Source organism: Mastigoproctus giganteus, chromosome 9 (genome assembly GCF_048544385.1).
Source record: "Mastigoproctus giganteus isolate SK-2022 chromosome 9, ASM4854438v1, whole genome shotgun sequence".
NCBI lineage: Eukaryota > Metazoa > Arthropoda > Arachnida > Uropygi > Thelyphonidae > Mastigoproctus > Mastigoproctus giganteus.
This window is the reverse complement of record NC_143583.1, coordinates 70,350,726-70,639,083: the sequence shown is the minus strand read 5'-3', so window position 1 is coordinate 70,639,083 and position 288,358 is coordinate 70,350,726. Positions and strand designations below refer to the sequence as shown.

The 288,358-nt window shown below is 36.8% G+C and overlaps 1 protein-coding gene and 1 non-coding gene across 3 annotated transcripts; one reads left to right on the top strand and one right to left on the bottom strand.

Moving 5' to 3' along the window:
* Positions 1 to 47,294: 47,294 nt before the first annotated feature.
* betaCOP (coatomer subunit beta) lies at positions 47,295 to 281,961 on the bottom strand. 2 transcript variants are annotated; one of them, XM_090381759.1, is made up of 22 exons: positions 281,872 to 281,961; positions 267,172 to 267,275; positions 263,874 to 264,103; positions 258,183 to 258,352; positions 252,501 to 252,708; positions 240,886 to 241,023; positions 228,746 to 228,865; positions 216,684 to 216,791; positions 212,384 to 212,530; positions 206,632 to 206,777; positions 202,363 to 202,459; positions 197,336 to 197,492; positions 161,726 to 161,856; positions 159,184 to 159,255; positions 139,799 to 139,954; positions 129,785 to 129,874; positions 117,695 to 117,926; positions 103,170 to 103,289; positions 99,358 to 99,503; positions 80,221 to 80,310; positions 54,494 to 54,646; positions 47,295 to 47,457 (listed from the first exon to the last, which is right to left on the bottom strand). In XM_090381759.1, the coding sequence occupies exons 2-22, from the start codon at positions 267,260 to 267,262 to the stop codon at positions 47,386 to 47,388; spliced, it is 2,874 nt and encodes a 957-aa protein (XP_090237885.1). In that variant the 5' UTR covers positions 267,263 to 267,275; positions 281,872 to 281,961; the 3' UTR covers positions 47,295 to 47,385. The 2 variants fall into 2 exon arrangements, with proteins under 2 accessions (XP_090237885.1, XP_090237886.1); XM_090381760.1 differs by lacking the exon at positions 281,872 to 281,961 and adding an exon at positions 276,082 to 276,105.
* A 341-nt stretch (positions 281,962 to 282,302) lies between these two features.
* On the top strand, positions 282,303 to 282,376 carry TRNAN-GUU (transfer RNA asparagine (anticodon GUU)). The gene has a single exon. It is a non-coding gene; the product is annotated as a tRNA-Asn (tRNA).
* Positions 282,377 to 288,358: the final 5,982 nt, after the last annotated feature.

Here is a 288,358-nt window from a genome sequence, read left to right as displayed (position 1 = left end):
GATGTAGGATAGACGTGAGGAAATTTGCCTTTAGCCAGCGGGTGGTTGGTTGGTGGAACAGACTTCCATCCCTTGTGGTGGAGGTTGATAGCCTAAATAAGTTTAAGGCTGCTGGACAGGTATTTGGAACGAACAGAGGGGTGAAGTGGAAGTGGGTTTTTTTTTTTTTTTTTTTTTGGCTGATGCTGCATAAGCTTGCTTTCTTGCATCAAATGCCTCTACTAATGCTAATGCTAAAATCTTGCCTCCCCATTATTTGGGACTTATCAGAAGTACTAAGAGGTCCCCCACCCAAAAAAAAAAAAAAAAAAAAAAGAGATGAAGAGTTAAAATTCGTTTCTGTTTCTTTCTGTAAATACATTTTGTATAGATTAACGGCTAGATTATTGATTGAATCATCCTTTCAATAAAATTTTAGTGAATTCTTTTATTGCATTAGCTCTCCTAATTTATTCTGAACACGTGCATGTTACCTCTGACAAGATACAAGAATATGTATAATAATCGCAATGGAGCATTTTTTTTAAATCTGGAAGCGTAAAATCAAGTATTATTTGCAAACACAGAACTTCTACTGTGGCCAACCCAAACCTTAACCCACTTGGGAGCTTTAAAATAAAGAGAGAGAAAGAGAGAGAGAGAGAGAGAGAGAGAGAGAGAGAGAGAGAGAGGAGATAGAGAGAGAGAGAGAGAGAGAGAGAGTCGTAGGCTAGCAACTCAAGGACATAACAATCACAATGAATTATTAGTAGAATACAAACAACATCTGTTAATTTTAGTTCTGGTTTATTGGCAGACCAGTTAGTGGAATGTAGGCCTTGTCTTGCAATGATGCGCTGTTTTTCTGATAATGAATATGTCATACTAGCAAGGCAAAATTAAACCGATATTACTTTGTAGGACCGGCCCTTGGGTTTGCAGAGCTCAGTGAGACAATTTCGAGTGGCCATGTAAAAAAAATAACCGAGGGGCCGATTATTGAAGATTATTTACAGGTTGTTTTTTTAAGTTAAAAAATAAAAGTAATAAAATATTGATTTATGATTTTAAACTTAAAGATTGCGTTTTCCAAAACATAAAATAAAATACAATTATTTTAGTAAATAGAAGAATTTGTGTTAATCCCTGCGCACCAAGCCTTTTTTGGCAACAAGCTATAACAAGGGGGGGGGGGGTCACCAAAGAACCATTTTTAATATGAAATATTTGATCTTTTCTCAATCAGTATGTTATGTAGGAGTTATAATATTTATTTAGCATCAAATTATTTAATAACAACGTGTTAATATTCATAAAAAATTCTTTATACAAATGGAAATAAAAAACAATAACGGATTAATAAAAAAATTAAGTTTATAATAATTTGTAATCTCAATTAAACTTATTATAACAAAATAAAGAAAACAATATTAAAACAAAATTAAAATTCACTTTGTTATTTCTTTATTTTATTTTGTTTTTTTTTTGTTTATTTATTCTTTTTTTCTTTTTCTTTTTTTTACAAAATAATGATTGTATATTTCCCACAAATATATTTTGTAGGGTTTTCTAGTCTCTGTTCAGAACATAATGGTCAGAGGGGCTTACATTAAAATTAATATTACAAAAAAAAAATATATATATACAAAAAAAACAAAACGCAATTTTCAAATTGCAAAAGAAATCCTTTATCTATTATTCTACAGGTTCAACTGTATTGGACACGGGCATGTATTGCATTTTCAACTGTACTAAAACAACTGTCATATTAGGGTGCCCCACCAACTCATCTACCAATGTGTAATATATTCATAAATTGCGTGGGTTCTCTGGACGATTTGTCCGTTTTACTGAACGAAAAACCTGAGTTTCCGAAGGGGGGGAAACCTTTTCAAATAAGGCGCCTCCGTAGCCAGGTGGGAAGGAGCAGCAGTGCGTAGCACACGCTTCTTGATTAGACCGGGGTTCGAGCATGTCACCACCAAATACGGAGGATGCGGAAAGGTCAGCGAATGACCACTGCATATCCCGGAGCAATATGGCCCTAGTTGCTAATGCTCCAAATAACAAACAAACAAACCTTTTCAAATATGGAGTGAAAAATCCCATAAAAGTTGTTTCTCTCATTGACGGGATTCGAACCCGGCCCTTTCCACGTGGTGTGGTAGGACGCATATTGCATAGTATGCGATCCTAGTGTTAGGGTCAGGCGTCGAACCCTGTCCTTTTCCACCCGGTGTGGGTAGGACGGTGACGGTACCACTGTGCTACCGCGCAGACTGTGAAGAGATGCAGTACTTCTGTAATTGCCAGAAAGGTGTTGTCTGTTGAATGTGTAGTTTTGTGTTGTGTCCTGGCATTGGCAGCGGGGCCCCTAGTGGGACCCCACGTTGCTCGTACAAACCACTAGGAGGTAGCCAGGCTGTCCATTTTTCTCTGGCTAATCCCCGTCAGGATTGCCTGAGCTTCCTGAGCGGAGACCAACTAAAAAAAAAAAAAATAATAAATAATAATAGAATTTAAAAAATAAATAAATAATAAAAAATAAATAAAAATAGATAAATAAATAAATAAAAAATAAAATAAATAAATGAATAAAAATAAAATAAAAAATAAAATAAATAAATGAATAAAAATAAAATAAAATAATATATAAATTTTAAAAAATAAAAAAATAATAATTATAGTAGAGCACAGGGGTATAGTGCAAGAAGGGAGTCCACCAGTTGAAAGAAAGGGGAAGGGAACAAGTCCTAGGAGAGGGAAGAAAGTCACACAGCAAGAGAGCCGGGTGTTCAATCCTACTCTGTCCAAAGACAGTTTTAGCAAATCCTATCCCGATAAGATCGGGGTTAGCAGATATATTCTGCAGTGTGCAGCCTTTGAACTATATGGTAATCACCTGGCTCAAGTCTGGGCATCATCATGGTTCCCAGTAAATTTTTTTGTAATTAGACCCTTCTCAGTGTCTATCCATCTGGCCTGCCAGGTCTATAGAAGCTTGGCTGCAATTAGTCTCTTCTTTGTCTTGCTCTCATTGAGGGTGTTGATGGTATACTCATTGAGGGTGTTGATGGTACCCAAGAAGCTGTTAAACCCCTGGACAGGCAGTAATAGAGTCCTCGACGGATGACTTCGAGATCGAGCGGAGGGACGCCCGCAAGGACCTGGAGGGCGGCAGAACTGATCGTGCAGCAGGCCCTGGTGATAGTTAGTAGGATACGTCGCTGGGTAGTTTTTAGTTTGCACGGTTGTGGAATGATGTAGCTTGGTGAAACCAGACCCCAGAGCCATATTAGCATTAGCATTAGTAGAGGCATTTGATGCAAGAAAGCAAGCTTATGCAGCATCAGCCAAAAAAAAAAAAAAAAAAAGTAACATAAATAAATAAAAATAACCACTTCCACTTCACCCCTCTGTTCGTTCGAAATACCTGTCCAGCTGAGCCTTAAACTTATTTAGGCTATCAACTTCCACGACAAGGGATGGAAGTCTGTTCCACCCACCAACCACCCGCTGGCTAAAGGCAAATTTCCGCACATCTATCCTACATCTGTCTTTCCTCAATTTGAATTTATGCCCTCTCAGGTGATTTTTCTGAGCTAGAGGAAGAATCCCATCAGCATTGAGCATGCTCAAACCATTCAAGGCTTTGTACACCTCTATCAGATCACCCCGCTGGTGCCTAGTTTCCAGACACTGTAATTTGCAAAACTTAAGCCTTTCTTCGTAAGAGAACCCCTTTGTCCCATTCACCAATCTAGTTGCCCTTCTCTGTACTCGTTCCAGCAGCTCTACATCCTTCCTGAAATGAGGCCTCCAGGCCTGTATACAGTACTCTAGGTGTGGCCTGACCATTGCCTTATACAAGGGAATAATCACCTCCTTATCCCTGCTAGAAAAATTCCTATATATCATTGACAATACACCATGAGCTACTCTTGCAGCTCGTCTGCACTGCTCAGAGAACTTCATATCTGCCTGCACCACCACCCCCAGGTCCCTTTCATTCTCTACCACTGTCAGTGTAGTACCACAGAGTTGATACGTTGCTCTGGGGTTGCTGTTTCCCATATGTAGTACTTTACATTTGTCAATGTTAAACTTCATTTGCCACCTCGAAGCCCATCTGCTCAACCTTTCCAAATCCTGTTGCAGCAGCATAGTGTCAGTAGTGTCCTTGACAACCCTGCCAACCTTCGTATCGTCTGCAAACTTGGACATTAAGCCTGATATATACCATCATCAATATCATTTATAAATACAGAAAACAATAAAGGCCCCAATACTGAACCCTGAGGGACTCCACTAATAACATTAGTCCACGATGAGCAGTGTCCATTGATTACCACTCTCTGTCTTCTCCCCCTCAACCACCCCTTTATCCATAGCAGCAACTTGCCTCCAATGCCACACTGCTCCAATTTGTGCAGCAGTCTTCCATGTGCAACAGTATCAAAAGCCTTTCTAAGATCCAAGTATATAATATCAAAGTTATTCCCTGCATCCAGTTCTTTTGTGACTGCATCATAGTATCCAATCAAATTGGTCAGGCAAGACTTCCCCTTAACAAAACCATGCTGTGTCCTAGCTATAACTGAAGTCTTGTCTAGATGATCCTGCAGTGCTTCTTTCACCAGTGCCTCCATTAATTTTCCGGGAACAGAAGTTAAACTCACAGGTCTATAATTACTTGTGTCAGCCTTTGATCCCCCTTTGTGAATTGGGGTCACATTTGCACATCTCCAGTCAATGGGTACCTCCCCTGAGTCCAAGGAAGCTCTCATAATTATGGCTAAGGGTTTGCTTACCTCCTTTGCTGCCTCCTTTAATATAACTGGATAGATCCCATCCACCCCAGGTGCCTTTCTTGTGTTTATCTTCAACAATTTCTCCTCCACTTTGCTCTCAGTTATTACAAGATTCTCTAGCTTACTGCTAGAGTTGAATACACCTCTGGCATTCCCCTCGCTGAATAACTCCTCATGTGTGAATGTCGATGCAAAATATTCATTTAGTTTGTTAGCTACCCGAGCAGGGTCATTAACAGTTGACCCATCGATCTCAAGTGGACCAATCTGATTCATCCCCTTCCTTCTAGAGTTTACATAAGTAAAGAACTCTTTGCTGTTTTTCTTCGCATCCCTTGCCAAGGATCTCTCGTAATCTGCCTTCGCCTGCCTAACCTCCTTTGTAACTTGGTTACAGATCAACTTGTATCTATCATAGGCGTCCGTGTCACGTGTTAATTTGTATGTATCCCATGCATTTTTCTTCTCTGCCATATGCCTCATTAGTTCATCTGACAACCATTTAGGCCTAAACCTTGAACAATATTTCTTAGTTGGTATGTAAAGCCTAGTAGCTTCCACGATAAGTTCTTTGAATGCTTCCCATTTTGAATTTGCTGTTGGCAATATCATCAGTTGATCCCACTGTATAGAATTTAAATACTGTCTCAGTCCATTGTAGTCGCCTTTACGAAAGCAATACCCCTTCCCTTTACCCCTAATGGTAGTTACCTCTTTGAGTAACTCCCACTTCAGCACACTGTGATCACTGCCACCAAGTGGTTCATTTATCTGCAGATTCTTAATGCATGAAGAATCACTACTGATAATCAAATCAAGAGTATTACTCCCTCTAGTTGCCTCCCGAACATGCTGATGTAGAAAACAATCATCCAATAAATCCACAAAAGCCTTGCTTCTGTGTGAGTGACCAGCCCCCAAATTCCAGTCAATATCTGGGAAATTAAAATCCCCCATTATAAGACTCTCTGATTTACTGGCCCACTCTATTTCTCCGAACAGTTTCTTATTATACTCATCAGAGTCATTAGGCCTATAGCACACTCCTACTCTCAATTTTGATCTCCCAATGCTTATGTCACACCAAACTGACTCGACACTGCACTGTCCAGCGATGTCGACTGGCTTCACTTCCTTGGATTTTATGTGTTTTTTAACTAATAGCATAACCCCTCCTCCCTTCCTATCCTGTCTATCCTTTCTGTAGACATTGCACTCCCCAAATTCCAGTTCTGCATTTCTTATATCTGTGTGACACCACGTCTCTGAAATCCCCATAATATCTGCCTTTGATGTTTTGAGCAATACCTCAAATTCATCAAATTTATTTACTAAACTCCTAGCATTGGTGTACACACAAGTATACATGCACCTGTTCTTTTTCTTAGCTACCCTAACACAACCCATGTGTTTACTTGTACCCCAATGATTCCCAGCAGTCTCTGAAATATCCTGCATCTTATTTTCCAGACTGCGGCTCATTCCAATAGAAGCAGTGCAAGAATCACTTTCACCTCTGCCAGTGGCTACTGTTAATCTATTAGTCCTTGTATCCCCCCAATCAAGCAGTTTTCCGACCCACCTAACATTGCCTCGATAGCATCAGCAAACATTCTTGCACCCTTTCTATTTAAGTGTATCCCATCCCTGTAGAAGCAGTCTCTCCTGTTAACAAGTACAGACCAGGCTGAAAAAAATTCTACCCCTTGAGCCCTGCACAATCTTTCCAGGGCCGAATTGATTGACAGGGCTCTCATCATATACTCCCTCCTATCGTGTCTGGGCAGAATTGCAGACACTTTCAATTTCAACCCTAATTCACGGCTTTTTTTCATCAGTGACCTGTACTTGTCAAGTAATTCCGCCGGTCTCCTACTCTTAATGTCATTAGTGCCAACGTGTACAACTATATCACCTTTTGTGCCCTTAAAAGATGATATCCGCTCTACAACGTCATCAACTTTTGCCCCTGGCAGACATACCCTGGTCCTATTCCACCTATCCTTTTTACAAAGCATGTTTCCCGTTTCCCTGACAATAGAGTCACCAACAACTACTAGTTCCTTTGGGACCAGCGCATTCTGCCTTGGGGGTTGCCGCTGTGTTCCGCGATGACCAAGTACAAGCTCTGGCATTGGTGTGGGCAGCTGAGAGCTTGATGGGCCCCTCACTTGTAATCCTTCGAGGGCATCCACCCTATCCTTCAAGCTCTCATATAGGCCCATAACAACGCTGAGTTGTCGCCTGATTAGTAGAAAGATGGATTTGTAGAGCAACTTAAGTGTGTGGCGGTTTAACCCCCAGTCTGACCGGCTGATCCGAACAATGAGGACTGTATAATTCCTGACCTTGGTATGGAGATGAGAAAGATGCAGGGAAAAAGGTGAACTTGGAGTCCAAGACAATGCCCAGGTGTTTGAGTTCTCTGACCAGTTTGATGGTAGTTCCTTGGATTTTAATCTGCGGAGGTCTTGTTGTCTGCAGGGATCCCTTAAGGAGGATGGAGTGCATTTTCTGTGGGGAGATATGTAGCTTATAGAGTTCGGCCCAATCCTGCAATATCTGAATGGCATGATTTGCGATGGCTTCAAGGGATGCTTTTGGGTCTACAGCCACTGATATGGTGAGGTCGTCCGCGAATGCCTGGGCGGTAACAGGGCCCAGGTCAAGAGCAAGGAGCTCATCTGGAACAATGTTCCAGATGAGCTCCTTGTGAGGTGAGGTTGAAAGGTGAGGTTTTCATCTATGTGGAGGCCTAGGTATTTAACTTCAGTATATAATCTGATTGGTATGTTGTTTATCTTCATGACTGGGGGGTCTGCGGATTTGAAGCCCAGAACCGACATTTTTTTTTTTTTTTCATTTATTTACACACTCAAATATTATGTACAATCTCAAGAAACATATACAATAATTTATATACAATTTTATGTACATTTTCATTCTCATATATAATTACCCTAGCATATATATATATATATATATATATATATATATTTTGTTCACAATACAGTTGAGGAAACACAGTACAAAACACGTGTGTGTGTGTCCTGGTATCAAGGGTGGCCCCTAGGCATAGCCCATCTCCACCTAGTGGATCCGTATTGAATGTAGGACCTCTGCAAAGGAGCAGCCAATACCTGTGCAGCTGCTATCTGGTACCTGTCCCCAGGCATGAGTAGCAGGGCTTGGGTTTTTTTCCCCCTCTTACATGCCAAAGTGCTCGAAATCCCGCACCCACTGGAGGTAGTGCAATACCAGTGGGTGCCCGCTATCCCGCTCACAGGCTGGCCAGGCCTGTGAGCGGGATAGCGGGATAGCCTGTGAGCGGATAGAGCCCGCAAAAAAAAAAAAAAAAAAAAAACAAGGCTGGAGCTCCAAAAACCCATTGAAGTCACACAGCCAAGACAAACATTTTTAAAGAGACCTGCAGTTATCAGTAGCATTATATATCAGTTATCCTATTAAGTTTAGCATTAACAAGGAACTAAACTGTTAACATTGATTACACTATTTACATTACAGTGAGATTTACCACTCTCTCTGTTTGACAGTTCTAGCAACAGAATTTGAGAATTATTTATAGTCGTTTTTACAGCAATATTAGTTGTTACTTACCAATAGTTACATGTATTTCTGTTTTGTACAATTGTAAAGACTGTCCAGTAGTCTAACTGTTCAGGAAATATATAGTCTCATTTAATTTCTTCCCCGGTAGAATCTGAGCTTGTAGAGTATTGGGCGATAGAAGTTCCTCGATGCGATTTCCATGTAGAAAGTTCACATAGTATTCCTGAGCTTTAGGCAGGAGAGGAAGTCCCCAGCATGCACTAAAGCACTCGCAGTAACACTAGCGTTCTTGCAGAAGATTTTTCTATACGTGTAGCTATAAATTATCAGTCACAGAGCAGAAATTGGAGTTTTTTGTGTTCAATTGGCTTGATGGCATTTCAGATTATTGCAGGATTCTTCTTATGGGGAGAAGATCTTATTTTATTTTATTTATTTATTTATTTTTTTTAAATAAGATTTCATAAGAGAGAAGTGTGTTCGGGTGCACAGAAGTATGGGTATTCTTAACTGTACGGATAAGCAATTATTTACAATTCTTCAAGGTTAGCTTCCTAATAATTTAGGCCCGTTTATACGCAAAGCTTCTCAGTGAGCCGTCCAGCATCACTTAGAGGAGAAAGGGATCTACCTGTCATTTCCTGTTGCGTTGCTGGCTATCTTCCGATATGTTCTTCCCAAAAGTGAGTTAATCTGGATCATTATGACCCCGCAGTGGAGTTTCTAGCCGCAAGTCTTTTCTTGAAAACTGCCGCAGAGAACTGTTGAAATGTAGTGAAGACATCAGAATTTTCGATGAGCAAATGTACATTATTTTCTGAAAGATTAAATATTTTACTCCCAGAACCGACAGAACAGAGCATGCCTAACTGCACCAACTATCTACCATCGGGTGAAAAAACGAAGTCCATCCTGTTGAAAGGGAAACTTTAAATCCGCAGACCCCTAGTCATGAAGATAAACAACATACCAATCAGATTATATACTGAAGTTAAATACCTAGGCCTCCACATAGATGCAAACCTCACCTTTCATCCTCACCTGAAGTACCTTGCCTTTAAAATAAGAAAATATGTAGCCATGATCAGAAGAATAAGCCGGGCTGACTGGGATCTGAAGCACAAGGCCCTCTCTCTAATCTACAAACCGACTTTTCTGACTTTTATCGGACGTATACATAAATACGTTCATCTCCGTGGAGCATATTTGGGTGCCCGACTCATGGGTCACAATCGCGGAGGTAGTACAGAAATGGCACCCTCCCCATTCTATCAAGAGTGCATCGTGAATATGCCATTTCCGGAATAACATCTCATCGTGGACAGCGCTGTGGGCAGAGAAGGTAGTGGATGAACGTGGCCGTCGACGTCTGTCTCGCATTGTTTCAGCCAACGGAGAACGGCAGTGGCATAAATCATCGTCCACTTCAACGAGGGGATGCCAGAAATGTCTCCACCAAGACCATCAGGCGATCATTAGCTGCAATAGGTTATGGGAGCACCAGATATCCCATTGCTAACACCACGACATAGGCCTCTATGCCTCAACTGGGCAAAAGAGCATCGGCATTGGATGTTGGAGAGTCCTCACTTTCCAAAAGCATATCACAGCTGCAGTGCGATGGGGTGTGGCGTTATTATCCACAAACACGAACTCGAGGCCGATGAGTCCCGTTTCCAGTTATTTCGAGCGGATGGGAGCGTGCGTATCTGGCGGAAACGAAGCTATGCACCTGTCATGTCAAGAAGGAACTATTCAATCTGGTGGACGGTCCGTAATGGTCTGGGACGTATTCAACTGGCACACGTTGGGATCTCTGGCACCTCTAGACGCATCTCTGAACCGCCCAGGTTACAGGTCCATCCTTGCAGACCATCTGCATCCCTTCTATGGTCATCGTGCACCCACAGGGCAATGGACTCTTCCAGCAGGACAATGCGCCTCCCCACAGAGCCATGGTGACCAGAACATGGTTCGAAGAGCATTCCTCAGTTGGAATGGCTTTCCTGTTCACCGGAGATGAACCCCGTGGAGCATATTTGGAATGCTGTGGAATGGTCCGTTCACGCTTTGGATTCTCCACTCAGGAATGCGATGGAATTATGGATAGCGGTGCAGCAAGCATGGATATGGAACACTTTCGTGAACTAGTGGACTCAATTTCTAGCCGTGTGACTACCCTTATCAGGGCGAAAGGTAGGCTTACCCGTTACTAGGTATCCCATGATTTCTACCCACTCAGTGTACATGTCTGTATATCCACATTAAGGTTGCAGATCCAACTGTAAAACGCACGTAAATACGAGTATACGTTTATTAATGGGCAGTTGCGAACGCGCATGCACATTGAATGCAAAGTACACTCAACGTTGTTTTCCCACTTTTGTATAAAGTTGGAGGTTTCTTTTAATAGGTTTCCACAATATCAATTTTTTTCATTATATTGCTAAAATGAGATCACCTCAATAAAAACATTCAGCCAAGAAAACTGGCTGAATAAAATTACTGATCCTTTAAAATAAAATGCTCGGATACAACGCATATTAATAGGTACATATTTAATATAATATATACTAGGGGGCTTAACCCCCTGCTTGCTGCGCTCACTTCTTTTGATAAAATAAAATACAGTACAGTACTTACAGAAGCTTTCGACTCTGTGTATGTCTCTCTTTCTCAGCTATGAATACATAAATAGGTTACTATATCTATATAATATCAGTGTAGATAACTCATAGACAACTCTTAGAGAGAAAAACTACAATCGTAGTGTGAAAGGCATCATTTCATCTGTATCTCATATTGTGTTCATCTTTCACAACGAGTTACCATGTATTGCACTAGCTCGAATAAGTAACGTTTCACTAATAGAGAAGACTATTGTCACTTATTCTCGGTGGGCAGCACCACCGTTTCAAAGCTAGTTGGCTTTTCATCGATGGGTGCCTTTCACACTACGATCGTAGTTTTTCTTTAAGAGTTGTCTATGGTGTATCTACACCGATATTATATAGATATAGAATCTTAAACTCTTAAAATATTATGCCTTGTTGCATTTAGTTTATTTAAATGAATACGTGACATGTGGAAATCAAGAACAGTACCGCATGGTCATGTTAGATAAACATAGCGCGTGATCACGCTTGAACAGAAGTTTTTTTTTACCCCAGTATAGGCTTCTGTTACGTATTTTTGTATTTCTTACGTATTACTACGTAACCGCATCTCTCTTCTCCCATTGGCTGAATAAATATCATTAGGAGAAAAATTATTTTAATGTATAGAAAGATATTTATAAATAAGTAAAGAGAAAAAAATTAAAAAATGGCCAAAATGTAAAGTTATCCCCATAGAAATTAGATGCATGCTCCAAGGCTTTGTACATAAAACACATTGATATTAATTATTCAATTTTATTTATTTCTTAATATTTACCGAATTTGTAGAATAAGTAGCACTCTTTCTTATTCATGAAGGAAGAAATTTTTCTGGAATTTTCCTCCTGTTCTTTTTTTCATTACTTTAACAGGGTAATCTCTTTTTTGAGTTTATAACTTCCATTGATGAAACCAACTGGGTATCAGAAGAATGTTAGTTTCTGTAAGAGAGCTAACAAGTTATTCGTCTTAATAAATTTTATAAGTTTATTTAGGCAAATTTTTAGTCAGAATATTTAATCTGTTCTTCTTTTGAGATACTAAAGCTGTAGGAACTTTAACAGCAATAAAAAAATCCTTGTGCATTATAAAGATAGCCTGTCTTTGCATTCATCAGCTGTATGATTTTAAGTCTGTTGCTGCGAAAAGGAGACGCTTCCCATTTGCCCAAACAAATTGCATTTTTGACTATGAAAAAATGCTCCATGTTTTTTTAATTCTCGTCCAAACTGTCTCTACTGCCTTCCATAATTTTACAATTCCAGCATAATATTCCTGTTTCCAAAGACCAGTAGGAGTGAGTGCACTTGATTGTCCTTGAGTGTAACCACTGTGGGAGGTGCTATTCAGGTGACAAAAATAAATCTGAGAGAATTCACAAAGAATTCACTTTCCTTATACATAGCTAATGGAATGCTGATTGGCAGGGAGTAACTTTAACTCTGCAGGTACGTCACTGCATGACAAATTTAAATGGTTACAACAAGAAGCCCAGTGTTAAACTTATAAAAGCAACAAATTTAGTACATTTTTCCGTGTTTTATAATAGAATCTGGTGGGGGGCAGAAAGAATTTATAGTTTAGACGCTGTCACAATAATGCGTCTAAAAATTGTTAATGTTGGTTTCGAAAATATTTATTGCTAAGAAATAAAGAAAATACCACAGTCGTGTTAATTTAAAAAGTTAATTTGTAAGAGAGTCTTCCTATCTTCATCTTATATAATAATATAAGGTTTTTTAAGCTCTCTCTCTCTCTCTCTCTCTCTCTCTCTCTTCCCCTGAATCCACGAATGCTCTCATAATTATGGCTAAGGGTTTGATTATCTCCTTTGCTGCCCCCTTAATATAATTGGATAGATTCCTGTAAACCTCAGGTGCCTTTTTTTATATCCATCCTTAACAATTTCGCCTCCACTTTCCTTTCAGATATCACAAAGTCATTTAGCTCCTCGTTAGAGTTTGATAAACTTCTGGCATCCCCTTCCCTAAAGAATTCCTCATATGTGAATGTAGATGCAAAATACCTATTCAATTTGTCCGCAACCTGAGCAGGATCATCAACAGTTAAACCCGTAAATATCAAGTGGCCCAATGCGATTCAACCACTTCCGTCTGCTCTTAATATAAGCATAGAAGTCTTTGCTTTTTTCTTTGCCAGACACTTCTCAAAAGCTTTTCCCTTTACCCTTAATAGTAGTTATGTCTTTAATAAAATTCCACATTAGTACACTGTCGCTGCCAGCCAGTGGATCTTTTACCTGCAGATTCAGCATGAAGAATCACTGCTGATAACCAGATCAAGAATTATTGCTTCCTCTTGTTGTCTCTCTAACATGCTGCTGAAGAAAACAGTCATCCAAGAAATACACAAAAGTCTTGCTAGTGTGTGAGTGACCAATCCACAAATTCCAGTCAACATCTGGCAAGTTAAAATCCGCCATTATGAGACATTCTGATTTGCTGGCCCACTCTATTTCCCTGTATACCTGTTTGGCATCATCACAGTCATTAGGCCTACAGCACACCCCTAATCTAAATTTTGTTTTCCCGGTGCTTATATCACACCAAACTGACTCAACATTGCACCCGTCACTGAAGTCAATTGAATGCTCTGCTTTAGATTTAAATAAGAGCATAAACCCTCCACCTCTCCTGTCCTGTCTGTCCTTCCGGTGAGAACACCATAACGCAGCCCGTGTATTCACTTGTTCCATAATTACCCACAGCAAGGCCAGAAATCCTAGATACCTTGCTTTCCAGACCGCTGCATGTACCAATACAGTAGTAGTAATGCAAGAATCACTTTCACCTCTGCCTACAGCTCTAGTTAACCTATTAGTGTCTGTAATCCCCCAAGTTAGCAGTTTATCGAGCCACCTATCACTGCCTCAATAGCATCAGCAAATATTCTTGCACTCCTTCTATTCAAGTAGTATCCTATCCCTGTAAAAACAGTCTCTCCTGTTAACAAGCACAGATCATGTTGAGAAAAATTTTACTCCCACGAGTCTTGCCTTGCACATTTTCTTCAGGGCCGAACTGATTGAGAAGGCTCTCAACATATACTCCCTCCTATCGTGTTTGGGTACAATTTCAGACATTTTCCAGTTCAATTCTGAATCGCGACTCTTTGCCAGCACTGTCCTGTACTTATGTAAGTCCTCAGATCTCCTACTCATAATATCATTAGTGTCAACGTGTACAACAATATCATCCTTTGTGCCCCTAAAAGATGATATCTGCAAGTGTTGCAGCTACCATGTAGGCAGGCAAGGCAATTGCATCAGGGCCCGGGCCCTTTAGGGGCTCGGCGTCTTTGGCTGTCTCCTATTTTTGCAATGTTCATTAATTAAGTAGGATCCCGAACATGTTCTTTGCCTCCGGGCCCGAAAAAGGGTAGCTACGATAGTGATATCTGCTGTACAACATCATCTGCTTTTGCCCTTGACAGACATACCTTGGTCCTATTCCACCTAATGCTTCTTGAACAATATATTTCCGGTTACCCTGACCATAGAGTCAATGGCAATAACTAGTTCCTGTGGAACCAGCGCATTCTGCTTTGAAGATTGCCGCTGTTTTGTCTGATGCACAAAAAAAGTGGTCTCTGGCATTGAGTTGGGTAGCTAAGAGCTTGTTTTCCCCCATTTTAATTCCTTCGAGGGCATCTAGCCTATTCTCCAAACTCTCATAAACGCCTATCAGAACACTGAGTTGACACTTCATTTCTTCACATTCTCTGAATCTATCACACACACAAAGATATCCTCCTGGATCATGTCCTGTTCTTGAAAGTCTGCAAACATTTCAAAGGTGGCACATTTTTTTAGGCCGCGGTGCACAGGAGAATCGCCCCCCTTTCAGTTCTCCTCCGAGCAACAGCACTTATACTTTGTGTCCGTTACTTTGCTGCTCTAGTGTGCAGCATGATTTCCGTTTAAATACGATTTAGTTGATCAACAATGAAAATTAATAAATTAATCGATATAATCGAGTGATTTACAATACTGTACTAAGCTAATAGATTCTTAATGCAGTGATACGTATTACGCTATCAAGTTAAAGATACACATTACGCTATACCGTAACGATCGCCAGGGGCGTTCCTAGGATATGTAGCACCCGGGTTCCAATCACAATTTGTGCCCAGGTGCCAACTGATATATGGTGCCCCCCCTTGAAAATTATCTTCCTATGTGTATATATGTGTCAATTTTTCAGGCACCCCTTGAACGTTGGCGTCCGGGTGCAGTGCACCCTTGTCACCCTCAGGACGACTTGTCCCTCAATCGAAATGTTATATCCTTGCTAAAAAAAAAGGGAAAAATTCTTTAGCTAAACACAAAAAAGAGATATGCGTAACAAGTGATAAGAAGCGCTGAGCTACTTTATTACAATTAAAAGTACACTAATTAATCAAAAAGACGGTAAATACATTTCCAAAAAATGTATCCGTTTCCACGAGCTCTAAATTCTACGTTCTGGCACTTATACTCGGATGACATGTCGAAAGTGTCAGAAACAGGTTACAGAAACCTGGCTACAGAAACAATCCAACATATCACTGCAGGATGCAGGGTTATCACTAAAGCGGAGCACGCTCATAGAGACGACCAAGTCGCTAGGAAGCTAGTTCAAAAATACCAGTTGATCAAAGAAAGCGTAGTCGAATTACAAGTACGAACACCAGGTAGTACTAGAGACTCCTACTCATAAACTGTACTGGGACAACACTATAATAACGAACAAGACAATCCCGCACAACAGATCAGATATAACCCTCAACGAGAAGGAAATGGATCCCTAACTGATCGATATAGTGGTGCCCAACACCAGCAACCTCCAGAAAACCCATGAGGAAAAGATCAGTAAAGGCTTCTTAGAGAACACTTACATGGACTTCCAGAAGCCGCGATTCTGAACACACGTAGAATAGTTAGGGAGTTCCTCGACCAATAATAATAATAGTTTGACTATAACAAACGCCAGATGCACCTGGTTTCAGTAACCATTGCGGAGATGGAAAAGATAAATAAATAACAAAACAAATAATAATAATAACAACAACAAAGGGGCGCAATTACCACAGTAGTTAAGACGCCGGACAGCCAATATCATGGACTCGGATTCAAATCCCACCGCGATTAAAAAAAAAAAAAAAAAAAAAACGCGGTGGAAAAAAAATTCGCGAAAGTAGCTTCATGACACCTACCTTCCTCAAGTACTGAATCACGGCTGTAACAGAGTGACTCCATCTGGTGTCCCTCTCATGTCTCCGCATGTAGTACAGTGGTATCGTCACCGTCCTCCCTACACCGGGTGGAAAAGGCCCAGGTTCGAATCCTGTCAATGACGTGAGGAACTTTGGTGGGCTTTTTTAGTCGATCTCAGGCGTAGATAGCAAGATTTTCCCCCCCAGAAACTGGGGTTTTTTTCGTCCAGCAAACATGCAAATCGACCAGAGAACACACAATTTACAGACAAAATAAATATATGGGCAGATGTAATCATTTACTGGGGACCCTAATATCATAATTTTTTTTTTTTTTTTGGTGTCCCTCCCATAACTACCGCTCACCACTGGATGCCGAAGCCAAACCTAAAACAGGTCCACTTCCAGAGCTGGATGAAGATGAGAAGTAGATAAATTGAATATACTGCATCAAATGTGGTGCAGTTAAGCTCTGTCGCGTTCCGGCCTTAGGCAGAGGGAATTCGAGGCGTGAGGAATTTTTACGGGCCTTTTTCACGACGTGACTGAATTAGTCGGTCTCAGGCGCGGGAAGTATGGTTTTTTTCTCCCGTACTCAGATTTTTCTTCCAGCAAACAGAAAATCGACCTCAGAACGCACACAATTTACAGATAATAAACTCAGAACAATACGGCCTTAGTCGCTAATGCTCCTAAAAACAAACTACAACAACCACTTAGGCAGAGGGGTTAGCTCGAAAACTCGGAGACAGTTACCCGCCGACAACATTGCAGTGAGTGGCACTGCGTCTCGTATGGCTACCACAAGGGAATGGCACGACAACACAGCACAACCATCTGAAAGTGCTTCCTGTACTAGTGATCACCCAGGAAGGAAGGAATAAGTTGTTGTAGGGTTTTGGGAGCATCGAGGATTAAGGCCATGTTGCTCCGTATATATTTTGTGTAAATTGCGTGTGTTCGGAGGTTGATTTTCTGCTTGCTGGACGAAAAACCCGAGTTTCGGGGAAATAAAAACTATGCTACGTTAGCCTGAGAGACTGACTAACTTAGCCACGTTGTGAAAAGACCCATGAAAATTCCACACGTCATCGATAGGACTCGAACCCAGGTCTTTTCCACCAGGTGTGGGAAGGACGGCGATTCTACCAACTGTGCTACCGACGAGGGCAAAGGAAGACGAACCAACGCACGAGGTGGGGAATCGAAATGAACACATTCATGAGCTACGAAGTCTGCGCGTGGTATAGTCACCATCCTCGCCACACTGGGTGGAAAAGGCCCGGGTTCGAATTCCTCGATGACGCGAAGAACTTTAATGGGCTTTTTTTCACTCCGTGGCTGAGTAGGTCGGTCTGAGGCGTAGAGAGCAAGGTTTTTTTTCTCTCCAGCAATTCGGGTTTTTCGTCCAGCAAAACAGACAAATCGACCAGAGAACACACGCGATTTACAGACATAATAGACAAGGCACGACAGATGATTTTAATTATTCGGGTGGCCTAAATATAATAGTTTGGTTTTCTAAAATGTAAGCTATGAACAATCTCGATACTCGGTGTACCGAGATTGTTTTTATTTGCTGTTCGTAATATAATTTATCCATTTTTTTTTTTTTTTTTTTTTAATCTGCAGATTTCTGTTAGTATTTTGTTGTTCTGCAGGTTTCTATTAGTATTTTATTTTATTATTTTAATTTGTTTGTTGCATGATGCGTACTGTCTGGTTTGCCAGGTCTGCATGAGGTGATTTGTAAGTCTCTTTTCTCATTCAAATAGTTTGTGGTAGGATCTGCGTCGAAGCCGGCGAAGGTACAGGCTCTTCCCTTGGAGAGTTCATATAATACTCCACATTTAGCTACTTCGAGGTCTAAAGGTAGGGTTCCCGCCAGCACCTGCAGCGCCTGGGTGCTAACTGTGCTGCAGACCCGGGTTATAGCGAGCAGCATGGCTCTATGGATAGAGTCGAGGATTCTGCGATTTATAGCCTTGATAACTTTGGGATACCATGCTCCGGAAGTATAGGTAGCTATCGGCAGGAAGGCGGCTTTGTAACAAAGCTTGCGGGTCTTCTTTTTCAATCCCCAGTCCCTTTTTTGCAACTCTGGCAACAAGGGCTGTATAGCCTCGTATCTTCTTACGGATGTATTTCAAGTGTGCCTGGAAGAAGAGAGTTGGGTCCAGTATTACTCCCAGGTATCTAAGTTCCTTGGAAAGTCGTAGTGTGACACCATCAATTAATCTGTGGGGGTCATCAATTAATCTCCTGTAATCTAGGGACCCTTCAGGAGAATGGAGTCCGTTTTGGTTGCAGAGATCCTAAGGAAGCGGATATTGGTCCACTCTTTAGGATTTTAAGGGCATGATTTGCCTTTCTTTCCAGCTGGATTCTGCTATTTGCCTCTACCATCAGGATGAGGTCGTCTGCAAAGGCTTGTGAAGACGCCTCTCCAATATCGATATTTAGGAATTCATCCAAGACGATGTTCCATAACGTGGGTCCTAAAACGGAGCCTAGTGGACAGCCTCTGTTGATTTTTCTGGTGAGTATTTTATATGGAGCATTCACCATGATGAGTCTACTGTGCCAAAAGAGGTAGCTTTGGATTACTCCATAGAGGTTGCCTGGCATCCCAATCCCCCGGACCGGGCAAGGACGCTCGGCCACCAAAGGGTGTCGAACGCCCCAGCGAAGTCGATAGAGATAGCCAGGAAGTATTTGTTTTCTGTGGCAGCTGCACGTGCAAGGAGGTTCTTCAGGGCATCCACAGTCGACGTTCCCAGTCTAAAGTGTACTGGTTTGGGGACATTAGGTTTGCCTGTAGGTAGTGACCCTGTATTCTGGTTAACAGGAGTCGTTCCAAGAGTTTACTGTAAAGTTAGTAGGGCTATTGGTCTGTAGGAAGTCGGTTGGTTTGGTGGTTTTGTCGGGTTTTTAATTATGAGTTTAATATTTGCTTTTTTTCCAGTCCTTCGGATAGGTCCCAGTTTGGAGACATAGATTGAAGAGGTTCAGTAGCATATCAGGGGCTATCTCCACCACCTTCCTGATGATTTCCGGCTCCAAGAGGTCCGGACCCGGATGTTTCTTACTTTTAATAAGGTGCGCAACCACTCGTAATTCCTCTAATCTGAAATCCGGTTCCCTATTTCTGTTCGGTAGTCGTCATTCTCTGTGCACATCTTGATTTGTTGGGGTGTCAGCGGGTATACATGAGGGTGGAAGGTTGCGTCCAAAATATTATTAACAGATGCCTCCCAAGAATTGGTAACATCTCCCTGTGGTGTTATGGTGGTTGAAATTACCTCTCCCCTGGGGAGTTTATTAGTGGTTACTTTGTAGACCCCTCCAGGGTCAATGTTGCCAGTGGTTGCGACCAATTTTCTCACGAGAGTTGTTTACTCCTGCGTATATGAGCGAGGTGTACTGGTTTCTAGCTTCCTTGTAGATTTCCGACGATGACGATACCACTGTGCTACCGCGCAGACGAACAAGAGGACATGTGTTATTGTTAGAACGGCTCTTAGAACATCAGTTCAAATCCGCCTCGTATTACTGTAGGTTTTAACAGACTCTATAAACTAGGCCAGACTTGGAGTAGTGTCATGGTTGTGTATTTTATGTATGTTGTGATGTGTTGACCTCTTGGATACTTAGAAGCAGCGATCGCCGGGAAGGCTGCTTCCAGATACTCGTCCACACCACGGGAAGGTGGGCCAAGTCCAGTAGATGGGACGCCTTAGGTTTCAGTTTATGAGACAAAATGAAAAGAAAAAAAAAATCATATAAAAAAAAACAACACTCTGGGAGCCCACTCCAGAGTTAAAAAAAAAACAACAAAAAAAAAAAAAACTCGCTGACTGTAACCACAAACACCACGTTAATCACAGTTAATTATCCAAAGTTAATCCAGTTCTTTACTGTGGAAGCATACTTCTTCTTAGATCAAATGCAGCTTTAGCAAAGGTTTGTAACAGCTGAAGTTTATTTCGTTCCATCAAGAGATGAAACGCTTGTCCAGGAATCACATTCACCAGGAGATCACTAATTATTGATCTCGCACTAACATAAATACTACATTCACACAAAATGTGAAACCAATTTTCCTTTGCCCCACAAAAACACCATTCGGTATTTGTTAATCCTAGAGCAAATAGTTTCTCATTCAATGAGCCATGGTCTGTTATTATACAGGGTGTTTCAGTTAAACGTTTCAGAACTTCTAAGAGGGGTAGGGTACATCCTGACAACTCGAAATCATATAGCAATGTGGGGTCGGAAATGCTTTCCTGAAGCGGTGTTGTACACAGAAGCACCATAAAAAGGAAAGAGACCGTAAGTGAGAAATCGTTTTAATAATACGTGAAAAGAAGCAAAAGGTACATGGATTAAAGTAAGTGTTCGTAGTTTCTTCAACCTCGTATTGCTTTCGCACAGTGGTACCTTGGAAAATGTGCTACAAATCCCCTTTTTCCTGCTGAAGTGTTGTTTTCCGATGAGGCATCCTTCACAAGGGAAGGAATTTTCAACACGCATAACGACCATATCTGGGCGGTCGAGAACCCGCATGCAATACGACGTCGTGCAGCACAGATTCGATTTTCGGTCAATGTATGGGACTGTATTATGGGAGATCACCTCATCGGACCTTACCTGTTACCGTGTCGTCTAACCGGACCTATCTACTTGATCTTTCTGCAGCAAGTATTGCCGCAACTTTTGAGGGATGAACAGATTTCTGCATCGACGCAACAGACAATGTGGTTCCAACACGATGGAGCCCCTGCCCATTATAGCGGAGATGTTCGTAACTACCTGGATGTCACATTTGTTCAACAGTGGATCGGACATGGTGGTCCCGTGCGTTGGCCTGCTCGGTCACCCGACCTATCATGTCTTGATTTTTATTTCTGGGGTCATATGAAATCGCTAGTTTATGACACCCCTGTTGACAATGCTGAGGAGCTGGTTGCAAGAATCGCAGTAGCTGCCGAAGAAATTCGAAATTCGCCTGGAGTATTCCAGAATGTTCGGATGTCCATGCGTCGGAGATGTGAGGCGTGCATTGTAGCCCGTGGAAGAAACTTCGAACACTTACTTTAATCCATGTACCTTTTGCTTCTTTTCATGTATTATTAAAACGATTTCTCACTTACGGTCTCTTTTCTTTTTATGGTGCTTCTGTGTACAACACCGCTTCAGGAAAGCATTTCCGACCCCACATTGCTATATGATTTCGAGTTGTCAGGATGTACCCTACCCCTCTTAGAAGTTCTGAAACGTTTAACTGAAACACCCTGTATATAGCAACAACTCCAACCCAGGAGTAAACCATTCAGCTACCCTTTTATCTAGAAGAAACGTCACCTCAGGAAGAAATAACTTTGTCACCCTTCCCGTAGTTTCAGTGTCCCATCTCGTTTGCCCTAGGTTAATTATCTCCATTATACATCGCTTATTTTGCATTTTAATATATAATTGAGTATCAATTATAATGTTATGAAACGTAGCGGGTATCTTCTTCTTAATCCGATAACATAGTCTTCGGTATATCAGGAACAAGTCCAAAGGAATAGCCCCGGCCAACACCTGAATTACTGCAGTAGGACGGACAAGAGGAGAAGAAAGGAAATATACCCCAACCAGAAGACACTCGAGGAGCTTTGGTGATAACCTGTGGCACAGGAATAGCAATAACGGTTGCCACACCCGGATAGATCTAAAAAGGAAGAAAACCAAGAACGTACAGATTCGGGAGAAAGAAGTACAACAGTCGATCGGGAAATCACACAACTGGCAAACTCCAGGAATAGTTAACATCCACTCAGTAGCGTAGGAACGCCTTGGCATTGGGGCAGGTGACAAGGGCGCCACTGACAGCTCACATCAGTTCCGTGCCAAGCTATTTCGACTCCCGAGGCTAGCTCGGGTGTCGAAATGGCGACAATGTCGAAATAGCTGATGAAACGGAGCCCCTAAATGATGTCCCATCAGGATGAGAGCAGGGTGTAAAAATTAATTTTTGCCAAATGGCATGTTTCCAGAGGGCGATTCAAGCCTGCATGCATCCTTAAATCTGAGTACACACTGCATAGCAGCATCGATCTATTTGCCGTCCAAAAAGTAACTTGAAGGGACCAATCAGGCGATCACTTCATCAGCGCATGCTCGAATGTATCTTCTTCAGGTTCCGTATTCAATTTGAACGTTGTAGACCAACATTTTCCAGCCAATTCTGTCTCTTGCTTTGTGAAATAGTTCTTGTGTCGTAAGACCCTCTGTCCATCCTTTGATGATATCAAGCCACTTTTTTCTTTGTCTTCCTTTTGCTCTTTTGCCTTTAATCTTTCATTGCAGGATTAGTCTCTGCAGCGGGCCTCTTATAATATGCCCGAGGTAGGCAGTCTTTCTCTTTGCAATTGCAGTTAGTAGTGTCCATGTGGTTCTTGCCCTCTTAAGGATCCGCTCATTGGTGACGCGATCTGTCCACGGAATTTTGAGAATTCTTCTGAGCATCCACATCTTGAAGGATTCCAATTTCCTGATTTCCTGGTCTCACATCCATATACGAGAGTGCTTCATGTGTAGCATTTGGCCATTTGATATCCTTTCTGAAAATCCGCTTTCGTGTCACAGCGGAAGTTCTTAAGATTCTTAAATACTTCTTGGGAAATACCAATTCTGCTTCTGCTTTCTGTGCCTTGGTCATTATTATTTGTAAAGATCTTCCCTAGATATTTAAAGCTACCCACTTGTTCAATGGGGGAGTTGCCACAGCGTATTTGGATTCCAGGCTAGGTGTTTGCTTATAACCATAGTTTTGATCATTGGCATTAATTGTTAAGCCTATCTGCTCACTGGCTGTTACCACTTTGTTGAAGAATGTTTGTAACTTTTACTTCTGAGGTTGCAATGAGAACAGTATCGTCTGCATATCGCAGATTACTGATAACTGAACCATTAACAGTAATTCCTTCTTTAGAATCTTGTATTAAATGTATAATGGTTTCAGCATAGAGGTTGTACATTTGTATAGTGTTTTTGTGCTTGCTATGTAAATAGGTAATCGTGAATATTGTGATTTATAATTTAAATAAAACAACAAAAGCCCAATTAATTTTAGACATACCATCTTTGTAATCCTTTCGCTATATGGAAAATTTTCTTCGTTTTACGGAAACTATTTTAAATGTAATTACCAAGAAGAATTAAAAAAATTCGCTATAAAGATCGTTAAACAGAGGTCGGACTGTATTTAATATTATTTGTTACGATTTTACCAATTATCGAAAAAAAGGAGCCTAGTCACAAATTTACCAAGGGCGCCAAAAACCTAGCTACGTCTCTGCATCCACTACTGGTACAAGAAGTTCAGCTGCGCACACACACAGGCACACATAAACCTTAACATAATAAACTTACCTTTCGCCCAAAACTCGGCCTAGCAAACCAAAGCGATATTACCCCTACGATAGCGCTGATTTTTTTTTCTTTATTTATTTTATTTTATTTTTAATTTATTATTTTGTTTATTTATTTATTTATTTATTTTTAGGTCCCAGCCGCCGAAATCCCAGGAAATTAAGCAGCAGGACCTACCAGAGTGAATCTAAGACTACCGGGTTCCTAGTATGCCTCCATGGGGCGTAAGTGGGACAACGTTGGGCCTCAATAGGGGTCGAACGGCTAAATGGCCAGATGAACAACGGTACAGAACACTGCACATGAACAATTCCCACACACTTAAATCTCTGGCATTTCCCAGTGAACTGGTTCACCATAATGAAAGCAACGTGGAGATGGGGGAAACCCCTGGTGCCGTATGACAACAACACACACTTACATTTACATACAGCGGAGCAGTTCACTAAGATAATAAGGGACCCTGCCACAATCCCAGAGTCTCTGACTCAAGGAATCACCTAACTGAAGGCTAAGGATAAACATGCCACAACCCGGCAAAGTAGAGACCAATCACCTGTCTCCCAACAATGTACAAGATCCTGACCACTGCATAACTAAGAAGATATCAGCCCACCTGGAGAGCCAGAATATTATTGCCAAGCAGTGAAAGGGATGTAAGCAGACGAGCAAAGATGCAAGCAGCAATTGACACTGCAGTTATGGAGCAAGCTTACAGGAATAGCAGCCTGTATACAGCCTACATCGACTACCATAAGACCTTTAACTCCGTGCCCCACAGCTGACTGATAGAGACACTAAAGATCTACAAAGTCAACCCAACACTGACACACTTCCAAGACGTAACCATAGCAAAATGCAGTATGTACCCAAGATCGAGAACATCACGACCAGACCGATACCCATCGGTATCGGTCTGGTCAAGAGAAATTTTCCAGGGAGATGCCCTGAGCCCAATACGGTTCTGTCTTGCACCATGCTCAATAACAGCAAATAGATATACTGTACATTAAAAGAAGGAAGGACGATCCTATACACCCACTCTCACCTGATGTACATGGATAACATCAAACTATACTGCAACTAAGAATCAACTATAACAGGTACTAAGGATCACCAAAGACTTTGGCACTGACATCAGGATGCAAATTGGCCTAGACAAATGCAAGACCCTTGAATTATATCAAGGACATCTTGTCGGGCAAATCTACCAGCTAAAGAGCGGTGAAGAGATTGAAGCCATGACAGATGGAGAGACATACAAATATCTGCTAATGATGCAGGCCCACCAGTGAGAAAACAAGGAGATCAAGGCCTGCCTGTCTGATTGACAAATACCATTGGAGACTGAGAAGCATCTAAAATCAAAGTTGAACGGAAAGAACATAGTCACTGCCATAAATACTTAAGCTTCGGGATCATAGATTGGACCAGCACTAAGCTGGAGGAAATTATGAGATCGACCAGGAAGCTACTAACACCACCGGAAGTCGGCCATTGAGAAACTGATCATAGTCCATAGTCTGTAAAGGAGGGAGGGGATTGATTGATCTCATTGAACAAGAGAAGGCGATTAAGAACCTGCGAGATTACTTCCAGGAAACCACAGCACCAATCTACCAAGCCATAAGAAACATAAATCAACGGTACGCAAAATTCAACCTCTACAAGGGGACCGCACTCACACAAACAGACAGACAGTCTATATCTGTCTGAGTGTGGTCTTAGAGTGACTTCTTCACCCACCTTTCTGGGCGAAGAAGGCACTCTATGGCAGACACTACAATGGCCTCCAACAAGACTATATAGATAATATGCTTTCCAACCCATGACTAGCGAACGGAAGGCTCTTCCTGAGACCGAAGGATTCATGGTGACCATCCAAGATCAGATAATTAACATCAGGAACTACAAGAAATATATCGATGCCACTTGGCCCCAGAAACATCCAGCACATCACCGCAGGATGTGGGGGTGATCACCCAGACGGGTACACTCAAGACACGACCATTCGGCAGAATCAGAAGCTAGGGCAAAAATATCAGTTGATCAAAGAAAGTTTTCTATATTACAAGTGTGAGCCCTGGGCCGTACTAGAGACCCCTACTCACAGATTGTACTGGGACCGTGTCATAATAACGAACAAGACGATCCCGCACAACAGACCAGATAACCCTTATCGACAAGAAGGAAATGGCTACCTACCTGATCAACACAACGGTGCCTAACACCAGCGGCCTCCAGAAAATATACGAGGAAATACTCAGACCTACGACAGGAAGTCAAAGATATGTGGCATATGGTACAGGTTATGATCATCCCAATCATCGTGTCAACAACCGGCATGGTGCTAAGAGCTTCATTAAGAATATTGCAGCAATAGAATCCCCCCCCCACAGGGAACACTTACCAGGCTAGGATTTCCCATTGGGCACTGTAGGCACTGTGCCTAGGGCCTACGACAGTTTTAGGACCTACGAAGGAAGGAAAAAAAAAATAAAAAAAAAATAGGGAGGAAAAGGTTTTCAGATTTAAAAATAATGCAACTATAAAATTTCAACATTATACTTGAAACTAAAAAGAAACAAAATCTACAATATCGTCAATATCTAGATTATTTGTAACATTTCTTAAGATTACAAAAGTTTCTTGCTTCGGCTTCTCGTTGTAGCAAAATCTTTAATAATGCCTTCGCATATGTCAAGTAATATCGTTCTCGATAGATACAAGTGCCAACGACGATAAGCGATCTTGGCTCATAGTTCAGCGTACACAGTTCTTGATCTGCTAAAGTTTCGAAAATGAGTGCACTCCTTCAGTATTCAATCGAATTATGAATTGATAAATTCTTAAAGCTATGTGTACGTTTGGGAAACTAGTAATCAGTTTATCTTTTATTTGTGCCTTTATTAATTCTGCCACAGACATTTTGTCCTTGTAAAATAGTGCCGAAAACCATATGAATTCATCAACGAAGTCTACTTCTAAGTCGGACGAGTAGGTGTTCACTAATGCTATGGCTTTGGGTCGAATTTCTTCTTTTGACAGATTTATCTTTAAGAAAACTGAAAGTATCATGAAATATACTGTATGCAGCACGTCGTTTTGTAATTTCTGTGACTAGTACGTCTACAATACAATAAAAAACTTGAATTCGAAATATATATTTTTGCACTTAGTTCTGCTGGTACCAATTGCTCTGGTGTTGTATCAAACTGTTTCTTTCTTTTCGCTTTCGGTCTTCATATTGTCTGTAATCAGAATTTGGAACGAATTCTTTTGCCATTTTATCAAAATCATCAAATTTGTCTTCGTCTCGAACATCAATGAAATAATCCAGAAGAGCATCATATAATTTCACAATTACTCATAACTCAATTTCAGGTTCGTGAATTGCTTTATTCACCCTACGTTTTTTAGATTTTCCCAAATGACAGTCATTAATGCTATTTTTAACCAGTTCAGTTCATTTATCAAAGCTTTTGTTTCATGAACCACTGTCAGGGTTTTTGTTCTTCGCATTCTGAGATATCAACGAGCGCTGCATAAATTTTACTGTAATTTTTTTTCAGTGATCTCGCAGAATTGTAACGTGATGACCATCTTGTGTCTGATATAGATTTTTGATTGAGATTGTATTCTCCATCGTACTCAATTAAAATCATCTTTGTGCTGAGGCTGCAAAGAATGTGTAGAGCGAATGTAAAATGCTGAAAAAAATAACGGCAGCCAAACAGCTTTCTGCGGATGTGGTCCCTACTAAATTAAGACTGTGAAGCACATGGAACCAATACTGCTGGTCTGTTGACTTCCTTCGATCTGGCTTGGACTCCAGAATACATCCCATTCGTATCAACAACTTTGTCATATCACTGAGATCTGTAATTTGCTACATCTGTTCCATGTTTATCAAGAACAGATGCTACCGTGTCAAAAAGATATTTTGCATCATGCTTTTCAATAGGAACAAACATCAAGAAACTCTCATGAACTTCGCCATCTCTTGATACATAACGAACTATGACCGACAACTGATCTGTGTGACTTATAGGAGTTTAATCAATGCTGATGCCATAATATTTGGCTTCTTTCATTTCAGATGTGATGTGTGCCAACACTTTTGACATATAATAAATTCATATATGGTTGAAGACAGGTACGAAACGTTTCCACTTCCTGGATTTCCGTATTTCTTATATGCTCTTTTAGAAAAGGATCAAACACAGATAGAAGATCAATACACCCGAGGAAGTTGATTTTACAAAGATTATTGTGTTGCTCATTATCACCACGAAAAACTATACCTCTTTTGCCATAAACCACTGCAACTCTTCTTAAAACTTCAGTCCAGTATTTAGTTGCTTTTCCTTCTCGATTTGCAATTTTGTTTCAATCTGGGTAGACTTTTAGAACTGCAACATATTAGATAAAGAAGTGAAATGCTTTTCATGTGTTGTGATTCTTGCATGTGCATTTTTCCAGTCGTCGAATCCAGTTTGAATTTGATTACATGTCTCATAAAGTCTGTCTTTAAATAACATGCACACAGAGGGTGGTAATCAATGGGTGCTGCTCTTCGTGGACTAATGTTATTAGTAGAGTCCCACAGGGTTCGGTGTTGGGTCCACTGTTGTTTTGTATATTTATCAATGATATTGATGAAGGTATATCAGGCTTAGTGTCGAAGTTTGCAGATGATACAAAGGTTGGCATGGTTGATAATGACAGTAATGGCAGTGTGCTACTGCAACAGGATCTAGAAAATTTGGGCAGGTGGGCTAAGAAGTGGCAACTGAAGTTTAACCTTGAAATTTGAAACTGTCTGCAATTCTGCCCAGACACGACAGGAGGGAGTACATGATGAGAGCCTTGTCAATCAATTCTGCCCTGGAGGGAATGTGCAAGGCTCAAGGGGTAGAATTTTTTTAAGCGTGGTCTCTGCTTGTTAACAGGAGAGACTGCTTCTACAGGGATGGGATACACTTAAATAGAAAGGGTGCAAGAATATTTCTAATGCTAACGAGGCAGTGTTAGGTGGGTTGGAAAACTGCTAGCTTGGGGGGATTCACAGACTAAAAGGTTAAAAGTAGCAGCAGGCAGAGGTGAAGGTGATTCTTGCATAAATTCTATTAGAATAAGTAGCGACCTGGAGCGAGGGGTAGTGGGGGTTTCAGGGACTGATGGCAGTCATCCTGAAACAAGTGGGCATATGGGATGTGTCAGGGTGAATAGGAATAGGTGCATGTATACCAATGCTAGAAGTATAGTAAATAAATTTGATGAATTTGAAGTTCAACAGGATCTAGAAAATTTGGGCAGATGGGCTAAGAAGTGGCAGCTGAAGCTTAACCTCGACAAATGCAAAGTACTGCATATGGGTAGAAGTAACCCCAGAGAAACATACAAACTGTGTGGTACTACACTTAAGGTGGTAGAAAATGAAAAAGACCTGGAATAATTGTGCAGTCAGATATGAAGTTTTCTGAGCAATGCAGACAGGCTGCCAGGGCAGGTCATGGGTTTTGTCAATGATATATAGGAATTTTGCTAGCAGGGAAAAGGTGATTATCCCTCTGTATAAGGCAATGGTCAGGCCACGCCTTGAGTACTGCATACAGGTTTGGAGCCCTCATTTTAGGAAAGATGTAGATTTGCTTGAGCGTGTACAGAGAAGGGCAACAAGATTGGTGAGGGGAATGAAGGGATCCTCTTACCAAGAGAGGCTTAAGTTCTGCAAATTGCAATGGCCTTATACAACTCAATCAGATCACCTGCGCGGTGATCTGATTGAGGTGTATAAGGCCTTGAATGGGTTGAGCACGCTGAATTCTGATGGGATCCTTCCACTTGTTCAGATTACGAACCTAAGGGAACATAAATTCAAATTAAGAAAAGACAGATGATGTAGAATAGATGTGCGGAAATTTGCCTTTAATCAGCGGGTGGTTAATTGCTGGAAAAAACTTCCAACTGTCGTTGTGAAAGTTGATAGGTTAAATAAATTTAAGGAGGAACTGGACAGGCATTTGGAGGCAATGGTGTGATTTATTTTTTATTTTTGGCTGATTCTGCATAAGCTCATAGACTTGCTTTCTTGCATCGCATGCCACTACTACATAACAATACACTTTTCCAGTAGATTCTGAGAATATTAGCCAGTCTCTTCGAACTCCCCATTTCCTTATAAAACAAATCTTTTCTTGCATATCTTACTTTTTCGCCAAACGTTTTAGGCGTTGATTTCAAATTGCATTCTAAATTCTGAGATGGCACATTTTGGGCAATGTGTTGAATGTTATTTTCCATTTAGCTGGATCAGTACTGAAATCTGATAGCGAAACAGAAAAGAGATGTTTTTTGGTATTTATGATTCACAGGCTCTGATTCATCCTTATTTGCAATTACATCAGTTGTCGATGTCGACACTAGGGAATCCATCTGGTCTGATTCTAATTCTATATTAAAATGACCTTTATTTGTTCCTTCGTCGGTAGGTCTAGAGGTAGACCTATGAATGCCATCACTGAATATCACTAAAATCTTCAGATTGAGAAAGAGTAGGCTTATTGCAGAGTAGTTTGAAACATTTATATATTTCAGCATTGAATTTTTCATTTTACCCAAAACTTTTTTTTTCTTTTTTCATAACCAGATTCGTATTTTTGCATATATCCGTTAGACATTTTAAATAACGTCAAACACAGTTAACACAATAAATTATTCTAGGATCAGCATATGAAAAATTGAAAATACAGCTCAGCAGTACTCTCTTAAAATGTCACACCACAAACTTATTCCACTTTTACTACCACTCTCTTTACATATAACTCACATGTACATACACTGGTGTGCAAAACTTAAGGGGCAACACTATTTCTAAAGGTTACAACCACAAAATCAAACGAAACAGCCTGTGGCGATTTGCATAGCTGTGGCCGTTCAGTAGAAATCTGGTGCACATTCAAAAATTTGAATCGTGATGAGAGGGCTTACAAACAGATAAAAGCAGCAGTTCAGCAGTTATGTGCAAATTACCGAATGGTGGGCACGATTGTTACAGACGTTCGATTGGTTTCATACAGTGCTACAGACAACATCTGAATGACTTTACCCGGGGTCGAATAATTGAGAACTCGAGGAAGGTTAAAGTGCGAGGAGTGTGGCTGCAGAGCATCGTCTCACGTGCGCGGTCGGCCTTCAGAACAACAGGTACAGCTGTTCGAAGGACCAGTGGTGGTCATCCACAATAAACAATATCCAATGATGACTGCTATATACTCCTACAGGCCAAGAGGGACTGACACAGACAGCGGGATCCATTGCAAACCAGCTGCATAGGACGCAGGATATCGCAGTTTACTGTGGCCAGGCGACTCTACCAAGGGGGATCTGTTTGCCCGACTGCCAGTACGCTGTGTCCTTTTAACACCAGCCCATCGGAGACACCGTTTACAGTGGTGCATCGAACACAAGGACTGGACAGCAGCGCAATGGGGTAAGGTACTCTTTCTGATGACAGTAGATTCAGTCTGAGCAGCGATTATGGACGTCAGCTAATCTGGCGAGAGGTTGGCACACGGTGATACCATATGCCAACCTCTGAGAATGTACGTTTAACTCTACGAAAGAAGTAAGTTTAACAAGATGAGCATGAGATCACAGTCATACGTGTTTATCCACATTCATATGTGCATGCTATGCACTGATCGACTATTACATCAAAAGATGCAATTCGCAGTCAGTGTTAATACAGTATAATTTATTATAAGAAATATTTTACTCCTCTTTTCTCACTTTTCAGAATGAAAAGTGCCTAGGTGCGACAAACATTAAAATCCAGCCCTGCTTACATGGAACTCCCGAAAGCTGCGATCCTGAACACCCGGAGGATTGTAAGAGAGTTCCTAGACCAATAGTAACAATAATAATAGTAAGCAGACACAACCAACCACCCCATGCATTTGGTACTAGTACCCGTCACGGGGAGGAATAAATACCATAATGTAAAAGAAACCTTTTTATGATAATAAGTCAATACACTACTAATAAAATTTTATCAGCAGAATTTGTTTTAATAATAATAAAATACCGTGTGATATGATAATTTCGATTCTTAGGAGATGTGTGTAGTAACAGTATTATTATTACGTAGCGAGAGGGGAAGAAAGAGGATAATAAAACGGAAAAGATAGACTTGAAGGAGTGAGGCTGACGAAAACTGTCATGGGTAATTTAAACTTGCTCAACTGAGAAATACAATAGATGATCAGTAAAGCAGATAATTACAACAGGTTTCAGGTAATTGCTTGCGGCGAGGTTAATCATATGTGCAATGACCTTTCCGAGGAAAGTTATCATTCTGACAGCTAATGTTACTATTATATAAACATTACTTAACTGTGATGAAAAAAGGAAGCAAAGAAAGGAAGTGACACATTTAAGATATATTTTGTAAGTAACCTTTGAAGATGATGTTACTTATTTAAAATAATGGCGATTTCTTTTCTTTACCATTCTTTGTTTAAAGGATGAAAAACTATATGCTTAAACTAAATTGGTTGGCTCATCAAGTACTTTGGTCATAACGCGCTAGTTCGTACGCCCATACATGTACAAATGAACTAGCACATTATGGCCAAAGTAGTTGCTACTCCGTATGGTATTTATTCCGCTTTATACGATTTGTGATATATATATTATGTCTGTAAAATTGCGCCGTTATAGGCAGTACATTTGGTATTGACGCCGTTCTCCTCCCGCAGAACAGAAAAGACCCGAGTTCGAATCCCATGAATGACGCGAGGCATTCTTATGGGTATGTTTCACAACGTGGCTGAGTTAGTCTTTCTTGCATCATTTTACTAACACTAATAATGTGAAGCATTTGTTAAATCTTAACCCAAATAAATCTGCAATAATGATTTATTTATTCATTCATTCAAACAGCGACCTACAGTGATTCAACAATCAGTTTATGGCACTCTCATCCCAGTTGTTTACCAGTCATAAGGACCTGGGCGTCTATTTTGATCCAAAGCTGAGATTTGATGCTCACACAGAATGACTCCGTATGCGATTTATCACGTTACGCTGGAGAGCGAAACAACACTTACTCCATATCAATGATGATGCAACCATAATCAGATATCCAAACAATAGTTTATCCGGTAATGTTACATGCTGCTGAAATTTGGGCATCTGCTTCGCCCTCACTTCAGAAACCAAATTGTTCCTGAATGAATTGTTATTTCATTTGATGTTTGTCAGATCAAAATCATCGATTTGGATTTTGTTTACTTTCCCTGCCATATTTTTCAGTTGTAATGTACAGCAATTTTTTCTCTTTATAATTTTCCTTTTAATTATATTGTATAACTAGTTATTCTTGGCCTTTGTTTTGATCTTGGCAATTGATACTGCTATACTTCTTCCCAGCTTTATTTAATCACATTCATCGTATTTTCCTAAATATAATATTCCTGGCCATGTTGACGTGATGAGTAATACATGTATTGTTTTTAGTACTGTCTACTACCTATACGGTACTGAGCAACAGTAAAGATTTATTTATATACAGTACTAGTAATGTAATAGGACGAAAAATAAAATAAATAATGGCGAGTTTATTATTATTACATAAATTTACTTAAAAATTCCAGGTTAAATAAAATAAATTGGCCAGAGACAGCAGGTAGGAAGCCAATAAAGAATTCAGTTATCGTGGGATATAAAACAAGCAACTTGAAATCAAATCTTATCTTAGCATAGTTCTTATTCGTAATAGACCTACAACCTATGAAAACTTACATTTTGGTGTTTTTATTTTGAATTATAACACTGTTTAAGCTTGCTTCTTTATCACTGATACAAATAATGTGAAGTATTTCAGCCTCACATTATTAGTTACATAATAAGTTGTTATTCAATTAAGTCCTTCAAATATTAAGAACGCTTATCACATTAAAGGATTTAGAATAAAATCTCATAACGGCTTACTGTGTTGCCAATTAGAGCATTTCATAGATATTCATGAAGACATGAAACATCATCTTGAGGCTGTCTGTAAGAGGTCAGTGTACCTTTGTTGATGTATTTTTAAACAGGTTCACGACTTCGTTCCTCTGCCAATTATTTTGCTGCTAATTCGGATTTCTAGCTGTTTGCTCTTTGTATTCAGATATATTCATTCTCACACTATTCCAAGTGAAAGGAAATTATTTTTTCATTGTAGGTATGCAGCATCACTAATATAGAAGCTATTAAAATCGATTATTTTATCCCAGCTACTTTTTAATACACATATTTGAAAAGGGCCGAAATTGTATACTTCTTTTCATCCTGCTTAGAGGGCAGAGTACAGTCATCCACACTCGATAAACAGGGCATACACTATAATGCCAAAAGTATTCGGACACCTCTGGGCCTTGGAAAGCATCAACCATATCTGCAATCCTCATATCACAAATAGGTATAATGACGGTTCACGCTAGAAGCAGTCAGATCAACAAAACATAGTACTGTAGATGATTCAAGGGGCTGAGCTTAATGACTTCCGGACATCACAGAATATCATATTAGTAATCAATCAGTTTGTGTGCCACCGCAGCGAAACTGCACACCCTGGATCAATGGTAGCCGACGTATCCACCAAATGGAAAAGTTCTACAGATGGCAGAAATTGGCATACACCCATATCAGGTGATAAAAGAGAACGGAAGGCGCTAAGTAACCTATCAAACTAGCAGTGCAATTCGTTAAACTGAGTAGTGCACATGCAAATCAATCCCCAGGGGCTCACATCTGGTGAGTATGGGCTTGGCACACCCAGGGTCCAGAGCTGGATGTCATCATTCATTCATTCTCTCTCTCTCAGGGTAACTCGAAAATTTATTTTAGCTGGTGCAGCATAAGCCTCAGGCTTCTTTGCATATGGCTAGTAATAATTATTTTAGACGGCAGTGCCACGCACAGATGGCCATGCTTTGATAAAGTTGCTGTTATGCATTTCAAATCGTGTACATTTGGAATATATGGTGAATCAGCAAACATTTTATGATTATTTCCTTTGCAATTTTTCCATGCATTTTTCTTAACTGCCAGCAGTCAAACTAATGAGATTTGAGGCAGTAAAGAAAAATACATACATGCATATCATCAGGTGATAACAGATGCCTAAAGTAGACAGAAACTAGTCTGAAATTAAGCCACAAAGGTTAGACACGCTAAGGCCGATTACGAGAAGTCTCTGGCAAAGAATGCAAATAAAATCAGCAAAGGCTTCTTTACTTAAATCAGTACAATCGCGGCAGAAGCAATCATATCGGTCCACTAGATATGAATAGATTAACTGTTGATCCTGCTCAGGTTGATGACAAACTGAATGGGTATTTTTCCTGTACATCACAGGGGAAATTTGTTAGGGATGCAGATACCATAAGTGAGTGAAATTCTGGCAGGGATTGAATGATTTTGTGATGACTGAGAGGAAAGTGGATGAGATATTGCTGCAGCTAAATGTAAAAACGGTATCTGGGCTAGATGTGATCTATTGTTATATTAGAGGCAGCAAAAAGAAGGCAAGCAAATTATGAGCGCATCCTTGGATTCAGGGGGAGTTCCCTATAAACTGGAGATGTGAAAATGTATCCCAAATTTACAAAGGGGATTAAAGTGACATAAGTAATGAGGAACCCCTCTAGACCAGTGGTGTCCAACCTACACCTGTAGGCCGTATCCGCCCTGGGAATAATTTTTATGCAGCCCGCGCATTAAGTAAACTAAAACATTTTATATTTTGTTAATTATTTAAAGAACCATGTCCATTCAATGCTAAAATAAGTGGAAATAAACGAATTTAAAAGACTGTGGCACTTGTTGCGGCGAATATCCAAGTGTTGAAGTTACGAAGTCACGTGTTGGTGTCGCGAATTCCGATTCTTTTATCTGGTTTGTATCAGATATGTGCATGCCTGACCAGAAGCGTGTGTGTATATACAAGGTGCTCTAAAAAATGTTCTGGGATTCCAATCATGGCACACCCTATGCTTAGGAAAGATCCGATAATTAGTGGAGTTCATGCGGGATGGTAACATGTATGGGCCGACTAAGCAGTCACCGACCGTACCTGCCCACACATTTATTGCAAAGCGATGTGCCGCATGGGGGTGCACACCGTGTGGGTTGTCGTGAGCCCACACATGAGCATTGTGCTGATTGAATAAGCCTCATCCGTGACCAAAACATAGGCTGGAAAATTCAAGTCCTGAACACTTTCTTGGAGAAACCACTGCGCAAAAGCCATGTGCAGGATGATCTTGGGGGGAGCTGTAACTGAACCCTTTGGAGATGAAAGGGGTGTAAGGAATCGTGCAAGACACACCGTACACTGCAACAAGACACTTCTAAGGCAGAGGCAACGGCACGTGTGCTGGTAGTAGGATTATTCTGGATGAAATTCAACACACTTTCTTATATGGCAGGAGTTCGCGTCGAATGTCGTTTGCCCACACTACTCCTGTTACCTCATGACCCATAATCGCACAAATTTTGATGCACACGCACAAACAATTTATGGAGAACGCTTCCCAGACATGTCTGTCTGGGAAGCGTTCTCCATAAATTCGTCGAGCTGCTCGTCCATTGCCCTCTGCTAATCCACACACTAGGTGCATGTCTGCCAGCTCACAGTTCGTATATCGATGCATGCTCTTCGTGTGGCTACTGCTTGAATGAGTAAACCAGAAATTTTCCCTCTCACAAACTGATGAACGCGTACCAACTTACGGTGACATTTCCGGTTATGGGTTCTTATGCGATTCACATTCCTTTAGATGTTATCTACCTCTCCTAAACGTTTGTACCAATATTTTTGAGACACCCTGTATATGTTATGCTATATCGCAGTTTTGAATTAGTTGTATCTTTACTAAAAAGTAAAATTTCTTAGCTAGAAACAAAAAATATATGCATAACAAGTGATTACACCTTCAAGCTACTTATTTATCACAATTGAACCCTACTATACCTTACATTTGTCACGTTAAACTTCATTTGCCATTTCTCATCACTTTTGCCTAATTTGCCCAGTTTTTGTTGCAGTAGTACCCTGTGATCGACTATCGCATAGGAACCCATAACCGGAAACGCCACGGGAAAGTAGTAGCAGAGGCACAAGAAGCAGAAATGACACAAGACAGTAATTAGTGGCATTTATTTGACATAATATTAACAATGGAGTAAGAGTTGGATGCATTTCATGATGTTACAACAGATGCTTGAAGGTTCCACCATGAGACGCGATGGAATCTATTACCTTAGTGTAGTATTGTAAATTAATCAATTATATCGATTAATTTTCTTTATCAACTAAATTGTATTTAAACAAAAATCATGACTCCAGACTACAGCAGCAAAGCAATGGGCACTAAGTAGTGGGAGTATTGTGGCTCAGGGGACGATTCTCCTACAAATCACAGCCTAACAAAATGTGCAACCTGTGCAATGTTTGATTTCTGGAACAGATGATACAGCCAAAGGGGGGGGGGGGGAATGTCTGTGTTTGGTGCAGAGAATGTGAAGAAATTGGGCACCAACCAACTCAGCATTCTGATGGGTGTTTATGAGTTTGAGAAGGGTAGATACCACAGGAATTAAGATGGGGGCCTATCACACTCTCAGCTGCCCAACTCAAAGCCAGAGCTCACACTTGTGCATCAGACAACACAGTGGCAATCTCCAAGGGAGAATGCAATGGGAAATAAGTTGTTCGTGAAGGAGATGAAACAGGACCAGGGTATGTCTGCTAGGGGCAAAAGTAGATGACATTGTAGAGTAGATATCATCTTTTAAGGGCACAAAGTTGATATTGTGTGCATTGCCACTAATGATATTAAGAGCAGGAGATCAGAGGACTTATTTAAAAAGTACAGGGCAATGTTGGGAAAAAGTTGCTTGTTGTTGTTGTTATGGGAGTTTAATGGTGCATAATCTACTATGGCTATAATGCGCCTGGAAAATGTTGCAAGATAGGATTGAATTTGAAAGTGTCGGTAATTCTGGAGACACTATAGGAGTACACGTGTAGATCTTTGTCAATCAATTTGGCCCTGGAGAGAATGTGCAAGGCTCATGAGGTAAAATTTTTCTTAGTGTGGACTGTGTTTGTTAACACGAGAGACTGCTTCCACAAGCACGAGATATACTTAAATAGAAAGGGATGCAAGAATATTTGCTGATGCTATCAAGGCAGTGATAGGTGGGTCGGAAAACTGCTAGCTTGGGAGGATACAGTAAACTAATAGATTAACTAGAACTGCAGGCACACATGAAGGTGATTCTTGCACTGCTGGTATTGGAAAATGCAGCAGCCTAGAAAGCAAGGTGGCAGGAATTTCAGGCCATGCTGTGGGTCATCATGGAACAAGTGAATACATGGACTCTGTAAGGGTAACTAAAAGTAAGAACATGTGCATGTATACTTGCATGCCAGGAATACTGTACATAAACTTGATGTATCTGAAGTACTGATTAAGTCATCCAATGCAGACAGTAGGGATACCAGACATGTGATGATGAATTTGAATAAGGGGAGTACAGCATACAGGAAGGATAGACAGATGGGGTTGGAGGATTAAGAAGCATATTAAATCTAAGGCAGAGCATCCAGTTGACATGGGAGACCAGTGCAATGTTTAGCCACTTTGGTGTGATATAAGCAGTGGGAAAACAAAATTTAGGGTAGCAGTATATTATAGGCCTAATACCAAACAGCTGTAAAGAGAAATAGAGTGGGCAAGTAAATCAGAATGTCTCATGATGGGATTTTAACACTCTAGATGTTGACTGGAATTTGTGGGTTGGTCACTCACACACTAGCAAGACTTTTGTGGATTTCTTGGATGACTGTTTTTTTTCTAATGCATGTTAGAGATACATCAAAAGGAAGAAATACTCTTTATCTGGTTCACTCTAAATGCAATAAGAATCTGCAGGTTAAAGACTCACTGGGTGGCAGCAATCAGTGTACTAATGTGGAATTTAATTAAAGACATAACTATTGTCCAGGGTACAGGCTTCTGATTTTGTAAGGGTGACTACAGAGGTCTCAGACAGTTTTTAATTCTATACAATGGGACTAACTGATGTTACAAACAGCAAATTCTAAATGGGAAGCATTCAAGGAAGTAATCATAGAAGCTACTGGGATTTTCATTCTAACAAAGAAATACCATTCAAGGTTTGACCTAAATGGTTTCCAGATGTACTATTGAGACAAGTGGCAGAGAGGAAAAGGGCATGGATGCATATGAATTATCAGGTGATTCAGAAGCCTACGATAGATATAAAGTAGTCTGTAATCAAGTCACCAAGGAGGTTTGGGAAGCTAAGGTAGATTATGAGAAGTCTCTGGAAAAGAAAAACAGCAAAGACTTCTATGTTTATATTAACAGCAGAAGGAAGGAAGGGATTGAATCACACTGGGCCACTTGATGTCACTGGGTTAACTGTTGATGATCCTGCTCAGGTAGTTAACAAACTGAATAATTATTTTGTATCTATATTCACACATGAGGAATTATTTAGTGGAGGGGATGGCAGAAGTTTATCAAACTTAAATGGAAAGCTAAATGACTTGGTGATAACTGAAAGGAAAGTGGAAGAGGAATTGTTAAAGCGGAACAGAAAAAGGACACCTGGATTAGATGGGATCTATCCAATCATATTAAGAGAGGCAGCAAAGGAGGTAAGCAAACCTTTAGCCATAATTTTGAGAGCATTCTTGGATTCAGGGAAGGTCCGTATGGACTGTACATGTGCAAAATTTATCCACAATCTATGGATTGGAGATAAATTTATTGGGGAAAAGTGATATGACTAATTACAGACCTGTTAGTTTAACTTTGGCTTCAGGGAAAATAATGGAGTCACTGGTTAAAGAAGTAATGCAGGATCATTTAGAAAAGGCTGCAATTATATTCCAGACAGCTCATAGATTTGTTAAGGGGAAGTCTTGTCTGGCCAATTTGATCGGATACCACGATGCAGTCACAAAGGAACTGGATGAAAAAAATACTTTTGATATTACATACTTGGATTTCAGGAAAGTTTTTGATTTTGTTGCACGTAAAAGACTGCTGTATAAACTGGACCAATATGGCATTAAGGGCAAGTTACTGCTAAAGATAAAGGGATGGTTATGTAGAAGAAGATAGAGAGTAGTTATCAATGGACATCACTCTTCGTGGACTAATGTTATCAGTGGAGTCTCCCAACATTCAGTGCTGGTGGCATTGTTGTTTTCAATATTTATTAATGATATCGATGAAAGTATATCAGGCTTAATGTAAAAGTTTGCAGATGATACAAACATCGTCAGGGTGGTTATCGACAGTAATCAGAGTGAGCTACCACAACAAGATCTAGGAAATAGGGTTGACGGACTGGGAAATGGAAGTTGAAGTTTGAAAAATGCAATACTGCATTTGTCAGTATTGCATTTGTTTGAAGCCTTTCAAACCCATTCAAATACTGCATATGGGTAGCAGTAATCTTAGAGTAGAGTAGAGTAACTTATCAACTGTGGTAGTGATGAAACTCAGGGTAGTGGAAAATGAAAAAGACTTGGGAGTAATTGTGCAGTCAGATATTAAATTCTCTGAACATTGCAGATATGCTGCCAGAACAGCTCATGGGTTTTGTCAATGATATAGAGAAATTTTTACTAGCAGGGATAAGGAGGTGATTATCCCTTTGAACAAGGCCATGGTAGGCAGCATTTTGAGTACCGTATACAGGTCTGGAGGCCGCCTTTAGGAAGGATGTAGATCTGCTGGAATGGGTGTAGAGAAGGGCAACCAGGATGGTGAAGGGAACAAAATGGTGCTCTTACCTAGAAAGGCTTCATTTCTGCAAACTGCAGCTTCTGTAGACTAGGCACTTGCAGGGTGATCTCATTGAGGTGTTTTAATCCTTGAATGGATTGAGTAAGCTGAATGCAAATGGCATTCTTCCTCTTGCTGAGACTACACACATGGGTGGGGCACAAAATTTTAAGATGAGAAAGGATGGCTGCAAGAATGTGCAGAAGTTTGCCTTCAGCCAGTGGGTGGTTGATTGTTGGAAGAAGTTTCCATCTGTTGTTGTGGATGGTTTGAATAAATTCAAGAACTAGACAAATTCTTGGTGGGTATGGATGGAAGAAGTGTGTAGTGTCTTTTTTGCCGATGCTATATAAGTTTGCTTTCTTGCATCATTTGCCACCACTATTACTACTGCTGCTACTTCATATATGGATCAGCAATCCCAGATTAATGTACCAGCCGTTTGGTACCATACCCAGGGCAGTGTTAATAAAAAAAAGCCTGTGGGTAACTGTGCAATGAGATAAAGTTCTTTGAACAGTCTAGACAAACTTCCAGGGGTTTTGTCACTGATATACAGGAATTTTGACAGCAAGGATAAGAATGTAATCATCCCTTTGTATAAACTCATTTTTAGGCCACACCTTGAATAGTGAATATAAGCTGGAAGCCTCATTTAGGAATTATGTGGATTTGTTGCAACAGTTGCAGTGAAGAGCAACAAGATTGGTGAGATCAGCAAAAGGTTGCTCTTACTAGGAAAGGGCCTCAGTTTTGCAAATTGCATCTGGAGGCTAGTCACCTGTCAGGAGATCTGAATGAGGTGTTTAAGGGACTTGGACCGAGTAAGCTCAATGGTGATTGAGCCATTCCTCTTGCTGAGACTGTGCACACATGAGGGGACAAATTCAAATTGAAAAATGATGGTTATAGGTCAGATGTACAGAAATTTGCCTTTAGCAGGAGGGTGGTTGATCGTTGGAACAAACCACTATCTGGAGTTTTGAAAGTGGATAGCTTGAATAAATTTGAGGAACTAGACAAACTGTTAAAAGATGGGTGGGTAGATGAAGTGGGAAGTGTTTTTTAGTTTTTTGTTGATACTGTATAAGCTTGCTTTTTTCGCATCATTTGCCGCTTCTACTGGCGATAATAATAAAAGAAGAGACTATAAGAGTATTAATAGTGAAAGATGATGAAAGAAGCAAGGTTATACAGTTATCAGCAAAAAAAAAAAAAAAAAAAAAACCCTCCCATTTCACCCCTCCATTCATTCCGAATGTCTGTCCAGCTTAGCATTAAATTTATTTAGGCTATCAACTTCCACAACAAAAGATGGAAGTATGTTCACCAATCAACCACCCGCTGGCTAGAGGCAAATTTCTGCACATACATTCTACAATTGTCTTTCCTCAATTTGAATCTATACTCCCTCAGGTTCTTAATCTGAGCAAGAGGAAGAATCCCATCAGCTTTCTCCCCAAGCATTCAGCTTGCTCAACCCATTCAAAGCCTTATACACCTCAATCAGATCACCTCACATGTGTCTACTCTCTAGGTGTTGAAATTTGTAGAACTTAAGCCTTTCTTCATAACAGCACCCCTTTGTTCCCCTCACCAATCTTGTTGCCCTTCTTTGTACTCATTCTAGCAATTCTACATCCTTCCTAAAATGAGGCCTACAGACGTGTAAACAGTACTCCAGGTGTGGCCTGATTTTTTTTTTTTTTTTTGGTAGTTATTGGCACATCGGTTTCTGTGGCCATAGTGCACCTCCCAAGGTTTTTTGCAGTACTTTGATCCAAGCCCGAGGCAGGATTCAAACCCACGACCTTTGGGTTGCCAGGCAGGCGCGTTACCCACCCGGCTAGCCCGGTCGGTCGTGTGGCCTGACCATTGCCTTGTACAGCAGGATAATCATCTCTGTCCCTGCTAGCAAAATTCCTATATATCATTGACAAGACTCCATGACCTGCCCTGGCAGCCCATCTGCACTGCTCAGCAAACTTCATATTTGACTGCACAATTACTCCCAGGTCTTTTTCACTTTGCACTTCCCTGAGTGTAGTACCACACAGTTGGTACGTTTCTCTTGGGTTATTGCTACCCATATGCAGTACTTTGCATTTGTCAATGTTAAACTTCAGTTGCCACTTCTCAGCCCATTTTCCCAACTTATCTAGTTGGGAAAATGGGCTGAGATTTCCCAGTTGAAGTACTATACTGTCTTCACTGTCATTAACAACCTTGCAAACTTTTGTATCATCTGCAAACTTGGACATTAATCCTGATATACCTTCACCAATATCATTGATGAATGCCCAAAACAACAATGGGCCCAGTACCGAACTCTGGGGAACTCCACTAACAACATTTGTCCACAAAGAGCAGAGTCCATTGATTACCACTCTTTGTTATCTCCCACTCAAACATCCCTTTATCCATTGCAGCAACTTACTCTTAATGCCACACCACTCCAATTTGTACAGCAGTCTTCCATGTGCAACAGTATCAAAAGCTTTTCTGAAATCCAAGTATATGATATCGAAAATATTTTTTGCATTCAGTACCTTTATGACCACATCACATTATTGAATCAAATTGGTTAAAAAACAAGACTTCCCCTTAAGAAACCCACGTGTCTGAATTATTACTGCAGTCTTGTCTAGATGGTCCTGCAATACTTTTTTAACCAGCGATTCCTTTATTTTCCCCAGAACACAAGGTAAACTAACAAACTTCAAGCTCATCAAATTTATTCACTATACTCCTAGTATTGGTGTACATACAAGTACTACAGCACACAACTGCTCTAATTTTTCCTTTCCAGTGCTTATGTCACAGCAAATAAACTCAACACTGCATTGTCCAACCACACCAACATCAATTGGATGCACTTCCTTAGATTTGTGTTTCTTAACTAAGAGCCCTTCCTCCCTTTCTGTAGACATTGTACTCTCCAAATTCTAGTTCTGCACTGCTTATATCTGTGTGACACCACGTCTCTGATATCCCAAAAATATCTGCCTTCGATGTCTTGACTAGCACTTCAACTCATCAAATTTATTCACTATACTCCTAGCATTGGTGTACATGCAAGTAGTGTTATGCATGGGCTGTGTTAGTTACCCTAACACAGCCCATGTATTTATTTGTTCCGCTATGACTTCCAGCAGTCCTGGAAATCTTTATTGCCTTGCTTTCCATGCTGCTGCTCATTCTAATAAAAGTAGTGGAAGAATCACTTTTGCCTCTGCATGTAGCCACTGTTAACCTTTTAGTCTGTGTTTCCCCAAAGCTAGCAGTTTTCCAACCCACCTTTCACTGCCTCAATAGCATCAGCAAATATTCTTGCTCCTTTTATTTTTAAGCGTACCCCATCCCTGTAGAAACAGTCTCTCCTGTCAACAAGCACAGACCAGGCTGAAAAAAATTCTACCCCTTGAGCCTTGCACAATCTCTCCAGGGCTGAATTGATCGACAAAGCTCTCATCGTATACGCCCTCCTATTGTGTCTGGGCAGAATTGCAGACACTTTCACATTCAACCCCGACTCGCAACTTTTTTCAACATTGACCTGTACTTATTGAGTAAATCTGCAGATCTCTTACTCTTAATGTCATTAGTTCCAACATGTACAACAATATTACCTTTTGTGCCATTAAAAGATGATATCTGTTCTATAATATCATCAACTTTTGTGTGTGGCGGACATAACCTGGTCCTGTTCCACCTATCCTTTTGCATAGTATATTCCCCGTCTCCCTAACAATAGAGTTACCAACAATAACTAGTTCCTGTGGGACTGGGGCATTCTGCCTTGGAGATTGCCTTTGTGTCGCCTGATGCACAGGAGTGAGCTCTGCTGTTGAGCTGGGCAGTTGACAGCTTGATGGGCCCCTCATATTAATTTCTTCAAGGGCATTTCCCATATCATCTATCCATTCCCTCTAGTTCGTCTAGTTCTTCCTTGAATTTATTCAAAAAAGCCACCTCTATAAGAACAGACTGAAGTTTGTTCCAATAATCAACCATCCACTGGCTAAAGGCAAAATTTCTGCTCTATCCTTCAACTTGAATTTATGCTCCCACATGTGTGCAGTCTGAGCAAGAGGATGGATTCCATAAGCATTGGGCTTACTCAATTAATTCAAAGCCCTAAACACCTCAATAATCAGATCTCCTTGCAAAGTGCTTAGCCTCCTCATGCTGCAATTTGAAAAACTGAAACCTTTTCTGGTAAGAGCAACCTTTCATTCTCCTCACCAATCTTGTTGGTCTTCTCTACACCCACTCCCAAAGATCCATATCCTTCCTAAAGTGAGACTTCTAGACATGTGCAGTATTCCAGCTGTGACCTAATCACTACAAAGTGATTATCCCTTTTACAAAGGGATAATCACTTCCCTATCCCTGCTGGTAAAACCTGCATAAAGGTAAAGTGCAGCCATTATCAACCCACTGCAGGATGGAAGCCTCCTCAACAATTCATGCTGAGGGAAATGGACCATAATCTGCCACGCTGGTCCAGTGCGGGTTGGCAGATTGACCGTATTCAGCAGTCAGGGGCTTGAACCCCGGTCTACTCAAAGAGCGTGTGCTACTGCACTCCCGCTCCTGACCACTCGGCTACGGAGGAGCAGTTCTAGCAGCCTGCCTTACTGTCTCCCTCAGAGAACTTCATATCTGACTACAAAATTAACCTCCTAGGGTTTTTTCTTTCCCATTTTCTGCTACCCTATGTGTAGGATCACACAGTTGGTACATTAATCTGGTATTACTATAACTCATATGCACTAAATAAATTTTCTATTTATACTGAAGTATAAACAGAAGAAATAGATGGAGTCTAGACCTGCTGAGAACAGCAAAAGATTGAGAGATGTGGAAGACCGTGATCATCAACGTCCTAAACGGACATGGTACAGAGAGAGAGAGAGAGAGAGAGAGAGAGAGAGAGAGAGAGAGAGAGAGAGAGAGAGAGAGAGAGAGAGAGAGAGACAGACTCAAGTATGACCACAGTTAGGAGTTCACAAGGCAGTGGGAATACAAGAACAGTAATGTATTCTGTATTCATGCAGGCTTGAACTACAGTCACCCAAAGCACATATACTTGTGCATCACTCCTCTGACTGTTATTTGGTCTCTGTTTCATAAAGAAACAACCATGCTTCATCCATGATCACAATTTGTGCCAAAAAAATCATTGGCACCTTCAAAATGGTGAACAATCACAGTTGAAGACAGGACACTGTTGCTTTTGATCAGCATTCAAATACTTGGGGACCCATTTGGTAGATAGTTTCTGTATGTTCAAAATATCAAAAATAACATATCCAACATGTTCCCAGGACATGCCTAGATCTCTGCTATCTGTTTAGCAGAAACCTGTCTATCAGACAATATTATTGTATGAATGGCATTAACATTTTCAGGCACTGTTGCAGAAACTGGTTTTCCCATTCTCTCTGCATTCTCAGTGTCAAAAAATCTATTTAAAATTTTGCAATCTAGCTTTTGATGGCTGAATAGAATGGACACTGTTATCCTAACATCAACATATTAGCATGAATTTCCTTTGGTTTTTTCCCCTGTAGAAACGGGTATTTCATAAATGCTCTACCTTCCATTTTACCGAAAGTGATAATTTGGGCTAGCATCCTTTCTTCAAGCTGTAAAAAATAAAAATGAATATTAGGATTTTTGAGGCAAATGGACTGTTTAACATAAGTTATGCTCTTTCATAATTTTACGCCCTTTCATAATTTTAATAATTAGTCAAAAAAAAATCATCTAAAAGAGGTCACTACAAATTAGAGATGTGAAAATGTAACTCCTATTCACAAGGGTGGTTCAAAAGGAAGAAAGTGAATAACTACAGACCTAAGTTTGACCTCTGTGCCAGGAAAAATAATAGTCAACAGTTAAAGAATGCAAGATCATTTTGACAGGGGTGGAGCCATAAAGCAATCACAAGAGAAATGGATAAAAAGAATAATTTTGATCTCATAAACTTAGATTTCAGTAAAGTTGATTCTCCTTGATTATCCAATAAAGATGATTATCCTGTTGTATAAGATAAGACAGTTGGTAAGGTTAGGCCACACCTGGAACACTGCATACAGCTTGTAAACCTATTTTATTAAGGACATATCCATTGGAAAGGGTGCAAAGAAGAGCAACAAGATTAGTTTGGGGCACAAAAGGATAAATTACCAAGAAAGACTGAGGTTCTGTAAATTGCAATAACTGGAAACTAAGGATCTGTATAGTGATCTAACTGAAGGTATAATGCTATCTCTTCTTCACACCAAAGAATGGATAACTTTTTTGAATTCTATAGTTATATGTCCACAGCTGTGGACATATAACTATAGAATTAAAAAAAAAAAAAAAAAAAATAATTATAGAAACATTCAACTATCTAATTTTCCATGGTTTTTCAATTACAGATGGCCTTTGTACATAGTTCATACAGAGTGTGGCCAGTCTTTCAAATGAAAATCTTAAAGAACACTAAAGAAGGGTTAAGTACAATAAATGCTGATGACATCTTTACTCTTTTGAGATGATACACACAAGGAGACAAAAATTTAAATTGAAAAAGATAGTTACAACTTGATTTGGTCAGTTACTCTTTGGCTGAATCAAAGGACATATTTGATTCAGCCAAAGAGTAACTGATTTTTGAGGAGACAGCATAATTACTATTTTGTTAAATAATTTACTTCAATTAAGTTAATACATAAGGAATTACATTCTGTACATTTTATTCTCATTATTATACAAAATTTTTGATTTTCTACATTAACAAACACTAGGTGAGGGTGGAGGGGTACACAGCTTCAGCAGCTTACTTATAAGGGTAGCAGAATTTTAAGCCCCTGCAGTCTTTATTGATGTTTTCTGTGTAAGATTAATCTTGTCACCTAAACTTAAGGCCATTCCCTGCAAAATAATTTTTATCCAGTTAAATAAAATAATGCATATATGGTAATTTAATGATAAATTACATATTAATGATACAGACTGAAATGGCAAACATCTTCATAACAAATTGATTAGAGCTATAATGAAAATTTGCTAGTGTATCACGTATAGTACAAGGGGTTTCCAAAAGACCAAAATTCACACTGATTTAATTCGAACAGATATTCTATTTAAAAATGTTTTTCGCTTTGGTTTTGGCATATAAAATGCCCAAAGCAAACTCACCAATTGGTTAATGGAAAAGAAATTGTTTTGTATGTTTTTTAACTGATTGCGGATAAAGATTCTCAGAAATATCTAGATAATGTCAGAGAATTTTACATCAGCATTTTGAGTAAACAAAATGCTGATGGTATCCTTACTTTCTTGGATCACTCTCTCTCTCTTAACCACACACACACACACACACACACACGTTTAAATTGAAAATGGATAGTTGCAACAAACTTTCATCTGATGTTGTGGAAGTGGGTAGCTTCATGAAGTTAAGATTAGACAAATTATTAGAGGGATTGGCAGATGTCGATAGTGGTATGTGTATGTTTTTTTTTTTTTTTTTGTTGTTTTCCCTGATGCTGTATAAGATTGTTTCCTTGCATAATTTGCCACTACAGAATATTCTGATTAATTCAATTTCGGATTATTCGAAATGGAGTCTTTTAAAGTCACCATCAATTCCTCTGACTGAGTTTTATATGCATTTTAGTACAGGTTATTCAAAATATGTCTACAATGAAATTCGTAGTGGATTGGATTCCACTATGAATAGCTTGTCTAATTTGAAAAAGCTGCCAACTATAGGCAAACATCTTCATAACAAATTGATTAGAGCTATAATGAAAATTTGCTAATGTATCACATATAGTACGAGGGGTTTCCGAAAAGTAAGGTAACACATTTTTTCTCTTGATGATGTTTAATAATATGAAGTTGAAATTACACACCAAGAAATAAGTAAACATGCACTACTTTTCCACAAAGTCTCCAGTTTTACTGATGCACTTGTTCCAACGATGGATCAGTTTATCAATACCAGTACTGAAAAAGTCCATGCCCACATGCAGTAACCAATGTCGCACCGCCTGGCGAACTTCCTCATCCAGGATGAAATGCTTTCCTGACAGTGTTTTTTCAGAGGGCCAAACAAATGGAAGTCTGAAGGCGCTAAGTCTGGGCTGTAGGGGGGGGGATGTGACACAGTTTCCCAATGATTATGGCGCAACAACTCACGAGTGGTGTGGAGTTGCATTGTCATGCAACAAAATCACACCGCTTGTCAGGAGTCCTGGTTGTTTGTGTCAAATGTTGGCTTTCAGTTTTTCCAATGCTGCACAGTAAAGCTGTGCACTGATTGTTCCTCCCTTCGGGAGGAAATCCATCAACAGAACAACTCGGTGATCCCAGAACACTGTGGCCATGAATTTTCGGACACTGGGTTGTTGTTGTTGTTATTTGGTTTTTAGGAGCATTAGCAACTAAAGCCATATTGCTCCGGGGATATGCGGTGGTCATTCCCTGACCTTTCCGCATTCTCCGTATTTGGTGGTCACGGGCTTGAACCCCGGTCTAATCAAGAAGCGTGTGCTACGCACTGCCGCTCCTGCCCACCTGGCTACGGAGGTGCCTCGGACACTGGGAACAGTTTTGAATTTTTTGCGCACAGGAGATTGTGGATGTTTCCAGGTCATGGAGTCTTGTTTCCTTTCCGGGGTAAAGTGATGAACCCACATTTCGTCTGCTTTTACATCTTTCACACAGAAAGTTTTCGAAATGCGCAGAGCAATGCAAAGGATGGCAATTCAGCCCCCCAGCAATTAAATAATAATCAATAGTAAAATTGCCCAAGTTTCCCACCACACCCAGATGATGACTTAAAAACTGTTAGGATAGCATTATTCTGCACCCTGACAGAAACCTGACATAACAAAACTCCCCATGACTACCATGCCATGTGTAGGAACCTGGGGCCCCAAACCAATGTAGGGGAGGGGGATGGGAATGCATGCAGAGAAAGTGAATGGGAATGAGCAGAAGAGCAAATGTAATTGGCCGAAAGAATACAAAGTTAAAAATAACTTACATTACTTTATATATACTGTATCAACAAACATTTACAAACCACATAAACACTATCACTGCATTCTCCCCTGGCCTACAAAAAAAAAAAAAAAAAAACCTTGCAGCTAGGCCTGCACCACAACTGAAGAATAACAGTAAGTTGCGGTGCCCAGAGAGTGCAGTGCAGAAAGAAAGAGTCGAATAAATGAGATGAGAGCTAGAAGAATGAATAAAAGTGTAAGCGTGAGAGAAAAGAACACAAACCACAAATGCTAAGTTAAGTACACACTAACCCTAGTTTTCATTAGTATTTAAATTTACGCTACCCATCATTGCATCCCCTCCTGGTGTGTGAGAAAAAGATGAATGAGTTGAGTGAAATAAAAAAAAAATAAATAAAAAAAAAAAAGAAAAAAAAAGAATGCAAGTAGAGCGAGAATGCACATTACGAATGAAGTAAATGTGTGTGTCTCCCCCCCCCCCTCACCTGGTAGGTTCCCCACTGCCAGCTAACATATCCCACCCCCAGAGCAGGATGGGCAGCTGGACCTTTATACCAGATTCGACACTCCTTGGACATGACACCGACGAAGACATTCTGCGGCTTTGCTGCCAACACGCCATTGGCGATCCGAACTGGGTACTCTAACCTGGTTCCCTTTAAAACCTCATCCCCAGGCAGGGAATGGAGGAGACGGATCTCTGTCTCCTCTCCTCCCTGCCTACCCCCCATATTTCGCCTGGTGGGGCTCGTCTCCACTGACCTCTTTGGGGATGCCTACTCTATCCATCCCTATTCTATCTGTTTCCTCCCCAGTCTTCAATCCCCCCCACCCCCCTCTCTCACTAAATCAACCGAGTACAGCCCTTAACAATGCCGCCAAATTATAACCAACGTCTAAATTCTACCGGTTTTGTGCAAATCTCTAAGATATCTAACACTATCAGCTTTTATCTCGCGTTACACGTCTAAATTTAATAACATCAAAATTTTGCCCGACCTATTTGGCCTTTAACACATCTCTTTAGTGTTCAACCCTAACCAGCGATTTCCTAACAGCAATCCCATTAAGCATTAATGTCAAATGCATAAACTTTTTTTTTTTTTTTTTTTTAATAGGCCCTAGCCACTGAAATCCCAGGAAACTAGGTGGCAGGACCTGCCAGAGCAAATTGTTGTGATACTGGATACACCCGGCTAGCCTCCACGTGGCAGGGTATGGGCAACGTCGGGCCCCAATAGGGGCCTGGCGGCCAATAAGCCGGATAAACAATGGGCACAACATATCACACTGCACAGACTCCACCCACACACTTTCAAGTCTCTGGCTTGACAATGTACTGTCCTCGATACAGCGAAACACACGCGGAGATGGGAGAAATCCCAGGTGCCGTCTGACACGAACATACCTCATACCTTATTTCATCTGCTGTGGCTATGCGAGTGAGAAAATCATCTCCTTCGTTGCTGTATCGTAACAGGTTCTCCAGACACATCCCCATGCGTTTTGCTTTGTCCTCCTCTGACAATTGTTGGGGCACCCAGTGGCAGCACACCTTTCAAAAGCCAAGGACATCGTGAACAATCGACTTACATTCGATTTAAATTCATTGCACCAAAAACACACCTGCTTCTTTGTCATCACCTTTTCACCATACACAGCAACCAGTTTACGATGAATGCCCCTTAGTGAAGAGCCTTTTGCTTGCAAAAAGTAAATAGCTTCACAAACACCTGTTTTGGACCGCACTCGCATGGTAGCTGCCATTTTGTAACTGGAATCTACTATGAGGTGACAGTATTGCAACACTGCACCGGTGGTCTTTTTGAACGTTATTAACGGGTCTATCTGTTCACCACGTTTTATCTCATTCCCTTTCACCATTATTAAGAAAAAAAAAGTGTTACCTTACTTTTAGGAAACCCCTCGTATATGACACCTTTTAATTTTACATTGCTATTCACTCAGTTACATAAATCACTATATGATTCCGCACACCAGAATTACAAGAGGAATCATGGTTGTTGTTGTGGTGTTTTCTGGTGCAAGAGCTACTTAGGCCATATTGTGCCTAGGAATCATGGACAATACACAGAACTGTAACTCACATTATGGTTTCTCAATGCAGGTTCAAGCATGTTCAAGTCGCAGTATGCATATGATTCAGAGAAATAGAACATACTTTCAAACTGGAGGATTTAAAAACATTAATTCTTCTTCAGGAATTCTCAATGAGGTATGTTAAATCTTTTTAAATTTCTCGCATGTTAAAAGTCAAAATGAGTGTTGTGTTGTTTATTATGTATAATTCTTTCTTCTAGCGCTGCCATCCATTCTTTATGGTGTATTTAAATTAAGATATTAGTTATGGAAGAGATTAATCTGAAGTGTTTCAAGAGCTTTTCAATACTACTTTGCCAACCCAAGTTAATAGATAGAATATATAAAAATATATTCCCTAATGAGATCGACAAAAGGGCATCCTTATGAAGAAAGACTTCAAATATGTGGGTTGCAGAGTTTGGAAACTAGACACCTTAGAGATTTGATTGAGGTGTATAAGGCTCTGAGAGGCATCAGTAAAATGAATGAGGACGAAATTCAAGATTATAAATGATGCTAGAACTAGGAAACATAAATTCAAGTTACGGGGGGAGATGTTTAGATTGGACTGCAGGAAGTTTTATTTTAGCCAGCGAGTTATAAATTACTGGAATAAGTTGCCTACATGGGTGGAAGAGGCTGACAGTTTGGGGAAATTCAAAAGTCATCTGGACTGTACTTCGGGTGAGGGAAATGCATAGGATGGTAGGGTTAATTTCCTTTTCTTTTATTAATTATTAGGGTTTTTTTTTTGGCTGGTGCAGCATAAGCCATAGGCTTTCTTGCACCATGCAGCCATTACTAATACTAATACTAATATTATTACATGTTTTTGTGTTCAAATTGAATAATTCTAACATTCTGGAAATTGTCGCAGTTTTTGTTTTACTTTTCTTATGCATTATTTTGTTTTATAATTTTGTAAAATTTTCCTTTCAGCAAGCAGCTTCCATGTTAACCCTTTTCATAAATAACTTATTTACAAACACACAAAAAAAAAAAAAACCATTTAATTTCACACAACCAAGGTAAAATTTCATAGCCGTCGGTAAACATATTTTTTCAGCTGTACCCAGACAACGAAAGTTTTCACTCTCGGCTGTTCTAAAGTGACATCAAGTTAGTCATCAGCTCATGTAGTGTAATTAGCAAGAGCAGTTTGTCCATAGTTATGAAGTTTACAGAATGTGATAATGAAAAAAGATGTGATACTGATGATAAGGATAATGAAAAAAATATCACCCTTTTTCGTTTACATTAAATATTGAACAGCAAATAATATTCCAAGACATATCTTCCTTTCTCTCTTTAGCAGAGATGTATATTTGTAGATAATAAACAACACAGTACTTATTTTAACATATTAATGTAAGACTGCATTCATTGAACTCACGACAAAATCAAAACCTAGCATTATAAAATATTTATTTATTGAATTACCACAGTATAATTCTTTTTCATACTGATTAAAATAATGAGACAACCATCTATACATGAATGTCTTCCACAATGAAACTAAAATATTATTAATATTTTAAATGAAATTCACCAAAATTCTGTACAGCTTTAATAAGAGTATCTGACAAAAAATTCTCTTGATACTGAAATGTTCTGAACTAATATAGATACTTTGAACCTATTTAAATCAAAATAGATGCATTTTGATTCCTTTAAATTCGAATTAGCCAGGTTTTACCTCACTAATACTAAAACTCAGTCCAGTCAGTGGGAGGTCAATAATATACAAGAGGAAAAGGGTGGGAGAAAGGAAGAACAGAACTGAACACCAGCATGAAACAAGAAGCTGAATGACAGAGCACCATCACCAGCAACAAAGAGTGGTCAGAGAGAAAATTGACTATTCAACTGTTTGCAAAAACAGATGGGAGCTAATTTAGAAGACCTCTTTGCTAAATGCAATCAAAAGCCTTAGAAATATCTAGAATAACTGCCTAAGTTTCACTGAACTTTTCCAAAGATGAATAATTAGCCAATATATTACCAGTTGATCAACACTGATGGAACCAATATTGTGTTCACTGATCAGATGGAGTGATGAGATAGTTTTAAGAGTTGATGGATTTCTCCATTACTTTGTAAAGTATAGAGGTAACTGCAATGGGAAAATAATTGAAAGGAAGGAGGAATTTGTCACCCTTTTTAGGAAGTGGCTGGATGTGAGCAATTTCCATGAAGAAGGAAAAACAGCAGAATAGGGAAGTATGAAAGGCAATGTAAAACAGGTGCAAGCCCAGCAAAGGTTTTGAGATCATCATCACCAGGGCCTGGCACTTTCTTGGCATCAAGATTGTTCAGAATTTTTTAACAAGCTTCTGTTGGAAGCCCACAGGAGGCACTGAGTGGAGTGTCTTTGGTATAGTAGATAGAGATTTATCAATGTCATCGATACAAGAGTTAGAGGAAAAGTAGGATGCTAATAAGTCAGCTTTATCTTTAGCTGAGGATGCAACTGAGCCATCAAGTTGAACAGTAGTCAGTCAAAAGTTTTTTTTTTTTTTTTTGAGTCTAAAAGGTTCAGCTACTGCTTGGGAAAAAAAAAAACCACATACTTGTTCAAAATTGAGTTTGGATTGATTAATAACTGCTTTTGCCAACAGAGAAGCGCGCACGCACGCACGCACGCACACACACACACACACACCCCTACTACTACTTATCAACATGGATATGGATCCTAATAGTAATTAGGGCATGTTCACATAAACAGGATGCAAAAAACTGCATCCTATTTGAACTACAATTCTGTCTGACAAAGTTGTTTACAGGAATAGCCAAAAATTGCTGCTTTTCCTTATAAACAAAATATTTACCTGACTCTTGGCTCTGATCCTAATGTGACCTGTTACTGGAGCATCTTCACTTAGGGGATTTTTCTCAATGCTTACATTTGCTAAAGCATATTCACCAAATATTGACCTTGCATAAAGATTTGCTGCGAGAAATCCACAGTCCCCAGAAAGCGCCTTAAATATGAACGATAAATATTTTAACATAAAAAAAAAAGAAATAAAAAAAAAAGAAATAAAAAAAAAAAAAAGATTAATATAAAGGAAATAAACAGTTGCTAATTCAATCTAAATTATATATGCATTACCAATATAATGTTTTTGCTATTCTGTTTATTTACTATACCAGTATGTAACTACACAATTATAAAATACAGTAACTTATAAAATGCACTTGCATGGGAACACACCTGCAAAATCAAAAAAGTTCTTTTGGGTGGGGGAGAAGCATGGGAGATAGTGAAATTTAATAGCAGTGTACTGTTCAATCAATTTTGGTGTATGCTACACAATACAACTCAAAGATAAACCTTAAATTTCAAAACTGAAATACAAAAGGGATTAGTAAAAGTACGTGTATCATAAAGAGGTGCTTCACAATGAATTACAGTATATACCTTTCGGTTGCTTGCTGTAATCATGGGAGTTATGTGCCAAATTAAAAAAAGTAAATTGCACTTTACAACAATAAGTGTTTTGCATACTAACACTAAAAAAAAAAAAAAAAAAAAAAAAAAAAATTTAATAAATGCTACTAGCATTTATTAAATGGCTTCTTATTTGTGATATAATATATAACTGTATAGATAAAGGGAAGTAATTTTATCATTTCATGGTATTTGACCATGAAATGATATTTTGAGATCTGGGTGTTCAGTTGGTTTGGAGGCTCTCTACCTTTTGTTATAACTATAATATAACTATGTTACAAAACTTTAACAGATGTTTGAGGACCCCATCTGTGTTGTGATTTAGGTGCTACCCTCACTCCTTATGTATAGTCCTAAAGACAACTGTAGTCTGAAAATTTTATGCATATGTTATAGAGCCATGCTTTGGGGGGAGGGGGTGCAGGAGATCCAGCTGTTCTCACCAGAGTAATAACATTGCTGCCAAATTTCAAAGCTTTCAAGGCATGTGAAGCAAAGTAAAAATCCTTGGCCACTTGCTTTTGTACAAAGTAATCCTGCTGTTAACAGGCAAGCAAAAGATCAAAGCATATGCTCATGTAAGCAGCACTGCAGCATTCAGTTCATTGCTACAGGCAAAAAAAAAAATACAGTCAGATTATCTGACAATATATTCTTTTCCACAATAGATAATGACCTGTACAACCATTTTGTAACTTCACAATTCTTCTAGGCCAATTAATTTTCTCTCAGCCAGCATAATGGATAAACACAAATGAATGACAGCTGTAACACTGTTCAAATGACAATCTAAGTTTTAAAAAGGTTCACTAAATGGTAAACATGTATGAATCGTAAAACCTAGGAACTCTAAGTAATCCATTGCTTATTTATCAATGAGTCGCTAATCATGTTCACGAATACTAAGTAGACAACTTCATGCCCTAACAAATTGCTTGATATTGTTGAAGAAAAGTAAAGCTTATGGTTCTGAGGTGAAATTTCTACCATGTACAATGAACTACGATGTTCTGCTTTAGAGTTCATTCCAGAAATGAAACAATTTGACACAACCTTGAGTGAGAGAGAGAGAGAGAGAGAGAGAGAGAGATATGCAGTACTAAGCACAAGTGGCCACCTGCCAGTTATAAGTTTTCAAAATTGTAGCAATACTTCATATTCCTTTTTGTAGTTCCATAGGAATTTAATTAATATTAAAAGTGTTTTTATTAAGTTTATAACATTATGAATATAATTGTATAACATCATACATAATGTAATTTTGCAACATAATATTTGAAACAATTATTGCACTGAGATATCTCTTACTTTATGGGCGTGGTATTCTCCAATTAAATTACTGTTATTTGCCAGAAGATAAGACGTAATGGACTATAAGACGGATGTAGTTTCTTGAAGGAAAATTTTGTAAAAAATATTTTATTGCATACATTACAAGTAAAGATAATTTTTTCAGTTGGAGAAGGACTGAAATGCCTTTCCATCATCCTGTTTCCATGTTCTTGGGCTTAATTTAACACCTTCAATTTGCAGTCAACAGGGTACATAAACATCTTTTGCCCATGTATCCATTTCTAGAGGACTACAAATTTATAGCAAATTAAAACTACTGTACTGCACGCCGACCGGGCTAGCCAGGTGGGTAAAGTGCCTGCCTGGCAACCCAAAGGTCACGGGTTCGAATCCTGCCTCGGGCTTGGATCAAAGTACTGCAAAAAAAAACCTTGGGAGGTGCATTATGGCCACAGAAGCCAATGCGCCAACAACTACCAAAAAAAAAAAAAAAAAAAAAAAACTGTACTGCACAAAACAGCACCTATGAGGTATTAAAGAAATGTTTTTTTCTCTCCACTGATAATTCACTGATATAGGGAAGGGTTGCCAATTCTCGAAGGACACAAGCTCAATCAAATGATTACTAATACCAATAACTGGGACTGATTGTCTTATAGATCTTAGTAGGAAGAAGCAGGGTATGGGGAAGGGGAGCATGGTAGTTGATGTCCCATATACTGGAAGTTAAGAGAGATATGGTAATTTCCTATAATCCTTTGGGTCATTCCAAAGGATTATAGGAATTTCAATTTTGTTGAAACTTGGTATGAATGTTTAAACAGATTTCAAATGAAGCTGTGCAAAATTTCAGTTCAAAATATACAGTAAACCCCCGCTATTTGTGGGGGTTACGTTCCTGAGAAATGCCGCAAATACTGAGTTATGGCTCCCATAGTAATAAAGGGGTTCCGTTCCAAAGTATATAAGAAAAACTAGTCTAAAATTTTGTCTATGTATGTATTATATGTACCTTCATAATATATCTATGTACATAGACAGTACATAGTGAAATGCAAGCATATGGCATCAAAATGAAAATAAGAAACAATTTAATATTAAATGTAATATTTATTAGAAATTTCAAACAAATCTTTCAAACCAGCGTCTTTGCTAGCTAAAAAACCTATCCCGCCAGTGCTATCACCAGTTTCGCTAAAGCGTTGATAAGGAGTTTTGCGTTTTCACGAATGATGAGTAAATTTAATGGAAATTTATTTTGAGTTCGGTCTACTATCCACAGATTTAAAGCTTTTTCCATTTTTTCTAATTTAACATCACGAGTTACAGAGCAAATTTTTGAAGCAATTAGCGCGTTTTCATGGACACTACGACGGATTTTTTCTTCCGATTTTTTGATTGATCGTACCGTTGACTCATTGATTTTATAATGTTTTGCCACTGAGGAGACACTTTCACCATTAGAAATTTTATCTAATAACTCAATTTTATTCGCTAATGTCATCACCTTCTTTGATATTTTCACATTTCTCTTGTTATTCGTAGTCATATTTTTGTAGGGGTTAGAAAGAACTTGTCCACAATAAAGTCACTTTCTTCCATTAACACACTCGAAAAAGTCTGTTTTACACTGCAAAACGGTAGATTTATCATTTTTGTAAGCATATCAATTTATAAATTGATAAATTTATTCAATTTATAAGCATATAAATTAAAGCAAACGACGAAACCTTCCATAACAAGCGCATAACACATATTGAACAAGGATTAGCGAGAAACATCCACGCTCGCGATTTTGTCACCCCTCTCCCCCCAACCCACTGAGCACTGTTTTGACAGGGAAAGATAATTTTAGCCACGCCCATGTTTTTTTATGGCGGAAAATATTCATGGCACTTTAAAATTCACATTTTTTAGGTTTCATTTTATATTAAATCGGCGATCGCGAATACGCGAAACCGCGAATACAGATACCGTGAATAGCGGGGGTTTACTGTACTGAGTTACGGCTCCCATAGTAATAAAGGGGTTCCGTTCCAAAGTATGAAATATAAGAAAAACTAGTCTAAAATTTTGTCTTTGTATGTATTATATGTCCTTTCATAATATGACTATGTACATAGACAGTACACAGTGAAATGCAAGCATAAGGTATCGACATGAAAATAAGAAACAATTTAATATTAAATGTAATATTAATTGGAAATTTCAAAGAAATCTTTCAACCCAGTGCCTTTGCTAACTAAAAAACTTATCCCATCAGTGCTATCACCTGTTTCGCTAAAGTGTTGATAAAGGAGTTTTGCCTTTTCACGAATGATGAGTGAACTTAACGGAATCTTATTTTGAGTTCGGTCTTCTATCCACAGATTTAAAGCCTTTTCCATTTTTTCTAATTTAACATCACGAGTTACAGAGCAAATTTTTGAAGCAATTAGCGCATTTTCATGGACACTACGATGGATTTTTTCTTCCGATTTTTTGATTGATCGTACCGTTGACTCATTGATTTTATAATGTTTTGCCACTGAGGAGACACTTTCACCATTAGAAATTTTATCTAATAACTCAATTTTATTCGCTAATGTCATCGCCTTCTTTGATATTTTCACATTTCTCTTGTTATTCGTAGTCATATTTTTGTAGGGGTTAGAAAGAACTTGTCCACAATAAAGTCACTTCTTCCATTAACACACTCGAAAAAGTCTGTTTTACACTGCAAAATGGTAGATTTATCATTTTTGTAAGCATATCAATTTATAAATTGATAAATTTATTCAATTTATAAGCATATAAATTAAAAGCAAACGACGAAAGCTTCCATGACAAGCACATAACACATACTGAACAAGGATTAGCGAGAAACATCCACGCTTGCGATTTTGTCACCCCTCTGCCCCCACCCACTGAGTGCTGTTTTGACCGGGAAAGATAATTTTAGCCACGCCCATGTTTTTTTTATGGCAGAAAATGTTCACGGCGCTTTAAAATTCACATTTTTTTAGGTTTCATTTTATATTAAATCAGCGACCGCGAATAGCGGGGGTTTACTGTAGTATGCTTGAGGCACCAGCACCTTTTTTGTGGAGGTCAATTGTGTTATGCGGAATAAATCACAAAAAATTTTCAAAGTTTTAAGTGTTACTGTTGCATAACGGTGAGAGGTAGTGCTCTGAAACTTGGTATACCTTGTTAACTTTGGCAGGGAATGCAAAACTTTTGGTGCCTGGGCTCAAAAACCACATTTTTTACAATGTGGTCTAAAACTTAAATTTTTGCAAGAAATTTAAGCAAGAATTTTGAAAGTCATAACTTTGAAAAAAAAAAAAAAAAAAACCCTTTGGTACTGTGTTCTTTGGACATTCCACTTACCAACTGCATGAATTCAGCGTAACTAAATATCAGCTCTTATACTTGTTTTCTGGCTGAGATATTTTACTTCAAAGATTGACTCAAAATTTGAAAGTCAAATTTGACCTATCTTAAGGAGCAAATATCTTAATGTGGGACACCTTCAATTCTCTCGTTTTTGCCACCACTTGAAAGAGCAGAATTTCAGCTACAAGGATCATGGTTTATCTGTTTTGTGTCTTTGCTTAAGGCCTTAAAAAATTAAGCCTAAATATTATGCCGTATTGTTATTTTGTGAGTTTTTTTTGTTCCAGAACACTTCCTTAATTCTGCCTAATGTTTAGAATAATCTAGAAATAGAGTATATTCTAGAATTCTGGAATATTCTAGAAGAATACCCAAGAATTATAGAATATTCTTGAATTCCAGAAAAAAAAAAAAAAAAAAACTGATGCACATTCTAGAACTGTTTGTTTGTTATTTGAGAGCATTAGCAACTAAGGCCATATTGCTCCGGGGATATGCGGGGTCATTCCCTGACCTTTCTGCATCCTCCGTATTTGGTGGTCATGGGCTTGAACCCCGGTCTAATCAAGAAGCGTCATTCTAGAACTCTGGAATATTCTAGAATCATACAAAAAAAGTATAAATAGCTGATATTTGAACCATGCTGTTATTAATGTGTGTTATCATCACTATGAACATTTTGTTTATTTTGTTCCTCTATTTTTTATTGTTTGACTATAATAAGGTTAATTAAGTTTTCACTGCTTGCAGAAACATCTACTTATTAGTCAGCATGAAAGCCATGGAATCAGAAGATTTTGCTGGAGATAAGCTGGACTCATGCACCATCAGTCATATGGATAAATCTAAATGTCATGTGCTATCCTATACACGCAAAATTGGGTTAAAATTATTTAAAGAATTTGAATTTGAAGAAGAACAGATGATAGGTCGACGTTGTGGATTAAAACTGGGTGAAGAAGACACAATTTGTCTACATCATGAAGCTTTGCTTTTGACAAAATTTGAATTTTTGCAGTGTTCATGTTGCAACACTTTCCAGAGGAAAAATCATAGGTGAAAGAAGTTTACAACCAATTGATTTATCAATGGCAGACTACCTGAAAGACATAACAAAGGTAGACATAAAACCAGGCCAGAAGCTGTGCCCATCACGCCAAAAAGAGTCTAACAGCCAAAAAGCAGCAACAGGAACATCAACTTCATCTGGATCAGACCATGATGACAAAATGCATGTGACTGAAAGCTTGAACACAAGTTTGATGGCTATTGGTATTTCTCCTCTGAAAGGAAGGCAAGTCAAGAACAAGATGTAATTGCCAGTAAAATTGCATCTATTGGTGGCTTGGATCCAAATGACATCATGGAGTCAAGTGCAAGTCGTCGGTGTGGAAATAGCTTAGATTACAATGAGCTGCTGAAAGAAAAGTTGATGGTATCAGGTCATTCAGAAATACTTCAAATATTAACATTAGCTCCAGTTAGTTGATCCATAAAGAAAACAATGGATGAGTTGTGTCTCAGAAAGAATGGTCAAGAAAGCTAGAAAACTTAAAGCAGAAGAAGGAATCATGGCCATACAGCAGGCCCCCATTATAACGCGGTTCGCTTCCCACTGATTTGCTATAACGCTGTTCTTAGATTATAACCCATATCTGACTATAACGCTCTTTTACAGATTGCATTTTTGGCATATTTAACAAAATCGTTTCATCTGTTGGAGCCGAAAGCTTGAAAATGAATACAAAAACAGCATTAAAACGTGTCCCACGCCAACTTGAGAAATTTTCCCACGCTCAGTGAAATTTTCTCGCACACTAATTTAATGCAGTACAGTGACTTATGTAGTTCCGAGATCAACATTTTAAAAAAATGACCAAGTATATTGCTTGTAATATTTGCGTTATATGCATTTATCCGAAGTCTAGTCGTCACTCAGTACCGTATTAGACATCGTGCAAAACGGACAGTTTACTTGAACATTGTATCATAATTAATGCAACCAACGCAGTTACATTTTCGAAGAGTTAATAATGGCCGATATGAATGAAAAAGCAACAACGTCTGAGTGCAATACGAAGACTATAAATGTAAGAAAAAGACTGAAATTTAAAATTAAATTAGACGTTTTGAAGCGAATCGATTCCGGTCAAAAACAAGCGGATGTGTGCCATAATTTAGGACTTGCAAGTTTAACTGTAAGAACAATTATAAAAAAAATAAAGAATTAATTTTAGCAGTGGGAAAGATAGCTGTTCCATTGCAAGCAAATAGGGCTAGGCCGGCTATTAGGATTTTATTAAAGATAATATCCAATGTAGAATTCAGTTAAGTTAAATATTATTAAAAAAAAAAAAAAAAAAAATTGAGAGAGAGAGAGAGAGATCAGCCAATATGATGATCTGAAGAAAACTCACCTAAAAAAAAAAAAAAAGTGGAACCATTTAAAGCTAGTAAGAGCTGGTTGAATAGATTTAAAATCCAGGAAGAAGACGCAAGTGCAGATTAAGGAGCCGAAACTTTCAAAAAAGAACTTGTTAAAATTATTGAAGAAGGATATTATGTGTTATACTTCTCAACAAGTTTTTAACATAGACGAAGCAGGACTTTTGTGGAAACAAATGCCTAAAAGAAGTTTCATATTGAGAGAAGGAAAAATCATGCCAGGTTTCAAAGCGGCGAAGGATCGGTTGACTTTATTGTTGGGTGGTAACGCTGCGGGGGATTTAAAATTAATACCCCTTTTAGTTTATTTGTAAGAGGGCCAAAGTTCAACCCAAAATCGACACATTTTTCTTGATTAAATTCATCAATTAAATTAAATCAATTTAGATCAATTAAATTTATGATTTTAATTGGAATTTTAAGTTTAATTTTGATACGTAAGTAGTTACCACATAATTATATACGTATGTAATGCAGAATATTTTATATGTACAAATATTCGAATATTAAATATTTTGACTGATATTTGTGCATCTTTTCACTACCGTTTATTATTGATGAGGAAATATCCTATGGCACCGACCACAACTCACAAATACATATGTTACCTTATGGGAATGAGGCACTCGCTTAGCGCGGATTCACTTAGCGCTCAGTTTTTCCGGAAGAATTATCAGTTAAGCAGGGGTCACCTGTACTTGGAACAAATCAAGGAAAAAAGCTTTCTGAGCAAGTAAAGCAAAAGGTCATGGAATTTTTTGAAGATGATGAATTTAGTCGTATATGTTCTGGAAAGAAAGATTACATTTCCATTAGAAATGCAGATGGAATAAAAATGCAAATGCAAAAGTGACTACTACTTAGCAACTTAAAGGAAATGTTTATAACTTATTGAGATAGAAATGGATCTGACATTGGATTTTCTAAATTTTGTGAACTTTGACCCAAGTGATGTGTCACAGTTGGTGCACCAAGAACACATTCTGTATGTGTATGCACAATCCATCAAAATGTCAAGTTAATGCTAGCAGCAAATCCTGTTGAATGTGATTACAAGGTTCTCATTGGTAAAACAGTCTGTGATTTGGAGTCAAAAGATTGTATGCTTCATCGGTGTGAAAAATGTCCAGGAATAGATGAATTAAAAAAGTTTCTAGAGTTTCTAAATTTTTGAAAACAATGAACCAGAAGATATTATTGAATTCAAGCAATGGATACACATTGACAGAAAAACACTGGACACGAAGCAATTAACAATAGAAGACTTGCAGACAATATTGCAGACTTGAGTACAAAGATATTTAACCTTTCCTGTCATCACTACATTGCTAAACAAAGCTACCATTTGAAGTCAATAAAGGAAATCCTAATGACAGGAGAATTGGTCATCTTGATGAATTTTGCAGAAAATTATTCATTTGTTGTGCAAGATGCTGTTCAAGGGTTCCACTGGGAGAATAGCCAGGCTACAATGCATCCATTTGTCATTTATTGCAAGGATGTTGAACTTCAGAATATAAGTTTCTGGATAATCAGTGACTCCCTTCAAACATGATTTGGTTTGGTTTGGATTTTATTGGCGCATTAGCAACTAAGGCTATAATGCACCAAGACCACTTCAAACATGACACAATTGCAGTGCATGTTTTTCTAACCAACTTAATTGAATAATTGAAGTTTCATGACAGAAATCAGGCACATTTACTACTTCAGTGCTGGTTCTGCAGCTCAATACAAGAATTTTATTAACTTTTGTCATCATCAGAAGGATTTTGCTATCAGTGCTGAATGGAATTTCTTTGGCACTATCCATGGCAAGTTCACCATGTGATGGAATTGGTGGAACAATAAAACGATTGGCAGCATATGCAAGTCTCCAACGCCCAATTGAAAACTAAATCCTGACACCAAGAAACATGTTTGAATTTTGTGACAAGCATGTGACTGGAATAAAATTCTGTTCTGTTTCTAAAGAGTAAATTGAGCAAGTACGGCCATTTCAAGAGAAAAGATTCATAGATGGTCAAACTATTGCTGGAACAAGAGAAAATCATCACTTCATTCCTATTGATGCAAGACAGATTCGTGTTTGCAGAGTATCAAAATCAAATGACACACCATCATCATTTGTAGCTTGTGCAGATCCGACTAGTGAAAGCAATATTCAATATGTGCAAATTGCTAATTTACAACCTGGCCAATACATTGCCTGTATTTATGACATAATTGGTGGATTGGAAATATTTGTGAAATTTCATTTGAAGAACATGATGTATTGGTAAATTTCATGCATCCTCGTGGAGCAGCTCGCTCATTTCACTGACCTGCTAGACAAGACGTCTGCTGGATTCCTTAACAACAAATTATTGCCAATCTTCCAGCTCCAAAAAAAAAAAAAAAAAAAAAACCAACAATGGGACGACAATATAGCTTGCCTGAAGTAGTAATATCAACCATCAACCAAAAATTCCAGTCCATTACGAAGCAGTGATTCAGTAACTTCACACCCACTTGCTTATTTCAAATTGTATTGTGTTTTAAATAGATTTTGTTGCAGTTATAACTTCTTTCAAGCTTAGAAACCAATAGAACATCATCTTTATGCTTGGAATCCTGAATAACGACCACTTTTCAGGCTTGGGAACTTGCATTAAAGAAACACACGCAATTTCTTTTCTTGCCATTTGCACCCCATTGTAAAAAATAGATCTTTTTGTGCATTGGCAATATATCTTTTCTCCTTAAACCAAAGGGAAGAGTAATTGCAGAAAATTTCACTTTTGTAAATGCAATAGTTCTGTCCTTATTGAGATGTGAAACTTCACCATCAAATAAATATGCAAATATTATGTGGAAAATATAAAATGCTTAAGGCCATTTTTTAGGCCTTAAGTAGCAAGACACAAAACTGAAAAACCATGATTCTTGTTGCTTAAAACCTGCTCTTTCCAATGGTGGCAAAAATGAGAGAATTGAAGGTGTCCCACATTAAGATATTTGCCCCTAAAGATTGGTGAAATTTTGAGTCTATTTTTGAAGGAAAATATCTCAGCCAGCAAACAAGTATAAGAGCTCATATTTAGTTAGGCTGAATTCATGCAGATGTTAAATGGAATGCCCAAAGAAGACAGTACCAAAGGTTTTTATTTTAAAGTTATGACTTTCAAAAGTCTTGCTTAAATTTGTTGCGACAAATTTTTGGTGCCAGTTTTAGACCGCATTGTAAAAAATGTGAAGGCTTTTGAGCCTGGACACCAAAAGTTTTGCATTCTCTGCCAAAAGTTATCTAGGTATACCAAGTTTCAGAGCAATACCTCTCAATGTTGTGCAACAGTAACACTTAAAACTTTGAAAATTTTTTGTGATTTGCTCTGCGTAACACAAGTGACTTACACAAAAAGGGTGGTGGTGCCTCAAGCATACTATATTTTGAACTGAATTTTTGCACAGCTGCTTTGGAATCCTGTTTAAACATCTACACCAAGTTTCAACAAAATTGAAGATGGGTGAGCAGGGACCATCTTCAAAATTAGGCCACTTGATATGGAATCACCCCTTTCCAAAGAAAGGTATCTAGAAGGAACAGTACTTTTTTTCCCCGTGCAGTGTGCTACATATCATGTTGCAAGTGTAAAAAGCACCTTGGGGCATATCCACAAGTTACCAGAATCAATACACCTCCTCCCAAATGATCCATACGACCAAATGTTCTTGCCAACTACGTAAAGGAATTACTGTATATACTAAATGCTTGTAACAAAAAAAAAACAAACAATTTTATGTTTTAGGTTAATGAATATTTGCCCTTACAAAATTGATGTCGTGTGGAGCTCATTAATGCTAAAAACGAATCATCAGTTCCAGCGACGTTGAAATCCAGTGGTAAATATGAATCATCCAGTTCCCATCATGTTGAAATCTGGTTATAATTTTTGATAAAAAAAGTGAATTTAGACTGTATGTCGATTTCTGATTTTGTCTTTTTTTTTTTTTATACCTCACAGCAGTAGGTGTGCCACTAACAAGTGGTTTTACGTAGCACATGTGTGATAGGGTTGGCCACCCCTACAATATACAGTCAACTTCAAACAGAAATCATGGCTCAGATAAAGCAGCAAAGCAAAGAGCTCAATGGAGTGGGAGCACTGGGGCTTGGGAAAGAACTGAAGAGGGCATTTTTTAAAATTTATTTATTTATTTATTCATTGTGCTAGGCAGTCCCAGCCAGCTTTCCTGGCACCTTCGCACTATTTACATACTGTACAGATAATTACAATTGCCCCATTATAACATACTGAAGTTTTACACTGCATTTTTTTTCATTACCCTAAACTGCCCACTCCAGTATAGGGTAATGAAACCCTACAGTTCATGTCATGTGAGTTTGAATCTTTGCCAAGAAAAATAGCTAGTGTCCTCGCACTAGTCCTCTTGAATCATTTCACCTGTCTTCTTCCATTATATTTGCCACAGCCGAAGAGACATTCTATATGCACCCGTTTCATTCACGAAAAATTGGAAAGTACACAGGCAGTTTTATTAATTTAAGAGGGCATTTTGTGTATGTGTGTGTACTGTGTCGGGGCGGCCTCTAGGCATACGCCCATAGAGCCCATTTAACAGTAATACTGTTAAATGGGCCTTACGTGAGAGAGGTGAAGAATGAAGATCGAGGGGGGGAAAAAAAAGGAAAAAAAAAAAAATCACACACACACACTTTTTTTTACCTAGTTAAATTAATTTAATTTAATTGAGCTTAATTTTGTTCAATTTAGAACAGGACAGTAAATAAAAGTCAGTATTTCAAGGATTGTTTGTATGTGTCGGGTGTGTCAGGCCACTTAGCCACCAGGGAGCAGCCAACACTTGGGCAGCTGCTACCTGGTGCCTGTCCCTGGCACGAGGAGCCAGGCCTGGGTGTGCTATTAAACTGTTGTGCAAGAAGCACAAATTCTGCACCCACAGGAGGTAGTGCAATACCGGTGGGTATTGCACTATTCAAGAGGACCTTCCATTCCATTTCCATTTATTAATACGCAGTTTACATACATTCATATATATACAAAATTACATAGCTTTATATACAATTATATATATAATCCCCATTCTTATATATTATTTATATATAAGAATGGGGATTGACGAAGAAAACTCTTTCATCATACTATATGACAATATTCTTACCGATTGTGTCTTATGCCATCAGTGTATGGTTGAGAAATGTTATCAAAGTGAAAATATGTATACCAAACTGATATCCTTACAATGATTTGTTCTTTTGGCTATCAATTGTGCTCCTAGAACAGTATCTAATAATGTTTTACAGGTATTCGTTGGTATGATGCCCCTTGACCTGTTTATTATATACAGAGCAATGACTCGTCGTTTCAGGAAGGGTTTTGCTACAGAAGTTTTGGGGATTTCCTCAAATCCAGCAAACAACTTAAAGATAGAAAAAACCAGAATTTGGGAGGAACTTGTAAAGGTGTGGCAAATCATTTGGGATGAAAGTGAGCATGGATTGGTTACTAGGAAATTTGTTCCTAAAGCTAATTTTGTATTAAAGATTCAAGTTTTCCCGTGGTTTACACCCTCTATGACTATATTTTATTTATTTACAGGTCATGGTTCCCTCCGTTCTATGCTCTTTGAAAGAGGAATGAAACCTGATCCTTATTGCACCTGTGGAGGCTTGGAGACATGGGACCACGTACTTTTCCATTGCCTATTATACTCACAGGTCAGATTGGACCTAAAAATTGCAGTTCCAGATCTCACGGAGGCTAATGTAAACATACTTTAAAATGTAAAAATAAAGACATCAAAGGAGATATTGTTGGGATATCAGAGACATGGTGTCACACTGATATTAGGAATGCAGAATTGGAATCTGGGGAGTACCAAGTGTACAGAAAGGTTGAGTCAGTTTGGTGTGACATAAGCGCTGCGAAAGCAAAAATAAGAGCAGGAGTGTGTTATAGGCCTAATGACGCGAATGAGTACAATGAACAATTGTACAGAGAAATAGAGTGGGCTAGTAAATCAGAATGTCTTATAATGGAGGATTTTAACTTCCCAGATATTGACTGGAACTTGTGGGTTGGTCACTCACACACTAGTAAGACTTTTGTGGATTTATTGGATGATTGTTTTCTGCAGCAGCATGTTCGAGAGGCAACCGGAGAGGTTAATACTCTTGATCTGGTTATCAGTAGTGATCATTCGTGTATTAAGAATTTGCAGATAAAGGAACCACTAGGTGGCATTGATCACAGTGTACTGATGTGGGATTTACTTAAAGATATAATTACCATCAGGGGTAAAGGGTTTTTGCTTCCGTAAAGGTGAGTACAGTGGTCTCAGACAGTTTTTAAATTCTGTACATCGGGATCAACTGACGATGTTACCAACAGTAAATTCTAAGTGGGAAGCATTCAAGGAATTAATCGTGGAAGCTACTAAAAGTTTCATACCTCTTAAGAAATAATGTTCAAGGTTTAGGCCTAAATGGTTATCAAACGAACTAATGAGACTCGTGACAGAGAAGAAAAATGCATGGGATGCATATAAATTATCAAGCGACCCAGAAGCCTATGGCAGATATAAGCTTCTTTTTTTTTTTTTTTTTGATTTGGTAGTTATTGGCGCATCGGCTTCTGTGGCCATATTGCACCTCCCAAGGTTTTTGCAGTACTTTGATCCAAGCCCGAGGCGGGAATCGAACCCGCGACCTTTGGGTTGCCGGGCAGGTACTTTACCCACTCGGCTAGCCCGGTCGGCCAGATATAAGCTAGTCTGTAATCAGGTCACAAAGGAGGTTAGGCAGGCGAAGGCAGATTACGAGAAATGTTTGGCAAAAGATGCTAAGAAAAACAGCAAGGATTTCTTTACTTATATAAATTCTAAACGGAAGGGAATGAATCTGATTGGTCCACTTGATATCGATGGTTCGACTGTGGATGATCATGCTCAGATAGCAAACAAACTGAATGAGTATTCTGCATCTACATTCACACATGAGGAGTTATTAAGGTTTGAAAATGGCAGAAGGTTATCAAATTGTAGCAGGGTGCTTAATGATTTTGTAATAACTGAGAGCAAAGTGGAGGAAAAATTGAAGTTAAACAAAGAGAGGCACCTGGGGTGGATGGGATCTAACCAGTTATATTAAAGGAGGCTGCAAAGGAAGTAAGCAAACCCTTAGCCATAATTATGAGAACATCCTTGGACGCAGGGGAGGTCCCCACGGACTGGAGATGTGCAAATGTATCCCCAATTCACAAAGGGGGATCGAAGGGTGACACGAATAATTACAGACCAGATAGTTTAACTTCTGTTCCGGGTAAAATAATGGAGTCACTGGTTAAAGATGCATTGCAGGAGCATCTAAACAAGACTGCAGCAATAATTCAGACACAGCATGGGTTTGTTAAGTGAAAGTCTTGTCTGACAAATTTGATAGGATATTATGATGTGGTTACAAAGGAACTTGATGCAAAAAATAATTCTGATATCACATATTTGGATTTCAGAAAGCTTTTGACACTGTTGCTCATGGAAGACTATTGTACAAATTAGAGCAGAATGGTATTAAGGGTAAGTTGCTACAATGGATAAAAGGATGGTTGAGTGGGAGAAGACAGAGGATGGTAATTAATGGGTGCTGCTCTTCGTGGACTAATGTTATTAGTGGAGTCCCACAGTGTTCGGTCCACTGTTGTTTTGTATATTTATAAATGATATTGATGGAGGTATATCAGGCTTAATGTTGAAGTTTGCAGATGATACAAAGGTTGGCAGGGTTGTTAATGACAGTAATGGCAGTGTGCTACTGCAACAGAATCTAGATAATTTGGGTGCAGATGGTCTAAGAAGTGGCAACTGAAGTTTAACCTTGACAAATGCAAAGTACTGCATATGGGTAGAAGTAACCCCAGAGAAACGTACCAACTGTGTGGTACTACACTTAAGGTGGTAGAAAATGAAAAAGACCTGGGAGTAATTGTGCAGTCAGATATGAAGTTTTCTGAGCAATGCAGACAGGCTGACAGGGCAGGTCATGGGGTTTTGTCAATGATATATAGGAATTTTGCTAGCAAGGAAAAGGAGGTGATTGTCCCTCTGTATAAGGCAATGGTCAGGACACACCTTGAGTACTGCGTACAGGTCTGGAGGCCTCATTTTAGGAAGGATGTCGATTTGCTTGAGCGTGTACAGAGAAGGGCAACAAGATTGGTGAGGGGAATGAAGGGATCCTCTTACCAAGAGAGGCTTGAATGGATTGAGCACACTGAATTCTGATGGGATCCTTCCACTTGTTCAGATTACGAACCTAAGGGGGCATAAATTCAAATTAAGAAAAGACAGATGTAGAATAGATGTGCAGAAATTTGCCTTTAGCCAGCAGGTGGTTAATTGTTGGAACAAACTTCCATCTGTCGTTGTGGAGGTTGATAGGTTAAATAAATTTAAGGAGGAACTGGACAGGCATTTGGAGGGAATGGTGTGATTTTTTTTTTTTTTTTTTTTGGCTGATGCTGAAAAGCTCATACAATTTCTTGCTTGCTTCACATGCCACCACTACTACTTGTGGAAAATAAAAAACTAATTTCAAGGCATTACAGATTTTCTCCACCTTGGCTTTCAAGAAGAGAATTGAGCTGAGAGCTCAAACTGCTAGGCAGTTCACTTCACCGATCTTGAAAATCTAAAGTAATAGATGGAAATGGGCTTTGGAGCATAGTTTCCATATTGTGACATGTTACCTAACCTAGAACCACAGTATAAAAAATGGGTGCAATTTCTAGATCTGGTGTGACTTGGACTCTGTTCGCAGTGACTTCTTGGACATGGACTTCAGGCTAAATGCGTTCGATGGCTCTGTATACTATCAACATTGTTGTTTTGGACAAAACTGGAGACAAACGAACTTTTTGCCTTTTCTGTGTTGGGTATTATATTGGACATATCTGACCTGCTTTGGAGACTGAAGCAAGCATACTACTTACAATTAAACTACAGCTGTGATTTTGTGTAAGTACATGGCTCTCAGGTGAGGACTTGTAAAGAATCCTTCAGTTTGGGAGAAGACTTAAAACATAAGGTGCTGTGTTGGTTGCTCTTGTGTTTGTCCGAGATGGCCTTGTCAACAACTAAATGTTTATATCGTAAATAGTGTAGATGATGTAATGTTAAAAGCCATACTCGTTTTAGTGCTACTCCAGGCCTTGTTTGGACTCTGCACTATTATCAGCAAACTTAATTAAGCAGTGGTAAATGTTAAATTGCTATAATTTAAGCATTGAGTGCCATTTTTACCTAAAAATATGTAGTGATACTACTATGGGTAACTATGCCACTTTATTTTTATTTTTTTTTGTATTTATTTATTTATTATTATTTTTTTTTGCTGGCTTCCAGGTCTGGGCAACCTGGGAGCGGGATTGCTGGCACCCACTGGTATTGCACTGCTTCCAGTGGGTGCAGGATTTTGTGCACATAAGAACATATAGGACAGTAGACCCAGGCCGGTTTCATCTTGCCTGGGGACGGGCACCAGGCAGCTGCTCCCTGGTGGCAAAGTGGCCTAGAGTTTCTACACCAACACAGAAAACAAAGGTGGAGATGGGCTACTGCATTGGAGCCACCATGATACCTGTACACACATATACACACATTTCAAGAGGGCAGTACTCCTATGGATCACAGCTTTATAAAATGTGCTACTTATTCAATGTTGTTTGTGTGAGCTTATCTGAAATGGGATATGATACAATTAAAGTGGGTGTCTTTTTGTGTGTGTTCGGTGCAGGGTGTGAGGAAATTAAGTGCAAATTATACTTCTGATAGACATTTGAGAACTTGAAGAACAGAGTTGATGCCCTTCAAGGAATTAAAATGGTGGGCCCCATCAAGCTCGCTCTCTCTCTCTCTCTTATTTGCTCACTTTTGATGCGCAACAACATTTGTGCATCAGAAAGCACAGTGTTAGAGGCAGCCATTATAAGGAAAATGGGAAATATATTGTGCAAAAAGGATAGGCTGAACAGGACCATGATGTGTCTGGCATGGACAAAAGTTAATAACAAAAGGTTCAAGAGCACAAAAGGCGATACTATTGCATACGTTGGCACTAATGATATATATTAAGAATAGGAGATATGAAAATTTACTTACCAGATATAGGGTAATGTTGAGAAAAAGTCATGAGTTAGGATTAAATTTGAAAGTGAATACAATTCTGCTCAGGCACGACAGGAGAAAGTACATGATGAGAACCTTGTCAATTAATTTGGCCCTGAAGAGCCTGCAAGTCTCATGGGGTGGAATTTTTCTCAGCATGGACTGTGTTTGTTAACAGGAGTGTTTCTACACAGGAATAGGATACGATTATAGAGAAGGAGTGCAAGAATATTTGCTGATGCTACCGAGACAATGTTAGGTAGGTCAGGGAAAAAACTGCTAGCTTGGCATGATGCATAGTCTAATAATTTAACAGTAGCTGTAGGCAGAGGTGAAACTTATTCTTGACTGGCTTCTATTGGGACACGTGGTGGCCAGGAAAACAAGGCATGGGAGATTACAAGGCCTGCTGGAGGCCCTCACAGGATAAGCAGTTACATGGGGATGGGTTATGTTAGGGTTACTAGGTGCAAAAACAGATGCACATATACTTGCTTGTACACTAATGTTAAGAGTATAGTAAAAAACTTGAGGAATTTGAAGTATTGGATAGATCATCAAATGTGTACATTGTAGAAATATCAGAAATATAATAACACTCTGACATAGAGGATGCAGAATTATTTCAATATTGAGAGTAAAATTTTTATAGAAAGGTCAGAGGGAGGAGGAGAGAGAGATTATGTTCTTGGTTAACTTAAGGAACAGACTTTAAGGCAGTGCACCCAATAGACATAGGTGGCCAATGTAATGGTTAATCAGCTTGGTGTGACATAAGGACTGGAAAAACAAAAGTGAGCAGTGTGTTATATGCCAAATGATCATGATGAGTATAATGAAGAGCTATACAAATAGAGTGGACAAGTAAATCAAAATGTCTTAAAATGGGGACTTCAACTTTTCAGATACTGACTGTAACTTGTGGGCTAGTCGTTCACATAGTAGACACTTTCTGGATTTATTGGACACTTTTAACAACAGCACGTTAGACAGGTAACAAGGAAAAGCAATAAGTACTCTTAATCTGATTATCAGCAGTGACTCTTCATGCATTAAGAATTTCCAGATAAAGAAACTACTACACACCAGTGATCATAATCTATTAATGTGGGGTTTGCATGAAGATATAACTACTGTCAAGAGTAAATGGAAGGGATTTCGTTTGTAAAGGTGACTAAAATGCTCTTAGAGAGTTTTAAATTATTTTCAGTGGGACCAGCTGCTAATGTTACCAACTATAAATTGTATATGAGAAGCATTGAGGGAAGTAACTGTAGAAGTTATGAAGGTTTTCATACTAACTAGAAGATACTGTTCAAGGTTTATACTTAAATAGATGAATTGATGAGACTAGTGACAGAGAAGGAATATGCATGGGATGATTTTCCCATTAACAGGGGACACAAATACACAACAAGTATAAACTAGTCTGCAATCAAGTCATGAAAAAAGCCTTTGGCTAGGAATGCAAAGAAAAGTAGCAAACAATCCTTTGCTTATTTTAACACTAGAAGGAAATGAACGAACTACATTAGCCCAGTAGATAGGAATGGCATAACTACTGGATTTGGTTCTGGTTGTTGACAAATTTCATATGTAAGTTGTATCTACACTCACATATGAAGAATTATTTAGGGATGGACATACCAACTTATAAGTGGGAGCTAAATGATTCTGTGAAAACTGAGAGTAAAGTGGTTGTTGTTGTTAAGTTTAATGACACAAGGGCTACTAAAGCCAAATTGTGTCAGTTTATAGTTTATTTAAGAGTAAAGTGGAAGAGAAACTGTTGAGGTTAAAAGTGAATAAGGTACTTGGGCTGATGAAATATATTTAATTATAATAAAGGCAAGAGGCAAAGACATAAGTAAACCTTTAGCCATAATCATGAAAGCATTCTTAGATTCAGGGGAAGTCCCTATGGATTGGAAACGTGCAAATGTCACTCCTATTCATAAAGAGGGATGTGATCAAAGGGAGATATGAGTAATCAAAGTTCTGTAAGCTTGATTTCTGTGCCAAGGAAACTAATGAGTGATTAAAAAACTTAGTGATTAAAGAAGTAATATAGCACCATCACAACAGAATGCAGTTATACAGCAATCACAGTATGGATTTGTTACGGGAATTTCTTGTATGACCAATGTGATTTGCTACTATTATGTAGTAACAAAGGAACCAGATGCAAAAAAAAGAATTTTGACATCATATACTTGGATTTCAGCAAAGCTTTTGTTACTGTTTCACATGAAAGAATACTATACAAATTGGATAAGGGTGACAATAAGGTATAAGTTACTGCTGGAAAAAGGAATGGTTGAGTTGCAGGAGGCAGAGAGTGGTTATTAATGGGCAGTGCTCTTCTTGGACTAATGTTATTAGTGGAGTTATTTTGGGTTCAGTTCTGATCCCTTTATTGTTTCCAATATTTATAAGGATACTGATGAAGACATCAAATTTAATGTCTAAGTTTGTGGATGATACAAGGTCAACAGGGTGGTTAATATCAGAAATCAAGGCATACTACCTACTATGGTAACAAATTGGATAGATGGCTGAGAAGTGGCAGCTGAGGTTTAATACTGAAGACACCACATACGGGAAGCAGTAATCCCAAAATAACATACCAACTGGGAAGTACCATGGTGAAGGTAGTGAAAAAATAAAAAGACAGAGGGCAGTCTAATATGAAGTTCTCTGCACAGTGTATATGCTCACAGACCTTAACATTGGATTGCTATGACAGTTGTCAATGAGATAGAATAATTTTGCCAGCAGGAACAAGGAGATTGTCCCGTTGAGACAATAGTTAAGCTGCATCTTGGGTACTGCATACAGGTCCGGAAGTCTCATTTTTAGAAGGATGTGGATCTGCTGTAACAAGTGGAAAGAAGAGTAAGAAGACTGGTCAGAGACATAAAAGGGTACCCTTACCAAGAAAGATTTCAGTTTTGCAAATTGCAGTATCTGGAAACTAGGTACCTGCAAGAAGACATGAGGCCTTAAACAGACAGTAAATTAAATGCAGATGGCATCCTAACTCATCCTCATATGAAACACTTAAGGATACACAAAATTTAAAATTAAAAAAGGAAAGTGTGAATAAATTTAAAGGAAGTATTAGACAAATTTATAGAGGATGGACAGATGAGGTGGGTAGTGTTTTTTTTTTTTTTTTTAATTTTTTTTGCTTATGCTGCACATTCCTTGCATCATCTACCACTACCAATACTAAAACTGCCCAGTAGCTGGAAATCATGAAGCATGTAAAGAAATAAATGTATTAAATTATTAATATATTACTCAACTGTATCTTAATCAGATGATAACATTAGGATATGCAGTGAAAGGAGATCAGAAAGACAATGATGATATGATTCCAGAACAGCTTTCGTTGGACACAAACAACACTTTGGAAAACTGTTCTAAAGGTTACAGTATATTCATACTATGGAGCTAGATGATCCAGGTTGCAGCCCAGCTACCTTGAAATTTGCCGTAGGCAGATGTTGTTGTTATTTGGTTTTTAGGAGCATTAGTAACTAAGGCCATATTGCTCCGGGGATATGCGGTGGTCACAGGCTCGAACCCGTTGTGGCCAGATGAAAGCCCTTCTTATTGATAGTGCCAATAGGTACAAATGCATCAGTGGGTAAGGGGAAAAATCTAGAAACAACTGTCAGAAAAACACTGCTTGAAGCTTGTGAGGCAGTTTCAAGATTAGACTACACTGCCATAATTTAATTACAGACTTAATTTATTGCTGTATTAAGTAACTGCTGTATGATTCCTTTCACTTGAAAGGTGGTACTTGTGCATACGTATTCCTTATCAGAGACAGTAATTTGGGATCCCCTCTTTTCAATCTTCTCTGGCTTAAAATCACCCTACCACACTGTCAAATTCATCTGCTGCCTATATCACTCTCCTAACTCCACTAATCACTTGCTTGGAACTCTTTGAAACTTGACTTTCTCCAGTCCAACTTCCTAACAGCATAGCAATTTTTTTTTGGTGATTTTAACCTTCACAACTCCAGCTGGCTTCTGTTTTCTAGTCACACAGACCCAGCTGGTTGAGATGCCAAGGCTGCAATTACCTCACACAGATTGTTCAACACACTTGATCTTTTTCTCAAAAACAACCTTTCTAAGTACACTTAGAAAGGTTGTGATCTGAAGTGCCTGGAGGCACTTCAGATCACAACTTGATGATGGTCTCTACTCCAATGGAGCCTATCTCTTAATGCCATTCTCAACCTCGTGTTGTTTGGCATTACAAGAAAGCATAATCTGACCAAGGAAAAGATTTGTTTTCCTTAGTCAGATTACTGTTTCAAATCTTCTAATCTCAAAGTTTGCTCAGGTTGTGTCGATGAAATTATTCTTGTAGGGTTGAAATCCTTTATTCCACACTCCACCTTTATCTAAATCCTGATTTTTCAATAAATGTGCTAAGGCTGTTCAAGATAAGAATATTGCATATCACAATTGGCTTGTATCCAAATTTCCAGGTTCATTTTCTGCCTACATCAAAGCTCACACCAATTGTAAAGCAGTTATTAATCAGTCCAAACTAGATTTCTAACAGGCTAAGAGTAGAAAATTCGCTTTTTGTACAAATGGTAGTCAAGTATCCTGGTGTCTTGTCAAAGCTACTGGTTGCAACTTTTGCCCATCTCTATTCCCACCTCTGTCAAAACCAGATGGTTCTATTGCACTTCAGCTAAAGATAAAGCTGACCTGCTAGCATCCTACCTTTCTTTCAACTTGTGTATTGATGATCCTGGTAAACCACCTCCTACCATTCCCAGTACACTACATTCAATGTGTCCTGTGGTTTTTCGTCAAAAAAGGATGTTAGAAGGATTTTGAACAATCTTGATGGTAAGAAAGTTCTAGGTCCTGATGATATTTCTCCGCTTGTTCTCAAAACCTGTGATTCCTGAACTTACTCCTGTCCTGTGTCATTTTTTTAAATTTCTTATTCCAAAGGTGTTTTCCCTTCTTGGAAATTTGCTCATAACCAGACAGCAATTTTTTCATAAAAAAGGGTGACAAATCCCTCCCATCCAATAATTGTCCCACTGTACTTATTTCTACTCTTTCTAAAGTAATGGAGAAATCAATTAACCGCCAACTCTTAAGCTATCTAAAAACCTGGAAGCCACACCAACGTAAAACTCATTTGTGTCTGGTTATTTTTTGGAGATATATAAAGATGAATAATGAGGAAGTGGTAACTATTGATATTTTCAGTTTCTATTGGCACAGGTACCTGCATTCAAATATAGGATTACTTATGATGACATCAGTTCTCTTAGTTCTATAATAAATAATCCATACATAGTTGAGAATGCCTCCTTTATTCTCTAGTTTCAATCCCTATATGACATCATTCAGATTACATCATAGATCTAAATAAGACAAGACTATTTCTATTAACAATTATTTGCTGCTGCTTATATTTGAGGATCCTTTCTGTGTACCTTAGGACACCTCTCTTGGGGTGCTGAAACAAGAAGACACTGCATGTTAGTAAATGGAAGTGATTTCATCTGTGAAGAATCATCACTGAAAATAACATCGACATCTGTTGTTTGTTGTGTTCCAACATCGACAGATGCATTCGAACAAGATTCAGAATTCTCATCTCTTCGACAGAATTCTGTATTAGATCGCATATTATAAAGAGTAGATTCAATGTCATCAGCTTCAACATACTGTCCATCCCTGTTCCTTTTCAGTGCTGACGTCCCAGGCTGTGGATCCATTATAACAACTCTAGGGTAAAATTTTAGAGGAAAACACTTTTTACACTAAATTTTAGTAGTAAGCACACACTAAGGATGTTTTGTTTTTCACAAACTAAAGAATTAAAAGTCAGCAAGCATAATGATCAAAAAGTTTTACCTTTTCTTCTTGTAGAAGATATTAAACTAGATAAAATAACTTCAACATAAGCAAAGAATGCATGAAACTGTGAACCAAGTATACAGCTTTTATAGTGCTCTCTAGATGTGACTGATGCTAAACAAAATCCCACCTGTAATGCAAATAGCCCATAGTTCAATCAGCATGCTGCTATAGAACAGTTGTTCATTTCACGTGCCTTTCCTTTTACAGCACTCCTTTAATGACTGCAATTAAATGGATGCATATTTGCATTAAGGTAGAAAATTGCAGTTTGTTTTGATGCAAGTTTGTGTTCTGGCAGTGAATGTGTTAATCAAAAAGTTTTCCACTAATTCCACTAAAGTTTGTGATATTTATTTTATACTAATTATATATAATTATTTTGTCAGCACAGGCATCTGCATGTGGATAGGATTACTTGTACAGTAATACTCCGAAGTTACGCGATAGGTGGGTCCGACGAAAATCGCTTAAGTCGAATTCGCGTAAGTCGGGGTACAACTTTGCATATAAATACATATAAATTTTGTTTAATTGGGACCAAGGACTAACAAAAGCACTAGTTTAGAAGAAAAATATTTAATAAAATTGCAGTTATTTATACATATTAATACAAAATATGTATTAAAAATAAATGAGTTACGTAAAAAAGTTATTTCGATGTTGATGGCTTCATAAAATCTAACAAATTCGTCTGACGACACAGTGCCTTCTTTTTTTCACACAGAATTTCTTCGTAGCAAGCTAATAATTTTTTTATTCCTTGCTTTGTAGCTATAACGCGTTCTTTGTTGGAGTCTATGTGTTCTAAAATTTAAGCCCTTTTCAATTGAGCTGAGACCTTCTGTCAAACTTGCAATTGTCATGTGCTTTTCTGGTGGAACTGGGTCTGAAGTGTCGGATACTTCAGTGACATTTTGCTCACGCATCTCTATGAGCTCATTCATTGTCAGCTCCTGACTATGTGAATCCAACAGCTTGTTGACATCATCACCATTGACTTCCAAATCTAATTGGCTGGCAAGATTAACAACTTCTTCTATCACATGAGCAACATGATCAGTTTCTGGTGTTGTTTTCGTCTCGTTTTTGAAAAAAAAAAAAAAAAGGACAAAGTTTCTTCCAGACACCATTCAATGTTTTTTTGTGAATTTAATCCCAAGGTTCTTCAATGATTCTTATGGCATCTAAAACATTGAATTGTTTCCAAAATTCTTTAACAGATATCTCACTATTTTGTCATAGCTTCATTCAGAAATACAAATGAACGCCTCGTGTAGTAAGCCTTGAATGTTTTGATGACTACCTGGTCCATCGGTTGAAGCAAGCTGGTTGTGTTTGGAGGCAAAAACACAGCTTTCATACGTGGGCCGAAATTAATTAGGGTGGCAGGAGGGTGACCGGGTGCATTGTCAATAAGAAGCATCACTTTAAATGGAATCTGTTTAGACTTGCAATAATGTTCGACTTCGAGTATGAAGTGGTGACCAAACCAGTCCTCAAAAACGGAAGCTGTCACCCAAGCTTTATGATTTGACTTACAAATCACTGGTAAGCTAATTTTAGATATATACCAAACGAAAAAATCAAGAACTGCGTAACTTCGAGTTCGCATAAGTCGGGGTATTACTGTATTGACATCAGTCTCGCACTTCTATAATAAACAACCCACACATAGTTGAAGTGTCTCCTTTATTCTCCAGTTCCAACCCCTACATGATGTCATTTGGATCGCACATAGATATACATAAGGCAAGACCATTTCCTTCAATCAAAAAGCTTTCCACTAATGCATGAATAAATGTCATCAAAGTTTGCAGTTATTTATTTTATACTAATGTACTGTACGTTCAATTATCACATAAAATTGGATATTTAATAGTTATACCTTTTCTGGAGTAAGACATTTCATATTTGTTGATCCAATTAAATGCTGCAGATAGGCAAGCAAGTCTGTCAGAGAAGTATTTACTGATACCTAAGCAAAAAAAAATAAAACAATAAAGTTAATGAAACTGCCATATAAAAATAACCTGTCACCAGTATAATTGTTTAAAAACTGTATAAGAATATTTTATCATATGCTAAACTAAATCCAAACTGTGTTTCAAAAACACAGGCAAGTATAAAACAACTTATTTTAAAAACCTTGTATACACAGTTCAGAATAGAAATTCCATTCTTTTATCCTGGGAATTCTCCTTGCTCAATGCAATCAATTATTTCAACTCTGATTAGCTTTTGCAGCAGTAAAGAAAATGCAACAAAGTTGATGACAGAATACTTCAAATCTACAATAAGAGTGTAAATGTACTTGGGTCATTCAAATAAAAATGAGCTAACAAAAATGACTGACAAATGTGAATTGCAAACATTGTGATTTCAAAGGATATGAGAGAGTTGCTGAAACAGCATTAATGTAGCATTAACTGTTGTAAGGTGCATGTTTGTAACACTGCCATGGAGCAGTATGAAGAATCCAAAGAGCAGTATGAAGCTGTGTATTTCTAGACAACAGAAGGGGTGAGTAGCACAAGCATTTACAGACAGGCATCTGCAGTTTATGATAGCCATTGTGCCTTCTGACATAAGTGAAGGAATGTACAAACACTTTTATGAAGGGCATATGTCACCGCAGGGTGATGATTGGTTCATTTGGTATTTAATGGTGCAGCTGAGGCCATAATGCAGCAAGTCAAGCAGGGTGATGACTGGCTTGGGCAAGGCACATCATGTATTCAGATGATGTGCTTTGTTCAGCAGGTTGATGCTATCTCTGACAACAGAGATGTAAAATTTGATGCTAATTGCACAGTTGGTAAGTGTTAGCCATGGATATCCACTGTCATAAATGAGCATCTCTACTACAGGAAGATCTGCACATACACTGTGTTGCCACTTTATTAGGTACACCTACCTAGTAGCGTGTTGAGCCCCCTTTAGCCTTCAAAACAGCATGAATTTGTCTAGGCATGGATTGAACAAGATGCTGAAAACATGCAGGAATGGAGTACCATGCAGACATGAGTGTGTCACGCAGTTCCTTGAGATTTGACAGAGGTGTAGGCCTGCAGCGAACAGCCCTTTCCAGCTCATCTTAAAGATGTTCAATAGGATTGAGATTCGAGGACTAAGTGGGTCACTGCAGCAAAGATAAGCCATTGTCATGTTACTGGAACCATTCCATAGTGATTCGGGCTTTGTGCACCCACGCATTATCCTGCTGGAAGTAACCATCTGACTGAGGATAAACTGTCAACATGAATGGATGCACTTGGTCAGCAACAATGTGGCATTCAGATGTGAATCTATGAGTATCAATGGACCAACATATGCCAAGAAAACATTCCCCATAACACTGCCCCCACCACCTTGCACAGTAGTCGTCAGACATGACGAGTCCACGGATTCATGTTGTTTTCGCCAAATTCTGAGCCTTCCATCAACACTGTGCACCAGGAACTTAAGACTTGTCAGATGAAGCAACTGTTTTCCAATCCTCGATAGTCCAGTGCTGGTGTTGCTGTGCCCACAGGAGTTGTGCTCTCTTGTTCTTCATTGATAACAAAGGTACGCGATGTGGCCGTCGGCTGTTGTAGCCCATTTGCGACAAAGTGCGACTAGTGGTCTGTTGCGATATTTTGTTCTGCACACCAAGGTTGTATTCTGACGTGATGTGCGACACTGTGGCCCATCTGTTTGCTTGCACTATTCTAGCCATCCTCCACTGACCTCTCTCACCAACAAGCGATTTTCTTCTACAGGAGTGCTGTTGAGAGGATCTTTCCTGTTCGCTGCACCATTCTCGATATACCCTTGAAACTGTGGTGCGTGAAAAGTTCAGGAGAACTGCTGTTTCAGAGATGCTTTGTCCAGCACCTACTACCATGCCACGTTTCAAGTCCGTTAGATCACTCCTTTTCCCCATTCTTGCTACGGTTTGTACGCTTCACTGATACTAGAAAGGTTGTTCTGCTGCATTTATATCCAAAACTGTGGTCATATGACTTGCATGTTGTGAGGCAAACCATTTGTGTGCACAGCAGGGGTGTAACTAATAAAGTGGAAGCACAGTGTAGTGTGTGCCTCACAGTCCTCAGGTGAGAATAATGCTTGAATGGCTTTTGCACTGAAATAGAAATGGTTCCACACAAGGAAATCCAATACTCAACAGAATCATAACTGGTGATGACACATACTGTTACTATTTGCAGTGAGAAAGAAAGCAACAAAGTTTGTAACAGAAGAATATGACTCTGCATCTGGTAAAATCAAGCTTTCTGGAAAGGTCATGGGAATATTCTTCTTCTTCAACCACAGAATACTGGTCAAGTTTCTAGAGTGAGGGCAGACCACCAATGTAGTATGCTACTGCAAAACTCTGAAGTTGTTCACAAAGCAACCAGAGCCAAACAACCTGATTCTTTTCCATGATAATGCCTAACCTCATATAGCAGTGCTCACCAAGAACACACTTAGCACTTTGATAAGATGTACTCTAACACATCTTGCATATAAGATTTCTTACAAACTAAAAAAAAAAAAAAAAACACCTCTGAAAGGGTAATGTTTCATGTATCACAATAACATACAAATAGCAGTTCCATCTTGGTTACTATAGCAGCAAAATGAATTTCATGGAAGAGCAATACAGTGACTTGTAGCAACAGTGGGAAATACATATAGTGCACCAATTACAAATTGTGTTTTTATTTACCTCAGCACACTAAAAAGAGAGAAGGCATGTTAATGTGCATTTGCTCTTTTTAGGTGTTTTTGCAGCTTCTATTCACTCTAACTGTTTTAATTAACTCTATATTAAAAACACACGACATAAAAGCACTTCACCTGTGTAAAGTTTAGAATGTATTTATTACTAAGATTCAAAAAATCATACCGGTGAATTTGGTTTTTTGATTGATGTAACAGCAAGATAATTTTGGAATGGTGTAACAGCAAGATAAGATTACAATCATTGAAGATGCAAAAGAGAAAATATTTGTGAAACATGTCATTCTACTCTATTAGTAATAAATAAATTCTAAACTTTACACAGGTGAAGTGCTTTCATTTCAAGTATTTTGATCATGCCATTCAAACATTATAATCCCATATAATAAACACATTTCCATTTATACACTTGGAATAACAAATTTACAGCCTCACTAGATATGTTTTATACAGCAGTTATAAAACCAGCAATAGTTAATGAGCTATGTTGTTTTTTTTTTTTTTTTTTTTTTTCTTAGGAGCATTAGCAACTAAGGCCATATTGCTCCGGGATATGCGGTGGTCATTCCCTGACCTTTCCGCATCTTCCGTATTTGGTGGTGACGGGCTCGAACCACGGTCTAATCAAGAAGCGTGTGCTACGCACTGCTGCTCCTTCCCACCTGGCTACGGAGGCGCCGTTAATGAGCTATACACAATACAGCAGGCCTCCGTTATAACGCGGTTCGCTATACAGGTGACCCCCACTTAACGCTGATCATTCGTTCCGGAAAAACAGAGCGCTAAGTGAATCCGCGCTAAGCGAGCGCCGCTTTCCCATAAGGTAACATATGTATTTATGAGCTGCGGTCGGTGCCATAGTATATTTCCTAATCAATAATAAACAGTAATGAAAAGATGCACAAATGTCGGTCAAAATATTTAATATTCAAATATTTGCACATATAAAATATTCTGCATTACATACGTATAATTATGTGGTAACTACTTGCATATCAAAAGTAAACTTAAAATTCCAATTAAAATAATGAATGTAATCATGAAAAATGTGTGGATTTTGAGTTGAACTTTGGCCCTCTTCCAAATAAACTAAAAGGGGTATTAATTTTAAATGGCCCGCAGCATTACCACCCAACAATAAAGTCAACTGATCCTGCGGCGCTTTGAAACTTGGCATGTTTTTTGTTCTTTCAATATGAAACTTCTTTTAGGCATTGGTTTCCACAGAAGTCCCGCTTCATCTATGTTAAAAACTTGTTGAGAAGTAAACACATAATACCCCTCTTCAATAATTTTAACAAGTTCTTTTTTGAAAGTTTCGGCTCCTTGATCTGCACTAGGCTTCTCCCTGGATTTTAAATTTATTCTACCAGCCCTTACCAGATTTAAATGGTTCCACATTTTTTTTTTTTAGGCGAGTTTTCTTCAGATCATCATATTGGCTAATCTCTCTCTCTCTCTCTCTCTCTCTCTCTCTATTTTTTTTTTTTTTTTTTTTTTAAATATTTAACTTAACTGAATTCTGCATTGGATATTATCTTCAATAAAATTAGTTAGTCTTTCCATTTCAATCCTAATAGCCGGCCTAGCCCTAGTTGCTTGCAGTGGAACAGCTATCTTTCCCGCCGCTAAAATTATTTCTTTATTTTTTTGTTTATAATTGTTCTTACAGTTAAACTTGCGAGTCATAAATTATGGCACACATCCGCTTGTCTTTGACCGGAATCGATTCGCTTCAAAACGTCTAATTTGATTTTCAATTTCAGTCTTTTTCTTACATTTATAGTCTTCGTACTGCGCCCAGACGTTGTTGCTTTTTCATTCCTATCGGTCATTATTAGCTCTTCGAAAATGTAACCTCGTTGGTTGAATTAATTATGATACAATGTTCAAGTAAACTTTCCGTTATGCATGATGTCTAATACCGTACTGAGTGATGAGTAGACTTCGGATAAATGCATATAACGCAAATATTACAAGCAATATACTTGATCATTTTTAAAAATGTTGATCTCGGAACTACGTAACAAGTCACTGTACTGCAATTAAATTAGCGTGCGAGAAAATTTCACTGAGCGTGGGAAAATTTCTCAAGTCGGCGTGGGAAACCAAACGTTTTAATGCTGTTTTACTATTCATTTTCAAGCTATCGACTCCAACAAATGAAACGATTTCGTTAAATATGCCAAAAATGCAATCTGTAAAAGAGCGTTATAGTGATCTGTGACAGCGTTATAGTCAGATATGGGTTATAATATAAGAACAGCGTTATAGCGAATCCGCGTAAAGCGAACCACGTTATAACGGGGGCCTGCTGTAATGCTGTTCTTATATTATACCGTATCTGATTATAACTGTCACTGATCACTATAACGCTCTTTTACAGATTGCATTTTTGGCATATTTAACGAAATCGTTTCATTTGATGGAGTCGATAGCTTGAAAATGAATAGCAAAACAGAATTAAAACGTTTCCCACGCAGACTTGAGAAAATTTCCCACGCTCAGTGAAATTTTCTTGCATCATCATCATTAGCCATTTTCAATCCACTGCAGGATGAAGGCCTCTCCAGCAACTTTCCAGTTCCTTCTGTTTTGAGCACTGGCCATCCATTTACTACTCAAAAACTCATGAATTTCATCTATCCATCTCCGCCTTTGTCTTCCAGGTTTTCTTCTAGCTCCTCTTGGGTACCATTCTGTTATTTTCTTAGTCCATCTGTCATCATGTCTTCAAGCTATGTGTCCTGCCCAAGACCATTTTAGTTCTTTAGTTTTGATAAGAATGTCCTTTACTTGAGTTTGCTGCCTAATCCATGTGTTTCTCTTCTTATCTAACAGTCTGATTCCCAATATAATTCGTTCCATTCTTCGCTGTGTAGTTCTTAGCTTCTCTTCCATTCTTTTGGTGAGTGCCCAAGTTTCACTTCCATAAGTCATGGTGGGGAGTATACATTGATTCATTATTTTACGTTTCAGACAAACTGGGATATTGCTCTTCAGTATGTGACTATATTTCCTGAATGCTATCCATCCAAAATTTATTCTTCTCTTGACTTCCAGCCATTTATCATTATTACAGCTAATAACTTGTCTCAGATAAGTATATGGCTCCACCTTTTCAATTACTGCTCCTTCAATCATTATTTCCCTTTCTGTGACATACTTGTTCATCATTACTTTTGTTTTAGCCATATTCATCTTTAGTCCAAAATCCTTACTAACTGTGCATAACTGATTAAGATTTTCCTCTAATTCTTTGGGATCGTGGCTTATGACCACAATGTCATCTGCAAATCGTAAATGGTTTAGGTACTCTCCGTTCACACTGACTCTTTTCTGCGACCAGTCTAATCTTCTGCAAGCTTCCTCAAGGGCAGCAGTAAACAGCTTCGGAGATATTGTGTCTTCTTGTCGAACTCCTTTCTCGATTTTAAATTTGCTACTGTCTTTGTCTAGTCTAATAAAGGATGTAACACTCTCATATATTTTCTTCAAAATCATAATATATGGAGTATCTATGCCTTGTCTTTCCAGTGCCCGAAACATTGCCTTATGCTGTATGGAGTCAAATGCCTTTTCATAATCCACAAATGCCAGGCATAATGGTGTTTTATATTCATTTGCTTTCTCCATTAGCTGTGATATTACGTGAAGGTGATCCATAGTTGAGAATCCTGTCCTAAAGCCAGCTTGCTCTTTCGGTTGATTCTCATCAAGTATTCTTTCTAATCTGTTAGTAATGACCCGTGTGAACAACTTGTAGATAGGGATAACAAGCTAATTGGTCTATAATTTCCAATTTCTGATTTATCTCCTTTCTTATGCAGCAAAACTATGATTGCATTATTCCACTGCTTAGGCATCACACCTTTTCTAATGCACTTTGTGAAGAGCCTTGCCAGTTTTTGTGTTATGTCTCTACCTCCCAATTTTAACAACTCTACAGTAACTTCATCTTCCCCCGGGGCTTTCAGATTCTTCATTTTCTTCAATGCATGTTCTACCTCATCAGGAAGAATATCGGGTATGTCGTATGTGTTGCTACTTTGCAATCCATCTTCCCCATTGCTGGTATCATTCCCTCGCTCCTTGTATAATTCTCTATAGTAGTCTTCTGCTATTTGAATTATGCCTTCTCTGCTGTTTATAAGTACACCATCGCTATTCTTCAGTTTGAGTATCATTTGTCTTTCTGTATTACTGCTCATGGCTGCTGATTTAAATCCTTTGTTTTCCCTTAATGCTTGTTCTATTTTTCTTGTGTTAAATCTTCTTATGTCCTCTCTGAGTCTCTTTCTAATGGCTTTGCATAACTCAGTATACTCAATTTTCTCCCTGTCAGTGTTTTTCTTTCTCTTCATTTGTCGTCTTTGGTTCATCATGACAAGTGTTTCTTGACTAATTTTTTCTTCTTTGGATTTCTGTTTTTCTGTTCTTGCATGCTAATTTAATTGCAGTACAATGACTTGTTACGTAGTTCAGAGATCAAAATTTTAAAAAATGATCAAGTATATTGCTTGTAACATTTGCGTTATATGCATTTATCCGAAGTCTAGTCATCACTCAGTACCATATTAGACATCGTGCGAAACGGGCAGTTTACTTGAACATTGTATCATAATTAATGCAACCAACGCAGTTACATTTTCGAAGAGTTAATAATGGTCAATAAGAATGAAAAAGCAACAACGTCTGAGCGCAGTACGAAGACTATAAATGTAAGAAAAACTCTGAATTTGAAAATTAAATTAGACGTTTTGAAGCAAATTGATTCCGGTCAAAGACAAGCGGATGTGTTCCATAATTTAGGACTTGCAAGTTTAACTGTAAGAACAATCATAAAAAAAAAATAAAGAATTAATTTTAGCAGCGGGAAAGATAGCTATTCCACTGAAAGCAACTAGGGCTAGGCCGGCTATTAGGATTGAAATGGAAAGACTAACTAATTTTATTGACGATAATATCCAATGCAGAATTCAGTTAAGTTAAATATTAAAAAAAAAAAAAAAAAAAAAAAGAGAGAGAGAGAGAGACTAGCCAATATGATGATCTGAAGAAAACTCACCTAAAAAAAAAAAAAAAAAAAGTGGAACCATTTAAAACTAGTAAGGGCTGGTTGAATAGATTTAAAATCGAGGGAGAAGCTGCAAGTGCAGAAGGCGCCGAAACTTTCAAAAAAGAACTTGTTAAAATTATTGAAGAGGGATATTATGTGTTATACTTCTCAACAAGTTTTTAACATAGATGAAGCAGGACTTTTGTGGAAACTAATGCCTAAAAGAAGTTTCATATTGAAAGAAGAAAAAAACATGCCAGGTTTCAAAGCGGCGAAGGATCGGTTGACTTTATTGTAGGGTGGTAACGCTGTGGGGATTTAAAATTAATACCCCTTTTAGTTTATTTGGAAGAAGGCCCAAGTTCTACCCAAAATCGACACATTTTTCATGATTAAATTCATTAATTAAATTAAATAAATTTAGATCAATTAAATTCATGATTTTAATTGGAATTTCAAGTTTAATTTTGATATGTAAATAGCTACCACATAATTATATACGTATGTAATGCAGAATATTTTATATGTACAAATATTTGAATATTAAATATTTTGACCGACATTCGTGCATCTTTTCACTACCGTTTATTATTGATTAGGAAATATCCTATGGCACCGACCGCAACTCACAAATACATGTTACCTTATGGGAATGCGGCGCTCGCTTAGCGCTCTGTTTTTCCGGAACGAATTATCAGCGTTAAGCGGGGGTCTCCTGTAGTTGGTTTTGAACAGAGAATATTTTTGTTTCCCTCCACTAAATATTTTTGCTTCATTTTAAAAGCATTGTCGATTATCCCATCGTAATTTTTAAATGGATGATATCTTCATTACTTTAGCAGCAGTTTTTAACAATGCAAGTTAGTCAGCATGACTAATTTTAAGAGATCAATTAATGCTTCATTAACAAGCAAATAACTGAATGACCTTTTTTTTTTAAAGTTATTCAGTTGTGTTTTTTTGTTGCTTGTTATTGTAGGAATATAACTTCTGAACTGTCAAGGCTTCAAATTATTCAGTTAAAGGCTTATAATCTGAGTGGAAAGAGAAATCAAAGATGGCTATTGGAAATGATAAATACAGTAGAGTCTCACAGTACACGAGGGTTACTTAGTGGTATCTTCCACAGAAAACTCCTATAAACCATGTACATGTGTATATAAATTTGTGTAAATTGAATGTACATAAATCTTAAATAAAGTACAGTTAGTTTGAGTATGTCCTCAAAAAGGGTTGCCTTCAGGGGAGGCTGTGTTTAGGCTAAAGACACATTATTATCCTTATTAATCCATTAGGTATCATCTAGTTCAAACACAGAATTCTTACTCATCCAAATGAAAAATATGATAATGCACATCTATTATGACATTATATTCCTTCTCTATCCCTCTCACTGCCTTCATATAAGCATCACAACCATAAGTATGTTTGTGAAACATACTGACCCCCTGATTGGGGGGGGGGTCAGTTGCATGCGAACAGGGTCACATTTTCTGTATTTGTGTATTTTGAGACCTTACTCGTTAATAAAAATTAAATCTAGGGTGTCACTGTTTCTTACTGATTCACCAATTATATTGCTAAGATCCAAATTAACAAAATACTTTATACTAAGCTATTATGACTAGTAAATTAAAATTTCAAAAGATTACAACTGATAATTTAATGTTTAAAACTGAAAAATCTACATTACATGTTTTGAATGATGTGCTTTTTTTTTTCACTTTCAAACTAGTTTTCATGGAACATAGAGATGCAGCAAAAGGTCAGCAAATCTTTAGCCATAATTATGAAAACATCTGGATTCAGGGAGGTCCCTATGGACAGAAGTATGTAGTTGTATCCCCAAATCACAAAGGGGGATCAAAGATTGATATGAGAGTAATTACAGACTTGTTGGCTTGGCTTCTGTTCCAGAGGATTTGATTTTGATTTGATTTGGGTTTTATTGGCACATCAGCAACTAAGGCTGTAATGCACCAAATACAGGTTATATAAATTGTTAAAACATTCAGTGACCTAATGTTCCAGAGGAAATAATGGAGTTACTGGTTAAAGTAATGCAGGACCATCTAGACAGGGCATTTATACTGCAGTCACAGCATGGATTTGTTTTCCACGATGTGACTAAGGGACAGTATTGTCTGACCAATCTGATTGAATACTATGATGTAGTAACAAAGAAATTGGAAGCAAAAAATAATTTTGGCACCATATACTTAGATTTCAGAAAAGCGTTTGATACTGTTGCATTTAGACTGCTGTACAAATTAGAGCAGTGTAGTATTAAGAGAAAGTTACTGATATGGGTAACGAGATGGCTGAGTTATCAATTAGCACTGCCCTTCTTGGACAAATGTTATTACTAGAGGCCCAGGGATCAATTCTGGCCCCATTGTTCTTTTCAGTATTTATTAATGTCATCGATAAAGACATATCAAGCCTAATGTCTAAGTTTGCAGATGATACAAACGTTGGTAGGGTAGTTTGTTTGTTTGTTATTTGGTTTTTAGGAGCATTAGCAACTAAGGCCATATTGCTCCGGGATATGCAGTGGTCATTCCCTGACATTTCTGCATCCTCCGTATTTGGGGTTACGGGCTCGAACCCCGGTCTAATCAAGAAGCGTGTGCTATGCACTGCTGCTCCTTCCCACCTGGCTACGGAGGCGCCAGGTAGGGTAGTTAATGACAGTAATCGGTGTATGCTATTTCAACAAGATCTAGATAAATTAGGCAGATGGGCTGAGAAGTGGCAACTGAAGTTTAACAAATGCAGGATACTTCACATGGGCAGCAGTAATCCCAGATTAACATACCAACTCTGTGGTATCACACTCAGGGCAGTGGAGGATGAAAAGGACCTGGTGGGAAGGAGGGGGGCAATTGTGCAGTCAGATAAATTCTCTGAGCAGTGTAGTTAGGCTTTGAGGACGGCACCTTGGGGTTTTGTCAATGATATACAGAAATTTTGTCAGTAGGGATAAGGAAGATGATTATCCTGTTGTTAGGCCACACCTTGAGAAATTTATACTGGTCTGGAAGCCTCATTTGCAGAAGGATGTAGCTCTGTCAGAGCAGGTGCAGAGAAGAGCAAGAAGATTAGCAAGGGAAACAAGTATTTAGTTCTGTAAATTGCAGTGTCTGGAGACCAGACACCTGCAAGGAGATCTGATCGAGTAAACTCAATGCTGATGGAATCTTTCCTCTTGCTCTGGTTACACACAAGGAGGGGGCCTAAATTCAAATTGAGGAAGGTTGGTTGCAGGGTAGATGTGTGGAAATTTCCCTTCAGCTGGGGAGGGGTGCTCAATTGTTGGGGCAAACTAACATCTGATGTTGTTGTAGGAGTGAGTAGTTTGAATAAATCTGAGGAAGAAGGACAAACTGTCCTTCTTTCCTCAGATCCGAACACGTTTCGGTCGGCGGAGAGGAAATTTTTTAGTTCGTAAAATATACGTTTTTTGTATTTTCCAGTTAAATTTAAATGGCATTAATGGTACAAAAACATTTAGAATTCCACAAAACAATTGTATTTTATTGTAGTAGTGTACTAATACAAAATTAATAAATCAGTGTTTGACATGGCCTATTAAAATTACAGATCTATACTTACACACCAAAACAGGAACAAAAGTCATTTTTCAGAAGTAACAAACTCTGTTAGTTTCTTTTGACGTAACGATGAAAATCGGCTAGATGATGCTATGTTTCGTCACCGCTTCATAAACATGTAGTCTGCCGGTTTAGCGCTGGGATGTTGTTCTAAGTAGCGTAAAGCGAGGTCAAGGGCCGCTGTCGCGTCTGTGTGCGACACAAGTTGTTCCGCAGAAACACCGGGGTCATCATTCTGCTTGGAGTCTTCTTGGGTGACAGCTGCCACGATGTCCTCATCCGACAGGTTTTCATGACCTATTCCATCCGCTGCAATCCACTCGTTAACATCAGATTCTATTGCTTCCTCGCACCCGGGAATTTCCTGTACGAGCTGAATTAATTGTTCTATGTCATTGTTTTCGTCAGAGCTATCGACAAAGCTGAGAGAGGGCCATAATTTCTTCCATGATCTTTGTATGGACTGCTCGGTTACACCCTCCCACGACTCAGCAACCCAATATACAACATCTTTTAAGTTCACTTGTTTCATTTTCTCATGTAAAGAAAGTGAATTGGTGTTATCTTCTATCAAGGACCTAAGATATTTCTTTCTGTATGCAAGTTTGATAGACTGTAACCCCTGGTCCATGGGCTGTAATAACGGTGTTACATTAGGCGGTAAAAAAGCTGCCTTTATGTCCCCTGATGTCAACTCGGAAACGTCTGGGTGGGACGGCGCATTGTCTATGAGGAGAATGGCACGAGGTGGCAAATCATTTTCATTGCTGAATCGTTTCACTGCTGGGACAAATTGATTATGAAACCACTCAATGAAAAGCTGTCTGTTCATCCAAGCTTTTTTTTGACTTTTATAATGAACTGGAAGATTGTTAATGTTCATATTTTTAAAAGCTCTCGGCTTCGCTGATTTACCGATCATCATCAAAGGTAGCTTGTGATTTCCTGAAGCATTACTACAAGCTATCAACGTCACTCGCTCCTTATTCATTTTAAAACCTGGGGCACGCATTTCTTGTTGAGATGCTAGACTTTTTGTGAGCAAACCCTTAAAATTTAAACTTGTCTCATCAGCGTTATATATCTGCTGAGGTGAATAATGTGATACCAAATCAGCGAACTCACCCAAATATTTCTCTGCTGCAGCATGATCAGCTGATAATTGCTCTCCGGTGATCGTTAGCTGGCGAATCCCATGGCGCTTCTTCCAGCGATCAAACCAACCGGTACTCGCACTAAATGATTCATCACCTTTCATTAGTTTGTTGAGATGAATGGCCTTTTCTCTAACAAGGGGTTCACTTAGGGGTGTTCCCCTTCCTCTTTCCTGAGTGAACCACGTGAATAAGGCTTCATCAAGCTTGTCAAACGTTGAGGGCCTTACTGTTTGTCGATTTTCAACTGATTTTTCTGAAGTAGAGGTACAAAACTGATCGATCTTTGTGCGGTTTTTTTTCCAGTCAGTTACTGTGGCCTTGCCCACTCCAAACTCTATTGCTAATTTCGTTGTACTTTCCCCCTTGTTCAGCCTTTTCAAAACTTCCAGCTTATCTTTCAACGTACACGTTGTGTGTTTCCGTTTCGTGGCCATTGTGGCAGCAGACTGAACTAAACTAAACTATAAAATGTAATGTAGAGCGAAGATATAAACATTCACGTTTAATGCACAATGTCGCATGCAATTAGTCATAGCGTGGAGGGGGGGTTTGCTTCCGGTGTGTTACGCTCACGTACAAATGCTAGTAGGCTTACTATACATTCATTCTTTAATAAACCAGACCTGTTTTACTGCTTGCTTCTGCATTATTGCAGTTATTCGGCTAATCCGAAATTCTGCTAATCCGAACAGGGCTCGGTCCCAATTAGTTCGGACTAGCGGGAGTCTAGTGTATTTCTTTATCTTCAATGACATAAAGAAGCACTGGAAACTTGTCTAAAAAATTTCAAATATGAAAATAACTCATTGCTAATTGATGAAAATTTGGGGTACCTAGGCATCTGTAAGAACATTTTTCAATGGTGCACAATGGGAATTTGTGCACCATGTAATCTCCTCTTGTTTCAGACTCTTCATGAACATGGCAGCAGAAATACTTAAGACTAAGCCAGTCATCCACCTGATTTAGTCTGCTATAGTAAATCAATTTCCAAAATGGAAGTGGAAGGTTGAAAAACTGTCTGCAAAATAAATTTGCACATAAAAATTCTTTGATATATCTAGGAGTAATGACCTCGATACATGGATGCGAGGCATGTTAGATTGAAGAGCTATATTTGTATTTTCAAAAGTTTCCATAATATTTAAAAGAAACAAGCAAATTGAATTTTTCAAGCCAGAAGAGAGAAAAACAAACAGACTTTCTGCATAAGTAGTAGTGGCATTTGATGCAAGAAAGCAATCATATGAGTGTATGCAGCATCAGCCAAAAAAATAAAATAAAATAAAATAAATAAATAAATAAAAAATTTACACAACAATTCTCTCTAAATGTTTGTCCAGTTCCTCCTCAAATTTATTTAACCTATCAACTTCCACAATGACTGATGGAAGTTTGTTCCAGCAATTAACCACCCGCTGGCTAAAGGCAAATTTCCGCACATCTATTCTACACCTGTCTTTCCTCAATTTGAATTTATGCCCCCTTAGGGTCGTAATCTGAACAAGTGAAAGAATCCCATCAGAATTCAACTTGCTAAACCAATTCAAGGCCTTATACACTTCAATCAGATCACCCTGCAGGTGCCTAGTCTCCAGCCTGCTGTAATTTGCAGAACTCGAGCCTCTCTTGGTAAGAGGATCCCTTCATACCCCTCACCAATCTTGTTGCCCTTCTCTAACATGCTCAAGCAAATCTACGTCCTTCCTAAAATGAAGCCTTCAGATCTGTACGCAGTACTCAAGGTGTGGCCTGACCATTGCCTTATACAGAGGGACAATCACCTCCTTTTCAGGGGTGACAACACCCCATGACCTGCTCTGGCAGCCTTTCAGCATTGCTCAGAAAACTTCATATCTGACTGCACAATTACTCCCAGGTCTTTTTCATTTTCTACCACCTTAAGTGTAGTACCACACAGTTGGTACGTTCCTCTGGGGTTACTTCTACCCATATGCAATACTTTGCATTTGTCAATGTTAAACTTCAGTTGCCACTTCTCAGCCCATCTTCCCAAATTTTCTAGATCCTGTTGCAGAAGCACACTGCCATTACCAACCCTGCCAACCTTTGTATCATCTGCAAACTTCGACACTAAGCCTGATATACCTCCATCAATATCACTGATAAATATAAAAAACAGTGGATCCAACATCGAACCCTGTGGGACTCTACTAATAGCATTCGTCCACGAAGAGCAGCACCCATTTATTACCACCTTCTGTCTTCCCCCACTCAACCATCCTTTTATCCATTGTAGCAACTTACCCTTAATACCATTCTGCTCTAATTTGTACAATAGTCTTTTATGCACAACAGTGTCAAAAGCTTTCTGAAATCCAAATATGTGATATCAAAATTATTTTTTGCATCCAGTTCCTTTGTAACCACATCATAATATCCAATCAAATTTGTCAGACAAGACTTTCCCTTAACAAACCCATGCTGTGTCTGAATTATTGCTGCAGTCTTGTCTAGATGATCCTGCAATGCATCTTTAACCAGTGACTCCATTATTTTACCCGGAACAGAAGTTAAACTAAATGGTCTGTAATTACTCGTGTCACTCTTCGATCCCCCCCCTTTGTGAATTGGGGATACATTTGCACATCTGCAGTCCGTGGGGGACCTCCTCTGAGTCCAAGGATGCTCTCATAATTATGGCTAAGGGTTTGCTTACTTCCTTTGCAGCCTCCTTTAATATAACTGGATAGATTCCATCCGCCCCAGGTGCCTTTCTTATGTTTAACTTCAACAATTTCTCCTCCACTTTGCACTTAGTTATTAGAAAATCTTTAAGCATCCGGCTACAATTTGATAACCTTCTGTCATTTTCAATCCTTAATAACTCCTCATGTGTGAATGTAGATGCAAAATACTCATTCAGTTTGTTTGGTATCTGAGTAGGATCATCAACAGTCGGACCATCGATATCAAGCGGACCAATCAGATTCATCCCCTTCCTTTTAGAGTTTATATAAGTAAAGAAATCCTCACTGTTTTTCTTAGCATCCTTTGCCAAAGATTTCTCGTAATCTGCCTTCGCCTGCCTAACCTCCTTTGTGACCTGATTACAGACTAGCTTATATCTGCCATAGACTTCTGTGTCGCCTGATAATTTATATGCATTCCATGCATTTTTCTTCTCTGCCACGAGTCTCATTAGTCCATTTAACAACCATTTAGGCCTAAACCTTGAACAATATTTCTTAATAGGTATGAAACTTTTAGTAGCTTCCACGATTAATTCCTTGAATACTTCCCACTTAGAATTTACTGTTGGTAACATCATCAGTTGATCCTACTGTCTCAGACCACTGTAGTCACCTTTACGGAAGCAAAAACCCCTTCCTTTACCCCTGATGGTAATTATATCTTTAAGTAAATCCCACATCAGTGGCGCCTCCATAGCCAGGTGGGCAGGAGCAGCAGTGCGTAGCACATGCTTCTTGATTAGACCAGGGTTCGAGCCTGTGACCACCAAATACGGAGGATGCGGAAAGGTTAGGGAATGACCACTGCATATCCCCGGAGCAATATGGCCTTTGTTGCTAATGCTCCTAAGAACCAAATAACAAACAAACAAACAAACAAACCCACATCAGTACACTGTGATCACTGCTGATAACGAGATTAAGAGAATTACCCCTCTCTGGTTGCCTCTCGAACATGCTGCTGCAGAAAACAATCATCCAATAAATCCACAAAAGTCCTAATAGTGTGCTAGTGACCAACCCACAAGTTCCAGCCAATATCTGGGAAATTAAAATTCCCCATTATAAGACATTCTGATTTACTAGCCCACTCTATTTCTCTGTACAATTGTTCATTGTACTCATTCAAGTCATTAGGCCTAGAATTATCAGCTGATTTGACCTGTTTAAAATCTCTCTTACTAGAAGTTTGCAATTCATAAGTTCCCTTTCTTGAGTTCATCAATTTGTCCTCTTTCAAAACTTTTAGGTACAAACTGGATTTGAATATGAGTGCTTGAATATAAAATTTGAAGAAAAGTGCTCATATTGGTTTTCTCACCACTATTTTACCACTCTAGTTATAGATTTAATCAAAGACAGCCAACAAGCACACACAGGTTTAAAAATTTATTTTTCTTCAGTGGCATGCACCAGTTGAAATTGTTTAAATTTATCTTTTCTTTTAGCACTTCTCTGTAGATAGTAGTAAATATCCTACTGCAGTGGTTACCAATGTTTTTGTGCCTATGTACATCTGAGAGAGCAGCAGGCACCAACCACTTGATTGGGGTAAAAATTAGCACAATTAGTGCAGAGAATTCCAAGTTTAATAAAACACAAAGTGTGAGAGAAAACAGCAACATCACAATGTGGTATTACAGCCTACATTCCATGCACAGTCACACCAGCTTACTAATAACACTAGCTGCATATTGTATATTATGTGATAGTAGCATCCCACTAGGAAGTAAACTACTGCATACAAACAGTCTGATAGTACATGAACAGCCCAGATGTACCTTTGAGTTTTTAATCTTATGTACGTTCTCTACTCACATTAAGGCTGTCATTATTCATTATGACTTCTTCCTGTGAGCACTCAAAAGTCTTGGTACTGTGTGTACTGTGTTGGAACCACTAATTGTTTTTCAGTTTTTTTTAGGAGCATTAGCAACTAAAGCCATATTGCTCCGGGGATATGCGGTGGTCATTTCCTGACCTTTCCGCATCCTCCGTATTTGGTGGTCACGGGCTCGAACCCCGGTCTGATCAAGAAGCATGTGCTACGCACTGCTGCTCCTGCCCACCTGGCTACAGAGGTGCCCGGAACCACTAATCTACTAAGTATTCATCCACTTTCAGGGGAAGGCATCCCCTTCCTTTTAGAGTATACAAGTAAAGAAATCCTTGCTGTTTTCCTTAGCATCCTTTGCCAAAGATTTCTCGCAATCTGCCTTCACCTGCCTAACCTCCTTTGTGATTTGATTACAGACTAGCTTATATCTGCCATAGGCTTCTGTGTCGCCTGATAATTTATATGCATCCCATGCATTTGATAACCTTCTCTGCCACAAGTCTCATTAGTTATAGATTTAACTTCAGGACACAAACTAAGATAAGGACAGCCTATTACCATCAAGTGCTCAATCTCCTGTTTTAATACCCTTGGTAATCTAGTTTTAGGCATCCACATTATTAACACTAAGTGCCAGATCAGTCAGTTTTTTTAAAGGAATCCCACATGCTTTCAGGTTGTTCAGAAAAAGATGTCCAATGTTGCACCCTGTGCCAGCATTGGACATCTTGCCCTCGGTGCCAGCACATACAATGCTGGCACCGAGGGCAAGCTGTTTTTGATTTGCTGAATATGCTAATAAAAATATACATAAAATCCTAATGACTAAGGCAAATGCAAAATTGAATCAACAAAACATTCTAGTGAAAGTAAAAGTCCCATGGTGGGAAAAAAAAAATAGTCTTAGGAGAGAAAACCAAGCCCATTAAGGTCTTGGTCCTCTGGAAGCTCAGACTAAACCCATTAGGTTACAAACCTAACCTAAGAGGTTACAAACGTGGAAATTTTTGGAGTACATTATTTGGAATACACTCTATGAGGAAAGCCATATGAATCTCCTTGTGGATAATATGAATGATGCCATCAATCTGAAGGCATGTATAAAATCACAACATTGAACACTGTGGATGTTGTCTTACTAATTATATAAACAAAATAAAAATGGCAATAAAATTTCTTTTGCCATTCTTTAATTATACAAGTACTCTGTCTATATATTTATGGTGACACTAAATACATCATATTTCTTCTTTTCTTTAAATTTATTTTGAAATTTGACTGATTTGTCTCATTTAAATACTTCTCAAATTTTGATAAATATCAAAAATTTTGTATTTGAAACAGGATGTTTAACATTTTTATTACTGATGCTTGTGTACGGTAATAAAGTTAATTTGTTTACCATTCTCCAAAAGATGTTTGGTCAGATGATTACACAACGACACTGTCAATATACATATAAGAGATGCTGGCAAAAATACTTTTATTAGGTAAATTTTGTATTTACTCAATACAAAATTATTTTCTTTTATTGAAAATTAAACTCAGTTGGTACAGCTGATAAAGTTCTAGGATTAAACCTAAGGGAGAGTAAGAAATAAAGAACGTGTTGGTGACAACAGCAAAGTAGAACAATTTAAGTGTGCAAAAATTCTAATTCAATAAAAAATTCTAATATGAACTATATATTGTTTTATGCTAATGGTCAATGTTTAAATTATACAAGTTTCAGATATTTGCATTTGACTGTACTACACTACCAAGTGAACAAGGTGAATGTTCAAAAATTCATTCAATTTTTATTTACCTCCTACATCAGTAAATCAATGATGTTGAAATAAATTTTATCTTACAAAAGAACTCAATATAAAATTCTGATTAAATTTCAATGATTACAGTAAATAAATACTCACTTTATTTTCCCATTCAAATTCAGCCCACATTTGTCGGAATTCAAGGTCAGTACAGGATGCAGGAATAATGTAGTCCATAATATCAATATGAATATCATTTAACACAACTACATTGCGGTCACTTGTTGATCCACTAACATCATACACTAGAAATTAAAGAGAAAAAAAAAAAATAGTAACAACATACAAAATATTCCATACATTTTTTAGGCTTTAAAAGTAAATTTTGTAATGTTCATGAATATTACTTTAGTTTATTTTCTGTGAGAACACAGGGCAGACTTGTTATGTAGTTCTGAGATCAACATTTGAAAAATTATCAGGTTAAGGAATATGCAGCATTGCTTGTAATATTTGCATTATATGCATTTATCCAAAGTCTAGGCATCACTCAGTAGTGTTAGACATCGCCCGTAATGAACAGTTTACTTGAACATTGTATCATAATTAATGCTATGCAATTAAATTTTTTAAGAGTTAATAACGGTGGATAAAAATGAAAAAGCAATGTCTGGATGCAGTACAAAGACTACAAAGGTTGAGTTTGAAAATTAAATTAGACATTTTGAAGCAAATCAATTCTGGCCAACGACAAGTGGATGTGTGCAATAATTTAGGACTGGCAGGTTCAACTATAAGAACAATTATAAAAAATAAAGAATTAATTTTAGAGTGGGAAAGACAGCTGTTCCACTGCAGGCATCTAAATTGACTAGGGCCAGGCCAGCTATTATGATTGAAATGGAGAGACTTCTAAATAATTTTATTGAAGATAATATACAATGCAGAATTCCAAGTTCAATTATTATTAAAGAAAAAGCGATTAGCCTATATGAAGAAAGCTCACCTTGAAAAAAATGTGGAACCATTTAATGCTAGTAAGGGCTGGTTCAATAGATTTAAAAAGTGCTATAATCTACACAACACAGCAATCCAGAGAGAAGCCTCAAGTGCAGATCACGAAGGAGCTGAAACTTTCAAAAAAGAACTTGTTAAAATTATTGAAGAGAGCGTAGAAGAGCCATGCAAAGAGAGCTTAGAAGGCTTGAACAATCATATAAAATTTTTTTGCATGCCTAAACACTACATCTGTGATCCAACCAATGGACCAAGGTGTTATTGCCACATTTAAAGCTTACTACATAAGGAACACCTTTTCCCAAGCTATTAAAAGCCGTCAAACACTGGTGAAAATGTACTGAGCCTAAAGGAGTTTTGGAAATCCTACAACATTTCAAGTGCCTGGGATGAAGTGACTCAGAAAACCATGAATGGAGTGTGGAGGAAAGTTTGGAAGGATTACATAAAGGATTCCCAAGAACCTGATGATTCAGTTGAGAATGTTAAAGTGCAAATTGTTCAGCTCGGAAAAGAAGCAGGATTGGATGAAATTGACAAAAGAACAAGAGTGTGCAATCGAGGGAGAAGATGATCAAGATCCTACAGATGAAGAATTGATAAAGTCGCTGACTGCAAAAGGGCTTAGTGAAGCTTTCAAACACTTTGAAAATATGTGTTATTATTTCTGGGAGAACAACCCTGACAAGGTAATAAGAAATTTAAAGAAAGAAATTAATCCCTACATGATTTTGTACAAGAGGAAGAGTGACAAAGCACAATCCAAAATCAACACATTTTTCAGTTCAAAGATATGAAAACTCGACAGCCCAGAGCCATCAGATTAATAAATTCATGATTTTAATTGGCATTTTAAAGTTTAATTTTGATATGTGTAGTTACCACATAATTATATAAGTATGTATGTAATATAGAATATTTTATATGTACAAATTTTTGAATATTAAGTATTTTGACTGACATTTGTGCATCTTTTCACTACCATTTATTATTGACTATGAAATATCCTATAGCATAAGCTGCAACTCACAAATACATACGTTACCTTATGGTAACATGTATTTGTTAGCACTGATTCACTTAGTGCTGTTTTTTGGAATGAATTATTAGTGCTAAACGAGGGCCGGCTGTGCGCACACACAGGGAGTCCACAAACCTCCTTTATGAAACTAAAACACTGTCTAACACGTTTTAGGATATCTTCAAGTTTTATTCACCAACTGAAAAATGTGTATGTTGCAGTGGATGGTAGGATAATTGTAAAACAGTAATCATGGTGGAATTTGGCTTCTTGCATGTAGATCTGATACAAAGTGTATGGAATTTCTTCTTTGGAGAAGCTACCATTATAGGCATTGTGTATCTGGACATGTTACAGAATTCTCTTACATCCTAATTGCAGGATGATGATGGTGATTTGATTTTCTAACAAGATGGAGCTATGCTACAAGCTACAAAGAAGTTTGTTTGTTTGTACCTTAACACTATTTCTTGGGAAGTAGACTGGAAGAGGAGGACCAATTTTGTGGCTCCCACAAATCCCTGATCTGACTCCTTTACTTCCTGGAATTTATGAAAGATCAGGTGTATGTTCCTCCATTTATGCCAGAAATAATTATGAAACTTAATGATTTTATGAAGCAATCAGCTGTGCTGACAGGGATATATTGTGACAAATATAGAGGGGGACTGAATTTTTAATGTGGGTAATTAAAACTTGAAGATATCCTCCACCAGTTAAACATGGTTCATCTACTCTATTCACACAATAATTTTCTAGTTTTGAAAGGCAGTTTGTGGATACTCCAGTAAAGGTTAATACTTGAAAATTAATTATAAGTTATATCTACTATACTGCATTTCTGAATGTCACTTATATGCCACTGTATCTTACAAGTAAAATAAGTTTATCAAAATTAAACAATAATTTCTGCACAATATATTTACTTTTGGGGTATGTTGCTGTTTCAGTCACTTATTGCTCTGAAAGCAGATATTTAAGTAAAACGAAGTGGATATTACTACTCCTGTACGTTAGAACAGTGAAGCAGAAATTACCAAAACAGGTAGTGGTTTTTCAAAATAACTTTTAGCATCCATTAGAATGAAATTTTAGTACAATTCAGTGATTCATGCTTTCCTGAAAAGTTTGTTTGGAATTTTATTTTACTGCATATCAATAATATTCATACCTGAAATTTCAGCTATGAATATTTTAAATGCTTTTAAAACTTATGAATTATTATACTTGTAAATATTCAGTGATTCTGAAACATCTGCGCACACTACAAAAGCAAAAGGAAAAAAAAAAAAAAAAAAACCTTGACCGATTAACTGGTGAAAATTTCAGAAGCAACAGCTCTATTTGTTTCCAAAGTTATTCATGCACATACTAAATACTTGCTAGGAATGTGCTTCCTCTGTAAAAGAAAAGAAAAGAAAAGAAAAGAAAAGAAAAAAAAAAAAAAAGAGGAATTTGCACAAAAGATCCTTAAAAATTTAATTTAACCAAGAGTAAAAGATAGTTGTTTGTTATTTGGTTTTTAGGAGCATTAGCAACTAAGGCCATATCGCTCCAGGAATATGCGGTGGTCATTCCCTGACCTTTCCGCATCCTCCGTATTTGGTGGTGATGGGCTCGAACCCCGGTCTAATCAAGAAACGTCTGCTATGCACTGCTGCTCCTTCCCACCTGGCTACGGAGGCACCAGTAAAAGATACACAATTTACATTTAAGAGAATGCATCTTCAAAGTAAATATTGATTTTATTAATGGTTTAAAGTGAAATTCTTCTATTCTCATTCACCAAACCATTCTACCTGTTTTTAAGCCAGCCAACTTTTGTAGTAAACAACTAAGATTCACAACTGAATCACATTAGTGGTCAACTTTTAAGTCAAAAGAAAAATTGACTCTTTTCGAATTACTGTTGACCAATGATAAACAAACTTACCAATATTTCCAAATATAATTCCATTCTCTGTAGAGGCAACTTTCACACTTGCTTTAATATTACAGAAGTCATGTGGTGCAAGGATAACTGGAGATGGCTTCTCCACAAGTTTTAAATCACCTGCATAAGGAAAATGTAATTGAAATTTAGAAAAAGCTAATGAAATGATAGAAAAATAAAAAATATGATCAATATTTCATAGCGGAGAATTCTTTTTCAGAAGAATATATAATTTATTCCATAACTCCAGATAAATCACTATGTTAAAAGTCAAATGAAAATGAACAATATTATATATAGTAATATTTGCTACATAGTGCAAAGGAAGCCACAGGTTTTTGCTGCACTGGCAAAAAAAAAAAAAAAAAAAAGGAGTCCTCACACAGGTAACTATCTGGTTGAAATTTGAATTTATTCAAACTGTCAGCCTCAACTACCTGAGGGCAACTTATTCCAACAACTTGCTGGCTAAAAGAAAACTTCCTTCCTAAACCTCAACCCCTGTAATTTGAATTTATGGCTCCTAGTTCTGCAGTTTGCTGGCTAAATGAAAACTTCCTACAATCTAATCTAAACCTCAACCCATGTAATTTGAATTTATGACCCCTAGTTCTGAAAGTCTTTATAACAGTGAGAATTTCACGTTCATGCATTTTACTAATCCCTCTCAGAGCCTTATAAACCTCAATCAGGTAACCTCTGAGGTGCCTGGTTGCCAAGTTCTGTAGCCCACATAATCAAGAGTTTTTCCTCATATGGTTGTCCTTCTGCCGACCTCACCATTCGAGTTGCCTGGACTCTTTCAAGAAGTCTGTCTTTTTTCAGATGAAATCACCATACTTGAACACAGTATTCCAAATGTGGTCTTACAATTGTTTGTTTATTTGGTTTTTAGCAGCATTAGCAACTAAGGCCATATTGCTCCGGGAATATGCGGTGGTCATTTCCTGACCTTTCCGCATCCTCCGTATTTAGTGGTGATGGGCTTGAACCCCGGTCTAATCAAGAAGCGTGTGCTACGCACTGCTGCTCCTTCCCACCTGGCTACGGAGGCGCCTGGTCTTACAATTGCCTTATTCAGTGGGATTATGACCTCGTTACCTTTACAGGATAACGTTTGATAAATCATCAATAGGACACCATGGGCTTTCTTGGCTTCATGTTTACACTGTTCAGAAAACTTCAAATCTGTCCATACTGTAAAGTCGGAAAAAGTGCAACAGAAACAGTTGCAATGGTAAGTACAATTTGTGGACACAAAGCACTATCATGATCCAACATTTTTCCCCGGAATGGGCAAGAAGATGTTCAGGATTGTGCGTGGAGTGGTCTCATATGGACCATCGAAAAAGTTTAACAGCTGCTAATAGAAGATCATCACCTGTCCCTCTGAATGATAGCAGACTAGCTTCACATCAGCAAGGATACCATGCTTTTGACTATTGTCAAAGACTCAAAAAAAAAAAAAAAAAAAAGAATAGTGTGCTCACACTTCGTGCAGCATGCATCGATGGCAGAACAGGAGGAATGCGATGCTGCATGTTAAGATTTGATTGAGACAGAAGATAGTGATCCAGACTTTTTAAAAAAATCATAACTGGTGATGAATCCTGGTGTTTTGTATATGAACCCGTAACAAAAAAAACAATCAGCTGCATTGGTTGGAGAAAATTTGCCAAGGCCGAAGAAACTCTGGTTCTAAAAGTCTCGAACCAAAACAATGTTGGAAATTTTTGACTGTCCAGGAGCTGTGCACAAAGAATTTGTACCGGAAGGACAGATAATCAACTCTGAATTTTGTGATGAACAGACTATTGAAAAGAATTTGACATGTTAGGCCAGATGTGGCCAACTCAGGTGAACAGTTCTTGCTTCACAACAATGCACCTCACACAATGCGACTATCAGCCAAGCATTTTCTCAACAGAAGGGCATTACAGAGCTTCATCATTCCCCCATAATCATCGGATTTGGCATCTTCTGATCATTTTCTGTTCCCTGAAGTGAAATCCCATCTGAAGGGGCATCATTTTGACAACATTTCAGTGATCCAAAACAGCATAGTGAGGGAGTTAAACAGGGCTCCACAGAGTTATCCAGTTGGATGACTGTGCAAAGAGGTATATTGAGTTGCGAGGGATGTCATTTAAAGATTAAATAGTAAATTTTTTCCTTCAGATTTTGAATTTTTATGAATGTCGCTCTAAAACTTTTCTGACACACCTTGTAGTTTTTATGATTACTTATATGAAGTATATACAGGGTGATTCACTACCAGTGCGACAAACTTGCAGGAGGTGTAGTGGGCACAGATACGAATCGGAATCACATAGCATTGCAGGGTCCAAAATGCCTTCGTCATGTGGTAGAGGACGTTGAACAGGAGGTCGCGTGAACAGTGATCCCGCTGGAAGTCAGCATTTGCAAACCGTTTCTGTTGAAGAAACCAAGTAGCAAAAGTCCTCCGGGGTGGATAATCCACAGGCTCCAATGATTGGACGCGTTGCAGATGGTATGAACTCATTTGGTTTGTTGACAGTATCCTCCATACAGTGGATTGGGAAATACCCAATTGTTGGCCTATCGCTCGAGTACTCGCACTCGGATTGCCTTCTGCAAGATGTAGGACATTCTTCTCATTGTCTGGCATCCTCGTCGTTTGCTCTCGATTCATGGTACCTCTCGTGAAACAACCAGTCTCACGTAACCTTCTGTGCACACGTGCAAAAATCGTATGATGAGGAGAACGCTTGTGCAGGAAACGTTCCTGGTACAAGCGCAGAGCAGCGCGCCCGTTACAGTCCGCAGTGCCATACGCGAGGTGCATGTCGGCCAGTTCGACGTTTGAATACTCGTCCATCCTACTGCCTCGGGAACCGGTTCGCAAATGCTGCAAATTCCTCTACCGCATGACGAAGGCATTTCGGACCCTGCAATGCTATGTGATTCCGATTCGTCTTTGTGCCCCCTACACCTCCTGCAAGTTTGTTGCACTGGTAGTGAATCACCCTGTATATATGGATGGGAGTACAGTAATTGAGCCAGCACAATGGAAAAACAAATTTTACAGTTGAAAATACCACTGTTGTACCAGTTGGCACATTCAAGGACTTAATGGGGATGGGAGAGGGGAAATAAATAAATAAATTAATTAAAAAAAATATATATATATACATATATAACTACAGTGCCTGCCATTAACAATTGAATATAAACATCGATGTAGTTTTTTAGACTGTTTATATAAAGTATAAACAGACGGTAGTACAATAATTGCATCAGCACAGTGGGAAAACAAATTCCATGGAAATGATGAGGTGCAATAGCCTGTACATCCAAATGCGAGTGGAATTTTGTGGTGTCGTGGTGGCTGCAACACATTGTTGGATTGAAAGGGATTCATGCATGAGGGGACCATTTGACAGGATGAAAGTAGTAGTGACCAACAATTTCCCATGTACATATGGGTGAAAAACTCATGGAAACGAGAGTGAGGCCATCTTTCAAGAAATATGGAATCAACAATATGGCACTAATGAAAAGTGAAAATTCAGACCATAATATTTCATATCTTTTTTATGAAAACCCCAAACACGAGTGGTATTAGAACCTATAGTACTTAGTACCGTGCTTCGGTTGGAGGTTGAGAAGATGAAAGAAGATATTTGTTGACATTAGACTTGAACTTCTGTAGACTGTAATTTTCAGGAAGGTTGTTCCAGAAAACGGCAGTTGAATGAATAAACGAGGAAGATGAAAAGTTGGTTCTGAGTTTGAAGTTGGATGGTAAATGGATGTTGGCTGGTGGCAGCATGTGTTCAGACTGTTTTAAAAGAGAGAGCGGGAATTATAGAAGCCAATTCAGAAGAACAGTGCCCATGGAAGTATCTATAGAAAAGGCACGCAGCAGAAACAGTACGTCTGAGACAGAGAGTGGAAAGACTCTGTTAGAGAGGAGTCATTAATTAACCTAACTGCCCTCTTCTGAATGGAATCTAGAAGCCTGAGAGAGGTTTTGGGGGAATAATATTCCATAGTAGGGCGGATTTGCGATTTGTACAGAGTGAACAGATGTTTGGAAGAAAAGTAATGCTGAGAGCGAAAGAGAAAACCAAGTTTTTTAGATGCAGAGGAAGCAATATTTGTAATGTGCTTGCGCCAAGAGAGATTAGAAGTCAGGGTAATCCCCAAAAGAGAAATATCATTTTCCCTAGAAATCGGAGTGTCAACAAAGATAAGCATAGGAGCAGAAGAATCATTTTTGCAAGATATAAGACAAGATTAAGTTTTAGAAGGATTGCAATCAACTAAGTTGTCTTTACCCCACTGGAGAATTACCTGGAGATCGCCATTTAAGGAATTGGTAACAGATATTCGAGAAGTTGAAGCTGATTGAGCAGTGCAAGGTTTCTTAAAATGGAAAGTGGAATGCAATGTGCTATCATCGGCAAAACTATGGATAGGATTTCCAGTCAATGGAAGAAGGTCATTAATATACAAGAGGAAAAGAGTGGGGGAAAGAACTGAACTTTGGGGGACATCAGCATTAGTAGAGAAGTTAGAAGACAGAGAGCCATCTACCATCACCCTCAGTGAGCGATCTGAGAGAAAACTGGATAACCAATTACAATAAACAGTTGGCAAACCATAAGATGGAAGATTGTTTAGAAGATCTTTATGCCAAACACGATCGAAAGCCTGTGAGATGTCAAGAGCAACTGCTTGTGTTTCATCAAACTTTTCCATTGAATTTGTCCATACATGGGTAACATAAGCCAGAATATCAGTGGATCGACACTGACGGAATCCATATTGGCGATTGTTGATCAGACAAAAGGTTTCTAGGTAGTTTAAGAGCTGACGGTTAATTGATTTCTCCATTACTTTAAAAAGAGTAGAAGTAATTGCAATGGGACAATAATTGGATCGGAGGGACTTGTCACCCTTTTTTGGATATGAGCAAATTTCAAAGCAGAAGGAAAAACACCTTTGGAATAAGAAAGTGAAAAAAGGCGGCAAAGAACAGCAGTAATTTCAGGAGCACAGGTTTTGAAAACAAGTGTAGAAATACCATCAGGACCCGGAGCTTTCTTAGCATCGAGATTTGTCAAAATCCATCTGACATCCTTTTGACGGAAGACCACAGGAGGCATTGAATGGAGCGTGTTGGGAATGGTGGGAGGTGTTTTACCAAGATCATTAATAGATGAGTTGGAAGAAAAATGGGATGCTAGCAGGTCTGCTTTATCCTTGGCTGAAGTGACAACAGAACCATCTGGTTTTGACAGAGGTGGGAGGAGTTAGATGGGCAAAGGTTGTGGCCAATAGCTTTGGCAAGAGACCAGAATGCATGGCTACCATTAGAGCAAGAAGCAAGTTTTCTACTCTAGATATGAAAGATTCTATCAACTAGATATGAAACACTGCAAGCCACCAGTGCAAACTTAACTATACAAAGGCAATGTGCCATCAATTAATGGTCAAAAGGAAGAATCCCATTAGCAGTGAGCCTGCTCAAACCATTCAAGATCTTAACACAAATTTAAATAAATACACCAACCGTTTTGATTAAAATAGTTTAATACTTATGTATTAAACTATTTTAATACATAAGTTATGTGGGGGAGACAGGACGGTGACTAAAAGACCGTCCGGGGGAACACATGAGAGCCATACAGTCCGCAGAGTTCAATAAGTCCGCGATTGCTGAGCATTATTGGAAAAAACAGCACCAAGTCTCTCCCGAGAATGCTGTCATCCTTGACCGGGCGCACCGATTCTGGGACTATAAGTGGTTGGAGAGTTTGTGGATTGGCTCGTCCAATAACAGTAGCATGAATAGGGATAGGGGTGTTCGGCTCCATCCCATCTTGGAAGCTGTAGTCCTTGCAAGAGATGAGCGCCTCACGTTTCCACATTCTCGAGCCACTTTCGGTTCTGGCGCACGTGAAAGTAATACTGAACATGCGCCTGGTCAGCCACGGGTACCATGAACCTGATACTAAAGGATGTGTTGCCCAAGTAGCATTGTTGTTGAGAAAGGAGGCGGATGCCTTAGAAAGCTACAATCATCGTTTTCTCTCTTTTAATTTTCGTAATAAATTTTATTTTATTTTATAGTAAATCAGTTTTGTAAATATTATTTTACAGTATCCACTGTATCGCTTGGTACATTTTATTATATTTATATTTTAACAGCATTAAACTATTTTAATCAAAACAGTTGATGTATTTATTTAAATTTGTGATATGAACTATTCTCCCAACCTCAGAGGCCTTTTTGAGGATACATTCAAGATTATACACCTCAATCAAATCAGCTTGGAGTTGCCTTGTCTCCAGACACTGTAATTTGCAGAATGTAAGCCTTTTCTTGGTAAGAGCAACCCTTCATTCCACTCACTGATCTTGTTGCCTTTCTCTGTACTTGTTCCAGCAGCTCTACATCCTTCCTAAAATGAGGCCTCCAGATCTGTACACAGTACTCAAGGCATGGCCTGACAATTGCCTTATACAAAGGGATAATCACCTCCTTATCCCTACTAGCAAACTTCCTGTATATCATTGACAAGATCCCATTAACTGCTCTGGCAGACAGTCTGCACTGCTCAGAAAACTTCATATCTGACTGTACTATTACCGCCAGGTCTTTTTCATTCTCTACCACCTTGAGAGTAGTACCACACAGTTGGTATGTTTCTTTGGGGTTACTAATACCCATATCCAGTACTCTGCATTTGTCAAATGTTCAAAATATCAGCAGTTAAAATTAAAATACACTTTAATGATTAAAAGTAGTGATATTATTCAGCTGGCTTGTCTGATCATATTTCATAGTAGCATGCCCTTCAACCAAATCATATGCTCCACTATTTCATGGTTGTCAGGAATAAATAATATTCTCCAATATCCCATATATATGCTTCTGTGATTTTCAGGTGTTCACATTCTTCTGCTGTTAGGAAATCAACTACATCATTCTGCATATTTGTTGGTAATGATTACTGACAGGTATGCTTATTTTGTGTTAATGTAAATTAAGTTTTACAGCTGAGTATGAAGTCCCTCATTTACTATTGTATCACAGCTATTGTATTACATCTGCACAAAATTCTGGACAAATTCCTCTGTGCTTGCAAGACGATGGGTCCACTTTCATTTGACTGGACTTATATATTTTCTAATCTTCCGATGTGTCACAATGCTTCTAATAGCATTAGCAGGGGCATACGATGCAAGACAGCAAGCTTATGCAGCATCAGCCAAAAAAAAAAAAAAAAACTCCTCCCATTTCATCCTTCCATTCATTCCAAATGCCTGTACAGCTCAGCCTTAAATTTATTTAGGCTATTAGCGTCCACAACAAAAGATGAAAGCCTGTTCCACCAATCAACTACCCGCTGGCTAAAGGCAAATTTCCGCACATCTATTCTACAACTACCTTTCCTCAATTTGAAACTGTGCCCCCTCAGGTTCTTAGTCTGAGCAAGACGAAGAATCCCATCAGCATTCAGCTTGCTCAACCCATTCAAGGCCTTATACACACCTCAATCAGATCACCTCACAGGTGCCTATCTCCAGGTGCTGCAATTTGCAGAACTTAAGCCTTTCTTGGTAAGAACACCCTTTTGTTCCCTTCACCAATCTTGTTGCCCTTCTTTGTACTTGTTCTAGCAACTCTACATCCTTCCTAAAATGAGGCCTCCAGACCTGTACACAGTACTCTAGGTGTGGCCATTGCCTTGTATAACGGGATTATCACCTCCCTGCTAGCAAAATTCATATACATCATTGGCAAGACTCCATGACCTGCCCTGGCAACCCGTCTGCACTACTCAGCGAACTTCTGGCTGCACAATTTCCCCCAGGTCTTTTTCACTTTCCACTTCCCTGAGCGTAGTACCACCTAGTTGTTACGTTTCTCTTCTGTTATTGCTACCCATATGCAGTACTTTGCATTTGTCAATGTTAAACTCCAGTTGCCACTTCTCAGCCCATTTTCCCAACTTATCTAGATCCAGTTGGAGTAGGAACTGCTTTCTCAAGGAAATAAATATAAGGTGTCCTTAAAATCATTGTCATCTCTATAAATGAGATGTGCTCCCTATAAAACTCTCATTTAAAATGTAATATACAAAAAAAATGTTATCGTAGAAACCTTCATAAAATGTACCCACATTGATGAATACAAAGAGATCCACATGTTTTTGCACATTTCCAAACACAAGGTCTGCCTCGCTTATATTGGTAATCATATTCACAATGGCTTCCTCCAGGTCTTTTAGGTTCTGGAATTATCTCTGGAAACAGCTGAATTATTAATGTCTCCTCAAAAAATTCTGGAGGTAAGAAAAAGGAAACTTAGGAGCAAACTGTTCTAAATACTGTATGTCCACATCCTAGAGTAGCTACACAACTGGAAATATGTACTGTATTGTACTGCTAATTTTCCCTTTATTGAACTGTCTGGGGTAAAATGAAGGGGTAAAGAATGGAGTCAACAGTTTTCTGCATTTACTGTCACTCAAAAAAAAAACAGGAGACCAATTTTATTTATTATTTATTTATTGTTAGTTGTTGGCGCATCGGCTTCTGTGGCCATATTGCACCTCCCACGGTTTTTGCATTTTCTACTCTAATCCAAGTCTGAGGCGGGATTCGAACCTGCGACCTTTGGGTTGCCAGGCAGGCACTTTACCCACCCGGCTAGCCCAGTCGGCACCAATTTTATGACTATGTGACATGACGCACAGTGACTTTATAGATACCCTGTATAATAACGCATAATACATTATAAATTAAATTTCTATTAAATAGCTGTGAATGGTTTCAAGAATTATTATTAAAAATTTGTTTTTTCATGCTAACCCTAACCGTAACTGAACTTAAAAAAAAAAAAAAAAAAAAAAAAAAATTTGTGAAATAAGTAAAATGGCATTTTGAAGAAAAAAGCAAAAAAAAAAAAAAAAAAATACATACCAAAAGTTTCGGTATATATATGTTTACAATATATAATATTATAATGTCTGTCAACAGTCTCTAACTGTCCTGTTTTTTACTTAATTCACTTAGCTGTCCTTGTCACTCATATTGGCATCTTCCTTCTGTGGAACTCACTGGAAAGAATGCATTTATGGCTTCCAGGATAAATTCTTTGAATACTTCCTATAGTGAACTTGTATCCAACAGCATGTTGTTGTTGTCTCTCTGATTAGAGCCCAAGAAATATTAAAACAGGTAAAAGCTAAGTATGACTAATCACTAGCAAAGAGAGCTACAAAAAGGAAATTAGTTCTTCTCTTACATGACTGATTAAAACAAGGGGGGGGGGGAATGAGCCAGGTAGGCCCTTACTTGATCAAAGTGGTTGAGTCACAGAAAGCCCAACAGAAGTTTCAGACAAGATGAGTATTTTGCAATGATATTTACAGTTAAACATGTTATTTATAGTTTGAATCATGTGGGGGAGGCAGTAATGAGAAATCAAATTGCTGTAAATTAAGTGATATTAACAATCAAAGAGAAGAGTCTATTAGAAAATTTACTGAAACTGAGGAAACAGAGGGCTCCAGGAATGGACAATATATATATATATATATATATTTTATCGTATGATGCGAGCAATACATGAAGGAACCATTTTTCCCCTGCTTCCTTTGTGTATCATGGCCGCAAGGTCCAAATGGACAGTACAGCGGCATCGTAATATACAAGCCTGAGGCAGAATTCGAACCCGCGACATTTGGGTTGCCAGACAGGCACTTTATCCACCCGGCCAGCAATATATAATAGAACCTCATTAACTTGAAGTTCAAGGGGACCAAAATATATCTATTTCAATTTAAATGGGTTAAAACTGTGGTCTTGTCAGTCAGACCTTTCACATAATTTTGAGTAAATAATAACATGTCATTCTGTAAATTACATATAATTATAATGTTAGAGAGGGAGAAAGCAATAGTTACTCATATTGAGTCAGCAATTAACACAAAACATATTTCATTGAGTCTGTCAGAGAGCCTGATGGGAGTTTAAAGAATAGTTTTAAAGCTGTGGATAAAAGGTTGTGGAAGGAAAAGCTCAAAATTGAAAATAAAATATTACTTCCGTTACTGGACTGTTAACTAAAAACCTTTGGAGGATAGGAGATATATCCTCTACTTCTTAAATCAGGAAACATGGACTTACAAAACATGAATTATTAAATGAACATTTTTGAAACTGCTACAGTATTCTTTCTTGTATATTGAAATGAATTTGCTTGCTGGTTGCTTATAAAATTACATTGCTAAATTGATCAAAATTGAGAAAAAAAAAATATTTTCCCCCTTCTTTTATATATTTTCTAACATATTAAACTGTATTATGAAATAAAATGCATGGGTATGCAGCAAGCAATATATGTTTTTGACAAATTGCACACTTCAGAAAAGCATTATTATAGTTGTACTCAGTTATAACGAGCAACCATGAATTTGGAAGTTTTGCTCAATACAGCTGTTATTCATGATGCCCATGAATGTAAAAATATGTATCAATGTAATAAGAGTAAAGTGAATCAGTAAATAATTACATAAAAATAAGCTACTCAAAAATAGAAAGAGCTTCTTTTAATTAGATTAGTAAGACACGGTTAGTAGAAGTCATTCAGCTATATCTCTGGTAAAAGTAGTGAAAAGTAGTCAGCTAATGTTAGAAATTAAAAGTAAATAAATAAAGAGTATACATATTTAATGTATGGGAACATATAAAAAAAATAAATAAATAAATAAGCAAATAAATAAGGTATTTAAAGATGCACCATTAATCACGCCCTTTTTACAAAGATAATTTAGAAGCCATGGCCTGTTTCACAGAAGTGCAATTAAAAAAAAAAAAAAAATTAATTAAAGTCTTCAATGGCATCCTAAGTTTGAGTAAGCTAGCATGGATTTTGTAGTGATTGCATCTTCAATGAATTCAGTGTTGTCTTTGTAGCTATGTTCTTTGTTAGCAGAGTCTCTATTATATGAGGCGCCTCCGTAGCCAGGTGGGAAGGAGCAGCAGTGCGTAGCACACGCTTCTTGATTAGACCGGGGTTCGAGCCCGTCACCACCAAATACGGAGGATGCGGAAAGGTCAAGGAATGACCACCGCATATCCCGGAGCAATATGGCCTTAGTTGCTAATGCTCCTAAAAACCAAATAACAAACAAACAATCTATTATATGACTCTCTGCTGGAATTCCAGAAGTTATCAAATTGTCATCCACACAAATGAAATTGTTAATATCAATTTAAATGGTCAAAATTTGTAATTCCATTTTGTTTCTAGCTATTCTGATAGAAGTATTAGGATTGTCTTCATTAATGTTTTGATCAATACTGAAAAATTCTCCTGATGATAAATCAGATTTCCAGAAAAAATTTATCACTGTTATAGGTATAACAGTATCCCAGACATCTTTCATCAAATGAGTTGAATCCAGTAGAAAACATGTAATCCTTGTTCTCATCGATTAATCAGTTGAGAACCAAGAATTGCCTGAAATAACCCTTGAAGCTTTTAATGATGCCCAGGTCCAGTGACTGCAAAACAGAAGTGGCATTTTGAGACAAAAACATCAATTTTATGTTGGATAAATTGTGCATATGAAGATGCACTGGACAGTTATCTACCAGTAGTAAATTTTTTTTTTTTTTTTTTTTTTTTTTTAAACTTGTTCTTATGTAGTGTTATGATTTTTTAAAATTTTTACTTATGTATTTTCAACTTTTTACTTATATGTATTATTAGATGCATATTTAATGGGAAGTTTTTTACATTTTTGGAAGAGCATGGTTCAGTGATTTTCCTATTACAAAAAAGTTGTCTTTTCTTGTCACATTCATAAACATCAAAACCATGGTTCTTAGTTCTGCTGCCAACACATTTATCACCCTTAAAAGTTGCATAAGGCACAATGTTATAAAACACTCCACACTTTCTTTGATGTGTCAACCAAGTGCTGCTTGACTGACATCATCCAAGTCACATTTCCTCATTTTCTTGCTTATAGTGAGGCTGTTTTCTAGTACAGAAGAAGAAGCGACTTCTTCCCCCCCCCAAAGTCGAAACTGCAGACAATGATAAATTAAATTTTTTGCACACTTACCACTTTCTAACTCAGGAACAACCAACTTTTTTGTAGACAGACAGGCATTTCCTTTTAATTACATATTATTCACTGAAGAGCAATACCTCCATTATTTTTTGTCACCAATGCCATAAATTTTTGGTAAAATCCAAATACAATACAGTATGTGATGCTGCTAAATACAATGCTAAGTTCAATTTCTGCTAAATGCACACTGGTGGTTTTCACTGTTCTCGATACTGCTGAAAAGGATGTCATATGCTGCTGTTTACAAAAATTTAAAACTGAATTGCAACTGACAAATATGGTAGCTGGGTCCCCTCTCAAGAACAAATGTTTACTTCTCAAGTCTCCTACATGCAATTAATGTTTCACTGATGTATTTTTTATTGTATCTCTAAATGAGGGGAAACAAGGGAGACACTGAAGATCTAAACTAATTACTACAATTACATTGTAGTAATTAGTGTAGTATTGAGGAAATATACTACACAAAGAGAAACACATCAGCTCAGTGGTCTATACTTTGGAAATAAGTAGACCAAGTTTGCTTAACATCTGAAATTTTTGTATGTAAATGCTCATTATAACTAAGTTCAACTACTATTACATAACTGAATTTGCATTTTATCTGATTGAAAAAAATGTCACCAAAGAAAATAACTGGGGGTAAAATATCTGTGCATGCGTGGTGTTTTCTTTTGTGGTTTGATACTGTTAGACGTGAATTTGAAATGAAGAATATCAATATATATTCATGTGCATGTGTTCATTTAAATGTCAGAGGAATCGCTGACAGAAAAAGCAGAAGAAAGAAAAGCCAAGGGAAAGAAAGAGAAGATCGAATTGGAAATAAATCTTTAAAAAATATAAATAAGAAAATACATTTTAGGCTATGAATTTATGTGGAATCTGTTTGTTCACCCTTCCCAGTTAAATGCAAATGCAGACAAATAGTTTCATCATTCACATAGAAATTTTCCGCAAATACCTGCCAGGTTTAATTGAATCTGATATGAAGCAACCTTCAGTTGTCAACCATCGCTTATGGAATGTATCATCAATTGACTCATCACTTGATTGAATTTTTTGAGCCATACATGGGCTGGGCATTCGCTCCATGTACTTTCTCTGAATACCATGCATATCTCACAGGCTGTTTTGATATTTTTATGCTCAATTTATACTCAAGATAAATGTTCAAATAACTCTGGAGCAGTCATTTTTTCATCACTTTCATCATTTTACTGAACCATGCTTCATGCTTGCTTGCTAGGCAGCAAGTTCAGTGTCACTTGTACTTTTGAAATGGACTGATGGATAACTGCCATATACAGTAGACTTTCGAAATAACGGCACCCCAAATAACAGAACATTCGAGCCAACGACATGAATGAGATTGGATGTGTACATATAGTGCAGATGTCTTGCAGTGCCGAAAAAAGAAAATGGTGTCACGTGATTACTGTAATCAATTAAGTTTGCCATTTTGAAAGTGAATTCTGTACTGATATCACAGATTATACTGTTGTTTTACATTTATTTTAAATTAAAAACCCCTCACTATGGCACTTAAAGTTAATAAACCTCATACAGAGAAGAAAAGAAGCATAACGTTAAAACCTAGTGACAAACTTAATAGAAAATAGAATGGGCATAAGTAGGAGTATATTAATGGCAGAATATAACACTGGATTGTCAACATGTTTGTTTTTTTTATGTGCAGTTAATAAAATTGCATTCTTAACTCTATTTCTTATTTAGCCTCATTATTTCTGCATTAAATATATTAAAAATAAAACTTTCTAGATAACAGAAAAATCTAAATAACAGCATCTTGAATCCCTGAAGGCACCCTTATTCTGAAAGTCTACTGTACAATGACTTCCATATAATTTTTGTCAAAATATTAACTCCGAAAAAACTGCACAATAATTTTCACTTGATAATTTTCTGCCACAAAAGTGAACAGCACTTTAAAAGGTTTAGTTATGTAAAAATCAGTTTAATAAATTTTCAATTTACAATCTAATGCAGCATAGTATAAAAATTCTGCAAATTAGTATTCCTATGCTTAAAATGCCATTTAATAATTTTGTTCTAAATTATTCCTGGTAGTGAAGGTACTGAATACCTAACCATCTACTATCACTTACAAAGAACTACAGTCAAGATGAAAAACAATAGGCAGTTCACTGTCACTCACAAATTCAATTTCCTCTCTACACTCCTTCCACAGCATATGGAATGGCTAGTCTTTGTGAATGACTTGAGCTGCCTATTGCCTTTCTCTTTATTATACCAGTAGCATTTCTCTTAATTCAAATCTAATCATTTCTCTTAATATAAATGTAGCTCTCCAGTCTTAAGGGATATAATTTTAAGCTGTAAAATAATGTAAATACATACCAAGTGTAGCCAATTCTAATGTGCAGTTCTGCAGAGTATCAGCAGTCTGGTTTACAATAAATACATCCAAAACAATATCATACTGATTAACATGAACATATGCTTCAGCATATACTGGATCAGAGAAACCAGTTAACTGAGTAACTTTGCTAAGTTTTGAAGATGACAAATCACCAGATACATCTTTCTTGGTAATGCCCATTGCTTGTGAAAGACTCAACTCAAACATGTTCTGTAAATAAATTTATCACCTTAAATAAGACTAAGTTAGATGACTGATATTAAAGTACTGAACAACAGAAACATGTTATAAAAGTTCAATTTATATACTGTCCTACCAATTTATTAGAGAATCCAATTTTTCCATATTCACAGAACGTCCTACCATAAATGAAATAGTCTGCAACACAGAGTCATGTGGTATAACAAACCTTTAAGAGCTGCAGTGAGGGTCAATAAAGTTGCACCATGGGAAGCAACATCAGTGACCTCACAAAAAAAGCATGACATAGCAGCTTGTGCAGTAGAAGAATCTTTAAGAAGAGTAGCACAGTTCACTAGGATCTTAAAGATTCTTTTGTATGGAAATCTGCAAGCCTTTTGCGTTTTAATGAAACAGACAAATCTGTCTGCAGTGGTGTAGGAAATGTAGCAATGGTTTGTAATGTGCAATATGATCAGATGAATCATGTTTCATATTGTTTAGCACTGGTGAACACACAAGAGTATGGGGGAAGTTGCATGAAACAACGAATCCCAAATGCATCTTGCACCCTCTGCAAAATTCCAGTGGTGTTCTGCAGAGGGTGCAAGAACACCACTTCCAGTGGTGTTCTTCAGGACTATATTAGTGATATATCACAGGTTCTCCCATTATTATGGAGGATTCTGCTATCCGACTGATGTATCTAAACATCCTTAACCAGGTGACAGACTGTTCCAAGGTGACAAATGCTACAGTATATAAATTATACAAAAATTGTATGTAGAGCACTCCAAAAATAGGATGCTGACTTACAGTCAATGGACACAAACCCCATCAAGAATTTTGGGGATTGTCTGAAATATTTATCTGAAACAGACCCTGGCAACCAATGAATCTGACAGATCTAAAGATCATTCTCAAACAGAATGGAAACAAAATCACCTGAGATATTCGGTGAAACAAATTCATTCCAAGCAGGAATACTATTTTCATCACCACTAAAGGTGGCCCTTTGTGCTGTTAAGTAACTTCTCCATTATTTTAGTAGAACAGTGTATAATTACATTTCAACATAATATTCTTTATTATTACTTAAGCATCTGAAATGATGTTACCAAAAATTTAGGGAAATCAATTATACATGTTAACTACCAAAATTAATATATTCTGCTAATGGCTAAAGAAAATGAGGAAGCAACAGAGATATGCAATATTCAAATTACCAAGAAGATTATTAAATTTTTTTATGATTTGTCTATCATTAATAATTCTTAGTTAATGATCTCATCTGTGATCATCACACTTTTATTAAAATTGTAAACTTCAATATTTCAGCATGATAACAACAGAAAGAAAAAAAAAAAAAAAATCTATAGTTCCTAATTCATTGCTTTTTAACTACAGTAGTATTAATACTTCTGACTGATTTCAGTTTATTACATTTCTGTATATGTTTTTAATTTTTGAACTTCTGCCTTATATATATTCTTTTGGATTTGTTTCCACTGAAAAAATCTAATAAGAAGTTTGATTACATGGGCTGTGTTAAGGTAATTAAGTAAGAACAGCTGTATGCAAGTAAGAACAGGTGCATTTGCATGTACATGTAATGCTAGGAGTGCAATGTTGAGTAACCAGTGACCAGTGCAATGTTGAGTGAGTGTGGTGTGACACAAGCAAATTTCAAATTCAAATTATTATATTAGGGCCACCCGTAATCTCTTACATATACCCATATATGTATTATGACTAAATTGTGTGTGTTCTCTGGTCGATTTGCCTGTTTTGCTGGACGAAAAAAACCCCAGTTTCTGGGGGGGGGGAGAGAACCTTGCTATCTACGCCTGAGACCGACTAACTCAGCTATGGAGTGAAAAAAGCCCACTAAAGTTCCTTGTGTCATCAACGGGATTCGAACCCGGGCCTTTCCAACGGTGTGTGTGGGGGGGGGGGACGGTGACAATATCACTGTGCTACCAGTGCAGACGGTGTCATACAAGCAACGGAAAAATGAAAATGAGGAGCGTGTTATAGGCCTAATGACTGTGATCATTATACCAAACAACTGTACAGAGAAATAAAGGGAGCCAGTAAATCAGAAAGTTAATGTGGGATTTTAACTTTCAAGATTCAACCCACAAGTTTCTGACTGAAACTTGTGGGTTGGTCACTCACACACTAGAAAGACTTCTGTGGATTTACTAGATGACTGTTTTCTACAATAGCAAGTTAGAGAGGCAACAAGAGAAAGCAATACTATTGATTTTATTATCAGCAGCAATACTTCATGCATTAAGGATCTGCATGTAAAAGAATTTCTGGATAGCAGTGATCACAGTATACTAATGTGGAATTTGTTTAAAGACATTACTGTTGAGGGTAAAGGGAAGGGCTTTTGCTTTCAAAAGGGTAACTACAGTGTCTCAGACATTTTTTAAATTCTATATAGTTGGACAAAATGATGAGGTTACCAAGAGCAAATTCTAAATGGGAAGCATTCAAGGGCAGTAATTATAGAAGCTACTAGGCTTTTCATACCAGTTAAGAAATACTGCTCATCTGACATCCATTTGGACCTAAATGGATGTCAGATGAGCTAAAGACTTTTGGCAAAGAAGGGAAATGCAGTCACAGCATGGATTTCTTAAGAGAAAATCTTGTCTGACTAATCTGATTGGATTCTATGAGCAGTAACAAAAGAACAGGACACAAAACAAAAATTCTGATATTATATACTTGAATTTCATGAATGTTGTGCCACCGTTTCATTAAGGGCAAGTTACTGCTATGGACAGATGGATGGTTAAGTGGGAGAAGACAGAGTGGTTAATTAATGGACACTGTTCTTCATAGTCTTCTGTTATTAGTGGAGTGCTCAGAGCTTAGCCCATTGTTGTTTTCTATATTTATTAATGATATTGATGAAGGTGCATCAGGTTTAATGTTTAGGTTTGCAGAAGATTCTGATATTAATGACAGTAAACAAGGTAAGCTACTTCAACAAGATCTAAAAAAATCAGACATATAGACTGAGAAAAGGCAGTTTGAAGTTTAACATTTACAAATGCAAAGTACTGCATAGAGGTAGCAGTAATCCCAGATTAATGTACCAACTCTATGGTATTACACTGAGTGTAGTGGAAAATGAAAAATTTCATCTAGGGTAATTGTTGTTGTTGTTATTTGGTTTTTAGGAGCATTAGCAACTAAGGCCATATTGCTCCGGGATATGCGGTGGTCATTCCCTGAATGACCTTTCCGCATCCTCCGTATTTGGTGGTGACGGGCTCGAACCCCGGTCTAATCAAGAAGCGTATGCTACGCACTGCTGCTCCTTCCCACCTGGCTACGGAGGCGCCATAGGGTAATTGTGCAGTCAGATATGAAGTTCTCTGAGTAACTGGTGTGACACATTGAAAGAATAAAGGGCAAGAGTTCCATCACATTCTTTTCCTTCAACTTTGTGACTGGTTGTTTTGCTGGGTATAATTTCTCATTTACGATAAATGACAACAATTTTAGTTTGCTTTCAAATTCAAATGCTAACCAACTTTTGATTATAATTCAAAATTTGAAAATCCATAAAATCTTAAAAGGATCTAAGGATCTCCTTGTACAGAATTTCAAAAGTACACCGCCCCCCCCCACCGAATCTATTGCATTTATAACCAGCTGACTGGAAAATTTTTCAGTTTTTTTTTTTTTTTTTCCATCTAGTGTATTCTTTTATAAGGATATGAAAATTCTTCATTTAAAGATAATAAACTTTCCTTGTGATGAGCCACCACCACGTTCTCCATTGTAATACTTTGTTCATAGATGACCTTAATAGTAAAACTGCATGTCAAATAATATCAATATCAATCTCAAGATTATAAAAAATTCTCCTTAGCAGTAATTTAAATATGATGTAAATTCAATTATTGAACTTTTAAAGTTTTAAAATTCCCTCTGGGAAAATTACAGTAAAATGTAAACATAATTTTACATTGATTTAAACCACTCTTTTCAAACAGATAATTTTTTATTCAGTATGATTATGATGTGTTACTCCTTGTTATAATCCATGGTACTAATGACTTGGTCCACTTGCAAAATAAAAGAAAGCAAAGTTAGGCAACATGTATGTGGGTATATGTCATTTTTTAAAACTGACAACTTACACCACTCTGGTTCTCACGAGCTCAAATATTAAAACAATAAGAGGCCATTTCATTTACCCTCGTAGAACTCCACTCATCACATTAATCCATGAAGAGCAATGGCCATTTATAACCACTCTGTCTCCTACCACTTAACCTTCCCTTCATACATAGTAATTTCTCCTAATGCCATACTGCTCCAATTTATACAATGATTGTACATGGGTAGATAAATATAAGTAGATCATGTCAAAATTATTCTTTAAAACTAGTTCTTTTGTGATAACCTCATAGCAGTTAATCACATTTTTGAGATGTTTTCCATTTAATAAACCTGTACCGTGACTGCCTTATGACTCCACTCCTATCAAGATGATCTCACATTACTTCTTTCAACTGATTCCATTATATTCTGTGGCACAGAGGTTAAACTGACAGGTCTATAGTTATCTATTTTGATTTTTTTAACAGAATAATCACTGGAGAGGACTTGGATTCACCATTAAAATCCTGAATCAAAATAAGAAAGTCTTCAGTGAGAGCATACTCCAAAAGAAGGCAGGCTGAAGTCTGCTGCAAGGCATATGACCACTGCTTTTTTGAAATAAAAGACGATATTTACATTCATATTCTGGCTGGCAATATTACAGCAAAGATTTTAAAAAATCTGAATCAGAGAGTATGCCAGAAAAGACCTGATTCGAAAAGTCTAGATGACTTTTCAAATCAGGTCTTTTCATTGTCTGTATCAACAATGAAAGAGCATTTCATCCATCCACTCACTCCAAATGTTTGTCTAGTTCTGTCTTGAATCTATTTAAGCTATCAACTTCTACAATGACAGATGGAAGTTTGTCCAGCAATCAACCACCTGCTGGCCAAAGGAAAACTTCTGCACATCTATCCTACAACTGTCTTATCTCAATTTGAATTTATGCCCTCTCGGGCAATTATTCTGAGCAAGAGGAGGAATCGCATCAGCAATGAGCATGCTCAAACCATTCAAGGCTTTATAAACCTCAATCAGATCACCTTGCAGGTGCCTGGTCTCCAGATACTGTAATTTGCAAAACTTAAGCCTTTCTTCGTAAGAGCAACCTTTTGTTCCATTCACTAATCTTGTTGCCCTTCTCTGCACTCGCTCCAGCAGCTCTACATCCTTCCTAAAATGAGGCCTCAGACCTGTATACAGTACTCAAGGTGTGGCCTGACCACTTCCCCGCTAGAAAAATTCCTGCATTTCATTGAGCTACTTTTGCAGACAGTCTGCACTGCTCAAAAAACTTCATATCTGCCTGCATAATTACCCCAGGACCTTTTCATTCTCTACCACTGTCAGTTTACTACCACACAGTTGATACGTTACTCTGGGGTTACTGCTTCTCATATGCAGTACTTTACATTTGTCAATGTTAACCTTCAGTTGTCACCTCTCAAGCCCATCTGCTCAACTTTTCTAGACCCTAATGCGTACTGTCATTAACAACCCTGCCAACCTTTTCTATCGTCTGCAAACTTAGACATTAAGCCTGATATACCATCATCAATATTATTAATAAATACAGAAAACAACAATGGACCCAACATTGAACCCAGAGGGACTCCACTAATAACATTAGTCCATGAAGAGCCGTGTCCATTGATTACCACTCTTGTCTTCTTCCACTCAACTATCCCTTTATCCATAGCAGCAATTTTCCTCCAATTCCACACTGCTCCAATTTGTGCAGCAGTCTTCCATGTGCAATAGTATCAAAAGCCTTTCTAAGGTCCAAATATATGATATCAAAGTTATTCACTGCATCCAGTTCCTTTGTGACAACATCATAATATCCAATCAAACTGGTCAGACAAGACTTCCCTTTAACAAAACCATGCTGTGTCCGAGCTATAACTGAAGTCTTGTTTAGATGATCCTGCAGTGTTTCTTTAGTTTAGATCTTGCCCCCCTGTGATTTTTCCTCCCAAGCTCAAGGATGAACTAAAATGTCACCCTTTTTTCCATCAGAAACTGATGTAAATGAGCTAATAAGCATCATTCAGAGCATCTTAAATCATCTCTCAAACAATGGTTTCTCAGAAGTCATTGTTTTATTTAGAAAATGGGTGTAGAAATGGGATAAGTTTATGGAACTAAATGGAGGTTCCATCAAAAAAAGAATAACCATCATGAATATACTTCAGCCACAACTATATTTGGGAATTTGAATTACACAAATAATGCACAACAAACAGCTATTTCAATAATGAAGGGTTTGTCAGACCAGCCACCAATGCTGGCATGGTTTACAAAAACCTTTTCACAGATTTCTTTGGGGGGGGGTGAAAATTACCCAGTGCTTTTAGCTTCAATAAAATTTATGGTCACTATTTCTTTACCTAGTAGTTTCCTGAAATATTCACCATTTGAATAGCAACAGCAAATATTCTTCAAATCTATGTGAACAATCAAGTAGTAGAAAGAAGAACTTTTAATTAAACAGGCTAACAAAGTCTGTATTATTTTTAACACAGACTTTTTTACTATTATAACCAAGTTTTTACTATTATAACTATTTCAATAATGAAGGGTTTGTCAGACCAGCCACCAATTCTGGCATGGTTTCGAGGGTACAGCTCTAAAACGGTGTTCGCAGGCCAGCCGCTAGTTAGTACACCGGACTGAACCTATTGGTAACTCTCTAGGAAGCTTCCGGATCAGCTAGTGTATAATCTTGCTACCTCTACTCTGCCAGATAGTGACTGGAGGGAGTCCGTTGTTGTTGTTGTTATTTGGTTTTTAGGAGCATTAGCAACTAAGGCCATATTGCTCCGGTGCGGTGGTCATTCTCTGACCTTTCCGCATGCTCTGTATTTGGTGGTGACGGGCTCGAACCCCGGTCTAATCAAGAAGCGTGTGCTACGCACTGCTGCTCCTTCCCACCTGGCTACGGAGGCGCCTGAGGGAGTCCGAGTAGTGTGTATGCGGGGAGCATTGTCGAGGCCACGTTATGTCAAGGATCTGGGTATATTCTTACCACATGTACGCCATATCCAAAAATTTCATTACTTCATACAGTATGTCCCACCCACTTTTTCTTACTATTGAATACACCATGAATTGTCAAAATAATAGAGCAAGCTTATCTGCGAAAAGATCTAAACCTCCCAAGGACTTCCTAATTCATTTCACAAATATACGTGGTCTCAATTCTAATCTCAACGATGTCCATTTCCACTTGCAGTCTTCCAAACCCCATGTACTTTTTCTGACTGAATCTCAGTTATCAGTTGATTCAACTACTGCTCATCTCAGATGTCCAAATTATTTGCTGTATGATTCCTTTCGCCTCAAAGGTGGTACTTGTGCATATGTCCGTTCTGATATTCCCTGTCAGAGACTTGGCAATTTGGAATCTCCTCTCTTTGATCTTCTCTGGCTTAAAATCTCTCTACCTCATTGTGTAAAATTCATCTGTTGTCTCTACCGTTCTCCCAACTCCACTAATCACTTGGAGCTCTTTGACTTCCTCTCTTTGCAACTTGACTTTCTCCAGTCCAACTTTCCTAACAGTGAGGTAATTTTCCTTGGTGATTTTAATGTTCACAACTCCATCTGGCTTCCGTTTTCTAGTCACACCGACCCAGCAGGTCGAGATGCTGAGGCTTTTGCAATTACTAATGACCTAGCACAGATTGTTCATTTACCTACAAGAATACCGGACAATCCTAATCATACAGCCAATACGCTTGATCTTTTTCTCACAAACAACCCTTCTAAGTACAAGGTTGAAGTGAGAGGTCCTTTAGGCACTTCAGATCACAACTTGGTGATTGTCTCTTCTCCAATGGAACCTTTATCTCATGGCTATTCCCAACCTCGTATTGTTTGGCATTACAAGAATGCAAAATGGGATGACCTGCGAGACTTCTTTTCTTCTTTTCCTTGGTCTGATTACTGTTTCAAAACTTCTGATGTCAACGTTTGCTCAGATCGTGTCAGTGAAATTATTCTTGCAGGAATGGAATCCTTTATCCCACAGTCCACTTTAAAATCTCGTCCTTTATCTAAACCTTGGTTTTCCAATAAATGTGCTAAGGCTGTCCAAGAGAAGAAGGTTGCATATCGTAATTGGCTTGTTTCTAATTCTTCAGTTTCATTTTCTGCCTACACCAAAGCTCGCAACAATTGTAAAGCAGTTATTAATCAGTCCAAACTAGAGTTTGAACAGGCTAAGAGTAGAAAACTTGCTTCCTGCCCTAATGATAGCCGAGCATTCTGGTCTCTTGCCAAAGCTATTGGCCGCAACTTTTGCCCATCTCTGCTCCCACCTCTGTCCAAATCAGATGGTTCTGTTGTCACTTCAGCCAAGGATAAAGCTGACCTGCTAGCATCCCATTTTTCTTCGAGCTCATGTATTAATAATCTTGGTAAAACACCTCCCACCATTCCTAACACGCTCCATTCAATGCCTCCTGTGGTCTTCCGTCAAAAGGATATCAGAAGGATTTTGATGAATCTTGATGCTAAGAAAGCTCCAGGTCCTGATGGTATTTCTCCACTTGTTCTCAAAACCTGTGCTCCTGAACTTACTCCTATTCTTTGCCGCCTTTTTTCACTTTCTTATTCCAAAGGTGTTTTTCCTTCTGCTTGGAAATTTGCTCATATCCAGCCAGTTCCTAAAAAGGGTGACAAATCCCTCCCATCCAATTATCGTTCCATTGCAATTACTTCTACTCTTTCTAAAGTAATGGAGAAATCAATTAACCGCCAACTCTTAAACCACCTAGAAACCTTCCGTCTGATCAACGATCGCCAGTATGGATTCCGTCAGTGTCGATCCACTGGTGATATTCTGGCTTATGTTACTCATTTATGGACTAATTCAATGGAAAGGTTCAGTGAAACACAAGTAGTTGCTCTTGACATCTCAAAGGCTTTTGATCATGTTTGGCATAAAGGTCTTCTAAACAAGCTTCCATCTTATGGTTTGCCAACTGTTTTTAGTAATTGGTTATCCAGTTTTCTCTCTGATCGCTCACTGAGGGTGATGGCAGATGGCTCTCTGTCTTCTAACTTCTCCACTAATGCCGGTGTCCCCCAAGGTTCAGTTCTTTCCCCCACTCTTTTCCTCTTGTATATCAATGACCTTCTTCCATTGACTGGAAATCCAATCCATAGTTTTGCCGATGATAGCACATTGCATTCAACTTTCCATTTTGAGAAACCTTGTCCAGCTCAATCAGCTTCAAGTTCTCGAAAATCTGCTGCCAATTCCTTAAATGCGATCTTCAGGTAATTCTCCAGTGGGGCAAAGACAACTTAGTTGATTTCAACCCTTCTAAAACTCAATCTTGTCTTATATCTCGCAAAAAGGATTCTTCTGTTCCTATGCTTATCTTTAGTGACACTCCGATTTCTAGGCAAAATGATATATCTCTTTTGGGGATTACCCTGACTTCTAATCTCTCTTGGCACAAGCACATTACAAATATTGCTTCCTCTCCATCTAAAAAACTTGGTTTTCTCTTTCGCTCTCGGCGTTACTTTTCTCCCAAACAGCTGCTCATTCTGTATAAATCGCAAATCCGCCCTGCCATGGAATATTGTTCCCACATCTGGGGTGGTGCCCCCAAAACCTCTCTCAGGCTTCTTGATTCCATTCAGAAGAGGGCAGTTAGGTTAATTAATGATTCATCTCTAACAGAGTCTCTCCATTCGCTTTCTCATAGACGCACTGTTTCTGCTGCATGCCTCTTCTACAGATACTTCCATGGGCACTGTTCTTCTGAATTGGCTTCTATAATTCCCGCTCTCTCTTTCAAAACAGTCCGAACACGTGCCGCCACCAGCCAACATCCATTTACTGTCCAACTTCAAACCCACAGAACCAACTTTTCATCTTCCTCATTTATTCATTCAACTGCCGTTTTCTGGAACAACCTTCCTTCATACGTATTTCCTGAAAATTACAATCTACAGAAGTTCAAGTCCAATATCAACAAATATCTTCTTTCGTCTTCTCAACCTCCAACCCAAGCACGGTACTAAGTACTATAGGTTATAATACCTCTCGTGTTTGGGGTTCTCATAAAAAAAAAAAAAAAAAAAAAAAAGTCTTAGATAGTATGAATCAGAGCTGTAATGCTCAATATGTTCTACGTTGATATTACGTGAACTAGCTGACGTATTCTGTGGTAGTACGTTGTGTGTGTGTGTGGGGGGGGATTGTCACCCAACTCGTATGTACTTTGTCGCAAGCCCGCGACAATGTGTTAAAATTCGCATGAACGTGTCTTGACCTTTCCGATAATGTCTGCAATTTATTAACATGTCTGTTTTTTTTTTTATTTCTGAGGCCTGTGCTTCCCGTCGCAAATCTATGGAGGTCTTCAATAGATCCCATCTCCTTGCTTACACTGCAAGGAAAACTTCATACTTTCTTCTATTGTAATCCCTATATCTTTCTCATCTTGAACAGTGGCACAAACAGCTAAATAGATTCTTTAAAGATACCGAATTTAAAATTGTGGCCAGGCCAATACGGAAATTACACACTATACTGAACAATCGCTCGGGTCTTTGTGCGTTTGCAACACAAATTAATGACTTGGCATACAACATTTCTTGCGGTGATTGCGACTCGTTTTACCAAGGTTCAACACGTTTTTCTCTGAATATTCATGTAAATCAACATGAAGCCTCAGTTCGTGCTTCTCATTCAGCAGCGTCAGAATTAGCCTTTCATGCCATTAAGAAAAACCCTTTTTTATTTAACGAGGCCAAAATACTTAAACTTAATGTCCAACGTAATTATACACGACTATTAATTGCAGAAACCGTAGAAATTAAATTACACAAGAATTCTGTTAATGTTCGTTGGCCATATTCAGTAATTTTCATTCCTGTGATCACGACATACGGTCGAAAAGCGTCAGCTTCAGGAAGGAAAATCGTTTTGAATATTTTCGTTAGATTCTTTTTAATATTTTTAATAGTGTTAAATTGATTTTTAATTGTGTTTAATTGGTTTTTAATTATTTTTTACTCTAATTTTTTTCGATTTTTTCGTTTTAATTTCTGGAGAGTATCATATGGAAGTGTTCTACATACTATATTGAGGTAAACTTCTCTTATTATTTTAAAAATATAACAAAGTCTGTGTTAGTTTTAACCTGTAATACTGGCACTGTTGGCCCTACACTACACGACATAATATAATACCTGCCGACTTGGCTAGCCGGGTGGGTAAAGTGCCTGCCTGGCAACCCAAAGGTCGCGGGTTCGATTCCTGCCTCGGGCTTGGATCAAAGTACTGCAAAAACCTTGGGAGGTGCATTATGGCCAAAGAAGCCTAAGCGCCAACAACTACAAAAAAAAAAAAAGTAATACCTATAGAATTTATAATAATAAAAATACCTGCACTGAAATGAAACCCTAAAACCTTTACTATTGGGCTGTGTAGGATAAACATAGGTACATTTCAGACCTTAACTTCACTGTTTTGGGTTAATGCTGCAGTCTTGTGTATTTATGGCCTGGAAGTTTACATTAGCTAAACTACAGGAGATTATGGCATTGAAGTTGAAGTAGCTTTATGCTATTTTTAACATCAAGACTACATACAAGACGACTTTCACTCAAGACCATGTTTCATTATCTGTTTGTTATGTCTTACTGTAAGAGAGCTGTATTAAGTAGCACATTACTGAAATATTGTCAACACAGTACCAATAATATAGAATACTGATTATGCATATTACTTCAGTGCCTCCCAGTTCTCCTTTGGCAGCAAGTTGTCCAAATGAAATTGGGTCATCAGCTTGAATAACAATGCTTTTCTTTTCTTTAGCCTTGAAAAATATAACAAATAAATTACATAATACAATAATACAACAATGCGCACTATGAAAATTTACAAACAAAATTTAAAGCATTTATATATAGCAAGATTATATACAGATTATATACATAATAATATTATTAAATAATGCAGGGGGAAATGTCACAATATGAAATTAATATTTTAATTAATTAAAAATAATTACTTATTAATTAATGGAGTGAAGTGAAGTTGACAGTGTAGCAAAGCTTTATCCATGGGTTATTACGTGAACTAATAAGATATTTCATATTAGTAAGGCCAAATGATGCAATAGTAATACCTGTAGCTTATTCTGAATCAGCAAGAGAGAAAAAAAAAAAAAAAACCTTAGTCTGAGTCAATCGCAATTTGTACATTTTTAAAAATGTAATAATTCAATTCTACTTTCAACCTTATCTCTCTGCTTCAACTACCCTGGGTCGAAACTTATTCCAATGAGCACACTTCATGAGACAATCTTTTAGTGCTTCCCAAAATTTTACATTTATATCCAGTTATTCTTGTTTCAGTTTCGAACATGAAAGTATTCATTCTGCTTATTCCTTTAAGGGCCTCAAACATCTTCTTCAGGACATCCCTGTGGAGTCTGGTCTCCAGGTCCTGCAGTATACATCTAAGACATTCCTCATAGGGACAATCCTTAGCTATCTCGAACAATATAGTTGTCCATCTTCGGACCTTGTCTAGAAACTGTCCTTTTATAGGTGAAGCCTCTAGAATACAATATTCCAAATGTGGTCTCACCATCATTTTATAAAGAAGAATAATAGCATCCTTCGCCAAAAATTAAACGAGCCATCCCATCTCCTTGCTTACACTGCAAGGAAAACCTCATACTTTCTTCTATTGTAATCCCTATATCTTTCTCATCTTGAGCCATCTTTAATTCCATGTACTCCAGCCTGTATGTCACCCAATGACTTTCTTTACCTCAAATTAAAATATTACATTCGGCAGAATTAAACACCGGTTGCCATCTAGCAGACAACATGCATAAATGATGTCATTCTGAAGAAGCATAGTCTGGTCTTAATTATTAACCAACATACTTTCACTGTATACTCTCATCAATATAACTTGAGGAATATCATAAATAAGAGGGGGGAACTCAAACACTGAAACCTGAGGAATCCCACTTGCTATATTAATCCACTCTGAAAAATTAATTGCTGCATGTCTCCTTTTGCTTAGCCAACCCCTGATCCACTTCAGAATCTTCCCAGTAATTCCGGGATACTCTAGTTTTCATAGTAGCTTCTTTCAAGGAAACCTAATCAAAGGCTTTACTAAAATCTAGATATACTATATCAAAATCGTTACTAGCATCTAAACAATTTATGACATCATCACAGTAATTAACCAAGTTTGTCAAGCAAGAATCTCTTCACAAAGACAAGCTCCCCTTAATGAATTCATTCTTAAGATGTTTCTAACACCGCAGGAGCTTTACTGCCTTTAAGCCTCAATAGGTTTTTGCTGACAGCTGCTTTATAGAGATCATTATACCATTAATTTTACTGCAATCTGATTCCCTTTTCTTTTTCTGTTTCCCCCTCACGGAAATGATCTTTCAATTATCAAAATGGATATGCAAAATACCAAAATACCTACTCAACTTATTTAGCTTTAATGAAAGACCATGTGTACTGAGTAGATTAGGAATTCCATGTAGTCCTTTCTGATGCAGATTCAAACATTAAAGTTTGTGTTCCTCAAAACAGGTAGAAGTCACACATTAATATTTTATAATTTATTACTGTTATTTTACATCTTTCTTTTTGTTTCTATGTTTCATTCTGATATATTTTTAATGTTATTTCCATATTTGTTAATACTGTAATTTTAATGTTTATTCCCCCCATATCCTGAATTGTAATTAAGTTCAATGGTTCATCAATTAATGATGTCTTTGATTAAAGATATTTAGGTCTACGATGCACCTGTCATAGGAAAACAGTTATTTGATTAATGATGAAGTCTCAATTGATGATGTACAATAACAATTGGAGCTGTTTTCAAACAAGGAAAGCACTCAAGCCATGCGGCTTGCATATTTGGGCAATCAAAGTCACACAGTTGCATTTATCAGCACTTGGAGTCCATCTCTCTCTCTCTGCAATGCCAATATTTCTCTACTCATCATAATTTCACTATATTAAATCAATAGTAATGGCCCCAAAAGTGAGTGTGAAAGAACAAAAAAGCAGGAAATCAATTTCTGTGCACAAAGTAAGAAATTATTTCAAAACACAGAACAGCATTAAATTAAGTGTACTTGAAAATAAAGTTTCACACAACCTATGATTTTGATAATCGTTAAACAAAAGGATGCAATTAAAATAAAGAATGTGAAGGAAACTGTTAATGAAAAACTATTAACAGTTTTTCTATTTCTACTACTTACAATAATTTTTCCATTCAGTTACTAATATGAAATGCTCAAATGCTATATGGTACTGTATTATAAAGTATGCTTTTTTTTTCCTTTTTTTTTTGTGAAAAAGTTTTTATGCCTTTAACATATTTCATACTCAATTAACGATAATTTGGTTTATGACATTGATAATTTGGTTTTAGCATTTCGGTATTAGGCATACAGTGCAAGGAAGCCCTAGGCTTGCTGTATTGGCAAAAAAAAAAAAAAATAAATAAAAAAATAAATAATAAAATAAACTGCACATCTGACTCCCTCCTCATTTAGGTTTCTACCCAGTTAATGCTGAATTTCCCCCAGATGTCAGCCTCAACTGCACATAGATAGAGGTAATATATTCCAGTAATAACATGCTAGCTAAAGAAAATTTCCTAAAATACAATCCAAACCTCTTCCCATGTAATTTGAATTTATGGCCTCTAGTTCTGGAATCATTTATAACAGTGCAAATTCCATCCTCATTCATTTTACTTTTACCTCTAAGGTACCTAATTTCCAAGTTCTATAGTCCACATAATCAAAGAGTTTCTTCATATGGTCTCCCTTTTGCCGATCTCAGCAGATGCATTGCCCGTCTTTGGACCCTTTCGAGAAGTTTGATGTTGTTTTTTGTTAAGATCTCCATACTTGAACAAAGTATTCCATGTGATCTTACAATTACCTTATACAGTGGGATTTATGATCTCCCTATCTCTACAAGCAAATGTTAGACCTTGCATTTTGCTGCATTAAAAGATAGTTGTGACTTTTCTGTCCATCCTTGAAGTCTAAGTCATCCCAAAGAAGCTCAGTTTGGCACTCATCATTAACTACTTTAGGGTTTTTGCTATCACCTATAAATTTTGACATCATGCCTTGCATCCCTTTGTTAATGTCATTTAGGAAAATAAAAAACACCAGTGGTTCCGGTGCCGATTCTTGGGGAACCCCAATTCTTGCATTAACCAAATTCGAATAACCATTAATCGAAACTCTCTGCCTGCTACCTGCAGCCATCTTGCAATCAATCTAAGGATTTTCCCTCTGATTCTAACTTGTACAATAACCTGTCAAGCAGGACTGAGTCAAAAGCTTTGCTGAAATTCAAGTAAACAATGCTGAAATTATTTGCTGCATCCAACTCATCAGTGATGTCAAAATAGCTAACCAGGTTAATTAAACATGATTTTCCTTTTTCAAACAGACTGACTGTTTGGTAGTTACCCACTTCGCTCTTAGAACTGCTTTTTGGCTATACATTGGCACTCTGCCAATCCAAGGAAGTCCAGTGATGCCCTCATAATTAACCTTAATGGTTCAATGCATTTCTCTTGCTCCTTACCTCAAAATCACTGGGTATATGCTATCAACTCCAGAAGCCTTATTTGTCTTTAGGTTCAAAGGTTTTTCTAATAAACAATCAGAAATTTCAATATAACTAATTTCATGCTTTCCAGTTCTTTTGTGGAACAATTAAGATCATTAATCGAGAAGGGACCACCGTATTACATTAAACAATTTCATGATGAATTTCTGATTAGACCCAAAGAAGTAAGGTTGATTCAAAGTTTTTGCTGAAGTTGAGTTATTTTACATAACAAAAATATTCACGGCCTTTACAAATGGGGAGCAGAGAATTTTTTTTTCACATTTGTTAGTAAATTGTTTGTACACAGTGTGGCAATTGGAAAATGACACTGATGCTAGAAAAAAAATAATGATCCCACGTATGAGTAAACTAACCTTGGTTTTTTCAAAGTAACTTCTTTCAGCATTCACACACTGCATATAATGATTGCGAAGTGAATGGAACGACTGGTGGAAGGCCGTGACTTGTATACTCTTAATATTCTCATTACAGCGCTTTGAATGGTATCAACTTTACGAAAATAAGCCTTCAGGTGGTGCCTTGAGTTTTGGGAACAAAAAGAAGTCTCAGGGAGTTAAGTCTGATGAATACAGTGGGTGCACAGTACGTGGACTTTTTTGCTAGCTAAAAATTATGAACAATAAGAGCCTTGTGGCTTGGTATGTTGTCGTGCAAAAATAATCAACTGCTGTCTTCTCCATACTGAGGCTGCACTTGATGGATTCTCTGCAACAAATGTTTAAAACTGTCTTGATAGTAGGCAGCAGTAAAACTTTGGCCATTGGGCACGATTTCTGTGCACAATTCCCTTGCTATTGTAGAAAGTGATGAGTACAATTTTGATATTTGAACTTTTTTGATGAGATTTTTGGCTTTGGGAAAGTTTGTAGCTTCCACTCTGCACTTTGTTGCAGGGTTGTACTGAAAACAGCATAACTCATCACCTGTAATGATCAAATTCAGAAAGTTTGGTTTGCTTTCAGTGGTCTCAATGAGTTCTCTGCAGTGTTCAACTCACCTGTCATTGGCCATCTGTTAATGATGTGGAACAAACTGCACAAACCTTTGTTTTCTTCAAATCCTGGGTTATTATTTGTTGAATGGTTTCCTTATTAATGCACACATCTTCTGAAATTATTCGGTGTTGCACATCAGTCATTTGTAATGATTTCCCGCACCTTTTCAATCAACTCTTGACATTCAAACCATTTTTGCTGGGCTCAGATGTTTGTCATCTTCCAATGATTCTCTTCCATGGGTGAAACATTTATACCACTCAAACACTCATGTGGTAGAATTTTTCTCAGTGTGGTCTGTGCTTGTTAACAGGAGAGACTGCTTTTCATGGATGGGATACGTTTGAATAGAAAGGGTACAAGAGTGTTTGCTGATGTTATCGAGGCAGTGTTAGGTGGGTCAGAAAACTGCTAGCTTGGGGGGGATTCACAGACTAAAAGATTAACAGTAGCTGCAGGCAGAGGTGAAAGTGACTCTTGCACTGCCTCTATAAGAATGACCAGTGGCCTGGAGGGTGAGGTGCTGGGGGTTTCAGGGACTGCTAGGGGTCATCGTGGAACAAATAAATACATGGGCTGTGTTAGGGTAACTAAGAGTAAGAATAGGTGTATGTATATCTGCATGTACACCAATGCTAGGAGTATAGTAAATAAATTTGATGAAAATTTGAAGTGCTGTTCAAGACATCAAAGACAGATTTGTTGGGATATTAGAGACGTGGTGTCGCACAGACATAAGCAATGCACAATTGGAATTTGGGAAGTACAATGTGTACAGAAAGGATACACAGGATAGGAATGGAGGAGGGGTTATGCTGTTAGTTAAGAAACACAAAATCTAAGGAAGTGTATCCAGTTGATGGATAGTGCAATGTTTAATCAGTTTGGTGTGACATAAGCACTGAGAAATCACATAGGCCTAATGATTCTAATGAGTACAACGAACAACTGTGCAGAGAAATAAAGTGGGCCAGTAAATCAAAATGTCTTATAATGGGGGATTTTAACTTTCCAAATATTGACTGGATCTTGTGGTTTGGTCACATGCACACTAGCAAGACTTTTGTGGATTTACTGGATGATGATTGTTTTCTACAGCAGCTTGTTCAAGAGGCAACCAGAGAGAGTAATACTTTTGATCTGGATATCAGCAGTGATTATTCATACATTAAGAATTTGAAGATAAAGAAATCACTAGATGGCAGTGAAAATGGTGTACTGATGTGGGATTTACTTAATGTAACTACCATCAGGGATACAAAAGAGAGTTTTTAAATTCTATACAGTGAGGCCAACTGATGACATCACCAACAGTAAATTGTTAATCTTGGAAGCTACTAAGCTTTTTTTTCCAATTAAGAAATACTTTTCAAGGTTTTGGCTTAAATGGATATCAGATGAACTAATGAGACTCGTGGCAGAGAAGAAAAATGTATGGGATGCATAAAAATTATCAGGTGACACAGAAGCTTATGGTAGATATAAGCTAGTCTGTAATCAAGTCACAAAGGAGGTTAGGCAAGCAAAGGCAGATAATGAGAAATCCTTGGCAAAGGATTCTAAGAAAAACAGCAAGGACTTCTTTACTTATATAAACTCTAGAAGGAAGGGGATGAATCAGTTTGGTACCCTTGATATTGATGGTAGACTGTTGGTGATCCTGCTCAGATAGCTGACAAACTGAATGAGTATTTTGCATCTACATTCACACATGAGGAATTCTGTAGGGAAGTGGAGGACAGAAGCTTATCAAACTCTAGCAGGGAGCTAAATGATTTTGTAATAACTGAGAGCAAAGTGGAAGAAATATTGTTGAAGTTAAACACAAGAAAGGCACCTGGGGTGGATGGGATCTACCTAGTTATATGAAAGGAGGAGGCAAAGGAAGTAAGCAAACATTTAACCATAATTATGAGATCATCCTTGGGCTCAGGAGAAGTCCCCATGGACTAGTGATGTGGAAATGAATCCCCAATTCACAAAGGGGGGGGATCAAAGGGTGACATGAGTAATCAGAGACCTGTCAGTTTAACTTCTGTTCTGAGGAAAATAATGGAGTCACTGGTTAAAGCAGCATTTGGGGATCATCTAGACAAGACTGCAGTAATAATTCAGACATAGCATGGGTTTGCTAAGGAAAAGTCTTGTCTGACAATTTTGATTGGATACTATGATGTGGTCACAAAGGAACTGGATGCAAAAAATAATTTTGATATCATATACTTGGATTTCAGGAAAGCTTTTGACAATGTTGCAAATGGAAGACTACAGTACAAATTGGTGCAGTATGGCATTAAGGGCAAATTGCTACAATGGATAAAAGGGTGATTGATTGGAAGAAGATAGAGTGGTAATCAATGGACGCCGCTCTTCATGGATTAATGTTATTAGTGGAGTCCCCCAGGGTTCGGTGTTGGGCCCACTGTTGTTTTGTATATTTATCAGTGATATTGATGAAGGTATATCAGACTTAATATCCAAGTTGGCAGATGATACAAAGGTTGGCAGGGGTTGTTAATGACAGTGTGCTACTACAACAGGATCTAGAAAAGTTGGCAGATGGGCAGAGAAGTGGCAACTGAAATTTAACATCGCATTATGCAAAGTACTGCATATGGTTATACGTAACCCTAGAGAAACATACCAACTGTGTAGTACTACACTTAGGGTGGTAGAGAATGAAAAAGACCTGGGAATAATTGTGGAATCAGATATGAAGTTTTCTGAGCAGTGCAGACAGGCTGCCAGAGCAGGTCATGGGGTTTCGTTAATAATATACAGGAATTTTGCTAGTAGGCAAAAGGAGGTTATTATCGATTTGTATAAGGCAATGGTTAGGTCAAGCCATGAATACTACGTATGGGTGTGGAGGCCTCATTTTAGGAAGGACGTCGATTTGCTTGAGCAAGTACAGAGATGGGCAACAAGGTGGGTGAGGCGAACAAAGGGGTTCTCTTACCAAAAAAGGCTTAAGTTCTGCAAACTGCAGTGTCTGGAGACTAGGCACCTGCAAGGTGATCTGACTGAGGTGTATAAGGCCTTGAATGAGTTGAGTAGGCTCAGTTCTGATTTGATTCTTCCTCTTGCTCAGATTATGAACCTGAGGGGGCATAAATTCAAATTGAGGAAAGACAGTTGTAGAACAGATGGGCGGAAATTTGCCTTTAGCCAGCAGGTGGTTGATTGCTGGAACAAACTTCCATCTGTTGTTGAAGTTGATAGCTTAATTAAATTCAGGGAAGAACTGGACAAATGTTTAGAGGGAATGGTTGTGTGAAATGTTTTTTTTTTTTTTTTTTTTTTTTTGGCTGATGCTACATAAGTTGCTTTCCTGCACCATGCCTCTACTGCTACTACTACTACTACTACATGTGCACGAGACAGACAATTTTATCTATATACTTGATTAATTGTTTGAAACATTTCCGTGGCACTTTTGTTCAGCTGAACGCAAACTGATGGTTGCCCTTTGTTCCGCTCTCTCTGTAACAGACATAGGAGAGACTTGCAGTTCAGCTTGCACTATGTTCTGAAATAGCAGCAATTTCTGCTGACCTTGACTGCAGTGCTTGAGGAACAATCACTCTTTCATTTCATGTTTACTTCTAATAGATGGCAGCACCAGCACTCGTCCTATAACTTTAGTCTAATTTTCCAATTGCCGCGCTGCGTATGATAATTTAATATTCAATAAATTGCACTCTTTACTTCCCCAGTGGGGTCTAGCACTACACTGTTAAAAAATAATATGATATCAATCTCTTTCTGAGATAATGACATCAGCGGGACCAGTACAGACCAAAACACAGTATGTTCACAAAGGAGAACAGTCTGTAAACTGTTTTGCATGATGTTACATAATCATATTTACTTCTGGGTCATCTTCATGTTCTAAAGGTGCATGAAGATGACCCAGAAGTAAATGTGGAATGAAATGTGAATTTTTTTTTGTTAAAATGTTGCCGTTTGTGAAAGACTATCCTCAGTAAAAGAATACAAAGTTATTCTCTCTCTCTAATTAATGCAAGCATATGGAACCAGTCATTTCTGCAATTAGTAACTCTGAAAATTAAACCACTCAATAAGATGTTGTGTAACTGAAAATGGTGCTGCGCAACATAAAGATGAAGTCTAGTATATTCATCTTTAAGAACAGACAATACTTTAGAAAAGAAAACCGCAAGTTTCATTCATCGAGAGACTCATTCTTGTGGATCTCAAAATAATTAAAGCTTATCTCTGATTTTAATAGGACAAAGAACAATAATCTCTGTAAATACCTCAATCTGAATTAATAGCTGTGACTTAATGCTTGTCTGCTTGCGAGCTAATAAATCTCTTACTTCAAACTAATTCGTGTGCCACAGAATATTTTCCCAAATGGGAGACTATGTCAAAAGCTAGTCCAAAATTAGAGTGGAATTACTAGTCGTTAAATGATGCCAACTAACAGAGATATCAAATGTTGGACACCTTGTTGAAGTTTTATGAATATGCAACCTAATACTTATTTCCTATTTATATCTGCCATGAGGACTTTCTATCAATATGTGCTCTTTCTTATTTTAATCCTCCTACTTCACATGCATTTGCTTCTGTGATCAACAAAGACCAATACCTAAAAATGACTTTCCAGATCTTGGAGAACTTTTGTGTTTTAATGTTTTTTATTGATGAATACTTCATATGAATGTTTAATAGTATATTTGTTTGCAGAATTATTAAAGTATAAGTTTTGGCTATTTAATTAATTTATTATTTTTTTAAATATAAAACTATGTTTACAAAGGGGGAAGAAGATTGATCATTTTCAAATTTATTAGTCAGAAGTTATTTAAATTCAGATTACAAATTTCTCTTAGTTCAAAGAATGTTTTTCAAACTTTATTTTAACCCTGTATGGTACTAATATAAATATACACTGAGAGGGGTGTGTATGCACACATATCAAGGAGGGGAGAGTATTGTGTTGATGAAGAATAGCAAAAAAAAAAAGTTTGTATTTTTGATGTTTTATTTGTTTATTTATTATTTTTAATAAATTTTTTCTCACTTATGATTCTATATAGGATAGCAGCTAATTCATGCACTCACTTTCTGATTTTCTTGCTCCTCTTCTTGTTGGGCTATCAGCATTGTGGCCAAAGAATTACGGCATTCCCTAATATAAATATCGATTACAAGTGGAGTACGTTCTATTAAAGCTTTCACACACATTGAGAATCTATCTATGTCATCATCACTGATTTTCTGTAAAAATATAAGATAAATATTCTAAGCCATAGATGCCCATTATTTATTCATTAAATTTTTATCAATACCTATCATAAATAGAAAAACATAGGAATCTATCAATAAAGTTACACAATATATACTCATAAATTAAATGGAGTAAGCATAACAGCACACACTGCAAGGCATCAAATGTGTCTAGAATGGAATAACTCATTTCAGCATGTTACTGCGAGTCTCAAAGTGGAATAGCTAGCACTGAATACAGTCATACCTCGATTAACGAATAGGACGTGTTCCACGAAATTACTTCGTTAAGCGAAGTAATTTCGTTTTCAGAGGTAAAAATACTATGGCCAGAATAGGGATACATTCCTACGTAAAGAAAATGAAAAGCTTTTTTTCGAACAAAGAAAAGTTTTATTAAATAAACAGTCAACTTACATACAAAGTGAAACCACATTTTAAAATATGAGTCTAAAGTTGATTGTTTATGCTTTTTTTCTCTTTCATTTAACAATTGCCTATACAGAGTTATTGCATTTAACACTGATCGCTTAACAATAACACTTCTTCCTAAATCAAGATCATTTTCACTAAAAATATTTTTAAATGTTTTCAATGTCATTTAAGCACCTTTTTAAATCTTTGGTTAACTTTTTCGGCAGGAACTTCTTTAACTTCGTCTTCATTTTCTTTGTCTTCGTTGCTAACAAGGTTTTCTAAATCTTCACTGAAAAACCACCATCTTCTGCATTCAATAAATTTCTAACATCCTCTTCATCGACCTTTTCGAAACCTATTGATTGAGCCATCTGGATAACTTTTTCTTGGATGTTATTTTCTTCTTCTAGTACAACTTCTGGCCATATTTTGTGCCAACTCCATTTAAGCATTTCTTAGTGACTTCTTTCCAAGAACTATCAATGTTTTCAATTGCGTTTTTAATGGTGTAGTTTTTCCAAAAAGTTTTAATTGTCATTTCCTCTTTATCCTCTAGTTCAATTGAATTGCTTAATGTTCAACGCAGATAATAAGCTTTAAATGATGCTATTACTCCCTGATCCAATGGTTGAATCAGGGAAGTTGTGTTTGCTGGAAGAAACACAACTTTGAGAGGAATGCACGTGTCCAACATGTTAAGATCAGTAGGATGTCCCGGAGCATTGTCTAACAACAAAATAGCTTTTTCTTCAAAGTTGTTTTTTTGACAATACCGTTTTACTTCAGGACAAAAGTGGTTAACAAACCAATCAGTAAATAACTCCTTGGTAACCAACGCTTTTCTATTTGCTTTCCATCTTACAGGTAAATTCGTTTTTATGTTACCCTTTAACGTCCTCGGATTTTCTGAAGGGTAAACTAATAACAATTTTAATTTATAATCACCAGAGGCATTTGATCCAAAGAGTAACGTTAAACGGTCTTTGGCTGCTTTGAACCCAGCAGCTGATTTTTCTTCAATAAAAATGAAGCTTTTTGATGGTAGCCGTTTCCAGAACAAACCGCTTTCGTCAACATTGAACACCAAATTTGGTGGAAAATTTTCACGTTCAATTATTTCCTTTAGTTTTCCTGGAAACTTATTTGCAGCTTAAACATCTGCACCTGCAGCTTCTCCTGTTAATTTTACACTATGAATGCTGGCCCGTTTTTTAAATTTCTTGAACCAACCACAAGAAGCCCCAAAAGTTTCCGTAATTTCTTCAGTTTGTTTAGATTTCAGGTGATTAAACAAAAATAATGCTTTTTCTTGAATCATCATTTGACTTATAGACATATGACATTGTGACAAATCATCTATCCACAAACTTAACATTTTCTTCATTTTTTTCTAAAATTGGACTCTTTAAGCGAGTTAATTTTGCCGCTGTAACATCTGTATACAATTCTGAGCAAACTTATTTTTTCTGACTGACTTAGTATGGTTGTTAAAGTCGATTGCGCTAATCCTAAAGAATGTGCCACAACGGATTTTCTTTCACTGCTTTCAACACGTCGTACGATATTTAGTTTAGTTTCCAAAGAAATTGCTTTTCTTTGATTCTGACATTTTAACTAAAAAAAAAAAATATTTCTATTAAAATTTACAAAATCTACATTATGTAATGCTATCAAAGAACCTACGCCAATTATTGCAATGCGCCACACCGAAACACACCCTATGAAGTGTAAACAATGACTAAATTAAGCAAATGATGTGCAAAACTGTTAGACACACCCACAGCTCGGGAGCACTCAGGAGTACGTAACGAGTCGCTGCCATCACCAATCAGATGATTGTCGGGCGTTGGCCTTAAATTGGAATATTTTTTATGTTAAATGGGGCTTGAAATTGTGGACTTCGTTATCAGAGGTAACTTTTTTTTTTTTTAAACCGAGGTATGACTGTATATATAAAGGTGTATGATTTTTACTGTGAAAAAACGTTAATAATTAAATTAAGTGACATTTATTTTTCTAAGATATTCACAGTTATTACCACAGGCATTATGTTTATTATTATTAACTTCATTTATTAACCAAAAAATTAAAATACAAATACAAGCACATAGTAGCATCGCAAGGTCATCCCTTTCACGCTGCATATTGAGATTTACAAACAGAAAAGAAGTGGGAGGAATCACCACCTAAACAGTCCAGTAATTGATTTAATGCCTTCTCTATGATACAGTTGGTTATGGCACCAGAGATCTGAATTCAGGTCACCACTGATTGTCAATGCAGCATTACAATAAAACATATACAAATACTTGATTTGACTTAAGGTGATGGGAATGTAAGCTTCTGTTGGGAATTCTCCATCAAACAAAGTTCTAGACTGCTACAATTTCAACAGCCCTGGAGATCTGATTCGAGGAATACTTAACAGCACCACGATTCAAGGCTCAAGGAAAGTCTGCAATCTGTAGGCCTGCAGTTAATTAAAATGAAGTATGCATAGAAATGATGCATTTTAAAGTTTGTCCATTCCATGATGCAATACTCCATTCCTGTAATATAACAACATAATAACTATAGAGAATGCCCCAATTTGAGCAGAGTACATCCAAATTGGTCTAATAAAGGATAAAAATTATCTCCTAAAAATTGAAAGTCGATCAACTTTGCACAAACCTAACCTTCAGATTCCAAAATACTTTTATTAATGAATATATGAACAAAAAGCAGTATTCTCGCATTTCAATTTATTATCAAGAGTGACCCCAAAAATCTTGGCATCTCTGATCTGAAAATAGACTATTTACTGAAATTAAGAACTTATATTTAGTTTATTTTTTTCACTTCAAAGTTCAGCTTCAAATGAACTGTCAACAGATAGTTAATATAATCTATTATTATATTATTATAATTTATTAGAAAAAAGGAATGGAGTCAAAATTACAAAAATTAAGTCTGTACAGAGTGATCCACCTTGTGGAATTCCTACTGTAAACAGATGTAGTTCAATGGAGAATACTAAGGTTTAATTTAAGAAAACTGTTTTGATCAAAGATAACACAGACCCATTTATATATCTCTCTCTCTCTCTCTCTCTCTCGCATAAAAAAGGGGGAATTGTTTGAATGGCACTAAATGCCAAAGCTACATTTAAAAAAATGGAATGACCTACTTCATTTTTGTTCCAAGCTTGATAAACTACTGAAACTAGTTGATATAAGCATGTAGTAGTAGTAGTATAGTAAGAGGCATGTGATGCAAGAAAGCAAGTGTAGTGAGCTTATGTAACATCAGCAAAAAAAAAAAAAATTTCACACAACCATTCCCTCAAAGTTTGTCCAGTTCCTCCTTGAATTTACTTACGCTATCAACTTCCACAACAACAGACAGAAGTTTGTTCCAACAATTAACAACCCACTGGTTAAAGACAAATTTCCGCGCATCTATTCTACAACTGTCTTTCCTCAATTTAAATTTATGCCCCCTCAGGTTCGTAATCTGAGCAAGCAGATCATCATTAACTACCAAAATGCACATTTATTATCAGGGAATCTTTTAATAATAGATTTCAACTTACATAATGCAATTTGCATTTTTGAGAGAGGAGGATCTAAACCCATGGGAAATTCCAACATTACACACCGGCTTGAATCTTAAATGTGTTGATTTACCAATGTATAAATTATTCACCTTTGAATCATTTACCGATGTATAAATTATTCACCTAAGAAACAGGAGAGCTGGAAAAAACCTTGCTTCCCAGCCAGAATCCTTAGCTGGGCAGTCATTAACAGCCTTTGACTTAGTCATATTAAAGGTACTGTATTACTATTAAATGGGAGGTATGACACTTACAGTAATAGTTTAAAATAAATCTGTTTTTCTTTAAATAGCATGGATAAGAAACAGTGACCACCAGGGTTTAGACCATTAGTTTTTGAAATCAATAATATGCATTCGTAAGCAATGAATGAATGACAGGCATTCATTGCTTTGTCTGTTTTTCACTTTATACATCTGTAATTACCAGGCTTATATATAAGGTAAATCCCATTACAATAAATATGAGTACTGCTCTAATGAAAATTTTATTGGAACAAAAACATTTCCAGGTCCTAGATGACTTATTAATGCTTCACAAAGTTTGAGCGAAAATTTAGTTCTAAATGAAAATTCAGTGCAGCAAATTATTTTCAAAGTTCTTGACATAAAATGAAGATTTTATACCAAAAAAGATGGCATTTTAAGAATTTCAGAAATTTTAAAATAAGACAAGTTAGTTAATGAATGCTGTGCATTACATTTTAGGCATGTTTGATTCCTTTTTTAAGTTAAATGATTTTTTATTTCATTTTCTGTGTTTAACAGAAGTGAAAAGTTAATATAGTTATTTCCTTATCAAGTAATTACTAAGACTATAACTTTACAGAACACTTAAAACTAGTTTTGCATTCTCTAATTTTAGCGTCATTCAGTTTAATTACAACTGTATAATATTTATTACTTTCTAACCCATATACTCTTATTTTCAAGTCTCTTTTCTGTGTGTGTGTGTGTGTGTGTGTGTGTGTGTAGATAGAAGCAATATGAAGAAAGGGAAAAAAAGCATAAAATAAGCAAAGAAACAAATAATGAAAACAAAAGTAGAAATGGAAGAAGAGTGGAAGGAATATTTATCTCGAAATTTTGGAAAATATTAAATATTTTCCAAAAATATTTAATATTTGTTTGGGGCAAATACAGCACAAGTTACAGGCCAATAAATAATAAATCTTTATTTTTACTATTAAACACATTACTTTTACAGTTTTTATATAAATATATATTCAACAATAGAGGTCACTTTTTCCATAACTATTTCCACTTCTTCCAGCTCTCTATCAAGTCCGTTATGCTGCTATAAATTGCTTTACCCTATAGCTAAGTCACTTATATAATTTTGCTTATATGCATTCATCTGCATTCATCTGCACTACCATATATGTGCACTTTATTTTCCCACTGTCTTCCTTCTGCTACATATACCTTGAAAACACCAGGTATTGTCCCCTTTCTTATTATACTTTTGGTTCGTTTCTATGGCCTGTTTTGCCTTGCATATTTTTTGCCTGCTTTTTCCATGCAGTACAAGCATTTGGTATTCATCTCCTTTTTTATACTAACTCTAACAAAGCCAGAGCCATTACTATAAAGTTGGGCTTACAACCCCAGCTAGATGAGTAAGTTTTAATAACTTTTTTCAATACTTTCACCTTTCTAATTCTACCTTTCTTCCCATTCATAGAACTATTAGTGCAATATGAGGGTGATACGAACGTTCAACTATCCTCATTTTATCACTATTTTCGTCTTTATTTAACTACGCCTTTATCCGTTCCCTATATGAGAGCTTGAAGGACAGGGTGGATGCCCCTTGAAGGATTTAAGGTTGAGGGGCCCATTAAGCTCTCAGCTGCCAGTGCTTGCACCTGAACTTCACGCAACAAGCAGCAGCAACACCAAGGCAGAATATGCTGGGTCCCAAAGGAACTAGTTATTGTCAGTGACTCTATTGTCAGGAAAACGGGAAACATATTGTGCAAAAAGGATAGGTGGAACAGGACCAGGGTATGTCTGCCAGGGGCAAAGGTTGATGACTATTTGTAGAGCAGATATCATCTTTTAAGGCACAAAGGGTGATATTGTTGTACACTTTGGCACCAATGATATTAAGAGTAGGAGACTGGTGGAATTACTTAAAAAGTACAGGTCTATGTTGAAAAAAAGCCATGAGTTAGGGTTGAATTTGAAAGTGTCTGCAATAGGTGTCTCCAGACACGATAGGAGGGAGTATATGATGAGAGCCTTGTCGATCAATCAGCCCTAGAGAGATTGTGCAAGGCTCAAGGGGTAGAATTTTTATCAGCCTGGTTTTAGCTTGTTGACAGGAGAGACTGTTTCTAGAGGGATGGGGTATGCTTAAAAAGAAAGGAGCAAGAATATTTGCTGATACCATTGAGGCAGTGTTAGGTGGGTTGGAAAACTGCTAGCTTGGGGAAAACACAGACTAAAAGGTTAACAGTGGCTACATGCAGAGGCGTGATTCTAGCACTGCTTCTATTAGAATAAGCAGCAGTAGTATGGAAAGCAAGGCAATATAGATTTCCAGGACTGCTGGCAGTCCATGGTGGAACAAGTAAATAGGCTGTGTTAGGTGCTCATGTAGAAACAGGTGCATTTATACTTGCACATACAGCAATGCTAGGAGTATAATTAATAAATTTGATGAATTGAGGTGTTGGTCAAGACATCAAAGGCAGATATTTTTGGGATATCAGAGCGTGGTGTCACACAGATATACGCAGTGCAGAACTGAAATTTGGGGAGTACAATGTCTACAGAAAGGATGGATAGGACAGAAAGGGAGGAAGGGTTATGCTCTTAGTTAAGAAACACAAATCTAAGGAAGTTCATCCAGTTGATGTTGGTGTGGTGGACAATGCAGTGTTGAGTCTGTTTGGTGTAACATAAGCACTGGGAAAGGAAAAATGACAGTAGGTGTGTGTTATAGGCCTAATGAATCTGATGAGTATTATGAGCAATTCTGCAGCCAGTAAACCAAAATGTCTTATAATGGGAGATTTTAACTTTCCAGATATCGACTAGAACTTGTGGGTTGGTCACTTGCACACTAGCAAGACTTTTTTGGATTTATTGGATGACTGTTTCGAGAGGCAACCAGAGGGAGTACTCTTGATCTGATTATTGGTAGTGATTATTCATGCATTAAGAATCTGCAGATAAAGGAACCACTAGGTGGCAGTGATCAGTGTGCTGAAGTGGGGATTTACTCAAAGAAGTAACTACCATCAGGGGTAAAGGGAAGGGTTTTTGCTTTCATAAAGGTGACTATGGTGGTCCTGAGACAATATTTAAATTCTATATGGTAGGACCTAACTGATGATGTTAATAACAGCAAATTCAAAATGGGAAGCATTCAAAGAATTAATCTTGGAAACTAATATAAAAAGTTGGCTTTTCATATCAACTAAAAAATATTGTTCAAGATTTAGGCCTAAATGGATGTCAGATGAACTAATTAGACATGTGGCAGAGAAGAAAAATGCATGGGATACATATAAATTAATAGGTGACACAGAAGCCTATGATTAAATATAAGCTGGTCTGTAACCAAGTCACAAAGGAGGTTAGGCAGGCAAAGGCAGATATGAGAAATCTTTGGCAAAGGATGCAAAGAAAAACAGCAAGAGTTCTTTACTTATGTAAACTCTAGAAGGAAGGGGATGAATCAGATTGGTCCACTTGATATCGATGGTTAAACTGTTGACGATCGGCTCAGTACACAAACTAAATGACTATTTAGCATCTACATTCACACATGAGGAATTATTCAGGGAGGGGAATGCAGAGGTATATTAAACTCTAGCAGTAAGCTAGATAATCTAGTAATAACTGAGAGTAAAGTGGAGGAGAAATTTTTTGAAGATAAACATAAGAAAGGGCACCTGGGGTGGATGGAATCGATCCAGTTATATTAAAGGAGGCAGCAAGGAAATAAGCAAACCCTTAACCATAATTATGAGAGCTTCCTTGGACTCAGGGGAGGTACCCATGGACTGGAGATGTACAGTGCAGTGTTGAGTCAGTTTGGTGTGACATAAGCATTGGTAGATCAAAATTGAGAGTAGGATTGTGCTATAGGCCTAATCTGATGAGTATAATAAGAAACTGTACAGGGAAATAGGGTGGGCCAGTAAATCAGAGTCTCATAATGGGGGATTTTAATTTCCCAGATAAAGATGAAGTCTAGTATATCATCTTTAAGAACAGACAATACTTTAGAAAAGAAAACCGCAAGTTTCATTCATCAAGAGACTCATTCTTGTGGATCTCAAAATAATTAAAGCTTATCTCTGATTTTAATAGGACAAAGAACAATAATCTCTGTAAATACCTTAATCTGAATAATAGCTGTGACTTAATGCTTGTCTGCTGCGAGCTAACAAATCTCTTACTTCAAACTAATTTGCGTATAATAAGAAACTGTACAGGGAAATAAGAGTGGCCCAGTAAATCAGAGAGTCTTATAAGGGGGATTTTAATTTCCCAGATATTGATGAAGTCTAGTATATTTCATCTTTAAGAACAGACAATACTTTAGGAAAAGAAAACCGCAAGTTTCATTCATCGAGAGACTCATTCTTGTGGATCTCAAAATAATTAAAGCTTATCTCTCATTTTAATAGGACAAAGAACAATAATCTCTGTAAATACCTCAATCTGGTATTTACAGAGCAAATCTGTATTTAAAGGCTTTTGTGGATTTATTGGATGATTGTTTTCTACATCAGCATGTTCAGGAGGCAACTAGAGGGAATAATACTCTTGATCTGATTATCAGTAGTGATTCTTCATGCATTAAGAATCTGCAGATAAAGAAACCACTAGGTGGCAGTGATTACAGTGTGCTGAAGTGGGATTTACTCAAAGAGCTAAACTATCATCAGTGGTAAAGGGAAGGGTTTTTGCTTTCGTAAAGGCGACTACGATGGTCTGAGGCAGTATTTAAATTCTATACAGTGGGACAACTGATGATGTTACCAACAGCAAATTCAAAATGGAAAGCATTCAAAGAATTTATCTTGGAAGCTACTAGGCTTTACATACCAACTAAAAATATTGTTCAAGGTTCAGGCCTAAATGGATGTCAGATGAACTAATGAGACATATGGCAGAGAAAAAAATGCATGGGATACATATAAATTAATGGGTGACATGGAAGCCTATGATAGATAATAAGCTGGTCTGTAACCAAGTCACAAAGGAAATTAGGCAGACTAGTGAGAACTCTTGGCAAAGGATGCAAAGAAAAACAGAAAACAGTTCTTTACCTATGCAAACTCTAGATGGAAGGGATGAATCAATTGATCCACTGGATATTGAAGGTTCAACTGTTGATGATCCTGTTCAGGTGGCTAACAAACTAAATGAGTATTCTGCATCTACATTCACACATGAGGAGTTTATTCATAAAGGGGAATGCCAGAGGTGAAGTAAACTCTGGCAGTGAGCGAGATGATTTTTGTAACAATTGATAGGAAAGTGGAGGAGAAATTGAGGATAAACATAAAAAAAGGCATCGGGGGTTGTATGGGATCTATCCAGTTATATAAAGGAGGCAGCAAAGGAAGTAAGCAAACCCTTAGCCGTAATTATGAAAGCTTCTTTGGACTCAGGGGAGGTACCCCTAGACTGGAGATGTGCAAATGTGACCCGAATTCACAAAGAAGGATCAAAGGCTGACACAAGTAATTATAGACCTGTTAGTTTAACTTTGTTCCAGGAAAATTAATGGAGGCACTGGTTAAAGAAGCATTGCAGGATCATCTAGACAAGACTTCAGTTATAGCTCAGACACAACATGAGTTTGTTAAGGGGAAGTCTTGTCTGACCAATTTGATTGGATACTATGATGTAGTCACAAAGGAAACTGGATACAAAGAATAATTTTGATATCATATATTTGGATCTTAGAAAGGCTTTTGATACTGTTGCACATGGAAGACTGCTGAACAAATTGAGCAGAGTGGCATTGGAGGCAATGGTTGAGTGGAGAAGACAGAGTGGTAATCAATGGACACTGCTCTTCGTGAAGCCCCCCAGGGTTCAGTGTTGGGTCCATTGCTGTTTTCTGTATTCATCAATGATATTGATGATGGTATTAAGTCAACAACCCTAATCTTCTTAAAATGAGGCCTCCAGACTTGTATACAGTACTCAAGGTGTGGTCTGACCATTGCTTAATGTAAAAGGCTGCAGACCATACGAAGGTCGGCAAGGGTTGTTAATGACACTAATGACAATATGCTGCTGCAACAGGATCTAGAAAAGTTGAGCAGATGGGCTGAGAGGTGCCAACTGAAGTTTAATTGACAAATATAAAGTACTGCATATGGGAAGCAGTAACCCCAGAGTAACATATCAACTGTGTGGTACTACACTGACAGTGGTAGAGAGTGAAAAGGACCTGGGGGGGGGGTAATTGTGCAGACAGATATGAAGTTTTCTGAGCAGTGCAGACGGTCTGCAAGAGTAGCTCATGGTGTCTTGACAATGATATACAGGAATTTTTCTAGCAGGGATAAGGAGGTGATTATCCCTTGTATAAGCAATGGTCAGGCCACACCTTGAGTACTATATACAGGTCTGGAGGCCTCATTTTAAGAAGGCTGTTGGAATGAGTACAGACAAGCAACAAGATTAGTGAATGGAACAATGGGTTGCTCTTACGAAGAAAGAGCTTAAGTTTTGCAAATTACAGTGTCTGGAGGACTAGGCACCTGCGAGGTGATCGGATTGAGGTGTATAAGCCTTGAATGGTTTGAGCATGCTCAATGCTGATGGGATTCTTTCTCTTGCTCAGAATATTTGCCTGAGATGGTATAAATTCAAATTGAGGAAAGACAGTTGTAGGATTGGATGTGTGGAAGTTTCCTTTAGCCAGCGAGTGGTTGATTGCTGGAACACACTTCCATCTGTCGTTACAGAAGTTGATAGCTTAAAAAGATTCAAGAAGAACTAGACAAACATTTGGAACGAGCAGATGGGTGAATGAGAAGGGTGTGTTATGTGTGTGTGTTTTTTTTTTGTCTGATATATAAGCTTGCTTTCTTGCATCATGTGCCCTTGCTAATGCTATGCTCAATTTAATACCTCTCCCTATAATACCATGTGCTTGTTACTATTTATTCTAATTCTTCTAATATTTCAACACTGTATTTTAATTCTTCTAATCTCCACAAAATTCCAATGCTAAAATTTTTTAATTCTTCTAATCTTCACATAATACCAACACTAAATATTTTTCCATATTTACTCAAAAATGCAAGCAGCAGTGACATGCAAAGCACAGCCTCTCCTAATGAAATGCCAACCCCACCTTCTCGTTGTGCATCCTGTTTTTACAAATGGGATATGGCGACTGAGTATAGGGCGGTGTAACCCTACAACAGTAGCATCCAGGTGTAACCCTACAACAGTAGCATCTACAAACAGCATCTGTTCTCCATGTTAAGAGTGGCTGACTAAAACACCTGGCTGATGTATAAACAGCATGCAGAAAGCAATGGGAAACCACTGCATTATTTTTCCCCAAGGACAAGGGACCATGCAAAAGACACAAAATCAACTTCGTTTACTAATCATGTGGCGGAAATCCCAAGATCTGGCAGAAGAACAAGCAAGGATTCTCAGGTCGTCAGCAGCGAAACACTTGCAACAAACAGGAAATGAAAATTGGATGTGGAATGTACAAGCTCTACTGAGATTGGGAAGCTGGAAGAGGTGAAAAGGATGATGCATGATAGGGAAATGGACATCTTGGGCTTGTGTGGAACCGATGGCAAGGTAATGGTGATTTCCTCAGCGATGAGTACAGAATGATTACAGCAATGAGTACACAGTGGAGCTACAGAAACTGGACGAAATGGAGTTGGTATCCTAATCCAGAAAAACTGGGCAAGGAATATTATGAACACCTACCATGTAGATGACAGACTACTGATGGTGAAAATAAAAACATCACCGAGAAACCTAGTAATTATCCAGGTGTACTTCCCGACATCTAACAGTGAGGACGAGGAAATAGAAGAGATGTATGAGAAATTGAGGATCTCTTGGAATTGACAAAGGATGGTGACAATGTTGTAATCATGGGCAACTTCAATGCCGTGGATGGATCGAAATATGATAGAGTAGGAGTTGGGAGTTTGGAGTGGGAAACAGAATAGCAGAGGTGACAGGCTGCTCGACTTCTGTTGAACTGTATGATATGGTGACAACCAATACCTTATTTGAAGTACCCAGAGAAGAAGGTACACCTGGAGAGCACTAGGTGATATACAACCGTATCAAATTGATTACATACTAGTCAAGACAAGATACCGCAACCAAATTAAGTCGAGCCACAGTTATCTGGAGCAGAAGTTGACAGTGACCACTGTCTAGTGATGATAAAGTGCAATCTTCGATTTAAGAAATTCAAACGAATTGGAAGGACTAGCTGGGATTTGGATAAATACAATATGAAACATGCTAAGAGGAATTATTAAGAGAAAACAAATGAAATCATAGCTAACATAACAGGAGAGATCAACTGGTATTTGATAAAGCAAGGATATTAAAAGTAACACAGGAGACATTAGGAAGGAGGAGCTTTAGTCCGAGGAAACCATGGATCACAGGAAGAAATACTAGAACTCATACAAAGACGTAACAATATAGAAAAATATCACAGAGGAAGGTCAGGAGAACTATAGATACACAAAGAACCTAATTACAACCAAATGTCGAAAGCAAAACAAGACTGGATGAATAAAAATGGCAGAAGACATTGACGAGGACTTGACAAAGGGAAGAACAGACAAAGTGTATAGGAAGATAAGTCATTACAATACAATCACAAAACGAGGAGCAGGATGATTAAAACAATGAAGGGAACCTACTGATGGACCCAGAGGAAATTGGTGAGCGTTGGAAGGAATATCTAGAACTCCATTGTGGAGAAGAAACAATTGATGAGAAACGACTATATTTTAAGCAAAAGACAAGGTGGAAGAGGCGCTAAAGGCCCGACAATTACAAGGAGCGAATTTGAGTTAGCATTAAGTCAATTAAGAAACAAGAAAGCAGCAGGACCAGACAACGTCCAGGCGGAGAAACTCAAGAATATGGGAGGAGATATGAAAGATAGGCTTTATCAAGTGATACAAAAAAATCTATGAAAGTGGGAAAATCCCAGATGACTTTAATAAAAGCAGAACAATCACTCTTCCAAAGAAAGGAAATGCTAATGACTGCCAATTACAGGACTATAACCTTGCTGTCCCATGCATCCAAAATCATCTTGAATGTAGTAAAGAACAGGATCAAGGAAAGGATTGAAAAGGTCATCATCAAGATCCGTTTGGCTTCAGAACTGGATGTGGGACAAGGGTGGCACTTCTAGCAATGAGAACAATCCTTGAAAGAAGAATGGAAATGAATAGGAGAACATACATTGCTTTTGTTGATATACAAAAAGCCTTTGATACCGTATAATTGGAAGAAGTTGTTCAGAGTCATGAAAAACTTTGGCTGGACTGGAGAGACAGCTTATCCTGCATCTGTACAAGACAACATATTGAAAGAGATAATAATGGTACCATAAAGGAGAGGTGTGAGGCAGGGTTGCTCTTTATCCCGTACCGTTTCAACATGTTCATCGAGGAATCCATAACAAAAATGAAGCAGGAAGTAAAGGAAATAAGATTAATGGACAATAGATTCACTGCATCAGATTCGCAGACGACATAGCATTATTAGCTGACTCAGAGCAGAGCTGTGTAAGATGTGGTTGTTGTTGTTATTGGGTTTAAGACAAGAGCAAGTGTAAGATGTTGGAAAGGCTATCATTAAGGCTACAAGATTCACATCTAAAGATAAATGCACAAAAGACTAAAATACTTGTCATCACCAAGAATTATGAACAACCTCAAACAAACATCAAATGGGGAACAACAAAGTGGAACAAGTAAAACAGTTTTGTTATTTGGGGAATTTCATTACCAGGACAATGGTGCACTACAGAGATCAAAAGAAGAATCACCCTTGCCAAGCAAGCTTTCAGTAACAAGCAAAATATTCTAACCAGCAGACACATCGACAGGGAGACCAGAAAAAAGTTTGCTAAGTCATTAGTTTGGAGTGTGCTGCTGCATGGAAGTGAAACCTGGACATTATGCAAGCAAGATATCAAGAGACTGGAAGCTTTGGAGATGTGGGTCTGGAGGAGATTAGCTGGACCGAGCGACAATCCAACGAATCTGTCTTGAACGAGATGCAAGAAAAACGGCAGCTACTCACAACTGTGGCAAAAAGACAATCTAAATTTTTAGGACACACCCTAAGACAATATATTTTTAGTGAATATCTCAGAATGAAAAATATTGGGAAAGAAAGGAAGGGGACGACCAAGGAAGAAAATTCTGGAAAACCTGATGAGGAAAATGAACTTTAGGGAACATGAGGAAATGAAACGTTCAGCAGAAGACAGATGTATGGTTGCAGCGACAAGGCGAAGCCTTTAGAGTTTGATGATGACTCAAAAATCTACATATATTTCAAAACCTTTTTCCTACTCTGAAAACACAATTATATATTTTTTAACCTTATCCTTATCCTTACCTTAATAAATTTCATTTCACTGACACTGCATTGGGACTACCTTGCCATACTGTAAAAGAATGTGCTAAATTTTTTTTTTCATTGTGTTTTTTTGGCTTTATTTAACCTTTCTTCTACTGTTATGGACAAGTATAGAAATGCAGTTCCCAATACATGGCTGGGTGTAGTTCCCTGATGAAATATCTAACCATGTATCAATATTTATTTCCACTGACTTCAGACTTTGCATTTTTGCCTTCCCTATACTGGACCTATAACTAAATTTGCCCACCCATTTCTGATGACAGCTTTACCACCATTATTTTATTTTACTTTATTTTGTTTAATCATTTGGTATTAATAATTTTACTTTACAGTTCCTTCATCTCCAAAGTGGCTTTGCAATTCAGCATACAATTTTCTTAATTCATAAATTTTAGGATATTAACATTCTTTTGCCCTTTTCAAATCTACATTACTCCTTTTTTCTACTATTATTACCTTCTAGTGCTTGGCACTTTGTGTAATTTTCACCTCCATCTATGATATCAGTCTTATCTATTTTTACATATTATATATACAGTCGAACTTGGTTATAATGAGCACAGATATAACGAGCAAAAAGCCACAATGATTTTAATTTATGCATATTCCCATACAATCGCTCACTGTTATAACGAGTGTACTACACAAATATACCGAACAAATTTTGGTAACTATGCAAATATTCTTAATTGATCGGGTAGTCAAAAAAAATCTAATTCTTGAAATAGACTAAAATGAAAAGGGTGACTTAGCTTTAGGACCACCTGCATTGGATTAGCAGCCGGTTTATGACCTTGTTCTTCCGGCGACTGGGGCTATACAATAATGCATTGCCGTTCTGCTTGTTGCATTATCCTATTTACAGATAGTCTTGCATTCACTGAACCATAAATTTATTTCAGGACTTCTAAGAACTTTGTATGCATTTCGGAACTTCTAAGAATTTTGTATGCATTTCGGGACTTCTAAGAACTTTGTATGCAGATCACTTTATCATTTTAAAGTAAAATCAGTTAGAAACGAACCCTTCCTTCAGAAACATGTCTACTAACAAAAGAAATGTCTCTCGATTCGAGAAAAAGTCAATATTATTTGTTAGTTAGAACGTGATGCAAAAAATGTTGAAGTGTGTAAAAAGTTCTCTTTGTCCTCTTCAAGTGTATCGACATTGTGGAAGAATAAAGATGTTCATATGTCGGCACTGGAAAAGAACATAACTGGAAAAAAAAATAAAAAGTGTGAGGTTACAAACGTTGAGGAAGCATTGCTTCAATGGTTCACCACACAAAGAAGTGCTGGATTTTCAACAGAAGGTCTCATCTTGAAGGCTCAAATGGAAAAAGGCCTGATGTAGCCAAGTGGTCAGGAGCGCAAGTGCACTAGCACATGCTCTTTGAGTGGACCAGGGTTCAAGGCTGTGACTGCTAAATACGATTAACATTTGTATTGATTGATCTATTGTAAACTCCACTGACCTAGTGGTTGTGCTGAAGTATAAACAAGAACATTTTTTTTTTTTTTTTAATTTGCTAAACAATTTGGATGCGACAATTGTGTGTGTAACAATGGTTGGCTGGATCGATTTAAAAACCAACATAACATCGTTTATGCAAAAATTAGTGGAGAATCTCGATCTGCAAATCCAATAATGGCAAATGAATGGATTGATCATGTTTGGGAAGAAATCAGGAAAGATTTCAATGACGAAGACATCTACAACAGTTGTGCTACTGCAACAGGATCTAGAAAATTTGGGCAGATGGTAACTGAAGTTTAACATTGACAAATCAAACTACTGCATATGGGTAGAAGTAACCCCAGAGAAACATACCAACTGTGTGGTACTAGACTTAGGGTGGTAGAGAATGAAAAACACCTGGGAGTAATTGTGCAGTCAGATATGAAGTTTTCTGATCAGTGCAGACAGGCTGCCAGGTCATGGGGTATTGTCAATGATATACAGGAACTTTGTTAGTAGGGAAAAGGAGGTGATTATCGATTAGTATAAGGCAATGGTCAGGCCAAGCCATGAATACTGCGTATGGGTCTGGAGACCTCATTTTAGGAAGGATGCAGAGTTGCTTGAGCAAGTACAGAGACGGGCAACAAGATGGGTAAGGCAAACAAAGGGATCTTCTTACCAAGAAAGGCTTAAATTCTGCAAATTGCAGCGTCTTGAGACTAGACGCATGCAAGGTGATCTGATCGAGGTGTATAAGGCCTTAAATGGATTGAGCACTGAATTCTGATGGAATTCTTCTGCTTGCTCAGATTATGAACCTGAGGGGGCATAAATTCAAATTGAGGAAAGACAGTTGTAGAATAGATGTGTGGAAATTTGCCTTTAGCCAGCGGGTGGTTGATTGCTGGAACAAACTTCCATCTGTTGTTGAAGTTGATAGCTTAATTATATTCAAGGAAGGACTGGGCAAATGTTTAGAGGGAATGGTTGTGAAATTGTTTTTTTTTTTTTTTTTTTTTTTGGTAGATGCTACATAAGCTCATACGCTTGCTTTCTTGAATCACATACCTCTACTACTACTGCAACGCCAACGAAACAGGAATTTTTTATAATTTGACACCTGACAATACATTTAAATTCAAAGGGGAAAAATGTTGTGCTGGTGGAAAAAATCAAAGACTTGCTTGCTTGATGGTGCTCGTATGCACATATATGACAGGAACTGATAAAAAAATTTGTTATCGGAAAATCGTTAAAACCACAGTGTTTAAAAAATGTAAGGCAACTTCTTGTGGATTACACTGCAAACAAGAAAGCTTGGATGACTTCGGATATTTTTTCGGCAATATGTAAATGATTGGAATAAAAAAGATCTATTCAAAAAGAAGAAAAATATTTTATTGATAACTGTCCTGCACATCCCCAGATTCAAAATTTGTCCAACATTAAGCTAATGTTTCTGCCCCCCAATGCGACATCAATTTTACAACCAATGGACATAGGTGTAATTAAGAGTTTGAAAGGATTTTATAAAAGATTTCTAGTTCTACATCTGGTCAGTCAAAGAGAACAGAAACCTACCGAGTCTATATCAATATTGTATGCTATAAATTTATTGAATGATGATGCGTGGAACGTTACTTCGACAACCATAACGAATTGCTTCAAAAAATCAAAATTAAATTCAAATGAAATTTCAATTGTAGATGAACAAGATGGAAACGAAGAAAACAACTTACCATTATCCGAAAGGTTGCTATGTAACAACGTTTTAGGTTTTAATAGAGATAACATCGATGAATTTGTACGAGTCGATGACAATTTATTAACTCGTGGTCTTCCTAAAGAAAGTGACATTGTAGATACTGTGCTGAACAAAGATGATAACGACGATGATTGTGATGATGATGTGATTACAATTGAAAGTGAATCAAAATCGGTGCTGACAATCTCACAAGCTCAAGGTGCAATGGACACTGTCAATTTTTTTGAAGGAAATGAGGCAAGTAATGAGACAACGCATTGAGTGTTTTAAGGGGAAACTTAAAAAATATCAAAGTGAAATCTTTGAAAACATCAATTTTAAGATTCATAAATAAAGACTAATAGAAAACATGTTTATTATTAAATAGTATTGTTTTTAATTACAGAGAAATAAATTGTGTTTAGTATTAAGTGTATTGTAGTTTATACAAGCATATTATAATACAAATAATATGTAGGTATATACTTATATTATTTTTTTTCTCTCTATTGTTTCTTTTGTTTTTTGAATCTATCTTTCTATCAAGTTATTGAGAATTTAAAATAATAGGAGGTAGATTTAACTCATCACTGATATGGAGTCCATTGTTTAATGGCCCCAGGGGTTTCACCATCTCTGCTATCACTGATATAGCAAGTAATGGTTACAAGGAAATTTTGTCGGTCCCTTGATGCTCATTATACAAGTTCGACTGTATATCCATATCGACATCACATTCATGACTGTTATATAACAATACATGTAAACCATGCACAGACTATTTAAAGCTGAAAACTCAACTTCAGTGCAATCTGAAAGTTTAGGTTGTAATAAAACTGAATTTTCATATTTCAATAGTTGCATCTATTGTACATTTCTAACAAGGGGCAGTTTACTGAAACTTTACACAATACTTATTTCTTATAAATAAAATATTTCAAAATGATAATCTACAAATTTATTTTTGCAGTATGTATAAGGTCAATTTATTTATTGTTATGAAAGCATAGTTTCAAGGCTCAATTGAACCTCATCATTAGGCCTATTTTTTTCATGTTTTAACTTCCCCTATAGGCCTGATCATGGGGTTCAGTTGAGACACAAAACATCACCAAAGTAAATTTTAAAACATTTAAAATTCTATCACGTGGTGTAGCAGTGTTTTTAATTTCCTTTAAATCGTAGTATTTTTTTGTGTTTATCTGAATTCTCAAGTATGAAGACTAATATGCAACTAATTTTTTAAGATACATGTAATCTGAAGGATCATATTTGGAGAACATATTAATAGTCTTAAAAAGTAAAAATTATAGTAAATAATACAAAGAGAAATACAAAAGCAGCTGCAGTTACCTTAGTAACTAAACCAGATTTACCAAGATGAACAATGGAAACCATGATCAACATAGCTTCAGCCAAAAATGCCTGTGAAAAAAAAAAAAATAATAAAATAAGTAATAATAAATATACATACGTACATATATATAAATAAATAAAAATATGAATGCTTACACAAATGAATAGAAACTGCTGAAAAATGGTGGAAAAAATCCTAATTTGCAACTTTTCCATAATTTTTCAGCAACTGTAGTTTTAACTGATTTTCAAGACAGTACCAAGGCATGTGATTTCACACATATTGTTGCCCTACAGAAACACTTTCCCCCCCCTTTTGTTTCAGAAATTGCTCAGCCTACTGTTCAGTTCAATCTTGTGTTTGCCCTCGGTGACAAGATTTATTTTACAGTATGTTTATCACAACAGGAAGTATGAGTTAAGGCCATTATAACATTCTATATAAGGTTTAATAGTTATTTATGTAATAACTCATTTTTTATCTGTTTTTCTTTGTCCATTGGGCCTGAAAGGTAACAATACATAATAAGCCTAGACCCTAACTGATAAGTGTGTCGGGGGGGGGGGGGAGATACAGGATATTCTGTGACAGGGCTGTCCAAAGGTGGCCCTCCAGCCTAAAATCCTGTAAATCCTAGTGTTTAACATTTGCATAAAAGCCCACTTCATAACTGCATTTGTAAATTCTTTTCCATTATCTGACTGAAGTACTTTACAATAGGTGCCTCTGGATATAATGAATATTTTATCCAGGCAACTTTGCAGGGATAGAAGATATATTCTCCTATGTCCTTGTTTAAAAACTGAACGAGTGAATGAGCCATTCTCATTGCTCCCCTTTATGCGCTATCTGATTAGCACTTTTTCTATTTTTAAACAAGGGTATAGGGAGGATATATTCCCTATCTCCAAAAGATCACTGGGAACAGTGTGAAAAGGGAAACAATAATTACCTGCTTCGTTTACTTTTCTGATTTTTAAACAAGGGCATGAGGACAGTATACCTGCTATCCCCACAAGGTTGAATGTGTTACATAGTCACTATATTTCAAATACAGTAACCATGTTACCAGACAACCTTGTAGGGATAGAAGATATATTCCCCCATGCTCCTTGTTTAAAAATAGGAAAAGTGAGTGAACTACTGATGTGGAACATTTTTTGATATATCCAACTTTCATCAACACTTTAACTGATAAACCTTTATAAAACTTTACAGATAAATCTTAGAACTGACTGTATCAGTGCTGTAAAAGTCTGAATTTCAGGTGTTCATCATAGTGAAATGATAAACTCTAGGCTTTTAGAGTAACACGTGCGCACACATTTTAAAAAGTTGCCACTTTTACATTTATTTCATCCTGCAATTCTGTTGAGGGCTGGGGTATAAGACTCCTACATGGGAATGGTGTTTGTTTGTTGTTTGTTATTTGGTTTTTAGGAGCATTAGCAACTAAGGCCATATTGCTCCGTGAATATGCGGTGGTCATTCCTGACCTTTCCACATCCTCCGTATTTGGTGGTGACGGGCTCAAACCCCAGTCTAATCAAGAAGCGTGTGCTATGCACTGCTGCTCCTTCCCACCTGGCTATGGAGGCGCCTATGGGAATGGTGAGCTGAGTTTTTATACATTATGCCAAGCCTGAGGACAAATAACAATGTTCTCCTATTGGGCAAGAGACAGCCAGGTGATGAAGTGTCAAACATTGATGAAGGTTTGATTCTAAACTACTTTTATGCTGCATTGTTCCCAAATAATCTTTTTTTCCCCCCACTTCTTGTCACTACATTTGGCTGGAATCCAGAGTAGGGATTGTTATTGTGGATCTTCTACATTAAGTTCCTCTTTGATACTATGTTCTTAAAGACATAATAATGTTGGTTGAAAAGTATTCCTTGTTTCCCAGTTAAAGGAGTTGGATTCAAAGAGATTTATGCAAAGTGCCATCTTGAATTTTTCTTCTGTTGTACTGGTCATGTACAACAGAAGAAAAATCAAAAAGCCGTATGTGTCCGTACTGGCAAGCATGGAACACTGGGTCTGCCTTGTCTGACTTCTACAAAGTATCTTTATTGTATGTTCCCTCTGGAGTGTAATCATGGCTGTCAACACCCTCACAGTCAAAAAATGCTAGCAACATTGCCTTTGTTTTGCTCCATGCTTACCATACCTTTTTTGGTCAAGGAGAGGGATTCTTGCATTAGCATGACTGCTGGCTGTTTTATGGATCACACTTGTAAACTCACATTTTATCTCTAGTTATGATACATTTCAAAAATAGTGTCATTAGTTGTACATTCAAAAAAATTCTGAAATAACTTACTGGCAGCATTGATTTCTTATCAGAATTACTTTGATTACACAAAAAATTTTAAAGAAAAAAATTACACAAGAATTTAAAAAAAGCAATGTCTTATATAGAATTGCATGCTTATGCAATTCTATATAAGATAACTGGGAAATGCTTACTTGATAACAGGGAAATCTTTATAAACTTAAAGTTCAATAATTCACATAAAAAATTGAAAAATGCTTACATTCTGTTTTTTTGGTTCATTTACTAAAGTGATATAGCGCAAAGCTAATTTTGTTAAATCCGCTGCTAAAGCTGCCCCAATAAAATAATCACCACTCATCATATAAGAACGAAGAGGTGGTCTTTGATCACCTAGAAAAACCATAATTGTATATTAAGCACCTACTCATGACAACTCATTTTAAATACACAAAACATGTTCAACTAATTACATCACAAGTTTAAGATTTTTTAATGTTAGATGTGGACAGAATTGAGCACACCTTATTTAACAGACAAAAACAAAAAAATTTAATGCAATGAATATTAAATAAAAAATTAGCAAAGAATTTTCTGTATTTTGGTAATCAATATTAAATACACCTTCTTACTATTATCCCTTTCATGTGCAAGTTCTCAGAATACTCGTGGGCTCCAGGTTGTGAACTTCTAATAGTGGCAGTCACTGTGGAATTTCAAATTTTTTGTAAGAACAAATAACTTTGTGCATAAATGCTCTTAAATATTAATTTGTTCCTTCTCTCACTTGACTGCTCAATATCAGAGTGAAATTGCCAAAATTCATATCAGAAATTTAAAATAAATCACAACAAAATTTGAGATAAAAATCGCAAAAAAAAAAAAAATAAATAAATAAAACAGCTCATTGGTATATTTTTATTTTATATCCAAAAAAAAAAAAAAAAAAAAATGCAGTAACCTCCTTTACAATTATGTACATCACTCGATAATGTGGGTAGTCCTGTCAAGTCATCAACCTCTGATCAAAAATCCAAATTATTTAATTTTGGATCTGGTAGCTGAATTTGAAAAGTTGGATAACTGAAGCTAACAGATATGAGCTTTTTTTTTTATAGTTTGCAAATCTGTTTTCTTGCTATAATAAACTGTCTGCAATTACTTGGAAAAACAGATAAGACATAGAAACACCTACTTGAATATTTCTAGACAATTTATACAAAAATATTGCACCACTTTGCTTATTGGAGGCTTCAAGTGGTGGAACCCACGTTTATTCTATAGAGCTAAGGTCCGGTCAACTCTTCCCCATCTCTTCCATCATGCAGTATGACTGATGACTTTTGAGGTAGTAGTAGTAGTAGTAGTGGCATGTGATGCAAGAAAGCAAATGTATGAGCTTATGCAGCATCAGCCAAAAAAAATAAATAAATAAAAAAAAAAAAAAATAAATAAATAAAAAAAAAAAATCACACCATTCCCTCCAAATGCCTGTCCAGTTCCTCCTTAAATTTATTCAACCTATCAACTTCCACAACGACAGATGGAAGTTTGTTCCAGCAATTAACCACCCGCTGGCTAAAGGCAAATTTCCGCACATCTATTCTACATCTGTCTTTTCTTAATTTGAATTTATGCCCCCTTAGGTTCGTAATCTGAACAAGTGGAAGGATCCCATCAGAATTCAGCGTGCTCAACCCATTCAAGGCCTTATATACCTCAATCAGATCACCGCGCAGGTGCCTAGTCTCCAGCCACTGCAATTTGCAGAACTTAAGCCTCTCTTGGTAAGAGGATCCCTTCATTCCCCGCACCAATCTTGTTGCCCTTCTCTGTACACGCTCAAGTAAATCTACATCCTTCCTAAAATGAGGCCTCCAGACCTGTACGCAATACTCAAGGCGTGGCCTGATCATTGCCTTATACAGAGGGATAATCACCTCCTTTTCCCTGCTAGCAAAATTCCTATATATCATTGACAAAACCCCATGACCTGCCCTGGCAGCCTGTCTACATTGCTCAGAGAACATATCTGACTGCACAATTACTCCCAGGTCTTTTTCATTTTCTACCACCTTAAATGTAGTACCACACAGTTGGTACGTTTCTCTGGGGTTACTTCTACCCATATGCAGTACTTTGCATTTGTCAAGGTTAAACTTCAGTTGCCACTTCTTAGGTTATGATGAACATCACGGCGAGATCCAATCTTCCTTACATTTCGAGGGTACAGCTCTAAAACGGTGTTTGCACGCCGGCCACTAGTTAGTACACTGGACCAAACCTATTGGTAACTCTTTAGGAGGCTTCCGGATCAGCAAGTGTATAATCTTGCTACTTCTACTCTGCCAGATAGTGACTGGAGGGAGTCTGAGTAGTGTGTATGTGGGGAGCATTGTCGAGGATCTGGGTGTATTCTTACTAGGGCTTGCAAACTGGTTTTATAAAACCGGTTAAATCGGTTTTCATATTGAGTTGTTAAAACCAAAACCGAGCTTCTAAAACCGGATTCGAATATTTTCTTAGTTAGCCCTCGAATATAGTTTTTTGTTACGCACATTTTCTTTTGTTTTCGTTTGTCTGGATCGTTCAACTGCTTTATGTTTTAAACATGTTTTTTTATTTTATTTTATTTTATGTTTAGGTACGAATCTCATGGGCAAGTGGCCCAAATCTAGGAGGGGTAACTTTTATCTTCCCACCTGTATCATGGCACGATGCAGGTGTACTCATTTACGACTGAGTGAGTCAGAGCGATAACGTAAAAGAAAATGCTCAACATTTCTCCGTTCCATCTTTCTTGTTCGCCGGGCAAGTTATGGAACGGTGCCTTATTGATGGTTACCTACTAGAAACAGATTCGCTGAATATTGCATCAAATTTCAATCGTAGAAAGTTTTTTGCTTCTTTATTCCTATTAAATTTGCGATCAAATGTTCTCCAAAAAGCAGCTTCCCCAAATTTAACTTTTATGTAATTTTGAAAATACAATAGATTTAATTGGGGGAAAAAAATTGCAAGTACATAAATTAAAATTTTCTTTCGTGAAAATTTTGAAACTTGCCTCGTTTAGACTCGTCATTCAGTGCTTGCAGGAGTGACGCATAGTATTGTGCCTTTGTTATCTTCAATATTTTTATTTAAAATATTCGGTGATATAAATTCCTACTAATTAATATTTATTAGTCTTAATATGTCTAACATGAAATCAAATGTATGGAATTATTTTGCTCGAAAAAGCAAAGATGAAGCACAATGTTCGAAATGTCAGAAAATTATGAAGTCGTCTGGAGGATCTACATCATCTTTGATGTTGCATTTAAAGAAAATGCATCAGATTGACATTAAACAAGATAACAGTGAACCTCCCGTAAAAATGGTAAGAACATTAGAAAACTTTATCGTTAAAAAATCTATGGAAGAAGAGATTTCAAAATTAGCTGCTTTAGATGGATTTTCTTTTAATTCAATTGCCAAGAGTGAGTTTATACAATCAAGCCTTCACCTTCAGAGGAATAAATACGATAAATTACCATCAGCCTCAGTGAATGGAATTAAAAATATGGTTCTGAATTATTATAAAACTAAGAAAGAAGAACTCATTCAGCATTTCAAAAATTCATTGGTTTTGGGTGCACGGTATTCATTGACTCTAGACGAATATATGTCTATACAAAATAAAAGGTATACGAATATAAATGTGCATTCAAAAGACACTCATTGGTCGTTAGGTCTTATTGAGATTAATGGTTCACTTGATAGCAGAAGAACTGAGCAAATTGTGAATGGACACTTGAAGGAATTTGGTTTGAACTTGGATGAGGATATTGTTGCCTGCACCACCGATGGAGCAGCAATGATGATTAAGTTTGGCAAGCAAATTACGCCTAATCATCAACATTGTATACATCTGTCAGTTATAGATGTACTTTATGAAAAAGCAATCAATTATGGTACCACAGTCTCTGAGTCTCCCAAAGACAATGAAGAAAATGAAATAATGAAGAAAGTAGTGATGATGAAGAAGTTGAAGAACGACAGCAAGGCATGCTTTATCAAACCAACTTTACCGATGAGCTCATTTATTTCTTCAATCCAGTGGCCAATATTGCACAAACTATTAACAAAGTCAGAAAAATTTGCAAGTTTTTCGAAAATCGCCTACCAAAAATGACATATTACAAAATTTTGTTAAGGCAAAATTTAATGGGAAAGAATATAAACTTATATTAGATTGCAAGACTAGATGGGATAACATATTCTATATGATTGAGAGATTTTTGAAATTGAAAAATTGCATTCCAAATGTTCTATGTGCAGTACTGTCAACTGAAGCTGTGTCTGATGGATGACTGGAAAACACTTGAATTGCTATGTGAAACTTTGCGACCAGTTGAAATGATTCTGAAGGCTATAACCTCAGAAGATACAGACTTACTTAAAGCAGAGTCTTCAACAGAATTTCTGCTTGCTAAGCTTGATACAGCAGAAAACCCATTTGCTTTAAAGTTTCAACAAAGCCTTTTGCAGAGTTACACTGCAAGACGAAATTGCCAAACTGTGGCTTTGCTGAGCTATCTACACAACCCCAAAAAGTTTAGGAAAGAAGATTCAGGTTCAAGAACGTTTGATTTTCCAAGTAAGCAAGTTTTGAAAAAGCATGCTGAAGAGATTTATCAGGAGTCTTAGCATTGAATGAAGAAACTGAAAATAAACGAACTGCTCTTTTAGAAGAAAACAAAGATTCGTCTAGTTCCGATGTTGGAGATACACTCATGTGAGAGTATGATAGTGTAATAAAGAGATTAACTGAAGAGCCTTCAAAATATGAGTGAATTGGAAATCAGCAAAGAATTTAAAATTTTGGAGGCAACTAGCAGTAGAAATGAAAAACTGGAGAAAGTCTATAGAGCACTGCTGACCATTAAACCAACAAGTGTCCAACCTGAGAGTGTTTTCGGTCATTGGTCTCTTTAACACAAAAATAAGGTCAAGTCTATCAGGAAAAATGCTTAATATGCTGTGTTTTTTAAAAGCTAAGCAATAAATAGCAAAGTAATTTCCCCAAGCTGTTTTTTTTCACATTATTTTTATTTATTTATTATTATTATTATTATTATAGGGCTTATTATCTTTTTGTTTACTATACGAGAAGATAGTTTTTATTCAAAGGATTTGAATACAATTTGTAATTTTGTATAATCTCAAGCTGGTTACTTTTTTGGAGCATTTTAATTTTTTTAATTTTTTTTTACTATAAGAGGTGATAGATTTTGTTTAAAAGATTTGATTACGATTTGTACAATCTACCCAAGATAAAATAAATACCTCTGTTATAAGCTTTTAATTATTTTCCCTAAGTCTGAAAAAAATCGGTTTTAAAATCGGTTTTAAGAGTAAACTTCGGTTAAACTCGGTTTTGAAATTTCTCGTTTTTATGCAAGCCCTAATTCTTACCATGTGTACGCCATATCCAAAAATTTCATTACTTCATACAGCATACCCAACCCACCTTTTCTTACTATTGAATACACCATGAATTGTCAAACTAATAGAGTAAGCTTATCTGCGAAAAGACCTAAACCTCCCAAACACTTCCTAGTTCATTTCACAAATATACGTGGTCTCAATTCTAATTTCAATGATGTCCATTTCCACTTGCAGTCTGCCAAATCCTATGTACTTTTTCTGACAGAATCTCAGTTATCAGATAATTCAACTACTGCTCATCTCAGCTGCCCAAATTATTCACTGTATGATTCCTTTCGCCTCAAAGGTGGTACTTGTGCATATGTCTGTTCCAATATTTCCTGTCAGAGAATTGGTAATTTGGAATCTCCTCTGGCTTAAAATCTCTCTACCTAATTGTGTCAAATTCATCTGTTGCCTCTACCATTCTCCCAACTCCACTAATCACTTAGAGCTCTTTGACTTCCTCTCTTTGCAACTTGACTTTCTCCAGTCCAACTTTCCTAACAGTGAGGTAATTTTCTTTGGTGATTTTAATGTTCACAACTCTAGCTGGCTTCCATTTTCTAGTCACACCGACCCAGCTGGTAGAGATGAGGCCTTTGCAATTTCTAATGACCTTGCACAGATTGTTCATTTACCTACAAGAATACCGGACAACCCTAACCACACAGCCAACATGCTTGATCTTTTTCTCACAAACAACCCTTCTAAATACATGGTCAAAGTGAGTGGTCCCTTAGGTACCTCAGATCACAACTTGGTGATTGTCTCTTCTCCAATGGAGCCTTTATCTCATGGCTATTCACAACCTCTTGTTGTTTGGCATTACAAGAATGCAAAATGGGATGACCTGCGAGATTTCTTTTCATCTTTTCCTTGGTTGGATTACTGTTTCAAAACTTCTGATGTCAATGTTTGCTCAGATCGTGTCAGTGAAATTATTCTTCTAGGAATGGAATCCTTTATTCCACACTCCACTTTAAAATCTCGTCCTTTATCTAAACCTTAGTTTTCCAATAAATGTGCTAAGGCTGTTCAAGAGAAGACTGTTGCATATCGCAATTGGCTTGTTTCCAATTCTTTCATTTTCATTGCCTACACCAAAGCTCGCAACAATTGTAAAGCAATTATTAATCAGTCCAAACGAGATTTTGAACAGGTAAGAGTAGAAAACTTGCTTCTTGCCCTAATGGTAGCCGAGCATTCTGGTCTCTTGCCAAAGCTATTGGCCGCAACTTTTGCCCATCTCTGTTCCCACCTCTGTCAAAACCAGATGGTTCTGTTGTCACTTCAGCCAAGGGTAAAGCTAACCTGCTAGAATCCCATTTTTCTTCCAACTCATGTATTAAAGATCTTGGTAAAACACCTCCCACCATTCCCAACATGCTCCATTCAATGCCTCCTGTGGTCTTCCGTCAAAAGGGTGTCAGAAGGATTTTGACGATTTTCGATTTGACGAATCTTTCAATTTTGAAACACCCTGTATCCATGTATTGTACTTCAGGGCATCCACATATTTCAAGGAGCCTACCGATGAAAAAAAATGTATAAGTACATACTCAAAGGGTTAATAGTGTAAATGAATAAAACAAATTTTTTCTGTTCAGTTTGCCTTGTGAGATATATCCCCCCCCCCACATCCATGTCCTTGTACACAGTGTACATAATAAACTAATTGATGTTACCAACCAGTTATCAGTTCCTAAGTATACTAGAGGGTATATATTTATCCATACGGGAACTAATAACATAAAGGAAATATGAACTGAGGATTCCAACACAAAATATATCATTCTATAAAAATGTTGCAAGATACATTAGAATTTCACTGTGTTTGCTATTGAAGGAAAGATTATATGAGCCTTGTTAATTAATTCTAGATTGGAAAGACTTTGGAAGGTTTATTGGGCAAAATCCTTTTGAGCATGTACTGCCTTAGTAAAAGGAATTTTAGCACAGGGTAGTTCAAAAATGCTGACATTTTTGCAATTAAAACTGAACTATTAGTTGAATTTTATTTAAAGTTGATGGTAGTATGCAGTAGTTCAGGAAAATCCACTATAAACCAACAATAAGTCACAGCACTTTACATACTCTCCCATCAAGTAAGCGGCACATTATAGCCTTAGTTGCTAATGCACCAATAAAACCCAACAACAACCCATCAAGGAAGCAAATGGCAGAAGTTGTGCTTTTTTTTTTCCTCACTGAAAAAAGATAAAGCCCTCCAAACTGCAGTGTGCCATTAATCCAGGAAAGTCAAGAAAAGCAGCTCATGAACTTGAAATATCTCAGTTTAAATATCTGTTCAAAGGATGCTTCAATTCGATTTGAAATTGCTCCCATACAAGATTACAGTTGCATCAATTTTCTGAAAATGATAAGCAAAGAACACTTCAATTTGCTGCAGGACAGATGGGAGAAATGCAGTGGTACATCTAGTTTTGAGATGAAAATCATTTATTATTTGGATGGGACTGTAAACAAGCAGGATGTATGGTTTTGGGCAAGAGAGTCCTGCCAGTTTCACAATGAAAGTAGCCATGGAGGAGGTGATAATGTGGGTAGTCCTGCTAAGTCATACTTTTAAATGGATAATACAGATAGCTCTATAAAGTCACGGTTTTAATTGTGAATTAAACAGTTCATCAACAAAAATGTTAACTTACAGCAGTACTTGAATATGCTACTGTAGGTCATGGCAACTCAACTTATCATGGAAACCTAGTGGTCTATGAAAGGTAGTACTACACCACATACAGCTAATGTCATGTTTGATATTTTGCAGTTTTCAGCCCTCATATATTGTTACATACCATTATTCCAATTGTCATAACTGCAGGTATTTTTAGCCCCCTTTGGGCCCAGACCTGAAACAATGTGATTTTACCTTGTGGGATTTCTTGAAAGAGAAGTTGTTCTGAAGAAATCTGCTACATTCACAGAATGATTTGAGGAGAATGAGAGTGACTATCCTACTTCAATGGTCTGCTCAATCAACAGATCTCAACCCACTTGTGCATCTGTGGAATGAAGTAGCATGAGCTGTTCACAGCAGGGACCTGCTGTGAGCAGTTTGCAGAGAATCATGGCTGCTTGAGAACAATGATCATTCGGCTATGTCATGAAATTCACAAAGACATGTTACTGTGTCATTAAAACACTGGTGTATGTCTTCAGGAATTTGTTTATCAAAATGGAAGGCATACTGGATATGTGGTAAAAGCAGAATGTTTTCCAAGCATCTCAAAATAAAAATCCATAATATTTGTAACAACGAATAAATGAAGTTTCTAAAAAACAATGTATCAATATTTTGTCCACCACCACCCTGTAAAAAGATGGAATTCATTTAAACAGAAGAGGAAGGATCTTGCTAATGAAGTTGAATGGAAAGTGAATAGGCACAATAAGAAAAGTGAATAGGTACATTGCTAACAGTTACAGGCCACAGGAAAAGAATTATTTAAGTATCTATAAGAGATTTATCAAATAGCAAAATATAAAAAAAAGATACATTTTGACCCAACTATATAGTAATAAAAAAGTGCTTAAAGAAAAACACATATGAATTTGAGTTTCAGCTCAGCTTATGCTACAGGACTAACTGAGACATGCCTGAAAGTGGACAACTCATTCACAGTAAGCCCACATGGCATTGATTCTGTGTGGTGTGAAATGACTAGTGGTAAAGGAATTGTGACTGTGGGAGCCTGTTACACTGAATATGGCAAAAATCTCATTGGTAACATTGAATGGACAAACAAGTATGAATGCCTTACTATTGGCGATCTTAACTTAATTTTTATAGACTGGAAGTGACAAACAAACAATACACCAACTAGGATTAGTTTTTGAATCAACTGAATGACTTATTTACAGCAGCACAGGAGAGATATAAAATGGACATGGCCCAAATAAATTTCTGTGATCATATACAGGCCTCAATTTCAGGGTGAGGGTAATTAAAGTGGACTTCATAGGATCTATTAACTGGAACAACTATATGTTGGACACAAATGCATTATGACAAATATTTAAAGGAAATATCCTAGATGGGGCAACCACAAACAGAGGTAACACAAAAGATGAAATCCAAAATGGATGATAAGAAAAGTGATAGGAATAACTGAGGTAAAGCAATACATAAAACAGAATTGGGTTTGAATCAACTGGATAACTTATTTATAACACGTGAGAGATAAGTGGGTACTAATAACACTGACCTGGTTCTCATCAGGACCTAAGTTGTTAAAGAGAAATATATAGGATAGTTACAGACTATGACACAACACCAATTCATATGTAAATTATAATATAACAGAACTGATGACGGGTTGAAACAACACAAAAAACTGAGTATAAGTATTATTAGTATCAATAGTGGAAAATGATGCAAAAAAAGTAAGCTTATACACCATTAGAAAAAAATAAAATAAAATAAAATAAATGACAACACTTCCACATTACCTATCTATCCTCTTTAAGAGTTGTTTAGTTCTTCCTTGAATTTGCCTTCAAAGACGAAGGTAAACTTCTGCACTTCTATCCTGCAACCATTCTTCCTTCCTTCCTTCATTTGAATTTATTCTCTCATATTAGTGTAGTGGGGCTTAGAGGGGAACAGGCATTCTGTGTTATCAGACGCTCAGTCTAAAACACTGATGGATCCAATATCTTTCTATTTCAGAAGATTTAGGAGAAGTCCGGTTGGCCTGCCTCTCTAAAATCCACTATACATGAGTGGATTTTAGAGAGGCAGTGTAGAGTGGTTCTCTTCAAGACGCCTGGTCAACGTGAAGAGGAAAAGACCAAACCCTCCAGCACATGACAGTAAGACGAAATAAATGGCATTCAGTCCCCAGCGGCTTTCACTCCCCCTCTTATGGCAGCAAGAGGATCAGAGGGGAAGCAGAGGGTGCTAGGAATCTCTGTGTACAACCAGGGTGCCATGCACGGAAACTGAACTTGGCCTGTTACAATGTAAGATCGCTCATCGGTGAAGACAGGATATTAGTGCTGGAAAAGGAATTAGAAAATGTGAATTGGAATATCACCGGTTTGGCTGAAACAAGACGAAGAAATGAATCACTTATAAGTTTATCAAGTGGAAATCTGCTGTACACCAATGGAAACAGTGAAAGGAGTGAAGGTGGAGGGAGTTGGCTTTCTGGCCCATAGAGATATAAAAAACAACATTTTGGAATTCAAAAGTACATCAGCAAGGGTATCAAGACTACTACTCAGGATTTCTAAGAGGTAAAAGGTTATAATGATTTATGCATCAACATCGAGCCATGATGATGAAGAGGTTGAAGAAACATACACCAAAATTGAGTCTTCTAGATGAACAGAAAACTCACTATACTATCATTGTGGGGGACTTTAATGCTAAGGTTGGAGAGAGACAAAACAGTGCAGAAAGGGGAACTATAGAAAATTTTGGAATTGGTGAAAGAAATGAAAGAGGTGAAAGACTTGTGGAATTTGTAGAATCTCAAGGAATGTCAGTAATGAACACTTTTTTCAAAGAAAGGGTGAACAGAAAGTGGACATGGAAGAGCCCAAATGGATTAATAACTAATGAAATCGACTTCATCCTCACTAACAGAAGATATATTGTGAATGATGTTACTGTCCTGAACAAGGTAAATGTTGGAAGTGATCACAGAATGGTAAGATGCACACTTGATATAGATTTAAGAAAAGAAAGGAAAAAACTGACTCGAGTAAATAATACAAAGGTCTCTGAGATGACTGGAACTTAAGAACAAGTTTGAGCTTCTGCCGACTGCTCAGGACCAAGATATCAACGAGGAACATTACAACATTCTTAAAGTGATAAAGCCCAAGGAACCTATAGGTAAAAAGAAATCCAAGGAAGAAAAAATTAGTCAAGAAACACTTGTCATGATGAACCAAAGACGACAAATGAAGAGAAAGAAAAACACTGACAGGGAGAAAATTGAGTATACTGAGTTATGCAAAGCCATTAGAAAGAGACTCAGAGAGGACATAAGAAAATTTAACACAAGAAAAGTAGAACAAGCATTAAGGGAAAACAAAGCATTTAAATCAGCAGCCATGAGCAGTAATACAGAAAGATAAATGATACTGAAACTGAAGAATAGCAATGGTGTACTTATAAATAGCAGAAGACTACTATAAGGAGTTATACAAGGAGCGAGGGAATGATGCCAGCATTGGGGAAGATGGATCGCAAATTAGTAACACATACGACATACCTGATATACTTCCTGATGAGGTAGAACATGCAATGAAGAAAATGAAGGATCAAAAAGCCCCGGGGGAAGATGAAGTTATTGTGGAGTTGTTAAAAATGGGAGGAAGAGACATGACACAAAAACTGGCAAGACTCTTCACAAAATGTATTAGAACAGGTGTGTGGAATAACGCCTAAGGAGTGGAATAATGCAATCATAGTTTTGCTGCATAAGAAAGGAGATAAATCAGAAATTGGAAATTAGAGACCAATTAGCTTGTTATCCCACATCTACAAGTTGTTCACAAGGGTCATTACTAACAGACTAGAAAGAATACTTGATGAGAATCAACCGGAAGAGCAAGCTGGCTTTAGGACAGGATTCTCAACTATGGATCACCTTCACGTAATGTCACAGCTAATGGAGAAAGCAAATTAATATAAAACACCATTATGCCTGGCATTTGACTCCATACAGCATAAAGCAATGTTTCGGGCACTGGAAAGACAAGGCATAGATACCCCATATATTATGATTGTTTGTTTGTTATTTGGATTTTAGGAGCATTAGCAACTAAGGCCATATTGCTCCGGGTATATGCGGTGGTCATTCCCTGACCTTTCTGCATCCTCCGTATTTGGTGGGCACGGGCTCGAACCCCGGTCTAATCAAGAAGCGTGTGCTATACACTGTTTCTCCTGCCTACTTGGCTACGGAGGCGCCCCCATATATTATGGTTTCGAAGAAAATATATGAGAATGCTACCTCCTTTATTAGACTAGACAAAGACAGTAGCAAATTTAAAATTGAGAAAGGAGTTCGACAAGGAGATACAATATCTCCGAAGTTGTTTACTGCTGCCCTGGAGGAAGCTTTCAGAAGATTAGACTAGTCCAGAAAGGAGTCAATGTGAATGGAGAGTACCTAAACCATTCACAATTTGCAGATGACTTGGTCGTAAGCCATGATCCCAAATAATTAAGAGGAAAATCTTAATCAGTTATGCAGATTTAGTAAGGATTTTGGACTAAAGATGAATATGGCTAAAACGAAAGTGATGATGAACAAGTATGCCACAGAAAGGGATATAATGATTGAAGGAATAGTAATTGAAAAGGAGTCATATACTTATCTGGGACAAGTCATTAGCTGTAATAATGATAAATGGCTGGAAGTCAAGAGAAGAATAAATTCTGGATGGATAGCATTCAGGAAATATAGTAACATGCAGAGGAGCAATATCCCAATTTGTCTGAAACGTAAAATAACGAACCAATACCATGACTCATGGAAGTGAAACGTGGGCACTCACCAAAAGAATGGAAGAGAAGCTGAGAACTACACAGCGAAGAATGGAACAAATTATATTGGGAATCAGACTGTTAGATAATAAGAGAAACACATGGATTAGGCAGCAAACTCAAGTCAAGGACATTCTTATCAAAACTAAAGAACTAAAATGTCTTGGGCAGGACACATAGCTCGAAGACATGATGACAGATGGACTAAGAAAATAACATAATGGTACCCAAGAGGAGATAGAAGAAAACCCTGAAGACAACAACGGAGATGGACAGACGAGATTCATGAGTTTGTGGGTAGTAAATGGATGGATATTGCACAAAACAGAAGGAACTGGAAAGTTGCTGGAGAGGCCTTCATCCTGCAGTCGATTGAAAATGGCTGATGATGATGATAATGATGATTAGTGTAGTCTGTGCAAGAAGCAGGATGCCATCAGCATTGAGCTTACTCAATCCATTGAAAACCTTAAATCCATTTAGAACTCCTCACAGGTGCCTAGTTATCAGACATTGCAAGTTGCAGAACTGGAGCCTTTCCTGGTAACAGCACCTTTTTGCTCTCCTCACAAATATTAGCATTAGCAAAGGCACATGATGCAAGAAAGCAAGCTTATATAGCATTAGCCAAAAAAAAAAAAAACACCCTTATTTCACCCATTCACTCGCTCCAAATGTTTGTCAAGTTCTGCCTTGAATCTATTTAAGCTATCAACTTCTACAATGACAGATGGAAGCTTGTTCCAACAATCAACCACCCGCTGACTAAAGGCAAACTTCCACACAATCCTACAACTATCTTTCCTCAATTTGAATTTATGCCCTCTCAGGTGATTATTCTGAGCAAGAGGAAGAATCCCATCAGCATTGAGCATGCTCAAACCATTTAAGGCTTTATACACCTCAATCAGATCCTCACAGGTGCCTAGTCTCCAGACACTGTAATTTGCAAAATTTATGCCTTTCTTTGTAAGAGCAACCTTTGTTCCATTCACTAATCTTGCTACCCTTCTCTGTACTCATTCCAACAGCTCTACACCCTTCTTAAAATGAGGCCACCAGACTGGTGGCCTCATTTTAAGAAGGGTGTAGAGCTGTACCACCAGACCGTATACAGTACTCAAGGTGTGGCCTGACCATTGCCTTATACAAGGGGATAATCACCTCCTTAACCCTGCTAGAAAAATTCCTGTATATCATTGACACGACACCATGAGCTTCTCTTGCAGACCGCCTGCACTGCTCAGAAAACTTCATATCTGACTGCACAATTACCCCCAGGTCCTTTTCATTCTCTACCACTGTCAGTGTAGTGCCACAGAGTTGATACTCTGTGGGTTACTGCTTTCCATATGTAGTACTTTACATTTGTCAATGTTAAACTTCATTTGCCACCTCTCAGCCCATCTGCTCAACTTTTCTAGATCCTGTTGCGGCAGCATACTGTCATTAGTGTCCTTAACAACCCTGCTAACCTTCGTATCGTCTGCAAACTTGGACATTAAGCCTGATATACCATCATCAATATTATTTATAAAAACAGAAAACAACAATGGACCCAACACTGAACCCTGAGTGACTCCACTAATAACCTTATTCCACAAAGAGCAGTGTCCATTGATTACCACTCTGCCTTCTCCCACTTAACCATCCCTTTATCCAAAGCAGCAATTTGCCTCCAATGCCACACTGCTCCAATTTGTTCAGCAGTCTTCCAGGTGCAACAGTATCAAAAGCCTTTCTAAGATCCAAATATATGATATCAAAATTATTCTTTGCAACTAGTTCCTTTGTGACTACATCATAGTATCCAATCAAACTGGTCAGACAAGATTTCCCCTTAACAAACCCATGCTGTGTTGAGCTATAACTGAAGTCTTGTCTAGATCGGGGGTGGCCAACAAGTCGATTGTGATCTACCAGTCGATTGTGGCTTTAATTTCGGTTGATCACGACAAATTTTAAATATGTATAAAAATAGATTAGTCAAAATCTAAATGTTATTATTATCATGTACCCCACTGCATAAGCTTATTACAAATCCGTTGAACCACATGACCACTCTTGTCATTGCACAGCTGCTAGGCTTATCTAGTGAGAATTCACACAGTTCGTTGTGGAGAGCATAGTGTATGTGTCGAATTCTTATTTAGCTTACTTAATATTAATAACTGGACAGTACTTATATGTTAATTTAATAACCTTTGATTTAAACCGAATACTAAGAAAAAGAGTAAAACGTATCATGTTCCTCAAGTGTGGGAACTAGAATACTTTTTTTGTAATGATAAAAGAAAAATGTTATTTGATTTGCAATGCTTCTGTGGCTATATCCAAAAAAAGGAAATTTAGAAAGGCCCTTCAACGCACTCCATGGTAAATACCAATCGTATTTTCTGAGTTATAGTGACCTTAGAAAAAAATAAATTAAAATAACTTAAATCCAGATTATTCGCACAACAAAATTTCTTTGTGACACCTAATTTACAATCTAAAGTAATTGTAGCATCATTTAAAGTGAGTCATCTTCTTGCAAAAAAAAAATGCAAATCATTTTCTGATGGTCAATTCATCAAAGATGCATTTTTAGAAATAACAGATTTTCTTTTTGAAAATTTTAAGAACAAAAATGAAATTAAAAGTGCTCTTCACGATCTGCAATTATCTTGAAATACTGTGATGCGATGCATCGAAAAAATGAATAAAAATGTGAGCGAACAATTGCGTGCTCATATTACTAATTGTGTGTCCTTTTCTTTACAACTGGATGAATCTACAGACGTCACTGATACAGCTCAAATGCTTGTTTTTATTCATATGGTTTTGATGATTCTGCCACTAGAGAAGAACTGCTGGGTATCAATCATTTCGTTAAAAGAAAGAACTAGAGGTCTTGATATATTTAACGCATTGAAAAATTTTATTGAAAAAAAATTAAATTACCACTATTTAAGCTCGTATTAATAACAACAGATGGAGCTAAAGCAATGACGGGGCATCTTAACGGATTCATCGCATTGTACCAAAAGGATGACGAATTCCCAGATTTAAGTTGCCACCGTATCATTTATCAAAATGTGTTAGCCAGCAAGAGATTAAATACTAAAAGTGTTATGGACATAGCTTTCAAAATCGTGAATTCCAGAGGAGACTTTTCAAATACACCTCAATGAAAATGAACCAGATCTGATATTATACACAGATGTGAAGAGGCTGAGTCAGAGTAAGTTTCTACAGATTTCGAAATTTGCTGAATGAAATTAAAAATTTGTCGATCAAAGGGGAGATGATTATCAGCAGCTACAAGATACGATGTGGTTGTATGATCTGGCTTTTTTGGCAGATTTTACCAGTAAATTAAGTGATGTGAATTTGGAATTACAAGGAAGAAATAAAAATGTGGGTGACATGATTAGTAGTATTTCTGCATATAAATATATCAATTTTTGGCAATGGCTAAGGATCTAAAAGAAAAAAAATTCAATCATTTTGCAAATATGCAAGATCATTTGCAAAAATATCCTGTTTTTGAATTTAATGAGAAATATGTTTCTGAAATTGAGAATGTTGTGGACAATTCTGAAACCATATTCAGTGATTTTAAAACAATTGAAGACATTGTTCAATATACTGTATTTCTTATCCATTTAATGTCGACTTAGATACAAAACAAATTGGAGAGAAAAAAAAAAAAAAAAAAAAAAATCGCTGACATTTTTCACACTGAGAAAATATTACTTGAAAATGCAATTAAAACGTTGCAAAATGATATCTTCCTAAAAGCCAGGTCTTCAGAAAAAGACTTTTGGAAACATGTTTGACGAGAAAAGTACTGTAAAAAATGCAGTGAACTTTTAAATTCCTGTTTTGGTTCCACATATCTATGTGAATCGGCCTTTTTGTATTTGAAACAAAAAAAAAAAGAATCTCTCTACTCTTACAGATTTGCATACAGAAGATTCTTTAGAGTTGGCCTTATCACAGTATATCCCAGATTTTGAAAGCTTGGCAGATGACATGAAGACACAAACTTCACATAAATTAAAATTTTAAATATGTATAAATTTAAAGAATTCTGAATTGTATTTAATTTTAAAATTTATAAACAAAATTTTTCAAAATGTGTTGATTAACCTCTTTAACCATGTGTAATGAAATTCTTGAGATGGTAGATCGCGGCACATTTTGAAGGAAAAAAGTCGATCGCATCGCAAATTAAGTTGGCCACCCCTGGTCTAAATAATCCTGCAATGCTTCTTTAACCAGTGGCTCCATTAATTTCCCTGGAACAGAAGTTAAACTAACAGGTCTGTAATTACCTGTGTCTCCCTTTGATCCTCCTTTGTGGATTGGGGTCACATTTGCACATCTCCAGTCCATGGGCACCTTCCCTGAGTCCAAGGAAGCTCTCATAATTATGGCTAAGGGTTTGCTTATTTCCTTTGTTGCCTCCTTTAATATAACTGGATCGATTCCATCCACCCCAGGTGCCTTTCTTATGTTTATCTTTAAAAATTTCTCCTCCACTTTACTCTCATTTATTACAAGATTATCTATCTTACTGCCAGAGTTTAATATACCTCTGGCATTCCTCTCCCTGAATAACTCCTCATGTGTGAATGTAGATGCAAAATAGTCATTTAATTTGTTAGCTACCTGAACCGGATCATCAACAGTTGAACCATCGATATCAAGTGGACCAATCTGATTCATCCCCTTCCTTCTAGAGTTTCCATAAGTAAAGAACTCTTTGCTGTTTTTCTTTGCATCCTTTGCCAAAGATTTCTCTTAATCTGACTTAGCCTGCCTAATCTCCTTTGTGACTTGAATACAGACCAGCTTATATCTATAATAGGCTTCTGTATCACCTGTTATTTTATATGTATCCCATGCATTTTTCTTCTCTGTCACATATCTAATTAGTACATCTGACATCCATTTAAGCCCAAATCTTGAACAATATTTCTTAGTTGGTATGAAAAGCATAGTAGCTTCCAAGATTAATTCTTTGAATGCTTCCCATTTTGAATTTGCTGTTGGTAACATCATCAGTTGGTCCCACTGTATAGAATTTAAATACTGTCTCAGACCACCATAGTCATCTTTACAAAAGCAAAAACCCTTTCCTTTACCCTTGATGGTAGTTATCTCTAAGTAAATCCCACTTCAGCACACTGTGATCACTGCCATCTAGTGGTTCCTCTTATTTGTTACTCTTCTCTGCATCTTTTCCAACAGAACCACATCCTTCCTAAAATGAGGCTCCCAGACCTGCTTGCAGTATTCAAGATGTGGCAATCACCTCCTTACCCCTTCTGGCAAAATTCCTGTATATCACTGACAAAGACCACATGAGCTATCCTCAGTCTATTTGCACTGCTCAGAGAATGACTGCATGATTACCTTCAGGTCGTTTTCATTTTCCACAGTTTGCATTCTATTCCACAATCACTCCTACTCATATGCAGTACCTTGCAACTGTCAATGTTAAACTTCAACTGCCACTTCTCAGCCCACCTGCTTAATTTTTCCAGATCCTGTTGCAATAGTATACCCTGATTAGTCAATTACATTGTCAAACTTTGTATCATCTGCAAATTTAGACATTAAGCCTGATATGTCTTCAATATTTTTAATAAATATAGAAAACAACAATGAGCCCAGCACTCAGTGTCCATTGATAACCACTCAGCCCTTCATCTTATCCACTCCAACCATCCATTTAACCATAGCTGTAACTTGCCCCTAATAATTTTTTTGTAGCTACATCTTAAGGTGTACCTGTAATAATAAATAAAAAAAATAATTAAAAAAAATAATAATAAAAAAGCCACACACTGCTCCAATTTGTACTGCATTCTTATGTGGAACGGTGTCAAAAACTTTTCTAAAACTAATGTCCACGATTTTCGGACATGTCCAAATTATTTTTTTACATCCAGTTCCTTTGTTACTGCATCACAGTATCCAATCACACTGGACAGACAAGAATGCTCCTTAACAAATCCATGCTGTGATTACTGTGTGACTACATTTCTGTCGAGATAATTCTGAATTACTTCTTTAATCAGTGACTCCATAATTTTTCCTGGAACAGAAGTCAAGCTAACAGGTTTGTAATCAGCCATCTCACCCTTTCAAACACCCCCACTCCATGAATTGGAATACATGACCTTTTTTCCAGTCTATAGGGACTTTCCTGGAATCCAAGGGTGGTCTCACAATTATGGCCAAAGGTTCACTTATCTCTTTTTGCTGCCTCACTTAATTTTATGGATCCCATCCACCCCAGGTGCCTTTTGTAAATTCAGCTTCAACACTTTTTCTTCCACTTTCCTCTCAGCTATTTACAAAATCACTTAGCTCCCTGTTAAAATATGGTATACTTTGATATGCCAATGCTAAAAAATTCCTCATGTATGAATGTAGATGCAAAACATCTATTCAGTTTGTCAGCAACCTTAGAAAAATCAACAGTTTCGTATCCAAGGGACCAATGTGTTCCATTCCTTTCCTTATATTGTTTACATAAGTAAAGGTCTTTGCTGATTTTCTTTGCATTCTTTGCCAGAGACTAATCTGCTATAGCTTGCCTAACCTCCTTTGTGACTTGTTTATATCTACTAGGCCTATGACCCAATACTTTATGTGCATTCCATGTCTCATCCACAAGTCTTATCAGTTCATCTGAAAACATTTAAGTCTATGCCTTGAATAGATGCCTTTGTATAAAAAGCCTAATAGCTTCTACAATTATATCCAAGAATGCTTCCCATTTACACTTTGCTGTTGGTAAAATCATCAGAAGGTCCCACTGCACAGAATTTAAAAACTGACTATCTGATAAGAAATCACTAGTGATGAAAGCTAAAAATGGGGACAAGTAATTCTATCAATATGTTAATACATTTAGTTAATGTACACATTTCAGGCTCAATCAATTTTACCCCCCTTAAATTAATGATTTTTTTTTTTTTTTTTTTTTTTTTTGTGATTAACAGAAGGGAAAAGTAAATATAGTTATCTCCTTATCATTTAATTACTAGGATTATATAGTTGCAATTGCAACTATATAATACTTATTACTCTTATCCCATATACTTTTAAACCTGTTTTCCTTTATATATTTATGTAGGTTTTCATAAATGATGGCACATTCATGAGTCTTACATATTAATACACATGAATGATGCTGGGACTATCTAAAGATAACAATACTGCACTAAACTACATTTAATCTACAAATTTCTGTTATTCCTTTTCTCCCATACAAATTATATGGAAAAAGAAATAATAATTGCTAGATTTCTATTTGTCCGATTTTAATGAAAATTTGAAAGGCTCGACAAATATTTTTAAAAGGTTCAAATGGAAAATTTCATGAAAATCTGTCCAAAGACTCCCTTTGGACAGATTTGGACCTCTCTGTTACATGCAGACAGATAGAGAGGATGAAGACAAGAGGGGTGTGTGTGTGTGTAAACTGTGCTGCCACTTTATTAGGTACACCCCTGCTTGTGCACACAAATGGTCTGTCCCACAACGTTGCAAGTCACATGATCACAGTTGTGGATATAAATGCAGCAAAACAACTTTTTTAGTATCAGTTAAGCATACTAACTGTAGCAAGAATGGGGAAAAGGAGTAGTCTAACAGACTTCGAATGTGGCATGGTAGTAGGTGCAAGATGTTCTGGACAAGGCAGCTCTGAAAAAGCAGTTCTCCTGAACTTTTCACGCACCACATTTTCAAGGGTGTGTTGAGAATGGTGCAACGAACAGAAAACATCCTCTCAAGCACTCCTGTGGAAGAAAATCGCTTGTTGATGAGAGAGGTCAGAGGAAGATGGCTAGAATTGTGCAAGCAAACAGATGGGCCACAATGTCACACATCATGTCAGAATACAACCTTGGTGCACAGAACAAAATATTGCAACGGACCACTAGTTGCACTTTGTTGCAAATGGGCTACAACAGCCGACAGCCACATCGCGTACCTTTGTTATCAATGAAGAACAAGACAGCATGACTCTTGTGGGCACAGCAACACCAGCACTGGACTATTGAGGATTGGAAAACAGTTGCTTGGTCTGATGAGTCGAAGTTCCTGGTGCATCATGTTGATGGAAGGTTCAGAATTTGGTGAAAACAACATGAAGCCATGGACCCATCATGTCTGACAACTACGTGCATGGTGGTGGGGCAGTGTTATGGTGTAGAGAATCTTTTCTTGGCACATGTTGGGTCCATCGATACCCATAGATTCATGTCTGAATGCCGCATCGTACCTAAACATTGTTGCTGACCAAGTACATCTGTTCATGTTGACAGTTTATCCTCAGTCAGATGGTTACTTCCAGAAGGATAATGTGCCGGTGCACAAAGCCCAAATCACTATGGAATGGTTCCAGGAACATGACAATGACTTTTCTTTGCTGCAGTGGCCCCCCCCTCAGTCCACAGATCTCAATCCTATTGAACATCTTTGGGATGAGCTGGAAAGGGCTGTTTGCTGCAGGTCTACAACTCCCTCGAATCTTAAGGAACTGCATGACACTCATGTCTGCATGGTACTCCATTCCTGCACATTTTCAGCATTTTGTTAAATCCATGTCTAGACGAATTCAGGCTGTTTTGAAGGCTAAAGGAGGCTCAACAAGCTACTAGGTAGGTGTACCTAATAAAGTGGCAGCACAGTGTGTGTGTGTGTGTGTGTGTGTGTATACATGGTGTCTCAAAAATATTGGTACAAACGATTAGGGGAGGTAGGTAACATCTAAAGGAATGTGAATTGTATAGGAACCCATAACCGGAAACGTCACCGTAAGTTGGTACTGTTCATCAGTTCGCGAGAGGGAAAATTTCTGGTTTACTCATTCAAGCAGTTGTCGCCGCACGAAGAGCATACATCGATATATGAACTGTGAGCTGGCAGACATGCACCTTGTGTATGGATTAGCAGAGGGCAATGGACGAGACGCTCAATGAATTTATGGAGAATGCTTCCCAGACAGACATGTACCGGACCACTGTTTGTTTGCGCATGTGCATCAAAATTAGTGCGATTATGGGTCACTTAGAGGTAACAGTAGTGTGGGCAGACCACGTTCGACGCGAACTCCCACCATGGAAGAAAGTATGTTGAATGCCGCCCAGAATAATCCTACTACCAGCACAAGTGCCATTGCCTCTGCCTTAGGAGTGTCTCGTTGAAGTGTACAGCGTGTCTGGCATGACAATTCCTTACACCCCTTTCATTTCCAAAGGGTTCAATTACTGCTCCCCCAAGATCATCCTGCATGTGTGGCTTTTGCGCAGTGGTTTCTCCAAGAAAAGTGTTCAAGACTTGAATTTTCCAGCCTATGTTTTGTTCACGGATGAGGCTTATTTCACTCGGGAGGGCTTATTCAATCAGCACAATGCTCATGTGTGGGCACACAGTGTGCGGCACAATATCGCTTCGCAATAAATGTGTGGGTAGGTATGGTCGGTGACTGCTTAGTCGGCCCATACCTGTTACCATCCTGAATGAACTCCACTAAATATCAGATCTTTCTTGAACAAGTTCTACCAGGGTTACTTGACAATGTTCCAGGAAATGTGAGACGCAACATTTGGTTTCAACATGACAGGGCGCCTGCCCTTTATGGAAGGTGTGTTCATGACCATTTGAACAGGCGTTTTGGGCATCGATGGATTGGCCGTGGCGGACCCGTTGCCTGTCTCCCACACTCACCTGATTTATCGAGCCTTGATTTCTTTTTGTGGGGTGCCCTCAAATCTATCGTGTATGAATCGCTTGTGGATACGGAAATGGATCTCGTGGCGAGACTCGTCTGCGTTGCTGCTACTGTCAAAGAAATTCCAGGTGTGTTCGACCGTGTCCACCAATCCATGCTGCGTCTGTGTCACGCATGCATCACATCTCATGGTGGAACCTTCGAGCATCTGTTGTAACATCATGAAATGCATCCATCTCATACTCCATTGTTAATATTATGTCAAATAAATGTTTGCCACTAATTAATGTCTTGTGTCATTTCTGCTTCTTGTGCCTCTGCTACTACTTTTCCGTAACATTTCCCATTTATGGGTTCCTATGCGATTCACATTCCTATAGATGTTACCTACCTCCCCTGAACGTTTGTTCCACTATTTTTGAGACACCCTGTGTATATATATATATATATATATATATATATATATATATATAGTTATTATAGTAAATGCAATAAGTACTATACAGCAGCTGAACATGTATATGAACACAACAATATACAGCTAACAGTAAACCATTACAGCCAAAAATAACTTATAAGGATTACTAAAGCCAATGCTAGCCCACAAGACCGAACCCTGGAAAAATAAATATAATTATTATAAATAAAATATAAAAGATATATAATATTATAACATTACAATGATGATTATGTTGTTGTAGAGATACATTGAAAGGAACTTTTTCAAGGGCTAACCCTCTCAATATATCCCACCAACAATTAACAGAGCTATCTGTTTCTGTTTGCCATCTGTCTGTTTAACTGTGTCCAAAACTTAAAAAAGGGGGCCGACCGGCCTAGCCGGGTGGATAAAGTGACTACCTAGCAACCCAAAGGTCGCGGGTTCCAAGCAAGCCCGCCTCGGGCTTGGATCAAAGTACTACAAAAACCTTGGGAGGTGCATTATGGCCACAGAAGCCAATGCGCCAACAACAACTACTACAAAAAAAAAAAAAAAAATAGAGAAGGGAAAAAGAAAATAAAATAAAGAGAGAGAAGGCCAACTATAATTTTCAATTCCATTTGTGGTATACATTTTCTTTATATGAAAGAAAGCAATAGCTAACATTAGGAGAAAGGAAGTAGGGAAAAGTATAGTAATAGTACCTCAATTTCCCTCTAATTTCTCAAATAGATCTTGGGATATGAAAAGGTTAGAGTTAGATAGTATAAAGTGAAAAGTAAATATAAAGCCTTTATAATTTTATGTGGGATTGTACCGGGAACGTAACTGCCCGAGCCTTAGTAAGGGATCCTGGTATGCTTTATAGTGTTGATTAGATTAAAATAATGGTGAAGTATAGAATAATGCAGAAATATAAGAGGAATGGCTAATTCCTAATACCCTATAACTAAACTAACTGATTTATAATAAATTATCCCATTTCTTAAAATGGTGTATGTACTATATTGAACAAATAATAAAAGCAGGTAGTTAGCAACATTATTATTATTATGTCTAAGGTGGCACCTAGACTTCCGTCTATCTCCACCTGATAAAGTTGACTTTGTGCAGAACCTCTGCAAAATAGACCTGTATGGACAGTCTCTTCGCCATCAGGGAGAAGCTGTCACCTGCACAGCCGCTCCCTGTTGGCGAATAGACCCTAATGGCCGCCCATATTCACTTGGTGCTGGGCCTGGTCTTCTATTTTAAGTGCCTCATGCACAAAAATCCCGCACCCACTGGAAGTAGTGCTATACCGGTGGGTGCCAGCAATCCCGCTCCCAGGCTGCCCACACCTGAGAGCCAGCAAAAAAAAAAAAAAAAAAAAAAGAAAAATAAATAAATAAAATACATATATACACACACATAATATAAACAAACTAAAATGAAAAAAAAAAACACAAATAATCAAAATGTATATAACCAAATCTTAATTAGTAATCATTAGATTATTCCAATGTCTTCTCCGTTCAAAAACAGTTACACAGAACTCTTGCAGTGCTTGAAATTTATCCTGATTAGCAATAAGGTCACTTTCACAGCCTCTAACTAAATTACCAATCTTCACTTTTAGCCTTTCTCTATGTTCAACATACAAACTACAATCATATAATAAATGACTCCAAGTCTCAGGTTGACCGCAAGTGCATAAAGGAGAGCTGACTAGACCAAAGTAATGTAGTTTAAAATTTAATGAGCCATGGCCAGTTAAAATAAACGATGTTACCATAGAAGGAAAAAACCATTTGTTGTTACTATCATAAGTAAATTTAACTGTTGGAATAAACAATCTAGTCACCTCCCCAGTTGCACTAAGATCCCATCTCTGTTGCCACATACCAATCAACTGTGTTAGAACATTTTTCTTAGCTTTAGCTATCTCTATAGTGACATCAGATGTAATATTCATGAAAGAAACCACTATGCCTTTTTTTAAGTAATAACAAAGGGCCCGATACACAATGTACAAGTCTAGAGGCAAATGCCCGGCCAAGACCTGCATAGCATTTGTTGAGACTGTTCTGCACAAATTAGAAATAACATAAAGCATTGAGCGCTGAATCGATAACAATTTCTGTTTAAATTTAACGTTAGTAACTCTGAAGTACCACACTGATGCTCCGTACGCAACTATGGGTAAGAAGACTGCCTTGTAGTATAAATTTAAAACTTTCCTTTTCAACCCCCAATCTGACCGTGTTAATCGAATTATTGCTGCACTAAACTTTTTAATTTTTTCGTGTAAGTAATTTAAATGTGGGAAAAACGATAATCTATCATCAATTCTTATGCCTAGATATTTCACCTCAGATACTAGGGGAATCTGCCTCCCCTTAATTAAAGCTTTTGGCGGTCGCGCATAATTTAGTTTCCCCTTAAGAAGCATCATAACAGTTTTAGTTGTAGATATCAAGTTTGTGCAGATCAGCCCACGACACTAGACTTTCTAATACCTGGGCCACTCTTATTTCAAGCACAGCCCTGGATTTACCAGTAATACATAAAACCAAATCATCTGCATAACCAATCTTATGCAGATTTTCAACTGATTGTTCTAGCCATAAATACTAAGTTCCAAAAAAGTGGGCCCAATACAGACCCCTGAGGACACCCTCTCGAAAGATTCCTATTAAACTGTAGATGCTTAGCTTTCAGTATAATTTTCCTACAATACAAATAACTCTGTATCGTCCTATACAATAAGTCTGGACATTGCATACCCCTTAATGCAGACAGAATACTCTCATGCCACACCATGTCAAAAGTTCCAGTAAAATCTATAAAGATGGCTGACACATACTTATCCTCTGCCTGGTTGGTGAAATTCATGAGATCATTAATGGCATCCTCCGTAGAATGCCCTCTCTTGAAACCACACTGATAAGGCAGGGTCAAACCATTTTTATCCATGACTTGGTTCAATCTTAAAAATAACAATCTTTCAAAAACTTTGCCAAGATTGGCCAATAACGAAATTGGTCTATACCCTCTTGGGTCATTTGGTTTTTTACCCGGCTTAACTAACAACTTGATCAAACCAACTTTCCAGATCCCAGGAAAGGTACCTTGAAGTAAGCATTTATTATACAAGTTTAACAAGATGTTAGGATAAAGCTCAATCATTTTAAGAACAGCGATATTCTCTACTAAATCGATTCCTGGGGCTTTGGAAATGTTAATTTTCTTAGAAACGGCTCTCAATTCCTCTAAAGTAAATAAGCTAATATCAACAGACCCAAGGTATGTTACATTAGAGTCCTTGATGCCTTCTTGCTCTGTTGTCTCCCCCCCTTCTTCCTCATGAGGAAACAACTCCGATGTTATTGCCTGCACTGTTGTAATCCAATCAGTTGTTAGCAACTGATTGGATTACAACAGTAATTAGCAACAGCTTACCATGTAGAACTGTTCAACGAGAAAGAAAGAATGAACCTTTGAGCACATGTTACAAAATACATAACAGTTAGACACTAGCGCCATCGCTATTCTGAAGTCTAACGGACCAAGAAATAAATTAAATAATTAACCTTAAACCAGAGGCAGCAGCGCCCTCTGAATATTTTAGTAAAGATTATAGAACTAACAAGTAATCTGAAAATACTGTTGAAATTGTTTAGAGAATATCCAGTGAAAATGAAAAGCATAGATGGCCTTTAGGTTGAAAAGACTTGATATATTTTACCATATAGTAATGAAGAAATTATATAAAATGAAGTTAAATACCAAATATGAAATTAATTCCTACCTTAGGAATAAATATAGGTACAACTTTTTCAGTGAGCGTAAGCTATATGTTACATGTACTCGAGATGACAAATAAAATTAAGCCATTTATGTTGCTTATGTAAGAATTACTTTAGCTATAATGTAGTTAGGGTTTATATTGTTATGCCATTTGTTAATAGTTGTTAATGTTGTTAATAGCAACACTTTTGGCTGTAATTGTTTACTGTATATTGTTGTGGTCATATACATGTTCAGCTGCTGTATAGTACTTATTGCGTTTACTATAATAACTAGATTACAGACTGATGTAATGTACAATCAGCTACTGATGGCATTAATCTGATCTGAAAATTATACTTTCATATTTATACTTATCCCTATTGTTCTTATATACATATACTTAGGGGAATGCCTGGGTTGTGACCTGTCTACCAGGATTCCACCTACAACCTCCTATCTCATCTAATTCTATTCTTAAGGTATATTATTATCACTAGACTTTTATTAAATAGCTTATATTTCTATTTGGCCTTTGTCGGACTACATGGTTGTTACATCTTGGTGGATTATATTATGTTAATTAACTAGTATCATGAGTTATTACACCACAAATAATAATAAGATACTACGTCGGTCACGTAGAATAAATTGTACCGCGGATTTCACTGAGGCTCAGGGTGGTCCGATAAGTAGAACAACTAGCCATTTAGCATCTAATGTTCTATCCTCAGGAGAAAAATAAAATTGATAATATAACATTTACAGATACAATGATTGATCCAGATTCCATACTTAGAGTACTGCCCAAGGATACTGAGTATGCAGTATATGGCATATATAACAATTACTTAAAATTTAATACTTGTAATAATCAGCTTTGTCTAACTTGCCCTTCTATGAACCCTAAACATTACACAGATAATGTAGATTCTCCAGTATTCTGCCATACTAGTGGAGTAGTATACCTTATTAATTGTAATGAATGTGATGCAAAATATATTGGTCAAACTAATGGGGAATTACATATTAGAATTAATGTGCATAGATCCCATATAAAAAATTTTGTTAACAAAAAAGATATTGAACTGCAGCATTTTGTTAACAAAAAAAGATATTGAACTGCAGCTATATTAGCAATAGAAAGTAATAATTTCACTATATTGGAAATAGCAAATATGAACATAAATATAAATCATCTACCCTTATGGACTCAACAGTAAATTCAACAGACATTGTTATACTAATGGTATACATATATAACATCTTCCAAACTGTAAAAAGACCATCACCAAAAACTAAAAAAGTAAAAAATAACAACAAAAAAACTAGAACAAATAATATACTAGGAAACTTTGCTGATATGTTAAAATTATGGGACGAACCAATTATACATATTAAATATATTCATGACATCATTTTTGGACTAAAGCATAGCAAGTTAAGAGCACTATCTAAAATAAACAAAGAGTATAGCCATAATAACATACACTTAAATCATCTGTTAAATGTTATTTTTAAATTCAAATTAGGTAATAAACCAGTTATGACTGAATACATTATTTTTAAATTTAGTTTAATACTGGATAATATATTAATGGGCAATATAATCGACAAATTTAAAACAGCATTGTCCATTACTAACTCTTATATTTGTACCCGTTTTCGTTACAACAAACCAATAGGTCTTATGGTATGTAATTACAAACAAGTGGCTTGTAACCTTGAGAAAAGTGATATTGAGGCTGAATGTTTTTGCCATCTGCCTCAATATTGTTTGATACTGTTGCACATGGAAGACTGCTGCACAAATTGGAGCAGCGTGGCATTGGAGGCAAATTGCTGCTATGGATAAAGGGGTGGTTGAGGGAGAGAAGACAGAGAGTGGTAATCAATGGACACTGCTCATCGTGGACTAGTGTTATTAGTGGAGTCCCTCAGGGTTTAGTGTTGGGTCCATTATTGCTTTCTGTATTTATAAATGATATTGATGATGGTATTTCAAGCAAGTTTAATGTCCAAGTTTGCAGACGATACGAAGGTTGGTAGGGTTGTCAAGGACACTACTGACACTATGCTACTGCAACAGGATCTGGAAAGGTTGAGCAGATGGGCTGAGGTGGCAAATGAAGTTTAACATTGACAAAATGTAAAGTACTACATAGCAACCCCAGGGCAACGGAAATAGCAACCCCAGGGCAACGTATCAACTCTGTGGTACTACACTGACAGTGGTAGAGAATGAAAGGGACCTGGGGGTGGTTGTGCAGGCAGATATGAAGTTTTCTGAGCAGTGCAGACGGGCTGCAAGAGTAGCTCATGGGGTTTTCTCAATGATATATAGGAATTTTGCTAGCAGAGAAAAGGAGGTGATTGTCCCCTCTGTATAAGGCAATGGCCAGGCTACGCCTTGAGTACTGTGTACAGGTCTGGACGCCTCATTTTAGGAAGGATGCAGATTTACTTGAGTGTGTACAGAGAAGGGCAACAAGATTGGTGAGGGGAATGAAGGGATCCTCTTACCAAGAGAGGCTTAAGTTCTGCAAATTGCAGTGGCTGGAGACTAGGCACCTGCAAAGTGATCTGACTGAGGTGTATAAGGCATGGAATGGGTTGAGCACGCTGAATTCTGATGGGATCCTTCCACTTGTTCAGATTACGAACCTAAGGGGACATAAATTCAAATTAAGAAAGGACAGATGTAGAATAGATGTGCGGAAATTTTCCTTTAGCCAGCGGGTGGTTAATTGCTAGAACAAACTTCCATCTGTCGTTGTGGAAGTCGATAGGCTGAATAAATTTAAGGAGGAACTGGACAGGCATTTGGAGGGAATGGTGTTTTTTTTTTTTTTTTTTGACTGATGCTGCATAAGATACACTTGCTTTCTTGCATCACATGCCACTACTACTACTACATATAATTGCATAATTGCAAGCAGCTTTGTCAATGGGAGTAATTACAAAATGTTCATGTATATCTTTGAGCTGCCTATTTATTAATTTTGTATTATATAGATTATCCGGTATGAATTTAAATTGATTATATTTGTTAGATATGATATTAAGCATTGTAAATAACCACATGTGGTATGCCTCAACTGGTATGTTATATTTGTATGCTGATCTTATGCAGCATTTTAATAAATCTAGATATAACAATTTTTTAAAGGTAGATTTATTAATAGGTATATAAATATAAATATTTATATCAGTAATAAAAAAGAAAGTTAATAATTATAACAACTGTAACTAATATGTGTGGGTCAATGCAGTTGCAGAGCAATCATGCATTACAACCATAATGTGTATAAAATATTAAAGATAATAGAAAAAGTAAATGAATCAAATAATATCATTCAGGGATTTAAGAAAATGCAAAAAAAAAAAAAAAACCCGGCTTGCAAATTACAGTGTATCATTTTATTTTTTTATTTATTTACATAGTTAAATTCATTTAAGTTTACTTAAGTTCACGCTGAGGTAACATGCAAATTCAGCTCAGGGTCCTACTATAGGAACGGGTTTGCGATCCTGGGCATACCAGAGCCACAACTTATATCTTGCAATGTCTTTAAACTGTCCTACACTCTTTATTTTTATTTCTCCGAAATTATTAGGGCAATCTGAGGACGTAGGAGAAACTATTTCTTATCTATACCACTATTTTTCGCCTTTATGGAGTTCAGGTTCTATTATTCCTACTCCTTTAGTTTTTCTTTTTACTATCTGCATGTTTCTCTTTGCATTAACTTAAATTTGATTGGTTAATTAATTATTTATTTTTACCATATCCATCACATAGGGGGCACCACATTATTTTGACGACTATTATCGTTACTACATTATGTCCTGGATACGGTAGATATGTAGTACGTATTATATATTTAATCTTATTTTAATCATTAAATTACGTTCTCTGTCGGGTCAACGATGATTAATATATGCTTACATTTATAATTTATTTATAATTTACTTATATTTTCTTACTTTTGATTCAAAAATTTCTTAACCATTTTTAATTACTATATTTGGTTTAGATTTAAATTACTTAGCATATATCGATCATTACAGAAACAGAGAACTTCTTGTCGTTTTTTGCCTTCAGTCTGGGTGGTTGGCCCCAGTTGAAGTCATCTGGATTGTGGGTAAAAAGCGATATATATATATATATATATATTATTTTTTTTTTTTTTTGCATTTTCTTAAATCCTTGAATGGTATTATTTGATTGATTTACTTTTTCTATTATCTTTAATATTTTATACACATTATGGTTGTAATACATGATTGCTCTGCAACTGCATTGACCCATAAATATTAGTTACAGTTACAGTCGTTATAATTATTAACTTTCTTTTTTATTATTGATATAAATATATACAAAAGCTTTGCTCAGGTTAAGTATGCACTACCTAAGATTGCTTTTTCTATTATATTTCTTTTTTCTTAATTTTACCTTCATGGATTTCATGAGTGCGCATTTTGGGTTTTATATTATATACATTATATTTCGACATTTTCAATAACTTTGTTCTTATTATGCTACTTAGAAACTGTAATAATAAAATACTACATCGGCAGAGTAGGATAAAAGTGACCGAGAATACTATTGTTGCCCTGGATAGTAATCCTAACCATGTTAATACATTGACACATACACAAATATCACACACTTTACAGAGCAGTTTAGCATATAATGCTTCTGGCACTAATATCCGATTACCATTTCTTAAATTTCAACCTAGTAATAACAAATTATGTCTTACTTGCCCCTATATGCATCCAAATCATGCTACAATTAATATAAATTCGCAAATATTCTGCAAAATGAATAATGTTATATATATGATCACTTGTCGTACTTGCAATGTTAAATATATTGGTCAAACCAGCAATAATCTACATATCAGAATGAACCTTCATCGTTCCGATATTAATACTTATAATAACAAGTCCAGTAAGGAAACAGGTAATCTTGAACATGATATTGAATTCTGACATTTCCGAAAACATACTTTTGGTAATATTTTCATTTCAATACTTAATGTAATTAATAACACAAATGAAAGATTATTGCAAGAAGAAATTAGCATGTTACAATATAAAACACTATATACATACGGTCTGAATAATAGATTTAATCAAAAATATATGACAAATAATTTGAAAGATATGTGTTTATAATATGTTTCAAATTGCCAAACTTCATAAATATAATTGCAAAAGAAAATATAGTAAATCCAAAACATATAAAAGCAACTGAGAACATCTAGGAGACTTCATAGATTTATTCAAAATGTGGGACACCGATCCTATAAATATTAGTAAAATACATAACACACTTTTCAGTATTAAACTTAGTGTACTCAAAGCACTAAGCAGAAAAGCCAATGATTATGTCTTTGCATCTTCTCACTTATGCACATTATACTAGACATTGTTAAATTCAGAATTAATATTTTGAATATTAACAAGCAACCAGAAAACTCTGTCCTCATCTTATATTTTCAAAATAAAATGATGGATAATTTGGATATACATAAAACTATTAATTTACGTAATGACTTGCTGCCTATTAATAACTTACATATTAATATCAGATTTAGATATTCTAAACCATTTGGTCTTAAAGCGTGTAACTATAAAATAATAGCTACAAACCTTCACAATATTAACATCGGACAAAATACACGTGTTTGCCACAAACCTTCATTTCATAGATACGTGGATCCTAACCATAACCACATTATAACCGGCGATTTAGATACAATCCCATATCCTGAACTTAGAGATATTTTATCACTTGGTTTTAAATTTCGACTTAATCTACCTATTAATAAATCTACCTTTAAAAAATTGTTATATCTGGATTTATTAAAATACTGCTGTAGTATTGTGGCCAGGCCAATACGGAAGTTACACACTATACTGAACAATCGCTCGGTTCTTTCTGCGTTCGCAACACAAATTAATGAGCTGGTATACAACATTTCTTGCGGTGATTGCGACTCGTCTTACCAAGGTTCGATGCGATTTTCTCTTAATATTCGTGTAAATCAACATGAAGCCTCAGTTCGTGCTTCTCGTTCGGCAACGTCAGAATTGGCCTTTCATGCCATTAACGAAAAACATACTTTTTTTTTATTTAACGAGGCCAAAATACTTAATGTTCAACGTAATTATACGTGACTATTAATTGCAGAAACCGTAGAAATTAAATTACACAAGAATTCTGTTAATGTATGGTGGCCATATTTGATCTCTGATGCGTGGACCTTTACGCGCATGCACGAAGACAAATAATCACTATTTAAGTTTCAGGTTCAACCCCATTCGTTAATTTTCATTCTTGTGATCACGACATACGGTCGAAAAGCGTTGTCAGCTTCAGGAAGGAAAATCATTTTGAATATTTTCGTTAGATTCTTTTTAATTGCGTTAAATTGATTTTTAATTGTGTTAAATTGGTTTTTAATTATTTAATTATTTATATTTTACTCTAATGTAAGTTGTCGATTTTTTCGTTTTAATTTCTGGAGAGTATCATACGGAAGTGTTCTACGTATTATATTGAGGTAAACTCCTCTTATTATTTTACAAATATTAAAATACTGCATAAGATCAGCATACAAATATAACATACCGGTTGAGGCATGCCACATGTGGTTATTTACAATGCTTAATATCATATCTAACAAATATAATCAATTGAAATTCATACCAGATAATCTATATAATACAAAATTAATAAATAGGCAGCTCAAAGATATACATGAACATTTTGTAATTACTCCCGTTGACAAAGCTGCTTGAAATTATGCAATTATATGTAAGTCATATTATATAGAAATTATTAAAAATGAACTACAGTCTAGCCATACATATAAATACATAGCATCTTCCTCTAATATAATAATCAAAAAATTAATTGCATTGCATAAAAAATTAAAGTATAATAACCTAAAATATCCATTTATATATGGCATACCCAAATTTCCTAAATCACCTAATGCATTTTGATTCATAACATCATGTAGAGATAGTTATGCTAAAATGCAATGCATTTTAGCATAACTATCTCTACATGATGTTATGCTACGGTTAAAGATGCATTGCATTGTTATGCAATGCATCTTTAACCAGTGACTCCATTATTTTACCCAGAACAGAAGTTAAACTAACTAGTCTGTAATTACTCGTGTCACCCTTCGATCCCCCTTTGTGAATTGGTGATACATTTGCACATCTCCAGTCCGTGGGGACCTCCCCTGAGTCCAAGGATGCTCTCAAAATTATGGCTAAGGGTTTGCTTAGTTGCCTTGCCGCCTCCTTTAATATAAGTGGATAGATCCCATCCACCCCAGGTGCTTTTCTTACATTTAACTTCAACAATTTCTCCTCAACTTTGCTCTCAATTATTACAAAATCATTAAGCACCCTGCTACAATTTGATAACCTTCTGCCATTTTCAAACCTTAATAACTCCTCATGTGTGAATGTAGATGCAAAATACTCATTCAGTTTGTTTGCTATCTGAGCAGGATCATCAACAGTCGAACCATCGATATCAAGTGGACGAATCAGATTCATCCCCTTTCTTTTAGAGTTTATATAAGTAAAGAAATCCTTGCTGTTTTTCTTAGCATCTTTTGCCAAAGATTTCTCGTAATCTGCCTTCGCCTGCCTAACCTCCTTTGTGACCTGATTACAGACTAACTTATATCTGCCATAGGCTTCTGAGTCACTTGATAATTTATATGCATCCCATGCATTTTTCTTCTGTCACGAAACATAAAACAGTTGGAGGCAAGGAACAATTGTGACATCATATACAGGTAGCTGATCTGTAAGATCTGGTAGTGTGGCTAACAATCAAAACCTAGGCTGTTTCTTCAAAATGATCTTGATCAGTTATTACAAATATGATCTATAAAATGGCACCTAAGGTTTATTGAAACTGAATGTAAGACCTTGCACCTAGTTAAAAAAAAAAAATAAGATTAACCCATATATATTAGGGGAATGGGGGAGGAATAGTGTTAACTGCATCACTGATGTTTCATATTAATGATTTATGGACCTCTGCAAGTAAAGAGTGAGATATTAATTATCAATACAATAAAACAACACTTGGAAAAATAATTATTCATGTCTAGATGCCAAATCTAAAAAAAAGACAGAACCTCCAGAGAGGGTTTAAAGAAGAGCAATCAGATTGGTAAGGTGTACTAAACATCCACAGAAGGAAGGGCTTAGAATATGTAGTCTGCAAAGTGTGGTGGGTGGGGTCTGATTAAGGTGTATAAGGGCCCGAAGAGAAACCATAAAATAAAATGGTCACTGGTAGGCAATACAAATATAGAATCTTAAAGAATAACAGAAACTGGATTTCATGAAGATTAATTTTGGACTGCATGTTGTAGATATCGGAATAAATTAGTTTCCGAGGTGACTGAGACAGAGAATTTGGCAATATTCAAAACAGAAAATAGGATGGGCACTTTTTGGCATTGTGAATAGTATGGTTGTGGTGTGGAATTAATTTACATTTAAAAAATGTCATGTTCATGCTAATGCAAAATAAGTTTGCTTACATGTATAATTTGGGCTTTGTACTAACTACTATTAACTGTAAAGTGACCATGAATATTGCAGTCATTTCGAAGGCCAAAAATTAATTAATATTTTAAAAATATAACTAAAATTCAGTACTATTTATATCTCGTTCATTAATGTTTATAACAAGCTTCTGTTCTCAAGGCTGTCACAATAATAAATGGTAAATTAAGTGCTGCTTGGATTATTTAAAATTCATATCACCATGATGGTGTCAAACAAAATTATATTAGATTACAACTTTCACCTTCTTCTACATACTTATTAAATTAAGAAAATTTGTAAATTAATTTAAATATAAATATTATACCCTTCTTTGTTGGAGCAGTACTAAATGCAGTTTGTGTAGCATAGGTTCCATCTGCAGTCACTAGACGTTGCACTGGTGCAGTCATAGCAGCATCGGTTTCTTTTTCTTCCTTACTTTCCCCAGCAGCTTTTTTTTTTTCATCCTCAACTAATGGTATCTAAGATTGATTTCATATGATTAAAAACTTAAAGTGATTATGCTTTGCATAATTTACTTCTATGAGGTAGCCTAAAAAGTAATGCCTTTTGGTTGAGAGGTTTTTATATCTTCTACCCTCAGAAATAGGTGTTGTGCAGTCTAGTGCAACTATGTATATTCTCCATATAGCTAACAGTTTCTAATAGGTATGTGCACAGTACTATTTCTGACAATTATCTGTTTACAGGCTACACTGTTTTAAATTTAATTGGAAATATCTTTGATCAGGTTCAAAAAAATGTGCATTTATTGAACATGGTCAGCAACTTTTGTCCCATTTCAATCACAAAAAGGATGAAGAGTCAGCCAACTAAGTGATGTTGATTGTTTCCCAGGACTGTGGGTGTTATCCATACTGAATTTTTGGAAAAAGAGACCACAATCAATTCATGCCATTTTTAAAAAGGAAACAAGCTAAAAAAAAAAAAAACAGTCAAACAAATAAAGCCTGCCTGACAATACAGCTTCAACACAACACTGAGTGACCTCACTAGAGCCAAGCAACATTGGCCAGAATTTTGTCACTCAGATTTGAAGCTGTGCTGCATCCTCCTTACAGTCCAGATTTGGCTTCAAGCAATTTTTTTTTTTGTTCCCCAAGGATTAAAGAACACCTCAAAGTGTTTTTTAAGGTGTTCCTGGTGCCATATGATTCTATGAAAAAGCTAAAGCAGCCATGAAGGGATGGTTGGGCTCTCAACTGAAAGAATTACTTGAATGGTGCACAAACCTTGTTCAAGCACTAGATGAAATGTTATTAAGTTAAGTGAGACATATATAGAAAAATAATACATGAAATTAAAAGAAAATATTTTAAATTACATATACTTCTTTTTTTTTTTATCTCCATTCCACCAAAAATTATGCAGTAAGAGGCATTACTTTTTAGCCCACCCTTGTAAGTTTGCAAGCATTAAGTTTATATATAGCCTAAATAATAATAAATTAGTTTCTTAATAATAATAAATTACATTTCTTAAGTAACATGTGAAGTATTTCTGACTTTTTTTATTTTTGTTTTGTGTTTTTAAACCAAAACCAACCATTAATAACACTACATACTATTCCTTAATGGTGCATCTGTGGGTTGTTACAGTGAACTACATTTCCAATCTGATTTCACTGAGTGGGATTTTATTTGAAAACTCTGAAGTTCTGCAACTCAAACTTTTTGAAAATATTCATTCTCCAAAATAATTCTAACATTGAAACTGTCAATTACATGTTTTTCCAATTTTGAACAAGATAAAAACTAGACAACAGTATTATTTAGAGTATTTGTATTGTAAAAAAAAATCTCATTTTGAAAAACAGAAATCTAAGCTGTAATTTTTTATTTATAAATCATTCTAAATACACCTGTACATAATAAATCCAGAAACAGTGGATCTAGCCCTTGCTGGATTTTTGAAATCCATATTTTATAGAATTGCTGGCAGCAAAATACACAGCTGTTGAAATTCCTCTTGCTCAGATTACGAACCCGAGGGGGCATAAATTCAAACTGAAGAAAGACTGTTGTAGAAAAGATGTGCAGAAATTTGGTTTTAACCAGTGGGTAGTTGATTGCTGGAACAAACCTCCATCTATCATTATGGAAGTTGATATCTTAAATAAATTCAAGGAAGAACAGGACAAACTTTTAGTGCAAATTGATGGGTGAAATGGGATTTTTTTCCCCTTCTGATGCTGTATAAGCTTGCTTTCTTGCATGCTTTCTTCCTATGCTAATATTGATGCAGCAGCATTTTGGGATTACAGGCACTGGCAGTGCCACAAGAAGGTCTGATGAGCCCATTTGGTGTCAAAAAATGACTACACAGTTTGAGGAAACAGGATGTTTAGAAGTAACACAGGGTAGAGGATATAAAAAAAACCTCTCAACCAAGAGTGGGTTGAAGGTATTGCTGTTGCAGTCATAGAAAGATCTGTGGACAGTGGTCCACAGATGTAGGTATTGGCATCAGAAGGCAGAAAAAATGCATATGTAGTAGAAAGACAACTAGATATCTCATATGTAATAGTACAGAAATATTGCTTAATATATTTGCTGCATCTGATGCATATAAGCATCATAAGGTACTAGAAGTGCTGTGCCATGGACAGTCATTCTTACGCAGTCAATATAAGAGTGGTGTAAAGACACTCGAAATTGCTTGATTCTGTTGGCACACTGAATTCTGGGCTATTAGCATTATCGACTCATTTTTGTTTGTGGAAATATTACTTATTACCATAAACAAAGCACATTCTTATTTGTGTTTTTCTTGTGCTTGTTAGTTTATGTATACAATAAATAAACTTTTCAAAAAATCAATAAACTCTTAAAATTTCGAGCTTTGTTGAGATTTACAGCTTAGCTGGGCTATTAGCATCATTGAATCATTTTTGTTTATAGTGGTACTATTTATTATTGTACACAAAACACATTTTTTGGTATAAATTTTAATTTAAATTTTTTTTTTTTTTTTTTGTTTGTGCTTGTTTAAACTTTTGACAACATTTTGAGTTTTGTTGTGATTTACAGCTCAGCACAAAAGTAAATGTTCACTTTTCGCCATGAATTCTAGACTTTTACTTTTCAACCATTATGAATTTTCAGAATTTTGAGGATTCTGGAATGTTATTTCCTGACATTCTGAAAATTATAGCACATTGAATGCACCCTCTTGAATATAGGTGACTGTGCCTGTGTTAAAGTTTTGCAGTCCATACAAACTTCACAAGCAACAACTGCAAATAGGTGATGCCAAAACTCATTTAACATCTGTTGTTAACTTTTTTAGCACAAATAGATGTGACACCAAGTGACCACATAATGTCCTTTGGGGAGATAAGATCCATTTGAATGGGCTATAAGCCACCCAGCACAATAAGAAATCTCCTCTCATACATCTAAGGCAAACATAGCTTTAAAGTACTGTTATCACCAGTGACAAAGTTGCTAATGCATGTATTGTGTTTTATCATTTCTTGTTAGAGTGATCTTAAGCTGTTGTGCATTTAATTATCTCACACAATGTTAAAGTGGCTTTTGCTTCGGTAGTGTAAAATATATAAAAAAGTTATGGAACAGTATACAAACAAATAAATTGAAGGAAACTCCACCGACAGTAAAATTGTTAAAGAAAAGGTAGAGAAAACAGCAAAAAAGTTTTCCAAAACTAAGAAAAAAAAAAAAAAAAAAAACACCACCCACTTTTTTGATGGAAAAAGTGTAAATTGTGTTCAAACAAAATCATTCCTTTTCTGTTCATGGCAACACCTCGGTTCATACTGCATTACTGATGAGGACCCATCAAATGCAACATTCTCCTTACTTCCCTGATTTGGCTCTATCTGATTCTTTCTATTCCCAAATTCCAAAACTTCAATGGAAGGAGTACATTTTGGATAACTGGAGAAAATCCTGCAATATATGTTGAAGGTACTAAAACAAATAAAGCAGAGTTCCAAAAAGGCTTCCAATCATGACAGAAGAGAATAGATTTGCACAGACTGGCCCAAAGGAAATAAGTCTGAATGGGTAAAAGCAAATAATTGGAAAATTACTTTAATCCATTTTTAATTATTTATAAGTCATTCCTATAAGTTTCTAGCTCCACCTCATATGTTATAATTAGACATACTGTACAAGTGTGCTCATAACTAATATTTCTTATTTCTATCACTGAAATAAGAAAATAAGAATTCAATCGAACATTATTCGATTGAATGCCTTTCAACCTCTGCAGAACAGCTTACCCCTGCTTCACACCAACACCAAATACCCTACCCTTAAGAAACCTAAAAGCTACAGAACAGGCAACCAAGTAAGGTGTCCACAAAAACATCTATAAGTTCAGGAGATGAATTCCCCCTCCCTCCCTGCATGGACTTAGAAATAGATTTCTATCTAGTCCCCAGAGTTCCTTCCATGAGCTCTGTGAAACCACTGAATATGTTTGACATACAGGATAACTAATAAAAAGTCTACCACAACGAACTAAGGGATTTCCAGCTGGCTTGGTTTATGCTGTCAGAGTTTTTTATGTATATAAAGATATACATAAAAAACTCTGACAGCAGTCAACATTCCAGTATTATGTTTTCTTTCATTTTAGTTTTCTATGAACTTGAACAGTTAACAGCATCACATCATTAGTGTAACAGCGACCAGAGTATATTTTTCAGTCTACTCTGAATTTAATATCTCCTAAGTATCCTAGTTGATGCACTGGTTTATTTATTAAGTCCTAGAATATATGACTATAGTTAATGTAATTTTATAAATTTTCATTAAATGTCTTTTGCTCAGAATGCATTGCTGTGTTATTAATCAAGCTTCTGCTGTGGAAGCAGTTACTGTGTAAAAAATTTCAGGTTGCAGATGAAGAATATACACAAGTCAAGTATTTTTCATCAGGGGCAAAAAAAAAAAAAAAAAAAAAAAAGCAGACTATTAAGGAAATAATATGCAGTTCAGTTGGTGCTAATCCTTGATCCCTCAACAAGATTCATCACAAATAATGACGAATCTTGTTGAAGGATTGTTTGATTCATCACAAATAGTGATGAATCAAACAATCAAGAAGAATTAAAAAATGTGATTAACATGGAATTTAAGTAACCATTAAATCCATTGCTATTTAATGTGATTTACATTATTCAAGAATTATAAATAATCATGTACTGATTACAAAGACAAAATCTGAAATTCAAATAAGTAATAAAAATAGAATCAAGTTCTCTTCACAAAGAAATTAAAATATTTGAATGGAACATACTGAATTTAGTTTAATCTTTTTTTTCATAACCTTTGGTAGTTTGAATAGTTTTGAATATTTTACCTCACCAAGGCCTTGTCGAATTTCAGTCATAACACTCTGGATGTCTTCAACAGTGCAACAGTATTCGCCAAGTATCCATAAAGAACTGCAGTGAATCCTATTCAAGAAAGAAAATTATAAATATTTCAGTTCTCCAAAATTATAAATATTTATGAATACAACAAATTATTCAAATACAAACATTCAACCAGTCTTGACTGCAATGCTTAAAATTTCATTTCTGCCAGATTATCATTTGCATTCATGTAGCATACTATTATCAAATATCAAGTATCATCAAGTATCGCCCAAATTATTATTTTTTAAAATCAAAACTAGGGGCTTTGCCTCCTGCTCACCAACCCTCGCAGAAGCTTTTCTACGTAAAATGTAGAGGTATGATGGAGTAGGTCAAATCTTTTCTATGTAAAAGACACCTGTCAAAACACACTGATCGATATCTAAATCAGGAAATAACCTATGTAATTATTTACCTGCGCATTTGTAGTGACATAATTTCCCCGCTCACTTGTACCATGTGACCTGCATCCCTCCTCTCCCACTGGCTACCCAACCCCCGCCATGCGGAATTCTCAAGGTTGAATAAATATCACTATGTAATTATTTACCTGCATTTACATAGGTCACTTAGGAAAAGGCCTTTTGCTTCGGATTCCATAATGTATGAGGAATATTGTTGCATCCGAAAGAGCAGGACTAAAATACAGTCGAACTTCCCTATAACGAATTCAATAAATCCAGCGAAAAAAATTGGTTATAGAGAAGTTTCGTTATGCGGAGAATATCTTTTTTATTAGAAATTGTTATCTAATTAGAAAATGAAAACGAATCTACATTTATTTTTAATGTATTTTATTGCAAAAACATACTTATTTAAATTATGTTTACACAATTTTCGCCGGTTAAGTATCACAAATTAAAAAAATCTGTAATTTTCGTTTGCACAGTACAATTAAAAAATTGTCTGATTCTTAAAGAAAACCTCACATTTGTTCAGAGCATTAAAAACTATCCAGTGTTATTTCATTTTCGATGTTTCTGGACGATTCTAATAATGTCCAAAAGTTTTTCAGTTGTGAAAGGGACAGTTCATCTTGTTCATCCAGTTGTTGTTCGACTTCTGTATTCAATGCAAATCCCGCTTTCGAAAAACAATTTTGAATAGTGTATTCGGTGACATCGTTTGTCCAAACTTTTGCCAGTTCAGAGATGCAATCTCTAAGGTTAACTGTAACCTCCAAGTTTCTATTTTCTGATAACACATTGAAATAATAATCTTCATTATTATTCTCTTTCATTAATGAAATTTTAAATTTCATTATCGAATGACTTGGTCCATTGGCTGGAGTTTTGACGTCACATTTGGTGGTAAAAACAACTTCGCACTTTTAAGTTTGGCAGAAATACTGGCAGGATGTGCCGGACATTGTCAGTTACCAACACAATTTTCCTTTTTTCTTTTGTTATACGCTTGTCTAGTTTTAATATCCATTCTTCAAAAATATCACTTGTCATCCATGCTTTTTTATTAAAAGGTGTAGCCAACCCGGCTACGGATAGCCGAGTGGTCAGGAGCGGGAGTGCAATAGCACACGCTCCTTGAGTAGACCGGGGTTCAAGCCCCTGACTGCTGAATAAGGTCGATCTGCCAACCCGCACTGGACCAGTGTGGCAGATTATGGTCCATTTCCCTCAGCATGAATTGTTGAGGAGGCTTCCATCCTGCAGTGGGTTGATAATGGCTGCACTTTACTTTTTTTTTACTAAATAAACATCAATTATAGATCACCACAAAATTAAAAAAATACGGTACAATGGATACCGTACACTTTTTTATAATGAAATAAATATATAAATTTAAAAAAAAAAAAGTTTAAATAAACCAAAATTACATGGCACCACTGGAATGTGATTTTTTTTTTTTTTTTTTTTTTTATGTAAACCCCAAACACGAGAGGTATTAGAACCTATAGTACTTAGTACCGTGCTTGGGTTGGAGGCTGAGAAGATGAAAGAAGATATTTGTTGACATTGGACTTGAACTTCTATAGACGGTAATTTTCAGGAAATACGTATGAAGGAAGGTTGTTCCAGAAAACGGCAGTTGAATGAGTAGACGAGGAAGATGAAAAGTTGGGTCTGTGAGTTTGAAGTTGGACAGTAAATGGATGTTGGCTGGTGGACATGTTCGGACTGTTTTGAAAGAGAGAGAGAGAGTGGGAATTATAGAAGCCAATTCAGAAGAACAGTGCCCATGGAAGTATCTGTAGAAAACGCATGCAGCAGAAACAGTACGTCGATGAGACAGTGAGTGGATTGTTATTGTTTGTTTGTTATTTGGTTTTTAGGAGCATTAGCAACTAAGGCCATATTGCTCCGGGGATATGCGGTGGTCATTCCCTGACCTTTCCGCATCCTCCATATTTGGTGGTCACGGGCTCGAACCCCAGTCTAATCAAGAAGCATGTTCTACGCACTGCTGCTCCTGCTCACCTGGCTACGGAGGCACCGAGTGAGTGGAGAGAGACTGTTAGAGATGAATCATTAATTAACTTAATTGCCCTCTTCTGAATAGAATCAAGAAGCCTGAGAGAGGTTTTGGGGGCACCACCCCAGATGTGGGAACAATATTCCATGGTAGGGCAGATTTGCGATTTATACAGAGTGAGAAGATGTTTGGAAGAAAAGAAACGCCGAGAGCGAAAGAGATAACCAAGTTTTTTAGATGCAGAGGAAGCAATATTTGTAATGTGCTTGTGCCAAGAGAGTTTAGAAATCACGGTAATCCCCAAAAGAGATATCATTTTGCCTAGAAATTGGAGTGTCACCAAAGATAAGCATAGCAGCAGAAGAATCCTTTTTGCAAGATTTATTTTAGAAGGGTTGAAATCAACTAAGTTGTCTTTGCCCCACTGGAGAATTACCTGGAGATTGGCATTTAAAGAATTGGTAGCAGATTTTCGAAAAGTTGAAGCTGATTGAGCAGGGCAAGGTTTCTCAAAATGGAAAGTGGAATGCAATGTGCTATCATCAGCAAAACTATGGATAGGAGTTCCAGTCAATGGAAAAAGGTCATTAATATACAAGAGGAAAAGAGTAGGGGAAAGAACTGAACCTTGGGGGGACACCGGCATTACTGGAGAAGTCAGAAGACAGAGTGCCATCTACCATCACCCTCAGTGAGCGATCAGAGAGAAAACTGGATAACCAATTATGTTGTTGCAGCACCCAGGTTGAAAACCACTGGTGTATAGAATAGAACATGGAGAAGAAACTCACTGAACTTTCACTTAAAGCAATCATTAACAGACTACCAAAACTGGTTCCTTTCCACCAAATTTTCACAAACAATGGATATACAGTAATTTTAATTTACAGAACAGACTCTTAACCATTAATTCCTTGAGCACAGAGTTGCAGGAATCAAATTTGAAAATTTGAATATCATTGATTATCCAACATAAAAGTTGGCATTATAATCAGACCCACTACTAGGTGTCCTCTGAGAATCTGATATATACAATACTCCAAACTAACTTCTGCTGTATTGTAGGGTTTTGGGTGCATCAGCAACTTAGGCCATATTGCACCATATAAAACACGTTATGCAAATAGGGTATGTTCCGTGGTTGAAAAACTCAAGTTTCCGGGAGAAAAACCATGTTACCCTTGCCGAGACCTAAATTCAGCCATGTTGTAAAAAGAAAAAACATAAAAATTCTTTGCATCATTGATGGGATTCAAACCCAGGTCTTTTCCAGCTAATGTTGTGGGGTGGATGGTAATTAAACAAACTGTGCTACCCAGAAGGACATTAATTAACATTTGCAACTGTGTGTGTATGAGAGAGAGAGAGAGAGAGAGAGAGAGAGAGAGAGAGAGAGAGAGAGAGAGAGAGAGAGAGATTCAGCTAATTTTGTTGACTTATTTGTCACTTGTGCTTTCCTCAAGCCTGAAAGCACCCTCAAATAAAGAGAGTTGTTAATAAATAACAAAAAAAAAAAAAAAACCTGTGTTCTGACCATTAGTCACAGCCTCCATATACATTAGCAGTGGACTACCTACAGACCAGCTAATTAACCTGTTTCATATAGCTTGGGCACTACAATTAAGCGAAAAGAGGGAGAAAGATTCAGATCAAGAACTGGCACTGGTCTTTCCATATAGTCACACTAATGGAAAGGTAACAATTCTTTGAAGATACTCCCACTCATAGTGGTAAAAAACATCTACAGTTATACATGTTTCCAGAAATATACAAATACTTACTTAGATGACTTGATGGTTGAAAAAACTTCAAGAAGTTTGGCAATAATAAGAGGCCTCAACTGCTCAAATCGTTGCATCGCTTCTCTTATGAATGTTAAGACATCTACTGCAGCTTGTTCATTATTATCCGAAAGGAATTCCAACAACTATATGGGAGGAAAATTAAAAACATTACACATTTTCTCACAATTTTCAGTTAGAATTAATTAAGGAGTTCAAGATAAAGCACTGTAAGTAGCAAATCACAATCCACAATCACAATAGAGGCACCTTTTTAGTGAAATATTAAAATCAACTAGCAGCAAATACTGAAGATTAACCCATCAGCAGTCAGTTATAGTGAAGGTGCCTACTGCCCACAAAATGCAAAGGAAAAAAAATAATCCATTTTTAATCATTAATTAATGATCAATTCCAACAGATTTTTGAAGGGCACTGGTCAAGTCTTGTGTGATTCTGCTAGGTTTGACAGGTACCCTTTGAAAAGTTTCTTCTAGTGCAATTGACACTAGTTTATGAGCCAAAAGAGTGCAATTAAAAGCATTTTTACATATACAGTTAACTGTAAAATTCAGCACTTTACATTCAGGGGATGGTTATCACAATTGTTAGGCACATGCAGATGTTACATGATATTACAATTAAAATTTTATAAAGTATACAAAAATTTCTCTACAAATAAATTAACCAAAATAGGTGCAAAGCCCCAAATATCCAACTTGAAACCAGGAGCTTGTCAGTTTTTTAATTTTTCCAGTTTTTGGATAATAAATCTAACCAATTATGAAATGTCAAAATTCAAGCACAGATAAAGGGATAATGTATCGGCAGCATAGCCATCCACTTTCTGATAATTTTTCTTAAGTATATTTTTATTCTTTTATTCCTTGGGCTATTGGTCTAAAGGGTAAATGGGAAACTTAGCAACTCGCAGTTACCAAAGAAATTACCCAGAAAATTTCTTCAGTAATATTCCATTAAAAAAATAAAATAACAGAAAGAAAAGGGGAAAAAAAAAAAAAAAAAAAAAAAAAAAAAATAGAAGCAGAGTTCATGATATAATTTTTTTTTTGATTAATCACTGAAGATGATACTGCCCACATAAAGCAATGGCTTTTATGCAGGAAGTGTTTTTTAATATTCCATAAAAAAAATAAAATAACAAAAAGAAAAAAAGTAGAAGCCGAGTATATGATACAATTTTTTTTAACAGCTTAAGGTGATATGCCAACATAAAACATTTCGTAATACACACTAAAAAATCTCCCTAACTTCATTATTTACCTATTTCTTCCAGGCATATGTTATATTCCCTTAAATTCAGATAAACTTGATTGTATAAAGCTATGTGGTAGCCTGTTCCAATAACTTTTAAAACTAAATTTCCTTATATACAATCTGCAATTAAATTTCTCATCACAAAAATGCATTATACCCAACTGCTGAACAAATTAGTCCTTCTAAATTTTATCTCATCTAACAGACTTTTGGAAGTTACCAATTCACAACAGTATTACCATGTTAGCATGGCACTAAATTTTATCTCATCTAACAGACTTTTGGAAGTTACCAATTCACAACAGTATTACCATGTTAGCATGGCACTACATGCATCGACTGAGTGTTCCCTGTACAGAAACTATAGCTATCACAAAAATTTTGCAGTACTTTCCAGCATACTGCTTAATTTAATAATATTTAAAATTTTTGCAGTACTACTATTCTCTGTATTTAAAATGTAAATACAGTCAAACTTGGTTATAATGAACATGGAAATAATGAGATCACGGCTGTAATGAGCAAAAAGCCATAATGATTTTAATTTATGCGTATTCCCATAAAATCGCCAAACCAGTGTTTCTCAACCTGCATGCCGCGAGTATGCTTCGGGTGTGCCGCGGAAAACACAAATATAAAAATTCAATTATTTACGCTGCACTGATCCCAGCCCTTTCCAGCAGTCAATGTGACATCATGTTTTGATTCCTAGTAGTAGATCCTTTCACCTATTCAGCCATTATTATCATTTGAGAGACTTTCCCAGGTACCCTGCAGTTGTATAAGAGCAACTTGTAAGCAGCATAGTAAGAAATTTTCTTTTGTGTTTTAAAAGTACTTTTTGTGTTTTTATATCTCTAAAACGTCATATTCAGTTAATTCGTATAGAACAGGTATTTTCAATTAACTGTATTTGTACATCCTAGAAGTAACTTTCATTTTTTTTAGAAATTATTAGCGATGGATAAATATTTAGTGAAAGGAAATCAGAAGAGGCAAATTGATAACAACGAGCTTGGAGAAAATGACAAAGACAAAAACAAGCAACCATCAACATCAAAAAAAAGAAGAAAACATGTCGTAAACATGATGATGATTATTTGGTGATGGGATTTTCGTATACTGGTAACCAAGATTGTCCTCTACCTTTATGTGTGGTATGTGGTTTAAAATTGTCGAATGAATCAATGGTGCCGAGTAAATTGCAGCGTCATTTTTCTATGAAACACGAGAATTTATCGTCCAAAACTATGGAATATTTTAAAAGACTGCAGGCCCCTACTAGAAAACAAGGTACAGAATTTTATAATATGGCTAAAATATTTGATAAAGTACAAGAAGCCAGCTATTTGGTAGCTGAACTGATGGCAAAAAAAAAAGGAATTTCATCTGATTGCAGAAAGGCTGATTTTACTAGCATGTGGGGTAATCGTGAAAGGTAATCTTGATACCAAAAAAATATTTGGGGTAGAGAACTATTTGCAACAAGAAACCTTCCGATGTTAGAACTTAATCTGCAAGAGGAAGAAGAATTGGCTGAGATCCGTAGTGACCACTCACTGGAAATTCACTTTAATAACATTAATATTAGCAAATTCTGTATCAAAGTGAATAACCACGAATTTCCGAAAAAGCAATTAGAATTTTATTGCTATTTTCTACTTCCTACCTGTGCGAAACAGTGTTTTCCGTTTTAAATGAGATTAAACAAAAAAGGATAGAGACTAAAGTTGGTAGAAGAGGAGCTGAGAGTAAGCCTATCCACAATAAATCCTTGAATTAAAAAACCGTGCCTCCCATTCAAACCCAACCGTCTCTGATTAAAATGCTATAATTGTAATTTTTTTTTTTTTTTTTTTTTGTATTTATATAATTATGTTCGTTTTTTACATATTTTCTTTTAAATTTCATACAATTCATGTATGTTCAAAATTAAATCATTTAAAACAAATAATAACTGTATTATTAAACATACCCAACAGAAATAACTTCCAGTTTGTGAATATATTATATATTATATTTTTTTTTGTGAAAAATTATATATATATATATATATATATATATATATATAATTTTTATTTATAATTTTATTTATAGATATATATGAGTATAATAGCCATTGTAGTGTGCCGCAAAATTTTAGCATCTTTCAAAGAGTGCTGCAAAATTTTAGCATCTTTCAAAGCGTGCTGCAAAATTTTAGTGTCTTTCAAAGTGTGCCGCAAAATTTGTACCTTTTAAAGTGTGCCGCAAAATTTTAGCATCTTTAAAAGTATCCTTTCAGGAATGTGGGGCTATACAATAGCGAATTGGCATTTCGCTTGTAATTTCTATGGTCGCATTAATACCCTATTTACAGATTGTCTTGTATTCGATGAACCATAATTTTATTTCGGGACTTCTAAGAATTTTGGAAACGATGTTTTATTTACATAAATTTAATTATGTTCCTGGAATAGTTCCATAAACAGTTGTATGAGAACAGGCACTTCATTTCTGATATCTGTTCTACATATCTATGCTAACTGGGATTAATTCATCTGTCTGCAAAATAAAAGATAAACTTGCACATCAGCCATCTAAAGACATTACTACCAGCCTTTTATTCCAACTCTCCTCCTTATTATTCTAGAATTTGTTTTATTTGCGTGCTTGTAAACAGAATACTTTCAAAACAACCAAGCAACACCACACTGAGCTTTAACTCATGATAAAGCTGCACGCTGTCTTTGCTTGGCTATCACTTCCATCTACTAACAGTTTGGGCTTGAGAACATAATAGCAAGCTGTGAATATGGCCCATTCTATAACAACCAAATAAATGCATAGGATATCCTCTGCAGATCAGGCAAATAATACAATTTTATAATTTTAGTAGTAATAATTAGCTATCAGTATATGCTTAGAATCCTATGGATATGACAGCATAACTGATAGCTAGTGTGATAATGAATTATAGAATATCATATAGTATAAATATTTTTTAAAATCAGTTCATTTCATTGAAATTAGGAGAAGGAATTTAATTATTCCAAACAAAGCTATGCTTTATTCTAAACAAGCACAATAGTCTTTTCTAAAACGAGGTTTCCATACATGAATATCAAGATGTGTCTGACCACTGTTTGTATAACAGGATAATTTTTTTTTTTTTTTTTGTTATATCTCTCTCTTTCATGGAAAATTATATATATATTAGTGTTAGTAAATTAATAAGAGGCGTATGCCTCAATATAGTACGTAGAACACTTCCGTATGATACCCTCCAGAAATTAAAACGGAAAAAACGAAAAAAACCGACAACTTACCGGTACATTAGAGTAAAATATAAATAATTAAATAATCAATTTAACACAATTCAAATCAATTTAAAACAATTAAAAATCAAATTAACGCAATTAAAAGAATCTAACGAAAATATTCAAAACGATTTTTATAATCGTTTTGAATATTTTCTCGTTTATAATCAATTATATTGCGGCATACTCCTCAATAATTTACTAATATTATTATCAACGTAGAACATATTGAGTATTACAGCTCTGATTCATACTATCTAATATATATTAGTGATATACTGAATTTTCCACTTCATGTTCAAATGTATTTGAAGGTAATGGCCCACCCCCAACTGATAATTTAACTTATGGATTATTCTGACCCAGATGCAGAGCCTTACATTGAAGCTAAAACTGCCATTTTTTTTTTTTTACTAGAATAATCCAAGTCTTGCCACAGCAAAATTTATTGGTTTCTACTATTAACTGCACCCACTATAATTTATTGGCACATTTTAATCACACTTTTAATACTGTCATTGGTACCATTAATGAAAATTAGAAACAACAAGAGCTCTAGCAATGAACCTTCAGGAGATTCTGTTCAAGTCATCCATTTAGAGCTCTCCTCGTTTATAATCAATTACTGACCTTCTTCCAGTTAACCATTACTTTATCCATTAAGGAAACCTTTCTTAATTCTACTCTTTTCCACTTTATGCATGACAGCAAGTGGGCTGTATTCAAAAATCTTAGTAAATTAAGTTAAAATTATTCCTTTGTATCCAGTCCCTCTGCGATTACCACATATGTTGCTAGATTGGCAAGATAAGATCTTTCCTTAATAAATCCACGTGTACTTGTTTTAAATCCAAAGCAACATTTTACTAGGAAAGTATTTTTGACATCAATACTTTCCTAGATCTTGTTTAGAACCAAGTTTATGTATAGGAAGGATGTCAGAACATTTTCAGTCATATTCTTTAAGCATGTGTCAAGAAATCAAATAAAATTGAATAACATAACCATTTAAGTACCTTTCTGACATACCAGTGCATAATGGGATTTTGTCCTCAACGAATTGTAAATTTAAGTTCACTATCATTTTTTACTAATAATATGAACGAATCAATCTACAGAAAAGTGAAGAGCTCTTTGTTTATCTCACAGCAATAGTCAATCAAAAATATACTTACAACAGGAATAATCGTAGGAGCAACATCTGGAAATCGCACACAACAGGAATGTAAAGTGCGTACCAAAAGCTGGCGGTATTTACCAGTATCTTCATGTTCAACTACATTATGTGTTTTAGTTACTTCTTTTTTAAGGACAAGAATCATCTGAAATAAATATTTAAAGAAAACAACCTATAATTCAATTTTTTTTAAAATTGTTCTGCAACATGTCTGGGCAGTTTTGCCAAATTTGTTACTCACATAAAGCAAAATTATTCTGAAATATCTAATAAAGAAATATCACATAATACACTAAAGTAATAGTATTTTAATGTATTTTATTACATGTTAGGATTGCAATTGTCCATATCAGCTGCATATGCTAACTGAGTTACTTTACTAGTATCCAAAAGTAAAATAAACTAATTTTATAATTCCATATAATGATATAGTTTTACAAAACAGATCACTACCTAAATGTTGGAAATCAAATCCATTTTATTATTAGAATACAGCCAAATTATTACGTGTAAGTGGACTTATTTCTACATAACAGAGAGAGCGCCTTCCTCACTCACACATATTATTCTCACAGAAACTGCTCACCCAGTTTCACCTCAAAACCAACAACCTCAGCCACTTTAGGAAATAATTTATCCAAATGATTTATAATATAATATTACATAGTATAGACAACTATTATATACTATGTAATATTTTAATATTTGTGACCCCTAGTTCTTATCTCAAATACCAGTGAGAATATATCTTGCTCATTCATTTTACTTATTCCTTCAGGAGATTACATACCTAATCAGGACCTCCCTAATGTATCTAGCTGCCAAGCTTTGTAGTTCACAAGGTCTAAGCCAGTGTTTCTAAAATTGAGCTCTATGGGTTCTGTAAGTTATGTAAGAGAATTGAAAATTATTAAAGTTAAAATTTTTAATTTTAATAATTTTTTAAAATTATATATTTTCAAAATTGTGTGATAAGTAGTATAAACAATATTCAATTCAATGAAGTCATGACATTTAGGGTATTTAATATGACGTCATGACAGTTAGGGCAAAAGTTACAAAGAATTAAAAACTTACTACTGTATATCTTTGTTAATGCTGCAGTGTCAGCACTTCACCTGCAAGGTGTAACTTGAAAATAACAAGCTCATGTTAATTGTTGGCTGAAGATAAAAATCTGTGCCTCCCACATGTCTTTCTTAGGAGAAAGAGCTGGGAATTTAATTCTAATAAAGGATTAAGCAACACTGCACTCCATGTAAATTTTTAAAGCAAAAAATGAGTGAGTTTATTGAAACAGGCCGGAAAGAAAACTTTACAGAAAACATTCCAATAACTCAACCATTATCATGGTATCAGCATCCATGTGGTATCATGGATACTGACAATGGGTGGTCAACTCTGTACTTGTCTTGAAAAAATATCCTAAAGGATTTTAAAACATCATTAACTCAGCTCCTAATGGTTGGGTTACTAGAATGTTTTCTGTAAAGTGTTCTTTCCAGCTCATTTCAATACACTCAATCATTTTTTGCCTTTAAAAATTTGTGGAGAGTAGCGTGTTCAATCTATTAGAATTTTTTATTTATCACTCTTTCAGAGTTATAAAGTGAATACACCCAGCAGGTTTGTTTGTTTGTTATTTGGTTTTAGGAGCATTAGCAACTAAGGCCATATTGCTCCGGGATATGCGGTGGTCATTCCCTGACCTTTCCGCATCCTCCGTATTTGGTGGTGACAGGCTCGAACCCCGGTCTAATCAAGAAGCGTGTGCTACGCACTGCTGCTCCTTCCCACCTGGCTACGGAGACGCCCACACCCAGCAGGTACAGCCCATAATGTCTGCTCTACTTTTAACTTGTAGTAACACTACGATGGTAAACTGTCTGCTACTGACACTACAAAGCTTAGAAATGTGTTTGTTTTCCAGTTCGAGTCTAAAAATTGATCACATGGGAGAGTTTTATAAATTAATCTAACAATTATTAACAGTTTCTAATGGTCGTAAACCATGTACTTTTGAAAGGTTCACTTCAAATTTTCATCATTATTTTTGAATAATAAATGTGGAAAAACAGAAAGCGATAATCAGTTGGGATAGAGTTAGTGACATGCATAATATTTAAATTTCATGCATTTCAGTGCAACGATTTTGAAAAAATTTGAAAATGAAGTGAATAATAGCATCTAATATATATATACAGTGGATTCCAGTTATTTGGGCCACCGGTTAATCAGGGCAGCTGTTTATTTGGGGAAAATCTTAAAAAACAGAAACCAATCAAGAAAATAGCCAGGGTTTACTTCGCTTAATTGGGACAGCATGCCATTTAATCGGGGCAGGAGACCACAGCACTGGAGATTACCCTACGATTGTCTCCGACGGTATGTGGTTCGGTCGAAATTCTGGAGGTCACAACCATAAAACAATAAGCAGTCACCTGTTTATTGAGCTTTTCTGTTAGTGAAATCTATCACAAACGGACAGTAAACTCGATCTTACTGAATTTGCGATAACACCGACAGCTGAAATTCTGTGAGTTATTATAGTGAAATGTGTTTACACTTCCATGAAATCTTCAATCATATAAAAAAATTAATTTTCAGATCTTCTCTTCATTCCTATTTTTAAAGCTTTAACTCATCACTCAGTTCTCACTTGCGCATATTGTGTTACTTGCAATTTGTGTGTGCTGTGTTCTTTGTTATTGATTGCTTATCTTTTTACTGTTTTAAATTTTAACCTCCCCCTGCCCACAAACGTCAGTGGACAGAAATGTCAACTAGTTCGTATGTACATATTACAGTGAACCCCAGGGGATCACATGTGGTGAGTATGGGCTTGGCACACCCAGGGTTCTTAGCCGGATATCATCATCCTTCTCTTTTTTGGTGATTCCCTTCTCTCTTTCAGGGTAACTCAGAATTTTTTTTTTTTTTGGCTGGTGCAGCATAAGCCTCAGGCTTCCTTGCACCATTCGGCTAATAATAATAGTACATATTAATTATTCCAATTATCACGTATATTCTTACGATTTTCAAGTATCATTTAATTTTTTAATTGGTAAGGTAATAAAGGGTAAATTTGTGCTTAATATTTTTACTTTTATAGCTTGTGGATAATATTCCTCCTATTTTCTCTAATTAGAATCGCTGTTTAATAGAATTAAAATTCAATTTGTAAAAGTGATCACAATGACCGGCGCTTATTATACATCGTATAGTGAACGGTACTTTACTATGGTGAGTTCATCATAACGTGATTTGATTGTACAGTGACCTAATTGTAAAGGGGGGGGGGGGTACATTGTATTTTTAACTATTCACGTGAAACTTCAGATAATTGGGGCAGCCGCTTAATCGGGCCAAAATGCATTAGTCCCGATGTGTCCCAAATAATCAGAATCGACTGTATAAATAATAAATAAATATGTATGTGTGTATATATATATATATATATATATATACACACACATACATATTTATTTATTATTTATTTAAATTTTTAAGTTTTCTGAAACTATGTATATATTTAGCATTAGCATTGGCATATGATGCAAGAAAGCAAGCTTATACAGCACCGCAACAACAACAACAACAAAAAAAAAAAAAAAAAAAAACACCTGCCCATTTCACCTATCCATTCACTCCAAAAGTTTGCACAGTTCTTCCTTGAATTTATAATTTATTTAAGCTATAACTTCCACAGTGACAGATGGAAATTTGTTCCAGCAATCAACCCACTCACTGGCTAAAGGCAAATTTCCACATCTATTCTGCAACTGTCCCTCCTCAATTTGAATTTATGCCCCCATAACCTGAGCAGCAGGAAGAATCCCATCAGTATTGAGCTTGCTCAAACCATTCAAAGCCTCAATCAGATACCTCACAGGAGATTCCTGCTTCAGGAGTCTCTCTCTCATTTTCAATGCTACTTTTCTGAGCCAAGTTAAAAGACAAAATACTTTCTCACATACCTCAACATTCAATGGGCAATCCTAACATCCTGTATGGATTTTTTTTTTTTTTTTTGGATTAGGCTTCATTTATTTTAGTGTTCAGTTGCATGCAACCTTTTCCTTTCAAGCAGCTTCCATGGTTTCCCTCAAGAGAAACTTATTAATGCATAAAAATAACTATATGCTAATTTAATGCAAAATGAATAATTAATGTTTTTAAGAAGTTGGCCAGCCTTTCTACTATACAAAAAAAAAAAAATAAATAAATAAAAAAATAATAATAAAATTAAATTAAACAAATAATCATATTTCATTTTTAAATATATACGTTCATTTTACCTCTTCAACATTTCGAGAAGAAACCAAGTCTAAGGCAAGATTCAAAGTTTTGCGACGAACTTCAAGATCAGAAGCAGCTAATACCCTCAAAATATCCATGACCAGATCCTAAAAAAACAATGAACTGTTCTTGGTGTATTGAAGATTTTATATATAATCTTTTAGCATATTCAGGGTAAGAAACTGTTACACTAAAATATCTCCTAAAATTGAAGCATGATTATCTAAATAATCAGAAATGTCTCAATATTTTAAATAATAAGTGCTAACAGAAAAGAATTAAAAAGGCTTAATTTTATTAGTGAATGGCTAGTTTTCAGAAACCTAGTTTCTGAGCAAATTTAAAATTGCTTATAAACTTTTCTTCTAAAGCTAAAACTGCAGAGAGGAAAAAAAAAAAAAAGTTTTCAATATGAACAATTTGACAATAACTGTATATCATTGCTGATACATAGAGCACAAATGGTATGAAAGAGATGCACAGTGCAAGAAAAAAATGTTGACTAAAAAGAATAAACTTTTTTTAATATTTTATTTAGAACAGTAGAGAACAACATATACATTAGTCAAGTAGAAATTGTGACTGAAAACTGTTTATTACAGAGAAAACCATAAATATAAACACATAGCTGCTAATTCCAACTTTCAGAAAGCAGGAAAATATATTGGATAAAGCAGGAGGAAAGCAAGAGAGGCTGAGACTTGGGACTTGAAATTAAACAACACACACATTTTATATTATTATAATATATTAGACGTAACAGGTTAGTGCATTAGCATAACGTTTGTATGTAGAAAATTAGTGAAAAGTAAAATGGCATTGTTTTTATCATATCTCATATTGTGAATACCTTCACAAGTTGCCTGATATTGCACTACCTCGAATAAGTAACACTTCGGTGGCAAAGACTACTGTTACTTATTCTCAGTGGATACCATCACCCAGAAAGCTGTTTCAAGGTTGTTTGGCCTCTCATCGGTGGATGGGTAGGTACCCTGGTGTTACAATAGTGAAAACAGGCCCCTGACATAGCCAAGTGGTCAGGAGCACGAGTGCAGTAGTATACACTCTTTGAATGAACCAGGTTTCAAGCCCACGACTACTAAATATGATTAAAATTTGTATTGATTGATCTATTGTAAACTCCACTGACCTGGTGCTCACGCCAGAGAATAAACAAGAACATAAAAAAAAAAACACATCATTGTGAAGGTATTCAACCTTCACAACGAAGAGATATGATAAACGGCCAAACGATGCCATTTTACCATTTTTGGTAATTCCCTACATACAAACATGATGCTAATGCACTAATCTTATGTCTAGTGAATTTTCTATAAGTTAAGGCTTTAGCCCTAAATATTTTCAGTCTATACTGTTGTACACCATCTGACATCTCTCATATTGTGAAGTTATACTTCATAACTGGGTTGTCGCTACTGCAACACCAAGGTACCTACATATCCATCCACCGATGAGAGGCCAAACAACCTTGAAATGGCCGCCTGGGTGGTTGTGGTATCCACTGAGAATAAGTAACAATAGTCTTCTCCACTAGTGAAGCGTTACTTATTCGAGGTAATGCAATAAGGCAACTCGTGAAGGTATTTACAATATGAGATATGATAAAAACAATGTCATTTTACAATATTTGGTAATTCACTACGTACAAACATGATGCTATTGTACTAACCTGTTACATCTAGTGAATTTCCATAAGTTGAGGCTTTAGCCCTAAATATTTTTAGTATAATATATTAATGTAATTTTATTATTAATTTAATTATTATTTTATATTATGATACAACCATAGAAAGGATTGTTAACCAGTACAATATGCTTTAAATCATCAATATGCCCAGAATTTTTCAGTATGTAGATTTGGCTTGAATTGTCTGCTAAACAGCAATTATAATTACTTAAAAGAAAATGAAGACTATCCCCTCTTCAAATAAGTTGAAACAAAGTTTTGTTTATAACAATGGTCCTGCTACATAGGATTTGGCTGTCAAGAGCATTTCCAAAGCTTCACCAGAGAACAAAGAAATTTACCAGAAAGTTGAACTCAGTTTATTTTTGTTAACTGGCTGAATATCCACTGATACTCAGTGATGCTATGAGGAACTGTTAAAATACTAAGCATAACTTAAAATAACCTGTTATATCTCAAGCTTCTAAGCTGCAACTTCTTTATCCATTCACTAACCACAGAACCTGCTAAGCTCCACTTACTATTTCAGAGAGAATCTCAATTATCAGTTCCTTAACCACTACTCATTTCACTTGCCCTAATTATTCACTCTCTGGTTCCTTTTGCTTCAAAGTGATATTTGTTCATATATCCTTGGTTCTTGAGGCTGTCATAGACATTCTCTCAGGTATGTCAAGCTGGGCTTGCTACCTGTGAGTCTAGAATGCTGATGGAACTGATATTCAGGTGACACTCTAGTCAAGTGGACCTAATTTTGGCAAAGTCTGGTTGGTCTGTGACAGCCAAATCCTCTGCTTGCACCTTCATGATGGTGGGACTGTTAGTAACCCTGGGTATAACCCCCACATGCAAGTCCTAAAATAAGGCACCCAGTATACTGAAGGTGACCACCCAGGTGCGAAACAACGTAAGCAGGGATCGAGGTGTGGTGCCAACACAAAACGGAGGAATGTCACCTGTGTGTTACTGGCAATACTCTGTGGTAGATAACTCTCATCAACCGGTGCAATACCACCACATTGCTTATTGGAGGATTGATATGGTGGAATGCACGTTTGGTCTCCAGAGCAAAGCTCTGGCAACCCCCCCCCACCCCCATCTCTTCCATCATGCAGTATGATGGTTCAAACATCATGGTGAGATCCAATCTTCCTTACATTTCAAGGGTACAGCTCTAAAACAGTATTCACAAGCTAGATGCTAGATAATTCAATGGACTGAACCTATTGATACCTCTGTAAGAGACTTCCGGATCAGCTAGTGTATAATCTCGGAGCTGTTTTAACTGTCAGATGGTGACTGAAGGGAGTCTAAGTAGAGTGTATGAGAAGGCACTGTCGAGGCCACATCATTCACTGAGCTGGGTATATTCTTGCCGTGCGTACACCATATACAAAAATTTTATTACTTCAACACCACGTCCTCCTCACCTTTTCTTACTGCTGAATACAAAATAAATAGTAAAACTAATAGAACAAACTTATTAGTAGTAGTATTAGCAATGGCCACATGGTACAAGGAAGCCTATGGCTTATGCTGTACCAGTCAAAAAAAAATAATAATAACAAAAAATAACAATAAAATAATTATAAGGAGAAAATTTTAAAAAATAATAATAATAAATAAGAGAAAAGGAAACAAAAGACAACCTAAGCGTTTCCCTTCTCCCATAGGTAATTATCCAGCTGAACTTTGAATTTCCCCAAACTGTCAGCCTCTACTACCCATGTAAGCAACTTATTCCAGTAATTTATAACTCGCTGGTTAAAATAAAACTTCCTGCAATCCAGTCTAAATATCCCCCCCCCTGTAATTTGAAATTATGGCCCGTAGTTCTAGAATCATTTATAACCATGAAAATTTCGTCCTCATTCATTTTGCTCATGCCTCTCAGAGCCTTAAACACCCCAATCAAATCTCCTCTAAGGTGCCTAGTTTCCAAGCTCTGCAACCCACATATTCGAAGTCTTTCCTTGTTGCATGTCTCTGGACCCTTTTAAGAAGCACAATGTCTTTCTTTAGGTGCGGTCTCCATACCTGAACACAGTATTCGAAGTTTGTCTTACAATAGCCTCATACAATGGGATTATGATGTCCTTATCTCTACTAGCAATAGTTTGATAAATCATCAATAGGACACCATGGGCCTTCCTTGCAACCAGTCTACAATGCTCAGAGAACTTCATGTCTGACTACCATAACACACGTCCCATTCCTCCACTACCGGCTTTAGTTCAACTCCGCCAAGTGTATAAGTTATTTTGGGGTTACTGTTTCCCAGGTGCAATACCTAACACTTTGTTGGATTAAAGCATAGCTGCCATTTTTCTGACCATCCATGAAGTCTATCTAGGTCATTCTGAAAAAGCTCTGCTTGGCGGCAATCATTAACAACCCTACCAATCTTTACATCATCTGCAAATTTAGACATCACGCCTATATCCCATTATCAATGTCATTTATGAAAATCAAAAACAACAGTGGTCCTAATACTAAAATTTGAAAGTGTCTGCAATTCTGCCCAGACACGATAGAAGGGAGTACATGATGAGAGACTTGTCAATCAATTTAGCCCTGGAGGAAATGTGCAAGGCTCAAGTGGTAGAATTTTTTTCATCCTGGTCTGTGCATGTTAACAGGAGAGACTGTTTCTACAGGGACAGGATACACTTAAATAGAAAGGGTGCAAGAATATTTGCTGATGCTATCAAGGCAGTGTTCGGTGGGTCGGAAAACTACTAGCTTGGGAGGATTCACAGACTAAAAGTAGCCGCAGGCAGAGATGTAGGTGATTCTTGCACTACTTCTATTACAATAAGCAGCGGCCTGGAACGAGGGGTATTGGGGGTTTCAGGAACTGATGGCAGTCATCGTGAAACAGGTGTGTATATGGGATGTGTTAGGGTAACTAATAATAAGAATAGGTAAATGTATACTTGCATGTATACCAATGCTAGAAGTATAGTAAATAAATCTGATGAATTTGAAGTGTTGGTCAAGACATCAAAGGCGGATATTGTTGGGATAGCAGAGACGTGGTGTCATTCAGATATAAGGAATGTAGAACTGGAATTTGAGGAGTACGATGTGTACAGAAAGGATAGAAAAGGAGGAGGTGTTATGCTGTTAATTAAGAAAAACATAAAATCAAAAGTGCATCCAGTTGATATAGATGAACAGTGCACTGTTGAGTCAGTTTGGTGTGACATAAGCACTGAGAAAGCAAAAATAAGAGGAGTGTATTATAGGCCTAATGACTTGAATGAGTACAATGAACAATTGTACAGAGAAATAGAGTGGGCTAGTAAATTAGAATGTCTTATAATGGGGGATTTTAACTTCCCAGATATAGACTGGAACTTATGGGTTAGTCACTCGCACACTAGTAAGACTTTTGTGGATTTATTGGATGATTGTTTTCTGCAGCAGCATGTTCGAGAGGCAACCAGAGAGGGTAATACTCTTGATCTGGTTATCAGCAGTGATCATTCGTGTATTAAGAATTTGCAGATAAAGAAACCATCATTAGGTAGCAGTGATCATTCGTGTATTAAGAATTTGCAGATAAAGAAACCATCATTAGGTAGCAGTGATCACAGTGTACTGATGTGGTATTTACTTAAAGATATAATTACCATTAGAGGTAAAGGAAGGGGTTTTTGCTTCTGTAAAGGTGACTACAGTGGTCTCAGACAGTTTTTAAATTCTGTACAGTGGGACCAACTGATGATGTTACCAACAGCAAATTCTAAGTAGTAAGCATTCAAGGAATTAATAGGGAAGCTACTAAACATTTCACACCTATTAAGAAATATTGTTCAAGGTTTAGGCCTAAATGGTTGTCAAATGAACTAATGAGACTCGTGGCAGAGAAGAAAAATGCATGGGATGCATATAAATTATCAGGCGACCCGGAAGCCTATGATATATACAAGCTAGTCTGTAATCAAGTCACAAAGGAGGTTAGGCAGGCGAAGGCAGATTACGAGAAATCGTTGGCAAAGGATGCTAAGAAAAACAGCAAGGATTTCTTTACTTATATAAACTCTAAAAGGATGGGGATGAATCTGATTGGTCCACTTGATATCGATGGTTCGAATGTTGATGAACCTGCTCAGATAGCAAACAAACTGAATGAGTATTTTGCATCTACATTCACACATGAGGCGTTAAGGTCTGAAAATGCCACAAGGTTATCAAATTGTAACAGGGTGCTTAATGGTTTTGTAATAACTGAGAACAAATTGGAGGAGAAATTGTTGAAGTTAAACATAAGAAAGGCACCTGGGGTGGATGGGATTTATCCAGTTATATTAATGAGGTGGCAAAGGAAGTAAGCAAACCCTTAGCCATAATTATGAGAGCATCCTTGGAATCAGGGGAGGTCCCCACGGAATGGAGATGTGCAAATGCGTCCCCAATTCACAAACGGGGATCGAAGGGTGACACGACTAATTACAGACCAGTTAGTTTAACTTCTGTTCCGGGTAAAATAATGGACACGCTGGTTAAAAATGCATTGCAGGATCATCTACACAAGACTGCAGCAATAATTCTGACACAGCATGCGTTTGTTAAGGGAAAGTCTTGTCTGACAAATTTGATTGGTTATTATGATGTGGTTACAAAGGAATTGGATGCAAAAAATAATTTTAATATCATATACTTGGATTTTGGGAAAGCTTTTGACACTGTTGTGCATGGAAGGCTACTGTACAAATTGGAGCAGAATGGTATTAAGGGTAAGTTGCTACAATGGATAAAAGGATGGTTGAGTGGGAGAAGACAGAGGGTGGTAAGCAATGGGTGCTGCTCTTCGTGGACTAATGTTAGTAGAGTCCCACAGGGTTCGGTGTTGGGTCCACTGTTATTTTGTCTATTTATTAATGATATTGATGAAGATATATCAGGCTTAGTATCGAAGTTTGCAGATGATACAAAGGTTGGCAGGGTTGTTAATGACAGTAATGGCAGCGTGTTACTGCAACAGGATCTATAAAATTTGGGCAGATGGGCTAAGAAGTGGCAACTGAAGTTTAACATTGAAAAATGGAAAGTACTGCCTATGGGTAGAAGTAACCCCAGAGAAATGTACCTGGGAGTAATTGTGCAGTCCGATATGAAGTTTTCTGAGCAATGCAGACACACTGCCAGGGCAGATCATGGGGTGTTGTCAATGATATACAGAAATTTTGCTAGCAGGGAAAAGGAGTTGATTGTAAGGCGTGGCCTGCAATGGTCAGGCCACGCCTTGAGTACTGCATGCAGGTATGGAGGCCTCATTTTAGGAAGGATGTCGATTTGCTTGAACATGTACAGAGAAGGGCAACAAGATTGGTGAGGGAAATGAAGGGATCTTCTTACCAGGAGAGGCTTAAGTTCTGAAAACTGCAGCAGCTAGAGACTAGGCACCTGTGAGGTAATCTGATTGAGGTGTATAAGGCCTTGAATGGGTTGAGCACGCTGAATTCTGATGGGATTCTTCCACTTGTTCAGATTACGAACCTAAGGGGGCATAAATTGAAATTGAGGAAGGACAGATGTAGAATAGATGTGCGGAAATTTGCCTTTAATTTCCTTCCGTTCGTTTCCTTTAGCCAGCGGGTGGTTAATTTCTGGAACAAAATTCCATCTGTCGTTGTGGAAGTTGATAAGTTAAATAAATTTAAGGAGGAACTGGACAAACATTTATAGGGGATTGTTTTGTAATTTTTTTTTTTTTTGGCTGATGCTGCATAAGCTCATACACTTGCTTTCTTGCATCACATGCCACTACTACTACTACTAATGCTTGGAGAGCACTTCTTACATCACCCAATCTGAGGAATAACCATGTATCGCAACCCTCTGCCTCCTGCCCTGAAGCCATCCAGCTATCCAACTAAGGATTTTCTCTGTGATTCCAACCTGTTCCAGCTTACAAAGTAACCGCTCATGTGGGATTGAGTCAAATTCTTTGCTGAAATCCAAATAAACAATGTTAAAATTATTCCCAAAGTCTAGCTCTTGAGTGACCCTATCAAAATAGCTAACCAGATTAGTTAAATATTATTTTCCCTTTACAAAACCATGCTGAGTATCCTTCAGAATTCCATTTCTATCTATGTAATCCTGAATTCCAACTTGATCAATGTCTCCATGATTTTCTCTACTACTGAAGTTAGACTACCTGGCTGGTAATTTCCCACTTCACTCTTAGAACCGCCCTTATGTAGTGGAGACACATTGGCACTTTTCCAATCCATCACAATCACTCCCAATCCAGTGATTCTTGCATAATTAGCCTCAATGATTCAATCCACTCACTTGCCGCTTCCCTTAAGATTATAGGGTATATGGGTATATGCCATCAACCCCAGGAACCTTACTGGCCCGTAGGCTCGAAAGTTTTTCCATTAAATAAACATGTGAAATGTCAACATCATTAATTACATTTTTTTTCAACTTCACTCCCAGAATTTCTCTATAGGGTTTTCCCTTCTGTAAATATCGATGCAAAGTACCTGTTGAGTACATCTGCAACTTCAGCTGGGGTATCTAATACTATCCCACGTCCATTACATAAGGGTCCAATCTGGTTTGTCCTTCTCTTCTTTACATTTATATACCTGTGCATATATTCTTCTCTTCTTTGCATATATTTATCTGTGAAAAGATCTAAATGTCCCAAACACTTCCTCATTCATTTCACATATATATGTGCTCTCAGTTCAAACCTCAAATGATGTTCGTTTCCATTTACAGTCTGCCAAACCTCGTACTTTTTCTGACAGAATCTCAGTTTTTGGTTGATTCAACCACTGCTCATCTCAGTTGTCCAAATTATTCACTGTATGATTCCTTTCACTTTAAAGGTGGTACTTGTGCATATGTCTGTTCTGATATTCCCTGTCAGAGACAGTAATTTGAAATCTCTTTTTGAGCTTCTCTGGCTTAAAATCTACCATATTCTGTCAAATTCACCTGTTGCCTCTATCGTTCTCCCAACTCAAATAATTACTTGGAACTCTTTGGCCTTTCTCTCCTTGAAACTTGACTTGCTCCTTCCTAACAGTGAGATAATTTTCCTTCGTGAGTTTAATGTTCACAACTGGTTTAATGTCCAGCTGGCTTCTGTTTCTATCACACTGGCCCAGCTGGTCAAGATGCAGAGACATGTCAACCAGCCTTCCCCAGCACACCCACTAAAATGTTTCTCTTATTTTAAACCTATTTCTTCTTATACCAAGAAGAAATGGGTTCTTACTTCCTCACTATTTCTATTAAAAACATTTGACATTGGTCTTGTTATTATTTATATATAATAGTAGTATCTAAGACTATACTGCACTATGTACTTTATCTATACTTGTGTGTGTTGGGGGATGGGGGAAGAGGTTGATTTGCAGACTTAAAAACCTGGAACAACTCACTGTATTCCCTCTGCTTGAGATGGACTAACTTCAGAATGACTGTTTGTTGTTTGGTTTTTAGGAGCATTAGCAACTAAGGCCATATTGCTCCGGGGATATGCGGCAGTCATTCCCTGACCTTTCCGCATCCTCCGTATTTGGTGGTCACGGGCTCGAACTCCGGTCTAATCAAGAAGCATGTGCTACGCACTGCTGCTCCTGCCCACCTGGAGGATGGTAAACAAAAAATTTTACTTGATTTTTTTTTGTCATTAGAGTTTTTTGTCAATCCAAAAATTTAAATGAACATGTTTTAAGTAATGTAACTACATGGAAGAACACAAAGCTTGTTTATTCTGAATTGTTCTGATTGTTGTGTGCAGAATTTTGAGCAACAAAGTAGTGTTCTAATGCAATTCTGGTTGCAAAAGATTCATATTTTGACGTCCCCAGAGTCAACAGTCATCAGTGCATGGCATTCATAGTTTCCTGCCTCAAGTTTAATTACCATATTTTTCAAGCATTCTGTATTCTAAATTTATGGGTTTCATGACAAGTTTGATATTTATTAAAATAAAAACAGGATTAGTGTTGTATGTGTGCATTTTTTTTTTTCATTACCATAATTAGACTCAATAGCAGATTTTTAATAAGTTGAAAATGAAAGACAAATTGTGAAGAGTCATGGGCAACCACACTGGAAAAAAAAAAGGTGTAAAAACTCAAGGATTGTGCAGTTGTGTAGCATGCAGAAACAGAGACACTTCTAGTTTGGAGCTGATGAATCTAATGTGCACCTTGATTGTGTATGAAATAAATTAGCAGTCTCTATATAGAAAGCTTTCAGAGGTCCTAAACATAGCAGGCATCCAGAAGTTGATGAGCACTGCTTTCTTTTGTGCAAGAAAAAAAAAAAAAAAAAAAGAAAATGATGAGATGTCTATCAGTCACAATTCTATTCAGTTAAAGGAATTAGAAATTGCCAACTATTTGGATTTAGTGCAGGCATCTGTGACGAAGCATCCTTGAACTCTGAATAAAAACAATACTAGCACAAAGTCCTATTAACTTTAAAATATTTACATACAATTATAGTCTATAATTTGGGCTTTTCACTAATTTGACCTATCCTTTCTTGTATGTATTTATATATAACTCAAGGTATGTATGTTAAATCATTCTAAAAAGAGCCAAATATAAAACTTCATAAAAATCTGTTCACCAAGAGTCAAGTTGTTATAAATGGGGGAATAAATGAATGGACAGACATGGTGAGGACTGCGGGCACTTTATGCATTTGCAAACACTTCTGAAAATAAAGGATGAAGAGACAGAAGCACAGAAAAAAATGAAAGGCTACCTACATTACTGTCCATAAGAAAGAATTATGTCTCATACATTTAAATTTTGTGGAAAAGTAAATTTAAAAAAGATTAAATTTATAAAATAAACTATATTTTTATTACTTAACAAACACAAAAAACTTATCATACAAGGGTATGCGTCAAAATAGTACCTCAATGCATTAAAGTTGTTTTTTTGAAATATTTTTGTAAACTTTCGAACATAACACATGATCAATTGTGTTAACTCCTCAGTTAACACTGCTTTCAGGTAAAAGACTGTATATTCCAGGTAACCTTATTCCAATGCAGTTAACACTCCATTCTTTTTGGAATAAAGTTACCTGGAATAGTCTTTTAAAAAGACCACCACAGGGAAGGGGGAAATCTGAGAGTTAAATGTAGTGACTTAAGTGACTGCTTGATAAGACCACAATGCCCAAACCACTTGAAGCAATTTTTCACTTAAGAATGCACTAACTTTGAGGGAATAAAACATGCTTTTAAAGAAGTCTTTTTTTCAATTTTAGGATAAACAATATCTTATTCCAATGATAAATAGTTGTCTGAAGTAATATTTCCATGGGGTGGAATTACTTAATAGACTCTCCTGAGCAAATTTAGGCACAAATAACAACACTTCAATTGTTTAATTCCTTTTCAATTTGGAATTAGGGTTCTCAGTCACCCATTAAACAACTGTGTTTCAACATGTCTGGTGATATTGAAAATTGACTTATCATTGGAATAGTCAAATTTTCATTGGAAAAATTCACTATTTGCACACACACCTGGAGAAACTTTTATACAACTCTCCTAAATGGATCAAACTCAATTAAGTGTGTGATGCAATTTTGGAATGTAAAAACCTCGAATCCTGAATATTTTAAAATTATTCTTACTGAACGTTGAGGTACTTTTTAGTTAAACTGAAAGCAGTCTTGTGGATTTTGTTTGGAAAGGGGGGGGACACTTGATCCAGATCATGTTTAACACATACATTATCTTCAATCTGAGCTGAATATGGTCATTTGCTACAAGGAAGTTTGACACTGTCTCCTCAAAACACTTAATTCAAAAACACAAAACACTCACATCCTGAGAGTGACGAAGAATCAGAATGCTTAGGACATTCACTTTAGATGATTGTCACACTTGAATGTTTGTAATATAGTTTTACTACAAGAATTATCTTTAGTTATTTCAGCCAAAATGCATATAAAATATTATTTCTTCCTACAATACACATAAGCTTTCTAAATATATTTTTCAAGATATATATTTTTTCTTTTAAGCTGTACCTTGACTTTTGGCTCACCCTGTACCACTGGTATACATGCAAAAATATATAGGTATACCTATTTCATTTTGATCCTGTTTTATATAGATTTCTTTAATTTTAATATGGATGGGAGGGGGGGGGGCTTTCCTTGAATTACTACTGGAATTACTGCTAGAGCTCCAAAATGATTTTAGAGTACAAAAAAGAATGGCAGATGAATATGTACAGCAGGCAAACCTCTCATCAAATACAATAAAGTTTAGAGTTTAGTCAATACACACGTGCGTGCTCGCTCTCGCGCTCTCTCTTTCATATTTAAATCATCATACCATACCTGAAGAACCCTTTCATGAGATGGTATATCCTTCAAAGCAATAAGACGATCTAAAACAATGAGTTTCACATTATTGTCGCTTTCTTTAACAATTAATTCAATGTAGCAACTTGCAGCAGCCTAAAAAAGAAGAATAAATATAAAACTGAACCAATATTATAATTAGACTAGCATAAAATTCACAATAAAATGAGAGAAAAATACTGGAATTGAAAGATAAAAATACTGTAACTCAATTCACTGTAGTTTGTGCATCTTTATACAAATACATACTTTTTTAAAAATTTTCTTCCCAAACTGGATTGCTTCTGAAATTAAGAACTGATTTATCCACTGTAACTTTTTTTTTAATCTAACTTTTCAAGTTCCTTTTTGTGCCTTCAAAGGTGCAGTGGCCTTTCTCATAATAATTTACTCCATTTATAACAAAATAGAATATTCCAGAAATACTTCAGTGTTTGAAAAAGTTTTCTCAAAAACTTTTCAAAAAAAAAGTTCTCTCTAAGTTAGTTTAGCATTTGAATTATGTAATCAAATCATTTTTTAATGGATTGCATGGATGATTGAGATTTTAAATTTTCTACAAATTATATACTGATTCTCTCTTTTGGTCATAGTAACCCCATACTACATAACAAGTACATAGGCAGAGTTAACAATAGACATTTAGAAGAAAAATTTTAATCAAATACATGACATGACATGACAGCTAGGGTGCCTCCGTAGCCAGCTGGGCAGGAGCAGCAGCGTGTAGCACACACTTCTTGATTAGACCGGGGTTCGAGCCCGTGATAACAAAATACGGAAGGTCAGGGAATGACCACCGCATATCACCAGCCCGGATAAAGGGTGAGGGTTGGTGTCAGGAAGGGCATCCGGCCATAAAAATTATGCCAAAACAGTAAAAATGCTGACCTCATACATACAATGGGAAAAAGGAGAGGACAAAAAAAAAAAAAAAAAAAAGTTTATTAAACACAGCATGTAGTGGTTTGTATGTTTCTGCTGCCACTGATGTTAGCCTTTATATTTTTTCTTATTTATTTTTTTTGCTACTTTTACTTTTTACCCTTCTAATTTTTGGATTATATTTTCATTGTAGTAGCGTGACGATTTGCTAAAGCTGCATCCGTACTGCCATCTATAGCCTAATTTGTTTCTATATATTTTCAGTTCAACTACTGTTTTGTCAGTGGTATAGTTTAACCATGCAAGTATTAGGCTTCCTGTCTTATTATTTTTCACTGCATAAGGACCACCACTATGCAAATCTATTGCATCGGCAGTTTGCTTTTAGTATCATTCCATCGTTGCATGGATTTGTTTAGCATTCGAAATGCAGTGATTCCCTGACTATTATTGGCCTCGTGGTCCTCCGTCGAGATGGAGCATAATGGTCAGTCTATTTGATTTTATTATTTTCAATTCATTTGGTCAAGTATTGTTGGTAGTCCACCTTAGTGAGAATTCACATAATTCGGAAATAGGTGCCACTAAATTTCTTTTGAATTGGCTTGTATTTTTTTTTTCTAAATTATATTAGGAACGTTGTTTCAACAGTACCCTCTTCTTCTTTATCCCCCCCCCCCCCATTTTATCTTTATTTTTTGTTATTTTATTGGTTAAGTTCATTTTCACTCTACTAGTTTGCCATGCTACTGGCATATATTTTATTTTATTTTATATATATATATATATAAACTGATTCTCTAACTGATATTAACTGATTCTCCTGTTCCGTATACACCTTAATACCTATATAGAAAATAAATACCAGAAAACTGAAGTAGTTTAAACAATCAAACTATATATGAGTAATATGGAAAGAAAGTTAATAAATTGTAACAAACTGTAACTAATACTTATGGGCCAATGCACTTGCTACAGCAATTATGCATTACGACCATAATGTGTATAAAATATGTTGTATAATATTGAAGACAATTCAAAAAGACAATACCAAGATGGATTTAAAGAAATGCAAGGGATAAAGTAAGCTTTGTATATATATAAATATATATATATATATATATACACACACACAAAAAATTATATACATAAAACTTATTGCTGTCTACCCACAATCTAGGTAACTGGGGCCAACTACCCAGACTGAAGACAAAAAAACAAGGAGTTCTCTGCTTCTGTAATGATCAATATGCTAAGATATATAAATTTAGAGATTAAGTAATTTGAATCTAAATCAATTAAAGGTAGTTAATTTTTTTAGAATCAAAAGAAAGATAATATAAAGTATTAATGCAAGCACATATTGAACGTTGTTGACCCGACAGAGAATGTAATTTAATAATTAAAATAATAAATGTAAAGTATAAGGCATATCTACTGTATCCAGGACATAATGTAGTAACAAGTCGTCATGAAAGAAATAACAATCCCTCTAGTGAGTTAATATACATGTGGTGACCCCTATGTGATGGATATGGTAAAATTAAATAATTAATTAATTAAAATTAAGTTAACGAAAAAGAAACATGCGGATAGTAAGATGAATAAAAACTAATAGAAAAGGAATAATAGAAGCAAATACTATAGCAGATACTATAGCAAATTACCTGGATCTTCGTATAAAAATATTCCATAATAATATAGATGTAAACATATAAAATAAAAGAGACTCATTTAATTTCAATGTAGTCGGCCTTACAAACTGGAGATCTAATATATCGAAATCAGTGCATGCTAATATCATTTTATCCCAATGCCTGAGGATTGCTTCAATTTGCAATAAAAATACGTGTGCAGCAAACATAACAGCATAGTACAATAAGTTGATAAATAATAATTTCCCCATCGCTTACCTGAAATACCTCTTCAGGAAGGCGATAAATACAATTAATTTCAAAAATTTATTTCCTGAACCTATTGCTTCAATATAATTACTATAATTACAGATTTAGAGCCATGTATATTATGTACATAGGACGCTTTGCTTTCTTGGTGACTTACGGCTTAGAAAACTTGTACCCACTGGTCTGCAAATTATAGTGTATCATTTATTTTATTTTATGTTATTTTATCTTATTTTATAATAACACTGTACACTTAAGTTCATGCTAAGGTGACATGCAAATTCAGCTCAGGGTCCTACTATAGGAATGGGTTTGCGATCCCGGGCTTACCCAAGCTACAACTTATATCTTGCATCATATTTAAGCTGTCCTACACTCTTTGTTCTTATTTCTCTGAAATTATTAGGGTAATCCGAGGATGTACGAGAAACTACTTATTTCTACTACTATATTTAACTTAATTAACTTAATTCGTTAACTTAATTATTTATTTTTACCATATCCATTATATAGGGGTCACCACATGTATATTAACTCACTAGAGGGATTATTTCTTTCATGACGACTATTGTTGTTACTACATTATGCTTGCATAATGTAGTAACAACATATGTTCAATATATGCTTGCATTAATACTTTATATTATCTTTCTTTTGATTCTAAAAAAATTTAACTACCTTTAATTGGTTTAGACTCAAATTACAAATAAATCTCTAAATTTATATATCTTAGTAGATATTGATCATTACAGAAACAGAGAACTCCTTGTTGTTTTTTGCCTTCAGTCTGGGTGGTTGGCCCCAGTTAAAGTCACCTAGATTGTGGGTAGACAGCAATAAGTAGTTTTATGTATATAATTTTTTGTGTGTGTGTGTGTATATATATATATATATATATATATATATATATATATATATATATTTTTTTTTTTTTTTTTTTTTTGAACACTACTTTTAAGCCAATGTTCTATATTTGTTAAATTTTCAGTTGCAACAATGCTGCATTTATGTGGCATTAATGCTATTGTAGGATAAACAATTAAACGTTATATGAGCATTGATATATTAGGTCAAGGTCCTGATAGATTTTGGTTTGCAAGTGGTGGTGAAAATTTTGGAAGGGAAGCACTACCAGTAATTAAGGCCTAGCTAACTGTCTAGTTGTAGTTGTACTAGCAGTTGTTGGATCGCCTATAGTTCCATGTTAACTATTAACATGGGATCAAGTTAACAAAAATATAAAGTTTGATATAAATATAAATGTAAAGTTTGGAAAGATTAGAGATTTAAAGAAGGAGGAGAGAGGAAATAAAGGAAATTATTAAAGATTAAGTCAAGAAAGGTTAGGAATATAGCTAGGGAGAAATTAGGAAAGTGACTTTCTTTCACATGGCTGTCTGTCTGTTACTTCCTCGGGGACTTTGAGCAGATAGATAGCCATACTAAAAGAATGTCTCAAGCATACCCGTTTCTGTAGTCTCAATAACAGTTTTGCTTTGTAAGTACTCATGTTAAGTTGTGGATGTCCTTTATTAATAAGTCAAATAAATAAAATAAAAGCAAATAAATTTTATAAACTGTAATTGTTAATTTTTGGTTAAATTTAGTTTTAAATTTTGGATTATTCTTAGCTGCAAACTGGGATTGAGACCCAAAGCCCGACGGGTATGCATCAGAGTAAATATAAAGTATATAGGTATTTACCTGTGATCAATATAGCAGGAGGTTGGTGCGAGAAAGGACATGCAAGTTGCCTGGGGGCCGCTTTATATGAGGCCGGGGCGCCATCTGGTCTGATTTGTTGGTTGGACTGCTTTTAATTATTATATATGTTTAAGGGAGGGTTAATGTGTGATTATGCAACCTGTATTAAATTTGTAATCGATGGTTAGGGATTACTGTGAATACCTATACAGATGTTTAGGTAAATGCAATTTAAGAATTACATTTTTTTTTTGTAATGTTATCCACTGGACAAGGACTGGTATAACCTTTCTACTGCATAAAAGCCCATGTATGCCCTTATAGTGGGGTAACTATAAGGGCATACATGTTACCCCATATAGTAGGGTAACTATATGCATATTTATATACCCAACCCCATCGGTGATTTTAACCTTGTGGTGCTTTGGACTTTATTATAAGCTGAAGGCCTGGTGTAGCGTGTTAGCTTTTGTTGTCGTTTGTATCCCTTTGTTATCAAATATAAAATATCCGGTGAAGTTAGTGCTATATAACATTGGGATTGTTATGGGGTTTAATGTAGCCGGAGTCATCATGAGAACTGCTATTATAGTAATTGTTGTATTAGGGGTTGAATTTGGACGTCCAGCTTGCAGTGCGGTCACATAACGAGCTTTGTCTGAGTGCAATGAACCCGGGGGTTTAATAGGGGCCCAAAAAGTTGCTCTGTGACCTTATTAGGGTTAGTGTTGGAGTGATGTAGGGCTAAATTGGCTTGAATGGCTGCTTTAACGTGATATCTGATGAACCTGACAGGCATTTTGTTCTGGATTAAATTAGTTTTTAATTTTTGTAATGCATTCAGTATGTTTTCCTGGTTACTACAGATGTGTATTATTCTATTATCTGATTTCGGATTAAATTACCATGTATTTGTTTTGCTAAATTGGCCTCCCGGTTTGTGAGCTAATGGCTTGGAAATCAAAATGGTCTCTTTTGTCAAAATGTCCTGTGTAGACTATTTTCTTTGATTGTAATTTTGCTGTCAAGGTATATGGCTTGTAGGTGGCTTTTGGGGTTGGTACGTTCGATAGTCAGGTCTGTGGGATATATTTTTAGTGCTAATTTGTTGAATTTATCACACTGACAACTAAGACATCGTCAATGTATCTGAAAAAAGTTATGTCATCTTTAATTTTGTTTTTGTAGTAGTGCAAGTAAAGGTTGGCAATGGAACTCAAGCTGCTTGCTCCCATTGCCACCCCTCTACTTTGCACGTAGATGCTGTCTCCCATGAGAGAGAGAGAAAATGAATCTTTATTGCAACATTTGATTGTAACTGGTTACAAGGTTAAGTATTGCAACTTTCCCTTCACGGCCAAAAGGCCAGGGGTTATAAGTATGTAGTTATTGATTACGCATAAATTTATTAGGTCTAGCCAGTACTGTTACTACAGCCTAGACTTTCCTGGTTTTCTTCGTAGTAGTCTGTAAGCACTCTTTTTAAATTATTGTGTGAAATGCTGGTAAATAGATTTTTAAAATCGTAGGTACACACTTTGTAGATATTATTATTTTTTTATGTATTTATGTATTTTCTATTGTCTGAAATGAACTTGCCATTGGTGAGGTTTGTAGATATTGTGCTTAGTTTGGCCTCTAGTTTTTTACTGGGGTTTTTGATATAGCTGTTCCTGCATGTGGTAATGAATCTGCAGCCTACCGGGACTTTATGGAATTTTGGGATCCAGTATACAAAAGGAAATCTAGTGTTATCGATTTTCAATTTAACTTTTTTGTGCATGGCTAGTAATAGTACTATGGTGGAGTTGGTTATTTTATGTTTCGCTGTTGTTCAGTTCTTTTTTTAATGAGTGTGTCTGTGTAGAATTTTTTTGCAAATAATACTGAAGTTGATATTGGCCTTGTCTGTGCTAGTTATAACAAATTTGTTTTACAAGTCTTTGATTTTGTTATTTATTCTTTTTAGGTTGTATTGCTTGTAGTTATATTGGTGTTGTGTGCAGTCTCTGAACCTTGCCATAATGTGATCTGAAGTGCTGTTGATATAAATTTGAAACGCTTCCACTGGTGTGTTATATTTATAAACTAGTTTATAAGCACTAGCTATATTCCTAACCTTTCTTGACTTAATCTTTAATAATTTCCTTTATTTCCTCTCTCCTCCTCCTTTAAATCTCTAATCTTTCCAAACTTTACATTTATATTTTTGTTAACTTGATCCCATGTTAATAGTTAACATGGAACTACAGGCGATCCAACAACTGCTAGTACAACTACAGCTAGTTAGGCCTTAATTACTGGTAATGCTTCCAGCCCAAAAATTTCACCGCCATTCACAAACCAAAATCTTCAAACCAGAGAGAGAGAGAGAGAAAAGTTACGTCACAGAAGCTTATTTATTTAACAGAAAGTTTGATGTGAAATTCAACAGACAGGCAACCAGGACAGCTCATGGGCTTCTTTCAGTAACATACAGGAGTTTAGTAAGCAGGGGTAAAGAGGTGTTTAATTCCAATGTAAAATGCAGTGGCTAGCGCACATCTTCAATAATGCATACAGGTGTGTAAGCATCATTTTAGGAAGGACACAGATCTTTCTGAAAGATTACCAAGAAAAGCAACAAGACTAGTTTAGGGGTGGGGGAGTGCAAAAAAGATTTCTTACCAAGAAAGACTTATACTAGTTTGATCTGAGTTCTGTAAATGAAATTCTTGGAAACTAAGCACCAATATAGAAACCTAATTGAGGTATTTAAGACTTTAAAGAGTTTAGTAAACTAAATGCAATGGCATGCTTACTATTTATCAGAAGACACATACACACAGGGGAGCATAATTTAAATTGTAAAAGAATGGTTGCATGTGTGGAAATTTGCCTTCAGTCAGCAAGTAACTGATCATTGGAATATACATCTCTTTACTGTCTGTGTAAGTATACGCTTGAATATACTGAAAGAGGAGTGGACAAATTACAATGGTCACAAAACATTTTTTTTTCCATCAAAGATGTAAACAGAATTTTTAAATCCCTTTTGCACACATTGATTTCAACTACCTTCTTGGGTTTTTTCAGCACATGTAGTTTTCATAATGCAACTGCAGATAATATCAGTATAAGTTAATTAAAATAATTTCATTACAACAAATGAGACTCGTTACAATTATATTTTTATCACTTATAGTTTCAACCCAATACACTTTATATACAAAGTGTGGCAATAAAGTTCCCAAAATGGAATGGTGCTATTGTGACCATGTTCAAGGAGTTCGAAAATAAACGGAAGTGGTATGTTGTAGCTCAAACTTGCTCCAACAGAGAGTGGTACAGAGATCATCCAGTAGGCTGACAACCAGTTTTGTTACTACTGTTAACATTTAGTGTCAAGATTTTGCAATGGAGCAATGAATTAATATCATATTTTGTTTCATAAACTGGGAAAATCTGCAATAGAAATGTAAGAACTGTTAAGGTAATGAAACGTTGTTGTACCAGTGCATTTGAATGATATAAGCAGTACAAAGTTGAACGTGATGACGTTTTACGATTATCCAAGAGGTGAGTGTCCATCACTTTCTTCTAATGATAACAGAGTTGCAAAATTTAGGAAAATGTGGCAAAAGATCATTGTTTGACTATCAGAGTAATAGATGACAAGTTGGATATGAATAAGGATTTAATTCATCAAATTCTGCATGAAGATTTAGGAAAATCAAAGGTCTGTGCAAAATTTGTGCTGCACAGCCTCATAAATGAGAAGCAACAAAGAGTGTCATCATGTGAAGACTTCATCCAAACAATCTTAATTTTCATGACAGTATTGTCACTGGAGATGAGCATTGGGTGTTTCAGTATGATCCAGAGAAGCTTCAGAGCATGCAGTGGACTTCAAAATCATCACCAAGGCTCAAAATGTTTCATATACAGAGGTCCAGGATGAAAACAATGCTAATCATGTTTTTCAACAAACAGGATGTGATTCACAAGGAATTTGTACCTGAAGAGTATGTCACTACTAGTGAAGCTGCAATTTCAAGAGAAAGGCAGCTGCCCCATTCTACACTTGTTGTGAAGACATTTCTGACGAAACATAACATTGCAGAGATCAACCATCCACCTTGCTCTCCCTATCTAGCACCATCATTCTTCCTCTTTCCTAAGGTGAAAGCTGCTCACAAAGGAAAGAGATTTCAGGATGTTGAGAATGTAAATAAAAACATAACTGCCAAACTGAACATCATTTCTTTGGACGGCTTTGCTGACTCTTTTCAGAAACTTTTAGAATAGTGTAATAAGTGCATTCAATCAAGTGGTAATTACTTTGAATAAAAAAAATTTTTTTTTTTTTTAAGCTCCTTCATTTTGTGTTCTTTTTATTGCAGTCCAGGAACTTTACTGCCACACCTCGTACATAGTTAAAATAATACAATACACTACTGTAAAAAAAGATATGTACAATTTAAATATGTTTTGCAGATGATTTTTTTTGGTAAATTCTTTGTCAGGAATGTCATCGCATGACTTTGAGGTCACAACAGATATTAAACTGATTAAAGCATAATTGAACTGCTTTGAGTGGTACCCTCATGTTACAGTATATCTCCTTCAGACGAACATAGCGGGCAATGGGGATGGATGGCTGAAGTTCCTTTTATGCAACAGAACAGCTTTCAAACTTCACTGTGAGGAGCTGATGAGTTCCATTTAGATGTAATGTGTACTTGTGATAGTTCCCTAAAAACTCTATTGATATCATGGCAGAAGCAGACAAACTGTTTACATATTGTAAAGAATGTCACCAAAACTTGATTTATTTTTTGATTCTTTGAAGTAGGCTAGACCTCTAATAAAGTCATTCAACTCATCTTGAATAAATAAACAGCTCCAGCTCTGGTGTTTCTTTGTTGGGTGAGTATTCAGGCTCAGCCAAAATTCTCAGGGCTCTGCAACCACATCTTCATCACATTCCATTTCATTTAAAGAACCTAATCCATGCTGTGGAGGTACCACAAGTGGCACAATGTCATTGTTAGGGATTGATCTCATCATTAAATCCAGGTTTAGATAAACAATCTTGTACTTATTCTTTGCTGAGAATCCAGTTAGAGTCACATTACAAAAGTAACAATCACCATCAAGGCATTTTGGCTCTTTCCATGTCATGAGTATGGCAAACAGCATTGACTTTTTCCCTTTTGTTTACCCAGTCTTTTGTTTACTGCTTGTTTAAATGTCATTCATTTAAACAAGCAGTACAAACAACATGTGGTGCCCATGCCTTACTATGGTCACCTACAGGACAACCATAGTAAAACTGGTAAACTTTGCTAATATCCATTGTGATTTTGTTAGGAAATAGCGGCACACATAGCAGAACTTGCTGGGGTGATTTTTACACTTTCAAGGCATGATGATGAATACATTTTAGTAATTCATCAAATCTCACCTGAAATTTATAATTTTATTCACATTTTACACTTATGTTTATACATTCATATTTGTATAAACAAATATACAAATATGAATATATAAATAATAATTATATTCATGGTATGTGAGTTTTATAATCAGCGTCCAAAGATCTGTCAAGTCCATATATTTCCTTTTCCCGAAAAGTACTTGTTGACCTGTTTTATCAGAAGTGATAAAAGACAAATAGTAGTAGTAGTATGAAAAATATATTCTCATTTTTCAGCTTTGGTGTAGTCAAGACACTGGGCTGTTAAGAGCTGCAATAATGAGAATATACACAGAGTGATCACTGAATTATGACCATCCCCATGAAAACTGAATGTGACCCATTGACCACGTGAGGTACGAGAGTGTGGAGTTAGTAGACCTACATAGCATAGATAAGGTGTCAGTGGTTCAGTAGGTAGTAAAATTCCGAGTGTCATGGGTAAAAGGAAGGATTTATCGGACTTTGATAAAGGACAGATTGTGGGTGCTCGACGAGCTGGTGCCTCAATTTCTCAAACAGCTGAACTGGTGGGATGTTCGAGAGCCGCCATAGTTAAATTGTACCAGGACTGGCATCAAAATGGTCAAACAACGACCTGACAGCAAAACTGCAAAGGTTAGCGAAAGGGTGATGTCAGAGGTGAGCGCCGGATCCAACAATGCGTACAAGCGAACAGGTGCAGAGCTGACTACCCAATACAACATGGGCCAACCCGGAACAATATCTGGCATGACCATGCATCGCATGCTTGCATGTTTAGATTATACCAGCAGACGACTCCTACGGCATCCTCTCCTAACCAAGGTTCATCGGCGTAAAAGACTCGCCTGGTGCAAAGAGCATGCAAGTTGGGCGTTAGAAGACTGGAAGAAGGTGTGCTGGCCAGATGAGTCACGTTATTTACTCCACACTGTGGATGGTCATGTACAGATTTAGCGTCAACAACATGAGGCTCTTGATCCATCATGCATGGTTTCAAAAGTGTAGGCTGGTGGAGGCAATTGTATGGTGTGGGGCATGTTTCATTGGCAGGAACTTGGACCCCTGGTGCATGTGAAACAACGTATCAGTGGTCTCTGCTATCGTCAACTGCTTGCTGGCTGTGTACACCCCGCTATGTTACACTTTTTCCCGAATGGAAATGGTGTCTTCCAAGATGACAATGCGCCGAGCCATTGGACACTTGTTGTGCAGGAATGGTTTGAGGTACACAGTCCTTACTTCCAGCATATCAATTGGCCTCTGAAGTCCCCTGATATCAATCCCATAGAGCACTTCTGGGACACTATGGAAAGACATATCAGGCGTCTGGATACACCAATCACCTCCATACCTGCATTGCTGACCGCATTACATACAGCTTGGTTGACCATACCTCCCGAACGCTTCCGACATCTTGTTGAATCAATAACCACATCAGATAGCTGATTTACTGAGGGCAAAAGGAGGACCTACAAAGTATTAGGTAGGTGGTTATAATTCAGTGATCACTCAGTGCACGTTACTTGCAGTCTTCTTACAACAAATCTGTTTTCTTTAACCTCCCTATCACGTTTTGTATTTCATCCAATTAGATGATAATATTCTTTCAGAGAATTTTTTAAAATCTTTCACATAAAAATAATTATTAACACTGCTATGAACTTGCATTTACAAGCACTCTCTCAACACATGTCCACTTGACTGGCAATACTGGCTAAGTACATGTGAAATTTTCATCCTGCTATTACTTATTCAAAACACTTTTTTCTCCTTTCCATTTAATTTCACATGGCTTTGCTTTCATTTATTCTAAGTTTCAGTGCTGTCTAATTACATTTTAATTATAACTACCTACCTATATATATCATTATAAGCAATCTTCTTCTAATATATAACTAGTATCATTGTGACATAGGTACAATACATGCGAACAGATCACTGAAATTCAATTTTAGAACCAGTTTTGTTCAGATGAAAGGTCTCTCTTACATTCAAATAACTTTATTGAGCCAGGATATGCCTTTTCTCCAATATCAGATGAAATTACCTGAAAGTATTATTCAAAACAATGTTGTTAAACTCCACAAGTCAGATATTACTCCCAGTGCTCGTTCCTACAAAATATGATTATTCCTACAACTATGATTACATTTATTTACAACTCAATTAAATATGCATACCTTAATAGCAGTTGGTGCATTAGACAAAGTGACCAATGTTCCTGCAGCTTCATATCTCACAGCAGGGCTGCTTGAATTCAGAAGGTTATATATACATCGAATGAAACGAGACCTTTCTGAAGGATTTGCATGACACATCTAAAATTATATATAAACAGATTTATTAATTTAAAAAGGTTGCATTTAAATTATGAAATTTTTATTTGTAATGTGAAGAGTGCTGCATATTATCCAATTTACTAAGACTGACAGAAACATAATATATTAAAAACTGCAGAGAGAGAAATTTTATGAAATACAGGCATCCCCTGCTCAGTGATCTCATTTGGGGACATAAAAATAGTATTCAATGAATCTGCGTAAGTGGGAGAGATTTGTCCATTTGATCCAATTTTCCAGGGTAAACAGTTTTAACTGGTTAGCATAAGTAAAATTTCTGGCTGATTTTAAGGCATCATATCTCTATGTAACAATATTAAATGTAGCAGAAATATTTAAATCTTTAAATATGAACTTTTAATACATAAATTGTGCAATAAAATAAGTTTTCAAGAAAACTGCCTTAAAAATTATGGTACTTTATATATTGTATTTATATATTTTTTTCAATAATGGCTTGCAATACTGCTAATTTTTGAATCACTCAAAACCACTAAATGTGATGGGGAAGCTTGAAGGAAGAGCAAGAAGAGCAGGAAGAGCAACAAAGATGGGTAGGAATATTTTCTCACTACGGTCTTTCCAAAAGAAGATGAACATCAGTCACCCTTGAGTTGAAGAAGGAATCCAGAATAGTTTGCCCCATAACAGCCCAAAGCATTTTCAACCACTAAGGGATCTCTCTGTATCCACATTATTATCTCTGAAGTAGGAAAGATATTCATCAAACTTTTGGAATGCCTCAGCCATACCTTTAGTGGTTATCACCTTAGTCAGCTCAAGTTCTTTTCCATTCCTTTCTCAAAATTTTCAAGGACTTTCTCTTGTTCAGCAGACATTTCTATGAGCTTGCCATTGCTTAAGCCATCTTTCTGGTTTTCAATAAACTCTTATTTATAGTCAGATTCTATATAATCCAACCTAATGTCCTAGCAAAGTTCTACTATGTTTTTAATTTTTTTTGATATCAAAGCCATGGAAGTCTTCAACAAAGTCTTCCCAAATCTTTTTCCACACTCCATTTTTGTTGCTCTTCCTGCCAGGTACTGATAATAGTATCAATGGCATGTTTAATATTGTATACTTTCCAAAATTCTTTAAGGCTTAGAGCAGTGGTTCCCAAACTGTGTGCCGTGGGATATTTTAAATCTGAGGGAAACACAGTGATACTCAACATCTGTCGGACACTACGCAAACTGTTAGCTCGAAGTAGTTCATGGTTTCAACATTACTTATTAAGGGTTGTTTGGACCTAACTACTTAATAAATGGAACTGTTAGGTATTTCTTTTGGCCTAGGGGTGCTGTGAAAAAAATTACTGAGACGCTAAGGGTGCAGTAAACCGAAAGTTTAGGAACCTCTGGCTTAGTGTATTTTCGTCCTCATTCATAATATTAAGAGAAAGACCTCCTAATATAACAGGCCTTAAATGCTGCTATCAAACCCTGATTTGATTCATTGGTTAGATGAGAGTGGTGGTATTGGGAAGGGCATAAAAATAACTTTTAAATTGTCACTAAACACATTGGGGGTGGGGGGATATATTCTGGTGCATTTTCCAATATCAAGAATTTTATTGGAAATGTTATTGGCTGCACAATATTGTTCAACTGCTGGATGAAAATAATCTGAAATCTAAACTGTTTAGAAAAGACAACAGTGACCCAAGCCTTATTAGATTTCCCTATGATTTGGCAATTTTCATTTAATAAATCCCTTAAGAGCCCTGGGATTTTCTGAGTGGTAGGTTAACAGGGGCATTTGCTTGAAATTGACAGCATTTCCAGCTAGCATCACTGTTATTCTCTCTTTTGACACTTTAACTTCAAGCATGGATTTTTCATTCTGGAAATTAGCATTAGCAAATGATACAAAAAAGTAAGCTTATACAGCATCAGCCAAAAAAAAAAAAAACACAACACTTCCCATTTCACCTATTTATTCTGTCCAATATTTTGTCTAGTTCAGTAGTTTTCAACCTTTTTTTAATAACGGCACCCCTAAGTAATTTATTTTATTTGGCAGCACCCCTACTCAATTTTCTGCCTGTTAGATCTCATTCTGTGTGTGTGTGTGTGTGTGTATATACAGGGCGTCTCAAAAATATTGGTACAAACGTTTAGGGGAGGTAGGTAACATCTAAAGGAATGTGAATCGCACAGGAACCCATAACTGGAAACATCACAGTAAGTCGGTACACGGCGCTGTTCATCAGTTCGCGAGAGGGAAAATTTCTGGTTTACTCATTCAAGCGGTAGTTGCCGCACGAAGAGCATACATCAATATACAAACTGTGAGCTGGCAGACATGCACCTAGTGCATGGATTAGCAGAGGGCCCACACGGTGTGCACCCCCATGCGGCACAACATTGCTTCGCAATAAACGTGTGGACAGGTATGGTCGGTGACTGCTTAGTCAGCCCATACCTGTTACCATCCCGCATGAACTCCACTAAATATCGGATCTTTCTTGAACAAGTTCCACCAGGGTTACTTGACGATGTTCCAGCAAATGTGAGATGCAACATTTGGTTTCAACATGACGGGGCGCCTGCCCATTGTGGAAGGTGTGTTCGTGACCATTTGAACAGGCGTTTTGGGCGTCGATGGATTGGCCGTGGTGGACCCATTGCCTGGCCCCACGCTCACCTGATTTATCGAGCCTTGATTTCTTTCTGTGGGGGCCCTCAAATCTATCATGTATGAATCGCCTGTGGAGACAGAAATGGATCTCGTGGGGAGACTCGTCTGCACTGCTGCTACTGTCAAAGAAACTCCAGGTGTGTTCGACCGTGTCTGCCAATCCATGCTGCGTCGCTGTCACACATGCATCGCATCTCATGGTGGAACCTTCGAGGATCTGTTGTAACATCATGCAATGCATCCATCTCGTACTCCATTGTTAATATTATGTCAAATAAATGTTTGCCACTAATTACTGTCTTGTGTCATTTCTGCTTCTTGTGCCTCTGCTACTACTTTCCCGTGACGTTTCCGGTTGTGGGTTCCTATGCGATTCACATTCCTTTAGATGTTACCTACCTCCTCTAAACGTTTGTACCAATATTTTTGAGACACCCTGTATATATACATAATATTAAAAAAATATATATGTTATATGATATTTATTATAATAATATAATTATAAAAATTACATTTCATAATACAAATTATATATATACAGTATATAATTTTATTCTTTATATAGAGGCACTAAATAAACATCAATTATAGATCACCACAAAATTAAAAAGATACTGTACACCTTTTTATAATGAAATAAACATATAAATTAAAAAATAATAATAAGTTTAAGTAACTTAAACCCAAATTACGTGGCACCCCTGGAATGTTGTTGCAGCACCCCAGTTGAAAACCACTGGTCTAGTTCTTCATTAAATTTATTTAAACTATCAACTTCCACAACAAATGGAAGTTTGTTCCAGCAATCAACTACCTGCTGGCTAAAGGCAAACTTCTGCACATCTATTCTGCAACCAACAAAAATACTTTATATAAGTGCATACAAATACAGTGAAATTATAAGAGCCTGTGGTATTCATACTTTTTTTTTTTTGCAGTGGCTACCAAACAAAAGTGCATGTTCCCTCCAGACTTGTTTAACTGTTTGTGGACATTAAATAGGTCCAGAGCAGGTGAAGCATAACTTCATTGGTGGCACCAAGTTTTGCTGTGTATATGAAGCTTATTTTGCAATGCCCATGGTTGATCAAGACAAGTTGGTGGCACCTCATTTCTGCTGTGGTAGTTGCAAGTCCACATTATGGGGATAATTTTGTGGTAGTCATGTGTTCCTTTTGCTATACCTTGAATATGGAGAGAGTCCACAATCCATCATGACCACCCCCTTTGGATGATAGCTAGGTCAAAGTTTAAATGTCTGCAGGTTATAAAATGTATCCCAACACACTGCCCTCTACTGCGCTGGTGCCACATAACGAAGGCCTGATAATTCCCAATCCACCTCTCAGAGAAGAGTTTTCAAAACTAGATGAATCTGACGAATAACATTTTTGGGATTACATCTGAAAGTCTGTTCAAATATAGTACCACATTTCATTAATCAGCAAGAAATGGATGACTTAGTGAGAGGCTTGGATCCAACCAAATCGAATGCAGGGGTTCTAGCATGTCATTTAAAAGAGTGGAACTAGTAGATCCCAGCTGCAAGACATACAAAAAAAGACATTGATTATGCACATTTTTACACTGTTGCAGAGTCCCTGTACTTTTGTTTTGATTTGACTGTTGTTGTGTTTGAAGGTTTTTTGGCACAAGGGCCTCCTGGGCCATATTGTGTCTGTTCATTATAAAATTATGACTGAGTCTTTAATATTATGATTATCATAGGCATATATATATTTATGCTTATCGGGTATTTAAAGAGTGCTTCAAGATTTGCATTATTGCCAAGTATGTGTGATAAAGTTAAAGGTTCCTGAATGTCGGATAGAGTACAAAAATTGGAAATCCGGGTACTTGAATATTGAGGGCATTCTATGAGGATATGTTTGATAGTTAATTGGGATTGATAGTAAGAACAACGAGGAGGAATTTTTCCCATAAGCAAAAAGAGATGAGTTATATATAGTCTTTCCAAAATGATTTCTTCTCGCCTTCTTTTTCTGAAACTAGAAGTCCACAGGTGAGGTTATTTTTTAATCTGAAATAGTTTATTATTCACTTGTGTTTGCCACAGTTTATACCATTGATTTCTACATGCTGTTTTAATAGTGAATTTATAAATAGTGTATGGAACTTTCAGATTGAAGAATAATCCACTGTCAAGATGTTTAGCAGCATGATCCACACGTTCATTACCTGGGATGCCGACAAGACCAGGTACCCAGCAGAAGGTGACCACCTGGTTGGATGTTTCATATTGATATAAACAAGATCGGATCTATTTCAGAACGGGATGTTGGGGAGAAGTAACAGACTGAATGGCAGTGACAGCACTTAAGGAATCAGTGTATATATCAGAGCTCGCTTGAATTGCTGCTTGGTTATATTATTTAGGGCTAGTTTTATTGCATACAGTTTTGCGGTGTAGATACTGCATTCTGAAGGAAGAGAAACAGCTATTGAGAAGATAAAAGAAATGGCTGCAGTTCCTACAGTTTCATATGTTTTGGAGCAATCAGTATAAATATGCAGTTTCTCTGAATGGGCTTCACATAGCTGCAAAGTTGTTGTTTGGCAGAGCCTTTTCTCCATCTCAGAAAGAAATTATCACAATGAGGTGATAATTGAATCCAGGGATATTCAGGAGGAGCAACATCTTCAAGGATATGCTGGAAGTTAATATTCCAACAAAGCATCAGCTCTTGTAATCTAAGACCTGCAGGGCAGTTTTCATTAGGTTTATTACAATATAGCATTACACACTGAGGGTCAAACAGGTATTCTCAGATAGGATGACATGAAATACTTTTAATTTTTGCAGCATAACTACATAGCAATGATTTTCGTCTGAGGTGCAATGGGGGTTCATTTGCCTCAATATACAGGCTGTTGACTGGCGATGGTCTGAAAGCTCCCGTGGCTATCCTTAGAGCATATGTTGAATAGTATTCAGATGTAACAAGGAACTGTTTCTTGCCGAGTCATATACAGGCGATCCGTAATCTAAGCGGGATCGAATTAAAGTTTTATAAAGATGTGAGAGGGAGTGTCTATCGGCACCCCAGGAGTTAGTAGAGACAGCTCTTAAGATATTTAATTTCTTTAGACAGACCGTCCTTAGGTAGGCTATATGAGTAGAAAAGCCAAGTTTATTATCTAGATATAAACCCAATAAATGAAAATTGTCGGTAAGAGGAATTGGGTTGTTTTTTAAATATAATTCAGGATCTGGATGAAATTTTCGCATTTTACAGAAATTACTTGCAGTCGATTTATTTTCTGCTAATGAATAACCATTCCATTGCGCTCACGATTCTATTCTGACTATGGATAGTTGAAGTTGCCTTTCTATGGTATTCATAGTTTGTGACTGACAAGAGATAATGAGGTCATTGGCAAACATGTATGATTCTACTGTTTTTGGTATGTCTTGTGTCATATTAGTAATTCTTATTGTGAATAATGTTGCGCTTAGGATGGAACCTTGCAGTACACCCTCATCTTGTTCAAATGTTTTTGATACACTATTTATATATCTGACCTGAAACGTTCTGTGGTGTAGGAAGTTTTGTATAAATTGGGGTAACTGTCCCCTCAAACCAAAAGAACGAAGGTCCTGGAGGACACCATATCGCCAAGTGGTATCAAAGGCTTTCTCAATATCAAGGTTGACCATAACCAGATGTCTCCTTACAAAAGCATTGTGGATGTTCGCTTCTGCTTTGATCATCACATCTAAGGTTCAGCGGTTCTTCCGAAATCCATACTGGTTTCTATTTGGCAGATTATTTGTTTCCAGAAGCCACGTTAGCTGCCTGTGGACCATTTTTTCTAAGACTTTGCCTAAACAGCTTGTTAGTGAAATTGGCCTGTGATTATGTGGGATGGTATGATCCTTACCTGGCTTTGGAAAAGCCAGCACAATTGAGTGATGCCAAGAGTGTGGATAAGAATTTTCTAGAAATATTCGATTGTAGAAATTCAACAGGGAATTGATTGCTTTGTTACTTAATTTTTTTAGCATTATACAGCAAACTCCATCTGGACAAGCAGCAGTACTAGATGTTTTATTTAGAGACTCCAAAAGTTCCTTTAAAGTGAATGGCTGATTGTATGGGTGTGATACCCTAGTAGAAAAGTTTATTTTGTGTTTTTCTGCAGATGCCTTAATTTTTTGAAAGGTTTGGCTGTATGTGGACACTGCTGATATACTGGCAAATGACTCAGCTAATGCGTTTGCTATTTCTGTTGGAGCGGACAATTCCTGCCCTTTCCAGTTTAGAATTGAGGCTGGAGACTGCCCGTATTTACCATTAAGTGTTTGTATATTTTTCCAGATGAGTCAGTTGTCCGTGTCTTTGTTTATGGTGGAAGCAAAACTTATCCGAGAGTCTTTCTTTGTGATTCTTCTTATTTGGCAGAATTTGGCTTTGAGTCTTTTAAAGTTAATTAGGTTTGCAGTTGTAGGGAATTTGTGAAATAAATTCCAAGTTCAATTTTTGTCTGTTTAGCAAATGTGCATTCCTGATTCCACCAGTATCTGCTGTGTTACAGAATTTGCGGCTTGTAATATCTGATTGGTTATATGATTGGTGACAATATCTATCAGCTGGGACTAGACAATCTCATCATCAAACTGAATTTGGGAAGCATATTCATGCCAGCTTGCTTTACGGAATTTCCAAGTGGATCGCTGAAATGGGGACACGTTTACTTGTGTTTGAATATTGCAAATAATCTGTAAATGATCACTATTTAGCAGGTTATCAAGAATTTTCTACTCCATATTGGCATATATGGAAGGAGAACAGATTGAAAGGTCTATTGCAGTCATGGAGCCTGTAGAAAAATGTATATAGGTAGATTCACCAGTGTTTAACAGGGTAAGGTTATGAGCATCAAGCAGGGATTCTATTATTTTACCCCGTTTGTCAATTGTTGGAGATCCCCATAGCAGATGACAAGCATTGAAATCATCCAGTAAGCAGAACAGGGATGGCAGCTGATCTACTAGGTTTTCTAAGTCATCTGAAGAGAAAGAGAAATTAGGAGGGAGATGTATAGAAGCAACTGTAAGGGTGATCCCAATTACAATACGCACTGCCACAACTTCAAAAGGAGTCTGAAGAGAAACATGTTTGGATGGAATGTTGTTTCTGACAATGATTGCTACCCCTCCTTGGGCAGGTGTGTTAATACTCCTGTCTTGTCTAAAGATGGTATAATTTTTGACAGAAGGACACACTCGTGAATTTAAAAGAGTTTCCTGTAGGGCTATGCTAGCTGGTTTATACTGATCGATTAGATCCTGCAAATCGTCTTTGTATTTCAAAAGCCTTTGCAATGCCACTGAAGAATTTTTTCCATTATGTGGTTTTGTGTGTTGTTTTTGATTCTGAGAGTTTTTTTTTTGCTTGTAGTTTGCTTGAATCGATCTATTTTTATTTTGTCTTTCTTTAGGAAGGTGGGGGTGGGTCACGTCCATATTATCGGTAGCATGTAATTCTAAAATGCCATCATCTGAATTATGATGTTCATCAATGTCCATTCCGGTTTAAAAGGATGATTACGGTTTCGTGATTTCTGTCACTTTTGGTTTTATTGTTGAGGAAACATCGGTTGGTATGGTAATTGAGGTATTACTGGCTTGTTCACTTGTTTGTTGTGTAGGTTTTGAAATAGAGAGCAATGAATGTCCCAATTCGTAATAGATATATTCAGAAGAACTGTTACTTCAGTCTGGATCCCTACAGACTGGAAATGTTGAGCTGCTGTGGCATATGTGCACTTTGTCTCTGTTTTAATTATCTGTCTTCTCGCCTCTAAATAAGTCACTTTATTTTCTACTTTATATTTCTGAATTTTTTCCCCTTGTTTCCATAATTCACGCATTTTTGAGAAAGCTGGGTAGTTACTCTTACAGTTTGGGCAATGCGGGGTGGTAATGGTGCAGTCTGATTGGTTATGCTCCTTTGAACCACAGTTTGGACATATTGCCTCACCTCGACATGCAGTTTGAGTGCCTGTATTTTTGGCATTTGTAGCTCCTGATGGGGTTCGGAATGTATGGTCAGACACAGCAATGTAGGTAGCCTGCTTTCACAGATGTCAGTAAGTTAGGTGTGCTAAAAGTAAGAATTATGCTCCTTGTTGGAACCAGAGTACCATCTTTTCGGGTCATAATTCTTCTTGCTCGGATGACTTTTTGATCATGTAATTCTTGGGCAATTTCCTCCTCTGATACAAGTAATAAGTCCCATTCTGTTATCACTCCCTTGGAGGAGTTTAAGGTGGCATGGGGAGAAACTTTTATTGGGTATCCTCCAAATGTTGTAAGCTTTAACAGCTTCGCGGAATGTTGAGGTTGAGAAGTCTATCAGAAGATCGCCTGACTGGAGTCGCCTAACTAATTTAGGCAAACCTGCAGCAGACTCAATGCATTTCTGCACAAGAAAGGGTGATAATTTACTCAGCGGCTGATCTGATAGAGAATACAAAATGAGGAAAGCTGGTATCTCCTCTTGAGGGGTTGTTTTCAATGCCTCAAGGGGATATTCATTATCGGTGTCATTTGACACAAGTTTTGAGCTCAATGGCTCTAAAAGTGGAAACATGTTGTTATCCATCTTTGCTCCTTTCAGCCCTGGGAGAGTGGATTTCTTCTCCCAGGTTACCGGCCCCGCCACGGGGAGGCAGGAGCAGTGCCGCTAGAGTGACCAAGCAGTATAAACGTTAGTTAGTTTAAAGAAAAAAAAAAAAAGAATGATGATTGTCCTTTCTTAAACTTGCTTACAATTCGTAAGACTAAGTTTTTTATTGATCAAAGATTGCTAAAGAACTTTTCAAACTGAAGAAGAATTGTGGCTTTGAGTAAACGCTGTATGAATCACTCGGGAAAATCGCTTGATCACCATAATGCTTGGCACCTGGGACCTTGATTTCACTGGTCATTTATGAAAATTAGTATTATTCACAATGCACAAGAGTAGAACCTTTCACAGACAGTTCAAGTAAAAGTTTGAAAGCTATGTTGCTTCACATTGGGATATATAAACCCATTGAATCATGCTCTGTTCATATTAAAGAACATGAAAATGTGAGGCATGAATTAAAAATTGTCTGATGCAAAAGTGAAAGGTGACATAAAATTCCACCAAGGCATACAGTTCTGGTGAAATTTTCCATCATGAGAAGTACCAAGAAAGGTGGAATGATGCTAGATAGGCAACTATATCTAGTTCTTGGTTCAGGATGATCACACTGATCACACAAATGTTGTTTACTTATAGCAAGGATTAATGCCAAATTCTGCAAAGAAGTTAAACATTGTTAAATCAAATACAGTATTATTGCATATTTACTTTTCTTTCATTTCTAGGCAAATTGATGTTAAGCAAAAACTAAGGTCATATCCATAAAGAAACACCAAAAAATGCAAATAAACTGCTGTTTGGAAGAAAAGTAATGCTGAGAGCAAAAGAGAAAACCTAGTTTTTTTGGATGCAGAGGAAACAATATTTGTGTTGTGCTTTTGCCAAGAGAGATTAGAGGTCAGGGTAATTCCAAATAGACATATGATCTTGCCTATAAATCAGAGTGCCTTCAAAGATAAGCATAGGAGCAGAAAAATTATTTTTGTGAGATATAAGGCAGGACTGAGTTTTAGAAGGATTGAAATCAACTAAGCTATCTTTGCCCCACTTCAGAATTATGTGGAAATTAGCATTTAAAGAATTGGTAGTGGTAATAGATATTCAAGAAGTTGAAGCTGTTTGAGCAGGGCAAGGTTTCTCAAACTGAAAGATGGAATGCAATGGATTCTGGTCAATGGAAGAAGGTCATTAATATACAAAAGGAAAAGAGTGGGAGAAAAAAACTGAACCTTGGGGAACACCAGCATTAGTGGAGAAGTTAGAAGACAGAGAGCCATCTACCATCACCCGCAGCGAGCAGTCAGAGAAAACTGGATACCCAATTTTTTTTTTTTTTTTTTTTTTGTTTAATGAAAACCCCAAGCACAAGAGGTATTAGAAACCTATAGTACTTAGCACCGTGCATGGGCTGGACGTTGAGAAGGTGAAAGAAGATATCTGTTGACATTAGACTTGAACTTCTTTAGACTGTAATTTTTAGCATGAAGGAAGGTTGTTCCAGAAAAAGGAAGTTGAATGAATAAATGAAGAAGAAGAAAAGTTGGTTCTGTGAGTTTGAACTTGGATAGTAAAAGGATGTTGACTGGTTTACCTGTAAATGAGCATCATAAATTAAGTGTGAATCATCCAAGTATATGTTCTGTGAGTATAGGTTCTGTGAGTTTGAACTTGGACAGTAAAAGGATGTTGACTGGTTTACCTGTAAATGAGCATCATAAATTAAGTGTGAATCATCCAAGTATATGCTTTAGATATTCACATTTAGTAAAAATGACATAATATAATGTGTTCAAAAAAAGAAATGGAACCCACTGACACAAAGGTCCTTTATTTCTTTCTACATTCAATATTAAATACAAGGGATGCTGAACATTCTGCAGCAAAGCAATTCAAATCTTAGCCCATCTAATTCTCTGTGTTTTTCTTTTTTTATAAATATCATGGATTCAAATCATACTCATTCACAGGAACAGCAACAAGTGATATTTTCAGCATTCAATAGTTGCTATATCAACAAACACATTAAAAGTGTTCCATTGTATGATACATAAGTCGTTACAGTGAACAACTTCTGTAATCTAAGTAAAGTAACGTTAGGTCAGTTCCTTTCATGGGTTGCATTTCTTTTCGAATACTGTGCTTTCACATAGTACCTACCTTATAAATTAATTCCACAATGACAAGTTGTAAAATATCACCAAAACTATGTACATGATCAATACAAGAACTGAGATAATTCAGCGCTCTCTCCTGATCAACATGTATCAACATCATAAATGCGTTACGTTTACAAGACATATCTTGTTCTGTTTCAAGGAAGTTAGCAACAAGCTCTGGTGCATCAGGAATCAGGAAATCAAAGTTTCTAATTACAAAAGGGGAAAAAAAAAAAAATTTTTTTATGTTATATAATACAAAGAACAACTATTTTATACTATATAATATAAACACATATACCAAAACTAACAGATAACAAAAATAACAATTTCTGTACAGATTATTAACATTATCATCAGCACTCTATTAATATATCCTAAAATAACATGACTTCTCAATTCCAATTAAGGTAATATATACATCAAATTATAGCACTTAAACTAAAATATCTTGGTGAAGCTATTTCAGAAATTAAATTTTATTTCTATTCTATAGGGAATCAAAATACTTCTTAAATTATATACTTGTTTAAGCATTCTGACTATATAAATTATTCATTTTTTAAAACATGGCATATATATATATATATATATATATATACAGTTGGACCTCTACATAACGAAATTGATCGTTCCCTTGAAAAAATTAGTTAAAACAGAAATTTCATTATAAAGGAATATGACCTTTTCAACAATGAAAAATACTGTAAATTCAGAAATTTAGTAAAAGATGGGAAAAAGTGGGAATGAATATATTTTCTAACATTTCATTAATACATACATATTAAAAAATGACTACTTACATGGTGCCCACAATTTATTAGTAGACTTTTAAGAATTATGTCTAAAATATTTGGTTATTTTTTTTGTACACTGGATTCTACTGTACACCATTCATAAAAATGTTTGCATTTGTTTAAACTTTAATCACTCAGATATATTTTGTGTTGCATTTTTTTCCCACTGAAGGCTTTTAGCAAAACCTGCTTTTGCAAAACAATTCTTAATCGTTGTTTCTGTCACATCTTGACTCCACACTTTTGCCAACTTTGATATGCACTCCACAAATCTACGCTGGTGTTCAAAGAAAGTGCATTACCTAGGAATCTCACATTTCCAACCCTTTTTCACGATGGTATGTTGCATTAATGACTAGCATCACAAATAGAAATATAAACAAAAGATATTTATTAATAGTTAAGGAAAAGCTAAGTAATATTTGACAAGTGCTCCCATAATATTCCAAAATGAGTATTTGCAACCTTTATACAACAGTTTTGGTAAACACGACAATTATGGCTGAAATGTTATCGGAAGCCCTCAATTTGCTTCAGTTTATCGTTTTAAATGGAAAACAAAATGAAAAGTTCACCAGGTGCAAATTAATATTTAGTTGAACTGCCTCTGGCCCTGATGACAGCAGCAGCACACCTTCGAGGCATCTGAAGATAATCAACTGATAGGTCGTGGTTCCAAACATGAATTATGGCTTCCTGAAGTTCACAAAGGGTCTTTGGTTTCTTTCTGGCAACTACAGATTCCACACGATGCCAACAGTTTTCTATAGGATTCAGATCCAGGCTGTTTCCTGGCCAGCTAACAGTTGTAACGAACCGTTCTTCCAACCATTTTTTCACCTGTAGCAAATATAAACACATTACTGTCGAAATTTTAAAGCGATTTCTTTTTTTTTTAATGCTGCGATCTACACTACTAAGCACTTCCACTTCTTCACACTACACTCAAGGAATTCCTCTTAGACACTGTAAGATTACTTGCACAGCAGTGAACACAAAGCTGAAATTAGGGACCGCTTGTAGCTACCATGTAAACAGAGACAGGTGAAATTTAGTGAAAGTGTGGATGACTCATTTCTTCGAAACAGATGAATTTCCGAGATAATGGAAAGCAAAAATAAAAGCCACGAATGCATAGCAGAATTATGGGACTTCACCGTAATTCGGTCACTTGACTCACAAAGTGGGATCTGAGTGACTTGATATGTGAGCCAAATATAAGTGACATAGCCAAGTCTTGTATCTGGAAGAATATCTGTGAATATCAATGTATGGGTAATGGTATTCCTCCTTTGGTGAATGTGAGGCGGCATCTCCCTGGGTAGGGAGTCATGCATTGCTAGAGGAGGGTGTCAGTATTAACAATTTGTTTTTCTTTAATTCAATAATAAATTTATTTTATTTTAATTATTAAAGTAAAACTTGGTACTCAAGCAGCAAAACCTGCACCTTGAAAACTATGATCTTAATGGCTATAAGTTAGTTTCTACAATAACAAATTAACTGGTTTCCAGAATATCATCACTAAATGAAAATAAAGGCCTCACATTAATGTAAGAAAAATCAGTTTATTCATTACTGAAATACTACATAAATATATAGAAAAAAAATCAAAGTAATGAAATGTTTATTAATATTAAAAACCGTAGTAATAGTATTCACCATACAGTGCAAGGAAGCCACAGGCTTTTGCTGCACTGGCAAAAAAAACCAAAAAAAAAACAAGTAGATAAGAAAATAAAAATTATACGCTTCCCCTCACACAGGTAATTATCCAGTTAAAATCTGAATTTATTCAAACTATCAGCCTCAAGGGCTGACTTGTTCCAATAATCAACGACTTCACTGGCTAAAAGAAAACTTCCTTCCTTCCTAAAGCTCAACCACTGTAATTTGAATTTATGGCCCCTAGTTCTGGAATTTTTTATAACAGTAAAAATAATAGTAAGAATTCCACCATCATTCATTTTACTAATCCCTCTTAGAGCCTTATAAACCTCAATCAGGCCACCTTTGAGGTGCCTGGTTGCCAAGCTCTGTTAGCACATATAACTGAGTTGCCCGTCTTTGAACTCTTTCAAGAAGCTCAATGTCTTTTTTCAGATGAAGTCACCATACTTGAACACAGCATTCCAAATTTGGTCTTACAATTGCCTTATACATGTGATTATAACCTTCCTATCTCTACAGAATAACATTCAATAAATCATCAATAGGACGCCATGGGCTTTCCTGGCTGCCTAACAGAAAATTTCATACATGCCTGTATTGCAACTCCCAGATCCTTTTCCTCCTCCACTATTTTTAATTCAACCCCACCAAGTGTATAATTTATTTGCACCTTGCATTTAGAAGCATTAAAACATAGCTGCCACTTCTCTGACTATATTTAAAGTCTGTTCGGGTCATCCTGAAGGAGCACTGCTTGGCACTAATCATTAACGATTCTGCCAATCTTTATGTCATCTGCAAGTTTTGAAATCCAGCCTTCTATCCCTTCGTCGATGTCATTTATGAAAATGAGAAACAACAGTAGTCCAAGAACCAATCATCGAGGAACCCCACTCCTGACACTGCACCAATCTGAAGAAGATCCATAAGTCACAACCCTCTGCCTTCTACCCAGCAACACCCAACAATCCATATATTCTTACCAGTTATCCCAACCTGTTCAAGCTTGTAGAGAAACCTCTCATGAGGTACCGAGTCAAATGCTTTGCTAAAATCGAAATAAACTATATCAAAATTGTTTCCTAACTCGACTTTATGAGTAACTGTGTCAAAATAGCCCAATAAGTTAGTTAAACATGATTTTCTCTTAACAAAAGCCATTAAGTGTGTTCTTCAGAATGCCATATCTATCTAAATGTCCCTGGATTGCACTCTTAACCATTGCCTCTAAAATTTCTCCTACCACTCAAGTCAGACTAACCAGTCTGTAGTTACCAACTTCACTATTAGTAACGCTTTTATGTATTGGCGATACATTGGCACTTCTCCAATTCAAAGATGCCCTCACAATTAACCTCGATGGTTCAATATACTCCCTCATGCTCTCCCTCAAAACTATAGGGTATATGCCATCAACTCCAGGAGCCTTACTTGCCTTTATGCTCAAAATTTTTTCTAATAATGACATCACCAATTTCATATGGCTCAGCCTTGCTTACACAGCTGCTTCTCAGCACAAAAGGTCCTTCATCAGTAAAGACAGATGCAAAGTACCTATTAAATTCATGAAAAATCAGTTGGGTTATCTAAGATTTTCCCACACCCAGTGCACAAAGGTCCAATCTGATTAGCTTTCTTCTTGTTGTATTCCATACATGAAAAAGTCCTTGTCCCCATTCTTTGCTCTCTTAGCCAATGCTTTCTCATATGCAGCCTTGGCCTCCCAGACCTTATTTGTGGTACTATTACAGATCAATTTGTACCTGTTGTAGGCTTCATTACTTTTCATCACTCTGTAACTGTCCCATGCTATCTTTTTCTGCTCTACTTGACCAGCCAGCTCTGCAGTCATCTATTTCAACATCCTCCTCTTGCAATATTTTCTTTAAGGTATGTATGCGTTCATGGCTTCTGTGATTTTTTGCTTTAAATGTATTCCATAATTCCTTAATATATAATGCCTTAAATTAGTACCTTAATGTACATACATTAAAAATAATTTATTAATGAATAACTATTTGAATTTAAAACAAAGTTGGGAGAGCTCATTTTTTGTAGTATCACCTGAATCACTAGAGCACTTAGATTCAGATGAAAGAGCACTTTCATAATATGTTGGCAATGTGCTACTTGCTAATCAATATTGTAAACCTTCATGCACCTCTCCAAGTCAGGGTCCTCTTTCAAAAACAAACCTTTGGCTTGCTACAAAAGCCTGATTAGAGTTTCATTTAATTCCTTAGCATAAGACTACTCATTGCAGGACTTGCCAGTACCTATACTTGCATGGCTCTGCCTTTTGCAGTTCCATAATCTCATCACTCTCCAATTCTTCAGCACGAGAACTGAGCAATTCCTCCATATCTTGTAGCTACACTTCTAAATTCAGTTGAGGCAGCTGATGTCAATCACCATGACATCAGCTGCCACCGCTAAATGATTGTATTCATTCTGGATTCATTTATTAAATAAATTTTTGGATACACTGTTTTCCATAATCCATCCACCTTACTTTCTTTGATGTCAGACCATACCTGTTGATAATCTTCACTACATCCAGAACACTTTTTTTCTCTATAATTCCACAGCACTGGTGCATTTTCCCCATCAGTTTCTGAAACTGCCTTCATAACTGTTCTCTGAAGGTGACAAGAACTTCTTAGTCCATGGGCTATAGGATGAGGGTTGTGTTGGAGACAAAAACACAACCTTCACACTGATACACTTTTCAAAGTGTTCAAGATACACTTTTCTATCTCAGTAATAATAAAGAATTGCAATTCTTTAATTTTCATCAAGTATCCTTTCCTTTACAAATAATGATTGCAACCAAACTCTTAAGACAAGTTCGACATGCTCACTATCTCCATAATGCAAACCCTGTTTTCAAACATTTCTCTTATTTTACTTTATGTCCAAAGCTGATAACCTTCCTTTTACTTGCACTCTTACACTCCACAACAGCAGTTTTTCTGATCCTTCCACCTTTTCTTTTTATATTAAGAAATATAAAAAGAAAAGGTGCCAAAATAATCCATTATAATGAAAATTTGTTAAACAAGAACTACCTGTTTTAATATGTGGTATAATGGTGTTTGTTTCTACAATAGTCAATTATATAAATTTAAATCAATGATAATTGCTTAGCAAGAAATAAACCAAGAGTTAACAACTGTTATCTATACTAGGTAGAACAGTCAAAAATTGCCACATACTTATAAATAGTAAAAATAGCTAGTACAGCATTCCTTCTGACATACGAATGACGGTGTTCTAAGCAGGCACGTATAGCTGGCATTAATGGTTCTAGAAGTTCTGGTTCTTTTAGTTTGCATAAAAATCTTAAAGTAGATCCCCGAATAAATTCATTGGGATGTTGAAGGTCCTAATTTTAAGGTAAGGGGAAAAAAAAAATTTATCAATAACAATTAAAATGCATACACAAATATTTTTTTTAACGAACTCATCAAGCAGAAAATGTGTGCCATAAACTTTCAATAATCACACCGGTCAACAAATTTAATTTTTTTTTTGTTTCTTTGAACAATATTTTTATTGTTCTAAAATTTTAAAAATATTTTTTTATTGTTCTTTAATTTATATGCATATGCAGAGATGAGAAATCAGCATTAAAAATATTATTTTACTCAAGTTTTGAAAATACCGGCTGTCTTATATTCTATAAAATACACTATGTAGGCCTAAAACAAGATAAATAAAGAACATCCACCATAATGTTTTAGTATATCTTATATTAAAAAACATGTTATATTATAAAAAACTTCAGCATTATTTCTGCTGTCTTCCTGTTCTGGTCCAGCAAGAAGAGAGAAAAAAAAAAAAAAAAAAAGAAAAAGAACACTGAATATGAGTTCTTCAAATATTATTTTCGAGTTTACACGAGTTATTACAATAAAAGTGACTGATAAAACATTAAGAAAAATGTTTCAGACATTATAAATATTATAATCATAGAAATAACAATATAAATATTTGTTATTTATATGATTTTAGTGTGTGTGTGGTATTTCTTGAAACATTCACCAGAATGCAAGACTTTTCCCCCTCTCCCCTGGAGCACATATAACAATACCAATCTGTTTTCTTACACCACTAACCCTTCTGTCACTACATGTTACACAGGCTTACTTCTTACTTGAATTTTCTTGTTTCATCACAAAATGAGGAAAGCCATTCATTCTCTCTCTTTGGAACTTTATGGCCTCCTAGAAAGGACATTCTTATTCTAGTCCATCCTTGAGAAGGTCCCATATCTGTGGGTCAATGAAACCACTTTCCTTTATTTTTGGCATCACCAAGTCTTACAAATTTTCCCTTGAGATATTTGAAAGCTGGTCCATCTTGATCTATGGCCGTAACAAATTGTTTCACAAGTCCCACTTTTATGTGTAGGGGAGGTAACAGGATTTTGCTTGGCTCCACTAGTGGACTGTAATGGACATTTTTATCCCTGGATCAAGTGATTGTTTTGAAGGTCTGTTTTTTCTTGTGTAATGAGAAGACCATGCTCTACTGTTCCATTTGCAAAAAGAAAATAGCAAAATTTTGTTTCCCTGCTGCATTCACAACAAGATGGCAATAACTTTTAAGTCACTGAAAATATGCCATTGGTAGTCCTTGTAGTTGGATTCAATAAGCTTCATGTTATTTTATGATTCTTTCATACAAACTGCATGGTCTATTGGAATTTGTGTAATTTTGTGTGGTTCTGCAGAGTGAAAATTGGAAATAAAATCAGCATCTGTTGATGTGAAGGGTTCAGGTGATTTATCTCAAGCCATCACCTGACTTTTCATCAGATTCTAAAACATATTCAGCTGGTGGCTCACAAAAGGGAAATCCTTCTATGTGGGATACTGGTCAAATAGCAGATGGTTGTTTGTTGTTTGTTATTTGGTTTTTAGGAGCATTAGCAACTAAGGCCATATTGCTCCGGGATTGCCTGACCTTTCCGTATCCTCTGTATTTGGTGGTGACAGGCTCGAACCCTGGTCTAATCAAGAAGCGTGTGCTATGCACTGCTGCTCCTTCCCACCTAGCTATGGAGGCGACTTAGCAGATGGTATAATCAGATAACTTAAGGTCCACTTTTTCTTCTTGAAAATCCCCTGCTGAAGTGGTGGTACCATACAAAAATAAGTCTGTTATATGATCTGAAGGCTCTCCCATATTATTTTACTCAAGTTTTGAAAATACCGACTGTCTTATATTCTATAAAATACACTATGTAGGCCTAAAACAAGATAAATAAAGAACATCCTTTGTGATTTAACCATCTGCGGAGATTAGAAGCACAAGTATAGCAGTAAATATGACGTGCCCAGCTGTTGCCTTGGTCCCTAACCTTGCAGCCAAAATAACAGTTGTATCTTTATTATTATTAGAGTAATAGCACACTTCTGTGATGCAAATGTCACTTTACCACAAATAACAAAAATTATTCACACTATTTACACACTTATGCAGCATGCTAAATTTTAAATTTCTACTCAGTCAAAAACAACAAGTATAGCAAGAAAGATGCCTGGCTCAAGCTGACTGATGTGCCCAGAGAGGAAATAGTGACTCAGAACCAATGGCTGCAGTGCCACACAAATACCTCAAGTGCAAATTTTCCCAAAAATCAGGCAAAACCGAACTGAAAATGTATAGTATCATCAAAACTAGAGCTAATAATCAATTTTAACCGTCATCTTCATATTTAGCACATTAATATTAGCCAAAATTAACTAATTGTATTGGCGCCTCCATAGCCAGGTGGGCAGGAGCAGTAGTGGGTAGCATACGCTTCTTGATTAGACCCGGGTTCGAGCCCATGACCACCAAATAAGGAGGATACGGAAAGGTCAGGGAATGACCACCGCACATCCCCGGAGCAATATGGCCTTAGTTGCTAATGCTCCTAAAAACCAAATAACAACAACTAATTTTATTAGCAAAACATTTTAGCTGTTGATATTTTCAATAATCAAAATAATTTTCCCCCCCTTATATATTTATATAGATGATATCTCTCTAGCCAGCAAAATTTGTATTTGCATTTTAATTTTCATTTTTAGCCACAGGAAGCATATAGAAGAAGTCTTCTACATCCATGTTATTAATTAATTAAAATTTCTTTGCCATTTCTCTTTCTATTACTGGAATTCCTGTGGTATTTGGCATGTAGTTCTCTGTTGAGCTATGTGATATTTCACACTATAATTTATGTTAAATAAATAAATATAAAAAATCATTCTGCAGTCATTGTCAACTGCATGATGGGAGCCTCCTGAGCAAATCATGTTGAGGATATAGACCATAATCTGCCACCACACTGGTCCAGTGTGGGTTGGCAGATTGACCATATTTAGAAACCAGGGGCTTGAGCCCAAGTCTACTCAAAGAGTGCAATACTGCACTGCCACTCCTGACCACTCAGCTACAAGGGTAGGTAGGTGGGTGGGTGTAGTATATATATATAAGAAAAAACAGGAAGAAAAATTTTTTTCCCCGAGTAGACAAATTTTTTTTTTGTCTCTACCGAAAAGGATGTTTGTTTGTTTGTTTGTTATTTGGTTTTTAGGAGCATTAGCAACTAAGGCCATATTGCTCCGGTGCGGTGGTCATTCCCTGACCTTTCTGCATCCTCCGTATTTGGTGGTGACGGGGTCGAACCCAGGTCTAATCAAGAAGCGTGTGCTACGCACTGCTGCTCCTTCCCACCTGGCAACGGAGGCGGCTCTACCGAAAAGGAGATATCAAGGAAAGATATCATACATTATTATGTATTCAGGGTAACAGGTAGAGTATGGCTGCTATGAACAGAATATTAGTGGGCGAATACATTAGTCATTTTCTTCTTCTTCTTCAAGAGGAGTGTTTCCATTTACAATGGGGTTTTCTCGGCCTACAAGTTATTTCTTGTTAGGAATTTTTTCCTGCCATAAAGTGCAGTTCTGGGTGTCTTGGTCGGTTAAGCCTCGGGCTGTCATGCACTCCCGTACTCCATCCATCCATGTCCTCCTAGGTCTTCCTCTTCTCCTAGGAGGTATCCATTCCAGGATAGCCTTTGGATATCTGTTTTCTTGCATCCATAGTAGTTTGAGATACATCTACCCCAGTCAACCCAATTCCTAGATTTCACTCCATCCTGTGACTGGTCCATAAGCTATTAGCTCATGGTTTTAATGAAGCGTATAAAGACAGTATATAAAGTATCAAATAATTACATCTGAGTACAAAACTGCATCAAAGATCCATCTTGAACACAGTATACATCCATTATATAATACTATATAATGTAAAAGACAGAAAAATCTTAGAATTCGCTCATATCTAGCCACTTTCTAAAAAGGGTAACAAATCTCTCCTATCCAATTGTCATCCCATTGCATTTACTTCTATTCTTTCTAAAGAAATGCAGAAATCAATTAACCACCAACTCAAACTATCCAGAAACCTTCCATCTGATCACCAGGATGGATTCTGTCAGTGTCGATCCACTGGTGATATTATGGCTTATGTTACCCATCTATGGACAAATTCAATGGAAAAGTTTAGTGAAACTCAAGCAGTTGCTCTTGATGTTACAAAGGCTTTCGATCATGTCTAGCATAAAAGTCATATTGCATAAATAAGCTTCCATCTTATGGTTTGCCAACTGTTTTTTGTAATTGGGTATCCAGTTTTTCTCTCTGATCCCCTCACTGCAGCGGATGGTAGATGGTTTTCAACTTCTCCACTAATGCTGGTGTTTGCCAAGGTTCAGTTCGTTTTCCCACTCTTTTCCTCTTGTATATTTATGACCTTCTTCCATTGACTGGAAATACTACCCAGGCTTGCTGATGATAGCACATTGCATTCCACCTTCCAGTTCGAGAAACCTTGCCCTGCTCAATCAGCTTCAACTTCTCGAATATCCGCTACCAATTCTTTAAATGCTGATCTACAGGTAACTCTCCAGTGGACAAAGATAACTTAGTTGATTTTAATACTTCTGAAACTCAGTCCTGTTTTATATTTTGCAAAAAAAGGATTCTTCTGCATGCTATGCTTATCTTTGAAGGCACTCTGATTTATAGGCAAGATCATATGTCTCTATTGGAGATTACCATGACCTCTAATCTCTCTCTCTCTCTTGGCATAAGCATATTACAAATATTGCTTCCTCTGCATCCAAAAAACTAGGTTTTCTCTTTTGTTCTCGACATTACTTTTCTTTGGAACAGCTAGCTGTTCACTCTGTACAAATCACAAATCCACTTTACCTTGTTCCCACATCTGGGGTGGTACCGCCAAAACCTCTCCCAGGCTTCTAAATTCCACCGAAAAGAGGGCAGTTCAGTTAATTAGTGATCCAACTCTAACAGAGTCTCTCTACTCTCCGTCCCATAGACGTTCTGTTTCTGCTGCATGCCTTTTCTATAGATACTTCCACGCGCACTGTTCTTCTGAATTGGCTTCTATAATTCCCTCTCTCTTTTCCAAAGTAGTCCGAACACGTACAGTCAACATCGTTTTACTGTCCAACTTCAAACTCACAGAACCAGAAAACTCACTTTTCTTTTTCCTTATTTATTCACTCAACTTCTGTGTTCTGGAACAACCTTCCTTATACGTATTTCCTGAAAATTATCATCTAGAGAAGTTCAAGTCTAATGTCAACAAGTATCTTCTTTCATCTTCACAAAATTCAACCAATGCTGGGTAATAAGTACTATAGGTTCTAATACCTCTTGTGTTTTGGTTTTCATAAAAAAAAAAAAAAAAAAAAACCTTTTACAGTAATACTTTCTATAACCAGAATTTATTTGAATTATGAAACCTATAAAATATACTACATATAAAGTTTTAAAAGATATATAATTTGCTTTATAGAATATTCAAGGGAAAAAAAGTTTTACCTTTCTGTAAGCATCACAGACTAAAATCATCTCTTGCATAAGTTTTCCATCTGGAGAAGTCTTTGGAACTATTTCCCAAAATACCAACAATAATTTCTTAACTGTATGATCTTGAAGTGGAAGTACAAACCTAATAATGGTCATCAATAAGGAAGGAAATTTTTCACCATTTATTATCAGATGGATAGTTTTCTTCAAAGCTTCAATCTTTGTTTTAATGTCACCTTTTTCTGAAATTAATTAAAAATTTTGAATTTTATTTTTTGAATCATAAACACTGATTTTAGTTCTTTAAAACACAGTGATCACATTAAACAAGAACAGAACCCATAAAAATGTGAATAACCTACAAGAAAAATAGTACAAGAGCCATTTTTTGTTCCATAAATGTTGCCACCTGTAAAACTACAAATGTGCATGTGCAGCAAAAGAAATAAATGAACACAACATCCAGCATAGAAGAGCATATGTTCATGCTCTCTCTCTAACTCACTAACACTAACTCAAAAGTCAATTAAAACTGATTTTTGTAGGCAATTTCCATGTTGTAAGGCACCATCAAAATCTGTGTTATGGAAACTTGTGAAATGTTCAGGAAGATTGAGAATGTTGCAAGCTGTGTCCGCATATCAACTGCTGTGACTGAGCACTGTTTCAGGAATCGCATAATTTCAAAAGGCAACCAAAATGACAACCTATTTGGAGATTAGAGTCCTAATCAAATAGAGTTTACCTATACAAAAAAAATAATAAATTAGCTGTTTGACGTGAGCTGCCAGGTGATAAAATGACTAAAGCCATTTAGCCTAAATGGCAACTGCAAAATAGATGTGCCACTCAAGTGTTTTTTTCTATGTATGGAGTTTAAACTGCATGGGAAAACACTATGGTTTTTATCTTATGAGATTCGTATATCAAACATAATTTAAACACGACAGTGCCACTCTCAAAGTAATTTTCTTAAGTTGTAATGCACTTTTGCCACTCTTCGTATAACTGCTGGTAGCTATTCTGGTTGAATACCCAGGAGAGCATTGTGAGTTGCATTGATAACCTCCTGTTCACTGTGGAAGAAGTAGCCTCATAAATACTGTTTCATTTTTGGGAAAGTGAAAAAATTTCCTGGTAAGATGTCAGGCAAATAAGGGAGGGGGAATAATACAACAGTATTGTGTTTAATGAACTCTCTTTTTACGAGAGAGCATTGTAATTGCAACGACTTCCAATGTTTTGCTACCCATTGTTCTGAATGTTTTTGCCAAATTTATTCTCACAGCTATATATAATATCTTAACTTATTCAGAGTGGCATCGTGAGGAATGAATTCACAGTATACAATATCATGGTGTTTAAAAAAAAAAAAACATTCCTACCATCACATTCCCTTTCATCCTGTCTTGTTTGAATTCTTTTTATTGCAGCAAATAAGAATTCCTAAGTTGGCAGCTCATGTTTTGTTTGTTTGTGGGTCATAGAGAAACACCTGGTCTTATCCCTGATGATGGACCATAGGAACAATAGATCATTATCAGATGCCATTATGAAATCACTGCCAACTGTCATCACTCATTACACTGAGTGTAAGCATCTTCTCAGGCATAACATGCTGGGAAATCCAAGGTACGTTCAAATCACTGCTTAAATTCTATGAAAGCATCTGTGTAAAATGTTTGAAACTTCTGCAAGCTTATCAACAGTCAAAGTGATTTTGATATATGTATGAACTGGTTGTTCCTAAATTTTTTCCAGCATGTTATGACCATGGTCATCATGTGCTTAACTTTTTCTTGCCACTTTAAATCCACGATGCCATTAAAACAGAGCAGTACGAGACAAAGACCCATCACTATAAGTCTGATGCATTATTTCCAATGTTTCAAAAGTAGATTTCCCTAAGCAGCAGCAATATTTGTCGTTTGCAAGATATTCGAAATCTGATGTTTTTTTCACTCAGCAATAGTGATAAAATAAATAATCTTTAAACACACACAATAACAAAACATGAACTGAATAATTAACAAACTTCTATGTATCTAGATAAAACTGAAATTTACAACAGCAAACTGCACTGCATTTGTTGATTTCAACAGCATTACCAGTAGTGGAACCACTTGGCTGTACTATGTATAAAGATAGGTTCACTTAGCAAAAACCATAAAAAAAACAAAAAAAAAAAAAAAAACCATCTGATTTCATCAAATACAAAATAATAAAGATAGCTGCTTTTTACATTATCAACTAGACTAAATAAGTTAGAATAAGAAGAGATCTTTTAGTAAGTTTATATTTTTTGAATTATTCCATTGTATGCCACAGAGCAATTCACATTGAATAATTTGTTTTTGACCATTTAGTGTGGGAAATTATGCCACTAACAACCACTTACCATATTAAATGAAAAATAATAGGTGGCTCAAGGTCACTCGCTGTTTAACATATGTATAGAGTGGATAAGCCTAATGAATGACCTTGAACAGCCTACTGTTTTTTCTTTCTTCTTACATATCACCCCAGGGACTCACATCTGGTGAGTATGGGCTTGGCACACCCAGGGTCCTGAGCTGGATATCATCATTCGTCTCTTTCTTGGTGATTCCTTTCTACTTCTTTCTCTCTCTCTCTCTCTCTCTCTCTCTCTCTCTCTCTCTCTCTCTCTCTCTCTCTCTCTCTCTCTCAGAGAACTCGGGAATTTTTTTTTTTGGCTGGTGCAGCATAAGCCTCAGGCTTCCTTGCACCATATGGCTAATAATAACTGAAGGACCAACAAGTCTTGAAATAAATTTTCATAGCAATGTCTTGTCTTTTAAATAAATGATGATATAACCTCTCTATACTGCCACTTGTTTGAAAATAGGGTAATAACAAGGCAAGGCATAAAAAAATTATTCATTCTGCTGTGGGAAATGAGTGCATGTGCATAGATGAAAGAAATTTTCAGCATACATTGCAAGCTTAAAATTTGGGGGGGGGGGGGATTTTCAACTTTACATGACAAAGTGTTAGAAAAATCATATACATTGTATGGTCCGGCAAAAAATCAGATAGGTTCCTTCGGAAAGATAAACCAGCTTTCTTACAGTTACACATAACATTGAGCAACTGTGAAGAAAACTTGAATTTTTAATTGTATTTTTTGTTGTTCTTTCTCTTTTATTTATTATTTTTTTAAAATAAAATTTTCAAAAGTGCTAGATAAATTCTGGATTACAAGGTTTTGCTGTATATTATTTATTTATTATTTGCTGTATATTTTTTAACTATATTGCGATTTAAATTATTAAAAAAGGAATAAAATTACCTAAATCATTCTTCAGCTGCATTTCATTAGGAGGTTCAGAATCACTAGGAACATTTATTAGTGTATAACATGCTTGCTCAGTTGCTGCCATTATACACTAAATACTAAAAAAAAAGGAATAAGTATGTCAGTAATGGTAAAAAAAAAATATCAGTTTTAACTAATCTGAAAATCCAAATAAATGTTGGGCACATTACAATTATATAATACACATTTTAATAAATTGTAAGTTAAAATATAGGTAGAGCATTATGGTTAACTAAACTTTTCAGTTATCTGAGTGCACTATATTCAAAGAAAAAAAGAAAAAAAAGAAACAATGGATAGCAACAAAAAAAAAAAAAAAAACGTAAAGCTACAGTTTGGAATATGTATCAATGTAAGCAATGCCGCAACCAACAAAAATTATGTACTGTATAATTTTTGTTGGTTGTGGCAATAAAGTAATCAAAAATTAATTTATTGTAGAGTACTGTAATAGCAATTCAAATTAAACATTTACCCATTCTCTTGATCAAGAGAATGGGTTTTTTCCTTCTTTTTTTGTTGATTCGATGACATTATTCTTTATTAAAATAAACTTTGGAGAGACTACAGTTCTGTAAACTGCTGTCTGGAACCTTGGCATCTGCACGATGATCTAACTGACGTGTAGAAGGCATTAAAAGGGTTAAGTAAATTATATGCCAGGAGTGTCTAAACTTGCTTAACATAAGAGCCACATATGATGTTATTTGGTTTTTAGGAGCATTAGCAACTAAGGCCATATTTTTCCGGGAATATGTGGTGGTCATTCCCTGACCTTTCCGCATCCTCTGTATTTGGTGGTGAGCCACATATGATAAATTTCAGATGTTTGAGAGCCGCAAGACATGAACAAATATTACACACACGTTTTTATTGTTACATGCACATTTTATTATAAAATTTTTATATAAATATTACAAAATACATGTACGTAATAATATTTATTCATGTATGTAGTTTTTAAACTGTTAATTTGTATTAGTTTCAATAATTACAAAGTAGACATACATATATATATATATACCAGATGTTTTCAAAATCCTGATTGATCATTTTTTTTAACTATATTGAGCATATTTAATATGGTAATGAACTACGGAAACATCTTAGAAAAATATGCAAATTTGCATTTCATTAACATTAAATGCCAAAAATAAAAAAGGGGTAAAAACATATATTTTTAATATTTATTTGGAGAAAAATATAAACCAATAAAATTAGAGATATTTTAATCAGATACCACCTTACAAAATAATAATCTTATCATAACATTTTTATGACACAAACAGACACTGCTACAATTATCAGGCTATTTACAGCTAGTAGAGGTCTTGTGAGTCTCCATCTTGGCTGTGAGTCGTTTAAGTTCCATAAATCCCAGTCTACAAACTGGTTTTCTTCAGTTGAGGATATTTTATTCCTGGAACTTGCTTCCAGAACTCAATTGTAGACTGGGATTTATGGATCAACTTTAGACCAAGGTCCTCCTGTAATTCTATTAGTTCCATTTCCACAGTAGATGATTCTGTAACCACAGGTTTGAGAATTGGACAACCATCGTTGATCACATCAACCATGAATGGATTTACAAGAAAGGCGAAGCAGGGCTTCAGCTTCGGCAAGTCCTTAAACCTGTCTAAGAAATTATCAAGCAGTCTTTTATTTCAATATCAGGGAATGTATTTACTCTCCTTTTGAGATTGGGAAAGTAACTTTTTTTAGAAATTTTTTTTTTATGAAAACCCCAAACATGAGAGGTATTAGAACCTAAGTACTTAGTACCATGCTTGAGTTTGAGAAGATGAAAGAAGATATTTGTTGACATTAGACTTGAACTTCTGTAGACTGTAATTTTCAGGAAATACATATGAAGGAAGTTTGTTCCAGAAAACGGCAGTTGAATGTTATTGTTAGTTTGTTTGTTATTTAGTTTTTAGGAGCATTAGCAACTAAGGCCATATTGCTCCGGAGATATGCGGTGGTCATTCCCTGACCTTTCCGCATCCTCCGTATTTGGTGGTCACGGGCTCGAACCCCAGTTTAATCAAGAAGCAGTTGAATGAATAAACGATGAAGATGAAAAGTTGGTTCTGAGTTTGAAGTTGTACAGTAAATGTATGTTGGCAGCATATGTTCAGACTGTTTTGAAAGAGAGAGAGAGGGAATTATAGAAGCCAATTCAGAAGAACAGTGCCCATGGAAGTATCTGTAGAAAAGGCATGCAGCAGAAACAGTACATCTATGAGACAGCAGTGGAGAGACTCTGTTGGAGAGGAGTCATTAATTAACCTAACTGCCCTCTTCTGAATGGAATCTAGAAGCCTGAGAGGTTTTGGGAGAACTGCCCCAGATGTTGGAACAATCTTCCATGGTAGGGCAGATTTGCCATTTATACAGAGTGAACAGCTGTTTAGAAGAAAAGTAATGCCAAGAGCGAAAGAGAAAACCAAGTTTTTTAGATGCAGAAGAAGCAATATTTGTAATGTGCTTGTGCCAAGAGAGATTAGAAGTCAATGTAATCCCTAAAAGAGACAACATTTTGCCCAGAAATCAGAGTGTAACCAAAGTTAAGCATAGGAGCAGAAGAATCCTTTTTGCGAGATATAAGACAAGACTGAGTTTTAGAAGGATTGAAATCAACTAAATTGTCTTTGCCCCACTGGAGATCGGCATTTAAGGAATTGGTAGCGGATATTCGAGAAGTTTATCAGGGCAAGGTTTCTCAAAATGGAAGGTGGAATGCAATATGCTATCTTTGGCAAAACTATGGATAGGATCTCCAGTCAATGGAAGAAGGTCATCAATATACAAGAGGTAAAGAGTGGGGGAAAGAACTGACCCTTGGGGGACACCAGCATTAGTGGAGAAGTTAGAAGACAGAGAGCCATCTACCATCACCCTCAGTGAGCGATCAGAGAGAAAACTGGATAACCAATTACAAAAAACAGTGGCAAACCATAAGATAGAAGCGTCTTTGGAAGACCTTTAGGCCAAGCACAATCGATAAGCCTTTGAGATATCAAGAGCAACCACTTGTGTTTCACTGACCTTTTCCATCGAATGTCCATAAATGGGTAACATAAGCCAGAATATCACCAGGGGATCGGCACTGATGGAATCCATACTGGCGATCATTGATCAGAGAGGTTTCTAGGTAGTTTAAGAGTTGGCGGTTAATTGATTTTTCCATTACTTTAGAAAGAGTAGAAGTAATTGCAATGACACGATAATTGGATGGGAGGGATTTGTCACCCTTTTTAGGAACTGGCTGGATATGAGCAAATTTCCAAGCAGAAGGAAAAACACCTTTGGAATAAGAAAGTGAAAAAACGTGGTGAAGAACAGGAGTAAGTTGAGGAACACAGGTTTTGAGAACAAGTGGAGAAATAACATTAGGACCTGGAACTTTCTTAGCATCAAGATTCGCCAAAATCCTTCTGACATCCTTATGACAGAAGACCACAGGGAACATTAAATTGAGCGTGTTGGGAATGGTGGGAGGTGTTTTACCAAGATCATTAATATATGAGTTGGAAGGAAAATGGGATGCTAGAGGGTCAGCTTTATCCTTGGCCAAAGTGACAACAGAACCATCTGGTTTGGACAGAGGTGGGAGCAGAGATGGGCAAAAGTTGCGGCAAATAGCTTTGGCAAGAGACCAGAATGCTCGGCTACCATTAGGGCAAGAAGCAAGTTTTCTACTCTTAGCCTGTTCAAAATCTAGTTTGGACTGATTAATAGCTGCTTTACAATTGTTGTGAGATTTGGTGTAGGCAGAAAATGAAAATGAAGAATTGGAAACAAGCCAATTACGATATGCAACATTTTTCTCTTGAACATCCTTAGGGACTTTATCCCACACTCCACTTAGATTTTAAAGTGGAGTGTGGGATAAAGGATTCCATTCCTACAAGAATAATTTCACTGACACGATCTGAGCAAATGTTGACATCAGAATTTTTGAAACAGTAATCCGACCAAGGAAAAAAGAAAACTCGCAGGTCATCCCATTTTGCATTCTTGTAATGCCAAACAATATGAGGTTGGGAATAGCCATGAGATAAGGGTTCCATCAGAGAAGAGACAATCACCAAGTTGTGATCTGAGGTACCTAAGGGACCACTCACTTTGACCATGTACTTAGAAGGGTTGTTTGTGAGAAAAAGATCAAGCATGTTAGCTGTATGGTTAGGATTGTCCGGTATTCTTGTAGGTAAATGAACAATCTGTGCAAGGTCATTAGTAATTGCAAAAGCCTCAGCATCTCGACCAGCTGGGTCGGTGTGACTAGAAAATGGAAGTTAGCTGGAGTTGTGAACATTAAAATCACCAAGGAAAATGACCTCACTGTTAGGAAAGTGGACTGGAGAAAGTCAAGTTGCAAAGGGAGGAAATCAAAGAGCTCTAAGTGATTAGTGGAGTTTGGAAAAACGGTAGAGACAACAGATGAATTTGACACAATGAGATAGAGAGAGGTAGAGAGATTTTAAGCCATAGAAGATCGAAAAGAGGAGATTCCAAATTACCAAGTCTCTGACAGGGTATATCGGAACGGACATATGCACAAGCACCACCTTTGAGGCAAAAGGAATCATACAGCCAATAATTTGGGCAACTGAGATGAGCAGTAGTTGAATCAACCGATAACTGAGATTCTGTCAGAAAAAGTACATGGGGTTTGGCAGACTGCAAGTGGAAATGGACATTGCTGAGATTAGAATTGAGACCATGTATATTTTTGAAATGAACTAGAAAGTGTTTGGGAGGTTTAGATCTTTTCACAGATAAGCTTACTCTATTAGTTTGACAATTCATGGTGTATTCAATAGTAAGAAAAATATTTGGGGGGGGGGGGTGGCATGCTATATGAAGTTGTTGTTGTTGTTGTTTGGTTTTTAGGAGCATTAGCAACTAAGGCCATATTGCTCCGGGATATGCGGTGGTCATTCCTTGACCTTTCCGCATACTCCGTATTTGGTGGTGACGGGCTCGAACCCCGGTCTAATCAAGAAGTATGTGCTACGCACTGCTGCTCCTTCCCACCTGGCTACGGAGGCGCCCACGCTATATGAAGTAATGAAATTTTTGGATATGGCGTACACATGGTAAGGATATACCCAGATCCTTGACATAACATGGCCTCGACAATGTCCCTCCTGCATACACACTACTCGGACTCCCTCCAGTAGCTATCTGGCAGAGTAGAGGTAGCAAGATTATACACCAGCTGATCCGGAAGCCTCCTAAAGAGTTACCAATAAGTTCGGGCTGGTGTAGTAACTAGTGGCCAGCATGCAAACACCGTTTTAGAGCTGTACCCTCGAAATGTAAGGAAGATTGGATGTCACCATGATGTTCATCATAAACTCAAAAGTCATCAGTCATATTGCATAATGGAAGAGATGGGGAAGGGTTGACCGGAACTTAGCTCTGGAGACTAAACATGGGTTCCACCACTTGAAGCCTCCAATAAGCAAAGTGGTGGTATTGCACCAGTTGATGAGAGTCATCTACCACCTAGTACTGCCTGGTAACACAGAGGGGTGGCATTCCTCCATGTGGTGTGGGCACCACAGTGTGCTTGTGCATGGAGGTTATACCCAGGATTACTAACAGTCCCACCAATACGAAGGTGCAAGCAGAGGATTTGGCTGTCACAGACTATCCGGACTTTGCCGAAAATGGGTCCACTTGACTTGAATGTCACCCGAATATCAGTTCCATTAGCGTTACAGACTCCCAGGTAGCAAGTACAGCTTGTCTGGCATATCTGAGAGAATGTCTGTGACAACCTCAAGGACCAAGTCAGAGACACATTGTCAAGAAACTGAAGTTTGACAATATGTCTCTGAAAAATTCTTATTTTATTTTGAAAGCTGAAAATTGTCTGAGTAAGATCAGAAACAATCTTATCCTTCCCCTGGAGTAACAAGTTGAGAGTTTGTAGATGATTCATTATATATCAGTAAGGAACATTAGATCTTGAATCCATTCATCATTTTCCAGTTGAGGATAGAATCTTTTCTTTTCTTCAAGAAAAGTAATAATAGGCTCCAACAAATCCACAAACCTACTTAAGACATTGCTGGTTGAAGCCACCTCACAATGCAGTAGAAAGAGGCATCACTGGGTTTATCTACAAGCTCCAGTTGTTCAATAAAATTTTTGAACTTCGTGGATCTTCCCATTTAAGCGTATGAAATTGGCAATTTCAGGAACAGATTTCATAACATCTTTATATACATGAAGTATCTGGCTGCCAGGTGTTCAAGGTGAATAATGCATTGAACAGGGATAAACTCTGGAAAGCTGGAATCACTTTTCATAAATGCAATTAATCCTGCATTTTTCTTCCCAAAACCAGGGGCTCTATCTGTTGCAACACTGACAAGTTTATTCAGTTGAATATCAGCACTTGTTAAGGCTCTGTCAAGCACATTTTTAATGTCAATACCACGAGCTGTTTCTTTTAGTGCCACTAAGTTCAACATCTCTTCTTTCATAGTTACATCAGAGGAAATATAAAGAACAAATACCGCCAGTTGTGGGTTGTCCTTTATGTCTGTAGATTCGTCAAGAGCTAAGCTGATTACAAAGGAATTCTTTAATTCATTTTGCCTGCAACATCAGCACTGATCTGGGAGATATGCCTCTGTGTAGTGTGGCGTGAAGCTGGTGTTTGTGCTATTAGTCGCTGAAGTTTTGTGTTATTTGGATCTAACACTGCAACAACTTCAGCTTATATTCTTTTTAACAAATTCGCCATCAGAATATGGGCATTTAGCACGAGGAATATTTCATGATATAACAAAACTAGCTTCATTCGTTGTATCGGCTTCCTTACTGAACATTGTCAACAGTGCCTGCTGGCTATTTAGTGATGATTTTAACTCAGTTAACTTGTTTTTCCGTAATTCTGATTTAGGTGGATAATCATATGAAAAGTTTTTGTGATGTTTCATGGTAGTGTTTCAAGTTACTGGCTTTGTAATAACTGAGTGACACATTGCAGATAAAGCACAAAGGTTTACCTCCTTTAATGGTGAATGCAAAACCTTCCACCCACTCTGGCTTAAAATTTCTGTTTTCATCTTCATACTTTTGTTTCTTATAATTTGATGACACCATCTACCTTCACAAAATTTTCATAGACACTTCTAAAAAAATTAAAGTGAAAAGAAACAATAAGCCCCAACATGCACAATGGAAAAAAAATATATAGTGCCCAGTATCACACTAACACACTGCTAATTTCACTGTCAGCAAAACATAGCCACACACCACAATCACGCAATTGCAAGCCAAGCCCACTAAAACTAACATTGTCAGCACAAGCTTGTACGATTACCGATTCTCTAGCACAATTCCTCTGTAATCCTTGCTAATCCAAAATTTCTTTAATCCCTGACTCAAATCTAGCATTAAAATTAGGATTTAAATTCTTAAATATATTTACTCACCATGAACATTAAACTTATGTTTTAATCCAGTGGACTCTCAGTTTATACCTGGTAAATAATTATAAAGCTTGAAAATTTTTTATTTACCTTTTATATGAATAATAATGCTAAAGGAGCTGAGCCAACATATTTCAGCAAGCTGCACGAGGCTCGAGAACTGCAGTTTGCCCACCCCTGTTATATGCTGAATGTATCATTACCATTTCCAAGTTGAAATAAACAAGGGGCCACAAATTTAAAGTGGAAAAGGATGCTTGCAGTCAGATTTAACTTAAGTACTAATGTTAGTTAAATTAAGTAATTTAACTTTAGTATATGGTATGGGATAATTAACATACCATATAAGAAATTTGCTTTGAGCCAAAGGATAGTAAACTGTTAGAATAATCTTCCACCTAGTATTATTAGATGGATACTTTAGTATAATTTGAGGAAGACTGGGAAAATTATTGAAAAGGATGGGAAATTTTTTTTTTTTTTGGCTGGTGCTGTACAGGCTTTGCTTTCTTGCATTATATTGCCAATACTAATAAATGATTACTCTTAGTATAGTGGCAAATGATGCAAGTAATCGAGCTTACATAGCATTAGCAAAAAAAAAAAAAACCCTACTACCAAGGTCATCTGTCCATCTCCTCCAATAATTTGTCTAATTCTTAAATTTATTCAAACTACCCAATTATTGTTATTAATATTAGCTATATGGTGCAAGGAAGCTTGAGGCTTATGCTGCACCAGCCAAAAGAGAGAGAGAGAGAGAGAGAGAGAGAGAGAGAGAGAGAGAGAGAGAGAGAGAGAGAGAGAGAGAGAGAGAGAGACGGGAATCACCAAGAAAGAGAAGAATGATGATATCCAGCTCATGACCCTGGGTGTGCTAAGCCCATACTCACCAGATGTGAGCCCCTTCCACAACACCAGACAAGTTTTTTTTTTTTTTTTTTTTTTCAGGAGGGATGTTCCTGATTAAGAAGTTAAGATGTTCCTGATTTTGGGGGGCATGTTCCTGATTAAGAAGCACATAAAATTTAAGCCTGCGCAACTGGTTGGCATGGGTGCACTTGCTTAAATGTTAAATCAATTTTGAGCAAGCGAAATGATGTTGAGTCAGTGAATGTGACATAAGCACTGGGTAACCAACAATCAGAGTAGGAGCATGCTATAGGCCTAATGACTGTGATAACTCAGAATATCTTATAATGGATGATTTTAGATTTCCAGATAGACTGGAACATGTCGATTGGTACTCAAACAGAAAGACTTCTGTGAATTTATTGGATGACTGTTTTCTAAACCAGCAATGTTAAAGAGGCAATGAGAGAAAGCAATATTCTTGATCTGATTATCTGCAACTCTTCACACTTAAGAATCTGCAGATAAAAGAACATATACATGCTAGTGATTAGTGTATTGATATGGGACTTACCTAAAGATGGAACTACTGCCAGGGAAAGGGGACAGCCTTTTGCTTTCATAATTACAGTGGTCTCAGACAGGTTTTGAATTTTATGCAATGGGATCAACTGATGATGTTATCAATAGCAAATTCTAAATGGAAAGCATTCAGGGAAGTAACTGTAGAAGCCCACTGGGCTAGGCTTTTTATACCAACTACGAAATATCATTCAAGGATTAGACCTAAATAGATGAGAGGTAAAAAGATGACACTTGCAGCTGAAAATAAAAATACATTGATGCATGCACATAAATTATCAAGCAATACAGAAGCCTACTGTAGATAAAAACCACCTGCAATCAAATCACAAAGGATATTAGGCAACCTAAGGTAGATTACAAAAAGTCTCTGACAAAGGAAAAGTAGCAAAGACTTCTGTACTTAAGTAAACACTAAAAGGAAGGGGATGAATAACAATGGTCCACTATAAAGGAATGGTTTAAATGTTGATGATCCTGATCAGGTTGCAGACTGAATATATATTTTGTATCTATATTCACAAATGAAATTTTTAGGAATGGGAATGCTAGATGTGTTTCAAATTCCAACAGAGGGCTAAACAATTTTGTGATAACTGAGAGGTAAGTGGAAGAGAACTTGCTGAAGCTAAATGTAAACTTTTTTTTTTTTTTTTTTTTTAGGAGCATTAGCAACTAAGGCCATATTGCTCCGGGATATGCGGTGGTCATTCCTTGACCTTTCCGCATACTCCGTATTTGGTGGTGACGGGCTCGAACCCCGGTCTAATCAAGAAGCGTGTGCTACGCACTGCTGCTCCTTCCCACCTGGCTATGGAGGCGCTGCTAAATGTAAACAAGTTAGTAAATGTTTGAAATGTTTACATTTCAGGCACATTAGCAAATAGTAACAATTCATTATTTAAAACAAAAAAATATATAAAAAGGAACAAAAGGCAGAGATGTGTGAACAGAAAAAATATTTCATTTCTGTGAATCTGACACATTGCTCATTCATTTCTCCAAAATGCATCAAAACAAATATAATATCTATTGCTACTGCCTGATATTTACTGGTCCAATTTTAATTAAATTTAGAATAGTTTAACCTTTCTAGAAGGCTCAAATATAAAATTTCATGAAAATCCATCTGTTGGGAGTTCGGGTATTACATACAGATGGATGGACAAAGCAATAATAATTGTTGGATTTCTACTTGCATAATTTTAATGAAATTTAGGATGGCTCTTCAAATGTTTCTAAAAGGCATGAATATAAAATTTCAGAAAAATCTATCTGCCTGGGAGCTGAATTATTACAAGAGGACAGAAATAAAAGATATAATAACCACCGGATTTCTATCAGTTGCATTTATTCCTCTGACATGTGCACAAACTTTTAACAGGTGCACCTTGGGATCAGGTATGCCATTTTAAAACCCTAAATTTGGCATAAAAAAATTTAATATTGTTTATTTCAAATTTTCAATATATTATGAAGACAATTTTGAATAATTCTTTTTTATATTAAAGGCATAATTATCTCTTTAAAATAAAATCCATTTTTCCATGTTTTATGCATGTTTTTTTTTCGCATGTTAAAAACACTTGCATTTGGGCTTTATCTTTACTGTTGGTGAGAGAAAGTTGAAAGAAACTAAAATCGAATATCCTGCATGTTGCAATTAGTAGTCTATCACTGCAAGATATAAATAATAGCTGAAGCCAACGAATATTTCTGCTGGGGAAATGCATGGATCAAAGGTGTGCTAGCATACTTCAATAATTGGATGGGAAAGATGTACATAATTTTATATTCTTATTTATCAACACGAGATAATTAAAATGCATAAATGGGCTTAAAAAAATTGGTTTTTAATTTAAGGTCAAATTAAGACCTTCAACAACAAAACAATCACATTGTAATGATGCCAAACAACCAGAAACACAATAACTGAGGAATTAATAAACAATAAACTGGCATTGATGTCACTTATACAGATTTTAAATTAGAAAAAAAAAAACCTGCTTTGACATATTTTATCAGGGGATGCTTTCATGAGAGAGTTAATGAAATCTGGAATGGGTTAGCAAATCTTTTTTAAAAGGTCCAAATATAAAATTTCATCAAAGTCTGGAAGTAAAGTTTACTTCCAGTCTGTCCACTGGAAGTAAAGTTGTTGCATGCGGATGGATGGATGGACACACATGGTGAAAACAACAGGTGCATTATGCTAATGCACCTAAAAGGGCACCTGGGGTGGATAGGACCTATTGAATTATATTAAAATCAGCAGCGAAAGAAGTAAGCAAACATTTTAGCCATAATTATAAGGGCATCTGCAAAATCAAGAGAGGTTTTTATATACATATATATATACATATACATATATATATATATATATATACTAATGATGAAATGTTGATACGGGTAATTACCGACCTGTTATCTTGACTTCCGTTCCAAGGAAAATAATGGAATCAGCGGTTAAAGTAATGCAGGACCATCTAAACATGATGCAGTTATACTGCAGTCACTGCATGGATTTGTTAAGAGGTAACCTTGTCTGACTGGATACTATGATGCAGTACACCTGGGAGGTAACTGTGTGGTCAGACAAACTGCCAAGACAGTACATGGGGTTTTGTCAATGATACACAGAAATTTTTCCAACAGATATAAGGAGGTGATTATCTCTTGTATAAGGCCATAGTTAGGCCACATCTTGAGTACTGCATGCAGGTCTGGAAGCAGTGGTGTGGGGAGCCGGCTTGCGTGAGCAGATATTAAATTTTCAAGAATTTTGCAAGCCGGTTGTTACATTGAAAACAACTATAAGCTATAGAGCAGCACATGCTTCAATCCACAATGGCTAGTGGCATTTAGGTGATAAGCTTGTATATAGTGACAGGGAAAATCCAGCCAGGGCACACTTATTTCGGCAACCTTTGTGCTTCCTTTTCCACATGACAATGATTTCTTCAATTTTATAAGATGCAATCATTCCATCATCATTTGTGTGTTCTTAAATAAGGAAGCAACAGTGTTATTTTATTTAAACTTTTTTTTTTTTTTTTTTTTTTCACATTCTGACCTGGGCTGGGGCTCCCCAGACCAGGCACGCTCCTCTCTCAACCTATATATTTTATTTATTTATTATTATTTTTTTTTGCATTGTTGTTCTAGCAATCCATTCTGGATTGGGACTTCCCTGGGCCGGGATAGTTCTACTCCTCTTTTCTCCTTCCCTCTCTTCATCTTATACAAGTTTTTCTTTCCTCCCTGGGAAACCTCATTCCCCAGGGAGGAGGGCATGCAGATAGTAGGAGGCCTTGCCCTCCTTCTGCTAGGGACGAGTACTTGGAGGAAGTCATCCAGGTGATCACTGCTTCCAGGCAACCAAAAGACAACATCACACTTGCAGAACACACACGCAAGCTCACAAACACAGTTTTTCTTTCCTATCACTTTCTCCGGTGCATGATGAAAAACTTTTAAACTTTTTTTTCTCTCTCTCTCTCTCTCTCTTTTCATCTATCTTCATCCAGCATGGGATATTCTTATGTGGAATGAATTTTTTTTTTTTTTACATGGCACACACTGGCCTTACCTTGACAGAGTCTGTAAAAACTGAACAGAGCAACACCTCGGAGATGAATTTTTGTTCTAGGAGCCACCCATACAAAAACAAAAATTTCCCACACGGCAGCCTGTGTAGGGATTATCTCTGCTAGCAATTTTACAGGAATATTATTTCCAACAAACATTTGCTGACATTCCCATGCTCTATGCCTATCAGAGATTTCCCATTTCTAGAATTGTCATGAACCTGATAAGGTCGTTATCGGTTAAGTCAGTGGTTTTCAACCTCTTTTTAATAATGGCACCCCTACTCAATACTCAATTTTCTGTCTGTTAGATCTGATTCTCTCTCTCTCTCTCTCTCTATATATATATATATATATTATTTTTTTTTTAAATTAAATAAAATAAAATGTAAGCCAGTAGTATGGCAAAAACTGTAGAGCGAAAATTAACATAAAAATAACCAAATAAACGAACAAACGGAAAAGAAGAATAAAAGTTAGACATAAATAATAGCCCAGAAACCCCTATATAATTTCGAATTTTAAATCCAATTAACATGACGTATATAAAATTTAGAATAATGCCAATTACATATTAATTTAGTGGTACCCCCCCCCCCGAGAGGTACCAGTTCCAAAAGACGTGAAATATCACCAAAAAAGGGGGTTAAAGGAACTACTAAAAGATGACAAAATTAGAATAAATTAAAATAAAATAGACTGACCATCATGCCCCATATCGACAGAGGAATGTCGAAAAGTTCGAAATAGAAACCCCTATATAATTTCGAACTATATAAAGTTCATCATTAATTCATCTGCCATCCACTTAGGCTTAAATACAGAAAAGTATTTAGGCCTAAATACATAGCAGTACAATATTTCTTAGTTGGGGCAAAAAGCCTAGTAGCTGCCAAGATTACTTCCTTCAATACTTCCTATTTAGAATTTCCTGTTCATAACATCATCAGTTGGTCCCACTGTATAAAATTTAAAAACTGTCTGAGACCAGTGTAGTCACCTTTATGTGTAGTCTTAATGCATGAAGAATGACTGCTGATAATCAGATCAAGAGTATTACTCCCGTTAGTTGCCTCTGGAACATGCTGCTGTAGAAAAAAATCATCCAATAAATCCACAAAAGATTTGCTAGCATGAGAGAGACCATTCCACAAGTTCCAGTCAATATTTGGGAAGTTAAAAATTAAAATAGGCAAAACTCCATAAGCCGTGTTGGCACCTGTCTGCACTGTCCAGAGAACATATCTGACTGCATAAGTACACTCCAGGTCTTTTTCATTATCCACTACCCCCAAGTGTATACTACACATGTTAATCTACTATTACTGCTTCCCGTGTGAAGCATCTTGCATTTTACCAGGTTAAACTCCACTGGCATTTCTCAGGTCTACCTAATTTTTCCAGATCTTGTTGCTGTATCTTACCTTGATTACTGTGATTAATCACCCTACCAATCTTTATATCTGCAAACTTGGAATATTAAACCTAATATGCCTTCAATATTATTAATAAATACAAACAACAATGGGGCTCAGCACCAAAACCTTAGGGGGAATATATTCAAATTGAAGAAAGATGGTTGCAGGATAGATGTCCAGAAATTTGCCTTCAACCAATGGGTTGGAACTTCCATCTGCTGTTGTGAATATTGATAGTTTGAATAAATTCAATCAAGAAGTAGATAAACTTGTTGGGGGATGGGAAAGCGATGTGGTAGGGGGTTTTTTGGCTGATGCTGTATAAGCTTGCTTTCTTCCATCACTTGCGACTGCGAATGCTAAAATGTTATTAAAACTTTTTTTTACCGTTACTTTTAGTATTATCGTTGGTTGTGTGAAGATCCCAATTATATGTTATTTTGATTCCTGGTTTAAGTGGATTCACTTCTAATGGCCATTTCATGATTCCGATTATTCTTGGATAACGAGAATTACCTGTATGTGTTTTAATTTGTTAACTGACTACCGGAAAATGTGTGGATGCATACACTCTACTTGTCATAAAAGATAAATCCTTACTGCAACGTTGTCTTCCGTGACAACGTTGCAATAAGTATTTTTAATGAAGTCCATATATTCATCTCCAACGTTTGGTTGCATTCTTTTCGCAGAAATTTGTTCCAAACATGACACGACCACTACCTACAGCATTTATATCAATTTAGTTTTAAATTAAAAAAAATAATAAAAATTTACCTTGATTAGGTATTACTTCCAAAAATGTTGTTACTTATTTCTAAAACAATGCTGGAAAACTATTTTTTTTATATAAAAATAAATAAATACAAATCTGCAACAACAGAACCACGATAACAGAGTCAAACGCCTAGCGCGCACACTTAATTTCGATGAACGAAAACATTGTTGACGTGTCTGATCTTATTTAGTCTCGCTTACAGAGTAGTGAAATCTTACTACTCTCTGTCTCACTTTACACGAACCTAGAAAGCATTTGAGTTTTCTGAAATGTGATAATTTTCATGTTGCTTTTTTTTTTTTTGTGGTTGTAAGATATACTTTGTAGAAATATATTATGTTTATAGATATCAAAATAACATAACAAAAATAATAGAGAAAAAAAAATCACATTAGTTACTAGAAGGAAGAATTAAAGACATCAGTCAGTTGCCTCCGTGGCGCAATCGGCTAGCGCGTTCGGCTGTTAACCGAAAGGTTGGTGGTTCGAGCCCACCCGGGGGCGAAAACTAATTTTTGTCGTTATGTTGTACGTAATATTTATATTTTTGTTTATACATTCAGGAAAAGCCTTTGGACACTTCAAAAGGCAAAAATTTACATTTCAGATTAAAAATTCTGATGTTTATGCCTTCCCATTTTCGAAAACATGTGCATACATTGTATGTGAAAATAAATACACTAGAACTCGGATAAGAAGTTTTCCAAGGGACTGGAAGTTTAGAACTTCTTACGAGGGAAAATGACTTAAGGGTAAAAAAAAAAAAAGTAAAGTGCAGCCATTATCAACCCACTGCAGGGTGGAAGCCTCCTCAACAATTCATGCTGAGGGAAATGGACCATAATCTGCCACGCTGGTCCAGTGCGGTTTGGCAGATCGACCGTAGTCAGCAGTCAGGGGCTTGAACCCCGGTCTACTCAAAGAGCGTGTGCTACTGCACTCCCGCTCCTGCCCACTCGGCTACACGGATTACAAATAAAAATGAACTGAATAAAGATTGCTTTTAAGTACTATTTCAGAATTTATAAATATTTTACTCTGCCTATGGGAAACATTTTTAAACTGAAGATTGCTAATTGCTTAGCATTCTGTTCATTAAACTCATTACCAAGTTGGAAGAATGAACTCCTTTGGAGTTTCAACATACCTTAAAAGGTCACAATTACAATAAGACAACAACAGTCCACTAAGTAATTCAGAACTGTTCACAAGCATCAGAACTTAGTGGCAAACGCTTCACTGTGTTTAACCTGGATGAAAACAATTGCAATATATCACCTCCATTATATTAAAATGTTTATACTAAAAAGGTTTTGAAAGCCTCAGACTACGGAAAATTCACTAATCGAACAAGTTAGTGCCAAGCATCATTTTAGTTCGTAGTACATCACCCACTGAAGTAGGTGAAAAAGCATCGTTTCTGTTATATCTCATTGTGAATGCCTTCAAATTTCAAATTATTATATTAGAGTTACCAGGGTTTATGTAATTGATTACATAAATTACATAAATCCGGGTATTACATAAACCCAAGATATTGAACTACCTCGAATAAGGTAGTTCAATATCTCTTCGGCAGTGGATTCTCGACTAGGCAACACTTCGTCAGTGGATTCTCGGCGGATACCCAGGGGTGGTGGTGGTAACCTCCAAGAATAAGTCTTCTCCACTGGTGAAGAGTCGCTTATTCGAGGTAGAGCAGTAACAGGGCAGCTGTCTGCGAGGGTAGCACAGTAGTATCATAACCGTCCTCCCCACACCGGGTGGAAAAGGCCCTAGTTCGAATCCCGTCGATAACGCAAGGAATTTTAGTGGGCTTTTTTTTTCACTCCGTGGCTGAGTTAGTCGATCTCAGGTGTAGATAGCAAGGTTTCCCCCCCCCCAGAAACTGTTTTTTTTTTTTTTTTTCGTCCAGCAAAACAGGCAAATCGACCAGAGAACACACGCAATTTACAGACACGAATACGGGTTAAAGTAATCATTTACGGGTAACCCTAATATAATAATAATAAGTAACAGGGCAACTCATGAAGGCATTCACAATACGAGATGTAACAAAAACGATGCCGTTTCACCCAGGGCCGGATTTTAATGTTTGTAGACCCTAGGAAATTTTCACATCTGGGGCTCACATCTGGTGAGTATGGGCTTGGCACACCCAGGGTTCTGAGCTGGATATCATCATTCTTCCCTTTCTTGGTGATTTCTTTCTACTTCTCTCTCTCTCAGGGTAACTCGGGAACTTATTATTATTATTTTTTTTTTTGGCTGGTGCAGCATAAGCCTCAGGCTTCCTTGCACCGTATAGCTAATAATAATAAATAATAATAATTCTGAAAAGTGGGAAAAGAGGAGTAAAACATTTCTTATAATAAATTATAATGTATTGACACTGACTGCGAATTGCATCTTTTGATGTAATGCAAGTATGAGCAGTCCATCAGGGCATCGCATGCACATATGAACGTGGATAAACATGTATGACTGTGATCTCATGCTTATCTTGTTAAACTGACTTCTTTCGTAGAGAGTTAAACGTGCATTCTCCCGTTATAAAACAGTGGTACCCACAAATATGTACATGTGAGTTATATGTAAAGAGAGTGGTAGTAAAATAGTGGAATAAGTTTGTGGTGTGACATTTTAAGAAAATAGTGTGAATTTTAAAAGAGGACTGGTCAGCAGTATATTCAATTTTTCATATTTCTGATCCTAGAATAATTTATTGGGTTAACTGTGTTGACGTTATTTAAAATGTCTGACGGATATGTGCAAAAAAAAAAAAAAAAAAAAAGAATCTGGTTATGAAAAACGAAAGAAGAAAAAGAAAAGTTTTTTAAGTACAGATTTATTAAATAAATTCTTTCTTTGGCTTTTCCTATTATCAAAATAATTAACAACGTCATCAAAGTTCGTATTTCTTCAATTAATTCAGTATTAGAAAAAATGTTGCTTAAAAAAACCTCAATGCCAAATTTATAGAAGTGTTTTTTGAATTTTTTAAAAACAAAAAATTAGATTTAACACAGGGGTATTTTGATATGTTTGGTATAGCGTAGCAGAGGAGTTCTTGAGCCGCTGCTTTGCAGGTGTCCTGTTGAATTTGAGATATCCTGTAATTTCCCTGTGAAAAGTAATCGGCATAATCGTTTCCCGAGTCATCCCACCTACCTGTTTAATTACTTTTTTCCTGTGCCTGTAATATCAAAAACGTTGTTGTGTCTGTTGCCACATCATCATTTCCAATATTATTTGCTGCTCTCCCCATAATAGCCTTATCATTGAATTCCTGAGAGCACTTCTGAATTGTGTGCCTCACCACCTTACAACTTTAATAACAGCCATACAGTGCAAGAAGATACAGGCTTTTGCTGTACTAGCTAGAATAAAAAAAAACCGAGTAGATAAGAAAATACAAATTATTTGTGTAGGTAACAATCCAGTTAACCTTTCAATTTATTCAAACTGTTTACCCTCAACGACCTGTGAAGGCAACCTGTTACAGCAATCAACGGCCACTGGCCAAAAAGAAAACTTCCTACAATCTAGTTTAAACCTCTACTCCTGTAATTTGAATCTATTCTCACGAGTTCCGGAATTTTCCATAACAGTAAAATTCCACCTTCGTTCATTTTACTAACACCTCTCAAAGCCTTATAAACCACAATCAGGTCACCTCTGAGGTACCAGGTTCCCAAGCTCTGCCACATATACGGAGTCTTTCCTCACATGCTCAACCTTTTGCCGATCTCACCATGAGAGTTTCCCGTCTTTGGACGCTTTCAAGAAGCTCAATATATTTTTTCAGACGAGGTCCCCATACTTGAACACAGTATTCCAATGCGCTGTTACAATTGCGTTATACAGTGGAACTTTTTTTTTTTTTTCGTTAGTTGTTGGCGCATCGCCTTCTGTGGCCATAATGCACCTCCCAAAGTTTTTGCATTTTACTCTGATTCAAGCCTGAGGCGGGATTCTAACCCACGACCTTTGGGTTGCCAGGCAGGCACATTACCCACCCGGCAAGCCCAGTCGGCACAGTGGAACTATGACGTCCATATCTCTACAGAATGTTCGATATATCATCGATAGGATACTATAGGATTTTCTGGCTGCCTGTTTACACTTTTCAGAAAACTTCATATCTGACCGTATTATACCCCCAAATCCGTTTCTTTCTCCCAATGTTTTTAATTCAACTCCACCAACTGGGTAATTTATTTTGGGATTGATGTTCCCCCAAGTGCAAGCTGGCATATTGCTGCCAATTATCTAACCATTCTTGCAGCCTGTTCAAGTCATCCTGAAGGAGCACTGCTACTTTTTAACCTCTTGTTACCAATCATTAACCACTCTAGACGTAGTGTGCAAATTGTGACATTAAGCCTTTTGTCCCATCGCCGATATCGTTTATGAAAATGAGAAACAACCCTTGTACAAGAATTGATCCCTGGGGAACCCCACTTCTGAATTTACACCAATCTGAAGGATAGCCATTCATCACAACTCTGTGTCTTCTGCCCTACAGCCACCCAGCAATCCATCTTAGAATTTTTCCAGTAATTTCAACATGTTCCAGTTTATACAATACCCTCTCGTGAGAGACTGATCAAATGCCTTGCTAATATCTAAATAAACTGTCGATATCGTTCTCTACATCCAGTTCATGAGTAACTGTGTCAAAATAGTTTACTAAGTTAAACAGGATTTTAACAAGGAATCTCTCCAGAGTACAAAGACACTCTCATAATTAACTTCAATGGTCCAATACATTCCCTGGCGGCCTCCCTCAAAATTACTGAGTACAGTACACTGAAAGGGCACTGAATCTCCAGAGTACAAAGACACCCTCATAATTAACTTCAATGGTCCAATACATCCCCTGGCTGCCTCCCTCAAAATTAATGAGTACAGTACACTGAAAGGGCACAATTCATGGATACCTGATTCCTGGGCAACGCAATGCTGTCACTCCTCTCGCTAGTGGACGAACCCACCACTTGGCAAGTATATAGGTACACTGCATTACTGCAATTACGTAGACGGTAATTCGATGTCAGTATGGATAAACGTCGTGAGCTAACCGACTTAAAAAGAGGGATGATAGTGGGTGCCCAACGCATGGGTTCCTCTATCCGCAGGTGGTACGGAAATTGCACTATCCCCGTTCGACAGTATCAACAGTGTATCGGGATACGTTATTTCCGGAATAACATGTCATCGTGGATAGCTCGGTGGGCGGAGAAAGGTGGTGGATGAACGTGGCCATCGACGTCTGTCTCGCATTGTTTCAGCCAACAGGAGAGCGACAGTGGCACAAATGACTGCTGACTTCAACGAGGGAGGTGTCAGAAACGTCTCCACCAAGATCATCAGGTGATCATTAGCCTATGTGGTGAGACTCGCCGACTCACCAGAGTCCCATTGCTAATACCACGACATAGGACTTTACGCCTCAACTGGGAAAAAGAACATCGGCACTGAACCTTGGATGATTGGAGACAGGCTCCTGGTCCAACGAGTGCGATTTCCTTTTATTTTTGAGAGGATGGGAGGGTGCGTATCAGGCGAAAACCGCATGAAGCTATGCACTCGTCATATCAACAAGGAACTGTTCAGGCAGGTAGATGGTCGGTAATGGTCTGGGGCGTGTTCAACTGGTACATGTTTTGGACCTCTGATATGTCTAGATGCACCTCTGAACAGTCCAGTATATGTGTTTATCCTTAGACCATCCCTTCATCATCGTGCATCCACAGGACAATGGACTCTTCCAACACGACAATGCACCTCCCCAGAGAGCTGTGGCGACTAGAACATGATTCGAATAGCATTCCACAGATTTAATCACTATGGAATGGCCTCCCTGTTCAACAGACATGAACCTTGTGAAGCAGCTTTCGGATGCTGTGGGAATGTCCGTTCAAGCTTTGGATCCACCATCCAGGAATGCGTTGGAATTATGGACAGCCGTGCAGCAAGCATGGATGGAAATACCTGTGGAATGATTTCGTGAACTATTGGACTCAAATTCCTCGCCGTGTGACTGCCCTTATCTGGCAGAAGGCGGGCCCACCCCTTACTAGATAGGTATCCCACGATTTCTGTCTACTCAGTATACACGCCACCAACTCCAGGAGCATTACTTGCCTTTATGCTCAAAAGTTTTTCTAATAAACAGTTACATTTTTCCATGTTGAATTTCTCTGAATCGCCACGTACCCAAATTGTGAACTGTTGCGAACTGATATGCTAATTTCAGTTACAGAGTAGCAACCTTGTTCTCTCTCTCTTGTGTAATTCATTAATATCTAGCTTATAACCTGCCACATGCACAGCATGGACATTGGTTGGTGTCTTCATATTGAAAACAACTACCCCCTTCCCCGACCACATTGGGAAGGCGATAGTTGATGTTTGAATCTTTATATCTATCTTAATCTCCATTACAAACTGAATTAGCCTTTCCCCAATCAGATGGTGAGG

Excerpts from the sequence above, each read along its gene's own strand:
- betaCOP (XM_090381759.1), bottom strand. The coding sequence starts at position 267,262 with ATGGCAGCAACTGAGCAAGCATGTTATACACTAATAAATGTTCCTAGT. Across the intron at positions 117,927-129,784 it reads GAGAACTGGGAGGCACTGAA|AACATGTTTGAGTTGAGTCT; the intron begins GTAATATGCATA and ends ATTTATTTACAG. Across the intron at positions 54,647-80,220 it reads AATGTCTTACTCCAGAAAAG|GCGCTTTCTGGGGACTGTGG; the intron begins GTATAACTATTA and ends TTCATATTTAAG.